Source organism: Rhipicephalus sanguineus, chromosome 1 (assembly GCF_013339695.2).
Source record: "Rhipicephalus sanguineus isolate Rsan-2018 chromosome 1, BIME_Rsan_1.4, whole genome shotgun sequence".
NCBI lineage: Eukaryota > Metazoa > Arthropoda > Arachnida > Ixodida > Ixodidae > Rhipicephalus > Rhipicephalus sanguineus.
In genome coordinates, this window is record NC_051176.1 from 284,735,470 (window position 1) to 285,023,827 (window position 288,358).

Consider the following 288,358-nt stretch of genomic DNA (forward strand, 5'->3'; position numbering starts at 1 on the left):
CCTATTTGATAGAAATATGGAGCATATTATAGAGCACTTCTTTCAACTGCTTTGATGCGCTGATTCAATTCCTTATAACAGGGGTCCCAAGCTCACCTCAGCCAGTGGGCCGTAGTCACGAAATTTTATCCCGGAAGGGCCAGGAGAGTGAAAGCTGGAGCAGGGGAGGGGAGAGTAAACAAAATGTCACCTAATGTTACCACTTGAAAGAAGGCCTTTCATTTGCATATGTTGCCACTGAAAGAAGGCCTTTCATTCATATGGGTCATTTCATTTCTGAAAGAAATGTGACGTCAGGATTTAAGAAACATATCGATACCAATCTCCGGAACGACGAAAATCTGGATCCCTGTTCTACAATAGAACTTTTGTTCCACAGTTCTGTTACAAGCACGTGGTTACCGCATGGGGTGGCTCAATAAAAAAAAAAGGCTTGCGATTGGTCATCTGTGTAGCTTACCGAAACAAAGTGCTATTAATTGCAATAGACGAGAAAATAATGGTAGTACCATTCAGCAATGATGGAACGCTCATGAACGAAGTTAAGAAAATATTTTTTAAAAAATGGGACGAAGACGGTCATGTGCAGGCCGGACCACAAGCGAAAGCCGGCCCACGGCCCCTTTGAGACCCCTGCCTTATACTATTACGCATATCTTCCAAGCGCTGCATGTGAGGGACATTTTGACTCCATTCCTGTGCTGGCTTATGTTCACAGCTTACTTGCGACACTGCACCATTGTTAGGAAACATTGTGCTGTTGGAAGCTTATTGTGCCCAGCTTGGTGACCGCTGAAGGTATAGTGTTAAAAACCAAAGGAGTTGACTATTATATAGTATGCATACACAATAAAGATGCTTGAACGTCATGTATTTTGCAGATGAACTCGTTTGCAACTTTGCCTACCACCCTGCTATGTGCTGCCAGTGCCAAAATAAGACAATTCGCAACGATACTGTAGCTCATTTGACAGCAAAGAAAAAGAAGTACTTTGTACTGGCACATGCATCTGTTAATAGTAAATTCAAAATGATTAAAGATACCTTTTCTTTATAAATACATTTGCAATGATGATTTGAAGAAACAAAATGGGATTCCATGACAGGTTCACCGAGTTGGGCTCACAGGTTCATTCGCTGGCTGCGTGCTAAACTAGTGCATTGTAATGTGTTTCAAAGAAGCAAATCTCAAGAGCCTATATGTGCACAGAGGAAGCATGACGATGCATGAACATAGTCCCACGTTCACTGCGACCAAAACAATATGCACAACGAGACCCGTCGAACTGCATCAGCCACTAGAAGCACTTATCCGACATTGGCGAGGTCCAAAGGCTAGTTGGTCACTGTGTGTGGTCACAAACATTTTGCGTAACACAGAACGCACGTATACCTTTATGTTAATCCATCTTGCGCTCAACAAAGAATGAACTAAAGGAGCAGGTGGAAACATGTAAACACCTGACACAAAGAACCAGCAGACTTGCATTGGTGCTCGCATTTCAATACTGCTTGCCTTGTTCGTGAGGATTTGTATCCTGCTAGAACAAGACATCTACTCTAAATCTGGGGGAAAAAAAATAATTAAAATGGTGCCTTTAGTCTGTGTATAATGACCAGATTTAAATGTGACACTCGGTTCATGTTAGCCAGCACTTTTTGTGCTATTCGTGGGCAATGAAGAACCCAAGCCGATTCATTGTCCATTTTGCTTATCATTACAGTCTGTCTCAGAATTTAATATAATTAGTGAATTAATTGCATCGCTTTTTCTTGCAAACAATATCTACGTAACGCAAAACAATTCAACTCAAGTGATGCTATTCAAATAGACTGGATGCAGAAAAAAGTGAAGGAAAAAAACAATGTACAGCTGTCGTAATAACTGAACTTATCGTCAGTGCATGCAGTTTTCGAATGACAAAATTCTAGAGCTTATGAACCAGTTAACAGAGTTTCAGTAATGAATACGACAGGTCTAAGCAATTATGGCAACAAGGAGCCCAAATGATTAATTATTTGAGTACTTAGATCAAGGAACATCATACGTTTAAAACAAGTAATATGTTATTTGGGAGAGAGAGTAATGGGAAAAAAAGTTTGCACTGAAAAGCAGCACTGCCTTGATGGTAACAAGTGGAATGGCAGACCCATTACTGGCCATGGTGTCCTTAGGGCATTACACGGCAGCACACACGCCGTTCCTTATGCAAGTACCCGAAGTGAAGCTATCTACAATTCAACACTTCATGAAACTAGACTGCAGCAACATTGCCTTGATGAAATATAACGTTCTTACAGCTAGGTATGCACTTGCCTGCTTCCCAGAAGAGTGTGTATAATCACTAATGCACTCACTTCACAGTTTCCAGCACATGATTTCATCCACACAGCAAATACTAGAAAAATATGGATAAAACATGTGTACCCCAGCACAATCTGCATGACTGCTGCGTGATTGGTAAACTTTCCGTTGAAAAAGAAAGAAAAGAAAAACAGGTGCCATAAAAATTGGTTCAATCACCACTTTAATGAAGCGCCAATCACAGGAACCCTTTGTAGGTGACAAAAGAAGAGCAAGGCCCAGGCAGAATGCAGCAGCACTACCGCACATTTTCAAGGTACGCCGATTCCTCAGTCAATCATATTTCAGAAATTGTGGCAATTGTTAAAGCAAAATAACTTTGTAAACACCAATGAGCAGCAACTTTTGTGCTCAAGAGTGCTTTATATCCGCTATCTTATCATGGGCTTTAAGGCAGGACATGAAGCTATGGGGGGGGGAAAAAAGCATGCCACAGACTAATGCATTTTGTCTACTGACACGGATGCAACAGCCAAAATAGGATTTGGAGCAATTTTCGGAGCAGGAAAATCTCTCTTTTGGAGCAGGTTACGGGAAAAAAAAAAACTCCGTTTTGGAGCTCAAAATTCCAAATTTGGAGCAGCTTCACAAACAAAGCTTGCTTTTGGAACAGTAACAAAAAAATATATGCAAACATTTCGATGTCACCACCACAATCATGTTTTCAGTGCATAACATGCTGAATAATGCCAGTGAATTCTCCGGAAACCAGTAAGGCCTTGTGCATTGGTGAATTTGCACCAAGGTCCTTTACACCTGGCCTACGCCACTGGCTGATCACGTCACTGTTGCAATCCACTTCATTCAGCACCGATGCGCTGATTCCGCCCTGCTAAAAAGATCTCAAGGAGAAAGTCCATTTTAAAGAGAGCCGCCATATGTGTATATAGTTCAAGAGAAAACACTAAGTCCGGTGTTTATATGTCCATCCCCCCCCCACGCGCTCATGCACACAAAGAGAAACGGGAAACGAAATAACAGCGAGCTGCTTTCTTTTCTGCAAAGCGGTGACGAAAATGAGTTGGAGAAAGAAAGAACGCAAGAAAAAACAGGGAAGTTGACCATACGACCCGCGAATTCGTGCACGTGAGTACTGCTATTTGAACAAAGGCAGCGTTGAACCGGAATCCACCAAACAATAACGACATCCCCACTAAGATATGCAGCACGTGTCAAACGGCTCGTTTGTCAGCTAACATTCTTTATGTGGTGCTTCCACATTAAATGGGCGTTCACCTTTGCTCATGCTGAACGACCCTGTAAAGCAGCGTTTGAACCAGCAGTAAAAACTTCATTTAGGCCCACCGGCCCACCAGCAAACACACCGGAACAGATTAACGTCCTGTTTGAGTCAAGCGCCACTGGGTCGAATTGGATTGGATGAAAGTGCCTCTGGTGCTTCTCCCAACATTAGGTCGCCAATACGGGCTTCGTTTTGCGTTAAAACGAGGCTAAAACTAGCGCAACCGAAAAATTTTGCGGTTACCGGGGGCGTTTTGGCGCAGCGTGGCGCAATTTCGAGAAACATCGTGGTTTTGGCGCATCTCGGCGCAGAATAACTAAATTGTATCAAAATGGCGCAAGTGGTGCAGCTGTTGCATCCCTGTACTGAACATACTCTAATTTTGCATTGTCAGGCTGGCTGCAAAATAAAAGGATTGACTAGGTGAAAAAATTCCACAAACTCTCCACACTGCCACAACATTATACAGTTTGATTGACAGATGAAGGTAAATTGCAGCATACTAAAAGGGACATTCTGCACACTGTCACATGACAGCAATGACTGCAAATTGATTACAAGCTGTCTACACAACCAGACAGGCATTGCACAAAGATAGGATGTTTTTATTTGTGTCTTTTAACAGGCAAACACAAAGTACACGCGCATAAAATCTTGAACTAAATTTGTGTCATCCTATAAATCTGCCTGGTAGGCGCTTTCAAATAAAGGTTTATATCAAAAGCAGACTATTTGTATACGCAAATACAAATGGCATTAGTTGTATATGATATATACATATATGTACAGCAAACAAAATGACTTTTCATAAATGCATCCTTAAAAGCATTAAAATAGCAATAAGCCTAGGAAGAAAAACTAAACAAATTCTATCACGTTTCAAGCACAGTTGTGCCACTAGTCAACATGGGCACTAAGACATGCATAAAATGATTATCAGAAATGATTCATTTCAGAGATATGCCACAACACAACATGGCATAAGGAGCCAATTAAGGGCTCTTGCAGAAAGGAGCCTTACGACATGGTTGCTGGGCATCCTCTAACTGCCTTGACTACATATTTGCTTCAATCAGGCTGAATAGACAATTCACAACTAGCAGCGCTGTAAAATCTTAAAAAGTAGCAGCTAAAACCAAAGGCTCTGTCCACTTCCTGGTCCAGGCCATTGCACTGACGCACCTGCAACACTGAAGGCTACAGTGCTGATTGCAGTCCTTGGAAAGGTTGAACAGACTCAATCCAAACCAGGACATCGCAAATCAAAGGTGCTGGTAATTCTGAAAACAACATTCATTCCACTCAGGTTGCATGCCTAGGCATAGCGTGCAGTGAGCACCACTTGACTCCTCACTAACACAGACCAGGGCAACATACTCCTCTGGACTTTCGTGCAGCAAAAATGGCTGCAGCTGGCATGCAGGGTCAATTTTGGTCAATATGAGCTGATTCAACTACTCAGAGCTACATACGGCATTAAGTTAAAAAATGGACTAAATGTTCTTAAGAACAAGGCTCTGTGTCCCCTAGATCTTGCCCTTGTCCGAACCACTGCACAGGAAGGGTGCTCAAACACACTGGGCTTCTTCAAACACGGTAGAGGTGCTGGTGCAACACACGCTGGGCAGTGCACCCACAGGCACCAATGTGCTGGCGTGCTGTGCTCTGTCAGTCTTGTGCAGCAGGGGTTCCCGGACACAGTGGTCGCAAGGGGGAGGGGGGCACTAACTTGGAGTGGCCACAGCTACCTGGACAACAAAGCCCATTTGCAGCTTGGCTTCATCGACACGCGTCCGATCTGAGAGCAGCTTGCCCCCAAAGAACCAACGTTGGTGGCTGGTTGGGATGCCCTCAAGGTCCTCCAAGCGCCGCTTCGCCGCCAGGATGGTCTCACCCGTGCGCACAGCCATCTTGGTGTCCTTTCCTGTGGTAGAGAGGCGCAACTTGAGAAGTATCTCATGACCCGCACATGGCTCGCTCTCTGGTGATGGTGACTCAGCGTCACTTGCATCCTCCACCAGGTTGCCTGGTGCACTCAGACAGTAGACAGGCAGCTGGTACCGGTTGCCTAGCTCATCGTAGCAGTCAAGCAAGGTCCCTGCATGAATAAAGCGAAGCCAATATTCATGGTCACTGCTAATCATGTCTGCACACAAAAGCTGATCAGTAAATCTAGACACCTACATAAAACAAGGGGACAGGGCACCAGCTAGCATTCCGCGGTATCATTCTGCTACGTACATACGATTTAGGATTATGTGAACCAGCGCACACGCTTGGCAAAAACACGTTTTCCAAAAGCTGCTTAGCGCACAAATACACCAGTTGTTTCTACTTACATGGAACACTTTAAATGGTTTCTGAAAGAGTTTCTAACAGTCCAGGACAATCTTGAATAGAATGCCAAGGCCACTCAGTTCTCTTACTGACACTAGAGCCTCCACTTACTATACTTGAGCACCGTTAATAAAGTGCAAAACCTTCGGACGAAGGATGAAGTAGACACGGACAGTGCCTATCTGTGTCCAAAAGCTTTGCGCTCAACAGCGCTCGAGTATAGAGTACCAACTAGCTCGAATACATACATTGTTCCAGTTACCATGCAAGCTCATTATGAAGCAATGGAGACACTGTGGCAACTCTGGAAAATGAACTTATTGACTTGGCCAATTATTTTATTTCTGGGGAATAAATTACAAAGACAGCATATGGTACCAACTGCTGAATATGCTTCTGAATATAATTACATGAGCATTTTCACATTTCCCCCCACAGAAATGTAGCCATAGCAGCGTAATAAATCCGTGACCTAGTACTTGGCAGTGCAATGCCATAACCATCAGCCACCACAGTGGGTCCACAGACCCAGTGGCAGTGCAAGTGAACCCTTTGAAGGTTTATGCCGTACATGTACGACATTGCCTGTATGTTTAAAACGCGCACATTTTTCGATGATTTCTCTTGCTTGGCATGTGCTGTCCCACTTCGGGAATACGTGAAATTTTTTGCATGCGCCGATGTCTCTTCGTCCTTTTTTTTTTCCCTCCCAAGCGCCGCACCGGCTTTCGCTTGCACATCTGAGCGCCTGTGCGCGGTTCCGATGTCGACGGTTCGGCTGGTTTCAGTTTCGTCCTTCGGGTAATTATCGCTTCTCGCGCCCGCAATGCTGATGGCTGCCTGGTTTCTAATCTCTCAAAGCGTGACTGCTTATTACTCTTTCGTTTATTGCTCCCTGGGGTGCGATTGCATCTGTTTCCGTGCAGTGCTAAATTACACAAACAATGCTGCCGTGATTGTGTTTCCTGTTTTGGGGACTCTGAAAAAATAATTCCGTCTCGTTGGCGATAAGACGAAGGATTATTATAGCTTTTTCACTCATTTTCTTCCGTGTGCTCACTTACGCAGTTCGCTTACGCTGTGAAAATGCGCACCGATTGCTCTGTTGCTAGTAAGTCGAGCGGAGATTCTTCCGATGTCGACTATTCCCGAAGTGTATTTTTGTATGTCTGTGAGCTATGTTTAATACAACGCATAATTTTTATTTATAAAATATTGTATAAGTGTTTTTTTTAGGACTTTGCTTGATGTTACTTACGAATAAGCCATGTGTATGTAACAACAAAAATGATTTTTTTTGTCACTTTATGGTTACGCAAAAAATTTTAGACAATTCTTTTCCGATATAGAATCGTCTGAAGAATTTATTTCAGCAATAAAAAAATACACATTTTTGGAGTGCATTTTGTGAAAAAATTTGACCCTCAAAGGTTAAAATTATCTTACAGTACAACCGCCCAAAAATGCTCTATATTTACATAACACATAAGATGTCCAAATATCTTACTACTTGGAGTAGAATAAAAGACAAGTATAAAAAATACTGGCAAAACAGTGAATGAGGACATGGCTTTTTGTATTCTAATGATGGAGCCCTTCCACAGATCTATGGCATTCAATACCTTATACTTGTTACAACACGGTTATGACTTATAATAGATGTTAAAATTCTACACTCAAGCAGCATCAATGTCTCAACTGCATAGCAGAATCTTTCTCACAGAGCAAGAAATTGTGCTTAATGACACTTTATATGGCCACTGTTTATATGCCCCTCTGGCACCTAGAACATGAACGATCCGGTGCACCCGGCCACGTGACCATTGATTGCTGTACGCGGTCGAAGATTTTTTTGTTAGTATTGAAATATTGTTCGTTTCTTTATATTAAAAGGTATTACTCCATAAAAATGTACATATAGGCCTGCGTTAGTAGTATGCATTAAAGTGGCGCTGCCTTCGCGTGATGTAATGGTTCGTCAGCACGTCTTGAGCAACTTTTCAGCGTGCTCATGCAACCGTGCACGCAGTTTCCAGGTTGCTAAAATTTTGGAGCGACATAGTTTTGCTACCTACACTTCGTCTCAGAAATGACGTGCGCTGTTACTGGGCGCAGCCACGCATATGCGTAGCGACGTTTTTGATGACTTGGCTTGGCTCGTGCATCGAGAGAGTAACGACGCCGGGACAAGCCACCCATGACACAGGTGCAGGCAACCTTGGACGCATGCGCACACAACGCGGTACAAATACAGGGAAGGTGTATAATGCCACATCATCTCACTGTAACAGCTTGTTATTCTCAAAAATAGTTGAAAAGCTCTAAATAAAGGTGGTTAAGCATAGCTACAGGAACTCCTGCGAAAGCAGAACGATAGCTTTCACAAATCACGAGAAGGGCTGGCGGCATCGCTATCAATCCTCAGCGTTGCTGGAGGAAAGCTAAGTCCGTGTTTAGAGCCTTTCAGATCGAAAAATACTGCTTGTAAAATTACTACGTGCTTTTGGGATTAACTACTGCAGCTACAAACACTGCGAGGGGTGAGCTTTCTGTCGCGCCGTAAAAAAATGGCTCGAGAAAAAGCGGTTGTCGGTCCCTTTAAACTGTTTCCTTTATTTTGCCTCAGGATGATCTGAAACTATATTTTATTTTTAAAAAAAATGTAACGATGTAATGACACGTTCTAATGTTTGAAGTATAAATGGAATGCATTCCTTCTGCATTAAAGGAACTTGTAACGGGAACTCGTTTCAATACTGGAAAGGAATGAGGAACATGCTTTCGTTCCTGTTTTAAGGGGAGATGCGGGTCGAAAAACTCAAGTTTTCTAAAAAATTATCGATTTTTTGTTTTCGCCTGTTTTGTTAAGATTAGTACCTCTACTGTTCTGAAAAAAAAAAATCAATGTCGAGACTCAACTGGAAATGCTTTAAAATTGCGTCTAAAGAGCACAAGGTGGCTGTCAAAAGGCCGAAAGTGTGTCATCTTCGAGCACGTTGCCGCTGATAATGCGTCGCCGCTCACCATTGTCGACCGCATGAGGCGAAGAGCCGAGCCTCACTCTTCAAATAACAACGGTTTCCCGCGCTGCTGCAGCGCAAGAAATAATAAAGAGAAGCACGCTTTTGCCGCCTTCTTCGAGCGCCGCGACTGGCTTTAAATCACGTGGTACGGATCGGGAGCCGCCATTGGCCGCTGCGCGCCCGCGTGTGCTGTGAAGCCTACTTGCAGGATCCGTGTCTCGTCGAGCAGCGCAGCTGAACAACGCTTTTCTCGAGTGCTTATCCGTTATGGATGAAGAAAGCCGTAGGAAGCGCGGACACCGGCCTGTGAAGTTTCACGCGACGCACAAATTTCGAGGACGCCGGCGCAAATCAAAGCCGAACACTCAAACCACGAAAAGATCGTCTGCTGCCGCAAGGCGTAGTGGCAGTGACGCCGATGCGTCCGACGAGTTTGCCGCAGCATTTGAATATGTGAGTGCCTCCCAGAAAAAGATCGGACTCTTCGAAGACGAAGAAAAATCGCAGGACGACGAGTCTTCGTTGATTGCTGATATGACAGCACTGAACATGTTGGTTTAATCGAGGGCACTCCAGTTTTGAACGTGTTCTGGAAGAGCTTGGCGTGCTCCCGTCTCATGATCTGGTTGCTCTTGGCACATCACGGGACAGCACACGCCAGAAAAAAATGTCTCAAAAACTAACAGGAGAAGCAAGGGCCCGTCGGCGTGCGCTGAAGAAAAAATCTCTTGTCGAGGAGTCAGCTCGAAAGAGCCGTGAGGGCCAAACCTATGGCGCTGGCGCATTTTAATGGCAGTGGCCACTACAGGGAGGATTGTTCTTTCTTGTGTACAAATTTCGTTGCATTCAATGACATCTTTGATAAATAAACATGCAATTTTGACTTTAAAACTCGTTTTTCTCAAAACACGAATTTTGCCATCTTTGTCAATGTGCCCCTCCTTTTTCGGGTACTTCTGGTGCTCAGATCTGCATGAAATTTTTCCCAAAGTTTTTCCAAAGTACGAGAAATGCAATTATCTTGTTTAAGTTTCGATATTCTTATTATAAAATAAAAAAAAGTTATGTAAACTTTTACTAGGGTAGGAGAAATATGAACTTCCAACGTTAAAATTTTTCACGTCTAATACATATTTTGTATGGACTTCCTAATTAGTTATTTGCATTCCGCACTTTATTTGAAACATTATGAACTATCATTTGTAAAAAATTATTGAAGTTTAGGTCTGAAAAGAGGGGGGGCAAAATGCTTCAGTTTTTCACTTTGTCATGTTGCAGAACTAAAAGTATGCAACTTGCAAGAAAACTAATTATATATTTGAAATCAGCATAAAAAGTGTCTTCGAGTAGCATCTCCCCTTAAAGGAATATATGTAACACTGACATGACCACATATTGTGTCGTGGTCTCCTAAAATGCGCATCCCGCTGGGAAGACAAACCAGAACTGGCTGTATACTAATTTATCTAGAGTGTTTTGAGACTTGCCAGTTTTTTTTGCGAAAGTGGAGATGTTAAAACCTTCAATTAACAAAAAGAGTAAGAACATGTCGTCAATGCTGACAATTATGAAAATGTCGGTCCTTCTGCAAGGATAATTTTCACACAGCTTTTGGACTATACACCCGAGTGATTATTATATGTCTATATGTATTATAGACACCCAAAGTGATTATTATATGTCGGAAAGTGAGGACATTTATTGCCATTTGAGTGCAAACATACCTTATACACACTGAACGAAAGAAGGGGAGCTTTTTCGAGGGGCTCCTTTCTTTGTTAGACACAACTAAATGAATCCAACAGATAATTAAATTAGGTGAGGGAATTGTCTCTATCTGTAGTGTATTAATGACGTAAATTGCAGTGAATTACAGTGGACGAAAAATCACCCTATCCGTCGGTAGGATCTGAACCCACAACCTTCATTATTAATACACTACAGCTAAGGTCAACAATTAATGGCCCCTATGCTTTTCCTGCCCTAATTGACAGTTGGGTTCATTTGATTGTGTCTTATATACACAGTGCACTTCCTTATTTAGATGCATGATAATCTAAACAGCAATGGCAGCACAAATCTCAAACTAATTCACTTCCTGCCAAGAAGGCGATGACATTATTTCAGAGGTCAATAAGAACTCTTTTGAAAATTCAGGGCCCTCATAAAAGCATCCGATGTCATGCCACAGATGAACTCATCTGTGGCATGACATTCATAGTAGAAGATGCACAATTCATAGTAGAAGAGTTCGAACGGACACAGAAAACGATGACAATCGCAACAAGTGCTTATATGTTGTAAGAATGGCAGACTGGGCTTGTTGGTGTAACATATTTGAAGTTTAAGGAGCGAATAAGACACGGACGAAGATAAGGAACACACACACAGAGCGCCACTTCGCGCCTTAAACTTCAAACAAGTGCTTGTGTCTAGGACTTCTGTGTCTGTGTTATTAAACTGAATGTGTCGGCTAGTTGGTTGGACTTCTTGAACTAGAGGACAGAGTGAAGGATGAGGACACAAAAGAGGCATACAAGTACTGCCAAAATCGAGGCCCACAGAAATGCATAGTTGAATGATGAATGTGTGAGCCCACCATGCATTTCATCAGGGGAAAAAAAACACTAAAAAAAACGTATCTATTGACTAAAGACGAGAAGTAGTGTGCATAGGACAGGACAAAGGAAAGAACACATGACTTGCTATGTGTTTGTCATCATGTTCTTTGCTTTGTCCCATCCTATGCCCAACACTACTCGTCTTGATGCAGCACCAACAAGCCCAAGTGGAAACCCAATTGACTAAAGGCAGTTTCACATGACGCAAAACAGTGATTTCGAGGCTGCAAATTTGCTCACAGCAGAAAAACAGCCGATCGCTCTCGCCGGAACGGTCAGCGGCGAGCGACCAACACACTGCAAGTTTTTCACTCTGTTCACAGCGGCAGGGTGACTTTTTGGTTGGGACTCGTCGAAACTGCTTCAAGCAATTTAAAATTAGTTTGGTTAGGTCTGAAAGTGTTTTTAAATGACAAAACATGCGTGCACTTTGCCAACGTTCATGAAAACTTAATATCATCACACGTTTACAATACGTTTGAAAGATTATGCACTGTTTGCCACAAAGAACGGCAGCAAGCAACCTTGTGCGCTGCATCAGTTGAGCGAAAATCGCGCCATGTGAAATGAAACTGCCATTAGCGGTGGTTGCAAACAGAGCTATATTTTTCGTTGCAATCGTAGCATGTAAAGTACCCTTAACCTGTCAAGAGAACCGCTTTTGTCATGCACACATAGCGTCATGCATCCCATATCTTCCCTTCTTTCCCTATATTCCCATATCTTTACATTTTTTATGCTTTTTGTATGTTATCAACAAGGCCCTGTTGTGTCTTTATATAAAAATCTTTTGTCCCAATAAAAGTCGGCTGTTAGCACTGCGTATGGTTGTTGTATACCACTTTTGCAGTTCCAAGTACATATGAAGCCCTCCAATACCTTGCTTTGAACCATTGCAGTAACATCTAATGCGCAGAACACGCAGATCTGAGATTGAAAGCGTCGCAGTAGCAGAGTGGAGTACCGTTTGGGAGAGAGATGTTGGCTCCGTCAATGATGGCTTGCGCGAGAGTGAAGTCGTTGGTTTCTGCGGCATAAGCGGCCGCCTTGAGGGCATCCCAGATTTCCTTACGGCCCTCGAAGGCTGGTGCGGTGTCCCAGAACTCGTCCCGCTTACTGCGCAGCTGGCCTTCCATGAGCGGCACATCACTTTTCCACCGTGGTTTCTCATGTCGGAGCGGTTGGTTCTTTCCTATAGAAACTATAAGAATTAATGCACTTCTAAGTAAAGCTGAACGTGTACTGCGCACCTTAAGAGCGCTCGCCACCAATACACTACTACGCACCTGCAGTGTTCGTAATCGATTTACGAGTGGTGCGTTGCTCTACTACAAACGGCCGAACAACGTGCGCGCCTTGAAGACCTTAGCAAATAATACAAGCCGCGAAAAAAAAAAAATCGAAACTCTATTCAAGGAGCCGCGAATCTAGTCTAGCAGCGCTCCAAGTATCAGATATAAGTAAAAGGAATGGGACACGGAACTAGGACGCGCTACACAGGCGCTTTGTGCTTAGAAATAAAAGTGCGCCCAGCCACCCCAAAACAAATGGGAAGTCAAGACCCAACATTACCGCAGCACAACTGTTAGTTATGAAAGTAAAAGTAGTGACATCACAGAAATCGTTTAAGCGACCTCACCGAAATCGACCTGGTGTCAACTTTAGTTCAATATTTAGGGTTAAACTAAACCACTGGCAATACAACTTCCGATTACACTTCGGCAATGAAACCGCGTACTGCATTAACAGTGTTTCCTTGGTATTTGAGCGAACCAGTCTTGCCCGGCACACGACACAGCTCATAGAGCAGGCGGAAAACAACGTTTAACGTGAATTACCTCTTTCTGCAACTACCATAACAGACCAAACAATGAAGTCCATACCAGTTTGTTGCAAGTTAGTTTCATCGGTGGATTCGATACCGGATGATGGTCTACTGTTTCTGGTGCCAATGCAACCGCCCATCGTAATACTTTACGCCAACAAACATTGTTACTTCTAACATTCATGGAAGCATAGTTTTTCTAGCAACTGCCATCCCCTCAATCCTGCGCAGCTGACCCAAGGGACACCACCGTGCATCGCAGTGCCGCAGTGAAATGTTCCTTCTTTTTTTTTAATACTGTGTTTTAAAAATTATCTGTACAAGTATACTCTCCTACAAATAAATTTAAAAATAGGTGGCTACTTATCATGTCGCGGTTTGTTCTAGAGCTTGTATGCCTCTACATTTGGTGCGGTGCAGCAACTCGGGAAGCACATGTTTGAAGCGTTCGGAGCGGGAGCACAAGCGTCTGCTCTGCTGACATGGACGAGTCTCTCCTGGATGACAGTGACAAGTTTAAAGAGAAAGTCGTCCATTTTGCGAACGGTATAGTGATCAGAAATTTGACAGAGAACTAGGCTAACTCGTTCTTGATCATGTGTAGGCAGTTATGGTCACTGAAGTTGATTAGCTGATCGCTTTATTATTATTCCTGCGTGCAATACTGTTTTGCGTCTGTGAGAATATAAGAGAAATGTTGCCAAATATATCGCAGTGCGAATAAAGTAGTTTGTTTCGTAACTGTTTATTGCAGTGATCAAAGAAAATAAAGACGAGTTGCTGCACATGCTTGAAAGTATGGGGTAAGAGTCAACTTCTGATGAAAGGTAAGTTCCCGAACTGCAAGTGCCGTTTTCCCGCAGGCATGTTTTGACGCACCGAGACTACGAGCGAAGGGCTGCTGCTGTGAGACTTATTTCTGAAGTCGTCCAAATTCTTCCCCAGAGATTCCTCCAAAGACAAGAGAGTAAGTTTTAATGCGCTGGTTTCCGAAATGTTGAGTTCTCATTTGGGTTTCGTTGTGAAACGCAGCTGCCACTCTACTTCAGTTCTTTGTGAGGAAGCTTGATGACCATCCAGTTATGGTGCCACCCGTCGTACATGGCATTTATGAGCTAATAGTGAGTATACTACGATGACAGCTCCTTGCGAGAGTTGCGCATTGTTGTTTCGTGCACGTCAGTTAAGACGCATTGATGGAACTTCGCTGAGGCGGCTGCCGAGCACGTGTCATCTCATGGCACCATAATAGGCAGCGACGCCTTATATAACACGCATGAATGAAAATGAAGCATGTTTGCTACGTAACTACCACCTTTGTCCCGTTACCACCACCGTGTCGGGAGAGACGAGCAAAAGAAAGGACAGCAGACAAGCGTTCAAGCCCCATACCAAAGAACCCCCTGTTTATTGTCGGTGAAGCCTCAGGCCGATGACTGCACCGCCAGTCACCGGCGAGTTCGGACGCCACAGCAGTCCTGGAACGCGGGCGTCGCTCGGTCGGATGGCGGAGCACGTCGATGCGTCCCGATACGCGTTGCATCGAACGCGCTCCAATGCGTATCGGGACGCATCGACATGCTCCGCCATCCGACCGAGCGACGCTTGCGTTCCAGGATGGCTGTGGCATCCGAACTCGCCGGTGACGGCGCTGGTCGCATTCGATGCAACGCCACATCTATCTATTATTGCGATAGCAATTATATGGATACTCTCGGCGGATTTTTGCCGTCGCCGTCATGTCCTCTATATGTATATATATGTATACATACATAAAAACCACAAATAAAAGTAATTCAGAAGAAAAAATTTCCGAAGCGCGCGACCGGAGATTCGAACCTGTGACCCCTCGCTCCACAGCGTGCTGCCTTAGACAATTATGCCATGCGTCATTCGTTCTTCAGGATACTAACAGCAGAATACAAACGCACGCCGCATTGGGTGAAACGCACGGGAAAATGAAAATTATGCGAGACGCGGGCCATGCTGCATCGTTGCCCGCGCTGCGTTTGTGTCGTATTGGTGGTGACCAACACTAGTTATTCATTTTTGAGGTTGTAACGCTGCACCACTTATGGCCAGTCAGCTAGGGAAAAAGAGAGAAGAAGTAGTAGAGAAGGGAAGGCAGGGAGGTTAACCAGTTTAGGAAAACAGGTGAACTCATTTGTTCATACGGTGGCTTTGTCATTGAAGTTGCCCATTGCCGTCAATGGGAAACTTGAAAAATTATTTTATTCCTTGATGGGATACTGAACAAAATTTTTGCTGCCGAGATAAATGGCCAATTGAAAGATTGGGTGCTGAAATTTGTCGAAACAACCTTCATTTCAGCCAAAGACTAGCAGAAAATAATGAATTTAATGCATTTTTCGCAAATTGACGCGTCTAGCGGCCGCGCCGCGAACTAGAGAGGAAGTGACGCGAAACTCGGCGGATACTGACTCACCAGCCGTGCTCGTTGCAAAATCGCTTACCAATCGACATCGCAAGCCGCCACCCGCTGCCGCGCTGACCGCGCGTCTCTCTCAAAACGTGTTCTCAAGGTCAGGAAGGTGTTCTTGAGAGGAGAGTTGGAGAAAGGGAAGTGGTAGGGCAGGAGAGAGCGTGCCGGTTGCCCCCCTCTTGCTGGAGCATTTGACGTCACGGCCGTCGACAAGCACACTGGCATGCAGCCGCCGCGCTCTCACAATCCACTAAAAATACGGCCAACTACTCGAAATTTCGTGAAATAAACGCTGTTTATAGGAACAGTCGTGTCGTCCGAGTCGAATGCAAGTGTTTTCGTAGCTTTTTCAAATTTTTGTTCAGTATCCCTTTAAAAGAAAGACTGTAGGGTGATTCCACGTAAGATCGAACAAACGATGGCTGGTCGACCTCTCAAATTTATTTGAAAATTTTATATATTATTGCCTGATGAGTGGAAAGAAGAGATCCGCAATTTGTTTTGCCGCCAAAAATTTTTTCGAACCACAGGAAATCAATAATGACGAAGAGGTGGAGTGGAGCGCTCATCCGCTCTGCTGTTTTGGCCAACTTTCGTTATGAACTGCACAAAATATATTAAAGTTAGGTAGCTGAAATTTATTTACCTAAATATATGCATGTTTTTGCTTCTGCTCAGGTATTTTTAGTTTTTATGCGTAGTGTAGATGTTTTTATAAAAAACCTCAAAAATGGCCCAATCGGCAAAATTTCCTTTACTTTGAAGGTCTTTATCTCAAAAAAGCCTTGTAGCAGAGCGACAAAAATTCTGCATTACGTTCTTCGCATGCTTATCTACCAAACTGCCAAATCTTGTATTTATATAACTTTTCAGTAAAGAGATATGATCGGGCTAACTTCAAGAAAACACCGAACAATGAAAACTTCTGACGACAATTAAAAAAAAACCCCATTTTTTAAATTTCTTAAACTTTGTCCACTTATTCTCCTCCACATCAGCTTTCACAATCATTAAAAACATGTTGCATAATGTCGTTGCACTAATAGTTACGGCCCCTCCAATGAGACCCTTTGGCAAGGATGGGCAATTCCGACTTCTTGCCCAGCAAGTGTATAAAATGCAGGCAGGATTGAATTTCTTTTTATTAAAAGGTCAGCAGGTACCTAAAAAGGTGTCGCCGGCACTGAAGACGTAAATTTTGAAATTATTTGGTCACTGCAAGCGGCCACGAGCTCGGAGCTACCGAGTAGGCGCGCGCGCACCCGAGATGCTCGTTGTAAGAGACGGCGCAGTGAGAGCTCGTTCTCGCGCCCTCAGACCGATTCAGTTCAAAACAGCAACACCTCTCGGGTGACTTGAACGCACGTGCACTGGAGCTTCGCTATTCTATCCGCCCTCTGTTCGCATCTCAGCTAGGCGCTGATAACGCGGCGGAGATGGAAGCAAGATGAAAACTCTATAAGGGAGCTATATGAGCGCTCGCTTCACGCACGCTGCTGCCACAGAAACTGCGCTGCGCCAGTTGCGATCAGTGGAAAGCATGAACATGGCGCTCCAGTGGCAAAGCAAAATATGAATTGTCAAAGGAAAGAAAAGCAAAACTATTGGTAACCGGATGCGCTTGTCTATATTAGATGTCGGCAGCAGACGGCGTGAACTGGCCGCGCGTTCGGTGCGCTGTTCACACTTCATTCGGCGCGGATAGTTCTTGTGCTTTGCTCGTACTCTACTCCTCCTGTGCGTCTCATGACGAGAAAGTATAGCTCTGAAGAGTCTATTGTGGAGACTACCTTTCGAAGCACAAGAAGCTTAAAGGAGTACTGACACGAATTTAAAAAAAATTTGGATTGTTGCTCTAAATAAAAATACTGGTGTCGAGAAACCTAAAACGACTATTGTCGTGCCTGGGGATGCATCCTATATATTTTAATTAGCGCCACCTTAAAAAGACACTTTCGGTTTCGATATCAAGGGGGTGGCTTCTCAGTGTCGTTTCATAGCAGTGTGACGTCACGGAGATACAGAAATTCGCGACGTACTAGCGGGAAATCCATCATCTGCTCGTGGTGCAATAAACAACGATGAGTGAATTGTCGTCCAGTGACCCTGACAGTGATTTCTACGATTTAGGCTGCATGCAGGACGCAGAACTCGCGAACTCGGAGGAACTGTCTTGACTTGTCGGGATAATGTCCTTGCAGTGTGGCTGGCTTGCATATGCTCAGCGACGAAAACTTCAAAGTCAAATTAAAATATTTTATACGTGTTCTCCGACTCCAGTGTGTGGACAGCGTGGACACTGCATACCAACGAAGCAAAAAATGTCCCTTTTGCGATGTCTCAAAACCGTGTCAGTACTCCTTTAATTATTGCAAAGAAGCCAAAATTTCGCGGAGTTACCGACCTAGACATAAATGCTTTGAAGGAACGTTTAACGCCCGAAAGATCAGTGACTGTCAGTGAGACGGACTACTTGTGCTACGCGTGCTTTTGCTACCACTGCAATGAAAGATCTTCACGGAACGCACAGTTTAACGATGACATTCTTATGCCCCCTGAAAATGAAATCGACGCAATTAATCAGATCACTGCGACTACCGGTGCACGTGCGTCCAAGTCACCCGAGAGGTGTTGCTGTTTCGAACTCAATCGGTCTGAGGACGCGAAAACGAGCTCTCACTGCGCCGTCTCTTACAACGAGCATCTCGGGTGCGCGCGCGCCTGGTCGATAGCCCCGCGCTCGTGGCCGCTGCAGTGACCAAATATTTTCAAAATTAACGTCTTCAGTGCCGGCGACACCTTTTTAGGTACCTGCTGGCCTTTTAATAAAAAGAAATTCAATCCTTTTTCAAAATTGGCTAGCGCGAAAATCGACAAGGACTGAGAAGGAACACTGATGTACAGGACAGGCGCTAGTGTTCATCAGTGTTCCTTCTTAGTCCTTGTCGATTTTCGCGCTAGCCAATTTTGAAGATTATGAACCAAGTAGCCCAACAACGTATGCTATTAAAAATTCAATCCTGCCTGCATTTTATACACTTTCTGGGCAAGAAGTCGGAATTGCCCATCCTTGCCAAAGGGTCTCATTGGAGGGGCCGTAACTATTAGTGCAACGACATTATGCAACATGTTTTTAATGATTGTGAAAGCTGATGTGGAGGAGAATAAGTGGACAAAGTTTAAGAAATTTAAAAAATGGGGTTTTTTTTTAATTGTCGTCAGAAGTTTTCATTGTTCGGTGTTTTCTTGAAGTTAGCCCGATCATATCTCTTTACTGAAAAGTTATATAAATACAAGATTTGGCAGTTTGGTAGATAAGCATGTGAAGAACGTAATGCAGAATTTTTGTCGCTCTGCTACAAGGCTTTTTTGAGATAAAGACCTTCAAAGTAAAGAAAATTTTGCCGATTGGGCCATTTTTGAGGTTTTTTATAAAAACATCTACACTACACATAAAAACTAAAAATACCTGAGCAGAAGCAAAAACATGCATATATTTAGGTAAATAAATTTCAGCTACCTAACTTTAATATATATTGTGCAGTTCATAACGAAAGTTGGCCAAAACAGCAGAGCGGATGAGCGCTCCACTCCACCTCTTCGTCATTATTGATTTCCTGTGGTTCGAAAAAATTTTTGGCGGCAAAACAAATTGCGGATCTCTTCTTTCCACTCATCAGGCAATAATATATAAAATTTTCAAATAAATTTGAGAGGTCGACCAGCCATCGTTTGTTCGATCTTACGTGGAATCACCCTGTAATGATAAAAGTTTTCATAAAAGCAGAACTGCTTATTTGCTTTCGGTTGAGGTATAAAGATCATTTTTAATTGGGGCACCACGTGGTGTAAATTGCGTCTCAGTGTGGCCCGAAATGAAGATTTTCAGAAATCCGTGATTTTTTCTTGTAATATTTACAAATTTCAGTGGCCTGAAAGTATTTTTTCACAAAATATACCTTCTACAGAGTAAGTATTGATTACTGGGATATTCATGCATAGTGTAGTATTACAAGGGAAAAAATGCAAACATAGAACATTTTGACAAAATCTGTGGAGCCGTATATGGCAGAAAATTGCAGTAATATAACTGAGATTCAGACATCTTACACAGGCGCCTTTTCTTAATAAGTAAACCAAATTTGGCATTCAAACAAGAAATGATACTCTCAGAACTAATTTTCTAACAAACGTCACCCAGACGACATCCTTCAAAATTTGGAAAGCTCCCACGTGACCAAAAAGTTAATCCTCTCCGAAATATTCTAGCAATTTACTGTTTTCAATGCAAGAAATCAGCACAGTTTTTTTTCAATCACATTTGAAATGGTCGCCAAAATGAATGGGACGTTTGGCTTGGAAAGACCGTATTTCAGGAATACCATGCCATGCAAAGATGCTTGTAAGCTGATTTACTACGTGATCACCAGTAGTTGATTCAAGACTGGCAACTTCTGGATATCGAGACAGGTAATCGACAGCGGCCAGATAGTCCGCATCCTTATTTGGCAAAGGTCAGTGCCGACTTTCACCCAAGGCAGCATCAGGGTGTCGGATGGGATCATTGGTTGTGCAGCTTGTTCACGCGACATACAGCAATCTCGGCGGTTAGTCATTCATTTTTTTAGTTCTGAGCTCAGTCCCAGCCACCACACAGACTTGTGCGCACGCGACTGACATTTAGTGATGCCCTGGTGACCAAGACTTAGACACGTAGACAAGACAAGAATCAAGACATGTAGGTGATTCAAGACTTCGGCTCTTTGACGCTGCAGTATGATGAGGTGCATGCCTTTCATCAAAACCCTATTACAAACCGAGGTTGCTGCCCTGGATTGCTAGTATGATTGCATACAGACCTGAAGAGAACGATATTGTGGCCACCCGTTTCGACCGAAACAAACCAAAGTTTAGCACACAGTACCTTCTGCCTGACCCTGCTCAACTTTCTCAAAGCCACTAATTCAGCCACAGTATCAACACAACCTTTGGCAAAGTGCTCAATTTTGTATGCAGACAGTGCTTGAGGATCTCTCTGAGTCGATTGGAGCGGAGGCCTTGACAGAGTATCTGCCAAGACCAGATTTTTTTCGGGCACATTCTCCACTTTGAACATGAAGCCCATTAGCCTCATTCGGAAGCACTTAATGTGCAGAGGAAGCAAATCAAGCGGTGCCATGCGCAGCAGCATTAGTAGTGATTTGTGGTCAGTCTCAAACTTTACTTAGAGTCCTCTGAGATAACCCTCAAACCTCTCTGCTGCCCATGTTAGGGCTAAAGCTTCCTTCTCGATCTGTGCATACCGTGGATCTCTTGGCAATAATGACCTGGACGCATACGCCCTCGGACAGCGCTCACCATGACCTTGCTCTTGGAATAGTAATGCACCGAGCCCAAATGAAGAGGCATCAGCGGAAACTATCGACAGGTGCTTTGGGGCATATTTTGCCATGCAACATTCGGAACATATCTGTTCTTTGATGCTTCTCAGAGCATCTTCTTGAGGTTTACCCCATGCATTGAAAACAATAAATTGCTAGAATATTTTGGAGAGGAAAACTTAGGCTGTTTGAGGGCTTCCAACTAATAACTGCAGTGAATTTTCCCAAAAACTTTAGTCAGTTCCCACTTGGTCCCGTTACAGCTATGCCTGTTCTCTAAACTTGATGGGATCTCAGGGAATCATGAGGGGGATCTAGGTGTTTGAGGGCGTCCACTTTCTTCGGATCCAGTTTTATGCCTTCTTTACTGATAAGGCATCCAAGAAATCCTGTGACCTTGTGAATTCTGTGACCCTGTGGCAACACACTTCGCTTTCCAGTGTTTTCTTGAGATAGTCATGTTTTACTTTTGTGCTCGCAAAAACTAAAATATCATCGATCAAATTGACAATGCCTGGCATGCTAGTCAAGATTTCAGACATTTGTTTCTGAAGGTACTCTGGCACTAATGTGATACCAAAAGGCAGCCTTTGAAAGCAGTACTTTCCTTATGGCATTGTGAAAGTGGTCAACAGCTCTCTCTCAGTGGACAACTTAATCTGGTATAAACCAGAACTTGCGTCGAACTTTGAAAATACTGTTGCACCACCCAGTAACCCTAGCGCCTCATCCACAGTGGGCAGAACATAAATGTTCCCTAAGTATATTTCTGTTTATAAGTGCGTTAAATCCACACAAATTTGTATCGCTCCTGATGGTTTCCACACAGAAACCATTGCTGTGCACCATTCTGAAGGCCCCTCTACTTTTCTTATTACACCCTGTCTTTCCATTTCATCCAACTTGTGTTTTACAGCATCCCTCATAGGAAGAGGAACGTGGCGTGCCTCATGAACTGCATAGGGCACAGAGTTCGGCTTCAAGCCAATGGTATACTCTCCCAATAGTGTACCTAATCCCTGAAACAGCTGAGGGTACCGATGCTCCCAAAGTCCTGAAGACGTTACGCCGTCACAAATTTAACAACACCAAGCTGTTCTGAGGCTCCTATACCAAGAAGAATGGATTGCAACGAAGCAACAAGAAATGTAGTTTGTTTGATAAGTGCCTGCTTCCAACTAATAACTGCAGTGAATTTTCCCAAAACCTTTAGTCAGTTCCCGCTTGGTTCCATTACAACTATGCCTGTTCTCTCTAAATTTGATGGGATCTCAGGGAATGTTGAAGGAACCATCTATACCTCAGTGCCGTGTCTGTCTTCGCAGAAACTGGCTTTCCATGACACACTTCAAGAAACACTTCAGTAAACTTTGTACTTCTGGTGCAGTTATCAACAGTACCGAGAAGGTATAATCCATTGTCTTTCTGAAATGAAGACACTCCTACCTTGCTGGTTGTGAAGCTCTTCTTGCGACAGATCACGCTGAAGTGTCCTTGCACGTTGCAGTGGTAATACATTGCTGCCTTCGCCGGGCACACCGGCCTTGGATGCGATGCTTGCCTGCAGGAAGGACACCGCTGAGCTTCGGGTGCCGTGCCTTCTCCGGAATGCGTTTGATGCTCCTTTCGAAGGAATTGCGAATACACACTCTTCTTTTCGGCAGCGTCCATGTCTGTTTCCATTGTAGTAACGGACGAACTGTTGTTGTTTCGCAACTGTTGCTGTTGCTCATGTACTGTTTTTTTAGACAGGCCTTGGTGATGGCTCTTGCTAGCGTGAGGTCGGCATCCATTTGCAGTGTTTCAGAGAGCTTCACTTCCCAGAGGCCAACGACGTAGCGGTTATGAATCATTTTAACTTTGAGAATGCTGAAGTTGGACCTGTCTGCAAGTGTGTGCAATACTAATGAAATTGTCGGTGTTCTTACCTGGATTCTGGCTTCAACGGTGAAAGCAAGTGTTTTCATAAACAACGTTGCTAGCAGCCACGAAGTGCTTGTCAAACTTGTCTTGGACGACCTCATATTTCCTGGCATCGTTTTCAGACAAGTTGAAGGTTTGAAATATCATCCTCGCATGTCTTCCCATGGTGTAAAGCAGAGTCCTGACTTGAGCTTCCTCACTCAAGCTCATTCAATCCTGAAGCAAACTGGTAGTTGCCAGATTCTTGCGGCCATGCTGGCCATTCGGGCGTTCTTTCGAAGTCGAAGTTTGATGGTAGCTGGATGACGAGCATTCTGGAGGAAGCCCCTCTTGACTCGTCACCAGGCATGTTGGTGTCATCATCCTCTTTGTAGAGCAATCTTCAGCAAAGAAGTACTACGTGAGGATACTTTCCTGACATTAGCCAGAAACTTCTGACAGTATGTCACGTTACTGCCATCATGTTGGGGCAGGTGTGCAGAACAAAGAACACAGCAGACAAGTCTTCAAGCATCAAACCAAAAAGTCCCCTCTTTATTGTCAGTGAGGCTTTTATATCCTCAGTGGGCGGAGCAGTCACTGGTGAGTTCGGGCACCACAGCCGTCCTGGAACGCGGGTGTCGCTCATTCGAATGGCGGAGCATGTTGATGCATTCCGATACGCATTCTTTAAAGCACTGGATGCGTTCGATGCAATGCCACAACCTTTCGAGATAAATCGTGTCCTTCAGAGTTGAAAATCTGGCTACTAGTTCTTCAAGTGGAAACTTGCATCATGCCTGCACGAAGGTTGTGGGTTCGATCACCAATGGTGCCGATTTGCTTTTTCGTCCACTTTAATTAATTTTCCCTTCATATTTTGCAGTTGCAACACTTCAATTAAAAAACTATGAATAACACCCCCTATGCTTTTCCTGGCTTCATATGTTGGCTTCATATGGTTTTGTCTAACAAAAAGACAACCCGCCATGGTGGTCTAGTGGTTATGGTGCTTGACTGCTGACCCGAAGGTCGTGGGATCGAATCCCGGCCGCCGCAAAATGCTTGGGCGAAATGCTTTAGGCCCGTGTGCTTAGGTTTAGATGCATGTTAAAGAACCCCAGGTGGTCGAAATATCCGGTGCCCTCCACGGCGTCCCTCATAATCACATTGTGGTTTTGGGATGTTAAACCCCAACAATTATATATCTAACAAAAAACAAACTTCTCGGTTCATGTCATTTAATGCTACAGTTGGTGTTTTGGGTACGATGTGAATGGCTGCAAGTCTTGTCCTTGTTACTGCACTTGGGGTGACTGACGCTTCTTCATTCAATGAGTAGCTGAAGCAAGTAAGCAGTAGATGGGCAATATATAAGCAAACAGATGTGCACCAGAAGCCCTATTCTGTGCCACAGTGCAACCAGTACACACTTATAAGCACAAACCAAGACCCAGCCAACACCTACTAGGTAAGCCTTATTAGAGAGTTTTATTGCTGGGTTCCCGCGGGCTTGGGGGCGTGTGGCGTTGCGTACCCAAGAGTTCTCCAAGCGGAATGCTTTATAGTGGCGCGTACCCAACTGCAAGCCGCAAGAACGTCACACGCACTCGCAGCGCCATAGCGTCTAGTCGCGTATGGATTGATTTATGTTCTTTTACAATTAAAATTTTTAAACTAAGCATAGATAACGGCGTGAAATGAATTGCTTCCAATAAAATATTCTTAAAGGGGTACTGACACAAAATTTCGCGGCCGAGATAGCCTGCTAGATCGATTCCCGTGTATGTGCGTGTACCATCTGCAAAATAATCGACAGCGAATAAAGCTTGGAAGGTATTTTATATGAATTTTGAAGTTCGCGAGCGCGATCCAGCATTATAAGCCGCACCTGGTGCATTGACACCCTCGGAGGTGACCCGAGGTGACCCCCCTACTTCCCATACGTAACCGTTGCAGCCGGTACAAGTTATGATGACGTCGTAGCCGCCATTTCTGTTTTGACGCGCTTCCCGACGAATCGCTCCTCGCCAGCGGGTCAAACCTGAATTGATTCGCCACGTTGAAAATTCCTTCCATCTGCGCCGCAAGAAAATCGTCGCCATCAGACGACGATGAGCCCGGCGACGACAGACTGCACGGAAATGCGTCACTGTTCTGTGTGCTCAAGTGACTGAGCGTTTCACTCTCTAGGTGGTGATAGTTGCACCCGGCGGCTTGTCGTTTTTGGAGCTCTGTCAAACCGAAACTGACGCTGTGTCGGTAATGAGGAGCTTGTAGTTAATTATCTGTCGCGCGCTGCAGCAAACGATGTGCCGTGTTATGACTAACAGGCCCCCAGCAACACATTGCAGCAAAAAAACGCGGGGCGAAAATTTTTGTGTCAGGACTCCTTTAATTAATATGGCAAACTTATAAACCCGAGAAAAAAAAACGCTTTTTTTGCACGTGTCGGAGTTGCGACTGCAGCCGGTGCCGTAGCCCGACAACGACATACACGTGGAGAACTTGTGGCGGGTGATCGGCGTAGTCTTTTCCCGTGTACCGTTCATTTTCATGAACTGTGCGAGTTCATTAGCGTCTTATAGTCTGTCCGGTATTTCGCTATCGCAAAGGCATAGCATGTGCCACAGCTGCCGCCACGTCAAGTAGCGCCAGCTATGGACGAAAAAAAGGAAACTAGCAAACATGTAATCTATGTCCTCCAAAATTCCTGGAGCGCCCATCCTCTCGCTAAGCCTACAGCATCGATTATTTGAGTATGGCTTTCGAAAATGGTGCCGAATCGACACCAATACTTTGCTGTGGCAGCTTAAGGACATTAATCTAAAGCAAGTAAGAGCATTGCTTCAGAGCTGGCGAACTACAGAGCGCCCGGCGGCCACTTAATAGATTCGAGGCAGACGTGTCCTGCTAGGGACAGCTGATCTCCGTTAGGAGGCCAGTGGTGGCAGCGTTGTTTATGGCCGCGCGCATGCACGGCCTCAGTGACCCGGGGACGCATGTTCTTGGGGCTTCGCGCATGTGAAGTACCGCCGCCCCAACGTCTTGGGTACGCAAGCCGCTTGGGTACCCAGCACTAAAACTCTCTATTGTGTTGAACTTGGCACACTCACCACCTCCCAAATGTAAGCAGCACTGCAACACATACACTGGCATTGCTATCCCACCACTCCTGTCAAAAGCCCTTCCCTCTGCTCCCTTTGATGTTGGGTTGCTGACTTGTCTCCAAGACACAAAATGAAGCATTTTTTGTTGCATTCATCAAATTGACATTGGTGAATGAATGCAGTAAGCAAGGCCCTGGACTGAAGGTCCTTGATGTTCTTCTAAAATTGCAGTGAAGTTTTGTTTTTCTCAGGATTGTGATGCCCGAAGTCATAAAAGTTGCTGCCAAGTGAAAATGTAGTTGCTTGACCGGAAGAAGAAAGCGCAGTCATTGCTAGAGAGAGAGAGGAACAGAAAACTGGTGGTGTGTTTACAGTGCGTGGGAAATGTGCACTTATTGAAAACATCTTATCTACTGCATTAAAGAAATATTAGGTCCGCTGTTGCATTCATATAAAAAATGCAGCTCGTGCTATGATCAAGCAGAATGGAGAAAGCGGAGTTCTGAGTACGCGGTATTAAACTCATGTTTGCAAATTTATGCTTCAAGCCTGCTCATAGAAGAGGCAGTAATGATGACCTGGTGTTTGTATGTACGAATGATGTAGAACAAAAAAGAAATCCATCATTGCCTAATGCTTTACGAGTCACTGAAATACAATGAATTGGTTTTTGGACAAGTTACCCGAGAGAAACCATTTGAAGCACACATAAAAGGATCTAATGTGAGAAAAATGAGTCTTGAGACTCGTGGAAGTGGCATGAGGATTGTTTTCAATATACTTTTTCTCTAGTAGAGCTGTTAGTTTGATTTGTGTGACCTTTGCAACAAAGGCCCTATTCCGTGCCACTGAAGTCGCAGCACACCATTGTAGAGAGCTGTAAGTGAGCCATGAGCCGTGGATCAATGTTGAGACCCTGATGCAGTGACAAATTCATTGAAGGCTCATCTTTGGATATGCCTACCTGCAGTTCACCATTGCTGACAGGGAGGGAGGAACAAAGGAGTTGCTGCTGCACAGAACACACATTTCACATTCATGTTAGCGCTATTTTCTTCGAAAGAGGTATTAACCTAACTTTTTTTTTGCAGATCAACGATCATGAGATGGGTGATACTGAAATTGAGAAGACACTTCAGGCCATCCTCTATGATGTGCCAGTGCCTGGACTTCTCCAGGCTGAACGCTACATTGTCTACAGGATGCTGGCTTACATGCTGCTTAATTACAACTCAGGTGGGTATCTAGTAAAAGACGTCGCATGTTGCAGACACCTCTGGTTGCCTAATAATAAAAGCTGTTAAATTATGTATGGCTTGAAAACAAGCATTACTTTGGAAAGCTTTGACAAAATTATATGGCTATGGTAGTATTTGTACAAGTTATGTACCAGAGTTGCATAGGGCAGCTGCGTCTGCAGTCAAGCACAGTGTGGGTTCAATCTTGTGATCGTAATTGGCTCCCATCCTTAATTTGCACTAGAGAGCCAGTAGTGGTCCAGATATTTGATCCTCATTGGGATTGGTTATGATTTACAGTATGCGTTGTGACACTAGTGTTATTTGTGAAGAATAGTAAGGCCACAAGTTTCCATTACTGCTCTGGGAATATCACATGTGCAATAGAAAAGGAAGAGGTAGATGTTTGGCAGGCACAGTACCATGCATGGGCTACTTCAGCTGTGCCAAGCTTGTTTCATAACAAAAGCACTTCACACCAAAGCTGGAATGGAGCAAAACAGGGCCTGTGTACTCGGGAGAAGAGTACCACCCTAATTGTGCAGTCTCCGTGCAACTTTTGTCATGTTTTAAAGCTGAACATTTTGACAAAATTGCCTGCCTGGTTGGGTTAATTAATTAAGACTTTCAAAAGGCTCCAACCAAAAAATTGGTTTACACTCAATCCTCGTTATAACGAACACAGATACCGTATAAACGCGTGTAAGGGCCGCACTTTTTTTTCAAGAAATGAGGGCCAATTTTCAGGGTGCGGCCCATACACGCGACATTTTTTTTTTTTAAGTAAAAACGCACCAGTTAGCGAACGAAAAGCGTTTATTGCAGTATACGACATTTCTTGCGACATACGTGCTCAATCGTCGTCACTCGGCGAGTCCTCAGACTTGGAGTCCGAGATGAGATGGTGTGCTGCGAAGCGCCGTCACCCCACATGCAGTCATCTTCCGTGCCATCCAAGCTGTTAGATATCCCGGCGACTTTAAAACTTCGGGACACAATGTCCGTCGACACCGCGCTCCACGCAGATAGGATCCACCCAAGTACAGTCGCCAAGGCTAGTCCCTTCACACGCAGCATGTCCGTTGTGAGTGCAAGACCATCATTCCGCACTTCAGTCACATAGCGGAGCAAGTCTTCTTCCAAATCGGGAAACTTGCACTGCTCTCCTCGGAAAGCGCGCTTAGTGCTATTGGTGTTTCGCAAGGCTTCTTTTTGAGCACACCAACGTCGAACACACTTCTCGTCAACGTCGAATTTTCTGCCGGCGGCACGTTTCCCATGCTCGAGAGCATACTCGATCACCTTCAACTTATAGCCAGCAGTGTAGCTATTCAGGTACTTGCCCATCTTGCCAAAACGTGAACGCCGAGTAGAAAACAAGCTAGCACGAAGGTCATCGAACAGTGCACAAAACTACAGCAGACGGCTGGCTGAACTGCAAAAACCGAACAACGCGAATGACGCGAACGCCATGCCAAAGTTGGTGATGCTAATGCCGATATGGATAGCGCCAATAGCGCGTTTGTATAGAGATGTGAGAAGCTAAAGATAAAATCCTGCTTTAACCTTTAGTTGGCCGGTCTATGAATACTAATAAAAAGTTAAAATTTTTAGCCCACTTCACGAACATCTTAACACGAATAAAATCCAAAAATATATATCTATATACTCTGGTGAAGATGATGATCGTTGCGTTTCCTTGCGCCATCTATCGACTACGCCTAGAAGCTTACGCGCGCGCGCGAATACGTATTGGTTGAGGAAAGTGTGGGTGCGGCTCTTACGCGGATATTTTTTTTTTAGAATATGCACTTCAAAAAAACGGGGTGCGGCCCTTACACGGGTGCGGCCCTTACACGCGTTTATACGGTATAACGAATTATCGGTTATAACAAAGTAAATGAAGAATAGTCTTGTCATAGCTACAGTGTTACAAATAAACGTTTATAACGAATTTTCGGATATAACGAAGTTATTTTCGTGGCAGATGCGACTTTGTTATAATGAGGTTTGAGTGTATTTCCTGATGTTTTGGAATCAACTCGATTCCTTATTCAGGGGGGAGTGGTTAATTACTCTTCAGGGTGAGTGAATTAAGACTCGGAAGGCTTCAAATAAAAAATGGGTTTATTTCTCATATTTTCGGAATCAACTCGATTCCTTCTTTGGGGAGAATCAGTCCCCCTGAAGAAGGAATAGAGGTGATTCCGAAACATTGGGAAATAAACCAATTTTTTGGTTGAAGCTTTTTGAAAGTCCTAACTTTTGCAATCCAAATAATGCGCATGTTCTGTGGTATCTTTTGTTTTTTCAGCTCTGTGTAAAATAGGTAGCCAATTTGTGCAAGGTTGCATTCAAGCGATTGAAGGCGAACGAGATCCACGATGTCTCTTGCAAGTGTTTGCCATAATCCCTATGATTTGCAAGAACTTTATTTTAGGTGAGTCTCCTTTGCAATGCTTTACTGCTCTGATGCAGAATGGCAAATTTGATTATCATATAACTAGTGTGGTTATAACACATTACTGATAACTGCTGTTATACACATTTAATGAAATTTACTAGTGTTAGATAGAAAGTCAGTGCACATAGTTAAAGAAACTGTGCTACGGTGAAAGGTGTCATACCTGCACGCAACTGTTTGTGCATTGATTACCTTCGGAGATCCACCTGCACAGACACACTGCTTGCGATTACCAAGAACAACTGACTTTTATTATTGTGGTTATTATTATTATCATTAGTAGCAATAGCAGCAGCAGCAGTATGGGGTGTGCATGTTTGTCGCTCATCGCAACTCTGCCAACCTGCACCCTCCTAGGCTTATTAAATAAGTACGTGTGAACTGTGCAACTTGATAATATAAATAATGCTTTTTTATTTCTTTTCAGGTGAACTAGAAGAATCTGTGTTTGAAGTGTGTGCGTGCTATTTTCCTGTTGACTTCAATCCTGTAAGCTTCACTTGTTGCATCTATCACTTTTAAGCTACAGTGGAAATTCAATTTAACAAAGTGATGACCATGCTTGAATTATTTCATTAAATCAGGAAGTTTGTAATACAGTAGACTCTCAATAAACGAAACTCTCTTAAATGAAATTGCTGCTTAAATGGAACAACTGCCTCTAACATTATTGGTTTTGTGCTTGAATTCTGCACCCCTTTTCATCTCTCAGTAAACGAAACTCCTGTTAAATGAAACATATTTTCCTGGTCCCTTCAGCTTTCGTTTAACAGGAGTCTACTGTATTAAGAAATGGATTTTTTGGTGCTTCGATATCTAATATAGCAATATAGCGACACCCAAAAGCTACCGCGGCATTGTTTTTGCCACCAGCCCATGCCTGCGCATGTGAAAAACCCGTGAGGGCAGCCCAAGGGCGGCCTGGCCATGGAACCTCCCACATCACCCGGACATGGAGGGCTCTATGGCCAGAGCAATGTAGCCCCCCCAAAAAACTTCGTTAAGTCTGGTTTGACGGCAGAGTTAATTAGTTAATTTGGGTTGATGACAACGTTGAACCCTATGGGTACCTGCCAGGAAATGAACATTTTTTTTCGTTAGAAAATTGGGTTTCGTTAGATCAAGTTTTAACTATATATTTATCTTTTGTCTTGGCAAGAAATGATGTCATAAAATGGTTAGCTTTGGATTATTTAGTATTCGCTTAGGTTATTATGAAGAGTAGTACCAGAGTCCTTCAATGCTTTTCTGGTTATGAAACTGTGCCCACAGTTTCATCAGGGACAGAGGCTGCCGCTAGGGTCGCTGCGGTCAACACGGGGGCATTCATGCGCGTGCACTGCGCTCGGCTGAATGCTGTGCCGGTTTGAGGCAATCCTTTATCTTGCACCAAACCGCAATAAATCGACGACCACTCATACTTCATTGACATACAATGTGGTTGTTGCATACATGTGTAAAAACTTACTTTCGCATATTTTTTTAAGACATCAAAGCTGCGATGGATCCAGTCATGCCGACGTAGCAATATTAGCTGTATATGTTGTTCCAGCGTGATTCCTTACCTCAAGCAGTATAGCACAAGAGTATTTATTTAGGCACGAGATACTTACTTAGACTTGTGACACTGCACAAGCCTTACAAACCCACCACTTCGCAAACTGAATCCTCACAGTGGGAGTTGAGCCAGCGCTGATCACACTATTTAGAATCAGGGCATCTATGCCACGGGAGTTTGACACGGCCGCATTACAAGAAAGAAAAGGTCTACATCCTTGTGTCTACAGTTGATAAAAGTTAACTTCACTCCATTGCAGCTTACCTCACAGAGCTTTGGCTACACTTGAAATCAGGAGTGACAGAGCTTTCACGAGGTAACGTCCATGTACCGCGTGAATACCCGCTGATCTCTGGGACCTAACCTCGCCTTAACTCCGAGTTTGTAACCACGTTTTGTGCATTTTCGACGAGTAACTTTGACAACTTCATGTTACCTGGACATTGCACGAGCGAAAGTGTGTTGCACTTCACATTGCTCAGCGTCGCAAGGGCACTTGGGTATCTCCAATCTTCGCGTTGGTGGCACCTTCACAAATCACAACGTGCGTTACTTTGACTGCTTAGACGGACTACGTCTGCACTGCATGATGCAGCGGTTTTCTTAATAAAGACTGCACAGGGGAGACTTGATTAACTGAAACGAAACCATGTTTCACTAATCTAGAGAAAATACACACATCTCTTTACAAGCAGAGCTCTGTGGCACTTTTGATTTATTCAGAACATGAAAAACATAACACTGGGCATAATTCCCAAAAACCTGTCAAGCTGAGGAAACAGTAACGCCCATTGTGTCCATACTTCACTATAATTGCTTATTTCAATGCATATGTTTGAGAACATCACGCTGTCGAGCCACTAAACTTACAGTAAACAAAGCAAGAATGCTACAGTAGAAAGAGAAGGATAGAAAGACTTTTATTGGAAAAATACCCCAGAAAACAGGAAGCTATAAGCGACATTTTCCTAGTGTAGGAAAACTTTCTGTAAGGCCACTACACAAAGGGAGCAAGCTATTGCAAAAAGAAAGCAAACTCTGAAGTATAATATAAAAATAAAAAAAATTAGCTTAGTTGACATTCAGTCAGTAAAAATGAAAAAAAGAAAAATGTTTTTTTGGCAACGGAAGCTAGGAAACAATGCAAAGCATTTAATAAGCTGGAAAGAACCTAAAAAACTAGCAAGCTGCGGAAGAAACAGCGCCGGCCCGCAACTTTGCCTGCTCGTGTTGAAGACACATTTTCTCTGTTCACTATGAAGTCGTCCGTTTGAATAACGGTGGCGTCAAAATGTTTTGCGCACGCTCTAATGTGTTCAGAATCATAGGTAAATCCGCCAGCTTCCTGTCACAGTATTTCACGTTTCCATTCATCCCTCTCATCGCCGTCCCTTGGCAAATTAAACAACGACACCTTTTTGCTCGTGCCTCTGTAGCCAGAGCGACAACCCGGTACACAGCAAGTCTTCGGTATCGTCACTCATCTACACCATCCGTGTCCTCGCACGCATTTCTCACAGCCGTCAGTCACACAAATTTAGAAAAACGAGGAAAATTGAACGCTGATGCTGCCGGATTCCTCGGGCCCCCAGCTCTCCCTACGCATCGAAGCTCTTCTCAGTGCCCCCCGTGCGCTCCTTGTGCGGCAGCTGCGGCAACATAGAAAGCTCTCCCCATAGCGTTACAGAGGTGTTTTGTGACCAGAAAAGCATTGAAGGACTCTGGTAGTACTTAATGGTGCATTCAGACGACTAAACGAATCTAGATTTGAAGGGGCGGACGCCGCATCATGTGACCTCACATCAGCGTTCCCCGCAACGGTGAACACGTCCTCTTAGCCATCGACATTAAAGGGGCTTTCGACAACATCAGCCACCAAGGAATACTGGAGGGGCTCGCAAACACCAACTGTGGTGAAAGAACATACAAGTACATTCAGAGCTTCTTAAGCCAACGCACAGCGGAGTTGAAGATCGGAGAGCTCCAGACTCCTGCATACCAACCTCCCAACAAGGGCACGCCGCAAGGAGCAGTAATATCACCCACGCTCTTCAACGTAGCCATGGTCGGCCTTGCCAGAAAACTGCAGGAGGTAGAAGGGCTCCGACACGCCTTCTATGCAGACGACATGACACTCTGGACCACAAAAGGATCACTCGCTGAAAAGGAAGAGCGCCTGCAAACTGCAGCTCACATCATCCAAGAATATGTCAGCCAGCGTGGTCTACAGTGCTCCCCAGAGAAATCTGAAATCTTACGTGTATGGAGAAGCAGACGTAACCACGCAGCTTCCACAGACCCATCACAAAAACTTGAGGTATACCTCAATGGAAACCTCATACCAGAGAAACCATTGATCAGGATCCTGGGCATGTGGCTGCAGAGTAACCAACGAGCCACCCACACCCTTATGCTCCTCCAAACCAGCGTCAAGGCTATATCACGCATGATATCTCGGGTGACATATAAGAAAAGAGGGATGAAGGAAGGAGACACCCTTCGACTTGTTCGAAGCCTGGTGGTAAGCCGCATAACATATAGCCTACCTTATTATAATCTCACACAATCTGAGACCAGACGGGCCGACACCCTCTTGAGAATGGCATTCAAGACTGCTCTCCGTCTGCCGACCAGTACATCTACTGAGAAATTGATGGCACTGGGGCTTCATAACACCCTCAGCGAACTTGTTGAAGCACTTCACGTCTCACAACAACAGAGACTTGAGCGTACTCGCACGGGCCAACAGGTCCTAAAAACCCTAGGATTCCAAGCCTCGACAACGAGAGCCCAGGAAACCTGCGAGATACCTCGTCATGTCCGGGAGGGCTATCACGTTGCCCCAATTCCACGCAACATGGACCCCAACCTGCACAGCGGCAGAAGGAGAGCAAGGGCCCAATACTTCCAGAAAACCTATAGATTCCAAACTACAGCCCGTTTCACGGACGCTGCCATGTATGGGACGACGACTAAAGGAGCAGTGGCAGTGGTATGCGACCGCCGAGGCCACATAACCTCTGGAGCATCTGTCCGCCCTTGCAAGATCACAGAAGCCGAAGAGCTGGCCATCGCACTTGCCATCCGCGAAGGCCTGCATGCAAACAAGCCGCTGACAATACTCACAGACTCCCAGCAGGCCTGCAGGAACTTCCTGCAGGGCAGAATTGGTGTGCCTGCGGCACATGTCCTTGCACAAATACCAAGGGAAGGCAAGGACGACTCCTACATACAGACCGTCATATGGATACCAGGCCACTCTGGCATCACGGGTAACCTGCACGCCGACCGGGCAGCTCGAGGCTTCGTACACAACCGAGCGCTCCCTACGTCGACTGCAGCGGACCCGGAGCCAGTTGACCTCCAGTATGCCACAATACTGAATTACCACAGAGGGCGACGCCTAAGGTATCCACCACCTCATCAAAAGCTTGCGACGAAGGAGGCCACTGCATGGCGTAGACTCCAAACCGGAACCTACAAAAACCTACACACACTACACCGCATGCACCCCACATCTTACAGGGATGAATGCCCATGGTGCGGGGCCACACCAACCCTGTACCACATTACATGGGAGTGCACACTACACGACCTCGAACACCACAACATGAACACCTCATGTGAGCAGTGGGAGGCACTGCTGTCCAGTCCGGCCCTCGACGACCAGATCAGGCTCGTTCAGAGAGCAGAGCGGATGGCAAGAGCCAGCGGAGCCCTGGACTAAGGGCCCTGACCATCAGCAAGGCCCCTACGAGGCAATCCACAGGAGCTTTGCCTGTACATAAATAAAGTTTGTCATCATCATCATCATCAGCGATTCCCCTCGTCCGCGCGGCTCGTCTGGCACAAAAATGTTTTGCTCTGCATTATTTGTGTGACCTGCAAACACCAAATGTAGTGTTTGTAGTGTTTGCAGGTCACACAATGATCACATTGCCAAAGGCTGTCATATTGGCTAATTTTGTGCGCTTTTCTTTGAAATTGATTCTCCCCTCTTGTCCTCTCTAGTGCCAATTGAATTCAGCTTTGCACACCATAACTAAAGTCTAGGTGTATGCGCCGGTGGTATCTAGAACGTTACAACAGGCTTTGATGACATGAGTCTCCTCTTTTTCAGGCTCGATATGGTTGGATTAGAGAGCATTGCAAATCATTATTTGTGGTGCTGTAAAGGAAATAAGGCTCTGTAGTATAATTAGTGGGTCAAGGGCTTTTCAATAAAACAGTACGTATGTGAACAATTTTATGTGAGAACTCATTTTAGGTGTGTTGCCATCCTTGAAAGTGATGTTTTTTTCAAAAAAAGCTTAATTAAAAAAAGCAAACTGATATACTTCTACTCGATTTTTCAAAAGCGTTTGATAAGGTTCCGCATAGTAAATTACTTCTGAAATTACGTAACATAGGATTACCGCTTTATCTTATTAAGTGGGTTGAATCTTATTTAACTAATAGAAAACAATTCGTCGAAATTAAATCTAGTGTATCTAGGATGCTCAATGTCACTTCTGGTGTGCCACAGGGAAGTGTGTTGGGGCCACTATTGTTCCTTATATATGTAAATGATTTAGTGCAAGCAATCGCGGACACAGTGTCCATGAAGCTTTTCGCGGATGATTGTGTTGTGTTTAAAGAAATAACCTGCCCTGACGACCATAACCTATTACAGCAAACTCTTCGTAACATTGAATGCTGGTGCGCAGCATGGGACATGGAATTAAACGTTGATAAAACCGTGCTCATGAATATAACGCGAAAAACAAATCCTAGTGTGTTTACCTACAATATTCATGGCTCCCCCATTCAATCAGTAATGCAGTGTAAGTATTTAGGGATCACCCTTTCAAGTGATATGACGTGGCGAGCACACATTTCGTCAGTGTGCACTTCTGCTTTTTGGAAACTGTGCTTTTTGAAAAGGAAGCTTGCAAAGGCAACTGTGAATGTTAAACTTCAAGCGTATAATGCTATTATCAGACCTAAGTCGGAGTATGCGTCCGTTGTATGGGATCCGTACACGAAAAAAGATATACAAAGCTTAGAAACGCTACAAAAGAAAGCCATCAGATTTATATTCAATAAGTACAAAAGACTAGATTCACCAACTCAACTCATGAAAGCTCATAACATCCCCACCTTGGCTGTCCGCAGAAAGATCAGTCGACTAAAATTCTTGCGCAATATTTTTAACGGAAAACTTGGTATGTCTGCACCTTCATATTTAAAGACCACTACAGCGAGAACAACGCGCAACACTCACAAACACACCCTACAACACATTTTTGCCAAAACAGAGGCATTCAAACAAAGTTTTTTTCCCCGCACTGTTTCGGATTGGAACAGTCTACCTAAGTTCGTTTGCGAGGCAGATAATTTTGACGAAGTCCTTGAGCAACATTTTTCGTAATGAATATTGAATCATAGAAAATTATATTGCTGTTATGCTGCGTTATAAACTGATACAATGCTGTTATATTGCTCTTATATTGCTGTTAAACCATTATGCTGCGAGTGTTGTTATAAATTGTTCGTGATTTTTTTTTTTTCATTCCTTTCTTATAAATCGTCCAAGCGACAGCGACATATTGCTTGTGCTGCCAGTGTTGTTATCAATTATTTTGTATTGTTCTTCTTTCTCTGTAATTCCACTCCTGCCTGGGCCATGTGGCCTGCAGTATTGTGAAATAAATAAATAAATAAAATTTCATTTTTTGGTATTTTAAGAATCTAAGACAATTCGTAATTTTGCTGCAGCAAAAAATGACGTCTCTGTCTGGTTGTCTTCAAAAGTTATGTTGCTTTTTAAAAGTGCCGGCGACTTCCTTGAAACCGAAACTGACATAATGTGAAAACGATACCGACATTAGAATGACTAAAACAAACTTACATGTTTGTGCTCAAAAATGCAGGATACATTTAGATTAGTTTGTGATGAAATATTTTAAAGGTTAATAAGATAGAGCAATGGCGATCGCGACCATTATTTATTCGAGTTGCACAAATTGCCATGTGGGGCACACGACGTGACATCGTCTTTACACTGCACCGATGTGTTGTACTACTATGGTGAAAGGTATTTATTTCTCACTTCAGTGTACTAGATTGGTGTCTTACAGAATATAACAAGGTATGGATAAATTCCGAGTGAAACAAAGGTCGAAGCGCAATGTCTGAAAAGTTAGTGTGCCTTCATTTGAGTGAAAGCTCTGGGCACAGGACGCTACAAGCACAGGGGAGGTTTTTCCAAAGACATCCTGAGCAAAGTGAAGCCTGTGTATGTACACCTCTGTTGAGACGAACTTCTGATGAGATGTCTTGAAGAAAAAATGCAAAACGTGAATGAATGCTTCAGTGGGATGCTCTGGCAGCGTGTCTCTAAAGATGTCTATGTAGGCCTGTGCACTCTATGTTTTGGAATATGCGATTGTATATGTCAGTTCAACAATGGAAATAGTGGCACGCTGGATATCTTAAGGCAGGCTGGTATCGATCCTGGCTACGGCACCTCAAAAGGTTGCCTCCGCAAGGACCGAACACGCTTGAAGAATGCCAAGCGCCAGTCAACAGCTGACGAAAAACAAGGCTGAGAAAAACGAGCTGCTAAAACAATCTCATGGTGGACTTGTGGCAGCTGAGGAAGGACCCAGCTATGAGTCTGGCAGCTTTTATTCCCCCACGACCTTCCAATTATGTATATAACACGCTTGTTTTTCTTAAAACTTCATTATTAGTTGTTTTTTGTTACGCAAAAAGTCATAACTTTTGAATAAAATAATATTCTTCGATGAAACTTCCCATGCTTCTTTCTGGAACATTAATCTGTGCAATAAACTAGGATAATTCAAATGCATAAATAACTTTGGTGTTATAAGATTTCGACTGAAATGCACCTGCCTGAAATTACACAATTTTCGGTTTTCGGCTATACCACACTTAAATACTGATCACAGCGTAAAGATTCTAGTTAATTGCACAGCCTGCATGTACAGCTACATTGCCGCCAAGCCGTTTTTGTTTCGCGTCTTAGGATCTGTACTTATGACTGTTGGCGTGATGGGCATATTTTGGTAATTTCAGTAACTAAACTGTGATTAGTTTTCACTTTTCTTGCCTAACATAGTTGAAGGGTCTTTTTAACCCTTTCAATGCCGGGTTTTTTTGGCACTGTTCCACACTCCCTGCCGGGTCTTTTTTCTTTTTTTCATGTTACATGGAAATTTTCTGTTAGCAATGCAGTAGGATGCTCTTCAGGACATGTAAAATTTATACTGGGGATTATCTCATCAAATAAAAAGTAGCACTCACATTAACAATTACAAGAAAATTACAAGCAAGGAACTAATAACAAAATAATATAATTAGCCATTAATTCAGAGTTGCTGAGCCACTAGTTATCCATTTTATTCGGAGTCCAAATTGATTAAGAGCTCATGAATTTCTTCGTCTGTCAAATAGCGCGCGCACGTGGCACGCTGACTTGCCATGGCTCCACTGCTGAGATGCTAGCAATGAGACGCGAACCAACGCTGATGTTGAAGCATGCCCCATCTGTTGTCATAAATTTCACCACAAGTTATATTCCTTTATATGTTCTCTCCATAGACGACGGGATACGCCCGCATTATTTTTTTTTTACAAGAGTCCTTTCACGAGTGGCAGGGAATGATTTAAAGAGGAAAAACGAATATACTCGGGATTGGCAAGGCTTATGCGTGTGTCGTTGCCCAAAGTATTTCAGGATTGGCAGTGAAAGGGTTAAACAGCCGCTCTTAAGGCAAACACAAAGCAAATCAGTTTAGGATCATAATCTAAAACGATTTTCAAAAAGGTGGCAAATATACCTTAAGAGCTGGCACAGTGCTTTGTGGCTGTCATATTTCATGAGATATGAACTCTGAGAGGCCTTGTTGCAGTCATTTTTTTAGTAAACTTTTTACTTTTTGTTCCAAGTACAGACATCTATTTCCATTATAAGCCTGCACAGGGGCCACTGCAGACTGTGCAGTCACCTGTAGTTTTTGCCAAATGCAAACAGTGGTTTAAGTTCGACTTTGTGCAAAGTTTTGTTTTGTTTGGAGATGGCATTTTCTTGCTCTTGCAGAAGTCATTAAAACCAGACATGTTGCTGCCTGTGGCAACAACATATTGAAAATGGGGAGCACTAAGCAGACTTTCATGGTACAGTTTGGAATCGAATTAAATGCAAAGAACCATCAGGTAACAGAAGGGTGCTGAGTCTTGTCTATACTTCCACAGATGGCAAAGCTAGAGACCACTCAACGTCTAGGTAGACCTTACTCAAGTTGATGTACTTTTGTTTGTTTTGGATGCACCAGGAGAGTGCTCAAATTTAGGGGTGTGTGGATATTTGAAAATTTTGAATAAAGAAACGAATAGCATTCTATTTGATTCGCTACTTGAATTGAATAGTGAATATTTGAAATACCAAATATTTTTCTAATACTTTTCGAATACTCGGCACCAATGGGAATACCCAAAGGAACAAAACTTTCGAACAGTGAGGGGTAATTTTTTCTCTCTTGAATTATTGACTTGCCAAGATGCGTGCATCCGAAACATTTACGGGACTGTGCTGTGTGCGTTTACTGCTAGACATAAGAGAAACCTGAGCCGACGGCAGAGAGCCAGCAGCGGCATGCGGGCCCGGCCCGTTCGGCGAAAGAATCACGGGGACACGAGTCGGGGAGGGAAACTGGAAAATAAAGACACTCTCACACTGAATGCCATATGTGTTGGTTGTACGTTTCTGGGCCTCTGTGAACGCTACATGGTGGCAGCATACGTTCGAACCTGCAATGAACGGTCCAGTGGAGGGGTTGCAAGCTCAGCATGGAAAAGTGGCAATGTCCAGCTTTCAGTGCAAGCCTCCGGAGGAATTTAACTTCGCAAATCCAAGTGAGTGGTTGCAATAGAAGCGGCGTTTCGAATGTTTTCGTATCGCAAGTGGCCTCGCCTCGAAATTCTCCGTGGAACAAGTCTACGCATTAGTCTACTTTATGGGCGACAAGGCCGAAGACATCCTTGTCTCATTAAGGGTGTCAGAGGAAGAGAAGAACAGCTACAATGATGTTCTGCAAGCTTTCGAAAACCACTTCATAGTTTGACAGAATGTCATGTACAAAAGAGCGACATTCTTCAGAAGAGAACACCGGGAAGGAGAAGGTGTCGAGTTCGTCACAGAGCTACGCTGACTGGCCAAGTTGTGCAATTGTGCATGACGAGATAATCCGGGATCGGATAGTAGTGCGTATCAAAGACCAGAAGCTGTCAGAAAGAATGCAGCTGGACTTGGAGCTGACTCTCGAGAAGGCCACCACCATGGCTCGACAGTCTGAAGTGGTTAAAGAACAAGCTGCTGCTCTACACAGCTACAGTGAGGGGAAGGTGGACAGAGTCGACCAGGCTCGTAGTCCAACTGTGCCTTCAGGAAAGCGAAAGATTCCTGCAACGCAAGCTAAGAAGTCGCCTGAAGCCGAAGCAAAGCATTGTACGTTTTGTGGCTACTTGCAGCACACTACAAGGAAGTGCCCTGCATAAAAAGCGACATGCAACAAGTGCCATAAAAAGGGACATTTTGCTCGTGTCTGTGAAGGAAAGAGCATCAGTCCGCGAGATCACCGGTAACAACGCATTTCTTGGAGTCATCTCATCCAGCTGCAGCGACATGTGGATGGCTAATGTGGACATCGATGGTTCGCCTGTCACCTTCAAAGTAGATACAGGAGCAGATGTGACTGTGATTCCTCTCCTAATGTATAAGAACGATTTCAAGAATCTGCATCTCCAGAAGCCAGCTAAGGTCTTGAGTTCACCCTCTGCCTGTCAGTGAACATGTCTTTGCACAACTTGCAGGAGCTCAGTATTTTTCCAAAGTCGACGCCAATTCAAGTTGGCGGAGGAGTCTCGAAACATGACCACATTCATAATGCCATTTGGGAGGTACCGGTTCAAAAGACTATCTATTGGAATCAGTTCTGCACCCAAGTTCTTCCAAAGGAAGATGTCATAGTTTTTGGATAATCTGGAAGGCATTGCTTGTAACTTGGGTGATATCCGGGTCTATGGCAGGATGCAAGCAGAGCACAGTGCCCGTCTTGGAAAGATTCTGCAAAGATTACAGAAACATTGTGTCACCGTGAACTGCGAAAAGTGCGAATTCAATGTACAAAGGGTAAAGTTCTTGGGACACATCGTTTATGACCAAGGAATTCATGTTGACCCTTCGAAAGTGCAGGCTATTATTGGTATGAGACACCCGTCAAACACTCAGGAGCTGAGGAGGTTTATGGAAATGGCAAACTACCTGACAAAGTTTGTCCCGAACATGTCACTAATAGCCCACCCCATGAACGCTCTTCTAAACGCGAAAAGCGAGTGGGTATGGACCTCAGCCCAGCAGAAAAGCTTCGAACTGTTAAAAAAAAAGCTGTCTGAAAGCCCAGTTCTGTCAGTGTTCGATCCAGAGAATCTGATGATAGTTTCGGCCGATGCCTCATCCTTTGGGTTGGGTGCCGTTCTGCGACAGAAGCAGAAAGATGGGGTCTACAGACCTGTAGCGTACACCTCCAGTAGTCTGTCAGAAACAGAAAGGAAGTACGCACAAATTGAGAAAGAAGGCCTTGCTGTGACCTGGGCATGTGAGGAGCTTCAGGAGTATTTCAAAGGCTTGCATTTTACCATTGAAACTGACCACAAGCCGCTAGTTACGATTTTCATGTCGAAAAATTTGTTGGCCATCACGCCCAGGCTGCAAAGACTGAAGATGCGCATGATGCATTTTTTGTATAAAATGACACATGTGCCAGGCAAAGATCTTGTTGCTGCTGACGCTCTGTCTCAACAGCTGCTACCTCACCGAAATAGCACTGAGCTTGAAGAAGTTGCATGCTACCTTAGAAGCGTAATTGTCAATCTTCCGTCAACTGACAAGAGACTTGCAGAAATTCAAGAAAAGCAAGCGGAAGATCCAATTTGCACCAAGCTGAGCAACTACTGCAATGATGGATGGCCAAACTGCAAAGAGCTTCCGTTCGAATGCAGAGATTATTGGCAGCACAGGTCAGACATTACTGTTGAAGATGGCCTTCTGATGAAAGGGTCAAGGATAGTAATTCCTGGGACCAATGCATAAAGAAATACAAAGATACGCCAGGGTCATCAAGGAATTGTAAAGTGTCAAGCAAGAGCCTGGGAGTCAGTATGGTGGCCAGGTGTATCAACAGAAATTGAAGAGCTCATACGTCGCTGTACGCAGTGTGTTCAAGAACAGAGTTGCAGACATGAGCTGTTGATGCCGTTTGATTTTCCTGATCGACCGTCGCAGAAAGTTGCCATGGATCTGTTCCACTGTGGAGGAAAGAACTACTTGCTTGTGACTGATTGTTATTCAAGGTATCCCGAGATCGCCCTGCTTACAAGTATGACAGCACAAGAAGTAATAAAACATGAAGTCTGTTTTCGCAAGACACGGCATGCCTGAAACCGTTTTAATGGCCCTCAATTCAAGAAACTTGATGGCTCTGCCTTCCACCAGTACGCGAAAGAATGGGGCTTCGAGCACGTGACATCGAGCCCCAGGTTTTCGCAAAGCATTGGTTTCGTTGAGGCGGCTGTGTGGATCGTAATGAAGAGCCTACAGAAAACAGGGGACAGTTATGGTGCTCTTCAGGCGTACAGAACCACGCCGCTTGCAGATGGCTTTAGTCCCGTGGAGTTGTTGATGGGACAACGTCTTAGGATGTCTCTCCCGGCGGCATGTAGTTCGCTGGAACCCACTGTGGTAGACAAGCAAGCGCTTCAGGTGTGGGAACGCCAGCGTACAGCCGAGCAAAAGAAAAACCATGACAGAAGGCACGGAGCTTGGATCCTTCGAGATATAGAGCCAGGGGAAACAGTGTGGATAAGAGACCAAAACAAGACTGGAAAGGTACTTTCATCGGCGGGGTCTCCAAGGTCTTATATTGTGGAGACAGACACAAACTAACTGAGGAACAGATTCCACTTAGCCCCACTGCCTGAAATTGAGAAACGCTCGTCGCATGAGTCAATGCTCGGGAGAAACCCACAAGCCTCACCAGACGTGAGGAGTCAAGAAGCGGGAGTTGTATTGGGTCAAGAGGACAAAATGCAACCTGAACAAACGAACCTCAAGAAGACTCCTCTGCCCCACAGGGCTACAAGACGCGGAGTGGACGCGTAGTCAAGTTTGTACAGCAGTTCTAAGCAGAAAACTGTGAGGGTGAGATGTGCTGTGTGCGTTTACTGCTAGACAGAAGAGAAACCTGAGCCGACGGCGGCATGCGGGCCCAGCTTGCTCGGCGAATAAATTGCGGGTGCGCGAGTCGGGGAGGGAAACTTGAAAATAAAGACACTCTCAGACTGAACGCTATACATGTCGGTTGTACGTTTCTCGGCCTCCGCGAACACTACAGTGACTGTTGATGTTATATTGATCACCGGATGTAGCCGTCCTTGCGTAAAACTTCGTCGTCATCGAAACGAAGGTGTCCTTAATCCACTATCATCATCATGAGATTCAAGATGATGTTGACGTTAAAACAATGTTTAGTTTTTTTATGGCTCAATTTTATTGTATAAAGGTGATGACAAAGTACCATCTTCAATACTGAAGTAACCGCTGTAATTCAACCAGCAATTATGAAATATCTCGAAGGCTCTAGTCACTGCGGTATGAGAGTTCACCTCAGTTTACATAATTGTGGCATTTTTTGTCAGTTAAAAGGAATCGTAATGTTCCTTTAAAGTTTGTGTATATTTGTTTGAAATAAAATACGGAATTCTTGCTGTTTTGAAAATAGTTCACTTACTATTCAAAAACTATTCGAAAAGTATTCAGTTCCGTTCTTAAAATGACTATTTGCACACTCCAACTCATGACTATACGGGTAGCTTTGATCCAGTGTCTCTGTAAGTACTTTTTTATCACTGAGCCGGGCATCTTTTCTTTTGTTCTGGGATCGCGGTGTGCCTCTAACCACAGCCAATAGATTTTGACACTGTGCCAACTGGCCCCACGAGTCTCCCCTTAAAGCTAATTTTTTCCCTCGCTTAGCCTGGGCCACAGCCGCTTCAGAAGACCTCTACGAACGTCTGCGGCTCATTTCTTCTTCCGGTTTTTCACTAGTGTGTGTACGCATGTGTGCGTGTGTTGCTTGAGCACTTGCATGGCTTTGCCAAATGCCTGATATTTTTTCTCCCAGCGAGCCGTTGTTACTTAATGTTCAATTACATACAGCTACTTCCTTCTTCATGAATACGGGTACGTCCCCGTTTCGGCTAAATGTCAGGACTTCCTCCCTTCTACTTCCCTGTGTGATGTACAATGCCAAACGTCCGTGCATGTGCTCTCTGCTGCTATTGCAAAATCACGACTCGGTGTAGGGGTGTGCGAATATTCGAAAATTTCGAATAACGAGCGGAATAGTGTTCTATTCGAACTATGGAATATTTTTCGAATAATTTTAGAGTAATCAGCACTAGTGGTAAAACCCCAAATAAACAACACGTTGGAAGAGCGAAGGATCATTTTTGTTGTTTTAATTAGTGAATTACCAAGATGCACACAGGTCAAGCTTTTACGGGACAGTCGAAGCTTTACTCATCACAGTATAAAGCAATTTTTCCTTTAAATTCCAGTGTCGCCGAAGCGAATGTGTCCTCAATTCAATATCATTATCATGAGATGCATGATGTTCATTCATGAAATATTATTTAACTTTTAGCTCGTAGTGTTACTTAAAATCTGGTTACAAAGTACCACCTCGAATATAGAAGTAACTGCTATATTCCCCCTAAAGTTAAAAAAATACGTGGAAGGCTCTAGTCTCTACTGTATACGAGCTTACCTCACTTTACATAATTGTGGTATCTTTTGTCGGTTAAATGTAACGGCAATGTTACCTTGTTTAAGTTTGTGAATATTTGTTTGAAATAAAAGTTGTAGAATTCTAGGCCTGTCTTGAAAATGGTTGCCTTACTATATGAAAACTATTCAAATAGTATTTATTACATATATTTGTATTTGACTCGGTTCTAAATATCACTATTTGGACACCCCTACTCAAATTATAAACAGCATTGGGTTAGGCCCACCAGCAGGTGTGAGCATTTGGTTTTTGTTGCCTTGTTTTGATGAGAATAGCTTGATCTGTGAATCATCCTGGAGACACACTCATGATGTGCCAGTGAATGCTTGCAGTGTTGTGCCTCATCTTGCTATAGCCAATTGCATCTTATTCTGAAACACGTGCATACAAGTGCACACATGCACAAATATTGGACATTAACATGAACAAGGCAAGTGTGGCAGTTAAATGTAGTGAAAGGAAAGTTGGAAATCTATCTGAAGTGTCTACAAAGCTACTAAAATATCTGATATGAGCTCTTCAGGAAAAGAACTTTGCATTTAGAAAAGAATTCAAACTTTTTGAGAGTGCCAAACGACGGGTCAAGAAAGATAACGCTGCACCTATGTGTTGTCCTTCTTGTCCCATCATTTAGTGCTCCTCCGAAAGAGTCGGTGTAACAACAAGCTCAGATTTCAACCCTTCTGCAGAATAAATTCACTAGTTCAGGGATCAAAGCCGGAAGCCCTACCTGACTGGGACATTCACTTTGCCAACTGAGCTAACCAGGAGACCAGCACTTAGAAGTACTACAAAAATTTCTTAAAGTTCATCCTAAAGTTTTAGTCTATAACGCATGTGGATTTTCTTTGAGAGTTTTTACGACATTCACATGGGTGACAACTTCTTCTTTTGAATCTGCTTTCACCTTACTGATTATCACAGGCCTCATTTCGATAAGCACACTTTTTTTTAAATAAAAGTGGAACTGAAACTGCACAAAATAGGATGTTGTGTTTTGTTTAATGTGCCCCTCACCAGTATAGGGCAATGTGAGAAAACAAGTGTGGCACATAGATAACTCGGTGGCGATTCTGTACGCAAAATATGTAATCGCGGCGTGATCAGAGAACAACCGAATTTTCGAACAGAGCTGCACTTTCAGCAAGAGTGTTGCACCTATGAATGGCCCGTGCAACATGTGCTGCTTGCAACGTTACTGACTATGGCACATGACATTGGTTAACCATCCAGTGTGAAACACACAAAGCTGCCACTGGAAGTGTACTGCGAATTAAAAGTATAACAGAACAAAAAAAAATGAAAGGAGGCAAGGCTTGCCGTGTGGATGTTACGCAGTCCCTCTGCTATGGTACAAGAGCGAGGGTAGGGAAGGAACTCCGCTTGTGGACCCTTGCCCAGGCAAAAAAGGGACAGTGTCTGCATTGGCAGTGAAGCTTGTTTCCTGGGGGCATGGTAACAGGACAGTTCGATATCTTGAAAGCCCTTCAGTAATGGACTAACTAGAGAATTCTTTAGGTAAAAATTAAAATGGCCCCCAGGTTGTGCTTTACAACTTCCAATGTGTAACCAAAATTTGCAATTGGGCCTCATAAAAGCGTAAGGGACGTACACATCTCATTTAGCATATGAACCCTTCAGAGCACGCAAAGTGTTGCGTATTGTAACTGCATCGTGAGTAGTGTTCAGTCAATTATTGAAATATCATATTGCAAAAAGAAATGCTACTTGGGCATCAACTGCACTCTGTGATGGGCAGTAGAACTTAACAGTTCAGTTTGTGTTCATGTTTGTATTGACCTGCTTATGATTTCATTTATCTCACTTTTGCAGCCTGGCAATGATGCAGGCAGAATTAGCCGGGAAGATCTGGCTGAAGCCTTGCTGATGTGTATGACTGCTTCAGCTGGTTTTGGAAAGTACTGCATACCACTGGCTGTAGAAAAGCTAGATTCTGATCTAGCTGTTGCAAAGTTGGACTCGCTGAAACTCTTGGTATGTTCTGTGGCTTAGCCTGTATGAATATGCATATACATAATCAGGTTGTTTAATGTGTTACATTTGTTTTGCAGCATGCTTCAAGCCTTTGAAAGTATGGTACATTTAGTGTATGCATCAGCCATTTTTCTCGTTTTCTGTCTTTTTTCTTCAGCGTACATCAGATATAAACAGTTAAACCTTGGTATAATGATGTCACTAGTACCATTACTTTACTTTACATTACTTTACATTACTTTACTTTATTATATTTAAATTAGATCTTTTATGTAAAGTGTAGTCACTTACCCCCCCCCTTTTTTTTTTCGACAGAAAAAGCCACTAAAAAATCTCCTTATAATAGGGCAGTCTGAAAAAAATACTTTTTGCTTTAATGAAAGACTAACTTTGTTGGACTTCATATCCATAGACCAGATTTAAAGCTTGATGCTGTGCATATGCAGTCCTTTTCACTGTGTAAAGATGAAAGAAATATGGGTCCAACACATTGTGGTAATTATTTGCATGCAAAATGTTTGACGATAATCATTTGCACACAAAACAATTTCTCATCTTTACCAGTTTTTTACCGTCCTTAATCTTTCCAGATGTTATGTATACAATTGTGTGTATTATAAACCTATAACCTTTTCATCTGAGCATGTCACGGATGCCGCTGATTTTGTAGTTTCAGATGAATTCTCGACTTTTCATTTTGCAACTGCATAGTTTGCTGCATGGTGTAACGAACACAGATAACAGTAATCTATAAAATATTCAGAGTGCAATTTAGTGTCACCACATAAGTTGCCTCTCGAACATTTTTTTCATTTCTAGCATCGTCTGTAGCTCTGAAAAAATTGCCTGCTTGTACAGTGAGCATTGAAGTGTCTATCAGAATTCGAACACCTGCATGCACCAGGTGTCCTCTCAGCACCTAAATTTGTTTATGGTATCTTTGTAGTGTTTGTTGTACTGCCTTCTTAGTTTACGAGAACATTGATGATGTCTACAAGCAATGAGTGGACAAGATACAGGAGAAAATAGATTGAGTAACATCTTGAACTTTCAAATCTAGTAATGTGGAGGAAGATAATGTTGCTGGGGTTAATTTCATCAGTTCCATTTGCATTGAACGAATGGATGAATATTGTGTGCAAGACGTAAAAATTACATGTTTGTTTACTGCTGTGCAAAATTATTAAAGGAACCGTTGATGAAAAAAAATGGCCTTCTCCCTTCTGCCACCCCTATCCTGAACTTGGTGCCCAGTTTTCAAACTGAAACCCTCTCGAATACGGCTATGCTGGAGTGCTACACAGTTCTTGGGAAACATACTTAAGTTTGTCTTTAAAGTCTTCAAAGTTATATTTGAAGTGACAGTTTTGAAATGTTCAATGAATACTAAAAAACTGTACATAATTCTTGAAGAAGGGTAGTAGAGGAAGACCACAACTAGAAGCACGTAATTTTGCCCATCTGCTTCCTCTCCTAGTATTATTGTTTTTATATTAATTTTGATTTTTTTTTCCTCCTCTTAGAGTAACAATTTCTCATAAGCTACAGCAGCGCCTCCTCTATTTTTCTGTGCCTGGGCGAAGGAGCGGAGCGCAATGGGAACCGACCGTCGGCGTTAGTGCGGCGTTTAGCCGCCGGGCGCCGCCACCGTAGTAGACATGCGGTCGCGTCGTCGCTCGCGGAAACGAATGCCGTGGCTGCATTCGAAGCTGCTATGTGGTTCAGTTTTCGGCTGTATTCGCGTTGTTTAAAGTATAATGAAAACTTGTAAACTGGAATCATGAAGCACTTGTCGTTCTGGGCAACCAGCCCATTCGAAGGCATGTGTCTTTCACGGCTATTTGATCGAGACGCTCGCGCGTCGTCTGCTAGCCCGATACCAGAGAGCGCATGCCAGGGATGCGTGGAAAATTGTTTTGTCACCGTTACGTTCGCTTGACTGAGAGTCGGTTTTTGACTGTCTGAAAGTCGATTTTCGAAAGCAGCATTTGCCAAGAGCTAATACTGAAAGCTTGGGCGCTTAAAGTTCGCCAAAGCGTGCTACCGTCTACTGGTGTAGCACTATACGCAAGCCTGGAGTTCATGCGCTAAATAGCACGAAATGTCACTAGACTGCTTCCAGGAATACACGTGATCGCCCGTTCCCTTCGTAAAGCTTTTGAGAATTACATTTGTTGCCACCGGGAGAAAGCAACAGCTGGTGCCAGAAACAGAGGAACTATGCCAAGTGATTCCACCATTTCAGAGCTTAAACCAGTTAAATCGTGGTGGTACGAAAAACAAAGAAAAACAGCTACATATGCCGCGCGCTTCCTGCAACACTGACCGATGTGTGTGAACAGACGCTGTCGTTCAAGTATAAAGTCGTAGTGCCGACTCTCAACATGAGCCAGTGTGAAAGGCGCGAAAAATGGCGCAGCCTGTTGTCAGTTGCTTGAGCTCGTCTTTGTATTTGTCGACGGATTGTTGTAGCCTCAGTATCCGGCTCCTCAAGTATCTTTATTTTCTCTTCCATTTGCTCTTTTCGGTAGTGAGCAAAGTATAGAAACCGAATGGCTGTCGACCTGGACGCTTTTGTTGCATGGGGCCGCCTGTTCAGCCTTGTTCACTCATTTATTGTGACGCTGTACATAATATAATTGTCGGTTGTTTCGCCCGTAGCGCATGTGGTGTCCGTGGGCTCTGATTCTTCAGCTTCGGGACCTAATGTCAGCGCGGCATGCGCATGGCGGCGCTCGCGAGGCAGCGTTGCTACTGGTACTACATGCATTCGTTGACTGTTCGGACGCAACACGGTCACGCTTAGGGATACTTGCCATGCTTGGTTCAGTTGTTACCTTGGGCTGCGAACGTGAAGGGTAGTCTGCAAAGAGTGACGCTACTGTATCCTTCTTAAGCCACCTATTCCTATATTCTATGAAATCTTCGCGTCATAAACGACGGCTGCATATTCTAGTGTAGTTTGAAGATGTATTAGGAGACCAATTATCCCGCCTAATTACTGCAAGCCACCTCTACCAAAAACCAGCGGCAGCTGGAATTTCATGGAACGACAGTAAAGGCGAAAGCTTTAGATGCCTCATCAAACGCGAAAATTGACCGTCGGCCGCGTCAGCACGAGTGATGCAAAAAATAATTACGTGACGACGTCATCATATGACGTCACAGATAATAAAATTTTGTGAAATTATCGTGACGTCACATAACGTGATGTCGTCATATTACATCTTCGCTTGGTAAAAATGGGCCGATGGGCCAAATGGGCCGCTGATGAGCAGAAAGCTTGCACTGCCTCCGATCCTTGAGGCTGTAAGAAAACCACGTTAGGCGCAGAAACATCTCGGAGGGAGGCAGGGAATGTTCAATACGTTGACTGGAAGAAAAAGAAGATGGCTTTCGCCTTTCAGTCGTCTTAGATGAATGGATAAGGGACCCTGTGAGATTTTTTTTCTTTATCAATAAAGGGAAATAAAAAAAAGACAATCGTGATTTCTTTCCGTTCCATTTGCAGAGTGGAAGAGAACAGTATGACATACTAAGGCATTGGGGCGGTTGCAATAGCCTGAAATAGAAAATAAAACGCGAATACTATCAAACTCGAATGCAAGTATCGAACCGGCAGCACGGCCTGACAGACCGCCTGCGGAATACGTACAGCGGGGATGGAAAGACACGCGAACATGCGGCATCTGCATTCTTTGCTGTTTCGCACTTATTTTCAAGTGGTTATAGCCTGAATGATTGATGAAAAGACGACGTCATTCATGACACCATAAAAGACCATCTAGCATATTTTTATTGCCACCAGGGTTAGAGCGTGATAAAAAACAGCGCGCAGCTATGTTCGCGTTTCTTTCCATCCCCCTGTACCTGTGAAAGCCTGCAAGAAGCACAAAAGCAATTAAACTTGGATGCAAACACGAATTCGTGAGCTTCGTGATAGCGCGGCCGTTCAGCGCCAGCTTCCCGTAGTCTACTTGCACAGCACCACCACGCGGCAGCGGCGAGCGGACGCGGAGCGCGCGCTCGACGGCCCGAGGAGAGCGTTCGCCCAGGCACTGAAAAAATAGAGGAGGCGCTGGCTACAGTCAAACCTGGATATATCGAACTCTCTAAGAAATGAAAATAAGTTTGATATATTGAATAATTTGATATAAAACTTTTGGAGAATTTATTGCATTTTTGATGCGAATGTCTTCACGGCAATACACAGGGATCTTTTTTATTTTGTATTTTTCTGCAGTTTGCAGTTGGTGATGTGGGGTTATATGCAAGGGTGGGTTATACGCGAGAAAATACGGTATTGATGTAAATAGCGCCAGAGCATCTTCATACGCAGCTGTGCATACTCGTTATGCGCCGGAAGCCTCTAGTCCGCCTTGGCCCTAGTGTCGGCCCTGTTTTAAATGCGGAGCATTTCTTAGTCGCACCTGCGGCGTCAGTGGCGCCATCCACACCCCCACTGCGCATACTCGGCTCGTCTCGTGCCGGAATCAAGCCTCTCCTCTCCCTCCTTGTGCACTCCCGAATGTGTGCACAATGAGAAAAAGTGAAATTCTTCCAGCAGAAAGCCCACTTGTTGGGGCATTTTGCACTGCCTGATGTTTGATATATCAAGTGTTCTGGCTGTTTTTGTTCGATGTAAGTGTGGATCTTCCTGTGCATCGCTGTAGCCAGCGGGGCCCTGGAAGAGGGGCACCACCCACCCTAAACACTCCAAGCCATGATATAAATAAATGTTTCTTCTCTCTCTCTCTCCTGTGCATCGATGTTAAAGCATTGCCATGTTCAAGAATAGTTCGATATCAAGGATAATTTTATTTACTTGAGTTGCTCAACCGTGGTGGCCACATTTCGATGGAGGCGAAATGTGGCCACCACGCATTTATTTTATTATTTATTATTTATTTATTAACAATCATAATTTGCCCAAGTTTGATATAGTCTGGTTTGACTGTACCTCTGCAGCCCTTTTCTCGGTTAATTCCCTTCGGTGGGTATGTGCCATGGATGTGGTTCATCATAACAACCATCAGCCAGAAGTGGAGCCAGCTCTGAGGCTTCTAACTAGAAGTTGGAGAACTACAGAGGCCCATGGTAGACCTGCCTCTGTGTCTCTAAGAGACTACCATTGCTTCGCAGGTTCCAGGCCCTAGGCACACTGCACGATTTTGCAACCACTGTAATGCTTTGTACACAATTGTGTAGGTACCTTTTAAAAATAAACAATGGAGGTTTTGGTGCTTTCCACTGCATTATAATAGTTTTGCTAAGGCCTACTATTATATTATATAGAAAAATTTTTTTCTACATGAATGGTGAGCATCGCCTAAAAAGGTTAAGAAGTTGAGTAATATTTAAAAATAACCACCTTGAACTAAAATGACATTTCCATTGGCAACATAATATATCAGTGGTGGGAGGTGTGTGGTGACAGGTGATAATGGATAATTAGTCCCTAATTAGTAACGAACTTATATTTTAAGCAGGCTCATCATAACTGGGAAATTGAAGTGAGCTCTCTGTCAAAGCAATATCAGTTTTTGGATCTGGAAAAAGTACAGTTACCTGTGGAACTGTGGCACGACAACTTCCTGCTTTATATTTTGTGGTCATTTTCTCAGGACCCAGTTCTTTTTTGACAGTTCCATCAAATGCTGGAAAGCAATACTCTTTTTGTGCTTTTTGTAAGGTACGCAACTATCATGTAGCGTGGCGCCCCCGAGCGGTGGCCGTCGGAAGCTCTGTTGAGATTATTGAAATGTTGGACCCGCTGGAGTCAGCGAATGTTACTACTTGTTTTGTCTCATTTGGGGTCGTTCTGCGACTGTGTGCACGGTCTCGATACGTGACACTTTCGGTTCCTCAATGTGAACGGAAAATAAAAAGGCAACTGATTTTACTGCGGGCCTCGATGCTCACAGCGTACAGCGGGAGATAAAGCAAAAGTCTCCCCTTCAGATTATCGCCTTGAAAAGCCGTGAGTGGTTAAGCGGGTTAAACTTCACAAGCAAATAACCAAGGCCCATGAATGTATACAGAATTCCATTTTGTGGCCGAGTATATACCTACTACCTCATATCACCTTTCTCGCGCTTCGTTCCTCCGCTCGACACAGTCGCTGTGCAGACAGTACCAGAACTGATTAGGAATGCGTTCCGCCTCTAGAATATAACAAAAAGTCCGGTTTTAAAGCGTTCATCGCACCATTCCACGTCCGAGGTGGCTTTGAAGTGCCTCCGTGACCTTCACATCTTCAGCACTTTTTGCTTGGTATTACTTGCTGATGGCGCCGTTTTTTCGTCCCTGTCCCTTACGATGTTACTTATTGCACTTCTCAAACACCAAAAAAGTAGGATGATAACATGAACGTCACATCTTAAACGTGAAAATTGCGTCTTGCCGCTGGTTTCATTCGCTGCTTGCCGACCTATTATGGCATTCTGCTGTCTTTTTTTTTTCTCTTTTTATCAAGAAAGCGCAATAAAATCATATTTACAATAATCGCACATGCCTCAAGTGGTTCTTGTGCTTCGGTCTCGAAGGACAACACATTTTTTTTTTTGTTTACTTACATCGTGCTTTGAAGTGAGCTGAGCAAGCTACGCGGCAGAACGCAATGCAAGCAAAAATGAGATAAAGCACGTCTCCGAGAATGTCTCTGATATTACTGAGAGATGGTTACTGAGACTCCTGCTACCATATTGTGTTAACAACACAGCGGGGTTTGCAACGCGCGATTAAGTGCCGCAAGCAATGCGACGAGTGTGTTTGCTTTATTTACAATTGTGTGCATATTTATTTTCCTAATGAGTTTGCAATTACGTACCCGACATTCCTTTACTTATTACAAATTGTCAATATATTACCGCCAACCCTGCTTTCACAAAAACATAAATCGGAGTGCAACCGAAGCGCAAAGAACTGAACTCTTCGCCAAATGTGTACATTCCTAAACCGTCTGTAGCGGGCCGATAATCTCAACGACCGCCATTTTGGATGTACAGTCGCGCCACCTATACGCCGTGAAAGTTGCGAATACAGTTGCAAGTGGTAGTTGGGCCCCCATTATGCTGCGTGCAAATGTTCAGATGTGGATGGTTGGCATGTTGTCATCTGGCCAGCTCTCTCTTGTGGGCAGTTGTCGCTATTACCTATGGATGAGGGTAGACATTGACATTCAGGTCTTGTGGTTGTGCTAACCATACTTGCAAATAAAAATTCGTTTAATTGAGGTGTGTGAAAAGATGAGTTGACAGTGAGGCCCAAGCTCTGTAATAGGGAGGTTTTGTAAACTGGCACTCATTTGCATTTGTGTAATTTCAAGTTTATGTGTATTCGAGTATGTGCGTTTATGATAAATTTTGAGCATATTAAGCAAATATTTGCCTTTAAAAGCTGCTCCAGCGTACTATGGTTCAGATGTAACATGTTCATTTCACTGTGTGATGTTTGATATACTTGATTGTTGGCATGAAGTTCGCACACAACTAAAAAGCAGGATTAAGAGGTTATGTTATGATTAAGATTTCATTTGTTGTACCAGTGTTACACGGTCACTTTTCATAATGATCGGGCCTGGTCTGGATTGAATTTTTTTTATCGTGATGGCCTCTTTTACGCAAACTGCAAGAGGGAGTCAATCACTGGTGAGAAATTTGATGCCCGTCAGGCTTTATCGCAATCACCAGTGCACTGTGTGACGTCGGTATTAAAAATGATTTTATGCTTTAACCCCTTCAGACACTAATTATGATGCACTGTCTGCAAATGCGTAAAATTCGCATGGCATAATTCGAAGACACTCAGTATTACATTCCAAGAAAGAAAATGAAGGAGTGTGTTGTTTTGTGCGATTCAGTAATTATTGTTAATTAGCGTGTTATTATTTATCTAATTATTCTGCCATCAGTCAGCAATAATACTTGCATAAAAAGAATCAACTATTAGGTCTGAAATGCATGCACAGTTTGTTTTTTGTTGTATTCGCTTCGAGCGGAAAAAAAAAACTCTTGACGTTGGTCTTAGAACGCGGCACGTCGAACGATCGTCTAACATGGTAGTGTCTCGAGCAAAGTGATCCTCTGAAGCAATACACAGCACAATGAAGTTAAATGACCGCTAGTTGTCCATTCAGGAAGCCGGCAAGAATGTGCGCACTGAGTTTCAGGCCATTTGAAGAAACATCAGGCGTGTGACGCGCCTCCGAAGTTCGCGTACACAATTGTGCACACCGTGACTGAAGGGGTTAATGTTATCTCTTCTTTTTCCTTCAGATTCGTGGAGCTGATGTTTTTCCCGCTGCCTGTTTCAAGGAAAAGGCAGTGCTCATATGGAGACAAATACACAACTTGGTAAAATACAGCTATCAATTAAGCTACCCATGTCATTGTTTTGCTACACAGAGAATAACTGAATTAAAAAAAATTTTTTCATAGGTATTTGTGAACAGACATGAAGCCATCATTCCCACTGCTCTCGATTGTCTTTCAAGTGTTTCAAGAGTCCTCTCAAAGCACAAAAATGTGAGTTGTCATAAATTTCGTCTGCACATTACTAGCTAAACATTACAATACTTCTAACTTAGGTAAATAAGAAAATTCCCAATCTAGCTGTACATAATCAGATAATATTGTGTGGCTTGTAATGCAGTAATGATGTGACATCATGAATGACTACTATGAGAATTTTACTTCATTTCAATTTTTGTTTATGCATATTAGTTTTAGATATACTTGTAGAAGTGTCTATAAAAGGGAAAGAAAAAACTTGCTGAAAAAATTGTGTTGACTTCAGCAGGATGAAATTAATGTTACGACATGATTATGTAGTTCCCGTTGTTGGTTATACTGTGTAGTGTCACACAACTTCTTTCAAGTGTAGCAAAAAAGCTGGACTATTGTTGATGATGTCATGTACACATGCATTGAGATTTTTTTATTAAGGCTCATAGGCAAGCCAGTTGGTTGGCCAGAGTAATGCAGTACGGTTTCCAGCAATGAACAAGTTTTAAAAATAAATTAAAGGAAGCAAGTAAACACTGCATGAAGTCGTGTAACTTTCCTGTCTCACAATGAACTTTTACCTCTGTGGAATTTGGAAATCATGGTGTGTGTGATGCATAGGTCGGCAAACTCACTCATGAGTTGACTCACTCAGACCCAGATCGAGACGTGAGTCTGAGTCTGAGTGAGTCCGGGTGAGTAAAGTTTTTGTGTGTATGAGTCCGAGTGAGTTCTGTTGGGAAAAATTTTGGTGAGCCTGAGTCCGAGTGAGTCCGGTTGAGGAAAATTTTGGTGAGTCTGAGTCCGAGTGAGCCCTAAGGGCAAAATATATTTCTTGAGTGAGTCTGAGTGAGCTCCATATTTTTTGCCGACCTATGGTCCTATCTACTCAACTTCAGCATTACTATCAGCCTTATGTCGGCTCACGTTTATACTCGCGTATAGTCCCACATTCTTCAACGCACTACCGTTCATACGTCAGCTCAATATTTATTGATCAGAGGGCTGAGTTAGAAGGGGGAGGGGGAGGAGGTGCCTTGACCTCCTCCCGTAAACTTTTTCATGGGAAGTTACTGATAAAAATATCTCGTGTGAGTCATCTCTTTCAATAAAAAGGTCCTTATTGAACTGCAAACTCAGACAACTCGTATTTGAAGGTACGAAATCAAAAGGTGCTAAGTAGCGCACCGATTATGCGAGATATTGGCGTTAAAGAGCATTGACATTATGGTAGAAAAAGGCTAATTATAGGCTAACAGACTCATGAGTCGACTCACTCAGACTCAGACCGAGCCGTGAGTCTGAGTGAGTTCGAGTGAATTATATTTTGGTGAGTCTGAGTCCGAGTGAGTCCGGTTGAGAAAAATTATAGTGAGTCTGAGTCCGAGTGAGTCCGGATGAGGAAAAGTTTGGTGAGTCTGAGTCCGAGTGAGCTCTAAGGGTAAGATATGTTTCGTGAGTGTGTCTGAGTGAGCTCCACATTTTTTGCCGACCTATGGTGTGATGTAGACACCACCATTTCGTGTGCCTCAGGACAATTAAACCTCAAACCTCTTTATGATGCAGTGTCATGTGTCATAACAAATACTTTTTTTTAATCTGATACTTGATATAAGTATAAAGCTGATATATTGTGAAAAGAAAAAAAAGTGAATTTGATAATGACTTTGTTGACTATTTTGTTATGGTGGCTAGAGGGGGAAGTGTGACGGGCGAGAGCGGAGGGCTGTATGAATTCCCAATGAAAGATGGCGGTCACACCAGGTGGCGCTACCTGCAACGTAGATGCTTGTGGCGGCGTTTGCCTGCTTTGCGTATGGCTGCTAGACGTTAGTTTCACTTGTTTCTAATAATCGCTTATACCCGCGCCCGTGCTGTTAAAGGCACTACGTGTTTGTTTCGCTAAGAATCACTTGTTCAAGTTCATAGCGGTGTTAAGCAAGAGGGAAGAAAAGAAAACCAAGAATGCTTTTAAATCAGACGGAACTGGCGTGCCTCCAGGTTTTCATATTTAAATGTTTCTTAATATCGGTTTGCTTTGACATGTTTAATCTGCAACAGTGTGCAAAAACTGGGCTAGTTGGTTGATTTTCATGGTAAAAGCAGCGCAAAAAGACGGCAACACGAGAAGAAGAACGACACAGGACAGGCGCTGAACTATTCAGCGCTGGTCCTGTGTCGTTCCTATTATCGTGTTCCTTTTGCACTGCTTTTACCATATTTATAGGCTGCTTCAGTTGAACTAAACCACTTGCTCGGCTGCATAGCTCAGCTGACTTTAAAGTGTTTTTTCCTCTTGGTGAAATTTAAACTGTTTACAATCGCTCATAGCGAGTATATTGGCTGCAGTGCAGTGCGTTTTTTTTTCTCTCTTAGTCCACACCCCCGCCCCTTCATTCCCTCTGCAAGGGGGTTCTCTTGAGCGCGAAATGTTCAAAGCATTTACATTTTCCGGCTCCTTTTCCTTGAGAAAATTGAAGTGGAGATCGGAATGGTGCAGCTGGAGGCTCTTTGATACTGAACATTTTATTTTATTATTTTAGCGATAGTTCTATCTATACAAGGACCAATTATTTCTGCTAACTTACGGCTTCAGATGCATACTAAGTACTCGCAAGGGAAATGGTAAAACGTTTTTTTGTCATCCCATACTTTTATGTCAGACGTTTGTTATCACATACTTCCCTATCACGTTAAGAGGTCAAATTACTTGGCCCTCCTCAACTTCAAATGTTTTTTGGCGCTCCCTTTGGACACTCCTGTCTGATTTTCTTTTTTTCTTTTGGTAAAGTACTACGATGCGTCCGGGAACACCGTAGGCACAGCGTTTTCTGACAAACGTGGGGTATCTCAACAACCTCACCGTTTATAATGTGTTGGTATGTCCTTTCGATGAAACTCACATCGAAGTGCCGCTCACAAACAACGCTGTCTCTCGTCAACTCTTTGTCAGTCCGCTTAATATTTCAAGCTCATTGCTCTCACGTCGAGAGATCCTTCGGGGCATTAAAGACCAAAAGCTTCTCCGAGCACGATCTATACCCGCCTTTATAGCCAGGGACGAAGCATGTACTTGCGCGACTTGACGGCATGGTTCGCAGAACACGTGGGTACAGCGGCGGGTAAAGAAACGACGACAGCGAAGGCGAGACATCCGAACAAGGTGACGGCACAGCACAGAGAGAACGAACGAGCCAAAGCAAGCGCGGCGAGCACCTACTACTACACCAGCGCCCCTTGCGGCGGCCAGAACTGTCATTGTGTTCCGCGCATCCCTTTCCCACGGCGGGGATACAGCGCCTGTCACACTTCCCCCTCTAGCCACCATAATTTTGTGGATATGTTTAGGTGCCACCATGTTGGGCTACTAGCGTTGCCATTGGGCTTCTGTAACAGCTCTACAAAGTCATATGCATGAAAATTAATGTACAAATGCGTTCACTCATTTGTGCAAAGGGCCAAAATAATGGTGCCCATAAACAAAAAACTAAACTGCTTATATAGGTTTATAAGGTTTATATAGGTGAAACTGCCTAGTATAGGTTTATAATTCATTATATGTGATTTTCCTTTTTTTTTTCAAAAAGAGCCAAATGCAGAAATTGAAACTGCTAAATTTCGCGTAAAGCGTGCCTAAGTATCTTTTAACTTCTAATACAGTTGGAATCAAAATGGGGCAATTCCTGACTGTAATGGAACTCAAAAAGGCAAAAATGAGCCATATGCTGCATCTGTTTCAATCAAACTGAGCCACATTCATTAAATCAGCGCTGCATCAACAATCGTGACCAAAACATCCAACATGGTCTCATCCAATCTGTTTCATTTGTGTCCTCCTTTGCTATCGTGTTTACGTTCCACAATTAGTTTTTTTAGGTCGAGTTGGCACTTACCAAAGAATGTGATGTTGTAGGGCAAAACTCAAATATAAAGAGTAAGAGGCCGAATTTACTACTGCTTTTTGCCTCTGAGTGTTTCTTTTCGAGTTTAATGCTACAGTATCATGTCCTTCTTTCGCTCCAAGACGGTATATTTGAAATAAAAGATATATGAAATGAAGATATTGGGCACCGATCTATTCCTTGAAGAAGAAGAAGTGATCTGAAACGGCAGGTCATAAAATGAGCTCAGAAGAAGAAGAAGAGCTAGAGCACTTTTCAAGGCCTTCAACAGATGCCAAGAACAAGAAAATGATGCCGGCAGTCCAGAATAGTGCGCCTTTTGCCACGAAGGACCACTCGCTGTTCAAGTCTAGTCATCATCATTACACGCATGCGACGAAGGACGGCACTGATGGAAGCACAAGGATGATCCTAATTTTATTGCAAAATATGGCTATACCATGCATTCGAATTGTTTTAGACTTCTGTTATGAGCTAATTCAAGCCCAAATGAAATGTTCCAATGTATAAGAGCCAAATACAAAGTTTACTCTTGAATACCGACGATAGTGGGCTATATAGATTTTAGCCACAATATAGATTTGAGGTATTTTAGGGGACAGAAACACACTGGCAAAAAATTGTTGGAGCAGGCCCGACCATATTGGCAGTAGCAGAAAAGTGCGTTTTTCTCAGTTTCAGTTAAAGTGCATTTGGCTCTTTTAGAAAAAAAAAAAACGCCACATATAGACATGTTTGTTACATTGAGCTTTCATTATTTAATCTAACCATTGACTGGTGAGGTGGGGCATTTTAATTTCTTGCAGGCATTGAGAGCACTCTTCAAGACTGTTTGGAAAGGTGAGTTCCATTTCGGTTGACTTAGTGAATAATGGATGCTAATTTTTAAGAATTTTCTTCTACAGACTTGCAACAAGGTGAAATCCCAGGAATGGGCAGAGTGTTGGAAGCATTTGCAAGGGCTTCTGCCGAAGCCTGCTCAGTTGCCCTTGTAGAAGCGCTGCCCAGTATACTTCAGCTGCTGTCAAAGAATGAAGTGAGTGAGTGCTACAATTGAAAGGTCCCACAAAAAATGTGCTGGATTAAAAAGAGGGAGTCATGTAAGCAGGTGGTTTGATAACTTGCCATATTTACTGATTATAGGTTGACTCATTTTATCTAAATTTGAAATCCGAGGTTGGAGGGTTGACTTACAATCGAAAGCAATACTAGTACACCACCAGTTACGGCAGGACAAATGAGAAATCAGGCATGCTGTGGCATGGTTACAATATTACGTTTGCTTTCCAGCTCTACCTGTAGTATATAATTATTCTGCACACTTGTCTTGAAAAAAATTTTCTTTTTCAATAGACAGTAGGATTGGGAGTGTTGGTACAACATTATTAAGAGTGCGTATCAGTGCAAATGACAAGAGGGGTCAGAAGAGAGAACTTAGAGCGCTTAACTACCAACAATTACACGCTGGTACAACAGCCATGCGCGGAACACAATATCGCAAAAATTCATCACGTGACCAAACCTAAGTACATCTTTTCTTTATTGGTGAGTACAACAGAGGGGTTGCTGCCACAGTCATTCTTTAAAGAAATAATATTTTCTGCCTCGATGATTTCGTGTGTGGTGCAATCTCTGCATTTTGCAAAAATGCTACAATCAGAAAATTTTGGTCTACATCCACACATGCTACAATGAGCAGAGAGCCACCCTTGTTTTGACCGATCAACATTATACAGATGTTCTTCCAACCCATCGTTTAAAGGGCCAGTAAACAACCCCGAGGTTCAAAAATTGTAATGAAGAGAATTATGTGCACTTTTGCTATGTGAACATGCTGCCGCAAGAATTTTGCGAATACGTGCTATAATAAGGAAGTTACAGGGGTTAGAACATCCGTTTCAGCTGGTTTCAAATTTTCGCGCGGCCTCACCACCCTTCTCCCCCACAGGGAGGGGAAGGCGTAGCCCGTCGTCGTGACTCCGCTCACTTCGGCAATGTGACACGACGTCAGCAATTGACGTCATCGGCGAGCTCGATCACTCACAATGCACTTTCGCTTGCTGCGGCTCCTGGTTGTTTATTGTTTACATTGTCGCACGTGCTCCGTAACTTGATGGGCAGTTTTCGGCTCTTCGGTATTTTAAACCTTTGTGACAGTTCACAATGCAGCAGGAATGTGTGCTTGCTTTCTAAGACGACGAAGGGGCACCGCGCGTGCAATAGAAAAACCAAGCAAGTGCGACCCGTGCAAGCTACCGGAGATTCCCCCTCTCTCCGCTTGATTTGCAGTCGACAATGCTTCCTCCCTGTTTCTCCACGTCTTGCTCATGTCGAAGGCGAAGTGCGTGCAGCTGCTATGCGACAACCCGACAACTGCGTGGCCGAAAGCGCATCACCGCAGGCCCAAGAAACAAGGCGCAGGATCGTAGCAGTTGGTGGGAACAGGAACTGACGTTAACTTGTTGAGACTTGGTTTACACCAATCGACGAGCTCAGTGGTACGTGAAGTTGCCCATGGGCAAGTTTGCGTCACTGCGCGTACGAGGGGGATTGGTCTGGCGAAGGAAAGAAGCGCGGGAATTGTTTATCGAAATGGAAGGTCTGCGCAGCGCACGGCGCTGTAATATTCAGAAAATGTGATCGCCGCGGTCTACTGTACGGTCTACTCTACTTGGCGAGCTTGTTTGGGGTTGTTAAAAAAAAGTCGGAGCCTGTTTACTGTCCCTTTAAGCAATCATCAATTTGGCCAACGTAATATTTTCTACAGGATGAGGGTAGCCGGTAAACTACATTGCAAACACAATCTCTAAATTTATTTGCGTGGTTGATAGTACATCTATGATTGGTTCTTGACGCTGGGACCAAAACTGAATTCGAAAACTGCACCACCATCATTTTGCAAAGCAAAGGTGCTCGTGGAACATTAGCTTTGTATAGATAGCTTATGGCATATGCAAACACTTGTGCCTACAAAAGGTGTGAGATAGCACACAGGTCATGTGATAACTCCACCTATACTTGACAGATTCTAAAAAAATTTTTGCACCAGGACATTCGTGAGGCAACAGTTCCCAATAGTAAGGTCATTCTGTGGTATCCTAGAAAGGTCTGTCGGGACCATGAAGGTTGGCTAAGAGCCGATGGCAGATCATGCTATTTCTGTCTTGTATTTAATGAGCACTGCTGTTTTGAGCCGGCACAGGTAGGGGTCTTACTCAAGAAATCATCGAAGCTGAAAATATTGCTCAGCTAGGGGATTCTTATGTAAGCACCACAATAATAGTCCTGTTGACAGAATTAATTACACATATTTGGTGAGATTCAAAGCTGGAAACATTCTATTCTGTGCCTGGGTGCTTCACCAGCATGTATGGGTTAAGCCAGCGCCTCCTCTATTTTTTCAGTGCCTGGGCAAACGCTCTCCTTGGGCCGTCGAGCGTGCGCTCCACCTCCACTCGCCGCTGCCACGTGGCGGCGCTGTGCTTGTAGACTACTGGAAGCTGGCACTGAGCGGCCGCGCGTATTACGAAGCTCACGAATGCGTGTTTGCATCCGAGTTTCATTGCATTAGTGCTTCCCACAGGCTTTCATAGGTACAGGGGGGATGGAAAAAAACGTAAATGTAGCAACGCGCTGTTTTCATCATACTCTGACCGTGGTGGCAATTAAAAGACGCTAGATGGTCTTTGATTGTATCATGGAGGACTCAGTCTTTTCATCAATCATGCAAACTACAACCAATTGAAAATAAATGCGAAATAGCAAAGAATGTAGGTGCCGCATGTTTTGTGTTTCTTTCCATCCCCACTGTATGTATTCTGCAGACAGTCTGTCAGGCCGTGCTGCCGGTTCAGTGCTTGCATTCGAGTTGGACAGCATTCGCGTTTTATTTTCTATTTCAGGCTATTGCAGCCATGTCATTTGCATGCCGTACTGTTGTGTTCCACTCTGCAAATGGAATGGAAAGAAATCATGATTATCTTTTTTTATATTCCTTTATTGATAAAGAAAAAGAAAACTCACAGGGTCCTTATGCATTCACCTAAGGCGACTGAAAGGCGAAAGCCATCAGCTTTTTTTTCTTCCCAGTCAATGTATTGAACATCCCCTGCCTCCCTCCGAGATTTTTCTGCACCTAACATGGTTTTCTTACAGCCTCGAGTATTGGAGGCACTGCAAGCTTTCTGCACCTCAGATGGTTATACACTGCCTCCGTGATCGGCCAGTTTTGACCAAGCGAAGATGTAATATCATGACGTCACGATGATGTCACAAAATTTTGTTATCTGTGACGTCATATGACAACATCATCACATGACGATTTCTTGCATCACTCGTGTTGGTGCTGCCAACTATCCATTTTTGCATTGAGGCATCTAAGGCTTTTGCCTTAATACACCGTTCGGCTGTCCCTCCATGAAATCCTAGCTGCCGCTGGTGTTCGGAAGATGTGACTTGCAGTAATTAGGTGGGATAATTGGTCTCCTAATACATCTTCAAACTACACTAGAATATGTAGCCGTCATTTACGACCCGAATATTTCATAGAATATAAGAAGCGGCTGCTTAAGAAGGATGCAGTAGCGTCAGTCTTTGCAGACTACCCATCACGTTTACAGCCCAAGGTAACAACTGAACCAAGCATGGCAAGTATCACTAAACGTGACCATGCTGCGTCCGAACAGTCAGCGAATGCATGTACCAATAGCAGCGCTGCCTCGCGATTGTTTCCATGTGCAGCGCTGGCATTAGGTCCCAAAGCTGAAGAATCGGAGCCTATGGACACCACATGCGCTACCAGTAAAACAACCGACAATCACCATGTACAGTGTGACAATGAATGCGTGCACAAGGCTGGGCAGGCTGCCCCATGTGACAAAAGTGTCCATGTTGACAGCCATTCGGCCTCTACTTTGCTCACTACCGAAAAGACCAAATGGAAGAGAAAAGAAAGAGAGCTGAGGAGCCAGATACTGGGGCAACAACAATTCGTCGACAAATACAAAGACGAACTCAAGCAACTGACAACAGGCCGCATTTTTTACGCCTGTCATATTGACTCAAGTTGAGAGTCGGCATTATGACTTCAGACTTGAACAACAGCATCTGTTCACACACATCGGCCAGTGTTGCAGGAAGCGCACGGCATATGCAGCTGTTTTTGTTTGTTTCAAAGCTTAAACCACCACGATTTAACTGGTTTAAGCTCTGAAATGGTGAAATCACTTGGCATAGTTTCTAAATTTTCTGGCACCAGCTGTTGTTTTCTCTCGGTGGCAACAAATGTAATTCTCAAAAGCTTTACAAGGGGAATGGGTGATCATGTATATCCCTGGAAGCAGTCTAGTGGCATTTCGTGCTATTTAGCGCATGAACCCCAGGCTTGCGTATAGTGTGCTACACCAGCAGATGGTAGCATGCATCGGGGAACATTAAGTGCCCAAGCTTTCAGTATTAGCTCCTGGCAAATGCTGCTTTCAAAAATTCACTTTCGGACAGTCAAAGACCGACTCTCAGTGAAGCGAACGTGACGGTGACAAAACAATCTTCCGCGCATCACTGGCATGCGCTCTCTGGTATGGGCCTAGCAGACACGCGAGCGTCTCAATCAGATAGCCGCGAATGACATATGCCTTTGAGATGGGCTGGTTGCCCAGAACGGCAAGCGCTTAATGATTCCTGTTTGCAAGTTTTCATTATACTTTAAACAGCGTGAATACAGCCGAAAACTGAACCATATAGCAGCTTCGAATGCAGCGACGGCATTCGTTTCCGTGAGCGACGACGTGACGCCGAGTCTACTCTGGTGGCAGTGCCTAGCGGCTAAAAGCGGCATTAACGTTGACGGCCGGTTCCCATTGCGCTCCTCTCCTTTGCCCAGGCACCTAAAAATAGAGGAGGCGCTGGTTAAGCACATGCTCTGCTTGCTGAAACTTTGCATAGTGTAACACAGTGTGGCTTTCATATTCTGATGCTCACAATGTTATGTGTACGCTGCTTGCCTTTTCTTTTAAATTCACTACAACTCAGCACTGTGTGTGCCTGCTGCCATCAGTATTGCAATCCTCTGCTGCACTTATAATTAATAATGAAGGGTAGTTACATAGATTTGTTTAAACTGTGGCCTTTTTCCAGCTTCAAATTATCGTCTGGTTTATTTTTCTACCTTAATTTCTCATTGCAAATTTGTTCAGCACTGATTGCCTTATCCTCTTTTATGACATAACTTCTATATTATTATGCAATGTAAAGATCATTACAAAAGACTTTAAAAAATAATCACCCATAGTGAGTGTTACTGCTGCAGCATCCACTAGATCTAGTATGTCAAAGGTTGCAAGGCTTATTTATTCACTGGGAATTAGGTGATAAATTCAAGTACTGTGAACTTGAAACGATCAGCTCCTCTAACATGAAATAATTTCACTGCTGTGCTACATTGTTGACCCACGAAGAGCTCTAAAAGAAGCTCTAGTGCCAGCATTATCATGTATTGAATCCAGCATTGCCAATGTGGTTGAACAATTGAAGTGCCAGATTTTTCTCTTAATTTTAGTATGAAAATTTGTGAACAAGGGTGAAGAGATGCAATGATAAGTTAGTTCGATAAGTTCGGCTTTACCTCCAGCATTTTTAACTGAAGTGGTGCAGTGCCCACAACAGCCATTGCAACCATATTCAAAGTGGGTGTAATGCAAAAACATGGTACTATCATATTTTGGGCGCACATTGAAGGCTGTCTTGCAGTATACCATGCACATCTTACAGGGCTTGAGGCCACTTCTGGTTCTTGAAAGTACCAACACTGTCCTGTCATTTTATGCAGCTCTATGCAATCACCAAACAGGTGAGTGACTGTGATAGCATAGAATGTTTGTTGCACTTTTCATTTCTACTTGGAGTGTTTTGTTGTTACGGTCCTGTGATTCCTGTGAGGCTTCTGTTGTAGCACTTTCTGTTGCAGATTTTGCAGGTACTTTTAGGAGTACTGTGTGAATGGGAAAGGACAACATCAATTTTCTTTAGGCAGTTTTATTAGTGGTCAATTTTACATGATTATTAATATCCAGTAATACTCATCATTTTAGAATAGCAGAAATTTAGGGTTGGGCGAATAGTAAGTTTGAGGTTCGAAGCAAATTTGAAGCGAATAGTGATTTGGTCGAATAATTTCGAATCAAATGGTTCGAATAGTATATATCACTTATTAGTAAAAAAAAGTCAGCATTTTTGTCATGACAAAACTGACTTGCACAATATTTTTAAGAATTGGAACTAGGCATGTGTGAATGCCACTTTTTTGGTTCGAAGTGAAGTGGAAGTGTAAATATGATTGTTGACATCTAAAAACTTTAATGGCAGTCATTCAGAGTTGTTCATGATGTCGCTGTGGCCACGAGAAACACTAAATCAAAGTGAATGCCAACTTTCTTTTGTCGCATATTGATATTCCATGTTTTCTGGTGATACGAATTTCGGATGATATGAATATTTTTGGTAACACCGTGGGATTCGTATCACCGAGGTTTTACTGTAGGTGTCTTTCGAACAACACTTTAGCAGTCAACTCTCTTTTGCATGCTCATTTGTTTGCTGTTTCATGAAGTACCCTTTCATATCAACATTCCATGCTGTTTGTGCCTGCGGTGGGTTTAATTAAAGGCTGTTCAATGTTTTTCGTTAGGGCAGTGTTATCTTAAATGTGCTTCATTCATCAGAAATGAAAGTTGTGGGTCTGCTGCGTGTAGCTTTAATGTAAACTGGCCACCTTATGTCCTTGTCAACTATGCAGTGACACAGGAGCTGAACCGGTTGCTTGGCCTGCTGGCTGACCTGCTGTGCACTCTGCTGACTGGCAGTGATGATGAGCTAGCTTTACGGGCAGTTGCAGCACTTCACACTGCACTTCAAATTGAGGGCTTCTTGACAGAATCACAACTGCACATAATAAAGGACCTGATAGTTCATGTGGCAACACATGAGGACGCTCCTGTACCACGGTAAGATGTCATAGAGCATTTTTAAAGGATCAGTAAAAAACCATGAAGTCCAAAATTTGTAATGGTGAGATAATTGTGCACTTGTACGACGTGAACATGCTGCAGCAAATATTTCACAAATAGGCGCTGTAATGAGGCAGTTAAAGGAGATAGAACCAGGCTTTTGTGGCCACTTCAGCTGGTTTCGGTTTCCCTTCCGGCCTGCCTACCCTTCTCTGCCTTGAAGAGGGGTAGGCGTAGCCCTTCATCGGCTTGCAGCCAAATACTGAGCAAGGTTTCCTCCACGCTCCAGTCAGTTACTAACAAGCATTGCAGTAATGAAGCATGGTGCAAGTCACGAGGAACTGATGAGGAAAAGAAATATGCGATATGCATGACAACTGCATGGCCAAAACCGCATCACCACAAGCCCAAGGCGCAGTTTCCTAGTGCAGAGGACCAGTTGACGAGCTCAGTGCTACGTAATGCTCCCATGGACAATATTATGTTACTTTGTGGAAGAAAGGACTGGTCAGGGTCCGGAGATGGCCGTGTGGACTTTTTTTTTGAAATAGAGCATCTGCACGGCATGCAGCACTGTGGTATTCACAAAATGCGATTGCCGCGGCCTTGTTTACTAATGAGCGAGCTTGTTTCGGAGGTGTAAAAATAAATTAGGGCCTGCTTACTCTTCAAGACATCAGTACTGCTTAGGTTCAGAATATGTGTAGGAAAACACATTGATGTTCCAATTACAGTTGAAACTCTATTTAGCGAATTGATGACCATGCTAGAATTACTTTGTTAAATCGGAAATTTGATAAAATCAAGAACGCGAGTTCTTGATCCTTTGAAATCTAGAATTCTACCTTAGCGACACCCAAAAGCCACCATGACATTGTTTTTGCTGGCAACCCACACCTGCATGTCTGAAAGGTCCACGAGGGTGGCACGAGGGTGGCCCAGACATAGGAGACACCATGTCCGGGCGATGCAGGCCAGGTAGACAGGTTATGTGAAGCTATGACAGGCTACCGATAGCAATAACACGGAGAATGAATGCAGTGATTGTGCGAGCAGGCCGAGCGAGAAAGATGTGAGGAGATGATCAGCGCTATCTGTCACATAAACTATGAAATAACCAAAGCAAGTTCCTTATATAGTCAAGTTACAGTTATAGTCATAGTCAAGCATATTCAAGTTATAGTCGAGCAAGTTACTTATAGTCCTCCGTCCGGGTTGTGCTGCTCACATAGCAAAAGCATGTTCAACTACCAACTTGCCCAGCTTGCTGTTATAACCAAAGCTGCCTCAAGCACCATCCGGTATGTAAGGGCACTGCCAACTGCAGAGTCCATTGTTCCATGCATGCGTGTTGCGTGCAGCCTGATGAAAGTAAAGTTAGGGCCGTAACTGGGGTGCCTGAATGTTTTAACGCGATAGCGTTGGGCACATGCTTGAAGAAAAACGAGTCTTGGTCAAACTTAAATGGAAATCACCACTTTTAACACGAAAGTGTTTTATGCCGGGGTCCACCAAGTACTTCAGTCACGGTTATGACGTTCATAAAATGGACGCCAACGGGTGAGAAAGAAAAGAAACTAAGATAAAGATCCGGCGCTGGGAATCGAACCCACGACTTTGTGGCCGCGACGGTACACGCCCAACGCTCACCCGACTAAGCCAACTTGGCAGATAACGGACACTCCACGAACGCGCCTTATATCTTTCACATATCCTCTTTCACACGGTGCTCTCTGTTGGCGGTGTAGGTAGGCGGGGCGGAGTGGGGCGGTGCCGCCGTCTGTGAGAGGAAAAAGAAGTAATGCGTCACAATTGACATTTACTAGCGCTTACTCCGAGATTGCGCGCGATATCGGAGGTCATGGTTAAAGCGTCTCGATATCAGCGAGGGACACTGGCCGCGCTGGTGTCGCCGAGGGAACCTAGACGCAGTTACGTTCTTTGCCTCTCGCTTCGTGTTAACGTGCGCCGTCACATCGGAGTAGTGCAAGTTCCACATGCACCAACGCGATTTCTCCGCCGCCGACTGCTTCGATTGAGAGAGCACCGACTAACAAAACTGCTGCAATATGTGTTGCAAAAAAGACACGATTTCGACGGGCGAATGTCGTGCCTTGGTGCAGCGAGACAGAGGGCAGAGGGAACCACGCGTTTGCGGCTCAAGCTACGAGCCTCTGCCTCCCGTGTTGCTGAAGCGCAGTGTGGTAGTGCATGCATGAACACAGGCGTCGGTAACCCATTACTAGTAAGCGCACACCATGCCGCTTCTCTCCTTAATTGACGACATTTTGAAGAAGTGGCAGAAGTGCATATCGGGTACCAGTGTTGATTATGAGCTTGTTGATGTCATCTTTACACGTGATTCTGGATTCGCTGATTCCAAATATATGTTCACAACTTTAGCTACCACAACGGTTTAATCATGATCATGGGCGTTAGTCGTCGCGATGGAGATATGCCACTAGGCATCAACATGGGTGCATCGACGTCAAACGGTGCTATAGCTGCCAAACACCAATAGACATTGTAGAAGCTCTCATATATCACTACACGATAAGCACAACTTCTGTGAAGACACGTTTCACTTTCGTGTTATAACAATTCCTATGACGGAGGGATCAGCCATGTTTTTTCACTTAGGTATTTCTGGAAAAACCTCGTTGAATCAGGTTTAGTGGCCAAATTAGTTCGTTAATTTGGCTTAGTAGCGACACTGAACCCTATGGATACTTGCCAGGAAAGGGAAATTCCTTTGTTAGATTGGGAATTTCATCAAATCGGGTTTTGTTAGATTGAGTTTTAGCAGTATCATTTTTCTGCATTGCAAAAAAAAAAATTCAATTCAGGATAAATGTGAATTGGAACAGCAATGCCCATTTTGTCATACATTTTCTGTGCATATTTCTTAAAGGGGCCGCGACACTGCTACAAAACCCTGTTAATTCGGATTTCTCAAGACCAGAGAATATGTTCAAACTACTGTGAAGATGACGATAACAATTTAAAAAAATGCCTTCTACATTATTAAGACCTTTATTTATTTCCTCAAGAAGTCTATTTTCGCTGTTTGCTTCCAAGAAGTAATGTGCGACAAAAGCACTCTTTTGTGAAGTTCCCGCAAGTGGCTAAGCCCACGCACACTATCAGGGGAAAGCATGCAATCTCCAGAACACTTGATGCACCTGCAGGCTCCTTCAATGTGTGGTGTGGAGGTCCGCTGAAAGTAAACCTAAGTGTTCATCGGAATCAGAACCTTTATTACTCAAAACCTCAGTGATAGGTAAGCGAACAAAAAAATAAAAACAATAAAAAATGTGCACACTTTGCAAAGGAAACAGAAACCAAGGCTGTGCATGCCATGCACCATGCAAAAAAAAAAAAAAAGGCGACAGCACACTCTGGGACAGAAAGACCAATTTCAATGCAGTGTGAAAATGGTGCAAATGAATAGGATGAAGAAAAAGAAAGGCATCCATACATTGTTTAGACTGATGGCCATAGACCCACCACCAGGGGAGCTGGATGCTCCCCTGGTGGGCCGCTGAAAACGTCGAAGGTCGTCGGCTCGCCCGCAGTAGCGACTGCGCGCTGCCACGCGCGCATTTTCGGCGGAGCGCGTGCTGCCGGTGATTGCGTTTCCAAGTTGCGAAGAAAGCCATGTCATTCCACAAGTCTGTACGCACCATTCCTATGCCGTGCAGTGCCGCATAAGCCTTGAGAAGATTATAAGCACTGAATTGAACTGTGCTATTGCATATTCAAGGGAAGTGTACCGGCAAAACAAGCTCCAAGCTGTATGCAGATTCAAAGCGTCATTTATTTTGTGCGCCTTATTTTGATTATTGTAGTACAGCAGACAGAGTGGTCCTTACGCATGCAGCAATAATGTTTAGTTGGCTCCTCTCATATCGTCGCGCCCATTCAGTACCTTTAGGAAAGAGCATACTGGAACACCAGCTCATGTGAACACCCGCTATGTTATGCGCATACCGCAAAATATTTAACACGGTGATCGCAATTGTGTATCTGCACTGGTGCTCTCCGATAATCCTACTTGTGGTCTGTGAGCCCGTGGGGCAGCCGCGTGACAGAACGGGTTGTGTATTGTAGATTCATCACATAAATGCACAAATGGCGATTGCATTTGTTATTACTAACTTGATTAGTTTTTATTGCGATAGCAATTATATAGACAATCTCGGCGGATTTTTGCCGTCACCGTCATGTCCCGGATATGTATATGTATGTATATTTAAAAGCCACAAATAAAAGTAATTTAGAAGAAAAAAAATTCTTAAGCGCTCGACCGGGGTTTCGATCCTGCGACCCTCGCTTTGCAGCTCGCTGCCTTGGACAGTTACACGATGCCTCATTCGTTCTCCAGGATACTAACGGCAGAATACAAACACATGCGGCGTTGGACGAAATGCGCGGGACGCCACACGTGGCGAAATTAAAATTATGCGAGACGCAGGTCGTGCTGCATCATTGCCCGCGCTGCGTTTGCGTCGTATCGCTGGCGACCCATGCTAGTATTCCATTTTGGGGGTTATAGCGCCACACCACTCGTGGCCAGTCGGCCAGGGAAAAGAAGAGCGTCCCGTGGCTCGTGGTGGTGTGAGCTAGTGGGAATTTGGCTCTTGTAGACTTATGCCACAGGAGGGAAGAAATAAGACAGCTGAACCAGAATCACAGTATAAACGTTGCACCACAATCAGAATCCTGAGGCTAAAATTACAGCACAAACGCACAAGACACCGGCGAAGAAAAGAAACGTACGACACAAGCGCTTACTAACAACTGCTTTATTCTTTCATGCGCCAATGCATATATATGCCCAAGGCAAACTTACCGCACATACGCACACAACAATAGCTCTTAATCAAAACGTGTAACAAGGATGATAATGTATTAGACATACGAAGACATGAAATCATATTCAGATGGGTGCTGGGACAAAGAAGTAAAGAAGAAGTTAGAAGGACAAAGAAGTACATTTGCGCTCTAATTTTAGCCTCAGGAGTATGTACTAACAGAGCCAAATGAGGTTTTATCTTAGTGACCAGAATCAATGCCCGCAGGGAACGCGAGCCGTGGCGTCCCGTGCCCTGCGGTTTTGTTTGCTGGCCAAAGGAAGGCGCTGCATCGTCTTGGGACAACGCGAGTGCAAAAGTCCGAGAGTGCCTTGCGTTCTACGCATGCGTCCTGTCGACTCGCAAATTTCTTGGATCCCCAATACTAATACTGTTTGGTGTTTTGCCAAAGTTCAGATGTGCGCCTTCGACTTGTACTTTGACATACAGGGCTTGGTCAACCGTGCTCGTGCAATTATCTCTTGAGGGGGAATTTTCTACGTCTCGTGCTTTCACTGCAAAGGTGCGTTGAAGCTATAGACTACACAAAGGTCACTTTGCTCGCTGCAGCGGCCGCGTTTGCGAAAGGAGTGATCTGCTAGCTAGAAGAGCCAAAGTGGGGGTTAGTTGAAGTAACAACTGTGACAGTTTGCGCTCTTCCTATGTATACCTGTGGTATACCTGTGCATTCTTTTTGTGCCTCCTCCTTTGTGTTTGAGCAGTGCGTCGCAAGTGTCGAGCTGTGACAGTTGTTAGTTCGTACTTGTGTGTTTTCTTTTCCTGTGTCCTTTGTGCTTGAGCCACGCGCAGCAAGTTTCTAGCTGCTTGCCGTTCTTCTTGTGACATTCCAGTTCCTTGCTATTGCATTCATTGCTTCGCCCTTGAGGCGAAACTGTGACTTTTTCTGATAAGCCTTTAAAAGTCCTTGTATCTTTTATTGTACGCAGTACTCACCGAAACGAAGACCATTTCTGATCGTTTTATATATGTCGTTCATCCGCTATATGATGAAAAACATTTTTGTAACCTCGCAAAAGTGGCCGCTCAAGCTACTTAACTTTTCCTTTTTATTGCAAACACGTAAAGAGGCCATATTGGTGCAACGGATATTGCAGCATTTCATTCTTTCTAGAAATTGACTACTAGGTACAAAGCCATTGTAGTTGCTAACAACAAAATCTCGCCCGTGTTTCTGAGGCAAAGCAGCACACAAGTGCTGTTAGCCGAAGCAGTGTGTTTATATATATATATATATATATATATATATATATATATATATATATATATATATATATATATATATATATATATATTGCAACAAGCGTGTTCTCCCACAAACACTTGTTATTATTATGTAGAAGGCGTGAGTCAACCAAGCTGGTTCAGGCAGAAACCCGGCGAGCACGAACCACACGAACGTCAACGTCTTCTTTCACGCTGGCACAGAGCTGACACCGATGTGCTCCGGTACAATTACTCTCCGCGCAAAAAGTAGCCATCCTGGCGACCTAAGGAGATGACACGACAGGAGGGTCATAGCACGGCTTTAGCCGTGATACGTGAACTGTTTCACGCCCTCGACAGCGGTGGTCAGATGGTGGGTCGATCGGCTCAATGTCATAGTTGACGGGAGATGTTTGTTGCACCACACGGTATGGGCCGTGGTATTTCGACGAAAGCTTTGTGGAAAGTCCGGGAGTAGTGGACGGGACCCAGAGCCAAACTCGCATTCCCGGCGAATAGTGCGTACTAGATGCAGAGGCGTCGTGACGAGTTTCTTAGCGCCATTGTTCTTGCGCGGTAAACGAGCGAGCGAGCTGACGACACTCTTCGGCATAAGCAGCTGCTTCGGAAACAGGCGTGGCTTCGGAAACATCGGGTCGGTAGGGGAGAATGGTATCCATGGAGCACGAAGGTTCCCGTCTGTATAGAAGGAAGAACGGAGAGAAGCCGGTGGTAGTTTGTGGCGCAGAGTTGTAGGCGTAAGTGACGAAAGGGAGCACGCGGTCCCAATTAGTGTGATCGTCAGACGCGTACATTGCGAGCATATCTCCAAGGGTATGATTAAAGCGTTCCGTCATGCCATTTGTTTGAGGATGGTATGCCGAGGTTGTGCGATGGACAATGCGACATTCCTTTAGCAGTGCGTCGATGGCATTCGAGAGAAACACGCGGCCACGGTCGCTTAGCAATTCACGAGGTGCACCGTGTCTCAAAATCAGGTGGTGAAGAAGAAAGCAGGCAACGTCTTTCACGGTGGTAGCTGGCAGCGCAGATGTTTCTGCGTAGCGTGTGAGATGATCTACGGCGACAATGATCCACCGGTTGCCTTGAGGAGTGTTTGGAAGAGGACCATAAAGATCAATTCCGACGCGGTCGAACGGTCTTGCTGGGCAGGGTAAGGGTTGCAGAGGGCCAGCTGTGCTGTGAGGAGGCGTCTTGCGGCGTTGACACGCAGCACATGACCGAACATACTGGCGAACGTGCCGATACATGCCGCGCCAGTAGTACCTTAGACGAAGGCGGGAGTAAGTCTTGAATACTCCAGCGTGGCCACACTGGGGGTCATCATGGAAGGCAGCGCATATGTCCGAGCGCAAATGACGGGGAATGACAAGCAGCCACCTACGGCCATCCGTCAGGTAATTTCGGCGGTACAGCAATCCTTCACGCACAGCAAAGTGTTTTGCTTGACGACGGAGGGAGCGTGAGGTGGATTCTGGCGAAGGGCGAGAGAGGACGTTGAGCAGGGAGGCGATCCAGGAATCCTTGCTCTGCTCGGCCGGCATGTCAGTGACGCTCAAAGATGATGAATCGCAGGTGGCAGTGGGGAAGCAGACAGGGTCAGGAGGGAGCGGAGAACGTGATAGGGCATCGGCGTCAGAATGTCGGCGTCCCGAGCGATAAACAACACGTATGTCGTATTCTTGAAGGCGTAAAGCCCAACGAGCAAGGCGGCCAGTAGGGTCTTTCAAGGACGATAGCCAGCATAAGGCATGGTGGTCGGTGACAATATCAAACTGGCGTCCGTAAAGATAAGTGCGAAATTTCCCTATAGCCCAAATAATGGCCAAGCATTCCTTTTCGGTTACAGAGTAGTTTGACTCTGCCTTCGTTAGGGTACGGCTGGCATATGCGACAACGTACTCGTCGCAGCCATCCTTGCGTTGAGCGAGAATGGCACCGAGACCGACACCGCTAGCATCCGTGTGGATTTCAGTAGGCGCATTGGGATCGAAGTGGCGGAGTACTGGTGGAGATGTGAGGAGCCGGCGCAACGTCGTAAATGAGTCGTCGCAACGGGAATTCCAGGCCGAGAGCTCAGCGCTGCCGGAAAGAAGCTGCTTCAAGGGAGCGATAATAGAGGCGAAATTACGGATGAAACGGCGGAAATAGGAACACAAGCCGACGAAGCTACGAAGCTCCTTTAGGGTAGTAGGCTTGGGGTACTCGGCAACGGCACGAAGTTTGGCAGGGTCTGGTAGAATTCCTTCTTTTGAGACGACATGGCCTAAAATCGTAAGCTGGCGAGCGCCAAAATGGCATTTCTTCAAGTTTAATTGCAACCCGGCTGCTGTAAGGCACTGAAGAACTTGCTCAAGGCGGTTGAGATGAGTCTCGAAATTAGGAGAAAAGACAACTATGTCGTCCAAATAGCAAAGGCAGATGCGCCACTTAAGTCCCCGGAGAATACTGTCCATCATCCTTTCAAAAGTCGCAGGCGCATTGCAAAGGCCGAAGGGCATTACATTAAATTCATATAAGCCGTCAGGGGTAACAAACGCCGTTTTTGGACGATCTGGTTCAGCCATCGGCACTTGCCAATATCCAGAGCGCAAATCTAGGGAAGAGAAAAATTCTGCACCTTGAAGGCAATCCAGGGCGTCATCAATGCGTGGCAGGGGATAGACATCCTTGCGTGTGATCTTGTTTAGTCGCCGATAATCTATGCAAAATCTGATTAAGCCGTCCTTTTTCCTCACCAAGACGACTGGAGAAGCCCAAGGACTGTGCGATTGCTGAATGACGCCACGTTGCTGCATGTCATCGACGTGTTGAGTGATGACGTCGCGCTCAGCCTGGGAGACTCTGTAGGGACGCTGGCGCAGCGGAGCATGATGACCAGTGTCAATATGGTGAGCAACAACTGACGTGCGTCCCAAGGCAGGTTGGCCGTGGTCGAAGGAGGCGCGGAAACGGTCAAGGAGTTGAGCGACCTGATTGCGCTGATCTTGCGTAAGCGCGGTGTCCACGCTGCGCAACAGTACGACTTCGTCAGGTAGTGAGGGTGCAGCAGCAGACGTGACGGCATTCACGGGCATTAGCGTCGTGTCGGAAGGGGCATCGAAAGGGAAGATGGCATCATAAGCGTCATGACGCCCGATACCTTCGCCTTGCAATAAAGTAGAAGGGCAAGGGAACGGATTGCACACGTAAACGGCACTGGAACCACCGGCAAACGTGAGGACGGCAAACGGGACGACAAGGTTCCGGCGATGAGTGCATTCCTTAGACGGCTAAAGAGGCCGGTCGAATCAGAAACAGAGGTACAAGAAATGGACACCATGGCGACAGAGAAAGCAGAGATGGCGACGTCAGCAGCGACAACCACCTTTTCGGGCGAGCAAGTGATATCTACGGTTGTGGTACTGAACGGAGACAAGGCGAGTTGTGCACGAGCGCAGTCGACAACCGCATCATTAGCAGAAAGGAAGTCCCATCCGAGGATAACTTCATGAGACGCATGTAAAAGGACGACAAAGTCGACTATGTAAAGCACGCCTTGAATCACAACACGAGCAGTGCATGTGGCCGAAGGTTTGACGTGCTGCGAACTCGCTGTGCGTAGGGAAATGTCAAACAGCGGAGTCGTCACTTTTTTCAGTTTGCGGCACAGCACTTCACTGATTACACAAACAGCGGCGCCTGTGTCGACAAGAGCGTTTGTGGCGAAACTGTCGACAAACACCACAATCTCGTTAGGGGGCGAAAGATGAGGCCTTGAAAATTTCGTCGGTGGCGCAGTTCTTGCCTCAGGAACTGCGACTGCTAGTTTTCCTCCTGGGCGTGGTTAGAACGGCGAAGCATGGGGGAAATAGACCGGCGGCGGGGCGAAGGAGATCGACGTGAGGTGAAGTCAGTTCGACGTGAGGCGAAGTCGGGTCGACGTGAGCGGGAGTCAGGCGCATCAGGTGTAGCATGGGGTTCTGGTTGCTGAGGGATGTAGCCGGAGGGCTGAGCATCACGAAAATAGAGTCCACGGCGGCGACAATAGCGAGCAACGTGCCCCGGAATACCGCAGGCGAAGCAGACGGGCCGGTTATCCGGAGTACGCCAAGGATTCACAGGTGCTCGGGGAGGCGAGAAGGGTATATTTAGCGGGTGTACCGGAAGTGGCGACCTGTAGTAGTTGGTGGTTGGGCCGAATGAAGAGGGCGTTGGTTGGGCACGAGCTCGGGTGACGGCTTCGGCATAAGTAAGCGGCGCAGCAACTTGTGCTGGCGGCACCGGCGAAGGGAGAGCCTCGGCAACTTGTGTCTGGATAGCACGACGAAGTGAGTGGTCCAGTGCAGTGGGGGGCTCGTTGATGGTGGCCACAAGGGAGATCTGACGAGCAACTTCCTCACGGATGTATTGCTGAATTTGTGGCAGCAATGCGGTGTAGTCAGCACCAATACTCCTGGACCCCAGAGCTGAAAGGTCCGCTGTTTGTGTGTTAGCGCGACGTGTAGAAATTCGCTGCTTGCGCAGCTCATCAAAACTTTGGCAGAGCTGAATTACATCAGTCACGGTCTGTGGGTTTTTGGCCACAAGCATATGAAAGGCGTCATCGTCAATGCCTTTCATTATATGTCGGATTCTGTCAGGCTCCGACATACTCGCATCCACACGCCTGCAGAGGCCGATGACATCCTCAATGTAGTTCGTAAAGAGAAACTGGCCACCCTGTATACAAAGTGTCTCTCGATAGGGAGGATACCAGAATCTTGGAAGAATGCCAACATCATCTTGATCCATAAGAAAGGGGACGTCAAGGACCTGAAAAATTACAGGCCCATCAGCTTACTGTCCGTTGTCTACAAGCTATTTACAAAAGTAATTGCTAACAGAATTAATACGACATTAGAGTTTAATCAACCAAGGGGCCAGGCAGGATTTCGTACAGGCTTCTCAACAATAGACCATATTCATACTATCAATCAGGTGATAGAGAAATGCGCGGAATACAACCAACCTCTATACATAGCCTTCATAGATTACGAGAAGGCATTTGATTCGGTGAAGACATCAGCAGTCATGCAAGCACTGCGGAATCAGGACATCGACGAAGCCTATATAAACATAATGGAAGAAATCTACAGCGCATCCACAGCCACTATAGTCCTTCATAAAGAAAGCGACAGAATCCCAATAAAGAAGGGCGTACGACAGGGAGACACGATCTCTCCAATGCTATTCACCGCGTGTTTACAGGAGGTTTTCAGGGTCCTAGATTGGGAAGAATTAGGGATAAGAGTTAATGGAGAGTATCTCAGTAACCTGCGATTCGCTGATGACATTGCATTGATGAGTAACGCGGGAGACGAATTACAGCTCATGATTACTGAACTGGATACGGAAAGTAGAAGAGTAGGTCTGAAAATTAATATGCATAAAACTAAAGTAATGTGGAACAATCTTGGCAGAGAACAGCGCTTTGCGATAGGTGGCGAGACGCTGGAAGTTGTAAAGGAGTACGTCTACTTAGGACAGGTAGTAACCGCGGAGCCGAACCATGAGAGTGAAATAACTAGAAGAATAAGGATGGGATGGGGCTCATTCGGCAAGCATTATCAAATCATGAATGGTAGTCTACCACTATCTCTCAAGAGGAAGGTATATAACAGCTGCATCTTACCGGTACTTACCTACGGAGCAGAAACCTGGAGACTTACAAAGAGGGTTCAACTTAAATTGAGGACGACGCAGCGAGCGATGGAAAGGAAAATGATAGGTGTAACCTTAAGAGACTGGAAGAGAGCAGAGTGGGCCAGGGAACAAACGGGGGTAAAGGATATCATAGTTGAAATTAAGAAGAAGAAATGGATATGGGCCGGGCACGTAGCACGTCGGCAGGATAACCGGTGGTCATTAAGGGTAACTGACTGGATTCCAAGACATGGCAAACACGTGAGGGGGAGACAGAAAATTAGGTGAGTAGATGAGATTAAGAAGTTTGCAGGTATAACGTGGCAGCAGAAAGCACAGGACCGGGTTGACTGGCGGAACATGGGAGAGGCCTTTGCCCTGCAGTGGGCGTAGACAGGCTGATGATGATGATGATGATGAGGTTGGCCAAATCATTCAAGTAGAAGATGACGTGAGTCAGCTTCGCAGGGTCATCCCACTTGTTAATCGCGCTGGCACGTTCGTAGTCTGCCAGCCAGTCCTCGACATCACGATCTTCAGTGCCGCTGTAGACTGGAGGGTCGCGCAGACGAAATACACCAGAGCACATGACAGACGGGGGGGTGGAAGAGGCTTGTGAGGGATCGACGCGCTCGGTCATTCTGGAATCGGATGGTAGCATATGGCTGCGGAGCTCCAGGGCGTGGTAGGGGACTACCCAGCGACTCCACCAAATGCAACAAGCGTGTTCTCCCACAAACACTTGTTATTATTATGTAGAAGGCGTGAGTCAACCAAGCTGGTTCAGGCAGAAACCCGGCGAGCATGAACCACACGAACGTCAATGTCTTCTTTCACGCTGGCACAGAGCTGACACCAATATGCTCCGGTACAATATATATGTGTGTGTGTGTGTGTGTGTGTGTGTGTGTGTGTGTGTGTGTGTGTGTGTGTGTGTGTGTGTGTGTGTGTGTGTGTGTGTGTGTGTGTGTGTGTGCGCGCGCGCGCGTGCGCGCGTGCGTGCGTGCGTACTGGTACGCATCTTCATTTCCACAAATTTTAACAATGTGGCTTTTATGTTGCTCTGGAATGACATTGGAAAGAAATAAACAGCAGTCGTGTTTTTTGTTTCACACTGTTCTATTTTCGGAAACCGCAGGACCAGGAAAACAGCGCACCTCAAACTTGGGGAGATCTTATGTGCAAAAATGGAACAGTGAAGCTAACAAATGTGAACGCACCTTTCTTGTTTTGCCTTTGTGCATTGGTAATAGCTTGACGAGGGCTAGTCGGTTCATAATTAGAGCAGAGAATAAAACAGCGCGATGAGAACAAGGACAACAAAGGAACGAAGCTCTTGTCCTATCATTTTGGTTACCTTGTTGTCCTTGTTCTTGTCGCGGTGTTCCGTTGTCTGCCCTTGTGCAGTTCACCCCAAGAATCGTTTATCTAGAAGCCCAGCTTAAAATCCGTTTTCGGGGGGACACGCCCATTTTCGGGTGGTTTTCATGCCAAACTTGGGTTGACATGAATTAGTCCATGCTGGTTGTGTTGTTTATAAACACCTCTCTCATATGCACACACGTATTGAAGCAGGGTGACTAATTCGACTTTTTTTTTGCGTTTATTTTCATGCCGAGGTCGCAGAAGTCCTCATCATAAATGTTCTGCGGGATTATGGTGCCATTGCTTTTTACCAGTCAGGCATGGCTAACTAATTTATCTTCAACCTTTTATTTTCTTGACCATCTGGGCATTACCATTGCCTATAAGGTGGCTTTCTTGGCCAGTCTCTTGACAAACGTGCTCTACACCATCTCCACCGACCCAGTGAGACCACGACCCGCAGTTCAATATAACGCTAGAGCAAGCGCAGTCCGAGGTTAGTGTGCAAGCACGCTCAGATAAGCACCGTGAGCATGAGCACGCGCACTGCTGCTCAGCACAGCGCGAGAGGAGAATGCGCGCACTAGCGCCTTGAAGAGCGCATGCGTAGCGCGAGCAGAAAATGAGAGGGGGGAGAGAGAGAAAGCACGCGCTTGCGTGCAGCGAGACAGAATGCGCACAGCCGCAATGTAAACAAACTGCCAGCGGAGTGCCGCATGCGACCGCATAACGAGATTTCCGGAAAGGGGCGCTTCTCAGAAGGGCGCAGCAATGCCCCCTGGTACAGGTTTTCTTGTCTATAGTGATCCATGAGCTGCCTTTCATTTTGGTTGTGAACCACTGCCACATGTGTCTTTGGTGCCTCTGACATCAGTGGTGCAATTATGTACGCGTTCTTAAGACAGACGGAGGCAGTCCGTGCTTAACGTGACAAACTGTGCTGTGATGTTTTATCATGTGAGCCGTTTGAATTTTAATAGTGGTGGAGACATGAATAGAAGCATTGCTTGAAACAGGGTAGTGGCTAGCACCACCACTAAACGTTTCGCAAAAACTGCGACGTCACCTAGCACCATTTCAAGACATTAACCGCAATGATTTGTTTCAGACGTTCTGCATTCCAAATTGAACCTTTTGAAAAGTAACACCGACACATTTGGGTACTCAGTGATAATAGTCAAACATTTCTCGACATGTTAGAAATGCTTCTCAACCTTTTATACGGTCCCCTTCCACTATTATATGGTCCCCTTCCGCTTCTCTCATTGGCTGTTTGCTTCCTCTTGTTCTCGCGAACCAGTTTGTCACGTTAAGCACGAATCACCTCCATCCGTTTAAAGAACGCGTACATAATCGCGCCATAGATGAGCTGTTAGCTTGTCAAAATCTCAGAGGCCATGATCCATACTCAAAGCTCAGGTGTGCCTTTGATTTAGGCTGCAAGTCCAAATTAACTGAAGCATGGCCATGGCTGAACCTACTGCTGTTTTCCACTTCTACGGGTGGAGAGCTTGATTTAACTGAAGTGCAACCGAATCTGTGCGAATTAAAGAGCGTTTCCTATCCTAGAAAGATGCATGCTTTGTTTGGATGGGACCACAAGTTGTGTCCAAACGAACTGGAATGCCAAATTAACGGGGCTAAAACGAACGAGGTTTTATTGTAAATTGAATTACGCATTGCATGTTAAACTGTACGCAACCAACAGCAGGCTGGCATAGTTAGTGCGCTCTGGCGTGTGATGAAATGAAATCACACCCACAGCAATGGCTCCCTTGAAGTAGCGGAAGCCAATCTCTAAGGTCGTGCTTTTGTGTGCTGAAAGCACGGGAGGCAATTGCAATAGTCGGAAACATGTCAGGGTCACCATTTTATTTAACGAGTGTGTCTTGACAGTGAGTTTGAGATGGTAGTTTCTGCAGGTGTTATCTTGTTTGTGCTTATCATGCAAGTGGAAGAAATGCGATTACCACAATTCAGTGGTGACTTTGCTGCGTTGTTGTGTGCCTGAGCAGGCGTAAAAAATTATCTGATGTAGTTTTAGAATATTTTGGTGCAGACGACATAGCAGTGGCACTATGCTTCCTGACATCGCAGTGCATGTCAAAATGGTGGTCACTGCCTGTGAGAGGGTCTTGGAGGTGGCAATTTCAAATTGCAACTTCAAGTTAAAACGGCCCAGTTTTTTGTGTGCAGGACCATATTGGTGTCTCTGCTATTAATTACAAACTGAGAATACTTGAATGACCTTGTGTTGGAACTTCAATGAGCTGCGCAAGGAGATGCAGTATATGCAATGCTAGGAAATGGGTATGCTTTGCAACTGGCTGACTTCGATATTGCAGTTGGGACATGCATTCTATATAGTAGATTTTTTAACAACACAAATCAAGTAACTTAAAGAACTGTGAACGGAGTGCTAATTGACAACCAAATGCTATTTTATGAAGTAGCATGTATACACCAGGGGTGAGACAGCTGCGCATATTGCGCATTTTTTATACAATTCCGTTTTCCTGTACCAAGCTGCTCCAAAAGCATGAAAATCGCAAAAATTGCGCCGAACTGCTCCAAAACAGCCTCGAAAACCAGTATTTCGACGCCCACGTTAGCTTCGTGGGGAAAAAGGCTGAGTTGTCAACATCAGCTGGCAGTGGACTGATGCGAAGCGCCTTTGTGTCGTTCCCCAATAAAAACGAGCACTATGGTTATAACGGCGCTATGCCCGCAGTACCATACGCAGTAGTCAGTGCGAGATAGCCAATGTGGCGAGGTATCTTGGCGCCCGCGCCGCGCTCTTGAAGGCGGTCCCGCACGAGGGGGCAGCGAACGGCAGTAGTGTGCCTTTGTTCCTTGGTTCTCGCTTGTTCAAAGCGTGCAGTAGGTTTGACGCTACGCCAACCGCACGGCCGGGCTGAAGGCGCTTATTGTGATGACCTGCTTACAAACACTGACCTACAGGAAGCTCTGGAGAAGCTTGAAAAGCTAAATGAGCAGATCTACAAAAAAAATTAGTTTCACCGCAAGTGTAGCAATGAGTGCGATAGCATCAAATTGTAATGTTATATGAAGTAAGGCTGTCAGCTAACTAACACTTATGGATCCGATCTCGCGTAACTACAAAACGCTGGTGTAAGAGAATATGGCTGCTCAAAGGAGAGAAGCGTCGAGATCACAGCACTTAGAAGGGTATACGAACCGTCTGTGATGCCAGCGGAGATAATGCGCGTGCCAGCGATCACGACTGCGCCCCTAATGTCAAAGTCTACAGTTGCTGCTCGAGCCACCCCCCCCCCCTCACACACACACACACACACACAATCAACGGCAGGCCTGGCATGCGGTGTTATGTTATTGCATGCGCCCTCTGCACAACGGGGATCGGTCGGCTCTCTTCATCTCTGCCTCGGCCGCGTTCGCGTTCGTTGCCCTCGCTCACGCGCTTTTACCCAAGGATAAAACACATGATGCGCGAGGGATGTTATCGATTTGAACTTTATATGGAACATGACAGCGATGCCGATGGAAAAACCTGTTCAGAATGTCCATATGATTGCTATCGCAATAAAAGCCAAAGCAGTAATCTGCTAAATTATATTGCTGATCTTAAAAAGGCCTACTGCTATGTAACTGCAATTCTTGTGCAAACACATTTTTTTAATGTTTTTTTTTACATTTTTGTGAAGTGAACCTAGTTTGCAGAACCTTTTTTTTTTTTTTTCAGTTATTTCATGTGTTTCTTACTCGGGCTAGATAGGTCACATAGTATTTAAAGAGGTAGTACTGTTCATAACTGGTGATACATTCTCATAAAGCTGCTTCGGTGTTACGTCTATCCTAGGCCAATTTAAATATGTACTTGTCCCCCCAAGTTGCTACAAATCTGTTTTTCAAGCTCCTGAGATGGCATAAAAAATTCTGCTAACTGCTCCAAATCAGGGTTCTTCTGCTGCAAAATAGAAATTTTGCTGCTCCAAAAACTGCTCCCAAATCAATTTCAGCCATCTCACCCCTGATACACACATAGAAGGTGTGCACAAAAAAAGAAAAAGATCAACATGAATTGGTATAGTACAGTAATTGATTTCTTTTCGAAGCAGTGACAGTTCTGGGGAACTGATTCATCTGTCACCATGCGCCAATATGCAGCGAAATTTAAATATCATGGGGGCTTGCTGTTTGTGGCACTTCTTTATTTTAATTTTCAAAGTTAAAGAGTGACCTTTAACATTGCGTGAGAAGCTGAGTATAAGGGAATTGCTTTTTAAAGGGGCATGTTGCCATAGACAGCTATTGATACATCTTTCAGTTTGCCCATTGTCACAGCAACTGCATATGAGCAGAATGTCATGTACAAATGTGCACAAAATTCAACAAAATGTTGAGCGTGTTTATTTGAATAAGGCTATATTTTTTAAAATTTTCTTTTCTTGCTATTGTCCCAATTCATTTGTAATTTTCCGTGTAAATTTTTGGAAGCCTTCACATTGAAAAGCTGCCATGGTTGTTTTGTTTTTTCTTCTTACAGCCTTTTATTCTTGCCCTCATTATGTAGAAGATTGGTCGTGTAGCCAGCATCTCACAACCTGTTAATTTGTGATGAAAAGTTTATGCTGAGTACTCGCACAAGCGCATTCAAGCACTTGGTCAGACCACTTACAAATAGAGACTAATGTCTACCACTGCAAATGATTGGCTACCAAATACAAAAATACGTTTATAACTGGTGTCTCACACATTTACGTTGTGCTGTGCCCTACTTATCAATTTCTAAAGTCCTTGACACACTGAGAGTATGTGCGCTCTTGTTGCCTATCAGAATAAAGTATGAACATGTGGCAAATGCTTTATGTGCTGTGATAGCGCGTTCTTAATCTGCAGTGTTCTTTGTGCTGTGACTGAATATGGCTCTTGAGCTATGATGCATACTATATATATTGTGAAGTGACATATGCCATGCAAAATATGCTCATGTACCTCAAAAGATATGAAAAAGTCACAGTTTCGCCGCAAGGGCGAAGCAGTGAATGCGATAGCAAGAAATTGGAATGTCACACGAAGAACGACAAGCAGCTCGATACTTGCAGCGCACCACTGAAGCACAAAGAAGGACGCCCGAAAAGAACGCACAGGTATACACAGGACAAGCGTGAACTAAGAACTGTCACAGTTGTTATGTCTTTGTGTTTGAGCAACATGCTGCAAATGTCGACAATGGAGAATCGGATGCTCTTAGATATTTCTTTTGCTTTTAAACTGCGGCACATGGAGTGACCCCTCTGCGTCTCCTGCCACACTAGGGCGTCTGACGCAAGGCGTGCCCGGTGTCATTTTTTTTTTTTCGCTCCTCATCGCGAGTGGATACAGAAAAGCCACTTTATCGTGCGCGTCTCAAGGGCATTTTTCAAATTGAAAGAAAATGTAGGAGCGTTGCGTTATAGAAAACACGCTCAAGCTGCTCCAAGATCTTCGTACCACCAGCGGTAAATGGTGTATATAAATAGCTCGCTGTCATTTCGCCAGCGCATGAATAGCGCGGGGTTCAGTTGTCTAATGTAGTGCGCTGGGGAGCGAGGGGTTGCTGGTTCAAACCCCTGGTCGGGTGCTTCGGAATTTTTTCTTCTGCTTTATTTTTCTTTGTGCCTTTTTTTATATATATATACATACATATACATATCTGGGACATGATGTCAACGGCGACGGCAAAAATCCGCCGAGAGTGTCCATGTAATTGCTATCGCAATAAAAAGTTTTTTAATATGCACAAATGTTGTGGGTGAAATTATTCCACATATTCATTTGTGAAACTGTTTTAATATATAAAAACCTAGACCACTTTTTCTTTGTACTTTGAGTGGCTGCTTACTGGCTTGCTGTCTTTTCAGGGATGAACATGTTTTCCTACTGGCTACAGCTGCAAGTGAAGCTCTCTTACCGGACACTGTGTGGTGCAGAATAAGAGAGGAAATTGACAGAGGTACAAAATAATTTTATGGCACTGACTACGTTGACGGGGCCCGTCAGCGCAGTACTGTCGTAAAAGTGACGGGGCCCGTCATAATTGCGACGTACTTATAGTGACGGGCCCCATCATCGTAAAGCAGTGACTACGGTGACGGGGCCCGTCAGCGCAGTACCATCGTAAAAGTGACGGGGCCCCTTTGGTCGTTTTAGACGCCCTCGTCGTGTGGCGTTCGTGGTGTAGTTGGTTGGCGCGCTATGGAGTGTGCGGGCTGCAGGTCGTCAGTTCAATTCCTCCAGTTTTCTTTCCTTCTTTTTTTTTTTTGTCAGGTTATGCGTCAACGTCAACATTACTGCTCTGATGGAGTCGTAACTTTTTTGTTCATGTCTGCGGCGGTTAGACAGCCCTAGTGTTCGGATGATGCGTTGTTCCTATGCGACCTCGGTTCTAATCGCGCTGAATAAGAAAATTTTTCCAGTTTTTCTTTTTTTTTTAGTATTGTTTCACAATACCGTCCCGAGCTTCCAGCTAGTCAACAATAGTTACTCATTCGTGGTAGCACGGCTCAGTGTGGGAGAGCGGAGCCCATTAATCAGCATGTCGCTGTGCCGCTGACGGTCATGCGCTGCGCAGCCAGTTACAGGGACGCCATGGGCCAGCGAGGACAGCCAGTCAAATCAGCAATGTTCCCTCCGAGATGTCTTTCGACCATGGAAAGCAATTCTAGAAAAAATCCAGGAAGACTTTAGGCGCAGGTGGCTGTTTTGGTCGGCGGTGCACGACAGTATGAAAACATTTCGGTGGGGGGGGGAGCAGCGACGCAGCGACGTTGGCGACATGCTGATTAACGGGCTCCGCTCTCCCACGCGTAGTCGAGCTACCACGAATGAGTAACTATTGTTGACTAGCCGGAAGCTCGGGACGGTATTGTGAAACAATACTGAAAAAAGAAAAAAAACTGGAAAAATTTTCTTATTCAGCACGATTAGAACCGAGGTCGCATAGGAACAACGCATCATCCGAACGCTAGGGCTGTCTAACCGCCGCAGACATGAACGAAAAAGTTTTTGACTCCGTCAGAGCAGTAACGTTGACGTTGACGCATAATCTGACAAAAAAAAATCGAACTCATGACCTGCAGCTCTAACACTCCATGGAGAGCGCTCCAACCAACTATGCCACAAACACCACACGACGAGGGCGTCTAAAACGACCAAAAATCTACGGTAAAGAGGCCCCGTCACTTTTACGATGGTACTGCGCTGACGGGCCCCGTCACCGCTGCTTTACGATGACGGGGCCCCTCACTATAAGTACGTCACTATCATGATGGGCCCCGTCACTATTACAATTTACACTACAGTGACGGGCCCCGTCACTTTTACGACGGTACTGCGCTGACGGGCCTTGTCACCGTAGTGAGTGCCAAATTTTATATCCATTGATGTTTGCCAACATCTGAAGCTCAGTTTTTCACTTCCACATTTTGTTTACTTAGGTTTATGCACTGGCAAGCTGGAACGAATTTTGAGAGTGACCATTGCATGTGCTGGCAGCACATTGTCTCTGTCTAAATTGCTGCCGTATCTTGAAGACTGTTTTCTGTCTTATATACAAGGTGAGCACCTATCACTAAAGAAGCTGTGTTCTCTATATTCTAAGAGATCATTTATTATGCACTGGACTACGTAGAGACACGTTGTACAATAGGGTCGAAGAAAACATAGCATGAACATTATTACAGATCATATTTCCTGTTTTTGTCCATTTTGTCATTGCACAACAATGATCTGAACTTCTAAAACTCTGTCTTGAAGAATAAGAGTAAAAAAAACCTATAAAGACAGAAAGGATGCCCCAAAAATGTATTCGTTTTTGTTGATGTTCTGTTTGTACCGTAAGCATGTTTGCACTCATATTCTTAGCATCCAACTTTCTCAGTATTACATACGTCAGCCCATTCATACTTTTGTTGATACTTGGTGCACGCTGTGTATGTACGACTGGGCAACATATACAGATGCTCTTATGGGAGTGTTCGGAAGTGCTGCGCTGGATTTTGATTTGTATGCACCCGAATAATTTGTAAATATTTCTGCTTTTGATATACAGCTTACACTGTGAAACGGTAAGGTTGGACCTTTGGTGCTAGAGTGACAGTGGTTGACGTGTCTGTTTCAGTACATTTCAAGAGGAGGACCATGACTGTTGCAGCCACTGAATGCTACTGTTCCAAAATTTTTCATACGTTGCAGTTTACTCGAGATGTTTTTAAACGAGTCTGCTTAATCCTTGAAGTGCCAGGTTCTTGAGCAGCAAAACTCTGAGGCCGTGATCCAAACTCCATGGATGTGGTTTCTTGACCATCTGGTCACTACTGTCGCCAATAGGGTGGCTTTCTTGGCCAGTCTTTTGACAAACGTGCTCTACACCGTCTCCACCGACCCCGTGAGAAACCACTAATCTCAAAACCACATGCTCATTGTTGTTTTTTTTTTTTGTGTTGAATGTGAATGTCATGTCCCTAACAAAGTATGTACCAGTTCTTCAAAACATCTACTACTTTGATGATTACACATTTCATCCTCGAGGTTTTTTTCTTAATAGCAGGTCTTCCTCTAGTGTTTGCCTCAGGTCACATACAGTGAAAAAGAAGGACTCTTGTTCGGATTTTACTGGGCTACAAGACGGCAGTTGGGCTTGTTTGTTGATGATCATTGTGGAGACGTGCATGACGGCACACTTCAAGCTCTGTCCGTACTTTCCAAGTTTTATTACTTCAGTTGAACGCCTTTATAAGAGACACTGATGCAACAGACAAATGGGTATAGGCGACACTGGTGTGCCTACATTGAAATAGGGGTTGATCAGAAAATGCGATCTACCCTGCTTATTCCTTGCTGTTGTACCCTGCTTATAAGAGACACCCCATATAAAAGACAAGAATTCCTCCTCGGTGCATGTCTCTTATAAAAGGGTTGTTCAACTTATATAAGGTTATGATAATCCAGTTTTATTGTGGCCTACATATGTTGGATTGTTAAAGGTACATTCTTGCTAACATCTGGGACATGTAACAAAATAAAGCCAAATACTCACAAACTGTAGTAAATAAATAAATAAATAAACACACACGCGCCCGCACACACACGCACACATGCGCACACGTGTGCACCTGGCAAACTGAAAAAGTTGATCACATGAATTGCTGATTACTTTTTAACGTTTCCACCTTGCCAGATGTTGAGATCTACTACCGGAACCATCTAGCAAAATGCCTAACAGGAATCGCTAATCTAGCAGAAGCATATGGAGTGAGTTTTGATCACACATCACTATTGAAGAACACTGTGATTGCCTGGATGGACACGGTGAAAAGTGGGCATAAAAATGAGAGTTCCGAAAGCTTTGCTGATGTTGCGGACCTGTTGGAGAAACTTTCCGAAATATGCAGTATCAGGCGAGTTCAAATGTTTTTTATGTGTTTTTAATTTGTACTGAAGCTAACAATTTTTTTTGTTCATTGCAGCGATATGCAAAATATCATTGCCTACGTTGAAGAAGCATGCATAGACACATCACTTGTAAGTGTTATGATAGTGCAATTATACAAAAATGCCAAAAATTTGGTTCAGCTTTGTTGGGCTGGCTGTATCTTTCGACAGTGTAATATGACCTAATAAACAAAAAAGAAGAATATTTGGAGGTAGACAAACTTGAAGGTTACTCAACATACTTTGTAGACTGCTGGAGTTATGGCTTGGACAAGTTGGTTCATTGTGCAAAGAAGGGAAAACAGCGCTGAATTTTGGAGAAACTTTCTGAAATATGCAGCATATGTTTTGACAAATAAGTTTTGACTGTCATATAAATGTGCCCGCATAACAAAAATAAAGATCAGTTGTAAATCAGCATCTGTCGTCATCTGTCTTCTATTGTGTTCGTCTAAAATTCAGCACTGTTTTCTTTTCTTTGCTTTGTGAATGACTGAGATAATTCATTTGGCTGCACTCTCACTATTTCATAAAAGGCACAGTAATTCAATTGAAAGAAATATAATGAAGGTTTCGAGTGCAAATCTCACAAAAAAAATCCAATCTGTTTTAAACTGTTTGAGCTCCATATGTCTCGTCCTCCAACTTCTTGAAGAAAAGCCAGCTTTATTGGCAGTGTTCAAGAAACAAACTGAAAATTGAACCTCACTGTACTGAATGAAAATGTAATGAATTATCAGAAATAATAAATTATCTAATAGAATGAACATGTGTTTTTGTGCTACTTTTTTTTATGATGAGGTTGGACTAAGCCATCAGTCGTTTAATCCATACAGTGATTACACAGTATGCGTTTTACTGCACTGAAATCTGGTGCACTCTGTTCCTTAGCCTTTGCCTGTTCATTTGTGTGCCCATTCTGTTCAACTTGCAGGCCAACACCTCACTCCTCTTGCTGAGGTGTATCATCTGCCATGCACATCCAGAAGCCCTGTGTACCACCAGCTGGCGCTTTGTGCAGCTGCTGATCGACACCCATTGCCAGCGTGAAAGTGAACACATACCACAGTGCTTAGCTGGCTACGTGAATAAGCTGCCAGATGCCATCCTAGAGGAGACCTTGGGCTGTTTTTGGCCTTGCCTTGAGCCCGAGTGGACAGTAGCAAAGACTGAACTGCTGTTGTGGGTGACCAAAGCACTTTTGTTGAGGGGATACCCAGACTTGATTCCATGTACAATGTTGGTAAGTCTCCAGTCTATTAAGTTTTATATATTTTATGTACTTTTTGTCACATCAATTAAGGCATCACAGCTGAAGAGGAAGCTATGTTAAGTGCAACCAGTTGCCACAATGACCCTAGATAACTGTACACATTCCACACAAGTGGCAAACTAAACACTCAGGGTATTGAACCAGAACTGACTGAAATTGAAAAGCAACTCTGTTATTTTTTATGGAACCATAACTGGTCTTGGAACATTGGAACGAAACTGAAACAAAGAGTAACAATTAGGGGTGTGCGAATATTCGAAATTTCGAATATTTTTCGAATAGTGTTTGCTGTTCGATTCGATTCGCACTGAAATTTTACTATTCGAACTATTCGAACTTCCCAAAGACAAATGCAGTCAACGTCCGGTTGAAAGTGACCCCTTCAGATTTTCAATATGCTTCACCTCATCACACCTCCGTATTGCGGCAAAGCTGCCTTTCAAGTTCCGTTACGGTCGAACTTGGGCAAGAGACAATCAACGTCTGATTGGAAGTGGTCCCTAGATTTTCAACATGCTTCACCTCCTCACACCTCCGTATTGCGGCAAAGCTGCCTTTCAAGCTCAGTTACGGTCGAACTTAGCCAAGAGACAGTCAACGTCCGTTTGGAAGTGGTCCCTAGATTTTCAATATGCTTCACCTCATCACATCCCCGTATTGCGGCAAAGCTGCCTTTCAAGCTCCGCTTGAAAGGCAGCTGGTTCCAATATGGAGATGAAAGATGTGGCAGAGTTGGGGGCTCAATTAATGCTGTTTTGGACCTGAAATTTGGGCGGGTAGTCCGAAAAATCGGACGCCGAAGCTTTTTAGCAACCAAAATTTCAGATGTTCTTATATATCGACGTCTACGAGGCAGATTTGAAACTCCGGACTTGAAGGGAGCACACCCTTGTCCGCCACATCAGTTGGGTTTCCACAGCAGTTGAAAGAGGAGGAGAGGCTGAGGAAATTGCATCTCTGCCTATCACGTGTAAAGTGTTGTCGGCAACACTTTGGTTGCACCAGATCATGTATATAAATACAATTCGGCCTCTACATTGCCTCACTCTTGATAAGAAAGACAACTATGAAATATGACCCCACCAGCGCTTCATCAACCGAGCGAAAAGAAACACTTTCATGTTGCGATCTCACAAGAACATACTTAGGGATTCTCTGCAACTTTTTCTGTAATTTCACTTCGAATTATTCCAAAAATGTTCGAGAAATATTCGAAAATTATTCGAAATTATTCGATTCGATTCGCACTCAATCTTTATTATTCGAATTCGCTTCGCACCCAAAATTTTGCTATTCGCACAGTTCTAGTAACAATCTTTGGTTTTGATTGGCGGCCTTCACTCAATCTTTTCGTCAGTGAATTCACTGTAAAAAATAAAATGAAAGTATGTGAATTTTAGCAACCTACGTTTTCTGTTTCTCGCCTTCTTGTATTTTCTTATTTTCTTTGGACATTTTCTGTAATTTAACTGGAAAAAAATTGCTTACATTGTTCATGCCCTGTGGGAACAGTATTTACTTTCCTTCTGATTGCAGTTTCCAGCGAACACGAAACAAATGTTGCATTGCAGCTGTTACAGAACATACTGTAGTTAGATACAACTTTAGAAGTCTGCAGCATTTCCTCCTCAAAGGCAGGTCCACACAAGCCTGCACCAATGGGCGCGCACTCTAGACTGATGTCATGAGCAAGACAGCTGGCAACCTTGCCTCCGGAGAACATTGCCAAGTGCATGAGTGGGACTATTTCTTTAGTCGCGGAGGTGATCGGCTGCCGAGCTTCGGTCATCTGGGCGGAACTTCTCCGGACTTCTTAAAGGGACACTAAAGGCAAATAACAATTTATGTCAGAGTGAAAGCTCAGTGTATGACAACATCTCAAACGGCAATATTACCAACAGCAGTGCCCTACTTACCGAGAAATTAAGCTGAATGCATCACACGACGAGCGCCACGAGCGGGACATTTTGGAAATGATCCGATTGACGTGAGAGAGTCCGACTAAAATTAATCACTCGTATAATCAAACTAGCTGCAATAAAAAAAGAACCTTCCATGCATCAAGACAAGTAATAAAATGCTTCTTGTTCGTTTCTGTTTGATTCATGGAAAAAAGAACCTCTTTGGCGTTGCCATTTGGGAACGGCGCGCGTGGTTCAAAAGTTCCGTTTTTTGCCGAACTGCGCTTCACCCGGCGCCCTGCTTCGCTCACGCGGTTGCGTCTCAGTTGTAGTTTCGGTATCGTGTACTGCTGCGTGTGTTCTGCGTGCTCGTGAAAGTCGCTCTGACAAAGTTCAACAAAATACCGCATGCATGTGATGTTGCCAGATGCCCAAATGGTGCACGCCGCCAGTGCACGCCGCCGTGCAGTAAAGGCGGGCAACGTTGGGCACGGCAACAGTGACGTGCGAAATACCGCTTTCAAACGGATGATTTGAAGTGCGCTAAAGCGATGTGGACCACTAAAACGTGATTTTATTTCAAAATAAGCACTTCCCTGGCACAAAAGTAGCACTACGAGGTTTCTGGACTGCTATTTCAACAATCAACGTCGACTTAATATTTGCCTTTAGTGTCCCTTTAAGTTGTATCCGACTATATTTCGCATTTCATTGAGGGCAAAATGCTAAGACACTTGTGTACTTACATTTAGGTGCACATTAAGGAAACAGATGTGATCAATATTAATCCGGAGTTCCTCGCTGTGGTGTGCCTCATAATCATATCATGGTTTTGACATAATAAACTCAAGAAGCAAAAGAAAAAAAAACATACTAGCATACATAGATGTAGATTTTTATGACTCTCTTGGCACCATGAAAACACCGCAAAAATTGGTCCTTGTGTGCACGTAGATGTACATAAAACCACGACTTTTGTGAGAAGTGACAAGACACCCAGCACTATGCAACACTATAAAACTGGCCCTGTGGACACTTGCTGCGGTTCACTCGAACATGTTAGATCTGACTGCGTACAGTTTTGTCGGTGGTGAAGCTGCACGCATGTGCTAATTGGGGATAGTAATGAAACCAAAAAAAGTAATTTCACTTGCAGTATTTGGGACAAAATTTTAGCTTTGACTTGCAGGAACCTATTCTGTTAAGAATTCTGCTTTTGCATAAACAGGAAAACAAGTTATTTCTTAAAGGAAAGAATCTAGTTTCAATTAAAAATGGCAAAAACAGAAATTTATTGTTTTAATTCTTTTTTTTTCTTTACAGTGTTCTTTTTTTTTTTTACAGCGTTGCCTGTACTTGTGAATCAACTGTGCTGCCTCATTTGGGAATGCACACAAGCTTGCTGTGATTGTGCAAGTTAAAGCAAATTTGGTGCATTTTCCAGTGTACCATTTTTGGGAGGCAGGCATGTTAGCTGTATATTCACCAGTGTTCCACATTGATGAACATAGTACTTCTGAAGTATGCCTCCACAGTGTAATTTTCCAGCTTGCAGCATAAGGGCACTGTTGAGCTTTTGTAAAAGAAAAAAAAAGTGTTGCTTTTTCTGCAATTATTTGGTCATGCAGATGAGCATAAACTGGTTGTGTGCCTGTTCAAAGACATCACTTTTACAGTGTTTAGGATGAAAAACGAAAAAGACAGCTGATGTTTGAAATGTGTCAATCTGTTTCCCATGACTATGGTGCTATGGTGAGTAGTCATGAGAATAGGCAGGCGAGCTATGCATTATGTCATGCCACCAGCCGCAATGTTGAGAAGCATGTGTTTATGCATGCACCTTTGTTGCTGAACTAGAGAGTGGTGGTGGGCAACCGTGCCTTTCAACTGTGGTGCAAATCAGTACTTAGGACTATGGAAAGTTGCACCTATGAAGTGGCAGTATCTGTGAGTTACTGGCTCATTGCTATCATAACTATGAAACAGTGCCATAAAGTAAGTCAAAGTCACTGAGGAACACACAAACACAAGTGCCGATGTCTCAGCTGAAATGACTGTCACTATCAGCCTAATCCAACAATGTTCTCTGTTCTGTTTGTGTTGATTAGCCTGCAGATATTTATTTTTTAACCAAATGTAAGCAAGGGTTACTTTCCTGAAACCTATGATCAAATCCTGCATTGGAATTTTTTACAGTCACTTGTGGCTGCTGTGTCACAGAAGCTCTGAATTAGTACATATTAAGAAAGCGCCTGCATGCAGAAAGTAAGGTGATTTTATTAAAAATATTTGATTATTTATGTATATGCCAAATTTGCAAATTCCTTAGCAGATTTTTTGAAACTGATTCAAGCGGTACAGTGCTATGTACAAAGTAAGAGCATTTGTGATCAATTGCCAACAGTCTTACTGTGTTGTTCCTTTTTCTTTAGCTGAAAGAGCTTTTGAACGATGAAAAGTTGGGGAGGCCTGTTGCCGAAGGCTTTCAACAAATTCTGCAACCGTCGGTGAGTGAACAAGATTTATGTTAGGTTTTTATTTTTTTGTGCTTTGTATTGTGAATTATTATTGTCGTTGGTATAGTAACACATTATCACATTATTGAATTATAAAGCATTATCATTATTATTATTTAAATATACTATCATTGTGACTTCTTAAGTTAAATTTAGAAGACACCAATGTTGCATTCATTCTGTGTCAACTGATGCATAGGGATGTGAAATTTCAAATTTAATGCAGAAAATGTGCAGAATATTTGAGCACACAAGAAATTCAAGGGGTCAACAAAGGTACAGTGGAGATCTAAAGCTGTGCCTGTCTACTGATTCATTAGCCAGCATTTTATGTGATTTATGCATGAATATAAATCGCATTTCAGCGGAAACAATTGTCTTTTTATTTAAACAGCCAACAAGGTTCCTCTTTTCTCAGTGTCTTGGGCCAACTTTGCATTTTATGGTTATGGCGCTCGACTGCTGACCCGCAGGTCGCGGGATCGAATCTTGGCCGCGGCGGCTGCATTTTTGATGGAGGCAAAAATGTTTGAGGCCTGTGCGCACGTTAAGGAGCCCCAGGTGGTCGAAATTTCCGGAGCCCTCCACTACGGCGTCTCTCATAATCATATCGTGGTTTTGGGAAGTTACACCCCAGATACTATTATTACTTGCATTTTATGTGCTCTTGAAGATGCTTTTAAAGGGGCACTAAAGTGAAACACTAGATAAGTTAGGCTGATAACTTGTTCATTGAAAAATGTTGCAATTAATTTTGCTATTCTAGGCTCATTAATAAAGGTCGACCAGATAAGTCTGTTGATGAAATATGGTGACACCATATATCATCAAAATGTAGGTCAAAGTATCATTTTTAACATTTTGTGTTGAAACCTGAATGCTGGCACGTAAGGGTGATGTCTCAGATATCAAAATATCTTTGTATTTGGCCTTGTTAACTGAATAAATGTTCCTAAAACTTGCCTCTTTCAGAGCACAATGTAATCCATTTTTTATGGATAAAGAATTATATTTAGGATAACTGCCAATTGGGCACGTTGGTATACGTTCATGATGAAAAAAGCGCAACTTGCACGGAGACTCAGAAAGAACACAGGACGGAGCACTTACTACCAACTGAAAATTTTTATTTAGGAAAGAACGTTTTTATATATGCATCACATGAATGCACGTCACTAGAAACCATTGTTATTATCTAAAAGCTGTATGAGTCAACGAAATGCAGCAAGAATGAACAGTTTCCTACAACAGGAATGCACGTGTGTAACTGCTGAATTTGCTTTTTTGGATGCAACATGACTGAGAGTTTTTGTTGATATTCAGCGGTTAAGCATCAGTTATGCAGCAGTTAAGCGGTTAAGTGAATAAGCATGGTTGCTCTTCAACCTATTTTCTACATAATATAATGTGCGGCTGTCCGTACCAAAATATCATCGCCCAAAATATCATCAGTCCAGAATATCATTGTGCGGCCGTCCATAGCAATTTTTTTTTTGCTACGTACAGGTGCTACATAAACTTCCATTGCTGTGTCCATTATACTGTGCCGTACGGTAATAAATACATAGAAAATATGAAGAAATAGGTTTTATTTATAAACTTATGCATTACTTCTCAGTTATGAACGTGGAAGTCGGAGAATAAGTTTTTGTTGAAAAAACTTAAAACATTCGATGAGTACATTAATGTAGGTTTCGTCTTCTGGGCATTCTCCAAGAAAGTCGGTGTCACCACCTGGTCCTGGCTCTTCTTGCTAGCAAAGAAAACATTAAAAATTTGTTGTCCAACGACGTACAGCTGCCATGACATCTTTTCAGAAGTGGGAAGTGTGTGCAAACATTCTACAAATATAAACTAAAAGTAAATAAGCATAACCTCCACTGTATTGATTGGACAAGTAGTTCTATCTATCGATAACATTTTTAAACAAGTACAGCAAATATTGTAGGTTGCATCGTTTATGAATAAGGTTTTAAACATACCATGGCTCCTACCCGCAAATTGCTGGCTTTCGAAGTTAATGGTTTAAGTAGTGTTGAGTGAAGCCCACTCAACACTACTACATAATGAAACTAGCTTTTCTTTTCAAGGTCCTGACAACAAAAGGACACTGCACTATCAAGCTCATGCATCCACAGCGGTTTTTTGTGGAAACAGTAGACTTCCTAATAGAAGGTTTCAACAGTGCCACAGCCGAAGGTATGAATTTGGTGTTTTGACATGACTTTGTGGGATTTGGTGTGACTGGAAAACAAGTATCAAGTGTGAGATCTTGTTTTTTTTTTTATTGGCAGCTGTGAAGGAGAATTTCCTTATGGGCCTTTGCTGCCAGCTTGCCTATGTTCCTAAGCCAGTGGTAAACACATACATCGATCAGGTAAGAAAACAACAATTGCTAAAAGAGATTATTTTACCCAAGTGTTCTAGGGAGCCCAGTGTTTTGAATACTTATATTCTACCTTTCCCATGTCACCTGGGTGATCTATTCATTGGGTTTAACGTCCCAGAGGATCACTGGAGCTATGAAAGACAGCTCGATGGATGGTTCTGCGTTAATTTTGGCAACCTGGGTACTTTTACAGGCACCTAAACCTAAGCACCTTAGCGTTCTTGCATCAATGAAGCTGGGCATCAAGCCCACAACCTGATGTCTGCAGCAAAACACCACGGCTACTAAGCAAAGGCTGTGTCCTTTTTGTTCTTCAGCCTGTGCTCGTGTAAAGTGCTCTACACTGTTAATCTTGGAAGGGTTCAGACATCTGGTTTATCTATCGTAGGATGGTTTAAAATAAAATTTGTAGTGAAATCTTCTGTAGTCTTCCTAGAGTAACCAATCATTGCTACCGCACACTAACATTGTGGTGTGGCACAAAAAGCAAAAATGCCGTTTTAGTGAATTTTGGTGCAGTGCACTCCCCCTTTTTTTTTGACACAATTAGAATGAAAAAAGCTCGAGCAGGTATGTTATTGAGTTGCGCTAGAATTATGTTTGACCTGCCTTGAAACGTGAACCAAAAATTATGTGGACTACGCATGTGCATGTGCAGCAAAAAGCCCACCACCTTGCACGAAAGATTACTCACTCCTTCCTCTGGCTTTTGAGACTACCTTTATGATCAGCACAGACACATGCGACAGCCCACAGATGCCAACCGTGATCATGAGTTACAAGCGTGCGTGCACACCTCTCCAAACATTTAGCAAACAGAGAAGTGGCAATTCTGCCATGATGCTCCTGTTTTGTCTCTCATGTGTGTCTTTGTCTGATCGTAATTTTGAAAGGTTGCCGTAAGTACACTGTGGGAAGACTTAAGAATAAGAAAAGAGCAGCAGGCAATGCTGTTGGCACTGTCCCAGCTTGGAGGAAACATATTGGGGAAGAAAGTGTTACTTTTTGTATCTTAATTATCATCGCATATTTTTCGGTAATTTCTGTAGAAATATAATTATTAAAAGACATTGCACTAACTGATTTGCTCTTAGAGTTGAGCAAAGGGGTTGTAAGGCACCTGCTCTTAATGCAAATTAAAATCTGAAAAAAAAAAAGAAGTACCATGTACAATTTTCTTTTATTGCTTGCCTAAATAGAAAATATATTGTAGGTTCAAAATCTATATATGCCACAGCAGTCTTTATTTCAGAAACACAAACATGTCCTATTGTTACCATGGTACAATATACCAAATACTGTGGCTGTAAAGGGACTCTAATGTTAAACAATGAATCGGTTTAGATTGATAAATTGTACTCTGACAACTCTAATGTCATTCATTTCATCATAGGTTTGTTAATATAGGAGAAAATCAAGGTCAAAGTTACATTTTTAAATTTCATGCCGAAATTGCCGCACGTGACATCACGGATTTCGAAGTGTATTTTTCATATTTTGGCAATATTGGCTCAATGACATTTGTTGAAACTTGGTATGTTTAATCTATGGCCCTCTCAGAGAACAATGCACTTCATTTTTACTATTTAGGAACTACGCAGGACCTAGTAGATGTTGTCAAAATCCATGACGTCACAATGTTTGATGCAGGAATGTTAAGGTGGCGTCGCCACCCACATTTTCTTTTTGTGCACTTTCTCGCTTACCAAGCGTCTTCTCGTGGCAAGCATGGTGATTTTGGAATTGTGAAAGGCTAATTTACTAATATGTGAAAAATAATTTTTCTCTTTAGTAAAAGACTAATTTACTAATACTATGTGAAAAATCGTTTTTCTCCTTAGTGTCCCTTTAATAGCCTTCTTTCGGCACCAGATTTTCCTCAAAGCTTGATGTCAAGGCAGATTGAGTGGATGAGTGGGATGCTGTAGTGGCATTTAGTATTAGGTGGCCAGAATATAAATAAGTCAAGCAGATTTTACAAAAAAATTATCACAAGTAAGGCTAATCATAGGCTTTTCTTCTGCTGGAGCCTATGCAGTGGTCCATGAAAGTGAAACTTGGTAGAAGTTAATATGGGAATGTTGTCATCCATAACATGCATGCAGGTGCCTTTTCACTACTTTGCAAGTCCTGAGTGCTAGTCAGTGTTAGGCAGTGGATAATATCGGCACAACTTGTTACCATGCTTTAGGCTCTGCTGTTGTTTCTTGCACATACAAGTATTGTAAGTAGGGCCATGCACTTCTACTGTAGGGGCTTTTCCTTTTTCTGTATCCAGAGCGTTTAACTGCTATAAAATGACTGCATATTGTAATGGCATATATGTATGAACATCAGTGTCTTTCAGCCAGGGTGCAGTTAGTATATACATTGCATTGCACAAGGAGTTGCTTTTACATGCGTACTTTTCATTGTATTTTGTTTGCGCAGATCCTACCAATCTTGGTGACTGCCCTGAGTAGTGCAGAGGAATCAGTAATAGAAGAGTGTGTGCTCCCATGCCTTACTGAAAATGTAGGGCTGATGGCTTCCTGCCTTGACTCAGTCTTGGTACAGCTTTTACGACTTGCAAAGCCACCTTTTTCAATGGTGAGAACACTTGTAGCCTACTGCAGTTGCATGTTTTTTGTGCTGAATTGTCAGGTTCTTAGCAAGTTCATTTTAGAGTGTTCAGAAATTAATCGAGAGCGTAGTTGGCTAAGGTGCTTCTTAAAAAACTAAGCGAGACCAAGCACCACATTGATACATGAAGATGCTTTCAAACAGTATCAGAATAGCAAGCAAATAATGGTGTGCCTTTATACTCATTGACACTGAATAACATAGTGTTAGTATGTTCTGACAATCTATCAGGACAGCCATAATTTAAACAGGTGAGTAATATTCTGACAGGAAGAGACAGTTTCATCATCAGCTGGACATAAAACTTAGGAATTTGCAGCTAGTGTTTTGCAAAGGACTTAAATTGTCACAGTAAAGAATACATGGTGCCTGTGTGTCACATTGTTTACAGGAAGCCCGCCGGTCTGCTCTGGAATGCTTACTCCGACTATCCAGCATCGAGGAGGATAAGTTGCTGCCCTACCGACAGCAGGTGGTACAAGGCCTGACACAGTGCTTGGCAGATCGCAAGCGCATTGTCCGCCAAGTGGCAGCTCAAGCATCGTCAATGTGGTAAGTAAATTTTTAATATACTGGTTGATTTATAAATCATGCAGTAAATTGGATATGTGAATACTTTAATTTCCATGAAAATTGAACAGTGAAACCATTATGTGGATTTTAAAAAATAGTGCCTTGTCTTAAAGGGATACTGAACAAAAATTTGAAAAAGCTACGAAAACATTTACATTCGACTGGGACGACACGACTGTTCCTGTACGCAGCGTTTATTTCACGTAATTTCGAGCAGTTGGCCGTATTTTTAGTGGATTGTGAGAGCGCGGCGGCTGCATGCCACTGCGCTTGTCGGCGGACGTGACGTCGAGTGCTCCAGCAAGAGGGGGGCAACCGGCACGCTCTCTCCTGCCCTGCCACTTCCCTTTCTCCACCTCTCCTCTCAAGAACCGAGGGTGGCTGGTGTGGCGCTGAGCTACAGTGGCTAGAATAGGCACTGTAGCTGAGCCTTGTCCTCTTTTCCCCACATAGGAAACAAAATAGCGCTTATTCCTCAAAAACCGCTACAACTACCGAGCGTGTCGCGAGAGCGCAAAGATGCAAGGTGCGAGTGACAGTGGTTCCACGAGCGGTCATTGCGACTCCGAGTTCGACAGGCCTCCAAAACGGATGCGCCAAATACAACCATATGCGTGTGACCGTTCTGCTGTGTCAAGCGACAGCAAGGACGACGAGCCAGACGAGCCGCCGTAGCCCAACGTGGGTCGGCAGCCGGGACCAGCAATTTACACAGTAACTCATAGTCACTATCCTCGAAGTGTTCGGAGCACAAAAAGTCACGCTTTGAAGGCACCCATGTTGGCTGCGATGGGCGCGCAGCGCGAATCCATATCCTTCGAAGCTTCGGCTCTGTTGGAAAGGTATGACAGGGCACACCCTAGCGCAGAACAGTGTTGAGGCATTCTGCGTTGCGTCAGGTGCTTCACCGTTCACATTACGTAGCAGCACACAACACAGACGGCAAATTCGTAGATGCGGGCGCAAGCTCCGCTTGAGAAAACAAATATACGGCCGAGAGCGCGGCAATGGCGTCGTTGGCTGCCGGTTGAGAACACGCACGGAAAACACCTTCCCGACCGTGAAAACACGTTTTGAGAGAGACGCGCGGCAGCGGGTGGCGGGCACTGGCGGCTTGCGATGTCGATTGGTAAGCGATTTTGCTGCGAGCACGGTTAGCGAGTCACTATCCGCGGAGTTTCGCGTCACTTCCTCTCTAGTTCGCGGCGCGGCCGCTAGACGCGCCAATTCGTGAAAAATACATTCAATTCATTATTTTCTGCTAGTCTCTGGCTGAAATGAAGGTTGTTTCAACAAATTTCAGCACCCAATCTTTCAATTGAGTCATTTATCTCGGCGGCGAAAATTTTGTTCAGTATCCCTTTAAGCAGCACAAATGTTACAAATAATGAATTACAGGTTTAGCCTTTTAAGGGGAGAGACTCATTTTAGACATTTTGTTTTTATTTCTTTGTGCAATTAACGTAATTGCACAGGTTTATGCAGTTTATTTTGCTGATTTCTAAATTTTTAGTTACTTCACCTGTAAGTTATTTTGTTCCTGAGATAACTAAACTAAAGCACCAAGAATGTGGGCCATCAAAATGATATAACAAATAATTACCGCTCACTGGAGCATGAAAATTTGCAGACGGATAGAAAAATGTTTGCGTAATCCAAAAAATGCCATTTAAAGGGACACTGAAACGGTTTTTTGAATTTTTGTCGGCGTTTAGGCTAGAGCATCGTCATATCATTCGCACCACAAATTAAGCGACGCACCGTGTACCAAGGCGGCTATGCACAATTATATCTATACCCTCCTTCTCACCTCCTCAACTCATGAGACACACTGGCATTGCTGGCAATCGCAGTGCTCTCATGAGCGCACTTGACGGTTTAAGCTTCGCCCAGTCGTGGCCTGCGATATTGTGCACCGACAGGTTGCGCGCAATCTCGAAGGCCATGGCCCAGTGCGCCCGGTAGCATGTTGTCTGTCAACAAAGACGAAGCTCGCGGAGTGGTTGATATCTGCTCCGACAGGTGCCGACACACTACCAGCCGATCTTATTTTATTCTCCTGTGCGGCAACAACCTGCAAAAGCATGCGGACAGACAAATTGCATAGGGGAGCATGGATTTGGTTAGAAAGAAAGACAACACGACAGAAGGGAGCGTCCTTTCTGTCGTGTTGTCTTTCTTTCTAACCAAATCCGCGCTCCCCTATGCAAGATATCGAACCAACTAGCCCAACAACTGACCATTTTGGACAGACAAAAATAATTCGAGAACGATAAGCATAAACTTGGGCTATGTGGTTGTGTCTTCAGGGGTGAAGTTACAGCCACAGACACATGGATCGTTGCGTTGACCGAATTGCGAGAGCGCGACGTTCATTGCAGGGACGAGCTGAAGCGATTCCGCTCGCCAGATGCCTCACAAACATTACACAACGTCACAGCTTTACAAGTCACCATTTGCTAGATATGTGGTACACAACACAGCTAGGGCAATTCATTGTGTCCAAGAAAAGGAACCTCGAGATAAACACTGTCACTCAGCTCATGTTAACATGCAGCACATTTTAACACAGGCAGACGACGCTCGCTGCCCACAAGAGGTTCAGTGATGTGGGCTGGACATATCTAATCAGATCGGTTGCTGGGTGCTACGTGTATTAAAACAATTCTATGTGTAAAAGGTGTGAGAAGTTGGAAACTTGTTCGGTCGAGCTGCTGCGATCTGTAGCGATTCGCATGTTTAAAGTCTTGTAATAAATTACACAGTTGACGCAGAGAGCTTAAATCGGTCTTCAATAATTCTTAAGACTTGCTTTACTGGCTCAATGCGTTTATACAAAATCGTCAAAAAAAATTTTTTTTTGCTAGTATTTTTGGTCTCAAAGACACCATCTAGAAAGTCTAGTTTGCCATGTAAACCTGTTTTCAAGCTATCTTTTGGACAAGCTTTGCCAAGTTATGCCCCACAAAATACTTATGAACATCTCCAAACTCAATAGATTTCTGTTCGAATGTTTTTGATGGGATGGTTTTTATCTTTTCTTAGGGAATGAGCAGCCTACACGAGTTCGGTGAAAAAGATTAAATGTAGAGAAATGGTTCTAAGGCATTAGTAATGGAATAATGGCGGTTTTTGCTAGAACAAGTAGGAGTTCACATAGAGGGTTTGTTTGCAGTATATGCCAGTATAATGTGTTGTCTATGCTTATGTGTGTTTTGCTTTCACATTGCTTTTGAAACTGTATATTTTAGTCATTCTACGGAATGTCCCTAGGTTGAGATGTAGGTTTGACAATTTGTTGACACAGGAAAAGCATTTTCAAAAATTTCATACAAGTTCTCTCTGGTCCCTTGGGCTGCCTCCTTTGTAGTGACGCCTTCTGCTTGATTTCATGCTAGTACTGTAATTGACTACAGAGGGCAAGCTAGTCCCATTTATAACATAGACAGGCTGTTGCTTTAAACACTAAGCTTGAAAAGTGTGAAAAGGCACTGCTACAAAATAGCTGCCCTGATGTCTGTTGAAGCTGCAAGGAAAGTGTAAAGCTTGTTTTTCAACATACAGGCTCACCTTTCAACATAGACTCATTTTGGGTGCATCACAGTTTATTTGGTGTAAATAAATTGCCGGACAAAAAGGGTGGATGTGTTAAGATAACAAATGCTTTTTTTTTATCATGGCGCGTGCACAATGGCGTTTCAATTTTTAGATGCGAAGTATCTCTTGCTCGGGGGTATGTAAGGCGGCGTGGTAATCCGCACGCAGCGTTGATGTCCGCACTCACACTACGCATGCGCGACTTTCCTCCTTCCCTCTCTCCAACAGCTGCGCGTTACTCTCTCCACTTCTCTACCAGCACCTGCTTGCGCTTCTCCTGCGTTCTCGCTTCTGCTCTCACGGTGCATACGCTACTCTCCTCCTCTAGTCTCCTCTCCTTCAAATAGTAGAGCCACGGCCGCTCAATGAAAAACACACGGTGCAGCCTGCCGCGTCGCGGCGCAGGCAATGGGCGAGAGCGGGAAAGCGGAGTTGACAGTTGTCGCCGCATTTCGCTAGGAGGGCGCCAGTAGTAGGGGAGGGCTTCACGCGACGCGCGAGCGGGAAGGAGCGCGCGTTCAGAGGGTAGGTCGAGGTAGTGGTTGTTTTTCTCCAAATGAATTGCTCGCACTGAGTGTCACTCAAGACAGTTTGTGCATGTGTGATATTTTATACGTTAGGCAAAATGCCGCGTAACTGTTGTGTGCCGTTGTGTTTCACGAATGCATCGAAGGACCCGCAAATACGCTACCACGAGTTTCCCAGTAACACAGAACGCAGGGCAGCATGGCTGCGAAACATTTCCCGTGAAGGACCCGGCGGGAAGGGAACAGTATGGCAGCCTAATGACAGGTCCCTGGTGTGCGCCTTGCATTTTACGGAGCAGGACTACATTGAAGACCGAGAAGTTGAGGATACTTTTGCCAACAGCTGTGCCGTCAGTGTTCCCCGGTTATCCAAACTACATGAGCACGAGGAGCACGCCTGCTCCGAGGAAGAAGTGGCCACGCTCCGAAATAGAAGCCGATAATGCGCAGTCGCGTGCCGAGTGCTCGGGCAATGCTGCTTCAAAATAGCCGTTTTGTCATTAGCCAAAACGGCTGGTCAAGTGACAGCACTGAAACCACGACGCCCAACAACTTTGAACCAGGGAATGAAACGTGTGTGGAAATGGCATCATTTTCAGATGCATCATGTCAAACTACATTCGACCTTGTTAAACTGACAGAAGAAGCTAAAAAAAAAAACGCGCTGCTTACAAGCGAAGATCGCTCGTATGAAAGGAGCACTGTAGGCCCTTCAAGAAAAAGTGGATGAGGCTGAGGAGCGCGCGCAGTTTTATGAAAATAACACGGACATTGCCTGTTTTATGAAGGTGCTCAATGGTGCTGCGCAAGGTGACAAGACTGCCGAGTTCGTTAGAAACCAAGTTCGCAGTTTCTCGACGAAGAAGCCCCACTACAGTGACGTCATTCTAAGGGAATGTGTAATTTGGAAGGCATGCTTCAACAAAAGTTATGAGCATGCAAGGTTCAGAAATATCTTTTAGCTCCCTTGTCGCTCAACGCTCCAGAAATATGTAGGCCATTTAACAGGTGGAATCGGCGTCACTTCGTTGATAAAGGAGTGGCTGTGCATCGAATTCAAGGGTCTAACTGTAGAGCAAGAAGCGTTCTGCTCCCTCATCATTGACGAGATGGCCATACAGCAGAGGGACATATATACGACCGACAAGTCCACAAACTTTTTGGTTTCGTTGGCCGTGGTGAAGAAGAGCACTCAACAGCGGTACCCCAAGTGGCAAACCGATTACTATGTTTTGTAATAAGAGGCTTGTCAACATCATATATTATTCCTGTCGGATATTTTTTCACGAGGTGTCTGAAAGGTGACCAGCTGACCATGAAAGTGTTGAAAGTGGACTTGTGGGGCGGACGACCACGCCATGGAAGTCTTCAAAGTTTTCATCAGAAAGCTCTTACGAACGCTTATTGTCAACTGGGCAGGAAATGTTAATATGTCTGTTGAGCGTCTTGTACGCTTGGCGCAAGAACCTCTGGCCAGGAAGGTGCTGCGCCTGCGATTCCAATAACACAATGACCCTTTTCTCACGCACGTGCAATAAAGCAATTATGACTCCCCTGATGTTCACAATGCTTTTGTTTCTAAGGTGTGAGCAACAGTCATTCCGGAAATACAACCGCACCTGTCAATGAGGGCCTCTCCTGTTGATAAAATAACTGTAGAACAAACATACATTATCGAATGTGAACAGCGCAACGGCAACAAAAGAGAGAAAACATGACGCGAAAAATCGTAACTCGCACGAGCAACCAATTCAGATAAAACAAACACTTGCTATATTTAGGTTGAAGCATCACCGGCGCACATTCGGTAGGACAATTACCAATATAGTTAACGCTATAGCAAGTTTATTGTAACCCTTTAAAAACTAACAAGCGTATAGCAGCTGTGCTGTCAAGCTGCGATCCGCCGCAACAATTCCGGCGCTCTCGCTTTCGGTCTCCCCAGAGGCTCCCCCACTGGTGGCGCCGCGGCGGCAGCCAGGAGCACTAGGCGCGCGACGCAGTATCCGCTCCACGCGGCAGGCCGCACCGTGTGTTTTTCATCGAGCGGCCGTGGTAGAGCGCTGTGCGAGTTCAGTCCAGCGCTTGCCTCGGTTGGCTCCTCTGAAATGCGGGCTCGACATGCCGAAATTCTCTCCTGCGCAGCGCCGCGATGAGGGCCAGCGCATGCGCGTCCCCTCCCACTCTCCTCTCCTGCGCTGCCTCTCTCTCGCGTGCCTGTTGACGTTCCCCGCACACCCTGTGAGACTTAAGGGCCAGGCTAGAGGGAAGACACGACGCGCGTAGTGTTCCTCTTCGCGTTCTATGACGCGAGGTCGGTAGCGTGCCCAGCGAACGCCAACGGAACGCGATCGTGCAAGTGCTCCGGCTTTGCATCGCCTCATGGTCCCCTTTAGCGGGAGATGGTGTAATTTTTTTTGTCCTCCTCATTTTTCCAGGTTTGTCTTGAATGCTTGATAATTACCGGACAATCCACTACATTCCTGGTTTCTCCGACAATATAAGCGTGCTTTCTTTAATGCATTCTCCCGGCGACATGTATATTGTGTACCATGCATATCAGAGCCATGACTTATACAGTTTTTGTGTAAAACGTTCATGCAGCCTGATTCATTGACAAATGCATGTCACCTGAGAAATGCATGTGCATTTTTCTGATTTGGTACTGCTGAAGCATGGTCGTTTTAGAAAGGCATGCGTAATCACATTTCGATGTAATTTACAGACTTTGGATCATTTTTCCTCATTATCACTTAAAAAAAAAGCTTTTTTGCAGCCTATATGACATGTATTGAAAATTGTGACATTTGCCGGTATGCCATGGTGCATTATTTTCATGCATCAGACACTGATCTTTTCTTAAAACTTTGCTAAAGGCAAGTGCAATGTTAAACTTTCACCACAGTGAACTAAATGAAGCAGTATGTTGTATGCAGACTCACTTCTTTTTATCTGTTGCTATCAAGTTGTGGACTTTATTTTCAGAAAGTATAAGGTTCCCTGGGCGCTGCCATAATCCCCCTTTGGGCTGTGCTAAATGGGTATGACCCCCAAAAGTGCACTGCTGAGGCTTGGACGTCGGCCTTTGTACTTAGGTGCCACAGCCTAGAAGGGAGGTGTTTCTTCTCTCCTGTGAAACGGTCTATAGTTTAATATCCCAAAACTGCATTGTTGGCTATGTATGTGGGATGCCCTAGTGGAGGGCTCCAGTTTTGACCACATGTGGTTCTTTACCACCCATGGGAATTTTCGCACTGTGCCCCTAATCAAGTCCATTCACCATGGATTCAATCCTGCAATATTGTGCTCAGCAGCAGAGTAACTACAGTGGATACACCACATTATAATATTTGCACTGGTGTCCTATTCAGAAATACAAAAATTCTCATTTGAATAGATGGCCCTAGCAGATTGCACAGTTTTCTTGGGAATGTTGCCTGCCCTTCCATAAACCCAGCTGCAATGTACAACACTCATTTAGTTTATCTACTGAATAGTAGTGTAAGCTTTATATTTACTTGGGGTGTGTGAATATTTGAAACTTTTGCATACCGAATGGAATAGCATCCTATTTGATTCGGTCATTGTACCAAGTACGAGGGCGGTCTGATAAGTACTTAGCCTTCAAAAGAAAAACGAAAATTTTAGAATGGTGTTGATTTATTTCTCAACATAGCCCCCTTTCAACTCTATACACTTGACCCAGCGATCCTCCAACTTCTTGGTCCCGTCATAAAAATACGTTTTCTCTTGAGCTGCAAAGTAGGCTTCTGTGGCGGCGATAAGTTCTTCATTTGACTCAAATTTTTGTCCAGCGAGTGACTTTTTCAAGTTGGGAAACAAGAAGAAATCACTCGGGGCCAAATCTGGAGAATATGCTGGATGGAGCACCACTTCGTAGCCCAGTTCGACCAACTTGGCCGTGGCGACGGTGCAGGTGTGAGCTGGCACGTTGTCATGGTGGAAGAGCACCTTTTTCTGTACCAAATGTGGCTGTTTTTTTTCGCAATTTGGCGTCGAATCAGCCCAGTAATTCGGCGCAGTAGGGCCCTGTCACCATTTTGCTCTTCTCAAGGTAGTCGACGAAGATCACACCTTGAGAATCCCAGAAAATGGTGGCCATCACCTTTCCGGCCGATGCGACAGTCTTCGCCATCTTCGGAGCAGGTTCTCCGGGTGCAGTCCACTGTTTCAACTGTTCTTTGGTCTCTGGTGTGTACCAGTGGATCCATGTTTTGTCGACAGTCACAAAACGACACAGGAACTCCTTCGGATTACGCTTAAACAGCTTCAAACGCTGCTCTGAAGTGGTCTCACGGACGCGCTTGCTGTCCGGAGTGAGCGAACGCGGCACCCATCGTGCCGACAGCTTTCTCATGCCCAAAATTTCATGCAGGATATGACCCACGCGGTCTTTTGAGATGCCTACTGTCTCAGCTATCTCGCACACCTTCAGTCGGCAGTCTGCCAATACGAGGTCATGGATTTTTGCCAAATTATCGGCTGTGGTAGCCGTTTGCGGGGCCCCTGGGCGAGGCTCATCAAAAACCGACGTGCGGCCATGTTTAAACTCGTTGAACCAATTTTTCACAGTTGCCATCGAAGGAGAAGACTCACCGTAGACGGCATCCAATCGCTCTTTGATTTCGCTGCGCGATTTCCCTTCCAAAAAATTACAGCATATCCACGGGTGAATGATGAAGAGCTTGGGCGAAGCTCCTGAAGCAATCATGGTCTCGGGATCAGCTTCTCGTTGAGCCCGTTTCGCAGCGGTGTCCTTGGCGCGCACCGTCTCGGGATCCGGCTGGCTGCCGCCAAGCGAGCACCCGCCGCTGCACATCGTTCATGCTCCACCAACGATCCGACAGGTACGGCGACGATCCAGGAGAATGAGAGAGACGCTCGCTCCCCGCGCATCCCCGCGAAGCCCACGCAGCAGCCAATCGGAGAGCAGCGGCACTTCTAGCGTCATCTAGTGTCGATTCACACAAGCGCCATATTGCATACAATTCTATTGGACCAACGCCATCTAGGAAATGAGACGAGAAATGGTGATGACGACACGGATTGTGTACAGCGGCATCTAGAATATCGTCCCTGAACCGCAGTTTGTATGTACTTCTATGAGACAGCGCCATCTGCCGTTTACGCCGGACAGAGATACTGCCGTTGACGCCGGACAACGGAGACATGACAAGGTTAGACTAAGAGGAGCTACGCCCCTAAAACAAGAATCGAATCACCGATTGATATTGCTCTTTTTCCATTTTTAACGGACACACGAAAATCACCTGCTTCCTCAAGCAGCCAAAACAAAACCGCGACCCCGATTCGACTGGACCTTTGCATGTGTCCCTCTAAGAGAGCGTACTCAACGTCAGTATATGTCTCATGCGATAGCGTCGCGCTCTCGTGGTGAGGCTAAATACTTATCGGACCGCCCTCGTAGCTACTATTCCTTAATAAAAATATTTTTCGAATAGTTAAAGGATATTTCAAAATGTGAGCTTGCATAGTGCAGCAAGCTACTTTGCTTGGAAAGCCGGACTTGACGAACTATACAGTGATAGTGTGCACTCTCTTTAAGGAGTGGCGTCACCAAATTTTGAGGCTATAAAAAGCCTGCTGTAGGCTTCCTCTGCATGCAAGGACACTCAGTACGAAGTGTTGGACACTGCAAATGTTTAGAATATATTTTAATTCGCTTCCAAAGTGTGCCTAAATGCTCATTCTCGCGATCGAGACCCATCGTTAGCGCGACTGACACCGACGTCACTGTGTAGGAAGTGTAACGAAAGTTTTAGTGACGTCAGACCACATTAGAGTGACGTGCAACGAGCGGTGACCCACATCTCCACTGTACCGGACAAGCCAAGAGAGCATCGGCTGCGAACCACACTAAGTAGCCAAACTTGCTCGCATTTTGCAAAGTGCTTTGCATCGTCATGCGAGCCTGCAAAGGTGACATTAGAGAAGTGTAGTTCGTTCGCACACTTCTTTGCTTTAGCATACCCGATTGCCGTAGCCGTAAGAGTGAGAGGCTAGATCGGTGGTGCCACTTGGTGGTGCAAAGGTGAACAAGGCAAGCACAAAATTGCTGTTGCAGAAACCTAATGTATTCTGCTTCTCTGCTGTAAATTCTTGGCAGTGGTGCAGTTCTGAATGTGTTGTCTTTTAAAACATTTTTTTTGCCAACGGTCACTCAGCGAAAACAAGAAACGCACCTACAATTGTGGTTGCACGAAGTGTCACAAGGTGTCGATACCATCGTCCAGTAACCCAATACTCTGGAAACATGCATGTCATGTAGGACATGATTTACATGCCACGCTCATGGTATGCTCGCGGCCGTTTCGCTAGCTTGACATGTACCAAACTGGGTAGTACGTGACTTGACTGTATGACGAACACAAATAAGGGTGGTAGCATGGCATGTAAGTCATGCCTTGCATGACATATGTCACATGTGTGTCGGGATCTATCTTAGATACTAATATGCATGGGTTAGGATAGGACAGTGTCTGCAGGCGACGCCATGCTACCTGCGATTCCTTACTGAGGTTTGGCCCTGGAGGCAGAAGTTTCCGTCTTTCGAGTCTTTGGTGTTAGAATTTCTGTATATGTGAAAAGCGGGTCCATACGCATAGCCGAGGATGGGTGCGATATGACGGGGTCGGAGGTCCGAAAGAGTAATTCTCGGGCCGAGGCGTGGGTGAGGTCATTGCTTCTAACTCCACAGTGGCCGGGTATCCATATCAGCTGTTTCCATTCTCCCTCTGAGCGTGGGGACGATAGCTGTGTGAGGATTCGGTGCACAATGGGTCCAATGTGCCCTTTGCAGAAATTTCGGTAGGCTGCTTGCGAGTCTGTCAGAACATAGGTGGACCTGGGTTTCGTACGGCGAGGGCAATTCCTGCTTCTTCCATGCTAGTTGCGTCTGTGTCCTGGGCTGATATACAATCAATCTGTTTTCCTTGATGAATGACACTTGCCGTGTATTTGCCGTTCACTGGACCAGCTGCAGCCTTCTTTTTAAACGTGAGACCAGGTAGGTGGGGCCACCTGGCGGCACTAAGATGAACCAGGCAAGCAACGAATTGTTGTTGCAGAAATCTAATGTATTCTACTTCTCTGCTGGTGTAAATTCCCGGCAGCGATGTAGGTCCGAATGCGCTGCCTTTTAAAAAATTTTTTTTTCGCCACGGTCACTCAGCTAAAACCAAGAAACGCACCTATAATTGTGGTTGCACGAAGTGTCACAAGATGTCCATAGCTGATACCAAAGCTGATCTAGTCATAGAGGATCTAGTAACGTAGGGACCGTAGTAACGTTGGTCGATGCCATCGTCCAGTAACCTAATACCCTGGAAACACATCTGCCTATACTGCAATACCGTACACGCTAATATTCTCTACTAGAGAATTTTAGCGAGTGTTGAAGGCATCCGGATGGTTGCTCGCGTGTGTGTGCGAGAACAGACGATGCAGCACTGCGTGCGTCGCAGCTTTGTGGGCCTACGTGTTCAAGCTTCTTACACAGTGATGTCAGTGTCCAACTCGGCGCCCAGAAACCGAAACTCGTTTATATAAATAAGGTGATATTAAATTATTTAGCGAGAATACATGAATCTTGGAGTGTGTATCATGCCTCCTGGAGCAATAAGAAATGTTTGCAACAAAGAACGTGCAAGCCACAAATTTGATGACACCACCCCTTTAAGAGTACTGTAGCTTAGTAAAACTTGTTGTTGGGCTAGTTGGTACACGCTTACTGAAATACAAAAAAGACGCGTACCATCGAGGAAGAATTTAAGACAGAACAGAAAAGGATGCCCTTTTCTGTTCTGTCTTAAATTCTTCCTCGATGGTACGAGTCTTTGTATTTCAGTAAGAGTACTGTACATGCAATGCATCTGCTTATTTATTCTTGATGCTCCATTGGTGCTTCTAATGCTGAAATTATGGATACTAGGATGTTGACTTCATTTGATCACAATCGTAAAAATGCCTGTTCAATGTTTTAAAACTATTTAAAAACTATTAGGAGTTTGATTCAATTTCATTGTCTCTGGAACTATTTGGGCGGTCGTTTTAATTCTGAAATGCTTCGAAGTTTTCTGCATATTCCACACAAGCTTGCTCCAATTAAATCAGTGCATGGGCCACATAGATGCTTTCCTTCCATGAGCTTCACTGCTAACCACTGATTCCCATTACTTCCAGAATACTAGGATAACGTGCAGCTATCGAGCCAAGAATGAGCAAACTGTTCAATGCACCATTCTGTTAAATGACGCATTTAATCTTTCCTAATTGCCATCACACGCTAAGCTAGTGAAACAGTGACATCATACAACTTTGCTTGACAGTGGAGCGAAGGCTATGGAGGCGGGGCTTCTGCACATTCGTGTTGCTGTGCAAGTAGTACGGCAGCTTGTGGCTGAGTTCGGTTTTGCGCGCTGGCATCATTAACGCGTTTACAAAATTATATACATGAAAAATGGGAATGGGAGAAACATTTCAAGTGTTCAGTGTTAATTTTATTTGTCATATTACGAGTATATTTTTCTTGGAGAACTAAACAGCACGTTTGCAGCCGCACACTGACCCACTACGTCACGGACGCCATGTTTACTTTGGAAAACGGGCATGCTGAAAAGGTTGTACTGTCTAAGAAATGGAAAGAAAAGGAAGGCATTCTTGCAAAGTGAACAATAACTGTATTTTATGTACGACTTCCCGCAACCGTTTGAGTCTCATAATAAGTAAAGCAGCATTTATTTCAGCAAGGCAAATGAGAAAATTATCAGTAAGCTTAAGTGCTATTTTTTGGCGTGGTAGCAGGCATGCGTTTTGGTTCTGTAGCTTCCACCGTGCTGGCAAGAAAAGTTGTCGCTGTCTATATTACCACTTTTTTTATTACTGCTCACTTTTTCTGTCTATTTTTCATGAGGTTGTCCGTCATTCATCATTGTGTGCCCAACTTATCGTGCCATAGATGTAGTATCCCTCATCTCAGACTGATCATGAACGTAAAGTTCGAGGCATTTTCTTCAGCACAAACACCTTTTCTTGCGATAGCAATTATATGGACAGTCTCGGCTGGTTTTTGCCGCCGCCGTCATGCACCGTATATGTATACATATATATATATATATATATATATATATATATATATATATATATATCTATATATAAAAACGTCCCAAAGGAAAATCATTCAGAAAAATGCTTCCGAAGTGCAGAGTTGAAGCAGCGACCTCTCACCACTCCAAAGCGCGTGGCGCTAACCACTGTGCCACAAAGCGAAGATCCTTCGGAGATCTAACGGCGACCGTTATATACACACCCTTTACCGCTGGCAGGACTCTGAGACGGCAGGCGCTTATAAGCGTTTCTTCATTACCAGCGAGATGGCGCAAGGAGTGCAACGGGTGCATTTAAAAGTCGTCGGCCAGCTCACTCGCTTCTTCTAGTATTTGCGCAGGGAAAACCTTGCCCTTCCACTGTGTGCTCGCGCAATAGTTGCTGCCGGGGGTAGTTTCTGCAGCGTAGCAGCACTTCCACCACGGGCCGCTTTTCTTGCTATCGCATTCATTGCTTCACCCTTGCAAAGGCCTTCGCCTGTGACTTTTTCTAATTGCTTCATACCACACACATTGAGAAATAGGAACCATTTACCTGATGATGTTTCTATTTATGGTCACTCCTTTTATTGTTCTTTATGGATGCACCTTTGCTGTGATAGTGGTTTGTGGTTAGGAAAGGTGCTTATAAGGGAGCACAGCACAGCATCGAAAAAGGGAAGGGAGTGAAAGATTTATGAGAGCAGACAGGAGAGGCACACCACACCAAAATGAGTGCCCACAGCACTGAGCACCGTGATGGGTACGTCTCTCCCCTTTAGAAAGAACTGGTTGGTGCTCGGCGGCACTGGGATCGAACCCAGTACTGCTCGCATCACAGGTGGACTCTGCCACATCACTGCTGTGATGGAGCCACGTTACTGTCCTGCATGATCATCTGACCATGCATCCCTTTCTTATTGCATGTGCTGTTATGTCAACAGCACGTTTAATTTTGTACGTTTTCAAATTTATATTTTATGTCACACATTCTCCTCTACAATGTTATGTCAACAGCACGTTTAATTCTGTACGTTTTCAAATTTATATTTTATGTCACACATTCTCCTCTACAATGCCCCATTGCTTGAAGGTATGTCAGATATAAAAAAAAAAGGTGTGTGCATTTTATGTGTTACTTATGTACAGCCTCCCGCTTTTTATTGCGATAGCAATTGACACTCTCGGTGGGTTTTTGCCGTCGCCGTCATGTCCCGGATATGTTTATGTATGTATATATAAATAAAAGCCAGAAAGAAAAATAAATCAGAAGAAAAAAATTGCCTAAGTGTGACACTGGGATTCGAACCTGCGACCCCTAGCTCCACAGTGCAGCATGTTAGACAACTAGGCCATGCGCCATCCCTTCTTTGTAACATAACGGCGAGCTGTTTATATACACCATTTACCACTGGCGGTACGCAGAGCTCAGAGGTGCTTCTGTGTGTGCAGCATCGCCAGTGACATTGCCCAAAGGGCGCGCTTCCAGATTTTGCTTCGTTGTGAAAACTGCCCTTGAGACGCACACTAAAAAGTGGCCCATTTCTGCACCCACTCGCGATGTGGCACGCCAGGTAAATAACGCATCGAACGCCATTGCGCGGCAGGAGACGCGGAGGGGTCACTCCATGCGCCGCACTTTTTAAGAAAGAAAAAACATATCTAAGAGCGTAGGGTTGTAGCACGCTGCTCAAACACGAAGAAGTAACAACTGTGACAGCTGTTTGTTCGCGCTCATCCTTTATATACCTGTACGTTCTTTTTGAGCGTCCTTCCTTGTGTTTTAGCATGTATCGAGCTGTGACTGTTAGTTCGCGCTCGTCCTGTGTGCGTCCTTTGCTCTTGAGCGGCTCGCTGCAGGTATCGAGCTGCTTGCCGTTCTTCATGTGACATTCCAATGTGTTGCTATCGCATTCATTGCTTCCCCCTGGCGGCGAAACTGACTTTTTTAACTATTACGTGGCAACGATAATCTACAACATGGGCAGTAGTCTACAATGCAAGCATCACCTGCTATGCTGTTTTCATCGAAAGGAGGCGCTCCCAGACATTATCTTCCGAGACCACATTCACAATCGCAGTAGGAGCATCGCGAAAACTTGGCCTTTAATATTAATTTTCAGTTTTCTTCAGAGAGATCAAGCCAGACATTATGATGGGGCATGTGTGATCCTGAAAGGAACAGCAGAGCAAACTAAGTTTACAATGGAGGTGCTTAATGTGCCTGGGAATGCTGCTGCCAGTTTCACAGTTTATGCCTGTCAAAAGGCACTACTAACACTGTGTGCAGTTGACATACATACGTGTGTGATGGGTGGCAAGTGGTGTTGCGTTATGGGCTGCACAAGATTCCCTGTATAATTACCGCAACAGTCGCTAAACACACGCTGCTAACTCTTATCCTTCATCTCGTTATAAGAGCGTTTTATCTAGCAGTGCCAGTTTAACACACGGAAAGTACAGTAATACCATACTGACTGAAGAGTGCACATGCACTTGTTTCCGTAATGTATAATGTATACCGTAATGTATACTTGTTTCCATAATGTATACGCGTTCCAAAGTAAGCACGGAGGCGTGGCCCTGACGTCTGTCGCGGTTCACATTGGCCATTCGCGTGCGGCTGGATGTAACGCCACGCTTCTGTGCTTATTTGTAATGCGTACAAGATCGCACCACAGGTCTATCCATATATGCTATGCTGTACTTTGTGTGAAAGGTGGCTCGTACTTGGCTTGTATTAAATTTCATTGATCCTACCGATACAACGTTAAATGCCTTTTGGTTTGTCCGCAAGCTTCTTAGCATTATCATTTTGCTCAATCGCGGAAGCTGCAAACTTGAGCGGCCCAGACAGGTGGTTTCATCTGCCGTTGGAATGCACAACCAGGCAGCCACATAACGTCAACAAATGTGTTCTACTTCATTGAAGAGGAATGACAATTCTAGTTGGCCTCCAAATGTGTCTGCATTGCAACTGTTATCATCTGACAGTTCTGAGGAGCTTGTGCATGTGGCACAGCGAGTCAGACATGGTACGACTGGTGCAGCGTGGTTGCCTTTCCGCCGGGAGTCTTCTCTTCACGGCTTTCACACTCTGCACTGGTGGGACCGGCAAATGACAGTACCGCTTGGTTGGATTTCGGTTTGAATGTTGCGCTTTTTAAAATTATTTTCAAGTTTGCAGAGTATTCGTACTGTCAGGCCTGTGACAGGAGCACCTTAGGGACATAGAAGCACCATTACTTCATCCATGTCAAAAATCGCCGAGCTTAGACTTCAAGCAGAGAGTCACTATTAAAATGTGTTGATATACCCAAGGGTTGTGCGAAATACAGCTGGAAGCTTGACTTGTAGATGGAGACGTTAGCATTGTGCCATGCTACCTGAAGCATAACTTGTTCTTCAAGAAAGGCTATAACAATCATTACAATTTCTCTAGGTGATTTGATGAATGTCCACAAATGTGAGGAACTTTTTGCAGCTTTTCCCTTTCAGTTTATTACAAATGTAATTTCACCAAAATCAAAGTCAGCTTCGTTAAATGCTACTTCCATGATAGTGGCAGTTATATTCAGGAAGCAACACCACCTTCGATTTTATTCACAAAGCTTCTGTTTTGCCGGAACTCTTATTTTGCCAATTGTAGGAAACACTGTGGAGCATTACTGAAATAGTCATTATGCTTTGAGTAGTCTTTGATCAGTGCTGCTGCAGAAATACATTCTATATATTGTCTTTTTCAGGCACATGGTTGGAGAGCCAAAAGGTGTACGAAATCAGTTGTTGCTGTGAGTGCACCTTCATGCCATGGGTTTAAGTTCATCAGAAGACAGAGGCCACTGGGTTGCATAACAGATTTTATGTAACTAGATTTCGTTTACAAAATGTATTCAGTTCAAATTGAGACTTGTGATTCAAGCTTGAATTACAGTTCTGAGTTAAAAATAAAAAGCTTTTTTGTGAGATACAATAAACTTGTTTTTTTAGTTAAAAAAAAAAGGAATGCAATGTAAAGCTTTGGCACAAATTTTGCTTCAATAGTCATTTTTGGCTGGGAAAAAAAAAAAGATATGGGTGGTAATCACATACACACACAGGCACACACACAAACACACTGCTGTTCACGTGCACAGGATGTCAGTTTTATCGGCACTAGCGTTAGTACACAGTTATAAGACTAGAAAATGTCCACGACTGCAATATGAACAAATGTTTGACACATCAACTCAATCATGGCCAATGGCAGATGTAGCAGTACTTGGCAGGTTCTCAATCACAGGCATCTAAGGGCCCCTTTGCTGCAAAAGCTTGCCACCAACTCTTGTCTTCTCCACAGAAAAAAACGTTGGTCAACAGCCATGAGCCATTTCTTCCACCACAGATGTCACACGGCAGATGAAGCATGAATTGCAGACACGCACCGGCTTGTAGTGACCATAGCGAGGCAGTGTTATTGAATGTGCACTGCACCGGGAACAGAAGATCTGTACAGGAAATGCACAGAATGCATTCAGTTGCTCCACCAGGCAGCAAAGATGTATGAAAGTGCACTCATCTCCCCATACACACGTTGACCCACCTACCTTTCCACATCTTCGGCAGTGATGCCTGCGGCGCAGCAGTGTAAAGTGGGCATTACAGTCCATGCAGTTGGATGTGAATTCATCTGGCATCCAGACTGGGCTACCTGTAATGTGAAACCCTCAGTTTCAGCACATTACCGTGCAAAGAACAAAATTAGTGCAGTCGTAGCTTTTCATGAAAGGGACCATGTAACACTTTGTGAACAGCTAAGAAACGGTGCCAATCTGTAGCCAAGGCCCCGTGGACATTCGAGCCAAATAGCACATGCAGCAGGAAATTTACATTTCGTGTAAAAAAAGATTCCTTGCTTTTTCTTTCATAACGTCCCTAATTACGCAGCAAGTGGTCCAGACATATTGGCTGATTTTATAATAGTGCACTGACAGATGATCTCGAAGGCCACATGCTACATTCACAGAATTCATAATGCCTGCAACTCTATTGCACCTGAATGGCTAAAAAAAATTGTGAAGAGACTTGCAATGCAACCAGTCTAAGAAGTCATTGTCCAATTATATGAATAAGTACTTCATAACCCCTTTAATACTTAATTTGAAAGCCTGTTCAGGTGCCTGCATGTCTCTCTTAACACTGAAAACACTTACAGAATTACTATTCTGTACTGCTCCACCAACTTTTCATCATACATAAAGAGTACAGTTGAAACTTGTTATAATGAAACACTGATATAGCAGATAATCAGTTATAGCGAACTAAATACGTGAGAGCTGCCGTGATATTGGCCTTAACGAAGAAGTGTGTAGTTTGCGCGAGGCTCAAAACTCAAAAGGTAGCATAAAAAGAAAAAGAAATTTTGAAAGACAATGCCACACGGTGGTTGTACATTTTTCAAAATGTGGTTGCGACATTAAAAATTTGGTTAAAATGTTTAGTTGCGGAAATTGTGGTTCTGTTGTAATTCTACCTTCTCATATTCGGGTCTGTTTAGTTTGAAATGCCACGAGGACAAAGGAGAGAATTGCCTTGTTTATAGTGGGTTTGAAGCCTAGAGTAATGCATTTACACGTGAGCCAGGGTGCAATTTGTTAGAGCCGAATTTTATCTCTACTGTTTCAACAAATATAGGATATAACGAACTAATTTATGGTCCCCATGCTACCTCGTTATAACGAGGTTGGACTACAAAGAAGGCCCACAGTTCCTGCAGACAGCCACAAACTTGCCTCTGTGCCCAGATTCTGAGGATAGTTCCAGTGAAAGCTCATCGGGCAACACCTCCTCGGCACTGTCCACTGAATGGCGGCCAGAGCTACCACGCTGCTCTCCTTCCTCCTCAAATTCCACAGCATCCACAAACGAGAGTGAAAAGAGGGGACGCTCAGGGACACTGCTCCGCTCCATAGGGCTCTGCCAAGCAAGCAATGCTCCATCATTATCCACCAGGGCATTTGAGAAAGGCACACAAGCTAAAAGAAATGCTGGGAGGTGAATGTCAAATCATGATATGGATCTTGCATTTGTCCTTAAAGGGACACAACTAAGAAAAGTAAGTTGAGTTGTACTATAGTCAGCTAAGAAGTCTTGAGAGGCCCCCGCCCAGATGACCGAAGCGCAGCAGCTTCCGATTGCCTCCATGACTAAAGAAATAGTCCCGCTCGTGCACCCGGCTATGCTCTCTGAAAGCAGGGTCACTGGCCATCTGGAGTGCGAGCACATTGGTGCAGGGAAATGCTGCAGACTGCTAAAGTTGTATCCGACTATAGTAATTTATTACATTACCCTTCAACGATAGAAATAACACCACTCTTACCATGAGAGGAGATTTTACAGGTGAGAAAAGACATACAGTAAGATGAGTGGCAACGTTGCTGCACTAATGATATGTATTCATTATATGTGATCATTTATTTTTTGTGATGCCCCCCTTACCCAATGCCTCTAACGAGGCCTGTAAGGAATCTTTAAATAAATAAATAAATAAATAATGCACTATGACACTACAGAATTTGAGTGTCCAGCATTGTCATCTTAGTATATACTATTAGCAAACATAGAATACCATAATCCCTACCTAAAGGAGCCAAAGACATTACCTATTGTCGGACACAACTTTAGAAGGCGGATGAACACAAGCCTGCACCAATGGGCACGCACTCGGGTCTGACGTCATGAGTGGGACGGCCGGTGGCTCCGCCTTCGGAGAACATCGGCGCGTGCACGAGCAGGACTATTTCTTTAGTCGCGGAGGCGATCGGCTGCCGCGCTTTGGTCGCCTGGGCGGGGCCTCTCCTGTCTTCTTAGGTTGTATCCGACTATAGTAAGCTTCAAGAACTTTTACAGTGCCATAATGGCCCAAATAATAAAAGACAAAAGAAAGCTTTTAAACTGGTGAAGTTGCCTTTACATGCTGTGGTTGTGGAACAAAATTTTGAAAATGTAAGTCTGGCCTTAATTTTTTTTTTCTTTTAGTAATCAACTTCTAATAAATAAGAAGAAGTCGTAACTGATGCGAGCATACTATGTAAAATGTTTCATTTTCTTTGAGGCCAATTGTACACACATGCATGCAACATGTCCAGAACAGGATACAGGGTACGAGTTTCAGCGAGTAGGAAAGTAGAGAAACAAGAGATACACTGCAGACACATACGCCAATAGTCACAATACAGCAATTATGGGAAAAATAGGAACAAGAAGCTTAAATGGAGGCAGAATTTGATAATCAAGTAATGCAGCCTACTGTTGATTTACTATGATGCTGTCTATGTTGCCAAACTGAAACACCTCAAAGCAATGCTTCAGATAAAACCAGCTCTGCCTTCTGAAGTGGTTCCTAATGTGACACAGAAGGGTTAAAGGTTTAAACCAGTGAGCATTAACAACGTGGCACATTTACAAACAAAACCATAGTCGCAAACAAAAATTTAGATACCAATCTTAAGATGAACTGTTACTACCTGTTTCTATTTCTCATTTGGCTGTCGTGCAAGTGAGGAACAATATTTATACTTTTGACCTCCATTAAACAAACGGATGCTTTTCCAAAGCCAAAGAGCACACTACACACACACGATAACAACACACAGAATATGGTTGGTTAGCATGTTTATGGCATCCAAATGCTTCTAACAAGCTTCCAAAGATGCAGATAATCCAAAATATAATTTTCATTTTTTATTTTCACTCATCAATGGGTAATTTGAATATAAATCGCTGAATGTGAATTTTTGTGCCCGAGCCATTGTTCTGATGATAATCTTCAGTGCTATACAAGTAGCACAGAAAGAAAATAGGTCAAAGCAGTCATTATACTGCATACCAGGGACCTGCTTCAAGCTCAAGGTGGCACTGCAAAGTGTCAGTCACTTTTAAGTGAGTTATAGTGATAACCCTGTCACAATGCACATGTAATGTCATTCGTAGCGAATCCGATTACGTGTTGATGCCATTTTTGTTGCTGCTACACAGACATAGTGTATGAATTCACAGCTAATTGCATTCACTCATTGAATGAATTTTCCAAACTCATGCATACACAACATGTGTAGTCTTGACAGGGGCTTGGCAGAAAATGACACCGATAAATTAAAAAATGTAATAAAAGTTATGTTCTTATTAATTGTTCTGTTAAATTTTTGAGAACTTTATGACGTGCAGAGCAACAGCTGGAGCAATTTGTGCAATTGTATTCTTCCCAGACTCCAACTTAATGCCAACACCTCCTGTGGGGCACGTTTACAAGCACTTGTCTGTTCTCTTAATTCCTTTACATCTTGGTGAAGCGGCAGCCAGGTCAGATTCGCATGCAAGACTGCAATGACATCTGGTGTCAATTTCATTTGCTGCGACTGACATTACATATCCTGTGTGAAAGGGGTATGAGGCCATGGTTATCACCTGCAATCACCTACCCAAGTGTAGCTCAATGGTATTACAAGAGTGTGATGTACTACTCTGGCTTAAATAAGCCTGCTTGATTCCTTACACAATAAAGAAGTTGCTGCAACACACTTGGGACACAGCAATGGTAAACCAGGTCTGTCACTACCTTTGTGGCTTGCAAAGCCATAATGGGCACCTGACTTCTATAACACGTACAATATAAAACTAAATAAAAATCAGGTATATCTCATAGAATGTAACAAGCTCCATGTAAGTATCATTTCAAGCAAAGAACATCAGTTTTAGTGCCTCTGTTCCAAACATATTAACAGTTACATCCATTAATGCATACTGCCAACGTAAGCCCACCTCTGTGTCCAGGGAAATGGCAGAGGAGTCTTGCTTGGATGAGCTGTTCATTTCAAAGACACACTTCAGTATGTTTCTCATCTCGCCGGCGAAGTTTGTCTGTAGCTGGTCGGCCACACCTTTTACAAGAAAGAAGAATAGCCAATTACGTTTGTAAAAAAAATGTTACCACATGCTTGCTTTATTTGTATTTTGTACATCTAAGGAATTCCACTACTCAATTTGGAAGTTTTTTTTTTCTGTTTTCTTTTCTATTCTTTTTTGTAGGTATAACACACTGTATGGCTCTATGGCAATACATTACATGATGAATTCGTACAAAAGATATGCCTTCAATCCATCAGACATGTGATCTTGCATCAAATTCATTAACATATATGGAGCAAGAAGAAACTGCTCCAAACAGATCAATGAACTTAGGGACAAGAATTTCTATAGGACATGCACTGAATTCTGCAGTAATACCAGTGGAATCCAATAAGTTCACTTCCCACCTAATCATTAAAGGGACACTAGAGGCAAAAAAAAAACAATTTAAGTCAAGAGATAAAGGTCAATGTGTGAGAACGTCTAAAACGTCAACGTCAACAGTATCAACAACAGTGCTCTAGTAATCGAGAAATTAAGATAAATGTAGGGCACGATGTGCGCCACGAGTGGGACATTTTGGAAATGATCCCGATGGCGGCAAGATTCTTGAGTACAGTTAACCACTAGTAATCAAACTAGTTGCGATAAAAAATAACCTTCAGTGCATCAAAAGAAGTAATAAAATGTTGCGTGTTCGTTTCTGCTTGATTCATGGAAAAAAACTTCTTGGTGTTACCATGGGGAACAGCGCGAGTGGTTCAAAAGTTCCGTTTTCGCTGAGCTGCACGTCTCAGTGGTAGTTTCGGCATCGCGTACTGCTGCGTGTGCTTGGCTCTCGCTATTGTCGCACTGTTGATACTCTGCTGCTGCTGCGGCTGGCCAAGCTAAGCTCCGTTACAGTGAACTATATACAGTTTCGGAGTGGCCCATGGCTGCGCCTTCGCAAGATTGATAGCCGCTGTTGTGCAAGAAGCCATAGCGTCAGCGCACGGGCAGTAAAGGCGGGCAACATTGAGCACGGCAACTGCTACGTCAGAAGGCCCGTTCAGGCAGGCAAATTTAAGTGCGCCAACGCCGTGTGGACCACTAAAACACGATTTTCTTTCAAAATAAGCATTTCCTTGGCACGAAACAAGCCCTACGAGGTTTCTGGTACGTTATTTCAACAATCAACGTCAACTTAATATTTGCCTTTAGTGTCCCTTTAAGCTTGTCTTCTACATAAGATCAAAACATTCATGTTTTCAATCAGCATGCAGCCTTATAACTTGCATGCCACAAATGTAATTATATGTATTTCGGTGTGTGAAGGCACCAAAAGATACAACTGTCCTGAATGTAATTTCATACTAGAACACTCAGTTTTCCTGAAGGTCTTTTTAGCATTAATACAACCATAAACGTAAGCTGAGGAGCGCCTTCAAAGCTTGCATAAATCAGGCACGAACGACCAGCACAGTGTCAAGTGACTCACCGGAAATGCCCACAAAGAGTCTATGAATAAGGTCATCGGTGCTCTTGAACCGGCAACGAAGCTCATTGTGAAATGCAATTTCAGCAGCCTGTAGAGCCAGAGCTATTTCTTCATCATCAGGGTAATCAGAGTTGTAGGAACTGGTGTCTGTACTTTGGTAACTATGGGGCATACAAAATGAAGTGGGAAGAAAAAAAAAACAGGCAGAAAATGTCATCAGGTTCCTTTCAATGGAATCCTAGAGATAAGCATACCTCATGCACTCCCATTCAGCACTTGAAAGACTTGACAAACTTTTGCAACTTGAGCACGGTGATGGCAGAGAGCGCTCTTCATTCTGGAGCCGCCGAATCTGTGGCACTACAGGCACACGGTCAGACGCACTTGATGTTTTGGAGGATCTGCGCAAGCACGGGCTCTGCCTTGGCTGCTGTTGCTCTGTGGAAGCACCTGCGGACGCCCCTGCCTGCAGGGGTTCACTGAAGAGAGGCCACCAATTTTCAGAGACCACACTGTCGTCCGAGTCATAACTTGCATTGCTTTCACTGTCAACAGCATTCGGTTGCTGCTTGTGCGGTGAAGTGGCATTCTGAGATGGACACTGGGATGCTGCCACAACTTTCCGAGCTAGTGGACTGGAGTGTTTAACAGCCCAGAACTCTTTGGTCTCTAGACCAAGCTCGCGAATATGCTTCTGCATCTGCTGGACAGGCTCACTCTCTGGGGTTACACCAAAATTGTGGTTGTAAAAGTCTTTGATGAACTGCTTACAGCCATTATAACTGCTGTAGAAATGTTTGACGCACACACTAGAGTCCAGTCCTATATATTCGTCTGTACCAAATGAGCACTGTTTTGAGGTGACACACGCTTTAGGCTCTTCAAGTTGGCATAAGGTTTTTTCTAGAAGCCAAAGCTCTTCTCGTGACAAAGTCCACAGCAATTCCCTGAAAGAAAAAGAAAAAAGCAGTGTAAGGCATAAAACCATGCTGAGTTGCCACATTAAAGGGACACCAAAGTGAAACAGTGAATCGGGTTTAGATTGATAAATTGTACTCGGAGAATGCTAACGTTGTTAATTTCACCATTGTAGGTTTATTAATAGGGCAGAAAATCAAGGTCAAAGTTTCATTTTTAAGTTTCATGCTGAAATCACTGTGTGTGACGTCACTGACTTCAAAGTGTATTTTGGCGACATCGCCTCAACGAAATTTCCTGAAACTTGGTATATTAAGTCCATGGCCACATGAAAGGACAATGTACCTCATTTTTACTGATTAGGAACTACGTAGGACCTAGTAGATGCCATCAAAATCTATGACATTGCGGCGTTTGGCGTCGTTCAAGGTGGCGCTGTTACCCACACTTTCTTTTTGCTTATTTTTTTGCTTACCAAGTGTATTCTCGTGGCAAGCATGGCGATTATGGAATTGTGAAAGAGTAATTTACTAATATAAGAAAAATCGTTTTTCTCTTTAGTGTCCCTTTAAGAAACCCTGCACATTCTGCACGAGCCACTCAATGATACTTGACAAACCAGGTCACCTTTTAGGGTAAAGAATGACCAAAACCAAAAATGATGCATTGGGGCATCTATGGCAAATCTAATCCTGCAGGATAGACAGACAGACATAGAACTTTATTGGGTCCTGAGAAACGCTACTCTTAGAGCAACGCCGCGGGCCGCTCCCACGTGGGGACGGGGAGGCCTAGCCTCACCGCCGCATCATGGGCCCTCTGGACAGCCCGTAGTTGTGGTAAAAACTCTGAACTTCGTAAGGCAGAATCCCAATCCTGTTCTGTGAACCGACTTAGGCCCCGTAACGAGGGGCACCGCCAGAGCATATGTTCAACGTTACTGATCTCCCCGCAGTCAGGGCAGCTAGACTCGAAAGCCCCTGAAGAGACGATGCTGAGGAAAGATAGACTAGGATAAGACCTATTCTGTAGCATTCTAAACGTGTTGGCCTGAGGTCTAGACAAGTTGCGGTGCAGAGGAGGAAAAGACCACCTACTCAACTGGTAGTGTTTAGTGACTTCGACAGTCCATTGTTTGTTGATTTGTTTTTTTAGCTACAATTCAAGTTTACTTTTAGGATAGATATCGGAAAGGAACATGGACTTTTATAAAGCTGAATCAACAGCTTTACTAGGCCCATAACCTATTGCAAGACTACAAATGTCTACAAGCAAACAGCACACTAAAGACATGGGACACATAAACAGCATGCATATCATAACTTTTACAAATGTGTGGAAATATTAGTCACTATATATCCATGAATAAGAACAAGAATATTCACATTCACAAAGGGCTGTAAGCAGAACTTCGAAATTACGAAAACAGTACAAGCAAGGTAGTAATTGAGACAAACTACAAAATACTGACAAGGTTATCACTGCCATACTTGTACACAGAATGACATTACTATTCTTCACCACAACATAAAGGCATGTAGTGTCCAACTTATTTGGGGAATTTTTTTTAGAGAATAGAAAATTTTAAAAAGTTGTCTGTAACGGATCGCATAACTGGAGTCCTTGCGCTCAATAACTTGAAGTAGCAGATATTACTTGTGTGAAATCAAGATAATTGACTAAAGGACTATGGTTCCTTACTGAAATTTTTAATTCCTTTACGGTACATACTGAAATTGCAAATTGCAGCTTGTGAGATTTTGAAGCTTGGAATGAAATCTGAAGGTGGAGAGGAACTTAAAATTTGCGCACTAAACTTGCGAAAAAAAAGCAACATTAATTTTAAACAAAATGTGTGCACTGAAGCACAGAAGTAACTGACACATCCATGTATTTCATCACACACTTTGGAAATTAATACCCTCAAACTGGCATCATCCTGAAAATTTGTTCAAAGTGGACCGTGCAAACTTACTGGCTACAATTTGCGAATTTCAATATGTGCCATAATGCAGGTCATCAAAAAAGTTCAGACAGCTTCGTACTAGTGGTGACAAGCCTGAAGGAACAGCGGAACTGGTGGCCTTTCATTGTTTATTTTTTCTCTTCCTTTCATCCTCTCTATCTTTCTCTGTTTTTTTCGATCTCTTTTTGGTCTCTTTTTCTTTCTGTTTCTTTATCTTTCTTGCTCTTCCTCTTTCTCTCTCCCTTTATTTGTTTCTCTCTTTCTTCCCCTTCTCTCTATTTCTATATGCTTTACTCTCTCCACTCCTTTCCTTCCCTTCACCCTCATCTCTCACCCTCACTTCCCTTTCCAACCTGCTTGCTATACTATACTATACAAGGTTATGTTATTTCCTGCTAGTGCGCACGGATAGCTGAATGGTTATGGTGCTCGCCTTTGGATCGTGGGTACGCGGGTTCGAATCCCGCCTCATCAAGAAATTTTTTTCGCCAAGAATTTCTATCTCTTTCTGCCTCTCTCTCTGTTCTCTCACCCATCAGAGTTATCAGAATCATGCGCAGAGAAATAGGCACACGTGTTCTGTGCACGAAGCAGAAGATGAAGACGAACATAGTATGTGTCGGTTCATGATTATAATTTTTTGGGGTCAGATTACAACCAACGGCTGGCATAAACAGCTCTTCTATTAAAACTAATCATCAGCTGCTTCAAGTAGTTGAGCTTAAGGATGACAATTATGATGTCACATACAATTCATATCAGAGCATAAGAATCACACAGAAAAAAAATGTACATATAATGTTCAAAATGTAATGGGGTACACTATAAGTGATAAAATGAAAACTGACAATATTACAATATCTGACCCTTTTTTTTCTTTTTCTTGTTAGAACAATACAACTGCAACGTGCTTGTGCTGTTGTATTGTTCGCCCTTTGTCCACGTTTCTTAGCCCAGTTTCCCTGAAAATGGAATACCAACTCGCCCAACAGTCTATTCTTCTAAGTAATATCTGACTGTCAAGGTATAAACTATAGGGAAGCTGACAGATTGGGAGGAATGCCAATTTTTTTTTGCTACCACATCAACTGCATCCTTAAAATGCTTACTTTTTGAGGCAACACAAATATAATGAAAATAGAAAAATAAATAGTCAACTTACCGGATTTTGCATAGAAGACTGTAGAATGGCCGAAACAATTCTGAAAGGCTTGAAGAGTCGTTGTCAACATTCAAAGGGCCATCAGAAAAAAGCACCAGCCCACTGGCAAACAAAAATTTTAGTTATTAGTACTTTTAGTAAACTGAATTTTTTCTCAATAACTTACGCAACAATAGCCAGCCTTGGAATGGTGAACATGAGTGCTGGATCATACGTCTCCACCATCTCCTGGGGAACTAGCTTTACTTCAATCGCTCTGAAAGTGAGGACATTTCCTGTAAAGTGGGGTAGTTCAACACTACTAACAGTATGACTGAGGCCAACTCAGACACGCACATCCTCCTGTTACAGTTTTTATACTTAAAAGACCAGTAAACAGGCTCAGAATTTTTTTTTACATCTCCCAAACAAGCTCACCAACTTGTGCAGAAAGCCGCGGCGATCACATTTTATGAATGTCACAGCGCCGCGTGCCGTGGAGACGCTCTATTTCGAAAAAAATTCCCGCGTCCCTCTCCAGCACCTGTCCAATCCTCCTCATATGCGAAGAGACATGGGCAACATTAAGTACCACCGACTTCGTCCAATGGTCCTCTGCGCTACGAAACGGTGCCTTGGCCCTGCGGTGATGCAGTTTTGTCTGTGTGTTTATTGCACTTCTCCACTGCGCCACTAGGGTGACCCTACCCCGCTCTGACACGAGTGACACATGGAGGAAGCCTTGCTTGGTCATTGGCTGCGTGCCGATGACGTAATCGCTGACGTCATGTTACGCTGCCGAAGTGGGCATAGTCACGACAATGGCCTACGCCTACCCCTTTTCGCTGCTGAGAAGGGTGGGAAGGCCAAGCGAGAAACCGAAACCAGCCGAAGCGGTTTGCTCTACACCCTCTAACTTCCTTATTACAGCACTTATTCGCAAAATTCTTGTGGCAGCATGTTCAAATCGTACAAGTGCGCAGTTATCGCTTGATCACACATTTTGTACTGCGGGGTTCTTTACTTTAAAACTGCACTAAAGCTAAAACTTACTTGAGCTGTGCTATTGGTAGATCACTTTATTTAGTTAAGAATCATGCAACGTGTGAAGAAATGAAAAATGACAGTTACTTCAATGCCAAAGAAGCCCGTCTTACTGTGATTAAATGCTTTAGTAAAGCAGAAATGGTGCAAAAATGAAAGATGAGTAACATCCTGGATTTTTATGGTGTCTGCTTGCACATCTTGGCAATATCATAGCTACCCGTGATTTGCAGACGACATAGTGCTCTTCAACAATGATGAATTACAAAAAATGATTGAAGACTTAAACTGAGAAAGTACTAAAGTAGGCTAAATATGATTATGCAAAAGAAAAGCAATGATGAATAGCCTGGCAAAAGAGAAAGTTCATGATTGGCAAACTGACCTCTGGAGTCTGTACAAGAGTACGTACAACTAGGCCAATTACCAACAGGCGAGCCAAGCCTACTAATGAAAACGAAGTCTACCGAAGAATAAGGATGGGCTGGAGTGCTTACAAGACATTTCCAAATAATGACAGGCAATCTACCACTGTCCTTAAAGCGGACGGTGTACAAACATTGCATATTGCCAGTACTAATGTATGGGTGGAAGCTTAAAGGATAACAAAGAAATTCGACAAGTTAAGAACCTCGTAAAGTGTGAAGGAATGAAAAATGACAGTCATAACATTAAGGGACAGGAAGAGAGCAGAGTGGATTAGAGAACAAACAGGGGTAGCTGACATTCTAGTGGTCCTGGGCAGCTTGAGTAATGCGAAAACAGAACCAATGGTCAGTCGGAGCAATAGAATGGATATCAAGAGATGAATAATGTAGCTGAGGACAGCAGAGGGTTAGGTGGAGATTAAGTCTGCAGGCATAAACCAGAACCAGCTCGCACAAGATATCGTGAATTGGAGATCATTTGGGAGAGGCCTTCATCCTGCAGTGTACATAAAATAGGCTGAAAATGCTGATTGTAAGGTTGACTACATTGTATTGTAATATAGGCAGACTGAACTTAGCAAGGTTTGAAAATTTTTATCAGTTTAAACAGCCTAAACTGCAGACATACTTTGAAATCTATGATCGCATGCCGGCATACTGATGCTTTGGAGTCTGTGTGAAAAGCGAAGCATTGACCTTCCCTTCCCCTTCAAGTAAGCAACCTATGCTACAAAATTCATATAGAAATCTGAAAGAATAAGTTATTAGCCTTAAACTGATTTATATGTTTCTCTCGAGTGTCCCTTGAAATGCTCTTGAACAGTAGAAACACTCTTGGTCTTATCTCAATACACTATGCACCAGGGCTTTCTACCACCAGACATGGCGTATTTCTATGAAAATCTGCAGCACAATAAAAAAAAATCACAGGTTTCTCCAATCTTACATGCAAGTGGCAATTTAGATGCAAGGAAGCAAACCTTTGCAATGTCTCTGAAAACAACACCACAACTTCTTGTTGCAAGTGGTATTCCTTGGCAGATTTCACAGGTACCATAGCACTCACATAACTGCAATGAAAAAAAAAAAAGAGTGTAAATATCGCACATTATCGCTTATCTAAAATGCACCAAATAATTTTACCTCAATTCAAATTCAGCAAAGAGCCTGTCAAATGTCTTCAATGATTCTTTCAGCTGCAAAAAAAAAAAAAAAGAATTTATGTACAAGTAATCAGCTTTGTCACCCTGGAAATGTTAATCAGTAAATAATGTCAGGTAACATTCCCAGGGCTGAACCTGTACATGCAAATAACCAAGAAAGTGGGTACGGCAAAATGCCACAAGCACACTGCAGAAGATGAGGTTCAGTGTCCACCTGAGCCAAGTTAACTCTGTGCACACTTTTATGATCCTTCATTCTGTTGTTTCTACATTCTAGCTTTTTAAGTTACCTTATACTTTTGCAGGCTCAATTGTAATTACTTTGCATGGTTACAAATAAAAAAATTGCACCTCTTATTCTTCTCTTTATAGATATACTAAAGGGGTTGAGACTAGGGGTGTGCGAATATCAAATTCTTCGAATACGAATCGAATACGAATATCCACCCTCGAATATCGAATCGAATATCGAATATCAAAGGAAAAATGCCTCCACAGTAACAATATTTTATTTAACATGTAGCTATTTGAAAAAAAAAAACATTAACAACCTGACTGGCAACACAACATACACTGCTATCTCCAGAACACAATGTCCAGGCTAGCACAATGCACATCACAGCACAAGCAAATATCACGGCACAATGAAAGTAATGAATACATGTTATCATGAATAAATATGAGTTGCTCCACATGATCAGGCAGCAGGCGCTCCCTTGTAACAGAGACGACCGCCCCCCCCCCCCCCTGCCACTGAAAAGGCACGCTCGCTTAGAACAGAAGTGGCTGGTATAGGGAGTTACATGGGGCAAAGCTTTGCCAGACTGGGATATCTGAACAGTCCGCCACCAGTCACGTGGGCCATTGTCTTTCTTCAGAAGTGGTCCCGCATAGTGAACGAGTGGTAGTGCGGCATGTTACGGCCGCATAATATTGAAAATGTACGGTTACATGATCGCCAACAGCGCTCCACGTCGGAGATGCACCAGCAATAAATCATACGCATTGGGGCACTCGTCGCATGCAGATATCGTGCCTACGTGTACTTAGGATATTTATCGCTCCTCTCGGCAACGTTTTTAGCGATACGAACGCAGCAGAAATGTGGAAGACGAGTTATATTATGCATGGTAATCGAATCGCATATTCGAATTTTTCGAATATTCGAAGTTGTCGAATATTCGAAACTTTCCGAATACACGATTTTCGAATCGAATACGAACATTTCGAATGTGATATTCGACGAATATTCGAAACTTTCGAATATTCGCACACCCCTAGTTGAGACGTCAAATTTGTGGCTAGTGTATTCTTTGTTTCAAACATTTTTCATTGCTCCAGGAAGCGTGATACATGCTCGAAGATTCATATATTCTCGGTAAATAATTTAATACTGCATTATTTATGTGAATGACTTTCAGTTTCGCTTTATGGCGGCCGAGTTGGACAGTGATGTGTCTAGGAGACGTCGTCACATGGGCCCACAAAGTACTCAGTGCTGCATCATTTGCTCTCACACACACGTGCAAGCAACTGTCAGGATGCCTTCAACACTTCAGCATGGTGAATGTCGCCTTCGCATGTTTGTGTGAGGACGTGAAGCACTTTGCTAAATGCCAGCAAGCTTGGCTAATTCAGCATAATGCTAAGAAAAATGAACGAGTGTGGGTTCACAGCTATGCTCTCTAGGCTTGCCCAGTGCGGTGGTGCTGTACATCACTCTAATGTGGTACGACACCACTAAAACTTTCGTTACGTTTCCAACAAAATGACATCAGTGTCAGCCATGCTAGCAATGGGTCTCGATCGTGAGAAAGAGCATTTTAATGCTATTAAAATGCTTGTAATGAGCATTAAAATATATTTTAAATGTTTGGTGTGTGACACTATGTTGAGGAAGCCTACAGAAGGCTTTTTATTGCCTCGAAATTTGGTGAATCAACCTCTTTAAGCAGGGGTGTGCAAATATTTGATTGAAAGTTTGAATAAGGATTGAATAGTCTGAGCTATATGATTAAAGAATTTACTATTTGAAATTGTTGAACATTTGTTGATTTCAGATATGTAAGCGAAAACACTTTTTGGTGCCCTAAGGGAGGCAAGACAATATGTATGTGTGAACTGTTCTAAATATTATTCTGCAGGATAGCTGCAGTTTTTGTTGTGTGGGGGATGCAGTTCTTTGAAACAAAGGAAGGGGGCACAACTTGCATTCACTAATTTCCAGTCATTAAATAAGAATGGCTTACATTTAGATACATAATCCACATACAAATTTGTTTCAATTTATTAGGTTTGTTTTATTACTTGGCCAGACCATGTTTGCTATCCTTAAAAACAATGTGCCGTGCAGCAGTATCACACTCTTTAGTGAACGCAATACTGGATGTGTGTCTGGTGACATTTTCAGCAATGTGATTGCTACATTGTCCCAGACAATACAAAAGCAGTTGCTTATTATTTATAAGCTCCCCAGTTATGCCGATGTTTAAATGTCAATGGCATTATGTATTACTAGAGTCCTCCGATACCATTTTGGTTCCGGGTTCAGTCCCCACTGACAGCAGTCTTTTACCACTCTAATTTCCATTTATGTCATAATTATCACACTACAGTTAAAAGCTACAAATAATGACCCCTGTGCCTTCCTTGCCTTACAACTAAATTACAACTAAATTAGGTGTTGATGTAAAGAATCTGAACAAAAGAAAGGTATAAGGCCAACTAAAGTTAAGCTCTTCCATCCAAGCTTAGTGTAGTGTGCAAGAGCTCTTTGGCTGCTGTGGGCGCCACCAGGCACTATGTGGCAGAAAGAATGTATACCCGTGTGCCACTGACTGCTCTGCTAACCTGCAGGCAGGTACTGAGTTCAGATATGTAGCTGTGAACATAGAAACGGCACTGCATCTAGAACCTGGCAAAAAGTACAACAGTCATTCTACTCAAGCTAAGCCTTGAGACTACAACTTTCACTGTGGTACATGGTACCTACCTTTTCCGGGTATTCATGCGGGTTTCGAAGGCACTGTTCACGTAAAAGGCAGCGAACGTTGTCCAAAGACCTTGTAAGAGCCCTTGCCAATGGCCGCATCTGAGAGCTCTCCTGCTCTCTGTTCATAATGTTCGAGCCAGCAGCAAGACACTGCAATTCAGAAAGCAACAGTGCTTGCACCCAAAGCACGTTACTATCCTTACAGGTTCCCCTACCTCAGCACCAAACCAAAGCAGGCCAGACATGTTTTCCTGGAGCACATCATCAGGAAACTTTGCACGAAAGTCACGATTCGCTCGAGCATCAGGGATGGCTTCATCCATGATGTCATGGCAAATCCCTAGTACCTGCACATGGCGGCAAAAATCTATGTAGCTTCACATGAATAGACCAGGGACATAAGTGTGCCTTACCCTATCCTGACAGACACGAAGCTGATTGATCAAAGCAGAACATCGATCTGGGTCCTTTCGGCCATCAAAGCTGTCCAACTCGGTAGCCACGAGATTGAGCTCTTGATCAGCCCAGTAGAACTGTGCAAGGGCCGAATTGTCCTCCTTCTGCAGGTAAAGATAGATTATGTAACACATTTCATTCAAACATTTTTTCACCACAAAAAAGGAGTACAGCAAAAAAGTCAGCTTTGCCCAAAAAGCAAAGCAATAGTGAAGTATGACTATAAAGGACTCTGGAAAGGGAATTTTAAGGGCTCATTTTTATTCGCTAGACACAACATTAATTAGAACTAACAGAAAAGAAAGCCAAGGAAAGTATAGGGGATGTAGTAAATATGATGTAAATGTGTGTTCCACGCTCGGTGTCATGGCTACTAGTGGTGCAGACTAACACTCCTAGGTTTAAATGCACATATATACCCCATAAACTGGACGGGATGATGACCGCTGCTTAGTTCAGTTGTAGAGCATCGGACGCGTTATTCAAAGGTCGCAGGTTCGGCCCCTGCCGGCGCCAAGTTTTTTCGTCCACTTTACTTTCTTCACATTTACATCATAATTACCACAAATAACATCCCCCATACTTTCCTTGGCTTTCTTGTGTGTTAGTTCTAATTAATAAAGACCTCTGGTATTAGACAGCTACACAAAAATGTTTGTAGATGCAGTACACATTCACTTGTGAATTACATTAACAAGGATAATGACAAGCATACACAGGCAAGCATGGCCAGACGTTCCTCAATGGTCGCAAACACTCACTGTCACAACAATGGCATGGAGCACAGGCACAGGTGAGCTCTTTGCGCTGCCTCTCGCTTGAGCGTGTCTCAGAAACATGTCCCAACCACCACCCGAAATTTTAAGTTTGTATCATACAAACATACGAATATATACATATATGTATGAGGATTCGGACCATCATACTAAACATGACGTGGAATTCTTGCTAATTTACTTTCACACCGGTGCACTAAAGTTTACAGGTCAACACCTTACTTGCTAAGCTACAACAGCAGGTACTTGTAAGAAAGAAAGAAAAAAAAAAAAGAATAGGCTACGATGGCTGGGCCCTCAGACCAGGGCTCCTCTTAAGTCTTAATCATTGTAAAAGGCAGGTTGCTTTCCATCATTATTTGCTAGTACGCCAGCATGTAAAGCGCTTAGCTGGGCTAGTTGGAATACTAACGAATTTCCAGTGTCTAAGAGAAAAGGAAAAACAGATATGCCAATGTCTTTCCTTACGAGTCCATAACAAAAAAATTCGGCAGATCCCATCCACCGTGGGAGTCGATGTTATGCGAAGCATGCGGCGGGTAGGCCAGTGTGGCGTAACTTTTCCGCTGAGGGACACGTTACAAAATGACGCTAAAGATTTGTATAATTTTATACACCCACACATATATGTTGAAGAGCCGCATATGTGTTATATAACCAGTTGTTTACGGTTGGGTAACGCTGCCAATGGCAACGTGGATATTACCAATACCAGAAGCGCTAAGCTGACATGTAGTGCTTATACGTGTCCCGAGAACGCACGCACGTTTCACAAACCCGTGTGCGTGTGTCCAAGAAGTTCTTGACAGTTCTTGAACAAGGGCATCATCACCGTGATCAGTGAGCACCAGCAGCTGGTCATGACTTGTTACAGGATCCGGTCGTGATCGCGGTGACGAGGGGTCCATGTGTAGTGAAGTATGTGGTATAGTAGAGCTGTTTGAATTCGTGGATGCCTCGGTCATTTCGTCCACAAATTGTCTGTCGACAGAGCCGGCGACATGTCGGAACCTGAAACCACCCTTCGCGTTGGTGAGGTATAGGCCGTCGAGGCTGGTAGGCCTGGATAGTGCTACGTAGACCAAAATAAGTGGATGGTGTTTGTCGTATTCGTAAATTACCTGGGCGTATGTGCCCTACGTAGCCTAGTCTCCAAAGCGGCTGTCAATCAATCTGGCATCATTCTCAGTCAGCATGAGGCCATCGCCCAGCCTCGTAAGAAATGAAGAGGACACTGCGCCGTTCTGGTGGACGAAGTGCACTTTACGGTGCGGTGATGTGGATATCATATGTAACCTTCGTTATTGTATTCCTCCGGGGTCGAGCAATGCTTCAATATAGCTTGCTGAATCATAGGAATACTAACGTAATGTTTATTAGGCTGCTATAAAAGCGGAGCCAACACTGGAACTACAGACGTTGATCTGATATGACGCCTGTATCGTAGGACTACACGTCGTAGGAGCATCTTGTAGTGCTTATTGCTTTCTTGTAAAATTAGATAGCCAGCACCACAACTACAATTGACGTTGCACCGATATTACGCCTGCGTAGGCTGTTTTTCCAAACCAGTTTATAGACCTGGCGTGGCTCAGTGGTAGAATACCGTATTGCCACGCAGAATGCTTGGGTTCGATTCCTGCTGGGATCCTAATTTTCATTCTTTCCATTCGTTGAGTCAACGCTGCCGATGTTGGTTTTCCTTAACGCTCTGGCGTTTTGGTTACCAATGTCTGTTCTCGCCGTTCCTGGCTAGATATAAACTGTCAATCACCTGTGGCGCATACCCATACACCGCTGCCCGTGGTAAACGGGTATGTGCCACATGTGTCTATTGGAAAGGGTTTGACGACGTACGCGACAGGATTCTAACGTTATTCATGTCATGACCCGGCAATCATATTCGTCAAATCCTCTTAGACTCCCATGCAAATTTTGGTCTACACCAAGTTAAGGAGGCGATCATGAGAGCACCCAGACGTAGGCGGCTAGATAAATAGATAGATAGATAGATAGATACGTAGATAGAAACGCTCAAAGTGCCAGAGGTTCGCGAAGAAATGCTTCGCATTTAATAAATGAATAAACTAAATAGATAGCAAGATTGGGCAAAGACACTGACGATTAGGTTATTTATGTACCGCCTGTTTCACTCTGCGCAGAAAACAGCTTCAGGGCCCCCCTAAACGGATCCATAGGGGTAGTAGAATTGGAAATAAGCGTATTTAAAACACAAGGGCTGAGCTATTCGGCTCGACTACATCCATGGTCTGTTATCTCCAGTAAAGCAACACCCATACAATACAAGAAGCTGCAGGGAAGGGGAACCAATGAGATTCAAGCACTGTCCGTCTGCTACATTACAGGATATCGCCACTGTTCTGCAGCGTTTAAAAAAAAAGAAAAAAAAGGGGAATGAGTTGTTGGATTTAGCGTGGCAAAACCATGGTAGGATTAATGTTATTTAACTTATGCTGCAAAGCATACTGGCGCCAATAAAAGAAAATTGTGTTGACCATCTGGGGTTCATTAATATGCCCTAACATAAACTTATGTACGTGATAATTATTGCAATTCGCCTCCACAAAAAAGCGGCCATGGGCGCTGGGAATCGGATCCGTGAATTCGCGCCAAGTGCCACCATTGGCGCAGCCAGGGTGTGTTTGGGTGGTTCAACCCCTCCCTATCCCCCATCCTAAATTTTTTACGTAGTGTAAGTATTACATACATACACACGCGAACATATACAAACATACACAGAACATAAAGGGGAGTCGGACTCCCTCCCCTCCCCTCTCGAAATAAATTTCTGGCTACGCCCCTGAGTGCCACAACCTCCGCGGTCGGTGCTCTGTAAGTGTCTCGTCGAACGGACTGCTGAAGCAATGCCGCTTTACCGTGAAGCAAACACGCTGAAGGCATTTGATATCGGGCGTATACACACTTACAAGGCTCAAGATCATCGAACGGCCGGTTCTTTAAAATGCGCTCTCGTAGTATGCTTCGGTCGGAATTCGGAGGCCGTGCTCGAGAGAGCAAGGTTCGCATGCTTGTGTCCATAACAGCCGCGTAGAACAACAGGCAAACGTGTGTCGCGGAGATAGGAGGCGGTAGACGTGACCCGGAAGGCCGGTTGCTGCCGATTACGAAGCCTCTTCTTATTTTCGGGGAACAGTGCAACGCCGCGAAACGGGCGCGTGACAAGTAGACCCGTGCGACCTTGCGGAAGTGGCGCCAGGTCAGTGGAACTCTGAAAGCGGGCCAACCGGTCTAGCATCGGCAAACACCCGCCTCAGTTACGACAGGCCAACCCCGAGGCGCCGCTCGACTACGCACGCGCCGCAGATCACGGGTTCTCGCCGAACACAGAACTGCGCATGGCGTTTTTCTCACACGAAAGTGTCCAAAGTGTCCAACGGGCCCTCTCAGCGGTGCACGTGTCGTCCTTCACTGCACTTCCAAGGAGGGAAGCTTGGTGTGGCAGCAGCGCGAGTTGTTTAACAAATCGAAAAAAAAAAAAAAATGTAAGGGCATATCTACATCATATCCAGAGGCGCGTGAGGGCACGGAGCTCACCCCGACCGCGTATCTTGACAGCCCTAACTAGCTATACTGAATTTTGTATAGTGCTGGAATGAACCCAACACAAACAAACTTCCTACAATGCCAGATTTATTTTGTGCACCGCACTCACCTACAGCTAGTTCGGCTTGACACCCCGCTCTTGGGCGAATGGAAGACCTACGTTTCTGGGCATTCCTACTGCATTTAGTCAGCGAAAAGAATTGTTGTAACGATTCCCTAATATTAATAGTCTTCCTGATTCCTGTGTGCGCCTCGAATCCCCCTCAAAAGCACCATTAAGCGCGTTCCTTTTCACTATACGAGTTCCCTCTCTACTTCGGTGAATCACGCGACTGGCACTGGTTTCAGTGCCAGCAAATCAACACAAAAAAATCGAGACCATTCCACTCGGTGAAGGTGGGTGACCAGCGGAGCTGACGGGCGCAAAATGCCCTTTGGGAGTTGTTTGAGGGCCGGATGCGTAAGCGCAGCGTTATATGGCAAAATGCGGCATTCCATAGAACGCTGTTTTCAGGCGGCATCGGCATTACGTCTTCTTTCTAGCGTACGTCAGCATCTCAAAACGCATGCCTGGCAGCAAATTTTCGCAAAGCCAGAATTTTCCTGATGTGTGCAATTCTCCATGTCGGCATCATGTAGAGACGACACCCGCTGTTGTTGGTCTACGCGCTTTCTCTACGCACGCAGCGATCCGCTGGAACTAGAGTGTAACAGCTACGCTATAAAAACTCAATGCAACTGTACATAGCGTGCAGCGCTGTGGAAGCTACACAAGAAGTTCGGCCATCGAAATGTTTCACTCGGCGCGTACCGTGAAATGCTCGTGCGAGCCGAGCACGATCCTGCGCGTGAGGCGCCGCGACCGACTGCAAATGAAAAACCAGAAAACGAAACCAGCGAAGCGGTAGGGGGATATTTAATAACGTATTAAGAGCCGCATATCAACATCATTTTCATTTATTACACAACAGAAATCACGTTCTGGCTGCTAAGAACATTCTGCAAGAACCCTATGGCTAGCCCGCCTAAATGTGACGTCGGTGACTTCAAGACTGCCACACTATTAGCATGTTGACCAGCACGTGTGACTCATGGCATTGGGCACCTGTCGGGACTTGATTCGCAAAAGCGATACACATGAGGGCAGCAACGGTACACAGTCACAAACCACACCTGTTCGCTCTCCAAACACTGGCAGCACTTCAACGTCCGACCAGGCGCGTGCCGTGAACGAGAAGTTGAGCGGGACTAATATAAAGCAGCGACGCGTCTCGATTCCGGCTCGCGCAACCTTGGCTGCCTACATCCGATCAGCGTCGTTGGCGGCGCGCCGAAACCCGCTTCGATTCGAGCCGGATAAAAGGATGTCGACCACAGCGGCTACGCAATACCGAGTTGTGACGCAACGGGGCCCCTTCCGAGAGCCGGTCACGGTTTCTTCCACGTGTCCCAACGCCACCACGATAGCGCGCCAAGGCTAGTAAGACTTGCTCATCACTCAGCGGGCCACGACCTTGCGGGTCGCGCTCACCTGGCCGAGATTAGGCACGTCCATCTGCTTTACAGAAAGCCGGTTTCGCTTTCGCGCGTGTCGGTCTCCCACCACTAGCTATTGATGCGGCTGAGAACATGTAGGGCGCAACTTTCAACCTTTCTTGTTTTTCGTGGCAGTTGTGGAAAAGAGCGCATCAGTGACAGCCGAGATGAACGAATATCACATCATTCTCTCATACGCGTGCGTCAGGTTCCAGCCAGCGGCACTTCCCGTATCGCCGTGGCAAGGACTATCACGAAGGACACTGGAGTTTCACGTGCCAACATCGCGATCTGATTATGAAGCACGCCGTAATAGGGTACTTCGGATTAACAATTTCACCATCTGGAGTTTCAAGAGGCACCAAATACATGAACGGTCTTGAGGTATCGAACCCGCGACCCCGCACTCAGTAGGGCAAACCAGTCACTGAGGTAACCACGGATTAATCACGAGAACCGGAAACGTGCCAAAAGCAACCTGCGATTTGACCTATTTTATTTTTCGACGCCACGCCACTATTGCTGCAAATGGTATCGCCAGTTCTTAACGGATTATACCAGCGTAAGCTGTTTTTCCATAGCCATTTATGCGACGTTTGTAAGAGGTCTGTTACTCGAACGAAGCATTTCCCTCCAAATTAGCGCAGAAGAGAAAAAAGCCAGAAATTTTTCTTTCTGGTTTTGGCGGGGGGGGGGGGGTGGAGAAAGGTCAACCACCCTTTATGTATGTTCGCGCGTGCGTTTTCATGTGCACACGTGCACATGCAAAAACTGTAGCTAAACTTTATAAATCGGATCTGTCGCAGCAACGACAGCGGGAACCGCGACGAATCCCGTTAAAGGGACACTAAAGTGAAACAATGAATCGGTTCAGATTGATAACTGTACTCTGAGGACACTATAATAGCGTTTATTTCCCCACCACAGGTTTATTACTATAGGAGACAATCAATGACAAAGCTTCGGTTTTAAATTTTGCCACGAAATCAACGCGGCTTGAAAATTGTGTTTTTTTTTTTTTGGCACATTGGCTCAACGAAATTTATTGAAACTTTGCATGTTAAGTCTACGGCCCCCTCATAGGACAATCTACTCCATTTTTACCGATTAGGACCTAGTAAACTCCGTGAAAATCTATGACGTCACGGCGTTTGATGCAGGAACTTCAAAGTGGCGCCGCCACCCTCATTTTCTTTTTGCGCGTTTTCTCGCTTACCAAGCGTCTTATCGTGGCAAGCGAGGTGATCTTGGAATTTGAAAAGAGAAATTTACTCATGTAAGAAAAGTAGCTTTTCTGTTTACTGTCCCCGAACCTTTCTCCGCTGTCGACTAAGAAATAGACACACTCAACTACGCATGTAACACACTCACGCTCCACCTTTTAGCCATCCTTACAGTTTGTAAGAAACGTAATGTTAAGCTTCATGCCATTAACAATTATACTTGAAGCTGGACAAGTACAGTCGCGCTCAATATGACTTGCAACGCGGGAACGCGTGGCCTCACGAGTTCGAAGACTGCGCATGGCTTCCACTAGCCCTTATCTCCATAACTAAACGCTGTTCTTTCACTCGGGGATGATTCCAAATAAGAAAATGTCACTTAGTTGTTGAAATGAAAACGAGTTGAAGCCATGCGCAATCTTTGAACTCGTGAGGCCACGCGTTCCCGTGTTGCAAGTCATAACGAGCGCGACTGTATACTCGCTTCGACTCTTTAGAGCGACGCGCCGAACGTATGTTTCCCTTTACCAAAACTGAACCACACCAGGGACAATATTGGTGCACTCCGTTGTTTTTTTTTTCTGTCACGTAGGCTTATTCAAGTATACCAGGAAAATGTAATTACTATGAATTTCCTTCACTTTTATCCTACTGAGCTGCATTTCTGTAGGAGAAACGACAGAAAGGAAAATGCTGTTCGCAACCGCGGCAGCTTTGCAAAGGGCATGCAGGTGACATTTCATGGTCGATAACGTGGCTCAAATGCTGATGTACCGTAGTATAGTGCATGAATTATAGCCTTAGAAAATCAAGGAGAATGCTCAAGCTTCTAATATTTCATGAGTGAAATTTCAGCAGTATAAAAAATAGCGAACAGATCATATTTAGAAATCATATTGTGACGTAGAAGCACATGTGTATTGTTGAATAAATATGTTCAATTCAGGTCTCATATAGATTCTTGAATGAACGAATTTTCGCAGAAGCCGTTTTTTCTTGTTCCCTACCACATGAGGGCGCCGAGTGAGCTACATATATATATATATATATATATATATATATATATATATATATATATATATATATATATATATATATATACGTGGGGATAAAGACCTCACAGAGCAGAAATGGAGCTCGACCCTCAAGAGCTCGGAATATCAGCACCAACTTTGGGCTGTCCAGAGAGCCTGCGATGCGGCGGTTAGGCTAGGTCTAACTGTCCCGATGTGGTAGCGGCCCGCGGTGTCACCCTGGCACTTCTCCGGATGTTTAAATAAAGTTCTTCGTACCGTATATATATTATTATATGCCTGAATGCTCAAGCAGAAGTGAGAAAACTGAGCCTGCAGGCGATTATGAGTTTTCAGCGTTGATCTGCATGCTCTCTTTACAGTTATTCCCCAGAGTTCGAGCGTGAACAGCTGAGAAATATAGTGAGCAAAGCAGTAACGAACGGGCATACCGGGGTACCGCAAAAATGTGAACCAAGTTTAGACGCGCAAACACGGACGCTATTTCTCCTCCGCCAGTAGTGTCACAGAGCAGTGTTCTGTTTCGTTTTAGACTGTACTTGTGACGGTAAGTTTTAAAATGTAATACTTTATTGACGACGAACACACTCCCCTCACGGACGGCGAACGTGTTTGGGCGCACAATGTTTTACGAAGCGTTTGCCTGTGTCGTCCCACTCGAATCTCGGTAAAATCCCAAATGCCCGCATCGAAGTGGTACACGATTTTTGCTCTCTGTGCGCCTGGTGATAAAACGTGACGGTCTAATGGCGTCGCCGATTACGCATGCAAGTATAGCCAAGAATTAAAAATAGGCAGCTCACCCAGACGATTGCGGAAATATTCGGCTGTGCTTCGTTTCACCGTTGTGGTCATATCTAACGTTAAAAATCACAGCATATCCACGGAGTGAATGATGATGAGTGGGCGAAGCTGCGGAGGTTCATCGGTAAACCATGAATCTTCCGTGAATTCTGCCCAGTACATCATCACCGACGTGAGATCGGGCGCGTTTATACTAAAGGTTCAATGAGAGTTATGACGACTTGCAGCTCACTTTAATTTTACATGTACGCTGTGAATTTTCATTGTTTAGAAAACCATTGCTTTAGAAAACATCTGGCGTCTTTCGTTAAGCAGCTGGCGTCTTTTCGTTTTGCTTTAGAAACATCTTGCGTTCTTTCGTTTTGCTTTTACAAAACATCTGGCGTCTTTCGTTGGTTTATTTCATCAATCAACGGCGTTTTGAACAAAATTTTTATTGTTTAATCACGCACAGGAGAAATCTCACCAGGCACTACCTTGGAGGTAAACAATGGCTGCTAATGGGAATGAGAGAAAGAAGATGTCGGCTTTTAGCTAACACACTTCTACTAACGTTTCCTACTGGAACATGCCAATGGCTGCTAATGGGGAATGAGAGACAGAAGAATTCGGCTTTTAGTTAACGCGCACGCTGCGAATTTTTTATTGTTCAACAACGCACAGGAGAAATCTCCCACCGGCACCACCTTGGAGGTCAAGATCTGGTACTAGCGTTAAGACTGGTTACGCACTACGACGGGGACGAACGGGTGCCGCTTTAAGGAGCTTCGCCCCTAAAAGTGTCATCTGTGCTAGTAAAAAACGGCATGTGCGGTGGTCACTTCGCGAGCGTCCCGGAGGTTTAGTCAGTGCTCCGACATGAATAGCATTGCGGCACGCTTCAACAAGAGTTATGCGTGAGGGCGAGGTGAGGACGTGACTCGCGCCTTGAGGGGTGAGCGAGGAACAGATAAAATGAGGGCATCTGCCCACCTCTGGTTACGAAAGAGTGAGAATTTGGTTTGCCGCAGGCATAGTAGTTGCCTGTACTATAGTATAGCAGCGGCCACCGACCAGCCCACACTTCTTGGCACTATTCGATGTAGTGCATGGGACGATATTCGGAGCGCCGCCAACAACCGTCACCGTGCATTGTCCGGACTCGGCATTCGATATCAGAAATGCTTTCGTGCCCGCGTACTTGTCGGACACCGTATCCATGTCTTCGCGCGCCTGAGGATCGAATGACTTTACGCGCGCCATACCGCAAGCGCCAGTGCGCAGTAACGTTGCGCAATACTCTCGGAGCCCACCTTTAAAAAAATATTCCATCGTGTGTTCCATGGCCGAATAATCAAATGAGAGAAAACTTTCGTAGCCTTTTCTTTCTTTTTTTTTTTAGAAAAAGTTCAGGAAGCGTGCATGCAGACACTGAGGTTATTTGGCGATGCGCAGAACTGGCGAAGGGGTGAACTTGCACTCGCCATTTTGCAAGTTCCAAGCGTGATTTAATGTACAAAGGGTATTGCATATAAAGTTACACAAAGGGAATTCCACATGCGTATACGCGGCCCACATCAACGCCACCTAGTAGTCTAGGTGGCGTTGCCCACATGCGTATTGCGCGGCCCTTCGACCCCCCCCCCCCGCTCCCCGCCCAATAAAGGCGCCAGCTAGTGCGCCTGAACTGTGACGTCATCACCGCACTTGCTCATTTCCCCTAACTTTTCTGAGGCCAGCTTTTCCGCAGCGTGAACGCGTCTGCCGAGCGAACGTGGAGGCCGAGCCACAACGTGCTATGACGCGCGAGCGGTCGGTTCCGTCGGCCCTCATGCACGAGATGTGCTCACTGTCAATGCCGGACCTTCAAGCGGACATAAAAACGCGCTGCACTGACGCAAACCGTATCGATGACGTTTTTGTAGCGCGACGAAAACGTTCGAATCGCTCTTATTATTCTTTTTTCCTTGCTCACATTCACGTTATATCTTCACAATGAAAATGGCCCATCAACTTAGTTCAAATATCCAATACGCAGCAACCAGACGCTCAACCAAGGGTACCCCTGATGACGCTGTCGAGGATCTCTAGTGGTGTTACGGAGGAGAAAGGGACCGGTCAGGCCTCCTAATTTCATCAAAACGATTGACGTGCGCTACCCCGTGGCTGATTGTGCGATTGATATGCACAAGAAAAGGACAGTGGGAATGACTCAAGAACAACAACTTCACCTCGAAATGCAGTGCCGTCAGTTGGCAGAACGACTGTCATAGGAGATGAAAGGATAAAGGTGTGAAAAGTATATCATTGGGATGAATTTTAATGATAAAAGTGACAAAACAAACATCCCAGAAAAAAAAAAAAAACGTGTGTGCCACTTGTTTCCTTACAATGACACAACGCCAGTATACGAGACACTATCACTGCAGCTCCAGTCTTCAAAGACCATTTCAGTGATCTATTTATAGTGGTCGAAACGTTTAGTTACGGGAGTTACTTAAGCCTAAGGCGCATTTAAAGCAGTCATCTTGGAACGTTTTACGTTAAACAGCGTAAACAGTGGGCTCGTTATCCGCGAAGAAAGTTATCGTCTTATGCTATGCCTGAGAAACGAAAACCTAGTAGCCACACGCTATTGAAATGTCAGCAAATCCTTAAGAACGTACTCTTAATTTACTCGTAATAATTTAGATAAAAGGAAATATAGCGAGGCCTATTAATTCGCATGTTAGATGAGCTTCTCGGCTGACAGAGCAGAGGCTTTAAAAAATTGTGTTTATTCTACAGCAAGTACGGAAACCCAAGCGGAACCAAAGCTCACGTTCTCTTACATAGTAGTATAAATTACCTATACACACACACATCATCCGCGGTTCAACTTTTGAAACACACAATAGCCAGAGACAATGCTCAGCTGACAGTATTGCCGGAATGGTCAACAAAGCAATCAGGGATATGCTCCATTTGGAAGACAAAGCGAAATATTTACCCAGACCCACATTTCTTTGTGTCGTCGTTTTTTGTGACAACCAGGCGCAGAGAAAATTCGTTTCTCGCCGCCTGCCGTAGCAACAGGAGTCATCGAAACAATTTCCTGCACGTGAGCGCCTTCACAATGGCCAGATGCTACAGATAACTGCAGGTCGAGGGGCGCGCATTCACTGTTGCCATGTGTGTGCGCGTGAGCTGAAGCCATCTGCCGAAGTGCAGGTAAAAGCGCGCAGATGTGGCAGCAGTACGCAATCACATTTTAGAAAAGCAAAATAGAAACAGCAGCCACGCTTAATAAGCCACAGGGCTGAAGAGCGATAAATTTTGCGATAATATATACATATCTATAGAAAGTGTAAGAAGGAAGCCGACCAGACCAGGCGGAGCTATATAGGCACTGCTCAAGCATGAAGAAATGAAGACGCTCAGGGATGACAATAGGCAGTTTTCGAATAGCGTACGCTAAGTTAGCGTTAGCGTTTGCGGCCCGCTATTTCCGTCACTTAATGGGAGCCCGCAAGGGGTTAGCGTACGACGCATGCGCAGTTGCGCGAAAAGCCAACGCAAAGCTTTGCGTACGCTATTCGAAAACTGCCTAATGAAATGAATCAGATGTTAGTTCTGGAAATTGTCACACCCGCACTTAGTAGCGGGGCAGCCTCCGTGGCCAATACAGACCCTATTCTACGCCATGCTCCCGTTCCCTTGAGCATTGGTAACGTGACTTTTCAGAGCACAACAGAACGCGGACGCAGTAATTAACGCACCTCGTCAGAGAGGTTAGCCAGAAGGATACATATGGCGATACCAGAACGCACAACCAGCCCCGCAGAGATGGCGCCCTGACATTCTAGTCCGCAAATAAGGAGGCAGAGAAAGAAGCGGTGCGCAATCTACTCAGCTATTATGCACATCGTCGAATTCCACCACATTGTCACATGGTGACATTTTTAGCAAATCCGAGCTGACAAGACAGCAAATCCGACAGCATGACGGCATTCGACAATGTACAGAATAGCACCCTCGATCCATTGGTAGGCCGAGTGAATACTAAGAGTGAAGAGTAACACCGACTACTTCCTCTGGCCACGATAGGGTTTGCGAGTGCGGGGTCAGCCAGCTGCCACGCACGCTGATGTGGCGACAGCGGTAGCGCGCTGATTGGTTGCATCCGTTCGTTGCGCGCGATCCAAGAGTCTGGATGTTGCGCCAAGCGGTGGTTCCTGATGAAGAAACTTATTTCCTCCGGTGAGCTCGTCCGCGCGTGTCATTGCCGACGACAAAACCAAATCAGACGAAAAGAGACGCATGCGGCAGTGCTGCACGGAATCTGGCGACGCGTGACTTCTGTAGCCTGCATTTGAAGCTCAGCGGGGTGCTCGAGTTACATACAGCAAGTGTCAGTCCGAGCTGTATTCAAAAAAGCTACTTTTTTGAATACATGCAGTATAGGGGCATGGGTGTGATTCCGCCCCCTCCCCCTTTCCACCCCCAATATTATCGGAAAACCTACGCCTCTGAGCACTATAGAGATGCACATACACAGCCCCTGCCAACTCAGTTGACAGCCATCTTGCTTTCAGAGATCGCCACCTTTGCGTATTTTGGACGGTCGTAACCCTTACTGCAATTTTCCCACTGACGCAAGAGTTGCAAACGCTGTGACGTACGACGGATGCAAATCAGTCAGCACGCACGATTGCGCACGTATAACTACGGGTCATGACTTAGCAAACACAAGTACTGTATGGTGTATACATAAGCTACTCAGCACTGCACAGCCGCCCTCGGCGTTCCACTTGATAAAGTACACACAAGGCGGTTGGCACGTGCCGAGCCAACTCTTTGGAACTGGAAAGGTCGTTTCTTTTCCATATTTTTCTAAAGTATAGTCAGGTGATCAATTGACGACACCGGATACACATGCTGCTCCACAATACAAAGATTCTTAAGTACTCGCTGGAGAAGTGACGTGTCAAGAATAACCGTAGCAGTGAATCAACCGTTAACCAATCGCACCTTACACCATTGGGGTGAAGAACACAGGACTCGCTCCACTTAAACTTCCTATTTGGCTCTGGGCACAGGGGCCAGCTTCGTGTCGCTGCCAGTGAAGGCGCCGCTTTCGTAAACTGCGTTTCGCGCCTACCACAATGGGCGCTATACTTTAATAAAACAAACAAACAAATAAATAATAAAACACTGCTGTCTGCGCCGAGCCTCATACATTTCTGTAGCATCTACTTCCCTAAAATATGAATCTAAGAGTCACGCAAAGCGGTGTTCGCGCCAATTTTGGCTGTGCGCTCGCCGAGTGTTGAGTCATTACTCGTTGTATATGCCACTTCATGCCCCCCACCCCCCCCCCCCTTTTTTGTGGTCACTTCAATAGAAAGTATGATACAGACGTCATTTACTCCTGCTTTCAATGCTGTACGAGGTAACATGCGAAACGACTGCCATGAACGTCTTGATGGTGCGATTCAAGATCGGACACCGACTTCGTGAAAGATGTATACTATTCCTACTCTCCGAGTACATAGCTACGCCGCTTTTATAACTGTATACCGGAATGCTCGGAATGTAGTATGAAACGCAAGGACAGTTGTGTTCTATATTCAGTGTCCTCTCAATAAACTGCAATAGATAAGCACATATCAAACGCCTAAACAGCTGGGCATTGTTCCTGCAGTTGCGCGAAACGCGGAAACAATTTGTATAACACAACTTCGGCGATATACTTTTGTCATTTACATATGACACTATCTATAAGATGATTTGTTTTCCACGCATGAACCATTTTGAGTCGACTGCCGTACACCACATTTTTTATGTTACCTGTGCGCCACAAAAATGACAATTCCTAACGGCGTCGACAGTCACAACCACCAGAATCCAAGCTAAGACGTAACTGCTCGTGAAGAAAAATGTGCCGTGCCGAAAAGTGCCATTACAGTGAGGTGCTTGGCTCAAAGAGAGGTTAAAGTGTAATAGGAGTGTAAGCGCTTCATCACAGAACGCTTGTCAGCGGCTCGGAAAGCGGAACAGGAAGTGAATCCGGAAGGAGGCTACCCGCCACCACGACTTTCGTGAATGAGACATCACGACTGTTGCACATGTGGACACAGAACACCACAAAAGCACTCCGACCCTACAGGAATGTCCATTCTTCAGCTAAGTGACCTGTAATTCAAATCCCAACGTGTCATTAAAAACAAACGCATGAATGACGCGAGAGTTCCGGCGCACTGAGGAACGCTATATATGAAAGGCTGCCAATTTCGCGACACTTATTTGTCAAATAAGGCGGGCCGGCGTTCGTCGATAACTACGGTGTCAGTCGACGAGGCGTATCTTGTCGACGTTTGTGCCTTCTTTTCTATGAATGTGTCAGTTTTACGTTCACGCTGTCAGCATAAACAAGTCCGCAAATCGGGACTCTCCTTAGCCATGAACAAATGCCGCTTCTCGCCGTTTCCGTTCATCTCAACGTACCCTTGAAATGTTAATCAGACGTTCCTTTTGAGAGCACTACGGTCCCTGGCATATTAAAACGACGTTAAAGGGCAACGCAGTTCACTTCGGCAAAGCGATCAGCGATCTGCGTACACTGATTAAAAACAGACGGCCGCTTAGTGTGGGAGAAAACGGAAGAGGAAACTGAACTTCGCACCCAAACAACACCTGCACGTCAGTGTGATGTCACGGGCTTTAATGTATTCACAAGTGAGGGAGAACGAATTTTCGAGGTAAAGCCGTGCACTGAAAAAGGTCGCCGAGTCAAGCACGAAGTCAAACATCGGTTTCCCATAGCATTATACTGGACGAGAAAACGGAAGTCAACTTTACAGGACTTGGCGCCCAAGCAGCAGCATGTCAGCGCGACGTCATGGTTTTCGGCGTATTTACGGAGAGAATTCGCGATGTATACGGCCGTGCACTGACCCAGGTCGCTGAGTCAAGCGTGGAGAACGCCAAACACCGACTCGTGGCTGACATATTGTTGCGGACAGCGCGGGTCAACAGCTGTCGCCGCCGCACGGCAGTTCGCTCTGCCGCAGTGTATACAGCTGAAAAGCTGTCAACACAAGAGAGACATTCAAGCGCTCATGCCTATTTCTACTTTACTACGAGACGCGCGATTACAACATTACTCTGGAACAGAAACGCCAGGCGCTTTTGCTGCCTTTTATTCACTTGCTTTCGCAACGTAGAGAGAGCAGAGCTCGGGAGCAAGGGCGCGAAAAGTCGTCGCGGGGCGCCCGACGAAGAGATAACGACGCGTGCAGACGTGTCGCAAATAGAACAGTGAGCTCACAATGACTAAGAGCTTCCCAAGTTCACCAGAAGCCACGGCGGTGCATCAAATATGCATCGAGACTATCAGGGGAAATGACACGAATGCTTAGTTTCTGGGAATACTGCAATAAGGCCAGTAGGCTGAGAAAATTCACAGTAGCGTATGCGGAGCAACGAAGCGACCGGCAGTTGGCGGGACACAAGGCGGAAAAACATCCGCGATCCTTTCCCATCGGTCTCGAGGGGAGTATTCCGGTGGAATCACCGCCGCGCACAGAACTGCCGCTTCGCATTACGGCTACCGAGAAGATAAAAAAAGGACGTGAAAGGTTTTACGCACACGACTGCACACCGTCCGGTTAGGTCAAGATGACTCGCCCAAGCACACGCCCGTAACTCGGCGCCAAGGGTTGCGCAACGCCTTCAGCGAACTCTACAACGCAGGTGACACATCGTTGGCGGTCTGTATTTTTTGCCACGCAACTATAGTTTACTGGCCCACCTACGCAGCGTCTAGCTTCGGAAAAAACAAAAAGCTTTGACGATTACGGATAGATCAAGCGAAGTCATTCGACAATAGTGTGCCATGTGTGAGCGCCACTGTGAAATGTATATTGTTGAATACACGCGTTACGTAACGCCAGTAACACAATTTTCTGCTGCGCCGCCGAAAAGGGTCGGCGACTATTTGTCGCAATGAGTGAGAAAGCACAAGCTTATGCAAAGCTGACCATACATTTTTGTAATGAAAACAACAAGTTCTAGAAATTTCCACTCACAACGTCAGTGCGAATGCAAGGCTGTTTTTAGCACTTCAAAGCACCTTAAAAACGTGCGTTACAGCACGTGTACTTGCGACATCCAGCTTTCTGAAAACCCTTCCCGAGTTCGCTGCCACTGTGGGTTCTTGGCCTGGCCTCTGTAAAATGAGGCTGTTGAACGCAGGTGACTCCTTGGGCCGTTAAAAAGCACCAGTAGGTTCTCATTTGCGCCAAGAAAATGCAGTCAATTCCAGAACACATTCGTTACTGTGGTAAACACACGTGCCGCTGGAGTTAATGACCAATGCAGAAAGACTGCAAGGGGGTAGTCTGCGCCAGCAAGGGGGTCTCAAACACGCGGCTCGCGGACCTTTCGCTAGCGGCACCGGCCAGCACATGACTGTCGTCGTCATATATATATATATATATATATATATATATATATATATATATATATATATATATATATATATATATATATATATATATATATATATATATAATTTTTTTTTTCAAGTGAACAACTCAGCTCTCCGGTCGACGATGACTGATAAATACCTGCGATCGACTATGTTGTTATGTGATGTTTTGTGGCGCAAGGGCCAATTAATGGCCAAAGAGCGCCAGGTCGGGGGACAAAAGATGTGAGTAATTATTATGGTAGCTGGCTGTATAAGGGCCTTAAAATTCCACGCCATAAAGGCAGGTAAAAACATATATCTATTAAAATCATGACAGTGACGTGAAATATGTGAGCAGATCTATATATATATATACAATGGAATTATGGCGATGACGTACGGAGTGAATAGCACTTGCGCCTCCTCAGGTCCTTTGTGTCCAAAGGCCTGGAGGTAAGTGCTTTCTTTGGAGAGAACTACCGCAGCAGCGGCCTCTGTTGGGAGGCCGTGCTTCGGTTGCCTGGGAATATAACATTAAAACTATGTATATCTTTAAGGAAACCGAGGAGTGAATTGTATTGAAAAACAGGTTCGCTGCCTATGAACATTGAGGGATGGAGTGGGAGATGTCGGCGGTACGATGGAAAATGCTTTTCTCGGATGGCATCAAGATGGGTGCATTGAAGGAGGATGTGGAGTACAGTGAGTGGCGTGTCGCATTTCTCACACATGGGTGGGTCACCGCCGGATAAAAGGTGTGCGTGTGTACTGTGCGTGTGTCCTATTCTCATTCTACAAAGTGTGACTTCTGTATAGCGTGACTTTGACACCGGTGACCAGGCGCCAAGACGCGGCCTGCGATCGACTATGAAGATCGTCTCTGCACAAGAAGTTAAAGGAGCCCTGCAACACTTTTCCAAGTAATCGTCGAATGGATTCATTAAGGGAGCTTATTGCCTAACAAATCGACTGCTGCGAAAATTTCTAGAATCCGTCAAGTATACGAGCGGAGTTACAGGGATTTGACACACGCTTGAAGCGCTTTCCCCTTTCGTACTATAGCGAGCGCGCTGAATGCTACGTGGGGTGGGGGAATGACAAGGGGGCAAGAAGATGCATCCCTTCGCCGGCGCACGTCATGAACTTCAGCAATGTCTTTTTTTTTTTTTCTTCTACGAACGCCTTACTTGTGATCGCGAGAGACCGCGCGGGCACGTGGTGACCACGGTAACTATGCAGCTCACGACGCTCAAATCAGCCAATAGCAGTGGACTTTGGGTTTATGGCGCGGTCATTTGGGTATATGGCATCATTTGTCGAGAGAAGAGGGAACGATTTCTAGCCGACTGAGAATCGTAAATTCCAGGCCGCGTGCTGCGCTATAGTGTTTGGCTCGCGTGTTCTCAGGAGCCTCGACTACCAATCGGCAGAGTTTTCTGACCACGCAGAAAAAGTGTTCCAGCGCCCCTTTAATGCGGACATTTCTTCCCTCGTCGCAGCTAAGCGTTGTCAGGCATCAAGCCAGCTTAAGCAATAATTTTGTGCTTCACAATGAATAAAGTTTTGTGTGTTTGCTAAATGGTACTCGCATTATTTTCTCCTCCATTGCGATTAATAACGCTTTGTTCGAGCAATGTATACACAGACGTGATTGGTCTCAAGCATTTTTTCTCTTTCGTGAGGTACCCCATCATGTGTTGAAGCATAGCAGTGGAACAAAAACTATATTTAAAGGACCCCTGACAGCAAATTTTTTGTTGGTCACTTTTTTACTGTAATTTGTAGCTTTGTGTCTGGTGATCCCCAAGTTAAATCGTAAATGTTCTAGCGTATCGTATAACTAATTCTAGCGTAGTTAATTGTGACCATTTTAGCGTCACTTCAAAACGCCCGCCTAAAAACCACAAGAAACTAGCGCCCCATGCCAGGGAGCGTCAAAGACCACATGCACTCAAGCTGTGGTGACGTAGCGCGGTTTTCAAATCGGGGCCCCGCGCGCGGTAGAGATTGAAAGCATGTGGGTGCCTCGGTATGGGTTAAACCTGTTAAGTGCGTGTCCCCTCACGAAAACTACCTCGGACAACAGAGCGAGAGGGGTGCGGAACAATAGGATTTGCCGGGTGCCAGTCGTCGTATTGTGCACGTGCGCCCCGCAAACCTTCTGTGACGTCCACAATACTTGCTTTACTCGTGGAACGTCACGTGGGGCCTCTATCTACGTCATACCAGGATGTCGCGAGGTGCAGCCAACTCAAGTGAGCACTCACGCCTACTTTAAAACCAAATTAAGATATCTTAAAGGCAACGTTCGTCACTATACTCTGTTCCAGAAGTTCCGTGCAGCACTGTGGAAGCTACAGGCCTTCTCGAGCAATCAGGAGGGCGAGCACGTCTAAGTGTATCCTTCCGCGCCCTGTCGTCTGCTAGCGGCGAGCGCTGCAGCGAAAGCGGCAAGAGCGTCTCGGGACACTGTGCAACTGCGCAGTGAGATGAGCTGTAATTGTGAAAGCGGTTAAATATTCTCCTCGGCACCGTAAAAGCGCGCGTCTTCGAGATACTTGCACGATATCGCACAAGTGAACCAGGCGCCGCCATTTTGACTAAGGAGTGACCAAATCTGCCACCGCGGACTAATCACAACCCAAGACTGGGTCCTCCGCGGCGCTGTGGACGCTCGGGCTGTGCGGACTACTCATAAAAGTTTAGACAGTGTCGTACCATTCCTTCTTACTTTATAAGTAAAAACATAACACATACGAGCCACAACAGCGTTATTTCTTTCGTCATTTGCATGTTATAACACGTACATGCAAGAACTCTTTCTTCAGTATCATGGAGCCACAAAAATTGTTTTATACAGAAAATGCGACAAAATCGTCATACAAATCACAGCTACCACACGCAGAGAAGCCTTCAAGAAAAATCCTCCGATGAGACCGCTTGCAAAAGTCACAAGGACAAACAACGGGCTACGTATATGGGGCACTACATCTCGCTTCGCAACAACCTGCGCTCGAGGGTCGTGCAGCCTTGGCTCTGCTGCACGGAACTTCTGGAACAGATTATAATAATCGGTCAGATGTGCCCTCATATACAGGAAAGTCAAACAACACATACATCTCGAGGTTTCAATTTTGGTGTCAGGGGCCCTTTAAGAATAGGCGTCCAGATTATAGTCAGTCCGCAGATCGGTATCGATGTTTCTCGAAAGCTGGCGTCAACTGCCCTTCAGAAATGACCCATGTATGAGATATGGGAAAGTTTCTTTCAAATGGCAACGTTAGCTGACAATTGGTTCAATCTGCCCGCACCATCCCCCCTTGCCTTCCGTTCCAACATTTTTTCACTGTCCCGGCCCTTGTGGGACGGCCCGCTGGCTGAGGCGAGTTTGAGACCCCTGTATTGACAAAGGCGAATTCGCATGAAATCAACAGCGCAGGAGAGCCGCTGCGTCTGCTCTGAGCAAAGAAGTCGACAGGAGAGAGAAAAAAAAAAAGCGAAACACGCGGAGCTGAGCGGACCGGTGTAACGGCTTGTTTACGCCAACCTTGCACGAACCGGCTATCGGACATGCCCGCTTCGAGCGAGCAGCAGCACGCTGCCGGGTCGACAGACTAGCCGCAGTCGGCGGTGCCCGAGGGCAAAAGGGCGGCCGTAGGAGGAAACGGAAACACCGACCCGCCACCGCACATAGCACAGCTTATAAATAAGATCACCCAATTCAATGCCGACGATTTCCTCTCGCGCCACTGACTCGCCAGCCGCTCCAACTTCACGCGCGTGCCCTAGTATTTTCTCCCAACAGTTCCCTCGCTTACGCGGCAGGAATGTACGTGGCGTATAATAACAAAATACATGCCAGGCAGCCACAGTTGTGCCCAAACTGCACGCATGCTGTTCAGCAGCTCAGCAGCTGCACATTCCCTCGGCCACAATAACATTTAAACACACACACACACACACACACACACACACACACACACACATATATATATATATATATATATATATATATATATATATATATATATATATATATATATATATATATATATAAAGAGAGAGAGAGAGAGATGAAATATTGACGTTGAAAAGCAGCCTGCAGCCAAATTATATGGACGGTTCACCCGGGACCGTCGAAATATATTTGGTGTTTTTCAATGCGGCGTGTCGTTCTCTGCATCACATGCACATTCATGATGGGCGACTACTGCTGCAGCTGCCTCAAATTTTCTACAGCTACGATGTGCGCGTGGAGTCGAGGCCTTCACGAAGTAGGTGTGGCATTGACGTCAAAGGAAGCAAGATGCAATATGGTGCGCCCTTAGCGGTGACCTTTACGGCTATTTCAACATCGCGCCGAAAGAGCGGAAGATCGCTCGATTGTGCAAATGCGCTCACCTTGAAGAGAACCCAAGTCGTGCACCATATAACGTGCGTCCACCAAGACGCAATCTATAGCAGACTCTCAACGCGTGCACAAGAAAAGTTTACCAATTTGTTAATGGACGCGGGAGAAAAGATACCGCAGAATTGAAGCGACAGTCGAACGGCAAGTTACAGGCATGCGTGCGTACCGGTATCGCAGGGCTGCATCTGGAGCACACTGAAAGGCAGCGAAAGCATTTGAACTGTTGTGCTTGTAGTGGAGGCTACACACTTTAGGGCTTCGCATTTAATTTACCTCTGACGTTCGGGCAAGCTGGCTACCTATCAATGATATCAACGCACTACTGTGAAACACAGTCGGTATCGACGGCGCACGCGTCGCGGATTTGGCATTTATAGATTTCGACAGCAAATACATGGTTGCAGAGGGAACTGACGTAAAGGCAAACAAGTGACTGGGGCCCGTATGTTGTATGAATCCATTTGCGCAACCCCGATCATTATCGGTGGGGCTCACTAAAAGAATGAGATTATACCAACCCCTGTACGGGGACAGTTTTTTTTTTTTTCTGGCACTTGTTCTGCTGAGCGAACAGCAGACGAGACTGACTGCTACAGGCAACGAGAATGCCGGATACGAACCTATAATATGTAAACATCCCGTGTGACAGAGAACCTAAATAAGATCGAGCTAGTCGCCAGGCTCCTTCGGAGAACTTAACATCGCGTAAGCCTGACGTCACTCTCACCATTGCTTCATAATCCCTATACATTGAAGAGCAAAAGTTCAGCTACAAGTCGGGCTGGTTGGTTTCTGTTCATCTTGCTGTCCCGAGTGAAAACTGTACGAAAGATCACGACACAAATTAATACAGTTAGGACGAAAGGGGATGAAAACAAAAGAACGTTTTCGTAACTTTGTATTGAATTGTGTCCTAATCTTTGCTGTAAAAGTTTTCACTTAGCTCAGCACGAAATGAAACAAATGTTTACTTAATATGTGTGTTTAGGTTGCTGGTAGCCACAGAACTTTCTTATAATGGTTACTTCTTGCGCTGAGTACAACAAAATGAGGAAACTTGACAACGGATGGTGCGCAACATCCGTTGTCGAAGTGTCCCCGTTTTTCGTCCTAGTTTTGTAGCAAGGCGTAAATTCATCGCTCTCTTGAACTTTCGCATTGTCGCTCTCGCGTCCGCTATTATAATCACTGACAAAAGTGATGGGAAAGCGCGAAAGCCGTATGCCGCCAACGGTTTTATTTTATTCCCCATTTTCTCCCCGCGTCATTTTGCCCGATGACGTCACCGCAGTTCTGTCAACGCGTTCCACCGTGCGCGTCGAGCTATAGGCCTCGCTAGAGACGCTGCAGCGCTTCGTTGGCCATGTTCAAGGGTCCTGGCAAAGCGACAAGGTCGCCAGCACGCGCGCCACGCGTTTGCAGAAAAAAAAAAAGGTCGAGTGTTTCGACAGGAAGCTCGCAGCAGAGCGGGTATTTTGTAGCGAAGCATTAGGCTCGATTCTATGTTAGTCTTATCCACCACTCACGGCCGGCTGACATTGTTGATAACGTGGATGCACCACCGCTCTTACGAACTGGCCAAGCGCGAAAAACCACGCATTAGCATCGGAAAATGCATCGCCATAAAGAAATTCGGTAGATCACACGTACCGTGGGAGTCTATGTTATGCGAAGCATGCGGCGGGAAGGTGACAGTGGCGTATTTTTTTACTGGGTGAAACGTTACAAGATGACGATAAAGATTTGTATAAATTTTGTACGCACACATATAGGTTGAAGAGCCGCATATGTGTTATATAACCAGTTGTTTTACAATTGGGTATTACCAACACCAAAGCGGTAAGCTGATATGTATAGTGCTTATACTTATGCCTTATGATGGAGAACGCACGCACGTTTCACGAACCCGTGTGCATGTGTGGAAGAAGTTCTTTACAGTTCTTGAACCAGGTCATCATCACCGTGGTCAGTGAGCACTAGCAGCTGGTCATGACTTGTTAATGGATTCGGTCGTGATCGCAATGACGAGGGGTCCATGTGTAGTAAAGTATGAGGTATAGTACAGCTGTTGGAAATCGTGGATGCCTCGGTCATTTCGTCGACAAATTGTCTGTCGATAGAGCAGGCGACATGTCGCAACCTGAAGTCACCGTTCGCGTAGGTGAGGTATAGGCCGTCGAGGCTGGTAGGCCTGGTTAGTGCTAGGTAGACACAAATCAATGGATGGTGCTTGTCGTATTGGTGGACTATCTGGGCGTATGTGGCCTACGCAGCCTAGTCTACAAAGCGGCTGTCAGTCAATCTGGCATCATCCTAGGTCAGCATGAGGCCATCGCCCAGCCTCGTAAGAAATGAACATGACACTGCGTCGTTCTGGCGGACTAAGTGCAATTTACGGTACGATGATGTAAATAGCATACGTAACTTTTGTTGATGTATTCCTCGGGGTCGAGCAGTGCTTCAATATAGTTTGTTAAATCATAGGAATGCAACTGTAATGTTTATTAGACTGCTATAAAAGCGGAGCCAACATTGGAACCACAGACGTTAATCTGATTTGACGGCTGCATCGTAGGAGTACATATGTAGTGTTTATTGCTTTCTTGTAAAATTAGATAGCCAGCACCACAACCACAGTTGACGCTGCACCGACATTACGCCTGCGTAGGCTGTTTTTTCAAACCAGTTTATAGACCTGGCGTGGCTCTGTGGTAGAATACCTGATTGCCACGCAGAATGCTTGGGTTCGATTCCTGCTGGCATCCTAATTTTGATTCTTTGCATTCGTCGGTTCAACGCTGCCGATGTCGGTTTTTCCTAACGTTCTCGCATTTAAGTTACCAATGTCTGTTCCCGCCGTTCCTGGGTAGATATAAACTGTCAATCACCTGTGGCGCATACCCGTACACCACGGCCCGCGGTAAACGGGTATGTGCCACACGTGTCTGGAGGAAAGGGTTTCACGACGTACGCGACAGGATTTTCACGTTATTTATGTCATGACCCAACAGTCATATTCGTCAAATCCTCTTACTTTCCCATGCCAATTTTGGTTTACACCAAGTTAAGGAGGCGGTCATGAGAGCACCCAGACGTAGGCGGCTAGACAGATAGATAGCTATAGATAGAAGCGCTCAAAGTGCCAAAGGTTCGCTAAGAAATGCTTCGCATTTAATACTGGCCCAGGCATGCAGTCGATTTCTATCACAGCAACAGCCCAGTGACACAAAACTGTGAGCGTTTCCTTCCCCTTCATTACGGATTATAAGGGTGTGTCGAGTGTCCGCAAATGTATAACAATTCGAATACATGTATATTGATATTAAATCGGCGCTCGAACCGAATAGTTGTCCACCAAATGCTTATCCCGAATACTGAGCACTTATCCGAATGTTCCATGAGTGCTTATCAAATTAGCACTCGAATGATAAGCAGTAACGCATATCTCAATATGTTAACTGAAATTCATGACGACACGCTGACGTCATTAGGCGCCTCATACGCGCCAATAAGGCTGCTAGGGGGCCAGTTGGTATGACAATCTTATAACGCACCGCCAAGTTTTGACAAGGACCCCAGGAACGAAAAACATGCAGGCTGATGCGCCTCATAGACGAAAATTCGGAGCTTGAATGCCTAAGCAAATGGAGCCTCCCGCGTGTACGGGCCACACGACCAGCGAGATTGAGTGCCGAACTTTCGGACATTCGGGTCGATAGCAAACTAAGCCAGACGCAGCTTGCGCATTTCCTCATGTTAAGAGCAGCTCTTTCGTTTAGATATATCTCTCACTTTCGTTCGCGGCAAACACGGTGTTGCGCGAGCAAGCGGTTAAGCACTCAAACTGCACGACGCGTGAGTGCCGCTGCCGCGCTTCGCGTTCAGACAACACCTCCTGGTTGAGGGCAGTAGGTGCCAGTGGAAATACACCGGCGCCGCAGCAGTCAAACCGCGCTCGCGAGGAGGGCGGTCCACACGCGCCATCGACTCAACCGCGGATGGCAACCGCGTGAGGGCTTTCTTTGAGCAATAAAGGCGTACCACATATGTAACCTCATTGCAATATTTATGAGCGAGAATATCGGATCTTGATGGCGAAGTTGCTGCTGCGCGATACGACATAATTGCAACAGCATTCGATAAGAGGGCTTCTTTTTTTGTTTTCCGATTTCTTGGCTTTTCCTGTATACGCGCGCGTCCTTGAGAACAAGTGAGATATACGGACAAAATAGGTAGCATATCGGCGGCTTTTGGCACTTGTGCACATGTGTTCGAGGACACCGTCTTGAACACGCGACTGCTAATATGCAACTTTAGTGTCATGGGCGTAAATACAGTCACAATTAACTATATATACGAGTCTTTTTTTTTTTCTTTCTCTTTCTTGAGGTTTCACTTTAGTATTGAGAAAAACGCAATCGTTTGCTACTGACAAAATGGTCGAGCCTGCTCGAACAATTTTTCGTCAGCGTGTTCACGCCGTCAAAGCAACTCAAACATGCACTGAAGTCAAAATGTGGGCATTCGGGAGTATTTGGGCAATTCTCATGCGAACATGTTCCTTCGGGCCTGTCTTAAACGCGCAGAGAGAGAGACACTAAATGGCAGCGCATGAACTACTTTGCAATGCTTTTCATCAAAAATGACCATGTAAATCTTTCTTAGGTACCGTCCTTTGCAGGATGAGAAGGGCCACTGACCTTCTGTAAAACTTTGTCGTTTGATAAGGCCTGGCGTACAAAACGCTACACTGCGCTTCGGACGTCTTCTGTCCCCGACACTTTTATTTGATTTTTGAAAAGACGCGGGGCGTGTTTGTACGCGCCGTGTTTTGCCAAGCCCTGTACTTTTACAATTTCGACGGCATGGTTGAAATGCATAACCATAGGCGTTCGCAGGGTTCCCCATTAGGGGGGGGGGGCAAAGGTTCTTCGCAGCGCCCCCCACCCTACTAAATCAATGTATGGGGCAGATTTTGCGCCCCCTCTTAGGTGATTGCCCCCCCCCCCCCCCCCGTGCGCACGCCTATGTATATAACGCGAACTACACTATTACACGCGTACGTAGATTAACGCAGGGTCCTCTATTTTTCTATTACAATCGTCATACTTTTCGCTGTCTTCTCTGCACGTGAGCCAACTAGTCCAGTAAGGTCTGCCAAAATATATGCATGGTATTTCCTTAAAGAAATTTTTAGCAACACATATTCGCCAACAAGGCGAGTTGACTACAGTATTATAAGCCCCCAAAATATACCGCGAATGTACCAGCGTTGACATATATTCACACAAAGCCTGCCTTACGCGCGAGAGATGATTTTGCGACAAACAACTCTAAAAAATACATGCCTCAGCAATTGTGCCATGAACACTCCTTGAGCACCCATTTCTACGATTACCCGCCACGGTGGTCTAGTGGTTATGGTGCTCGACTGCTGACCAGGGCTTAAAGTCTCCCTTCGCCCCGCCACGGTGGTCTAGTGGTTATGGCGCTCGACTGCTGACCCGAAGGTCGCGGGATCAAATCCCGGCCGCGGCGGCTGCATTTTCGATGGAGGCGAAAATGTTTGAGGCCCGTGTACTTAGCTTTAGGTGCACGTTAAAGAACCCCAGGTGGTCGAAATTTCCGGAGCCCTCCACTACGGCGTCTCTCATAATCATATCGTGGTTTTGGGACGTTAAACCCCAGATATTATTATTATTAAAGTCTCCCTTCGTTGGAGGGGGGAACCTCAGAGGGCGACGACCTATATACATACATACACACATACGTACAGCCCCTCCCTAGAAATGGAAGGGGGGGGGGGCAGGCCCCCGCGAGCCCCCCCCCCCCCCCCCCTGACTTTAAGCCCTGCTGCTGACCCGAAGGTCGCGGGATCGAATCCCGGCCGCGGCGGCCGCATTTTCGGTGGAGGCGAAACTGCTTGAGGCCCGTGTACTTATAGATTTAGGTGCACGTTAAAGAACCCCAGGTAGTCGAAATTTCCAGAGCCCTCCACTACGGCTTCCCTCATATATCGTGGTTTTGGGACAGTAATGACACCATTTTGAAACATCGCAAAAGGGACATTTTACGTTTCCTTGGTATGCAGTGTTAACGCTCTCCACACGCCGGAGTCAGACAACACGTATAAAGTATTTTATTTTGATTTTTAAAGTTTTCGTCGCTTAGCATCTGCAAGCCATCCCCACCGCAATGGACATTATCCCGACGAGTCAACACAGTTTCACTGAGTTTGCGAATTCGGCGTCCTGCATGCAGCCTAAATCGCAGAAATCACTGTCGGGGTCGCTGGACGACAATTCACAAATCGTTGTTCACGTGCACCACGAGCAGATGACAGATCTGCCGCTAGTACGTCGCGAGTTGCTGTCTCTACGTGGCGTCACTGAGAAGCCGCCCCCTCGATATCGATACCGAAAGTTTTTTTTTTTTTTAAGATAGCGGTATTAAAAATATATTCGATGCATTCCCAGGCACCACAATACTCTTTTTATGATTTTCCACACCAGTGTTTTTATTTAGCGCAACAATCCGAAAATATTTAAAATTCGTGTCAGTACTCCTTTAAACCCCAGCAATTATTATTATTATTACTTCTACGATTACACACGTGCAGACAAGTCACATATTAAAATCTTATCAGAGAGCGTTAATTAAGGGGCGTGACTACCGAACCTTCTGCCATGAATAACGTGCTGCAAAATAAAAAGCCTTCTTGTAAGTCACTGAAGCGCTTGTAGCATACACAATGACCGACGCGTCATAGACTCAATGACGACATATGCGCATCGGTAATGCTGCAGTAATTAATCTAATCGTACAATTGTAGTATTTGACGCGTAGGAAAGCTTAAAAAAGTAACGAGCGAGTGATTGACCGCGTTTGTTACGTCCTAGAGCAACTATGATATACACTATATAATTCGTCGTGTACACCTCGCACTGCGAACTTGACTCGTCGAGACGATGAGCAGGCGGGTAAACACATGTGACCGAGCGAGGCTAGGCTTTCGGTTTCATTCACAAGGCAAACCATCATGAGATAACGAGGAACGACAATGGAACGTGCGATGTTGCTGCTTGGCAGGGCAGCTGCTACAGAAATGCGGCAGACGAGCGCCTGGGAATAATGACGCGGACCGCATGACTGCCGACGAAAATGGCACGCGCAGGAAACAGACGAGACGCGGATCGCAAGGCGCTAGCACCGTGGACCCGTCTCATGCATACGAAAGCCGTGCATACGAAAGGCGCCGGCCGAGCTTCGAATGTACTGCACGGTCGCACTTGGCTGAGGCATGGCGTAACCAGAGTCCACCGAAAGGCTGTGTTCTAACTAGCATCCTTTCACATTGGTCGCGAAGGCCAGACAGAAAAATGGTCTGGAGCCATAATTGCGAGCGACATCCACTTCATAAGTGCGCTGGCGCGAGCACATCTCGCGGTGCAAAACACTATGCAGTTTGTAGGAATTATAGATCCGTCTGTGCCGCTCACGGAAATATTTGTAAATGTGTACAGACACTGTCATTACAATAAGCAGTTCTTCAAGCTCACGAACAATATTGGGTGCGTGCTATGCTATAGTCAATGTAGGTGCGCTGCTTTTATGGATTATTTTTGTATAGTGTGTTTTTTTTTTTCTTTCCATCGCATAGAATTAAACGACGTGCGTTGGTATTGTATTACACTTGACTAGTCCCGACGTGATGTGGCGAATATTCGGATTTATTATTATTATTTTTATTTTTTTGCAGTGCTCGCAACAACTGTACGAATAGTTATTTTCTCATTCAATGGCTCTCTTTATGTAGTGCCTCCAATTCATAGCGCCGTTTCTAATGCGATACAAAGTTGTTTGGATCATGATGGATTTACGTCTCGTTCGCATGCGTTTTGACTATCCGTCAAATGCACGCCGTACTTTTTTTTTTTTTTCCAGCCTGAGGCGTGATTTTGACACACTGCTGTTTTCAATGGATCACGGCGTTAGGTGCAACAGGGGGGCGACCTGACGTAATGAGCATCGCACGGAAAAAGCGATAATTTGAACGTCCTCGTCAGAAATGCAAGCAAAAAGAAAAAAAAAACACTTTTCCGGAAATTCCGTTAAACAGTTGGCCCCGCGCGGGATACGCGGCCACAACATGACGTGTAGAGGACTATGATAAAGTTTCGCTGCCGCCTGTCATACACATTGAGCACCTTGAACCTTGGCGTAACCGCGGCATTTCGTCGTCAACCAAACGTCGCTCGCGCTGTGCCTTGGCGTCGGTGCGTGAGCTGGACAGCCGCGCCAGGGACTGGCACACCGAAGAATCTTCGGTAAAGCGTCTGACATCAAAAAATTTTCTGGCACGCCAGAAAAATCTTCGGTACACATGAATCAAATAATCGAGCGCTTATGCTTTACCACTCCATGCTACAGGTGCTCGCCACTGCCTAACGATTTGGATTATACATAAAAAAATCATTATGTATACGTTTTCCAATGCACATGTTCCAATGATTCCAATGCACACATTGGAATCCTTAAAACGTATCGCCTGTTAGGCGATACTCGCTAACGTTACGTACTTTATTCATCACTTATGTGATCGAGAACGCAGGTTTGTATACGACACAACATGGAATGTTCCTAAACGCAAACAAATACGCAGAGATTGCGCTCTGATCACTCTCGAATTACCCCTGTTAGCTGTAGCCCAGAGACAAATTCACTGTACACTAGCCTTGTACATCGTTGTTTTTCCCCCCACAAGTTCTGCAGGTTGATCGCATCGGACACAAAATGTGCAATCTACTAACATTAAAATGTCAAAATGCCTGGCCTTTATGTTTTATGTTCGTGCGTGTGTGTGTGTACGTGTGCATGTATATATACTTCAACACAATGCGTTGGAGGGCTGGTTTGTGTGAATCCATAGTGCTTTTTTTTAAACGACAACACAGGACAGAAGACCCTGTCTTCTGTCTCGTGTTGTCGTTTAAAAAAAAGCAGTGTATATATTATATATACGTACACATGGAAAACAAATATCAGGGCGGCTTCCCCCCCTCCCCCTCCCCTCCCTGTGTGCACCAAGGCTGCGCACTGCAGGAGGACCAGGAGAGTGAGACATCGCCTGCGGCGGCCACTCGGCGAAGCCAGACGAGCCCGGCGCATCGTCGGGGCAAAAGGCGGCGAACGTTCTCAGAACGCTGGCCAGAGACGCGCCTTCGCGGTAATCGCGCGGGGACTTCCCCAACAAGCGTCCACCCAGTCCGCCAGTCAACAGAAGCGACGCAGAAAGTGCGTCGGCAGTATCGTCCCTTGTTTTCCACTCTACTGAGCAACACCACCATCGCGCCGACTTCCGTGAATGACACGACGCGGAGTCAGCCAGTTCCACTGCAAACACCATGTTTTTTTTTTTTTCTTTCAAAATCGTATAAACGAACGGTAGATAACAACGGGAGAAACGAACGCCGGCCACGCTGATCAAAAATACACGAGAGCAAAACAGCTGCCGACCTTGGGTGCTCTCTCCCACAGGCGACGACGCATGGTACAACGACTTTTGACGTTCAAAAATTCCAAAGCCGTTTCGGGGCCGATATCTATGTAAAATGCGCACTCGCGGCAATAAGTACGGACGTATACGCGGTTCCATGACGCGCGCACACGCACAGAGTGCGACAATAGTAACAGGTGTTTGACTGTGGCTTGAAAAATAATCGCTATACGCTGTGCACAGCGCATGAGAATGAACGTCTGGCTCGTGCGGGCGTTATCCTTTCACATTCTACAACAAGTAATACATCTGTACAGAGCACGTCTTATGGAGAGGGCTGCAGATATCGATCTGATGGCTCTGCTGTTGCAACAACGAGCGACGACAAAGGGCGGCGTTGCTACGAGCACCCATTATTATTATTAGTCATTAACAAAGCGCTGTAAAAGATGCACCTGTATAGATTACAATAAATTATATTGCGGGTTTTGAAAAAACTATGAGCGCACAGAAAACACAAAGACACACATATGCACACACGTAAGCGCGTACGTGTGTGCATATGTGTGTCTTTTAGTCGTCCGTGTTTTCTGTGCGCTCATAGTTTTTTCAAGATGGAATACCAACGTGCCCAAACCGCCGCACTGCTGAACTATATTGCGGGTTTTAACGTCCCGCAACTGCAGTCCATTACAACTTGCGATTAATTTCGCCACCTGAGGTTTATGGAAGTGCATCCGAGGCACGGTACACAACCTTTCTTTTTCTTTTTTGTCTTCAGACCATTCGCATTAATGGAGCCGCCGCGGCCCGAATCGAACCCGCGTGCTCGCATTCAGGAGCAGAACGTCAGAGTCGCTGAAAGCGGCTGTTTCGGCTTCCGACAAGTTCCGGCAACGTCAATGAGGCGCCATTCTCAACAGCAACAGGCGCGGCCTGTTTAATGGCATTATAGAAGCTGATAAGCGAAAGTGCTTATCAAGGAAACGCTCATACTAATGCTGAATGTACAGTTCTACATGGAAAGTTTTTTTTTTCTTTTTGTTTTGTGTTAAATCTCATGTGACAGCACAATTACATAATGCCTGAGCTCCATTACTCGAAGCGGCGGACATGCACGAGGAATCGAAACATGGTTGGCTAATTAAAATAATCAGTATTTTTATGAATCATTTTACACCGCACATACTGCAACTTACGAATTGTAGCCGGCGCGAATGTCATCCACTTTTCGCAAATGCTAACGATGGCACGGCTTATAAGAGATATACGCCATCAAACTTGCGGCAAAAATACACACTTGTTTTCTGTGCACTGAATCCGAAAAGTAACCGGAACTCCGCAAATGTATTTCATCGCACACTTCGTGAACAAGTATATCAAAATTTGGGGTCATCTCGAACATTCCTACCAAGTGGACACGCCTTACGAACGAAAGGGCTGCAATTCGTAAACTTCAAATATGTACCGCGAAGTAACTAATGAAAAGTTAGCTGTTCTTTTTTTATAAAGCCGATTATACATTCATTTTGATTTTTTCTGCAAGTGATATCCACCCCTTGGAATAATCTAACTCAACGTCTACGATTATGGCACCATATGCAATTAAAAAAAAAATAAAACGATATATAAAGCAAACGTCCCGTATATATACACATATACATTCATGCATATAAATATGCAGAACGTGAAAACGCTTTCTGCAGTATCAACGTCTGCTGGTAGAGGGTATCGTAAAGGAGCAATGTTTCCTGCAAGATACGATTCGCTCGGCTTTCCGAGTGGAAAGCTCGTGCGTCCCGTAAACGGGGGGGGGGGGGGGGGGGAGGTGATTCTTAAAAGGAAGAAGGAAATGAAAATGGAAATTGGGTGTGGAGTGCACGATAACTGTCTCTCAAGTGAGGACACCTCAACCGATACACTCACGGGGGATTAGGGATTAAAGGGACAGTGAGAGTGAAAAGAGTATGGTAAAAGAAGAAAAGGAAAGGTATGAGTGGGAAAAAAAAACAGTGAGGGGGTGGGGGGCAGGAGAACGGGCGTCCGAGTCACCGGACGCTGCGCTAGGACAGGCGAGAAAAAGAGGCGCACACGGAAGGCTCGCAGCACAGTCTGTCCGTTTATCTTTGGAGAGCAGCTTCATCTTCCTATGCACGAGACATCGTCTGCGCTGAGGCTGATAGGGAAGTCGACTGCTCTCCAGTATCGCCGGAACTATCTGCGAGCGTAATCTGGATCTTAAAGCACCGGCAGAGGACGCCGCGACGCATCCCGAAATCCAAGCAACGAGAAAAGCAACAACGTGGCCAGCGTCATGAGCAGCAAACGCCCTCGCACTGGCTGCTAACAATGGCCTTGAGTATGTAGATACGGACAGCAAATTTCCCATCATCCTTCGAGGGGACGGTGGCTTACATCACAGCGAACGAGCGCGTGCACTACGAAGGGATACTTGGACAAATGTCTGGCTCCGACCTCTTTTGGAGCAGTGCGTCTTTGAATGCTTCCGCTCACCGAGGTCGCGTGTGAGGCCCCACGCGCTAGGCGGCGGTAGGCAAACAAGACGCAATGGTCGAGCCACAAGACACAAACCTTTGCTTGTAGTAGCCTGTCATCCGGGCTATAATGCCGAGAGCCATGTTTTACGAAAGGACTTGTCGCCGGGGAAGGTTTGGCGCGGTTATCTACACCTATTTGTTTTCAACGGCGCGAAAAGCGGACATCCCACAGAGCGCGACCACGCTGACCTGTGTGCTTGGTGTTCTCTGTGTGGCGTAAGATTTAACGCACCGTTAAAATAAGAATGAGACATAGTCACTATCCCAATTTAACGTGTTGGCTGGGATTACGGGAGATGTGGTTGTAACAGCCTTCCTGTCAGCGCCATTCACGTAACGGAACCACCCACCCTTAAAGCCACGCAAGACACCAGATGGGCCACAAGACACAAGCGAGCTGTTGTAATCATAGCAACGGTCGCACTGTTGAGATTCAGAAAAACACACACACACACACACACACACACACACACCACCTATATATATATATATATATATATATATATATATAATATATATATATATATATATATATAATATATATATGCTACACCTTAGCTGGGGTTAATCGGATCAATTCGGCCGGGGCTTGCGGCCCAGAGTTCATCTGATGTCTCGTGTGGCTTTCTTTGTTCAAGGTAGTTTCGTTACGTTCAGTGCTACCAGGAATCTCACGCGTGAAATGGGATAGTGACGATCTGCCATTTTATTCAAGGGCATATTTAATTTCGCCACACAGTGAGCCCGACACATACAAGCACTGTCGTGTTCTCTGCGTGGCGCAGGTCAAAACGTACAATTATCTGAAGAACACATCTCCGCAAATTAAGGTTGTTTTTTTTTTAACTGTATTACTTATTTACACATAATGGCCGGTGAGTTTGCGGGGCGCGTACATTCGGAACGAAATGCGAGGACTGCACAGGATGAGTACAGTGCAATCAACCAACAAAAATTGCGATCAATGAAATACGCTTGAATTACAATCGACCGCGAAATAACACCCCCGTGCGCGACACGCTTGCGCCTTTCTGAGAAAGGGGACAGGGCGCAATCATCGACCCCCAAAGTTTCCTCGCGACCACTTCCTCGAAAACACGGAAGGCAATGAACGACCCGGCTAGCTTCGTCGCGGCCTAACCACATGTCCGACTGGCGACACACCACACGAATGCTATTAACATGTAGTCCATATTTAACACCCTTCAAGTAAACAGCACTCGAATATATTCCTCGGTGTCTAACACAGTTCTAAAAAAATACGGTATTCAACAAAAGCTAGCAAATTCATCAATGGTTTAAAAAACACGGTATCGCTAGCGCTACGCGAAACTTAATTTCGTAAATAACTTACCTAATTAGATAATTCTTAGAAATAAAAACACCAAAAATAAATTGTGAGGAACCAACAAACAATTCACATAGCGGGGACATTTTTAAAGGCCACTAAAATATTTCTAGTCGAAAGTTATTACGACTAAGTAGCTAAACCAGTGAACATCTTTGCTAAACGTTACGAACTAAGTGTCAAGTTTCTGTAAAGTCAGTTGATGGCAAAAGCAAATTGACACTCCGTGCTCAGATTCCCGCACAAAACGTTAGCTGCATCATCTATGATACCGCTCGTGGGAACCACAAGCGGTACAAAAATAAGGGCACAACACACACTGCATTAGCACCTCACGTAGGCCGACGCGAAGTGGCTCATTTTCCGGATATCACGGCTCAGCAATTTGAATAGATCCCCGTTAAAGAGATTGCGAAAGCGAGTCTCTGGTGACGCATTTGGCACAGCCGACAGACAATACTCGCTCTAATTGCACCGAATGTGTAATGAGCTTATGGATGGACAAATTAATCACACACAGCATACTAACGATCGGGACATACCAGTCCTGGGGCTGAAACCGCGCGCTTCGGTAGATGCGTTTGACTGCAGTTTAGGACTCCACTGAAAGTTCCTCAAATTGAACAGGACGCCAAGTTAATTACACTTGCGACGCGACGTACTATGGAATAAAGTTCGGGAATCGAACATTCTGAAGAACGGCGGCGCACCACGTATTGAAAGGCCATCGGAGACGGGCGCGGATGGAACGCAACCGCTGCAGACGATAAAGTCCATCAAGCCTTAAGCCTAAACAGCTCACCTTCGGTCTGTAGAACCATTTTCGCAGGGAGTTCATCGTGCAGCTCGGTGAGTCTTGCTGATCTGCTTTTACTCAATCCTCCAGCGTTCCGCAAGTCATAATAGCTATTAGCCCAGCCAACAGCAACAGAAACCGGCTCGCTCGAAACCGTCGCGACTTTTCAGTCACGCCCGCACTCGACCGAAGACCCAACAGTTCACGCAGCTCGCCGAGAGCACATCTACTGCATCTACGCTGGCTCACTCGCGGAACGGGACGTACAGAACGGCGAGAACGGGACGCGAAATGCGCGAAGAAAACGACGCATGCGCTACGTGCCTAACATTCAACTTCCGGCTTCGTTTTTAAAGACGGATGTGCGCAATCATGACGCGTTATATGACGTAAAGCAAGAACGAAGGATTACAAGCGTACTCGTCGTTTACTGAGGTAAAACCATTTTATTAAAGCAAAATTTTGTACAAATGTTTGTCCATGCAATGGTTGACTTATCAATAAAGACAGATTTCGATGGTTATGTTTCCTTTTTTTGACTGCTTGCGTCGAAATCATGAGAAAAGCCGAACATACGTTATATAAACAGCACTTACTTCAGCCTCGTACGCCTCGCATATAAACTGTAATGCCAGCCACGCTTCTGCACAGCAAATTGCAATCTCGGAGGCCATTTCCGATCGCCCCCAGAAGCGCAAATTTTGTTGGAGTCTGGTGAAGGATAGGTGAAGGCTTCGGCGATGGTCAACATTATCCAATCCAATCTGCAAAGCATTTGCCGGGAAGGCGGGTTGTTTCAGTCGTTTTCGTCCTTTTCGTCGTCAGAGTGTAATTGTAAGCATGAATTTAGATACGTTTAATAAAAATAATAGCAGAAATGCTATAATTAAGTCAGTCGTACCCGATGTCGCGAAGTCGGAGCCTTGTATACTCGGCGTGGACGAAGCTGGAAGAGGACCTGTTTTAGGTACTGTGTATAGATGTTTACTTCTGATGCTCCTTTAGATCCTACGCATAGTCTTGAAACAGTGACTGCCTTGAATGCTGCTTTAGAATAATATACCCTGAAATATCTAATAAACGATTCGCCGAGCTGCCTTAAATCACGACAAGCGTTCGCAATATTGCGCTGTTGAGTACGTGCTTTAAGCGAGAACCAAGATTACATACTCTGCGCTTTTGGGCACAATATAAACGGCGGGAAGCAAACGGAAAAATTGAGGAGCCATTCCTCTCTCTGAAGGTTGATGACCGGTGAAGCTGTTTAGCACACGGCATCGAGGTGACGCAGAATTGCGGACCATAGCCGACCACACACCCTGCAAAGTAAATCCTAATGTCTGTCCAAAATAGCTATTTTGAATTTAGCATATTTGCGTCTCTCATAATCATATTGTGGTTTTGGGACGTTAAACCCCAGATAATATTATTATTGAATTTAGCACATTTTTGGTTGGTAAAAAGTATTATCGAGTCCTGCAGTTTGAAGACCCCGGCTCAGGTCTCCCACGTCGGGACGTCCAGGCCTTGCCTAGTCGCTGCATCACGGGCCTGCTGGACGGACCAGATTTGGTCGGCGAATTTCTTTAAAGTTTTCCATTTGAGCATTATTCATCTTTTTTGCCTCGACATGCGTCGTCTTGCCTGGCTTGCGGCATGCACTTGGTGTTTCGTGCTCGATCTTGAGGAATAATAATAATAATAATAATAATAATAATAATAATAATAATAATAATAATAATAATAATAATAATAATAATAATAATAATTTTTATTTGCACAACAAAGTGAGCGCTCGGGTGACGTGCAAGGCTAGACAGAAAGGAAATTCTCTTACGCGCGCGCGTCTGCTAGCCCATTACCGGAGGGCAAAAGAGATGAGCACGAAGGTTGAAGGGGAAGAACAAATACACACACAGATGGGAAAAGAAAAAAGAGAAAAAATTTTGCGAGGCCTTCACGAGTCGCTGGATAAATGGCGACTGTATAGAGAGCAGATGTTTCGAGTCTTCATTGGTGCTAGGGGGAGGTATCAGTAGACTTATGGCATTACTAAGGCATCAATAAACGCTATGGTCGTTATTGTACAGTGGTAAGCAAAACTTAGTATACCTGCTTAAAGTTGATGGATGAAACAAAAAAAAACGCCAGGCCTGCACGGAAAGTGCAGCACAGTCACAGTAAAAGCTGGAAGAGAGGCATTTCTAGAGTCCATTATAAACTCTCTTGGGGCACGTGCACTAGCAGCGTAGCCACTGCGCCACAAATAATAATTTTTGTGAACTTGGGAAGCACCCACTACGCCATTATTTGTCATTCTGCGGAGGAGCGAGGTACCATCTGTAAGGCATTATTTGCACTTTGTTGATGCGATGGCTGTTGACGATAAAGAACTATGGCTGAGCCTTTTGTAATAGGTTAAAAGCTTTGAAGGGACACTAAAGAGAAACAGTGAATTGGTTTAGATTGATAAAGTGTGCTCGGAGAACTCTTGTGTAGTTTATTTCACCACCATAGGTTTATTATTAGAGGAGAAAACCAAGTTCAAAGTTTCATTTTTAAATTTCGCGCCAAACTTTGTAATTCGTGACGTCAAAGACTTCAAACAGCATTTAACGTATTTTGGCGCCACTGGCTCGACGAAATTTCCACAAACTCGTTATGTCAAGTCTCTGGCCCCCTCAGAGGACAATGTACTTCGATTTAACCGATTAGGAACTATGTAGGCCCAAGAAGGCGCCGTCAAAAATATGTGACATCATGGCAAATGGTGCGGGAATTCCAAGGTGGCGTCGCCACCTGTATTTTCTTTTAGCGCGTTTTCTCGCTTATTAAGCATCTTCTCGCAGCAAGTGTGGCGTTTTTGGTATCGTGGAAGACTACTTTACTAATGCGAGACAAATCGTTTTGCTCTTTAGTGTCCCTTTAAACAACCCACTAGTTACGTAATTCGGATTGTGTGACGCCCGGTCGTTATTTCACTCTCCCACAACGCTATCTAAGGTACGTTAACATGAGAAAGAGTTAGAGAGCGAGAGAAAGAACTTTATTTAGGCCCTGAGAAAATGGATCATGGGCCCTTATGGGCTTCCTTGGCAACCAGTAGAAGTGCACTTGCGAGGAGCCCACTACGCTATTAATCATCATAATTTTTGTGAAGTAGGGAAGCAGCCATCACGCCATTTTTCATTATTCTGCAGAGAACCGTGGTACCAGCTAAACACCTGTAAGGCATTATGTGCACTTTGTTGATACTGTGGCTGATGACGATGAAGAATTATGGCAGAGCCCTTTGTAATGGGTTGGAAACATTCAACAACCCACTCGTTGCGCAATTCGCATCGTGTGACGCCTGGTTACAGAATTCGCATTGTGTAACGCGTATATGGGGTATGCGTCATCCGCGAGGAGCGCTAACGGCAGGGTCGCCATTTTGACGGTCCGCACACTCACCGCATGCGCAATAAACTCGCTGCACGCATTGTGTCCGAGATCTATACGGCACAAATGACATAGATACCTCTGGAGGACCTCCTGCACGCCGACGCACGGACAACACGGACGGCATGTACGAACGGACCTCCAAGATGGTGCGGCGATGGTGTTGCCGTCTTGCGGATCAAGGCTCAGTGCATACCCCCTATTTGTTAATTTACTCTCCTATCACGCTACATTACATATGTTAATGTGGTTTCTTCCCAACATGAAGCCTATAGGGTCTTTTTGCAAAGTAGTTTCAAGCACCGGCATGGCTCTGAGGTAGAATACTGGGCTCCAACGCAGAGGGCCTAGGTTTGAACCCTGTTCCATCCTGGAAATCTTTTCTTATTTCGTTTTTTTTTATTATTTCGTGCGATAGCGGTGATGGACACTGGCGGCGGTGGACAACTACAGTGCCAAAAACGGCCCTTGTTATCATCTCATAACAGTTTTCGCTGTAAAAGCAGTATAACTGTTGGAACAATTGGTAGAACAATCGGTAGTACAGTTGGTAGTGCAACAGACGAATACAACTAGTAGACGTTAAAGTAACAGAGCAGTGGGGATAGATTAAGGGCTTAAAAAACGTGGCAGTAGTTGCCTAAATTTATCTGAATCACTTTCATTTACTATATCCTTGGGTAGCATGTTCCATAGTTCAATAACAGTAGGTAAGAATGATTTGTTGAAGGCATTAGAGGTACCGTACAAGTGTTGTAGACTCAGGTTGTTGAACAGAGTGGTGAGAAGTGTAGTTGCGTGCAAGTAGAATTGTGTTCCTGAGGTGTGGGAAGTTACAATACATTTCGTGAAGAAGGGAAAGTTCAAAAGTCTTCTGGCAAAATGTTAGACTAGGGATGCTGAGGGATGATTTAATGTAACTTATGCTTCTGTGCCGGTCATAGCTGGAGGTGATAAAATGTGCTGTGGGATCCTGCACTGCTTAAAGTGAGTTAATAAGGTAAGGCTAGTAAGGATTCCGAATTGCTGAGGCACACTCAAGAAATGAACGCACAGGTATACAAAGGACGAGCATGAACTAACAACTGTCACAGTTGTTACGTCTTTGTACTTGAGCAATGCGCAATGTTTGTTTGTTTCCTCAAAATTATGGCACATACCCACTCTGGGGGATTGGCCATGACTGTGTGTTGACAATATAGAATCAGACACTCAGATATTTCTTTTTCTTTTAAACTGCAGTGCGTGGAGTGACCCCTCTGAGTTTCTTGCCCCACGGGGGCCTCTCACGCGAGGTGTGCCCGGTGTTCTTTTTTTTTATTCCACATCACGAGTGGGTACAGAAATGGGCCACTTTGTCGTGCGCGTCTCAAGGGCAGTTTTCAAATTGAAAGAAAATGTAGGAGTGTTGGCGTGAGACAGGTGCGGATGGAACGTACCACCAGTGCTCAATGATGAACATAAATAGGTTGCCGTTATTTTGCGCATACATGGCGTGTGGTTGAGTTGTCTAATGCAGTGCACTGGGGAGCGAGGGGTCGCTGGTTCGAATCCCCGGTCGCGTACGTCAGAATTTTTTTCTTCTGCTTTATTTTTCTTTGTGCTTTTTTATATATACACATTCATATACATATCCGGGACATGACGGCGGCGGCAAAAATTCGCTGAGAGTGTCCATATAATTGCTATCGCAATAAAAGCAAAGGTCTATTAACTGCTCTTTTTACATATTTGTTTTGTAGGCCCCATGGTCTATGGCATTGCTTACTGTCCAGTATCAGCAGAAAGTCTGCTGAAAGAACTTGGATTTGCAGGTGAGGCATCCCCAAACAAGTATTTCAAGACTCTTGCATACTTACAGCATTTCCTCTTGTTATTGCCTCACCAGATTCTAAAACTCTTACTGAGGAGAAGAGGGAAGAGCTTCTCAAGGCCATGGAGAAGTCTTCATTTCTTGGCTTTATGGTAGAAGTCATACCTCCCTCGGTCATCAGTGGCCACATGCTTGATGTGTGAGTGCACGTTTGGCAAATTAAAATCCACCAGACAGGCATCTGTGCCCATGTACTCAAGCTGTACTGGGCCAGAATAATGCGAACATATTCCATCCTGTTTCATTAGGGTAACTAATTTTGCCATCGGATTTAGTAGCTATGTTAGCACCATGTTCAGTTAGTGCAGCAGATAATGAAATAAAATTGAACAATGTTTATTGCCAATTTGTGCAGAAACTGCTTGTGATTTTCGTGACTATAAATCTATTGCGTGGTGAGCCATGGCGGAATCAACCAAATAATGTAGTGTAGAACATTTTATGGATGGCATTAGCATTTAGTTATGCAAAAATAGTAACTTTGCTGCCTTCTGCCTCTTGCAATTAAATTTCAGTGCAGTGTGTGGGGTCTCGAAATACGGTGCATGCATGGAACACACGGACGCAGTAGACGTCGTCGTGCAACAAATGAACACGTAGACATTTATTATCAACTCTTACTACGGCAAGCTTGCCAGCCCAATCTAATACATAACTTGTAACGTGCTGAATAACCAGATACATAATGCCAATATCAGGGGCGTAGCCAGGGGAGGGGGTTGAAACCCCCTCCCCAAAAATTTTCAATTTTGCTTGTGTATATATACACGCACAAATATATACGCACGCACGAACATACATAAAGTATGGTTGAACCGTAAGAGGGTAGTGAATTGGGCGACTTGGAAAACGCTCATGATGTTTAGCGCAAACGGAGTACGGACGGAGAGAAGAAAATGATGACACAAGCACTTGTGTTGTCGTTTTCTTCTCTCCGTCCGTGTTCTGTTTGCGCTAACCATCATGGTTGAACCTCCTCCCCCCCCCCCCCCCCCCCCCCCCCCCCCGCCAAAAAAAATTTCTGACTACGCCCAGACACCATAACTAAGCTTGTGCAAATATTCGAGCAGTTCGAATATTCGAATGAATCTTGCAGTATTCGAATTTACTTCGAAACAAATTTAAATTATCCTAAATTTCAAAGTATTCGTAATGAACGAATAGACATATATAAACCGCATGTAACCCCCTGTAAAGGTGGTTTCACTGCAGTGGAGGGGTGCTATACTGCGAGTACACCTCTCCAGGGGAAATCCGCATTGCTGCTAAACCCCACTTCAAGGTTAAATGATCAAATTACCCTCATATCGGTTCACCTTTTTTTAAGTTTAAAAGCTTGTTATACCAGCTTACGGGCTCTAAGTATAGTAAATTTTAAAACGTAACATATATTACAGGTTATCACATGTATTCTACCTGCTACTATTCAAAGTTGCTTCCACTTCCCTTTGAACCAAAAACAATGACATTTGCACATGCCTTGCTTCAATTTTAAAAAATACTGTGCAGGTCAGTTGGGTCATGACAAATAGGCTCATTTTTTAAAATAATGTTTCATATATATACTATTCGAATTTGATTCGAAATTATTAGACCAAGTCACTATTCGCTTCGAACCTAAAATGTACTGCTTGCACAAGCCTAAACATTGCAAACCCAAGCAACATAACGCATATAAGGTACCGTGAATGCGGTGTCGCCGACGTCTTATTCACCAAGAGGACCAGGAGGAAACAGTCCGTGGTATTGTACCCACCAACCCTCCCGAGAGCAATCGTCGCCGACCACGCCAAGCTGTCAAGAAGTCTTCCTCAAGCGCCCAGATAACCTCGCTCCTGTCAAGCGGGGCTACTGGCGCCACTGCACGACCACAGCGCCACTTCTCAGTCAGAGGCAAAATTGATAATGGCTAATGCACTGGACGCGCGTGCGCCACAAGGCGAAAACGACTTTACAGGGGGTGATAGCAGCCCACAAGTGTTAAAGAAAGAAAGGGCAGACAAGAGAGATAACAATTTTTATTTGGAAGCACAGTAGGTCACAAAGGGTGCAAGTTTTTTAAAGTGTAATGTGTGGATTTTGCTTGAGAAGGGAGTTAAAAGGGACACTAAAGTGACCCACTAAATCAATTTAGACGGAAAAATTATTTTGAGAACTCTGTTGTTGGTAATTTCATGCTCATAGGTACAGTGCTCACTGATTTAAATGCAAAAATTTAGGGCTATGTAATGCATGGATTTTAATTTCAACTGTCTTCAGTTTGTGTCATATCATTGTAATTTTGACTTTAACAGCAGAACCAACATTACCTTAGCGGCTAGATTTGTAGCACCATTACATGGTTTTCTCGAGCAATTGCGCATATTAGTCGTTATATAAAATCTTTTGATGTCACATTTCACTTAGTGAGCACTGTACATTAATAAATGAGAAAATGAAGGCCAGCGTTTTGCTTTTTAGCTTTGCATTAAAACCTCAGCTCCCAAATCAATAAAATTTCCTTAAACTTACCCTGTTAAATCTCTGGCTCCTTTAGGACACAATGTAATCCATGTTTACTGATAAAAGATTATGTGGGCCCTTGTAGTCGCTGTCAACATCTATCCTGTCACAGTGAGTTGTTGCAAGAACTCAAAGGACGGCATCGCTACCTGTATTACAGTGAAAGCTGTTATCACGGTCACAACGGCAGTGGGGTAGTTGTGCGCCGCCGGTGTCCGTAACCACTATTGGGCTAAATAAAACAAAGGAAATAGATCGGATGGAACTTGAGCCAGGGCCCTCTGCGTGGCATTCGAGTATTCTACCACAAAGCCACGCTGGTGCTTGAAACTCATTTGCTAAAAGACCCTATGCAGGTGTCATGTCGGGCAAGGAATTGCATTAACATGTGTAATATAGCATGGCAGAAGAGTAAAATAACAACCAGGTGTCGTACAATGCTAATTGCACAACGAATGTGTGGTTTAAAGCTTCCCACCTACTACAAAGGGCTCAACCATAATTCTTTATCAGCCACAGGCAGCATCAACAAAGTGCACATAATGCCTTGCAGATGTGTAGCGGGTACCTCACTTATCCGCGGAAAGACTAATAATGGCATAGTGGGTGCTTCCCTACATCACAAAAATTATGATTTATGGTTTAGAATAACAGAGAGCTGAGCTAGTTGGTAAGTATTCATTCTAAAAAGACAGGGCGTGCAAACAAGGACACAAGAAAGAAGTCAGGACACCACAAACGCCGACTAACAACTGAAGAGACGCACAACGGCTGAAAAGGAAAGAACGCACGAAAACTTATCTGCGCATGCCCATGCAACAGGCGAACCTATCCATCCGGCACGCGTGGCGGTCTACGTTGAAGATAACTGTTAAGGCATTTGATTTCATCTTTATGCAAGTTAATCGACGGTTGGCTCACGCATGCGCTACCACTATTCTCGATATTCCATGCTTCAATCATCAGGCGCGTTTCTTCATTTCTATGACGGTACAACACTGCGCATTCATCGAATTTTGGCATGCACTTGCAATCTCTACAATGTAAAGATAGATTAGAAGGTGAGCCTCCAGTTAGCGATCTCTTATGTTCCAACAATCTCTGGTTAATGCATCGGCCCGTTTGTCCTACGTAGAAGCGACCGCAGCTGAAAGGGACCTTATACACCACAGTCGTACGGCAATCAGTGAATTTGTTGGTGTGTTTTACGAAACAAATATCGGTCCGCTTCTTGTCTTTTACTCGCTCATTCTTCCTCTGCACAGCAGCACAAATCTTACCTAGCTTATTGGCAGCCGTGAAAACAACATTAACGCCGTATCTACTTCCTACTTTCTTTAGCCTGTGAGACACGCAATGAATGTACGGTATACCTACGACACGTTTCTTCCTATCGTTTTCTGCAACCATGCTCGGACTTAACACAATAGACTTCTTTAAACGTTCAGCGACCCTGGCCACTGCATCACGAGGATACCCTATATCTAAAAGACGTGTAACCTGTGCATTAAAGCTATCACTCATTTTGTGCTCACACGACTTGGTGAGGGCTGATTTAAGGCAAGACATGGCGATACTGTTTTTTACAACCTTCGAGTGCTTCGACGAAAAATTTAACAGCGGTTTCGAAGATCTAGGAGAATACTGCCAGCACACGTGGTTCTTCTGGAACGTTAAGGAAATGTCTAGAAATTGTATTCCATTATTCTGAGGCACCTCTTTAGTAAAGCTCAGCCCACCTCCATTAATTTCGAATTTTTCGCTCACGGAAGTTACCACCTTTTCAAAGTCCTCACCACTACAAAAGATCAAGTAATCGTCCACATAACGAAAAACCTTAATAACCGAATTACCTAAGGCGCCTTCCAAAAGATTGTCAATCTTGCTAAGGTATAAATCGCTAAGAACAGGAGCAACCTTAGAACCAATACATATCCCTGATTTCTGCACATAAACGCCTTCCTTCCAACCTACAAGCGTCGACTTTAAATACATGGAAAGGATTTCTAGAAATGCCCCGGTAGAAACACCACATTTATCGGTGAAAACCGTCTGGTGCGCTTGTTCGTTAATACATTCATTAAAACAATTTAACAACTCCTCATGCGGCAAAGAATAATACAGGTCTTCAGTATCCATACTAAAGCCGGGGTTCTCCTCTGAGAGGAACTGAACTAGTGCCTGAGAATTACGCATACGAAAAGGGTCTGAAAAACTCAAAGAGGTTAAGCAGTTCTGCAAATAACTAGATACAGCGACTTGCCAGGTGCCTTGCTCTGAAACGATTGCTCGAAATGGGATCTCGTTCTTATGTGTTTTGGCTGAAAAAAACAATTCTAAAGTAAGTGATTTAGCCTTCTTGACATTACAAGCTATTCTCTCAAGGTTATGTCTTAACAAAAGGTCGACAGCACGTTGCCTGACTACCAATGGCTTAAGTTTTACCGTCCTAAAATTCTTTTCTATGGCTGTTAATGCTTTTTCTGAGAACAAACTGTCCGGCATAATTACAAAATACCCTTCCTTATCTGAAATTACTGGCCTGAGTTTCTTTTCGACACAGTAATTAACCAAAGGCCGGACAGGATCAGAACACATGAGATGCATATTACAACCCTTGATGCTAGCAACGCAGTCTGAAATGCAGTGGGAACGCTCTTCTTCAGGAACAAGTCTAGTGATTGTACGCGGCAAACTTAAAACGTCTATTGGTTTGAGGTTCGGCTTAAAACAGTATTTAGGACCCAAGGCTAGGGTTTTGCAGTGACTATCATCTAAGGCAGCTCCTCCAAGGACTAGCAAGTTATTTTGCGGTGAAACAGTAGAAATAATCTTCCTCTTACATGGTTGAAGTTCTCGAAGTTTTACCCTCCATATGAATTCCGCATGCTGGTTAGCTACCCTCATCCAGTCGGCGTACATCTGCTTCTGGCGGCGATCGTCACGCGAAGTCGAGCAACGGAGCTTGAGGCATTCCTGGTAAAATCTCACTTGACGCCATGATTCCGCGGTCAATATGGCACATATCCTCCTGGCATGTCCGGTAGATGGTTGCAGAAAGCCGCACAAAAGTTGAACTTCAACTGGGCAAACTCTATTCTTAGAAAACCATGAAAAAGTTCTAGCATGGACCAAGCAAATAGCAATTAAAGAAGCCAAAGAGGCAGGATTGTTCAGATAAGTAGGAGAACACAGAAAAGGGCTCAGAGTACTAGAAATGAAGCTTAGAATAACAGAGAGCTGAGCTAGTTGGTCCTGACTTCTTTCTTGTGTCCTTGTTTGCACGCCCTATCTTTTTAGAATGAGTTATGGTGTAGTGGATACCTTGCATGTGTACTTGTATTAGTTTTCCCAAGAGAGTTTAGAATTTGCTCTAGAAAGGCCGCTCTTCCAGCTTTCGCTGTGACAGTGCTGCGCGCTCCATGCTGGCCTGGCGTTTTTTTCCTTGGGTGTTCTCTGGCTTATTGAGTGTCTTCGTGTCAAGGGTAGCTTTTTGATTTTGTGGAAGAGTAATTTACTAATACAAGTGAAATGATTTTTCTCTTTATTGTCTCCTTAACTTGTGATCCTTTGTTCTGATGCACTCAATAGTTGAAACGGCGTGACTATTTGCACAGAAAATGATGAAACTTCTTGATTTTCTCTGATAGGACAAAGTACAGTCTCAATGCAATCAGCCATGACTCTGCAATTGGTCTCATTCGCCAAGCTCTGGATGATGGTGTGCAAGTAGCACAAGTAAGCACTTGTTGTTGCCTGTGTTTTGTATGTAAAGAGGCCTTCATACTTGTTGATTGTACTGCTTGAGTCAAATATAGCGTGCGCCAGTCGAATAACAGCAGAATAACGGCTAAATTTTTGTTTGTGACTTTTATGCTTTAATAACTAGATCTATGTCTGGTAATTACGGTATTAAACTCAGTGCTCCAATGTGATGTATAATTGAGGCTGGCATCATTATATATGATCAGTGTAGGCATAATTTCAAAATATGCACCCAAAATGAGAAAGCTAGCACTGTACTGCAGCAGTTAGAACTGACCAGTCATATGATCATGTGTTTTCAAACATAAGTGGGATTCAGGAGCAAGCTTGTTGAACGAGGGCTCTGCGTGTGGCTGCTGTGGGGCTGTGTCTTTGTTTCGGTGGGCACTGTTGCACTGTGCACCAGTACCTTGTCATGGTTGTGTGTTCAGATGCAAGCAGTCAGTCTCATGGTTATGCATGAGCCAGTAGCATAACAAGGTGTTTGCACACCTGGGGGCGCATACCCTTCCAAAATTTTTGTGGGATACCAAGCACAAAAAGATACTCAAGAATACCTGCCTGCCCAGCCCCCACTGCAACACCAAGGCCACGCCCCTTCAGAAAAAAAAAAGAAAGACATTGCCATTGAGAAGCCTCATGAGAGACTAAAGGGTGGTAAAGGAACCAGTAAGACATTATAGGAAGCCGGAGAAGCCACTAAATGTATTATATTAGTGAGGATGTTGCGAGGTGCTTCCAAATTAGATAAGCACCCCTGAACCATACTAAATTTTTTCGAGGCCGGAATGCCAATAATACTTGGTGACAGGTACCAACCGTATGCAGGAGAATCGAACAATACCAATATCTTGAGTTTAAAATTTTGGTGTCAGGGGTCCGTTAACAGGAACATTAAGGCATAGTGGCAGAGATTTTTGTGTGTGCTACTTCTCAAAACTGGACCTGCACGTTTGATTCCTGTGAAAGGGATATGATTTCATTAAATAAAAAGATGAAGACGCCGACCACAAGAGAATAAAAAATGTAATAAGACGTTTCGGCACCCAGAACGGGAGCCTTCTTCACAATGAAAGTGAAAGGCGGAAGCTAAGCGTTTAAATAGTCTACAGCATGTGACCTAAACATCTTGCGTATGTGGGGGGCAGATGATTTCATGTGTTGTTGGTTTGAATACTACAGCTGCAGTATGTTCTTTGGGGAATTACAGGGCTAATTTTTGAAAATTTTGAATGGATTAACTATTGTTACACTGCAGTTTATACTGCAATCAATCTTTACTTGTCCAATTTATCCAGCTGATAAGACAGCATTGTGCTGTGTGGCTTAAGAAATCGTACCGCTGGAGTGGTTTTTCCCCGTGGTCTCCTACACACCCCAGTTTCAGAAAACTATCGTGTGTTGTCACCTGATATGGTTCAGCACAGTTCAGCATGCATTTAACGATTTGGCATATATGCACCCTAGCAGTCTTGCTACTGTTACAAGTGCGCCACTTTAGGACCGTGATCTACATTCCTTTGTCGTTCTTGTTCTATTCGCGCTATTACATCCTCTGCTCTACTGTTACAAGTGCGCTTTGTTCTGTACAGAATTACGCAATGGAATTGCAAATGCGACAGAAAAAAACATCAACATTGATTGTTCACATAAGTTAATAGCTGCTGTTCATGTTTTCAAATGAAGGGTGCGCTTGGAGTAACATTTGTTGCAGTGAGAACATTTTGGTAGTTTTTGTCGTTTCATTGCATGCTTCCTTAGTGAGCAGAGGCATTGCATCTGTAATGTCTCTTCCAGTGGTTTGCCAGTACGTCTGTAGTACTCCCAGAGTCCTCTCTTGCAGCCACCGCAAGGGGAGAGGGCAGTACTGCTGTCACTGACAACTTTTTTCAGACTCCTGTACATGGCAAAGATTGTGCTGCCACAGTTTTTGGATGTAGCTGCTGGGTATGGAAATGTAAAAAATTAAAAGTTGAGTCGCTGAGCCCATAACAATTAATTGGAACTGGCACTTCAAAGCATAAGAGCCAAGAAGATGTAGCTGCCAGAAATTTACAAAGAAGGTTTTACTGCTGCCCTAAATTTTTATTAGGCCTGTTTCCACGCATTCACAAACAGCAAATCACCGTATGTGTTAGGGCACATTGGTTTTCAGATAGTGCACTTGTAGATGTTTCCCAGTAGAAAGAATGTATACCTAAGCTCCGTGGACTCTCTTTGGTGCAGGCTGGTACGTGCTTTCCAGATTAATCACAACTCTTTATTTCCACACTCTCAGCAGGAGTGTACTGTGTACAGAGTGTATGGGTACGGGTGGTAGCACTCTGTGCATTTTGCATGTATGGTAGTATTACAGTCCAAGAAGCACGAAATTAGTAGCAAATTTCATGCACAAGAGCATTCACGTTTCTATATTTTGGTAGTGAGCCTGTGGATTGTTCTGTTCATAAGGTGCAGTCATATCTCACAGTAGCCCAGCTGAAATGCCTATCTGAAAGGCTAATCTTCGTCCATATCCTCCCGTTCTTTGTTGGGCTTGTGCTTTTGAGTATAGCATAATCAAAACTGCAATTTCTCCATGTTGTAAACAGAGTACAACTTTAGACCATGTCAGCAACATAGTAGCTTTTGCATTTTTTTTTCTATTGCTGTTCATTTTCCAGGTATACGTGGACACTGTAGGCCCACCCGAAAAGTATCAAGAAAAGCTACAAGCACTTTTTCCTGATATAAAAGTCACGGTGGCCAAAAAGGCAGATGCTACATATCCCATTGTTAGTGCAGCTAGTATCTGTGCCAAGGTAATATACTAGTTACTACACCTTTATTCTTTTGGTGTCTGCAGTATTTGCTCTTTTATATGGTGTGCATGAGTATACGAAAGGAAACATTTGATGTGTGTGGGTTCAAAGCAGCAATTCCTGTTAATCTGTGCATGCTTTATTCATTGCTGTTTGCGGTATAGTTCCACACACCCTCACATGAAAAAGTCCCTGCATGAAAAAAATCTCCCACATGAAAATTTTTCTGTGGAGAATCATAAGCAAAGAAAATTTTAACATAAATTTGTCATTCTTTGTCATTGAAAAGTAGCATTCATTTACTGTTCGTCATTGCAGTCATACTTAAAGGAGTACTGACACGATTTTGAAGTGCAGCAAAACGGACGTTTTTTGTTTCCTTGGCATGTAGTGTTAACGCTCTCCCCACACCGCATCCGGGAAACACGTATAAATATTTAAGTTTGATTTTAAAGTTTTCATCTCCCAGCATCTGCAAGGCAGCTTCACCGCATGGAGAGCCCTATGACGTTTCGAGTCAGCTCACTTGGTTTGTGAAGTCTGGGTTCTGCATGCAGCCTAAATCACAGAAATCGCTGTCGGAGGCACTGGACGACAGTTCACTCATCATGAACCACGTTCGACTGACAGCAAAGGACAACAGGTGCATATTTCGTGGGTTGCAGTCTGCCCGTGACGTCACGGGCAGACTTGACACGTCACTATGAAGCCGCCCTCTCGAAACCGAAACCGAAACTGCTGGTTGAAAGAAGCGGTATTAAAAATATATGCAATGCATCCCCAGGCACCACGACACTCTTTTTAGGGTTCTTGACACCCGTGCTTTCATTCAGAGCAACAACCTGAAAAATTTTTAAATTCATGTCAGTACTCCTTTAAGTCGCAGAGTGGAAAACTCGTTGTTTCAGTCTGGTCTGATGGTGTGGATGTGTTCTGTACTTCATTAAGACTAGAGGCAGGATTTTAATGTTCTTTGTTGGAGGTATCACGCTAAACAGTGCTAAAAAAATATTCAATGAGATACTCAATTTCAGTACTGTAATAAAAGTATATGTTCTTGAATGAACACCTGTCTCTGAATTTGTCTACAAGATATACTTCTGTTGCTTCATGTACTGTAAAGTCACTATGTTGCATTTGATATTGATTGAGAGAATGCAAAGTTAGTTGTAGGACAGCTGGCTTTTTAATCTAGCCTTGTGGTCCCCCAGGTGGTTGCCCAGTCGATGGCCAGTTTGCCTAACTTAGTGCAGTATATCTACCCAGTCTAATTTGTCGTAGCGTTATACTTTGCAAATGGCATCTTATAAACTCCAAGTTAATAGCAAGTGCGTGTTCTGTCGCTATAATTAATATGCATTGTTTTGTAATGATATTCATTTGTCATGCTTGGCATTTATGTTCCCCTGCACTGTTATGTGCGTTGATTTGTGCACAGTTGTGGACAACAATACAAAGGTAGGTTGCTATTTTGTGGTGATGCCTTTTCTGATGCTCATGCCTTTTCACATTCCTTCCGTGGTCAGAGTGATGATCTGCCCATGTTATCGATGGGATCAGCTGGCTGTGGGTGGTGGATGATAACACTAGCATAGAATTGAGAGGAAGGCATAGCTACAAAATAGCAGCCTAGTGTGGGTTCTCACCCTGCAGTGTGTGGATTGAACATGCACTCCATTTGAGGAGTTTGACACAATTTTTACATTGTTTACATTTTACAGACACTTGTACATATAAAATAATACGAACTTTGATATGGAATGCTGTGTCAACTTAGTGACAAGTCACATCACGTGCAAGCCTGTTCTTTTGTGCTTGTAACTTCCCTTCAGCGAATGAAAACCTCTCTCTCCACTTATTTGTCGGTATTGGTAGCTCTTCTATGTCGGGATTAGCTCTGTTGCAGTTAGAGCGGCTTGTGGCAAGGCTGCTCAACGTAGAATGCCATGCTGGCAGTTGACATCGGGACTTACTGTTTTTTTCGATACCCACCTGTACCTTTTGGCACCTCACTAGCTGGAAGCCAAGCCATAAAAAGTAGGCTTGTACGAATAGTGCATTTTAGGTTCGAAGAGAATTCAAAGCGGATAATGATTTTGTCAAATAACTTTGAATCGAATTCGAATAGTATATATCACATATTATAAAGAAAAATGAGCATATTTGTCATCACCCAACTAACCTGCACAATATTTTTTTTAATTGAAACAAGGCATGTGCAAATGTCACTCTTTTTGGTTTGAAGGGAAGTGAAAGCAACTTTGAATAGTAGTAGGATTGAACTTTCAGTAGAATGCTAGAGATAACCTGTAAAATATGTTACGTTTTAAAATCTACTATACTTAGAGCATATAAGCCAGTATAACGAGCTTTTAAACTTAAAAAATGATGAATCGATGCGAGGGTAATTTGTTCATTTAACCTTGAAGTGGGGCTTCACGGCAGTGCGGATTTTTTCTGGAAAGGTGTATTCACGGTACAGCACCCCTCCACTGCAGTGAAACCAGCTCTACAGGGGGTTTACATGCGGTCTAATGTACACCTAGTCGTTCATTTCGAATACTTCGAAATTTCCAATTATTCGAATTCAAGCGAATTCGAATACTGTAATATTCATTCGAGTATTCAAAGTGCTCGAATATTCGCGCAAGCCTAATAAAAAGGCTTGCCTGTAAAGAGAGGCTCACATATTATAAAAGATGGATTAACAGTCTTCGTGATAGTAAGAGCAAGGTAAATTTCGCCTCGTTGGGTCAAAAGGTGTTAAGCTGTATGTGAATAAAATCAGCACCAATAGATGTGCAATGTATCTGTCAGAACAAGGCAAGATGTTTTTACAATGACATGTCTTGGAGGACTACTGCAAACACATGGCTGCTGTTCTTGCGCGTCCTTTGAGGAAGCATCTAAAACTTGACAACTACGGGCATTAATGGTTGTGCATGTTCAAATAGCTAGGGAATACACATTGTTCACCCTATATAGAAGTATGTTTAGCCATCGTAAGCGGGTTGTATTTCGTGCTTTCGAAAAAAATAGCATTTCTTCTTCAAATGCAGCGCTATGCATGATGCTATTACTCTTGTTTGCTTATATTTGGGTGTGCATGATAGAACTTCAGGCGGTCAAAGTTAATCCAAAGCCCTCCCCCGCTGCGATGTCTTCCATAACTCGTGTACTGTCGTGGAATGTTAAATGCCATTATTTAATTTATTTGCCACATAGTCTACATGCATGACATAGTCTACGTACGTGAGGAAACAGCTCTACATGTTTAACCATGGCATTTAAGTAAGCTGCTACTTTTTCATGTTTGTTTCAGACCTGTGAGCCGACGTGAACAGATAGCATTGCAATACGTACTAAATTTTTGTTAGATATGAGGAAGGCGAACATGGCGTGTTCCAATGTTAATGTTTGCATGAATGTAGAGATTATTATTTTGCATTTTTCCAGGTAACTCGAGATCATGCTATTCATTCTTGGGAGTTCCCAGAAGGCATAAATGTAAAGGCTGAAGAATATGGCTCAGGATACCCAAATGGTGAGATAAAGCTCCACATTCCTTGGTATGTTGCCCCCTCTAACCATCAATGGTTTACTTACTTTGCATCGTGAAAACCTGTGTAAAAGAGTTTTGATAGGTTTGCGAATGCCTATCCATTTACATTGCAGAAAACATGCAGATGCACATGTATGCAATGTAAACAAGTAATGATGTAACTGGTAAGCAGGTACTATTACATAGCTTATTAATTTTATGCCACATGAAACATGAACTGTGGCAGTTCAGTACGGTGTGAAAAATTTATTGGTGAATTCTATGCTCGTACCCTGTTCTCTCTGGCAGACAAATGTTGGATGTAAAAACAGCTGTAGAACTTTTTTTTTCTTTCATATGACCCTGTAGTTCAGCTTTTTATGGCACCAAATTTGGCCAGTTTTAGTGCGAATGTGTAATCTGTCGTTCTGATGCAAGGAGAAGAATAATGGAAGTTACCAAGTTTAGTCTGTTTGCAGTGTAATTCCAAAATATAGCCGCATAAGCCAAAATAAAAAGACTTTGTGCAGGCATGCTGACAAAATTAATTTCTAACACTGAAGCTGTTTTTACTGATTAAACATGGGAAAAATAGGTGTCACATAATTATGATAGTGAGTAGTAACTATCTTTTACAAAACTTGGTTTACGTATGTATATTTAAGGCTTATAAGCGGATACCTTTAGTGTGTTCCTTACTGTTGCCACAGTTTTATGCAAAAAACTGAACCACCTCATTTTCATTTGTTAATTAAGGACGTCTTTCCTGGCCTTATCCGAGACTGCAATTAGTCTCCATCAAGTAACCGTTTTCTTGCATTAATTTTTTTGAAGATCCAGCTGTAACAAAAGTCTAGATAAAAATCAAATTTTAGGAAGCAACACCACAAAGAGGAAGGCATGAATTCCTGCACAAGAATTCCCTCTACCGCAGTGGTGGTGTGTCCACATCCAAAGTGGGAAGTACTAGGTTTGATTCCCAAGGCCGCTGATCAGCAACTGGTTTTTCTGAAGGCGGAAAGATACACTGACCTGGCACTCGGTAGTGTGGGTGCTTTCATCTTGAAAAGGCGGCCTCTCCTTTTCGCTCTCTTCTATCCTTCACTCCCCTTCCTCATCCCCCCTCGCAATGGTGTGCTCTGCTCCTTTTTGGGGTGCAGAATTAAGAGTGTTTCCTAACCTCAAACTGCCATCAGAGCGAAAGTGCCTAGATAAAGAACAACAATGAAACGACTGACCAGAAATACAAGTGACGTCAGCAGTTATGTGGTTCCAATCATTAGATGCATGCAGAGCATAGCTCTCAGAAAAGGTGTTTATGTGTTGAAAAAGTACACCATCAGCCTTTGTCAACCTGCGCAGAGTGTCCTGACTGTCTGTTACCTGCAGTTTACTGTGCTATATACATGCAGCACGGTGGTTGTGAATCATGTTCCTGTATGTTGCACTGGTTTCGCTTACATTGGCATATGGCTGCAGCCTGTTAGGATTACAGTGTTCTGTGTTATTAGTGATGACTCATCACCAACACTGCTTCCTAGCTGTGCTGTTCCGCTGATTCCTTAGATCTACAACTGCTTTGGGGTTCCAATCAGGCTGAGCTGAATATCTGGCTGCTCTTTCATCCACATTTGATGGCATGCACAATTGATTCATGCACCGCGGGCACCAGCCTTCATTTCTACTGCCTGAAATGTGTTGCGGAACTACCTTTAATAGATCCACTCTGATATAAAGGATGGGCTTAAGGGAAATGGGTTTTTCACCGCATAATAAGCAAGCAGTAATTTCTAGTTCGGGCACGTGAAGAGTATGGGTGAAAGTGGACTGGAGAATAGTTGGCAGGGGCTGTTTGTAATGTTACTGAGAACTATCACAAATTAAAACAATACCTTGAAAGATTCTGCATATATGTAGGGCCTATTTTTCAACAGTCCAAAAAGGCCCCTGTCACTAAAGTTCTTTCATTGATGTACCATCACCCGTTTCAGTAAGTAGTGCCAACCTTTTGATGTGCACCACTGTTCCTTGATTGGCTAGTCACACAGGTTCTGCTTTCATTATTTCTGTTTATGGTGTTTCCACTTATGCGATTTTTCGCTTCCTGAATTTAAGTCTTCTTCTGTTGCATGCTGACACGTCTATGCAGCAGTAGAGGATGGCAAATGACATTGTTCTTTTCGTAGTCAAATGCTGAGATAACACAGTAAGTTCTGCTTAGAGATGAGAGGAGAATGGAGGAGGAGGAGGGTAAGTTAGCAGCACCTAACCTGGTTAGTGGAAATGCTTATGAAGTGGCTCTATTTGAAACCAAGGAGAGAAGTTTCAGAGGAACTGCTTGACATGGCGCTCGCTCCTTTTATTTTTCCTTTTTTCAAGCCAGTAGTGAACATCCATTCAAGGCAATGTTTGTTTTGACTAGTTATGCTGTGTTAATTCCTATATATATACAAGTTTACTCCACTTTGTTAGTTAGTGCATGCCAGAAATGTTGGGAAACTTCTAGCTACTGTAAAATACATTGTAGGTTCAGTCAAAAGTGTTTGAGGGGGTGGCAATGTGTGATGCACAACATTGCTTTTTTTTTCTTCCTGTGAGCAAGCCAGTGTTAAGGTCAATATGTTTACATAAATTTATGTGTGATGTTAGAGTACATCAGTTGCACTCGGATGATTTGTATTAAGGTATTACTTATTTTACAGCAGTGTTCTAGCTAAGCTCAGATGTGTGTTACAGAATTTTTATGCTTTATTTCATACAGATCCTGTCACAAAAAAATTCCTTTTGGAGAATATGGATACGGTATTTGGATTTCCCAGCCTGGTACGCTTCAGTTGGTCTACAGCAGAAAAGTTACTTGAAGACAATGCTGCAGCTGTCATGTGGTGAGTCACCAATTATCCTTACTTTGTGGGGTTAGGAAGCATGTAATGCTTTTAGCTTCCGTTGTAGGTTGCCTTCAAGTTACCTTGAGCCAAAAGTAAGTGCCGTTGTATGGGCACTCAAAGGTGACATTTGGGTGCACAAGCGAGGTCATCCGGGCATTCAAACGAGATATTCGGGCATCATTGCGAGATTGAAACGAGATCATCCAGGCAACCAGCCAAAAGTTTTTAAAAAGTGCATTCTTTGGTCACTAATACCCCGGTCACACTGGCAAGTTGAGTGTCATTTTGAGCGAGTGCACTTACGCCCCCAGAATGGCACTTTGGCAGCGCGCTGCTACACGAGAAAGGGAAGTGCACTTTGGAAATGATTGTAATGGCGATCGGTACTTAAGTAGCACAACAGGTATTTGTTATTTCAGGCAATTTTTCTTAAGTAATACTGTGTTACAGCTATAACCAGCCCTTAAAATAAAATTTACGTACAAACGCGGCGGCTGCAGCCATTGCACAGCGTGCGCTGGGCATGCCCCTGGCGGTCGGGGCTGTAAACTGCCCGAGAACAAGAATAGCAAAGTAGTTTTTTTGTAATGTAGCATGTTTTAATGCATAAGAATATTGCTAATAAAGAAAACGATTGTTCAAAAATGCTATGAACTCGGCTTTAGATAATAACTTATTTATTTTCGAGCCACTGCTATCGAGGCTAGACACTACGTCTCGGCGAAGTGAGTTTGGCGAACGCACTCGCCGGCAAGTGCGCTTTGCAGCGAGTATCACTAAATGTTCCCGTGTGACAGTGTGCGAATGGCACTAGCGGCGAAGTGCACTCCCTCAAAGTGCACTTAAGTTGCCCCGTGTGACAGGGGTATAACCCTTTAGGTCCGCATTACATACGCTAGTTACGGCCCAGACAAATTACAAAAAAATATTGCTTTCTGGTTCTTAGTGCTTGTTCACACTATCACCGAAGCTGTAACGCCCAGTAGGCTGAAGTTCTGTTTGAAATTTACAATAGAACATTCCAAAGAGTGATAGAGGGCACCTTACACTTGCTCTTTTAAATGCTCACGCCACACCTGTGTTCTTTTAAATGGTAGGCAGCTGGAGCTAATCGTAAAGGAAACGGTTTTGCAGCGAGGATTGCGGCCTCCTTCGATAGATGGCACCACACTGCATGTGGCGCACCATGCACCGGGGTGCCTAAGTTTGTGGCTAATGTCATCTCCAATCAATCTGGTTTGCCACTTGCCATTTCATGCTGACGATTGCAAGAGAGCCAGCCTTTTTTTTTTTAAGTAGAATAGGCAATCAGTGGTCCCTACACAGTGCTGATTGCCTATTTGCTACTTCACTGAACAAGGCCTGACAGCCACTGCCGACCATCAGCATCATTTTAGGTGAAGCCAAAGGTTTCCTCAATCAAAAAGACATTAAAGTGGAATTATAAGTCAGATATATTTTTAAGTTATACCTTTGTAATAGCAAAAAATGCTCGTCCTATCATGAGTGACAGGCAAAGCTGATAAGCTGGAAAAGGCAGAAAAATTGAAAGTGTGGTGATGCTGGCAGAGGAAAATATTCGAACAACAATGCCATGCTTATCTCCGAACTTTCCTGTTCTATTTTTTGGACACCATGATGCAAGCATTACATTAAGCATGACATTAAGCTGTCTATGGTTCGTTTATGACGATACTTGTGCAATTTACATTTAAGAAGATAGCCAATTACTGCACTAAGAAAGTAATTACAGTGCGCGCAGAACTGTGCTACAGAGAGCAAAACTTGTTGCACTTTGCTGTGAAAGCCTTATTTGGCAATAATTGCTCCATGCCTGCTCCAGAGATTCCTTCCAAAGATCTTGCAGCAAGCATTGTGAAAGTGAAACCAATGTTTGCACTTTTGATGCTTTATAGCCTGTTTGCTGTGGTTATGAGTCATGTCTCTACAGTTTAGAATGAGGGAACAGCAAAGCGGGGTGCATTGCCCCCACTTTTATAAGTGTAGTGTTTTCACTCTTGATACTTGCTCAGAGCAACAAAGGCTGCCTGCATGCAACAACAGCAGTGTCTAGATCAAGAGGCATTTGTTGCGATTTCAAAACGGGAACTAGAGCCATTCCAACTTTACAAGGCAGCTGTAATGACAGTGGCTGTCATTTGTACTGGAATTGTGGTTTCTGGATGTTTCTTCACCCAAAGAGAACAATTAGACCTAAAAACCTTTAGTGAGTTGTTTCCAAAAATTCAACTCAATACTGACAATTGTGAAGATTTAGAGCTTGTTGTGACCTCTTTTATGCAGAGGCAGCTCGTCAAAAGTGATTTGCTGTCACCACCTCTGTGATTTTCTTCCATGCCATGCTAGCTATAATCTTCGTATGAGGGGCAACAAAAGCACACTCGGCTTTTTTCACATGAAATATTGCACTTTTATAGATTCTGTGGTGTTGCTTTTCTGTAAATTAAAAGCATGAAAAAGCAATCGTCTGTAAAAGAGAAGAAAAAAAAAAGCTCAGTGCCATTCCACTCTGTCAAGGTGGGTGACCACCAAAGGTAATGGGTGCAAGGTCTCCTTTACGAGTTGTTTAAGGGATGCATAAGTACTAAGTTTTATTTTAGGATGCGGCGTTCTTAAGTACACTGTTTTCGGGTGGCACCGGCATCTTTTTAACATTTGTGAGCATTTTGAGTGGCCTCCTAAAGGTGCATGGTGAAATGCATTTTTGGCATGAAATTTTTGCAAGGGAGCAATTTTTCTAATGTTTACTGTTATCCATATCAGCTTTATATGTTGTCCTGCAGAGGGCTTTTATTCCACCACCATGAAAAGCAACAAAGCCTTCATAGAAAGTGTTCTCTTTTCAGATTTGTTTTGCGCCATGGGTGCAATGCAATCCTTTTGTTCAAATATATTCACTTGATTCAAGCATGAGTGTGGCCCTGTTGTGAAAGCATCCGCTTTTGTAGCGTGTGGGCCCTGGTTCAAATCTAGCCCTGCCAAAAAAAAAAAATTATTTTGTTTTATTCATTTATGTCTTTATTCTGCAGGCATTTTCTCTAATTCATTAGTTTCTTCCGCCACTTCATAGAGGGCGCAAGAGGTTACACTTTAATGCTTCAAAATACGCCACTTCTCCCTAGGTGGCGCTAGGAGTTTTTGATCTACGCATGCATCGATCTCCTGGAAACTAGCATATAACAGCTCCGCTGTAAAACAAGAAATGAAAGGCTGACATTACAATAATGATAAGCTTTTCACAAGTAAACAGGTCATGAAAATAGGGAAGTAGTGGTGGTTTTCAAATAAGTAAGTATAGAAATGTTTAAAGGAGTTATTCACTTCTACAGACGTAACATTTGGTTTGTACGTTTTGCTTTATTGCGATTCTAAGAAGGTCTGATAGAACAATCACTTGTCGGACATCACAGGGACGAAGAGGACAGTGCTGAACAGAGTGGCATGGCATCAATCCAATCATTCTTCCAGAGGGACCCGAACCGAGGCAAGAAAGTAGCTGCAAAAGAGAGCTCCTTCTTCACAAGCCGAGCAATTAGCCAGCTTCATGCGTTGTAGCTTTTTCTGCATGTAGCTGCATGCACTGGTTTTGGCCAGAACCAGTGTTTTTCTCCTGAGAGTGATTTGGGTATTACGGTATTGATGTTAAAAAGACTGGGCGTGCAAACACAGACAAAAGAGAGAAGTCAAGACACCACAAATCGAGCAAGAGAGAAGTCAAGACTTTGTTACTGCATGTATAGGCTGCTTCAGGTATGGATTTCGTCCTTGTGGCTAATCTGTGGCAAGTCGAACTTTACGTACAGTTAAGCCTCAATATAGCAAAGTCAATGAAATCGACAATTTATAGTATCAAAGCATCATTGTATTGAAATTCAACTTTCTACTAAGTATAGTTGATGACAGACTCTCTTTTTCTTATGTTTGCCAAACCGAACCTGCTTGCTCTTCAATGTACTCAGTCCGTTGAATGTTCATCATCAAAACCTGTTGCATGCCACAAAATAAAAGAGCTTCAGTTTAAAATTGCACTCAACAACTTGAATTATGGTATTTCATATCAGCATCTGAGGAATTCGGCAAGATATGGTAGGGCATTGGATGTTTTGCCCTCCACTATGCATTGGTCCAGAAAAAGCAATCAGGTGTATCACAGAACACCCTCATAATTTTATAGAGTTGGTTATTGGTATGGTGGGTATCTGTGGGAAGCTAAAAAATGTCGGCTGGCAATTTAAAAAAAGTCGTGCGACAGTGCATTTACCAAAAACACTTATTTGTGGCAAGCATGGTAAGCATGTCTCCGATTGCTTTTGCTGGGAATTTATCCTTTTCTCCAGTGAGTCCAGCATAGCTTCATTTAACCTTGGGATCATGGAGACCAAGCTAGGGATATCCTAAAACAAGTGGCATCATCCTTTTTCTTGCTCACTGAGGCCACTTGCGAGAAACTTGCCTCTTTGACAGCAGCTCTTTTCCGAATGATTAAGATTAGTTGCGAGGTAAGTGAGAGGTCATTGCATTTGGTACTTTCACCTTTACGAATACTCATGCTTTTTACTTACCGCACGGTGACAACAAAAACACCAAATCTGCCACTGACGCAAGGCATGTGTGGTGCAGAATACGGAACTGTGCTGCATGACTGCGTGATATAATGTGTCAGGGCACCCACATGCTCTCCCCCCCCCCCCCCCCTCCCAATCTCTGCGGGCAATGAGGAGAGCCAGTGCAGGCGCCCTACAATACACTGATGTGTGCGTGCACCTAGTGCCTCTGGTAAACATCACCCTTGCCAGCTTATGGCTTTCAGCAAGGCGTGTCAGAAGCGATGCGCAGCCACTGCCATTAAAGGCGCTGCTTCGCTTCAGCAGTTGCTCTGTCTTACGGTCTCACAAAAGCCTTATGTAACTCGGCCATTCGACCACTGGCACCCACAGAAGTTTTAGTTTATTAACTCAGTTTACCTGTGTGGCAGCAGTGAAACTTCATTGTCATCTTTATCACCCTATTTTATGTCCACTACAGGACGAAGGCCCTACCCAACGATCTCCAATTTACACTTTCTTGTTCAAGCCGAGTCCATTTTATGCCTGTGAACTTTTGTAGATGCTGCCATCTAGGCAAAGCCAGACGAAGCTTGCGACAGTGTGTGTTTGGTGTGGCATATATATATATATATATATATAACGCCATAAATGTATAGATTTCCTTAAAGTGGAAACTGGGACTCTGTAAGTATTTTTTCGAGCAGATATATACTACTGCCTGTAGTGAGCCCGCAAAGAAAAAAAAAACGATGTGTCGAATCACTGACCTTGGCAGTGTCGCATAAGTATTTCTCTTGTGCCTATACCCAGTGCACGTACCCAGTTCAAACAAAATGCTTCGCCTAAATCAACAAGACGATTGCACTCGCAGAAGCATGTCGATATTTCATAGCAACGTTCGCAGCATAAGAAAAAACCTGGATCAGCTTCTCGCATTTATTGCCCAGCAGCCACAACGCCTTGACGTGATCGCTGTCACTGAAACTTGGCTAAAAATCACAGCATATCCACGGAGTGAATGATGATGAGTGGGCGAAGCTGCGGAGGTTCATCGGTAAACCGTGAATCTTCCGTGAATTCTGCCCAGTACATCATCACCGACGTGAGATCGGTCGCGTTTATACTAAAGGTTCGATGAGTTATGACGACTTGCAGCTCACTTTAATTTTACATGTATGCTGTGAATTTTCATTGTTTAGAAAAAATATTGCTTTAGAAAACATCTGGCGTCTTTCGTTAGGCAGCTGGCGTCTTTCGTTAGGCAGCTGGCGTCTTTTCGTTTTGCTTTAGAAACATCTGGCGTTCTTTCGCTTTGCTTTTAGAAAACATCTGGCGTCTTTCGTTGGTTTATTTCATCAATCACAGAAGTTGTAGTTTATTAACTCAGTTTACCTGTGTGGCAGCAGTGAAACTTCATTGTCATCTTTATCACCCTATTTTATGTCCACTACAGGACGAAGGCCCTACCCTTCTAGCCCAGGAGCTTGGCTCCTGTGCTAGAACACACCTGGAATAAAATGTGTGTCCATGTAACTCAGCCTCTTGCCTTCTTGCTCATCCCTGACAACTTCAACATGAACTTCCTAATTTTGTCGCTCATCTAACTCGCTGCCATCCTAGGTTGCATTTTCCATTCCTTGGTAGGTACTCATACCATTGCTCTGACCACCGGTTGTCTGCCCTGCACACTACATGGTCAGGCCAGGTCCAATTCTTTTGCTTAAAGCCTACTCCAACGATTTTTCGAGGTCAATGGATCTCAATAAAATTTGCTGGGTATGTTCCTTTTCGCGTATTTGTCATTTATGCCAAATTACAGGCTTGAGAGATGCGCATATTGTTTATAAATGAATTTTATTGATTGCCTTGAACCACCCACCTTGCTTCCCACACTTATTGGCATAGTACACCTTTCCTTGTTCTCCGACACATTCTGCGGTCTTCCGTTCTGTTGCACATCATTTTCCGTTACATTGCACACTGTGTGGTCCTTAACTTTTTCTTGAGTATATTTGTTATCCTACAAGTTTCAGCTCCATATGTTCGAACTGGCAATATGCAATGATTGTACACTTTTCATTTTAAGCAGTATTCACACAAGTGAGAAATCCGCGGGTGATAAAGGCGGAGCTTAGTGACGTCAGCTGACAGGGACAATTCCCCTCAAAAGTCCCCCGCTCACACGGACGAGGTGAACGGAGAAGGAGACAAGACTACTCTGGTGGCTTGTAGAAGGCTATCAAGACATGTGTTGCTGCTTTTCAGCGCTTAAAAAAATGACGACTCTGAGTATTTCACGTGCTTTTGATGTCACAAGCCCGAACTGAAAAAAAGTGACTTCTTCGCGAGGTCATTGACGGCGTTTTTTTTCTCCTCTGCTGTAGAAATTGTGCACAGCCTTTTGGATCAGTCAACTTTAGTTCTAATCTATGAGAGTTTGGTCATGTAGTAGAGCAATAGGAATTGAAATGAGGCGTCTTTTGATGTTGGTCGGCTTTGTGTTAACGAAGAAGTGCAGTTATCATAGTTCTTTTTTCACGAGAACGGAAGAGATGTCACCTCATTATGCCTGAGAGAAATCTCTAAAATTCTAACATCAGAAAACAGAAATCTCTAAAATTCTAAAATCTCTAAAATCTGCATGAGAACTATGTAGTTCTCATGCAGTTCTCATGTGGCCCCTACCCCCCGCCTCGAAATTTTGATGGAGGAGGTGTTTTGCCGGAAATAAATAAAGAAAATATGTTTTTCTCAAATAGTAAAAGGTTTCAGCAAATCAAGTGCCCCCCCCCCCCAAAATTCCTGGCTACAGGCCTGAAACCCACAAAGCGATTGCAAAACGGTTGCTGCAGTAAAAGCAACTGCGCCAAACACCTGCCCAAAAATCCGTTATCTCTCCGGGGGATCGTTTGTCCTGTCGGGCAAAAGGTCCCCATCTCCTCCAAGAAGGCATGGAGGAGCTCGCGCCCACTTACTAATTCGTGACGTTGCTGTCACGTGATCCGCAATCCCCCAGTGTCCCCCACGGATTTCTCCGTTGTGTGAATACCCCTTTAGGTTCAGCGGCAGTTTGCTTGTCATGATTTTGGAATGCCTGCCTTGTTAGCTCCAGCCCATCTTTATTTTTTGGTGAATTTCCTTTTATTGAGTAGGTTCCCCTCTTAGTAATTGACCTAGGTATACACGCTCTTGTGCGGACTTCAAAGGTTGGTTGCCAGTTGTGACTCGTTCTGTTTCGCCAGGCTACCGAGCATTATCTTTGCCTTCAGCATATTCATATTTAGCCCTGCTTTAATACTTTCCCAGTTTTGGTCTTCAATCATTTTTTGCAATTCATCGCCATCCTTGTTGAACAGCACTATGTTGTCTACAAACTGTAGGTTGGCAAGATATTTCCCATTAATCTTTGTTCCTATTTCTACCCAGTTCAATTGTTTAAATGATTCTTCTAAGCTTGCATTGTACAACATTGGAGAGATAGAATCTCCTTGTCTCTCCCCTTTCTCGATCACAATTCTGTTGCATTTCTTGTGGAGAAGCAAGGTTGCTGTGGAGGTTTTGTATATGTTGGTTAAGGTATTCATATATGCTTCAAGTACTCTTTGAGGACATAATGCTTCCAAGACTGCTGATGTCTCTACCGAGTCGCTTGCCTTTTCGTAGTCTATGAAAGCTATGCAAAGTGGTTTGCTGTAGTCAGCAGATTTCTCAATTACTGCATTGATCACATGGCTTTAATCCATTGTAGAACGTACCATTGCTGAAGCCAACTTGCTCTCTAGGTTGGTTAAAATCCATGCATTTCTCTTATTCTGTTTGAAATTACATTCGTAAATATTTTGTATAATGCTCCAAGTAAGCTGATGGGTCTATAACTCTTAAAAGTCTTTTATGTCTTTCTTCTTGTGTATTCACGTAAGGTTGGCATTTTTCCAGCTCACTGGCACATTTGAAGTTTTGAGACATTTAGTGTAGAGTTTTGCAAGTTTTTTAAACATAAAATTCCCCCATCTTTGATCAAATTGACTGTTATGCAATCTTCTCCGGCTGCTTTTCCACAAGAAAAAGCAGCGAGAGAAGACTTGTATGGCCTCGTATGGCCTTTCTATTATCGAAAGTAATTGTGTATGGAACTTCAGTCTCCTGTTCGACTTTGATTTCACTCAAAGATGGATGACTTATCTGTCAGCTGTACAGTTTAGAAGTCTTTTTTGCCATATTTGCTATGTAATTGACATTGCTAATAGCATTGCCCTACTTTATGTGGTCTTTCCTAAGCGGAGTATCCTTTTAACTATTTTGATGTTGCGACATTTTTTTTGCTGCTGCCTTTATCTCTTTGACATTATAATTTCTTATTTCAATGACTTGTGGTTTATCAGCTCAGCAAATTCTATTTTAGATCTTGAGTTAGTCACTTTCATATGTTGTCATTTTTCAAAGTGTTTTGTGGTTTGAGAGAGTTTGCTTATTTCTTGCCTTGGTGCCTTACCTCCAACTTCATTTGGTGCTTCAGAAATCACTCTAGTTAACGCTTTCGTTCATTCCCTCTGTCATTACATTGTTCTTGTCCTAAAGCAGCGTATTTGTTCTGAAGGGCAGTCCTAAATTCATCAGTCTTCTTTTTTTTTTTCTTTTTTTTTGCTGACTATTTCTAGGTTGGTCGACTTTTTAGTGGTTAATTTTGCTCTTGTTCTCCTAAAGTTCAGGGCAATCCTCGCCCTCACTAACTTCTATGTCCTGTGCTATGCCCGAGTCTCAGCACAATATAAAATCTATTTAGTTTTTTGTTTCTCCGTTAGGGCTTTTCCATATCCATTTCCTATTTCTTTGCTTTCGGTAGAAGGTGTTCATGCTGCAGAGTGTATTTCATTCTGTGAATTCCACTAATATCTGTCCTCTGTTATTCCTGCATCTGATAATTCAATATATTTTAATAGCTGATAAGCATGCTCTGTTATTTTGAGGTTAAAAATGTGTGGTCTTCTTTCGAAAAGAAGTTATAAAAAGTTAAGCTTTGTTATATAAAAAATTTTGTTATATTCTGGTTCGTTATAACTTAGTTGAACTGTATATATTAAGAGAGAGAGAGAATTCAGATAGCTGCTCACTTTTAGGGGCCCCTTTAATACTCTTGCTTAATTTTTCCACACTTCCACACTAAAACTAAGGGTCATCACCATTCGGATAGGTGAGAAAGGAGCTCAATGTCAACAAGCCAAAGAGTACGACCCACTAGAAGGCGCTCGAGAGCGCAACCCATAGAAGTTCCAAGGCTTCGCTACATATCAATTAACCAGAACGCAGCAGTGGTTGGGGTAGGGAGGGAGGGAGTGACACCGTTTTGGAAGTTTAAATATTAGCTTAATTATTAGGGCTGCTAAGTTTAAAAAAAAAGAATGAATGAGATTAGACTGATGAATTATAGTTTGAAAACTACTGTCGTTAATTTCATCATAGTTTCATTAATATTGCCACGTGCGTTTCTTATTATCACTTTTGCTGTGTTCGGTTTTCGCCCACAAAGACTGTCAGCAACGCTCAGCGCAAACCGCGCCTCATTGTTCCAGAAGCTTCGCGATTATTGTCGATCGTTTTGTTAAGATTGCGCGCAAGACGCGAACACTCGAGCTTATTCTAGAGCTTGCGCGACAACTAGCGATAACGCTGGAATATTCGACGGCACATGTATAAATTCCGACGCGCTTCACTGCTTGTCAATTGATCGACGGCCGACGCCCTGCTCGCCGCTGTCAGTGTACAGCGTGTATTGCTGTAGTTTGAGTTTTCATTCCCCGGCCACAAGTTCGGCCAAATTAGGTTTCATCTTGAACACGCCGGCTGCCGTCTTCGTCGACGTCATGACCACGTGACAATAGGATAGCACATAAAGGTCAACGGTTAATTTTTCAGTTTCACGCCGAAATCCCTGCACATGAATGTCAGTGTGACGTCACGGATTTCATAGTGTTTTTTTTTATATTTTTCCAAATTGCCTGAACAAAATTTGCTGAAACTCGGTACGTGAAGTATCTGCATTCGAAGGTACGCCTTCAAAATCTATGACGTCAGAGTGAGTTGTTGCGGGAACCCCAAGGTGGCATCGCCACCTGCGTGTTCTGTTTTGCACGTTTTCTCGTTTGCCAAGCGTCTTCTAGCGGAATGATTTGCGCTTATAGTATTGTGAAAGAGTGTAGTTCCCTAAAACGAGAAAAGTAGTTTTTTTTTTTTCTTATTTGCCTTTTAAGTTCAAGGAACGTCTAAAAATGTGTTTTTATTTGTATGTTCATCTACTGGCATGGGATGACGATGTCGGCAAGTGATTTGCTTAACGGTTAATGCGCAGGCGATTAAGTTCTGTGGCCGAATTTGGCAAAGCCGGCGCTCAAAGAACTGGTCGTGCTGCCGGCACGTGCGCCAGCTCTAGTGGTGAAGCGGATCCCATTGAAGCGGCTTTAGACCCTTGTGCATTAGGGCCTGGCTGTCAATTATGCACACCGGCGTATAATTCCGCTTTAAGTGAGCCCTATTCCGCGCTTTGCGACGACCTGCGTCGGGACACCTGAGCCATTTTTACGATAGAACAACGGCTACACGGACGCCTAGCGAGAATTGCGCCGCCCGTGGAAACAGCGCTTTGATCTCGCCGCAGAACTGAACGAAGCTGTTTTCTCTCTCGATTCTTTCTGGGTGGCCATTGCCGCTCCTGAGCTTGCACAAGCGAAGCAGCCTACACCTCTCCGCAGCCAGCGTATATGCAGCTGCACATTATGCTTGTATGCACTGAAACGCGGTAATGGTACTTTCCCATACAGGCGGTATGGCCGCGTGTAGCACGAGAATGGTTCTTGGCCGGCAACACCGGCCGTATTCTGTACGTGGTTACGCCCCCTTTGGCGCTCACCCATTGGCGGCGGAGGAAGCTATTACCCATAATGCAACGTGGGTCTAACTGTATAGTTAACGTACCTGCCACTTTTAGAAGTTAGTATCCAAAGCACACTTGCTGCGGGTTAATCTGCTAAACTTTCCCAGGAGGAGGAGGTGGAGTAGCAATAGATGGAAAGGCGGAGTGGTTAGCCATTTCTCAGGCCGGCTGGCTACACTATGATGAGTAAAATAGTTGCTGGAGTTTAACGTCCCAAAACCACGATATGATTATGAGGGACGCCGTAGTGGAGGGCTCCGGAAATTTCGACCAGCTGGGGTTCTTCAACGTGCGCCGAAATCTATTTACACGGGCCTCAAGCATTTTCGCCTTCGTCGAAAATGCGGCCGGGATTCAATTCCGTGACCTTCGGGTCAGCAGTCGAGCACCATAACCACTACATCGTGGCGGCTCACCATGAAAGCTATCAGAACGAGACACTACCAAACACAGTCGCGGTTTCGTCGTAAGGGCGAAGCAATGAATACAACACAGTTGAAGCTCGATCTAACGAAACCTGATTTTACGAAGTTCCCGATCTAACGAAGAAATTTCCATTCCCCTGCAAATACCCATAGGGTTCAGCGTTGTCACCAACTCGAATTAACGAACTAACTTGGCCACCAAAACCAATTTAACGAAACTTTTCCTGAAAAGGTTGAGTGCAAAATCAGTGATTTTTTTCTGATTTTGGCACACACGGGTTTTTCTTCGAACGTGTGCTCTAACGCTATCGCTTTCGAAGCATGTAACGCGCCTTGTCACGGCCCTAGCTTTATTTTGACCAAGATGCACGCCGCACCCATGCACTGAACAACGGACTCGGCAATCGGTAGCTATCTTAGGTACTGTGCGACAGATAGCTAGCACAGATCTCCTCTAAACGTTCTCGCTCGGCTTGCTCGCACAATTACTGTATTCGTTCTGTGTGTCTAATTCACATATCAGCAGCCTGTCATGGACCTTCACGTGACCGTCTATACTTGGCCTGCATCGCCTGGGCCGCCCTTGCGAACTTTTCTCTCGCGCATGCGTGGGTTGGCGGCAAAAACAATGCCGCGGGATCTTTTGGGTGTAGCTATGTTACAATTTTAGCTCATTTTGGTAGAGCTGCGGACGCGTTATTCAAAGGTTGCAGGTTCGGACCCTGCCGGCGGCAGTTGTCTTTTTGTTCACTTTAATTTCTTCACACTTGTATCATAATTACTACAAATAACGTCCCGTATTCTTTCCTTGGGTTGATTATCTGTTAGTTCTCATTAAGGCTGTGTCTAACAAAGAAAAGCGAGCCCTCAAATTACCCCTCTTTCATTCATCTATAAGCAAGAAGTGAGGCGATGTGGTGCGAGACAGGGACACACAGCGCTAGCTTTGCATGGAGGGATGAAGAGAGAGCCATGCAGCCCTGGCAAATGAAATCTCCGCGAAATCATTCCTTTCACTTTTACCTTCGCAGTATCCGCCCAAAGCGTGACCTCTGAGACAGGGAGTACTGACGGAGAATATTTTTTCAGCCACGCTTTGCCTGCAAAGGACAGCCGCGCCCTGTGAAGTTGCGATTGCGTGTCGAGCCGACACTTGTTGCATTCAGTCTTTTTGCACAATGCTCTCTCCTAATTTGTACTTCATCCTTGTATGTTCGTCCTCCCTTCTCTTCTCTTTGCAATAACTGTTCGTGCCTTACTTATACACAAAACCGTGCAATGTTATGAACTCGCTCAAAAACTCTACGCTTGTCTGTTAAAGGGGGGACACACATTTTGCCATGGCGGCCATTCTGTTTTTCGTAAACATGGGTTTTATTTTTAATTCTATAAAAATTGAAGTCATGCTTTCAAATAAAATACAAAGAAAACGAGCACGTACCTCGGCACCGGGCCATGGAGCTTAACCTAAAAGCACAGAGCAGCCAATTTCTAGCATATTATAGCTAATATGCCATTCAGGGTAAACCATCAAATGAAAACCCTCGGACTTTTTTGTTGCAACCCGTAAATGTACAGCTTTTCTTTAACTTCAGCTCGATTCCTCATCCTGTATACCTGTTAGACACATATCCTCCCACGATCTACCCCTGGAATCTTTCTTGTAAAGCATGTTTATGTTCACTGGTGTCTTCACAATCATGGTGGAGCAATTGGATTCATACTTCATTGTCAATGGCTTCCAACAAATTATCGACACAAATAAGGGCGGTAGATCGTCATTTTTTATTTACTCTGACTTTTAAAGCGCAGCGTGATGAACATTTGCGGCACGTCAGAAGTAACCCGTAGCATTTCAGAAATCTCGTGCTCTCGGTACCTTTCGAACTTCGTTTCTGCTCTTTGGAAAGGCTTCAAATTTCAGAGTTGGTTTCTCGGCGAGCGCGCGATACTTAACAATATCAAGCAATTCAAATTGATGTTTGAAAGATAAACCTCAGGGGGCGGGGAGACTCTTTCAAGGGGTGTCCCCCCAGCCTGAACAGGGGTCAAGACCCCCCTTACCCCCCATGATTTACGCCACTGGGTGTCAGTAGTCTAGTTGCAGCCTCAAGTCACGGGCTCTCATGGAAGATTTGTGGGCACCACGTGGTGGCACAGAACACACGGGTAATCGGGGCTATCACCGAGTCACTGCAGGGTCAGATTATGACGACAAATTCGGTGATATATTGTTTATAATCAGGGCTGTAGGCGTTACTGAAAAAAAGTAACTAAATACGTTACTCGTTACACTATAAAAAAAGGAACGCGTTACCGCCCTACGTTACCTACAAAAAAATGTAACGCGTTACCGTTACCGTTACCGAAAAAAAGTAACGGACGTTACCTCTGCCGTTACTCCGCAATCATAAATTTTAATCAATGTGTCTTTGCTGCAGGAACCCGCAATAGGAATATTTTTAAATCTCAAATTTACGTTTCACATAAAACTTAGAACCCAAACAACGATTATACCCAAAATGCTGATTTAACGAGAATTATTTGCACAAATGTACCGGAGTTTATCTACGTTATAGTGACTTAAAGTTGCCTGTAGAATTGCATGTGATGGCTTCTGACTGTGGCACATGGTGAAGCCATTTTTCTCAATGTGACACACACACTACGAGATTCAATTATCAACGCTATCCGCAAAGAAAGCACCACTGAACTTTCAATAAGTTTACAGTAATTCTGACGGCTTGCTTCTACTAGCAAAATAAATGCGCAAATTTTGTAGTAATAAAGGAATGATTTAATGGCCTAGTCACGGAAAAAAATATCTGTTCAAGATCAGCCTCGTTCGCTCAGGAGTTCAATAACCAGAAACTTAACTGTAGTTTTAGATAGAAAGAAGCAATATTCATTTTCAAAAAAAGTTGATAAGCCTTATCAACGTTGTAGCAACTATTATGTAGCAACTATAAAAAATGTCGCATATTTAGAAACTTCTCAAAAAATAGTTTCCTTTGCTCTACAAGTTCCAAACAATGTTACTTTACTCTTTGTTGCGCATGCATGTCATACACAAAATGTCTTTGTAACGGTAATATTTGCGTTTTTCATTACTGTGAACGTTCGAGAACGACGGGTAATAAAATCGGTCCCTCTGTATTAAATATGTTCGCTATTTTTTGCTCGTAAATTACGCAGCTAATAATAAAACTAGGCTCCTCTTCAGGATACTGGGTGGCATGTGCATAAAATACAAAATACTCAATTAAATCTAAAACATCCATTTTCGGATCCGTGACGATCTCTCCTGGAATCACCCGTTTGCGATAACCACCTGCCGTGTAGCTACCTGTAAGTGTGGTTAGCCGTAACCGTAGTTAGCTTAACCGCGATCAGGGTGTCGGATCGAAATGTTTTTCGTTTCGGTTTTAGTTTCGTTCCACCGCAAAAAGTTCCGTTCCGTTTCTGTTCCGGAACGAAAAAAAAATGTTCCGTAACGGTTTTTTTTTGCATGCAAAATTTTGAAGTTAAGATAATCATAAAAAGACATTGCATTTCTGATGTACGCGTAGTAACTTGTGATGTAGCGGAAGTAACTGTACCACGAATTCTTACCAACTAGCACCACGACCTCCTCTATAGAGGAGGTCGTAACAAGTCCTAGTATTTATTTTCTCAAAAGACAAACACGATTTTTTTAACGGAGAACTGCAAAGTACGCGAAACACGTTACCAAGACCGAGGGATAGTAGCCTGGTGACATATGTCGTGCAGTACAACCACCCTACTAATTCCCATAGGGGCAGTTCTCGCGCTACCTGTAGTATTTGCATGGTCAGCAAGTTTGAACGAATGGCGGTGTTTTAATATTATGTTTGCTTAAGTGTGTTAATGCTAAACCGACGACATAGCATATTTTTATGCTGACAAAAGTAGTATTCAAGAAGGCTAAGCAGTTTTGCCACACGTCTAGAGCGGTCGTGAATATGGAGAAAACTAAGATTTTGCTAATGGGGAACAAAACCCTGTAGGTCTGCTGGTATTAGCTGGAATAGTGCACCGCTTGGGCACCTTGTACCTTTGCATCGAATACGGAACACTGGGCCGCACTGCTCGTCAGCACTCACGCTCGTCAAGCGCGCCTCGCAAGCATGGATGGGGTGAGGATAACTTTCTGTGTTCGCCTGTGCGCAGGTATGCAATGCCTTCCCTGTCGCAAAGGTTACTTACGTGTGTCAGGTACTAAACAGCTCGTGAGATAAAGATCAGGCTGTGCATTGACTATTCGCCACTTTCGTGTGGGGGTATCAATGGGAACCAACACGCAGGGGTAATTTGTTTCTCCCATCGGTATCTGCTGGGATAATGCATTCGTTTGTACATTAACTTACGCCTCGGTTTCTAGAAGGCACATTGCTTATAAATGTACCGTGCTTGTAATCAGCCAAGCCATTTTAAAAGTACTGCTTTATTTTAATTTCGAGGACCTGACGTACTAATGTTCGAAGTTTGAAAAGCAGCAGGTAGAAGAAAACGTGCTCTATTTTCGGAAAAAGACGTAATTTCATTCCCATTCCGTTCTGTGCCAAAGGCGCTTAATTCCACTCTCATTCCATTCCTCCAAGCATTGTCCCTATTTCATTCCGGGGTGGCGAAAATGTGGAATAATTCCTGAGTCATTCCAATTCTGGTGGGGCAACTCCGCAACACTGGTGGGAAGCATTAAACAACACACTCTTTGCGCTATTAGCATTGTGTGATGACTGGTTGTTATTTTACTCTTCCGCCACGCTATATTAAATATATTAACACGATTTCTTGCCCGACATGACGCCTGTATAGAGTATTTTGCGAAGGAGTTACAAGCACCAGCCTGGCACGCAGAGAGCGCGGGTGGAAATCCCATCCGATCCTAGAAATTTGTTTCTCATTTAATTTTTTCTTATATCACGCGATAGCAGTCACGGACACCGGTGGCGGCGGACAACAATGGCGCCAAAACCAGCTGTTGTGATCTCATAACAGCGTTCGCTGTAACAAACGTCAGCGCCGACAATGCCCTCTCTACGCTGGCCTGCGTGACAGGCGCGCAAAAGTCCACTTGCGTTAGCATAAACATCTCTGGTTGCCACCGTTTTCGTTTTTCGCACAGTTCCAACATATATTTGCGTTGGAATTCTGCCTGCGGTACGCGCTAATACTGTACCCTGAGATATGCTCACATTGCATGAGCTGAGTTGCTCCGGGTTGCGAAGTTTTCTCGTGAACCGAAAAACGATTGAAAAAATTTCGGTTTACCTCCGGAACGAAATAATATATAAAGTTTCGGTTACGTTTTCGTTCCGGTCGAAAATATTGTTGGTTTCGTTTTTCGTTTTCGGTTTTCGTTCCGTTCCGACACCCTGACCGCGATTAAAGCTGTTCGTCTGACAGCGGTATTCATGGGTTTTGGTTGAAACAGAGCGACGCCAACCAAGATAGTGAGTAAGATTTTTTTTTTTTCGTTACAAGAAAAAGTAAGACGTTTCGCGTCCCACTCGTTTTCTTCTCTGAGGGTCTTCTTCCTGCCGTGGGGTCACGCCTATTCTCCATGATGTGCAGAATTCCGTTGAGGCAGACTCTCGATCGGCAGCGCACCTGTAGACCGGTTGACGTTACCGGCTGTCGCCTGGATGGGTAAGGATTCCACAAAAAGCCGCTTTTAGTAATTGGCTTCTAAGTCAACGACGCGGGACTTGTTAAATTTGATGCGGTGGTCTTTCACCACGCTGTGCCCAGCGAGAGTACTACTTTGTCACCCGGACTTGCGGACGTCCTATTTATGTTGCCTCTTGGGGAAGTTCTTTGTTTCCGCCGCGTACGAAGCATCACGATCAGTACATGGTATGGAGTATAAACTAGCCCTTGCGCTTTTTTCTTCGGGCGGCCTGTCTCTTGGGCACGAAAAGGCGCAGGTGCCAGCAATCCACCTGCTACAATCAACTTCGACGAAAAACATGTCTGTACAGTTTCTCATGGCGGATTCCGCGGCTTTTTTTAAGGTTTGTGTGGCGATGGCCCAACTTTTTCCAAAGGCAGTCGGCGCGTCTTAGGAATCGGTCCCCGCATTTTCCACAACCAAAAGTGGTTCCGCCCGCACTTTCTTTGTTAATGCCTGGCAGGCCGACAGCATTCCGAGGCTGCGACAAAAGAATTCGTCGGGGCGAGCTATGGGAAAAAGGCACCTACAGGATGAAAAAGTAACGAGTAACGTGACACCTCACGTTACTGAAAAATGTTAACGTAAGTACGTTACCCGTTACAGTTCCGAAATAGTAACGAGGACGTTACTAAGTTACCAAAAAAAGTAACGCGTTACCGGTAACGCCGTTACTTGTAACGCGTTACCGACAACACTGTTTATAATATATAGATTAATCAGAAAATTTGCTCCCGGAAGTAAATTTAGTTTTGGACTGCTTCCGTGCACTCTGTTCCAAACTCTAGACTCAGTGATAACGTCTGTTGTTTTCTGACTGCAAGCAATGCCTCTTGAAGCTCTCATGAAATCTAGAGCCACGAGTAAAGATTCGATCAGCAGTGTATGATATCGGCGGACGGGCGCAGTGCACACGTTGCCGGTGTGTGTGCGTATATATATATATATATATATATATATATATATATATATATATATATATATATATATATATATATATATATATATATATATATATATATATATAGTGTATAAAGAGTTGTCCTGTGAAGAAGCGAAAACAAACCCCAATAAGTTGTTTTGGGTGGAAACTAATGTACTTTGAGATGAAGGGCAATACTTTCGAGATACTAACAGACATTTCATTCAAGTGAGACAAGATAGGTCACAGTTAAGAAATTTTCAAGCAGACATTTTCGTACATTGGCGTTTGCTGCTACATTATATGGAGATGTAATAACAAATTTGATAACGTATCGAAGTATCTTAAGATACAATCGCCAAGTATCGTATCGGATACAATTATTGCGGCAGTATCTTGTATCTGTATCTCCAATACTTCTTGTCTGAGTATCTTGTATCGTATCGCGATACAGTTTCAAAGTATCTTTGCCCAGCCCTGTATAATATATATATATATATATATATATATATATATATATATATATATATATATATATATATATATATATGAAATCTAGAGCCACGAGTAAAGATTCGATCAGCAGTGTATGATATCGGCGGACGGGCGCAGTGCACACGTTGCCGGTGTGTGTGCGTGTGTATATATATACACATATATATATACACATATATATATATATATATATATATATATATATATATATATATATATATATATATATATATATATATATATATATATACAGTGCTGGGCAGTATCGAAGATACATGTATCTTAGATACTATCTTAGATACTCTATGGGTATCTTGTATCTGTATCGCGATACGTCTTGAAAGACGAGTATCTGTATCTGTATTTCCGATACATTCGATAATATATCGTGTATCTTAAGATACAAGATACTTCTATCGCAACACAACCGTGCGAAACAATTATCGCTGGCCAATATTCGCTTCTCAAGCTGGTACTGGCGCCACTAAGCCATCTGAATAAGTCTTAGGGCAGTGACGCAATTTTATTTTTCCGCCAGAGTCCTCCAGTGAGGGCAGAAGATAAGGACGACAAGCGCGCGGACGTCTACGCCTAGCCCACGTACCTTTTGTTTTCTCGATCTCTTTTTCTTTTGAGTTGCGCAGTGCCGCGACACTTGCTCTTAGCAACTGTCCTGCGCCGCGTACTCCACTTCGCGCGGCGTCTATCGCGCAAATTTTGCTATTGCTACAGTGTCGTTATTGAAGATTCTCTTGCGTCTTGCGTCTTGCTCCGTAACGAAATGTGATGCGTGCAAGAATAGGGTTCCTTTGCGTCGCGTGGATTTTACATATCAGCGATTGGAAGGATCTCGTGGATGTAAGCTTGACTTGCATGCAGTGAATTAAGTTATATGCAAATAATATTCTAACAACTTTAGCCCCACTGGTACTGAAACTAGATCTAAAAGAGCAAGCGTTTATCTAAGTGAAAATATCTTGGCGTACCGTATTTTTCACTTCCTGCTACATTTGTTCAAAGAATTTATGAAATCATAATGTCATTATTTGCACTAGTGCTTTCTTAGCTGTCATTTTGCATCCCGTACATTACCTAGGTCTCTGCACTGTTTGTCCGGTCTGGTCACTGCAGTAGGTCTTTTGTAACGCGCTCTCGAAATAAGATCTCTGCTTTATTCTTCTGTCTGCTTTATTTCTACTACTGTTTTACACGTTGCCAAGGCAATTTTGAAAACAAATATATAATTATGTGGGCGTGCTTGAGTATACAGTACAAAACATTCTGCTTACCGCTTAGGAAAATTGCGAAATTGAGTTTGCATTATAATAATGGAAATCATTAGGAGCCACCTTAAAGATGTTAGGAAGGGGATTCGAGAAACGTTGTTTTACTGAATGCTCCCTTTTACTCATGAGCGCCCCAACGAGCCGTTTCAGGCAATTTTCCATAGGCACCGAATTTTCTATTGTCTCAACAGGTAAGTTCACGGTACTCCATGCTCATAGATATTAAGGGCGCCCTCTGTATTGTGTTTCTGTACTCATTCAATGTTAATGTTTGACACACAACCACCTCTCTATTTTGCTTATATTTGTTTTCCTCTTTTAGGCCTTCTTAAATATTTTTCGTATTACTAATCGCTACGTAATGTGAGCTAAAAGCGGCAATAGCGCCAATAGCGGCGGCGTCCTGCGACGCTGAATGCAACTATACAATACGTCTGAGATGCTTCTGTGTTGCACATGTTCTCTCGTTGAAGAAAAATTGCTAATAAGATTGCACGTTAGTGAGTCTATCAACAAAGAATCCTTTACGCCAGCAGATAATTAGAATATGAATATTCATTGCAGTTTTACGTCATCTGCGTATACACCAGGGGTCTCAAACTCAGCTTATAGCCAGCGGGCCGCAGTCGCTAAATTTAGTTGCAAGGGCCGGTACACTGAGGATGGTGGGAGAGAGTTTGAACAAAATTACGATTTAAAGGAAGCCTTTCTTATATCTCATATATAGGCCATTTCTGAAGGGGATTTGGAGTCAGGATTCGAGAAACATCGATACCGATGTACACAACGAGTGATTTTTTCAGTAAAACTTTTGTTGGGCCTAGTTGGTACATAGCATTTAGGAACAGAACTTCAGCGCAAATGAAGACGGACCACGAAGACAAGAAAGACAAGGACTGAGTGAGTTTTTGTTCCACGGTTATGTTTCAGCACATGGTGACCACATGTTCCTCACGAAAGGAATGCTTGAGACCAATCATGTCTGTGCAGCTCACGAACGTACTCATTTCGAAAATAAAAACAAATGGGATGAAGACGGTCATGTGTGTGGGCCGGGCCGCTAGCGAAAGGTCTCAAACCTCTAGTATACGCCATGCGTTCCACCCCGCACCCCCCCCCCCCCAAAAAAAAAAGAAAAAAAAGAAAATGTCGCTACCAGCGCCGCTGCTGCTGTACACCTGTCACTATATACGGTTTTGTGCAAGGTGTCTTTTACGGACAAAGTAAAAGTCCACACCAGTATTTGCGCAGTCGTGGGAAGGCTTCTTATTGAAATTATTGTGATTATACGGCAACCCGCTAGCTGGACGGCAAGTTGAGCAGTGACTCCCATCAATTGCAAAAATAACAAGCAAGAACCACTGTCAGCGAAGTGTATAAAGAGTTGTCCTGTGAAGAAGCGAAAACAAACCCCAATAAGTTGTTTTGGGTGGAAACTAATGTACTTTGAGATGAAGGGCAATACTTTCGAGATACTAACAGACATTTCATTCAAGTGAGACAAGATAGGTCACAGTTAAGAAATTTTCAAGCAGACATTTTCGTACATTGGCGTTTGCTGCTACATTATATGGAGATGTAATAACAAATTTGATAACGTATCGAAGTATCTTAAGATACAATCGCCAAGTATCGTATCGGATACAATTATTGCGGCAGTATCTTGTATCTGTATCTCCAATACTTCTTGTCTGAGTATCTTGTATCGTATCGCGATACAATTTCAAAGTATCTTTGCCCAGCCCTGTATATATATATATATATATATATATATATATATACGCACTTGCATTTCAACACTGTCTGTTTTAAATCAAGGAAGAATCTGCTCTAACAGATTGTGCAGGCTGGGCCGCCCTATACCGCGACGACACAGCAGTGTTTAATAACATTTTGGAACGATTACCGTGAAGTTTAAAAAGTACACCCACATTTAACCTGATCATCTGAACATTGCATCACCAAACTTGCCAGTCTTTGTTTGGCGTTGTAGATACGATGAGTATGAAGAACCTGCTATGACTGTAGTACCTTAAATTCTCACTTATTAAACAAAACATGCGGCTGACAAAGCAAGGTACTTCGCAGAAGTCTTCGGGATAAGCCGAGTGCCAATTTCTCTACTGTTGGAGCCCTCTAATATAAGGTCTTTCTTAATAAGAAGACGACCAAATTCAGTCGAATAATGCTTAAGCAAACCACATTGAGCTGGTTGTGTAGAGGTATAACATTATAAATGACTGCGAATTTATATACTAGGTGTTGTTCCTTGCACTCCTACTTTTCCCAGCTTGGGCGGGGGGTGGACGGAAAAGCGGTGAAATGGCCCTTTACTCCTCCCCTCCGGTTCCTCCCAAGTAAATAGCTACGTAAACTGTGTAAGCTCAAATTTTCATTTAAAAAATGTCGGCGATTATAACGCTAAACTACCCCGCATTGTTTCCTTCCCTATAGGTCGTTAGCTTCCCTATAGGTCGTTTCCTTCCCTATTTTGGGTCATGCTCACAGCACCTGCTCTAAAACGACGCAACAAATGACGCGTAAGTGATCCACCGCGTAATTACTACGCACGCATGACTGCGTTAAAAAATAATAACAATGAACTATTTTCAGTACTGCGTATTGTTTGTCATTGGTTCTTCGCTATTCGTCAAAAATTTCAATATGCCATAAAATCGCCTCCTTGTTACGCGACGTCACAAGTCTGTGAAAACTCGCGGCGTTAAAATGAAGTGTGCACAATAAGCAGCACATTACTGTGCTGAACAATAACTCATTTTTTTCGGAATAGCCAGACAGTGTCTCTTTCTGAACGTAATTTAAAAAGGCTGCCCGCCAATCACATTGGCAGCGGCTGCTTATAGCAGTGGGCGAGATGGATTCATATGTGTATATTAGATACTTTCAGTTGTAGTATAACGATGTTGAGCTGTTTTTGCGCGTTTACAACTCTCTGCGAACTCATCGTTGCTGACAAAGAGGTAGAGAGAGAAATAAACATTATTAATAAGGAACAGACACAATCCTTTGCAGGTAGGCAACCTTCTTAGTCCAGAAAACCGTGGACGCTGATCATCTTCCTGGTGAGGTATAGATTAAGTAACGGGGCAAACTTGAAAGCTGGGCTTCTCAATGTGCTCAAGTCCACTGCCTCGTTACAAGCCGCCACGATCGCTGCAGGCTATCATATGATAAGCCAATATAAGCAGGCTAATCGGAGACTAAAGTGGGGCTCTATTTTAGCTGTACTGGCTAGGCACAACTAAAATATTGGACACTTCTGCACGCTCATCAACTCACAGCAGCTTGAATATGGAGCAGTGGCGATGCTATTCGTTTTCAAAGAAACTGAATTTCCTGAAAAAGCAAAGCGTTTGATCGGGCTATAAAACGTTTACTGGTTCCCGCCCATATTTGCGTCGCCGATTACCTAAATTTCAGGCCAGGCAGAACAAAATAAAATCTTTACAGATTGCTGAATGTTACAGAGCCCCTGCTGAGCGATAGCCTCCTATGCAATGCTGGAGCGCAAGGCGCACAAGCGTGGAATAGGCAGCCCGCACCGCAGGTAGCCTATAGAGTCACTGTATATGCTACCTTTAGGTAGCAGAGTTGCGCATAGGTCCGGCTACAGCTATGCGGTGAAGTCGCACTTCGTTTTTGCAGGCGACATGCCTACCGTGTCGCCGATTAACCTGTCTGGCGTGTCGAAGACGGGCGATAAACATTGGCTGCCGATGGCTAGTGCTAATTCAGTTCGCTGCAGCGGCGGCGTCGAGAAATAAAAAAATTGGCCTAAGCGGCAGCTTCTCCGCAATGCATGGTTGCTAGTGGCGTTGGAAGACAGATGCGCAACTCTGCTACCTAAAGGTAGCATATACAGTGACTCTAGTAGCCTACAGTGCGTGGTCATGACACACGGAGGACAGTCGTCGCAGCATAATCATAGGACAAATTTTATTACAGAATTACGTTATTGTTGCGTTCAAGTAAAACTTTGCCTGAATTGTTACGTTCCCAGTCTGCAGCCGACAATAACCACTGTCGAAAGGGGGGGCTCGCGCCCCCCTTGCCCCCCTGGTAGATACGCATATATATATATATATATATATATATATATATATAGTGGCTAGAACGGTGCTCTTGCCACTAAACCTTACTGGTGAAGTCAGTGGACTATAGGAGGCAGGCCCGTGGCGACGGGGGAGGGAGCCCCCTGTTTCGGGGGGGAGGGAGCCTCCTGTGCAGGGCTCCCTCCCCCCCGAAATTCTGATGACACATGGTGTTTTATGGAAAATAAATCATGAAAATGGGCGTTATTTTTCTCTACTAGTAAAGGTTTTCGGCAAGTGCCCCCCCCCCCCCCCCCCGAAAAAAATTCCTGGCTACGGGCCTGATAGGAGGGTATCAACTTGGGCTTGTCATTGCTCGTAAACTTTTGCGCGTAAAAGACGTAGACAAGAACACAGTGACACACACGGAGCACACATGGAAAGTTCTTGTCTACGTCTTTTACGCGCAGCAGTTTACGAGGATGGCGCGCCACCTCTTGCTCATACAGCGCTGTTTCCTCAGTCGCTATTCTCCTCCAAGATATTGAAAACCTGGGCTTGTTGATTCAACATTGTCAAAAAACCTGCGAACAATCACAATACAGACTGGACACCACCACTGCGCTGAACTTACACATTTATTAGAAAGCATTTCACATATCCCCCCCCCCCCCCCCTTCTCAAATGGAATGGCGGAAGTGCGAAAGAACGACTCGACCTACTTTTCCCGATGTGTGTGCGCGTTTGATCGGCTATACCGGTGCAGTACCCAAAACGTGGTGCCTGCTGCTGCCGCGTAGAGCCGATCTTCCCTAGTTAGTTGTGTGCAGCGCGGTTGAGCTCACTCCGTCAGTGCCAGGACGCTCGCTACACCGTACGCGCGTTTGTCCCTGTACGGTGAGGTTTCTTCGCGCCCGCACTTCTTGTGGCTGTGCACGACTGCGGCGAAGTGGCCTATGTTGTCTGATAGCCTTCGGCGGAACTGTAGCGAAACAGAACCTCTGTACATGCCATAATTCCGTGAATATCTAAGGAAGACGTCGGCAAGACTACGTGTGCAACTACGTGACGGAAGCGCAGAGTAGTTCTGTCTGCAGCAGAAGTATTCACGTAGTGCAGAAGTCCATGAAGTTGCAAAACTTAAGTGCAGTCTTACAGTTGCTCATTGTTATCACTTGGTCGTGTATTATCAATACTTCGGTCACCTGTGTTTGATTATCCGAACTTCAAAACTTATTGGTGCGCGAGGCGAGAAAGCGATGTTTGTATAACGTTCATAAATATTTTCTGCACATGCTGAATTAATGTGCACTTGCGTGTGTCATTGCACCCCACTGAGGCGTATTCAAGTAGCGAAAAACGCCCGGATGTGAGCAGTTTGAGGAAGCGAAGTCGAGAGCACGGAAATCTCTGTTAAGTCTGCGGACGAAACCGAGCGTGCACAGGCCTCGTATCGTGGCACACCGAGACCGCTCAGCACGATTAACAGCGGCGCACGCGCAGAGACATTTCCTCCACACCTTGTCACCGACGCCATGCTACGGCAAATAATTTGACAACTGTTGCACTGTTTTGTTTAATTCAGCATCAGGCGCGAACGGTGAAAGTTTTGCAGGTTATAGACGGTCTCCGATAGCTAGGCTGCAGTGTATAGCACGTCCCACCGCGGTTGTTCCCACAAACACCACCTCTCTTCTTGATAGACCTTGTTGACGCTAACGACCAAACGCATTCCTTGTTCGAAGTGATTTTCTCAAGGGTCACTCCTTTCTCAAATGCTTGTTTATGACATTTTTTTTGCCGCTATTTTGATTTCTTCTTTGACTTTTTATGTCGGTGACATTAAGATTACAAAAAAAAAAATTCACACTGTTGATTGTCGCAACTTGCAGTGCGATCTGTTTTCTTTGTCAAAATAGTGCAAAAAATAACGGCCTCATCTTGAGTGCTGTTGGCAGAACAGCAAATATGTTTTTTTTTGTCATGTAGATTCTATTTTATTTATTTATTTATTTATTTATTTATTTATTTATTTATTTATTTATTTATTTATTTATTTATTTGACATGATGTAAGGAGATGTTGGCGCACAAGTAAGGCGCCGGCTACTCCTTAGCTCTTAGAGGTGTCGAACATATAGACCAACATATAGTTTAAAGGGACTTCTACCGTCTTTTATCGCTTTTCTGTTTTGTGCCGCAATAGAAAGCGTACCGCCTGAAGTGTCCAACCTTGCAGCGGTTTCTCTAGAAAGTGAGTAGAAATTTTTAAAACAGAATTTTTCGATCTGCGTTCGGTCTTCTTCCATTGGCGCGAAACATGCCCACAACACTGGTTGGTGGACGCGATGACGATTGTAGTGCCGTTAAAAATTAAAACCGAAAGCACACGTGATTTATGTGGCATTACTTTATTTTCGCTGAACACTAATGTAATACATGTAACAGTCGTTTTCAGCGCGCTAGCAGTTAAATGAAGCCTTATACGATTACAGAACACTTGTTTTGCTGTAATCGCAATCTATGTGTTTATTTTAGCACTGCTGCCGCAATCAAAGCCAAGTTGATTCCTCAAAAAGAGACGATAAATGCACGCCTTCACAGCGCAGCACATGTAAGACATTCAAACAACAATAAAGCGGCATAGTACGACCAGCGCGAAGGGCCGCATGGCATAGCGCATGAGTTGAAGCAGACGAAATCGAAGACAGCGCCGCAAGCAGCGCCACCGGGCGCCTTTTTGGAGGCGTGAGAAAAAAAAAAAGCAAAAAATTACTCTCTGACGCAACCGAAAACTGCCTCAAGTGCGTAAAATACAATTTCAAGTTACATATGTTTGTTTTTAAGCAAAATGAGACTACGTGCGAGGATTTCTTGTCCTACCAGTAGATTGACCACATCGCTGTTGGATAACGCTAGCGGTCATTCTTTCACAATTTTCAACATCAAATTAAAAATATAATTCCTTTTATATGGGGCAAAAGCATGCTCGTTGCCGCCGGTGTGACGAAAGATCTTGTCATTTTCACCACAATCAGAAATTTTTTTCCGAGTGGTAGACAGTCCCTTTAAGGAAAATTTCGGGCCCGTGGTCAATAGGAGATTTGCAGAAGTTCGCTTTAAAAGCATTCAAAAAATTTCTGGAAGATAGTGGCATTGTTGGCCGTTACTAACACATTTAAGCTTTGTTTTGTTTTAACATCACAATGTATATTTATGTAACTTAGAAGTACTTGTTGCTGGGCTAGTTGGTCTGTCAAAAGAATTGAATTCTTTTGATAGACCTTTATAGACACTTTTTTCCGTAAGTTGTAAGCAGCGATCTCCCGTCCTCAAAATATATACGCGTCATTGGTCGGAAACGCCACTTCTACATCCAACAGTGACACCATGGAACGTGTACAGAAAATGTTCTAAGCATATATAATCACCACTTGCCTAATACCCTCACCGGATATTGATCTAGTGCTGTTGTATTGTCGTCACTGAAAGTACTTGTTTACCCGCCGTGGTGACTTAGCGACTGTAGCTTTGCACTACTAAGCACGTGGCCGCGGGTTCAATACGTGACCACTTTGGTTGCGTTTCAACGGAGCCGAAATGCAAAAGCGCCCGTGTTCTTAGATTTAGGCGCATGCTAAAGAGCACAGTGTAGTCGACGATTAATACGGAAGCCGCCTCTACCGCCTCATAATATTGTGCTTTCGGCACGTAAAACTACTTTTAATCACTTATTTCCCGAAATTATCGCACTGACCTTTAATTTTGTTTCTTTTCAGACAACTTCACGGTATTCTTGCCTGCCCCTTATCTCTTCCTTACTCCTCTGTTTTATCGTGTTTTAAAATATCCGAAGTATCACCACGGATTTTTCCATATTCCCGCCTTTCATACAGCCAACACTCAACAGTAGATAGAATGCAAAGTTTTCATTGATCATCTTGATCAGGATTTTCTTTTTCATTTCTTTATTTATTTATTTATTTATTTATTTCTCTTTTTTGCTTCGCATTGGTGTAATATAGTCTCACATATTCTTCAGTTCCTTTTCTTGCATTGCGTTTTGTGCTATGCATACTCTCTTCTTTTTTATTGTATTTTCCCGCTCAAGTTCTTTATCATTTTCCTATTTTTAAAACGTATACGATTTTAGTTTCTTTGTTTGCGTGGCGCCATAATTCAGACATCATGGTTGTTCATGGGCCTGTTATTATTATTATTATTATTATTATTATTATTATTATTATTATTATTATTATTATTATTATTATTATTATTATTATTATTCCTCTGCATATATAACCACCGTTTTGCTAAAAATGACTCTGGATCTCGTTCAAATACTGCTGAATTATTATCACTGCCATCACTTCACTGCCGACGAAATCGTTCTGACCTCTTATTTCTTTACAAGCTAGTCCGTGGTATCATATCCTGCCCTGTTCTTCTCACTTGTGTTAATTTTCGAATTCCGCGTAAGTTAACCAGAGAGAACAGACCGTTTCATGTACCCGCCTGCTTCTTCCAACACTCTACCGTTCACAGAATACAAAGTCTCTATAATGTTAATTTTCTTGATCTTGACGTTTTTCATAGTCCACAATCATTGTTTTTATCCGAGCTTTGCTCTGTTTTGACATAGTATGGCACAATGTACAAAGTCTTCCCTTCTCCGTCTTTCCGCATAGTTGTATGTATGCAATCTAATTTTTCATTCCCCTTCAATACTTCTCGTGTTGTCTTATAAGTTATTTTACTCCTCCCCTTTTGTGTTCATTTCTCTTTGTCTACGTGTTTTTTGCGCTTTTTATTTCTGAAGACTGGCGGTATTGTATTGTTTATTTTTATTGTTTTTTTTTGCGTGCGCCTGCACAAGGACCTTACGGTTGTTCCTGGGCACGTTAAATAAATGATTGGTTGATTATTATTATTATTATTATTATTATTATTATTATTATTATTATTATTATTATTATTATTATTATTATTATTATCATTATTATTATTATTGTTGTTGTTGTTGTTGTTATTGAGGTTGTTGTTGTATTTGCGAGCGTTGTTCCGTGTTTTCCACTGTTTTTCCCCGACTCGTTGCCTGTAGCATAGTAGAAAAACGACCTTAATAACCCTGCAAAAATATTGTCAAGCAATTATTTAAAACGAAGTTTTGTTTTTCAAGATAATGCCAGAGGCATCGTGAAATGTTTTACGTATGATTCTGGTAAAGATCGAAAGCTGCCATTAGCTCTTGCTGAAAAAAAAAGCAATTTTTGTTAACATGCGAAGGAGAACACGCAAATTCTTGCTCCGCGATGTTTGCTACCGTATTCAGTAACATCTTGTCGGAAACTTAAAAAAAAAAACATGGTTGATCCCTCCGTCATATGAATCGGTATAACACGAAAGTGAACCGTGTCTTCACAGGAGTATAGTTGATTGTTGTAGATTGATGTATGAGAGCTTGCACAATGTCTGTTGGTGTTTGGCAGCTATAGCACCATTTGGCGTGGATGCACCCCGTTGATGCCTAGTGGCACATCTCCATCCCGACTCTCTCTCTCTCTCTCTCTCTCTCTCTATATATATATATATATATATATATATATATATATATAGTGCGTATTTGTGAAGGCTCATGCATGAGCGTCGGTAGCGCAGTGGGTAGAGTGCCCGGAACTTATCATCGCGGACCGAGAGGGCACCGGTAACCAAGGCAACCAAATCAACGAAACTTTTTCTTTGTCATCTGTATTTCACTGATGTATTTGCGTGACGAAAATACATCAGTACAATCTTGGTGTACCCCGGCATAAAACACTTCCGTGTTAAAAAAAAGCCACAGTTTCGCCGGAAGGGCGAAGCTGTGAATGCGATAGCAAGAAATTGAAATGTCACACGAAGAAGCAGAAGCATCTCGATACTTGCAGCGCGCCGCTGAAGCACAGAGAAGGACGCCCTAAAAGAATGCACAGCTAGGCATGCACAGGACAAGCGTGAACTAACAACTGTCACGGTTGTTAGGTCTATGTGCATGAGCAACGCGCTGCAAGTGTGGACTGTGGAGAATCAGACGCCCTTAGATATTTCTTCTTATTTTAAACTGCGGCGCGTGGAGTGACCCCCTGCGTTTCCTGCCACACAGGGGCGTCTGATGCAAGGTCTGCCCGGTGTTATTTGTTTTTTTTTTTCCTTCTACATCACAAGTGGGTACAGAAAATGGCCACTTTGTCGTGCGCGTCTGAAGGACAGTTTTCGAATTCAAAGAAAATTAGGAACGCTGCGTCTGCAAGTGTCGACAATGGAGAATCAGACGCGCTTAGATATTTCTTTTTCTTTTTAAACTGCGGCGCGTGGAGTGACTCCTTGCGTCTGCAGCCACACGGGGGCGTCTGATGCAAGGTTTTTTTTCCCTTCCACATCACGAGTGGGTACAGAAAGGGGCCACTTTGTCGTGCGCGTCTCAAGGGCAGTTTTCAAATTGGAAGAAAATTAAGAGCGTTGCGTGACAGAAAACACGCTCACGCTCTTCCGAGATTTGCTTACCACCAGCGGTACATGCATGTATATAAATAAGCTCGCCTTATTTCACCGGCGCCTACATGGCACGTGGTTGAGTTGTCTAACGCAGCGCGCCGGGGAGCGAGAGGTTGCTGGTTCGAATCCGTGGTCGGTACTTAAGAATTTTTTTCTGCTTTATGTTTCTTTGTGACTTTTATATATGTATATATATATATATATATATATATATATATATATATATATATATATATATATATATACGTACATATACATATCCGGGGCATGACGGCGACGGCAAAAATCAGCCGATAGTGTCCATATAATTGCTATCGCAATAAAAAGGTTTTTCTAGGAGTGATTGCGGCGCGCGTACTGAAATGACGGCGTAGCTTTGTTTGCTCCTCTTCCGATGCGCGCTCATTTTCTGCGTAGCGCGTCTATTTTTTAGAGCGCAGCTCCCAGGTGCCCGTTCCTGCGTCGAGCGGCGTCGCCGTTGGCGTCGGCGTGACCTATAGAGCGAACGAGGACGAAAGAGAGCGAACGCGGACTCTGTCGATATAACGAGCCACGGGCGTGTAACCTTGCTTTCTTCCCCCGTCACGCACGCTGGCCCCTCGGTCGGGGCTCGTGCGCATGCAGGGCTGGCACGTGCACTGCGGCTGGCTTTGCTTGTCGTAAGGGGACTGTCGGTGTTTCGCTTGGTTCGCGACGCCTACAATGCACAGAGTGGTGTGCGTAGCGCTCGAGCGCTGGCAGTTCTGTTGCAATATATAACGAATATTACATTGCTACCAACTGCGGATAGCCAAAACTTCAAACACAGTTGGCGTTGCCCCAACACGAAGCTGCGCTCAGAATTCGCATTAGGCAGTATCGTAATCGTCGGTGAATTTTTTTTTTCGTCAGTTGCTCGTGCAGTAGCAACATTACATGAAAAGAATAGCTGTGTATTTTGACCCATGTCGTCACAGGCCAAGTAGAATCAGTTGAAGAGTTTATATGCAGCCTGTTACGTAAAATATCGCGCACAGCGTTGCCCGACATTTCCTTTCGAAATGCAGACACCAGGAATGAAAACGCACAGTTCTATACTATCGAGAAATTGCTGTTTACACAATTCCAGGAATCTAGGACATCAACTATACTGCCGCTATGTCGACCTATACGGCGAAGCGCTCGGCGTGACTCCATTAGAAGCATTAAAAAAAAATCGATTACTAAGCAATGGTTCGTTTTCAGCAAAGGGGTACTGGCAGTAATTTTAGAAATTTTCGTATTGTTGCTCTAAATAAAAACACTGGAGTCGATAACCCTAAGCAGAGCGTCGTGGTGCCTCGGAACGCGCCGAATATATTTTCGATATGGCTACATTAAAAATTAAAAAAAAAAGTTTCGGTTTTGATATCGGGAGGGGCAGTTCAAGCAGCTCTACGTCACGTGGGCACATCAACTCGTGTCGTACCAGCAGCAGCTCTATTGTCTGCTGTCAGTTGTGCGTGGTGCACATGAACAACGAGTGAATTGTCGTCCAGCGATTTCGGCAATTTCGGCCGCATGCAGGACGCCGAGTCACAACTTTAATTGCTACTATGACAGTGTGCAGCTATGTTGCACATTCGCACCCTGACGTATAAGACACTAGTAATCATTCAGTAGTAATGAGAATGAATCGAACAATTTATTTAGAGCATAGGTGAAATTTGTGAGTATAGAAAATATAGATGGTATTTCATTGCATACAATTGGTACCATGATAGATAGTAGCGGCATGTAAAACTATTTCTTGTTATCGCTAATTGTAATTGTTATCGCTATTAGTTATTGTTATCGCTATTAGCGATTGTTATCGCTAATTAGTAATTACGGATAATTGTTAAAAATTAATTTGCAGTTTAGTAGCGACAGGTGTTACATGAATGGTATGCAAGAGGTGTCTTTAACAAGTATACTAACTGTGATTTAAATGTAAAGAAATCAGAGTGGACGAAGAAAAGACGAAAAGGGACCGAAGCTACAACGTCCGGATAACGCGTCCGATGCTCTACCAATTGGCTTTCAGCGGCGGTCGTCCCCTCGTCCACTTTATTGGTTATTCCTGTGTATGCAAACCTGGGAGTGTTAGCCAGCGCCGCTCGTAGCCATGGCGGCGAGTGTGGAACGTTCTTTTTTGCCAGCTGGCGTCACGTAGTATGTGATCTTGTATTCACTGTCTGTTGCTTTCATTAGGTTTTACACAACAAAGAAAACGAGTCCTTGATCAATTCCCCTTCTTTCGTTCATTCATAGCGAGAGTCCCGTTCCGACAGACTTGACGGCTTCAGGTAGTATCCGAGGGTTTATTGGTCAGCTGCCAGCTCGTAAAAATTACACCATCTCCCACTAAAGGTAACCATATGTGGATGCGAAGCAGCGGGGAGATGGTTCGCTTGAGCGGGAGATGGTGTAATTTTTTTTTAGGAGCTGGCTCGCCAGGTTCTTAAGCTGGGGCGAAGTCCCGCGCCGTAAGCTGCATCCATCCATTCAAAGCGTCGTGGAACGCGAAGAGGAACGCTGCGCGCGTCGTGTCTTCCCTTTAGCCTGGCCGTTAATTTTCACAGGGCGAGCGGGGAACGCGATCGACAGGCGCGCGAGAGGGGGGGAGCGTAGGAGAGGAGAGAGAGGGGGGAGGGGACGCGCATGCGCTGGCGCTCATCGCGGCGTTGCGCAGGAGAGAATGGGGAAAGGAGAGGAGGGGGAGGAGGATGCGCAGTAAGGGTGGACACGCCGCACACCACAACCGGATTGAACTCCGCCATAAGCTGCTTCGCATCTAAAAGATCACGTATACGTTACCCTCTTCTGTGTAGACCCTCTCCTCTCCTGTACACTGATCTGCCGCAAGTCCGTCGGTTCTCTTCGAACGATGTTGTTCGATGTTTTCATTTGATAATGTGCTTAAAGCACATTTTAGGACGAATTGCTTTCTTTGGCTGTATTCGTGGTCTGGAATTGGAGTTTCACTGCCCATAAGGAAGTAAGGACGCAAAACGCGCGTCTTTTCGTGCATCCCAGTTGCGGGGCTTATTTCGTTGCCGAACGCCTGAGTTCTTCCAGGGGTATAGGCTAATTAGCTGATCCTTTCACTACGCAATCTCGTAATGAAGCAACATATGCTACCCACAATACATACGCGCCATCAAACACACCAGTCTCTGAGTTAAGCGAACAACTTTCTTAATTGAAGCGCGCGGCTATTAGCTTACATTTACTATCATGTTTTATTCAGTATTGTTTGTATCTCGTTTTCAGTTTGTCTCGTTTAGCATATCCACCAGTCCATATATTTTTTTCAGAAAGTTGAATGTATACGCACGGTGAGTGCGTCTTGATGCATCGTCTAGATTTAGAAACGAACACGCTGCATTAAGTGTCGTTATATACTTATGCGCTGAAAATTTGTGCAATCAAATGAGTAAGTGGAATGAGCGTTGCTTCATACATATTTATGTATGAAGCAAGTAGCTCGGCAAAACAATACGATTACATATGAGAATAACCTACGCTCTCGAACGAGCTTTGTTAACGAATTCATATCGGGTAGTAGATAAATCCTGTATACAGTACCCATGCTGAGCGACTGCAGCACCATAATTCCCACTGGATTTCCTTTTTGTGTTTGTGTGGGCGTTGCGTATACCTATATGTTTATCCGTGTGTATGTGCGTGTTCGTGTATGTCCGTTTTGTGTGTCTGTATGTGCTTGCATGTGTATAGACGATTTTTCATGCGCCTTGGTAGCGGCTTCCAAGAAACTTCAGGTCCACCATCTCACTAGTGGCTAGCATCTAAATGCAAGAGTCTGCTGTACCAAGAGAGAGAGAGAGAGAGAGAGAGCACGTTTTCAAGTTTCCTTCATGTAGGGGATGCCCTCACACGCTTTCTAATAGGAGAAACGCTTATTATGTTTAAAGTACAGATAAGTTCAATTGTATTGTATATGAAACGCAAAATTAATTTTCAGACTTGTAATACATACGGCTAAAATTGTTGAAAATCTACGGGGTTTCCGTTTGCCGCCCAAGTGCTGTTCACCAATCTGGCTTACATCCCCTCGCGATTTCTGTGGTGACAACAGGAAGCCTGCCATGTATACTCGTTTTAAACAGCGAAATGGACAGTATGTATGCGAGTCTGCGTGTGTGTGTGTGTGTGTGTGTGTGTGTGTGTGTGTGTGTGTGTGTGTGTGTGTGTGTGTGTGTGTGTGTGTGTGTGTGTGTGTGTGTGTGTGTGTGTGTGTGTGTGTGTGTGTGTGTGTGTGTGTGTGTGTGTGGTAATTTGCGTGCGTAATGTGGGTGTGCGTGTTTGCGTGGTAATTTGCGTGCGTAAGGGGGGTGTGCATGTTTGTGTGGGCGCGTCATGCGGAATAGTTTCAACGGTAACTTGTGAACTGTATTTATTCGTATCTAGGGATACAAGGTTTTCAGCGAATTACGAAACTGCTTTGTCGGTTTAGATTCGAGGATTCTGTTAGGATGCGCCAGAACTGGAAAGTAGCGTGCCGCTAACGCGAACGCCAAAGAAAGCACACCCCGCTACCGCAACCACACAATCACTGTAACGGTACACCACTTTCACTGCATTAAATGCGTCCAGTGAGGACATAGTCGCTTACTTTATTAAATATAGTTTTCATGGTTTCGCTTTCGGCAAGATGCCCACTTTTAAAAGGCGTTGTCATTACAATAGTACCAGAAGTGAGCCTGGGTAAATGCGTACCGCCGGAGTAAGTGCCGGCTAAGTGCGCTGGACATTGGTTGTAAATGTCATTTACTGTTTTGGAGCTGCTTTTGTTTACTGCTATTTTTTTATCTGTTTGCATTCTGGAAAATATTTTGCCTGCCCTTCCGAATCTGTCGATTCGGCTTAGAATCAAGGCCGGCCTACGTCCCGCAATTGCGGTAATTTAATTCTCAAATAATTACTCTTGCTTGACGTATTTAAAGGGACACTAAAGAGCAAAACGATTTTTTGTCGCATTAGTAAAGTAGTCCTCCACGATACCAAAAACACCACGCTTGCTGCGAGAAGACGCTTAATAAGCGAGAAAACGCGCAAAAAGAAAATACAGGGGGCGACGCCACCTTGGAATTCCCGCACCATTTGCCGTGACGTCACATATTTTTGACGGCGCCTGCTTGGGCCTACGTAGTTCCTAATCGGTTAAATCGAAGTACATTGTCCTCTGAGGCGGCCAGAGACTTGACATAACGAGTTTGTGGAAATTTCGTCGAGCCAGTGACGCCAAAATACGTTAAATGCTCTTTGAAATCTTTTACGTCACGAATTACAAAGTTCGGCGGGAAATTTAAAAATGAAACTTTGAACTTGGTTTTCTCCTCTAATAATAAACCTAAGGTGGTGAAATAAGCTACACAAGAGTTCTCCGAGCAGACTTTATCAGTCTAAACCAATTCATTGTTTCTCTTTAGTGTCCCTTTAAAGGGACCGACAACTGCCTAGAACATGAAATGAGATGACTCCGCTGATGGAAAGATTGCCTGTCACATTAACTCAAGCCAACCCTGGTTTTTTCGTGAGAGGTGAACTTATATTTTTATTTCTTAATTGAAAGTCGCGAAAATGAATCTGTGGCGCCTCTGGCGGCAAAAACATGAACGATCCGATGTAACCGGCCACGTGAGCGTTGATTGCTGTACGCAGTCAACGATTTTTTTTTTGTTAGTATTGAAATATTCGTTTCTTTATATTAAAAGGTATTACTCCATAAAAATGTACATATAGGCCTGCGTTAGTAGTATGCATTAAAGTGGCGCTGCCTTCGCGTGACGTAATGGTCCAATGCTCATCAGCGCGTCTTCAGCAACTTTTCAGCGTGCTCATGCAACCGTGCACGCAGTTTCCAGGTCGCTAAAATTTTGGAGCGACATAGTTTTGCTACCTACACTTCGTCTCAGAAATGATGCTCGCTGCTACTCGGCGCGACCACGCATATGCGTAGTGTCGTTTTCTATGACATGGCTTGGCTTGTGCATCGAGAGAGTAACGACGCCGGCACAAGCCACCCATGACACAGGTGCAGTCAACCTTGGACGCATGCGCGCACAACGCTGTACAAATATAGGGAAGGTGTATAATACCACATCATCTCATTGTAACAGCTTGTTATTTTCAAAAATAGTGGAAAAGCTCTAAATAAAGGTGGTTAAGCATATTTACAGGAACTCGTGCAAAAGCAGAACAACGATAGCTTTCACAAATCGCGAGAAGGGCTGGCAGCATTGCTATCAATTCTCAGTGTTGCTGGAGGAAAGGTACGTTCGGTTCAGAGCCTTTCAGATCGAAAAATACTGCTTGTAAGATAACTACGTGATGTTGGGATTAACTACTGCAGCTACAAACACTGCGAAGGGTGAGCTTTCTGTCGCGCCGTAAAAAAATGGGTCGAGAAAAATCAGTTGTCGTTCCCTTTAAGGTTTACGGATTGCCGCTGGTGAGTTTGCAAGGGCTGTCTACTTAGGACGTGTTCCACCCCCCCCCCCCCAAATTGTGTGATGAAATATATTGGCGTTTCACTTAAATTATTATCAGACAGCGAGTGATTTTTCAATCTTGGTCTGTGAGGAGACATCACTTGCCATGTGGCTACGCGTATTGGTGCTAGGCGAACCCATTGCAGTTCGCCTTGTGGAATATTTGCAGATTCTGCGAATGCTGAGAGATGTCTGAAAACGTATTCTCCAAGGCACAGTTGGCAGCTCACTCGATAGTCATTTATGGAAAAAAAAAAAAGAAACAGTTGTCGCAGAGATACGTTGGACGTTATATAGAGTTGACTTTTATGCCTCTGTAAACTCTTCGTTGCTGAGCCTACTTCTATTGGCAATATCGAGCCTCGTGAACCTGGTAACGGATGGATAGGAGAAACCCATTTTTCTGCTCCTCGTTTTATTTTGACGTAGGGCAGTGGTTTGTTCGAGAAAGAAGTTTCCTGAATGTTCTCTGCGGGCGATGACGTGAGCTGAAAGGTGCGGCGACGATGGGTGAGCTTGCTCGCAAACAAAGGATAGCTGTGAGTTATAAATGTATCTTTATTTTATATTTGAATCACCACTGTCGCGATATTTTACTTCATGTTAGACTGAGCTGGCTTTCTTTTTTTTTCTTCTTCTTTTTTTCGTACAATCCTGGTTGTGCCTGTAGCCGTTCACTCTGCAAAGCGGCAGGTTGACGGTTGATTCGCACTGCTTCGATCCGCGCCATGTGCGTATCAACGGCCTCTAGACGCACAATAGGTGCTCGCTGGGAATTCGGGCGCGCGTTTAGGCAATGCTGGGTGCAAACATAAGGACGAGTGTCCCGGATCAGCTTACGCAAGAGTAAACCAGCTCTGCTGCACATTTAGATCGCCAATTACAACATTCGAATAATGAGCGTATAAATAGAGATCCGCATTAGAATATCAGTAGATCGTCCACTGCACTTTTATCGAATGTTGCAGTACGCACCGCGTAACTTGTTAAAATTAGGGCTACACAGCGAGGGGGAAGAAATGATGAAAGTTCTGTCTTGTTTCAAGAATATTTTTTAGCGTTTCTAATGGGTAGTTAGGAGTTTTGATTTCTTTTGTCGCGTGACAAGAACACAAGTGGTTGATGAACAGAAGCACGTTTTCTTTTAACGGTCTTCTGAAACCGAAGCGCTTTGATAGTTCGTCCGTTACCGTGACTGCACCAAATCCTTCCTTGTCTGCTGGCGCATCGCAGACTCTCGAAGCACACGGATGTGGCACACTCTGTAGACTTTTCTTTTTATTGGGTGGCAAGCACCAATGAGCCACGCGTGGGCCGGCAGTCTTTACATTGCGGGCGGATAGAGAACGCCCCTGGCGCTCTCGTGCCGGATGTCTCGCTTGAGGGCGTCCATAACGCTCTTGCTGCGGGGAAGCAACGTGGCAGGAAACATAGGACTGCTGATGGCCGTCTGTACAATTGTGAGCAGCTGGCGGGCCAGGTCGCGGTGGATGATTTCGTGGTTGAATCTCAGTACGTCTTCTACTCCGGCGATTACGTTGCGAAGAGCGCGCGGCGGCAGCGGTAGCATCACTTTAGGCAAGTTTCGCATGCTGCCCTCGTCCATGCGCACGATTTCGTCTCGATTTGCCGTCCTGAGGTACTGCAAGAACTGCGTGATGGAGCGCTCCTCGGTTGTTGTGTGCACCTTGCGGATCACCGTCCACATCTCCTTGCGAAGTTGCTTGTCGATCTTGACAACAATCTCGAGCGGGATGTACTGCTGGAGATCAAGCCGCCGCAACAGCTCGGCAATCCGCACGCGCAACTCGCGAGTCACTTTGCGCAGCGCGAACTTGTTGTCCACGAAGGCAGCCACAGCCTTGATAAAGTGGCTCTCTACGCTCGCCGTGCCTGTAGGCAAGGCTCCGCCGCGCAGCACCGTGTCCAGCAGCCGCAGTAATGTCTGCACGTTCACATGGCTCTCGGACTTTTGCGTCACCTTTGTCGCGAGCACAAAGAGAATGTCGTTGACGAGGACGAGCTTGAGTGGCTGCGGGATAATATCGTCGCGCACGGGCACCCTATCGATGACGCCGACGAGACGTTTTTCGGTGCTGTCGGTATAGTTGTAGAGTCGGAGCAGGCGCATGGCCACTGCGGCGACGCTGCCCACCACTTCAGGCTCACGGCTTCTGGCTGCCGCCGTGAGGGCATCCCGCACCAGGCCAACTACCGTCTGAAGGTCGTTCGGCGTCCAGCTGGGGAAGTCTTCAAATATGCTGCGTACAAGTTCCACTGGTGCAGCTCCTGGCAGTGTCCTGAGATACTTCTTGAGGTTTCGTAGTGCGCTTAGAGGCTCGCTCTGAAGCCTGCGTAGTACCTCGTTTATGTATTTGATCACTGGCTTCAGCTCGGAAGTGCCCTTGGCCAATGGCGATAGGCGATTTCTAAAGCGCGTCAGCAGGTCGGCGACTTCTTTAATGGGCAAAGCACTCGTCCCAGCTCTCTCATCCAACACTTTGACAAGCTTGTTGCTGAGTTCGGCTTGCTCGGGGATGTCACCATGCCTCAACAGCGCTGAGATAATATCCGTAACTATTTCCACCGCATAGTCTTGGCTTGGCGCGAACTTAATTAGTGCATCGAGGATTGGTTTCGGAATATGTTGAGCCCTATTTATCATGTGGTGCAATAGTGAAGGAAGAATAGCAGTTTGTATTGGCGGGAGAGATCGGATGATTGGCCTTGTTATTGCTGTCGGAATGTCTTGAAGGAGCAGTAAGCTATTTGTTGGCCACAACGATGGAACCAGTGTAACTGCGGCGTGAATGGCGCGAAGTAGTTGCTGAGCGAGAGTCACAGTCATCTGGTCAGTCGTGAGCAGACGCATTGCTACTACCAGTAGATTACCTCGAACGGTAGGATCGAGAGCGGGCGACACAAGGTCGAACGACAGCTCCTTCGTAAGGTGGGTGATCTTATAATCGCGATCCTCGACTTCTTTTGCAATGTTCTCAACCAAATCAGGTGGCAATTGATACGTCGGCCAGTGGACATACGACAGAGGCGTCATGCCACTTTTTGGAATATCTGACAGCTGCACGGGAGTCTTCTTAAGTAGGCTGGCAATTATGTATTGTATAGAGCGTGGATACTTCAACTCCTCTGGAGTATGGGAGTTGAGCTTTACAGCGATATCGTGCAAGTTCACCGGTGAAGAAGGGTTGCTCGCAGCAATGGACCCTAGAACTAGCAGAATCTGCTTTACTGCCGTTAAGCCTTCAACAGGGCCCGTGGGTTTCACGCTGTCCACATCTCTGCGCAAGGTTTCGAACGTCCGTTGCGGATGATAGTTGGGCGGCTTGAAACTGAGCAGACGTGTAACAAGATAATCATCGACACGTCCGCTCAACAAAGAAATCAGAGTTGTGAGCACTGTCGAGCGCGCAGTAGGCGACAAATATTGGAAGCCGTCATTACCATACAGAACGAGACAGTCTGTAAGAGCGACCATTCTCAGGTGGGGCGCGATGAGGTCTCTTCGATGAACGATTTTGTTGAGGCTAGTAAGCAGCGGCCCTATTTGTAGTCTTGGAACGTTGTTCGTGCTTATCAACCTGAGGAGCAAGGAAACTACGTTTCCCACTACCACCGGGTTTCCGGCGGATTCTTTTACGACAGATGCTAACAGTTGTATTGTCTCTGGAGAGCCTGGCGCAGTTCCACGTGTATTCGGTTGTATCGAGAGTAGAAGGGTGTACGGCAAGGGAGTGTTTGGATTTTGCAGGTACCTTTGAATCGCACTGAAATCTGTGCGCGGTGCGGGTAATTCTTTCACCAGCACTTCAAGTATAGCAATCAGGCGTTGCTTTTGCTTTTCCGGCAGTCTGGGGTTTCTTGTAAGCTCTTCTAATATCTCGATCAAGAAATGCCTCAGGTCGCCATTAATGTTACTCCTGTTGGTTGTCTGCACGTACTGCACCAACAAATGAATGAACTCCTTCGTTGTGAGCGTAGAAATATGATGCACTGCTAGGTACGGCAGCAGAATCTCTAACACTTTGTGGACTTCTTCCGTGGACCCGTGGTACGTTTTGTTGACCAGGCTTGAAATTATATTTTCTCGAAGTGTAGCCGTCATCTCCAGAGTGAGGATACTTCTTAGGATGGTCAGGTTAATTCTTACTCCAGTTTTAATAATCCTATAGAGTTCTAAAACCAAAAGCTCGGTTCTGTCGGTATATATTCCTCGAAGTTGTTCAGCAGTCAAAGCTTTTACAATTATTTGTATGAGCCTCTCATCCACTGCTCGTTCAATGTCAGGGTGACCAATGGTAATGTTATGTGCTCCTTCAATGATAGTTGTGAGGTTAGTTGGACGCGACATATTGAAGATGCTCTCTATGATTGATAGAAGGTTACCGGTAGACTCGTTCGTGTGGGTTATGTGATGCGATATTTTTTCTATGTTGAACTTGACCGTTGCACTTTCTGGAAACGATGGAACCGTGAACACGTTAACACTTGGTGTCGGAGGAGGCAAGGTCACGACTGTAGTACCCATCGAGAGAATGTTGTCCGTCGTTACGATAGTGCTGCGGAAGCCAGTTGGTGTGACTGTGTCGTTCTCCCTGTTGTCCGGCTGCGGTGGCGCTGTAGTGCGCTGCGACTGCGTCACACTGGTCGAAGTCTCTGTTGCTGGCGTGAATGTTTCTTGACCCGGTGTGCTGGTAGTCTCGAATGAATGGCTTGCCGTTGTTGTCTGCGTCGATGATATGGTCTCTTCCCACGGAGTTTCTGAAGGTGTTTCAGTAGACGTCTTGATAACTGTTGTAGTCGTCTCAGTGGAACCAGCAGGTGTTTCCGTTGTGGTGCCATATGTGGGCGCCGTAAAGCTCGTTGTCTCTATCGGCGTTGTGGCAGACCCAGTTGAAGTAGTCGTGTCTGTCGAATAAGTTTCGGGGTGAGTCTCGGTCGATATTGAAGTCGTAGTTCCCGTCGAATAACTCTGAGAGGCAGTTTCCGTCGAAGTCGTTGTCATTGTCGAATAACCTCCTGAGGGTATCTCTGTAGTTGTGGAGGTTGTTGTTTCTGTCGAAAAGCTTCCGGGCGGAGTCTCCGTCGATGTCGAGGTCGTCGTGATTGTCGAATAACTTTCTGAAGTTACCTTTGTTGTCGATGTCGTGGGTACTGTTGAATAACTTCCGGAAGGAGTCTCCGTCGACGTAGATGTCGTCGATACAGTTGAGTACGTTTGCGAAGGAGTCTCTGTTGACGTAGGAGATGTCGTTACAGTCGAGAACGTCGCCGATGGAGTCTCGTTTGAAGTCGTAGGGCCTGTCGAGTAACTTTCGGAAGAAGTCTCGTGTGAAGTCGTTACAGTCGAAAACGTTCCCGATGGAGTCTCGTTTGAAGTCGTAGTGCTTGTCGAGTAATTTTCGGAAGGACTCTCTCTTGAAGTTGTTACAGTCGAGAACGTTCCCGGTGGAGTCTCATTTGAAGTCGAAGTGCTTGTCGAGTAATCTTCGGAGGGAGTCTCGTGTGAAGTCGTTACAGTCGAAAACGTTCCCGATGGAGTCTCGTTTGAAGTCGTAGTGCTTGTCGAGTAACCTTCGGGGGGAGTTTCCTTTGATGTCCATGCAGTCGTATATTCTGTAGTAGTCGTGGTTGAATAGTGGATTCCAGGTGTCTCAGTGATCGTTGAAGTTGTACCGGATTCCCGAGGTGTTGTCTCCACTGAAGGAGTTCCTGTTACACCTTCAGTTGTAAATGCAGTTGATGTTGCCCAAGTTGAAGGAGTCCCCGCAGGAGTCTCAGTAGCAACTAAGGTAGTTTCGGTCGACGTGGTTGTCTCAAGAGAAGGCGTAGCCGTCGGACTCTCAAATGAAGCTGTCGTAGATTCCGTTGAAGTCGTGGTTTCATATGAAATCGTCCCTGTGAATTGCGAGAACGTTGTGTGCGTTGAATGTGTAGCTGAGGGTGTTTCCGTTGTAGAAGTTGTAGTAAAAGTCGTAGGAGTCGTTGTCTCCATCCATTCACTCGCTGAAGGTGTTGTTGTAGAAGTTGTCGAGCCAGAGGTCGTAGTCTCGACTGAAGGTGTCATAGTCGGATTCTCGCTAAACAGCTCGGTTGTCGTGGCCGTACGTTCTGTCGATGCCGTTGTAAGTGTTGAGAATTCTGTAGCAGCGGTTGTTTCGATTGAAGTAGAGGCTTCTGGAGTTTCAGTCGTCGTTGTTATTCCTATCGATGGTGTTTGCGACATTGTTTTCTCTGTAGTGGTAACAGCCGTTGTTTCTGAACCCGTAATGGTGGATGTAGTCTCCGAAAATGGCGTTGCAGTAAGGGTCTCTGTTGTGCTCGGAGTAGTCGCGTACATTTCTGTGGTGGAAATTGTTTTTGAAGGTGTAGTTAACGGTTCAGTAGATGATGGTGTTGCCGTGCTGGAAGTAGTTTCTATAAATGTGGTTGGCGTACTTGTGACTATAGATGTAGTATGTTCTGTCTCCGTTCCTCTTGTTTCATAGCTTGATATGTCGTTCGAAGGCGTCACTGTAGTTCCTCTTGACGTTGTTGGTGCAAAAGAAGGTGTTGTCGACTCTTCTGGAGAGGTCTCCGTAGTCGTTTCTATTTCTGTGGTTGTAGATTCTGTCGTCGTGGTTGTGCTGTACGCTGTTGTCTCCCTGGTGGTCAGCTCTTGTCCTGGCGTGGATATTTCTTCTATGCCAGTCGATGGTGTTTCCGTAAAGGTTACTTTTGGCGTAGTTTCTACCGACAGTTCCGTCGTACCGGTTGTATTAGGCCATGTTTGCGGATGACAAGGGCCCTCTGTCACTGGTGGTATGATTATAACGCTCCAGTCTATCTTGAACCATCGCGGAACCTTTAGCAAGTACAGTATGAGGCATTCAATGTAAGATAATGCTTTACTGCTGACAGTTGGAGTTTCAAGCATGCGGAACAAAACGCTGACAAGGTTTAGCTTTTCGCAGGGACTGGCAACCACGGTTTCAATGGCCACAAGGATACTGTCATCCATCTTATCGAGCTGCTCAATCAGTCGCAATAGCGTCAGGTATAGGTAGGACTTTCGCTTCGGTGAAAGCCATTCATAGTACGGTCTGGTGTGAATGCGAAGCAATGCTGGTATCATTTTGCGGGCCATCTGTCTACTTATGCTACCGAACTGGAGGAGCGACGCACTATCGATGAGCAGGTCAAGAACTTTACCAGGTGGCCAACTAATTGTAAGCAGAGCCGTGGCTACACCGAGCAAAGCAACCCGACGTTCTGTAGGGATTTGATGTGCCATCTTTGCGTAAATGCTTAGCTCCGTCACGAGGTAGGCGCGAACACTTGGAGATTCAAAAAGGACGCTCTTTTGAAAATCTTCCAGTAGCTGAGGAACGAGGTAGTCGTGTGCGTTGATTAGGTCTCGAATGCTGACCTTAGCGCAGTTCTTCTGGCGCTGAAACGAGGTGAGTAGATGGCTAAACACTCGATTGTTTTCTGGGCTGACTCCTCCGCGGTGCTGGAGCTCGATGATGATGCTGCGAAGAAGCGACACGGTGCTGCCCGGCGGTTGGCAGTTGCTGGCCACGTCTATGCCTATCTTGAGCAGCAACTCGAGGGACAGCGAGGAGAGGCTGGCGTTCTTCATCGATTCGCGTACAAAGCGTAACATGTCGTTGTATGCGCGCTCTTTCTCGAGCGTGCGCGCTCGCGAGTAGTCGGCCGCTTCGGACTCCTGTAGGCCCAGCGACTTGGGGTAGCCGTGGTCGAAGAGAGATGCCGCCTGCCACACTAGCTGACCGGAAGACGCCTCGTCAGGCAGCGGCACCAACGTTGAGCCGGCGCACGAGCGTGATCGCGCAAAGTGGCTCAGGATGGCGAGTGCATGGCGGGCCGACGTGACCGGCAGCCGGTCGAGTTCCGAGTCTCCAGGTGGAGCGTGGCGGCAGTCGAACGCATGCTCTGCCAACAAGCGCGCCACGTCACGGGCTTCGGCCGAGGTGCGGCCATCTTCGAACAGGGCCTCGTAGCGGCGCACCACAGTGTCAGGCATGCTGGTGCTGCCCAGAAGCGCACGTCCCGCGGCTCTGGCGCGCCGGACCACGTCCTCGGGAAGTCCTTGCGCTGGTGCCGACCACAGTAGCCGCAACATCTGAGCCTGAGCTGGCCCGTCCGCGGGGGTAGCCCTCTCTGCGAGCAGCGCGATGCGTCCAATGTCTGCGCCCAACTGCTCAGCCGGCCACCGGGGCAGCTCGGCCAACAGGCACTCGAACAGGTCCCTGCGCATGGCCACCCCGGGCACGGCCATGTGTCTCTGCAGGTACGGCCGCAAGGACCGTGCATCGGGACCCAGGGCACGCACCAAGCTCTCGCACACTCCAGGACCGCCTGCGTAGCATAGCATAGACTTTTGAGCAGCACAGACACTATCTCATCATGTGCTCATCGGCTTGTGTGCCATTGCAATGTCTGGAAGAGGTGGGGAAACTGCAGCTGCTGTGATCACGTAAGCGGAAAACCATATAAAAACAGAACATTGCTGTAAAAGCTAGCTCGCTGCATGCTGGCTACTGCCGAATTTCATTGTTGATCGTTGGTGTAAAAGTGTCAAGTGGCGTCTGAACAATCTTCGTCTTTCATTTTCCTTTACGTTGATTGTAAACTCATCTCATTACAAGTAGAGTATTCAGGTTGCTTTTAATACCACTGCAAGTGCTACAACAGCTGAGCTGAAAGATGAAGCCTGAATATAGATGACAGCAGCATGTAACAAATGCGGAGCAATTATCTTGCATCAGTATTCGTCTTTAGCAGATGTGTATGGTTCCACGCTGGCATGTTCACTGTGATGGCGCAAAAACATAGTGTCGAGAACGAAAACGTCTACAATAAGATTGTGGCAGAACAGCGCAGAAAACGGGACGAAGAGCACACAGGACGCAGCGCTATCAACCTAAGAACCCTTGTGCACTACAATGTGTTCATCACTTAATGCGTGCCTCGACAGTACGGTTAGAACAAAGAAATGGCTGAGCACACATGGTAGTGAAACTAATTAAGCAGATGTGATTACGATGTATAGTCTGCCACTATTTAGATTGCGAGTATGGAGAGTTAAATCAAAAGATAAAACGAATTCTGCGTATGGCAATTAGCGATGCTGTTCGGATTCTGGTATTAGGTGACCATGAATAACCGACCAGTCAGAATATCCGTAAGAAGGACGTTCAATTGTAGCTTTGTGGAGCTTTTGCAGCTATGCTTTTTCAGACCCTTTTCAAATTGTACCGCTCACTACTGTTGCCGTGTGCCGGTTAGGCATGCTCGTGTATCGCATAAAAGAAGCCAGTTCCGCGCCTGTGCAATGTGAGTAAACAGCGGAGCTGTCAAGCAAGCGCCACCACTTGGCGAACGCAGATTCTTTCATCCTTCTTGATCTTCTTTCTTCTATTTTGCATGTTTCTTTCTTTACCTTTTTCTATATTGCCCTCTCTCCTTCTTTTCCTCCTCTTAACCCTTACGTTACTCCCCATCACCATCACTTTTCCCACCCCTCGCTATGCTATACTGTACATGGTTATGCTATGGTTTACCCTCTCACCTCCTTTCCCTCCGCCTCACCCTAGCATCAGTCCTCCTCACCCTCATTTCCCTTTCCCAGCTTTTTGCTAAACTATACTATACAAGGCTATGCCATACTCTACCCTCTCCCCTTCTTTCCTTCCACCTCACCCTCACTTTCCTTTCCCACCTCATTGCTAAACTATACTATACAAGGCTATGCCGTACTCTACCCTCTCCCCTCCTTTCCTTTCACCTCGCCCTCACTTCCCTTTCCCACCTCATTGCTAAACTATATTATACGAGGCTATGCCATACTCTACACTCTCCCTCCTTTCCTTCCATCTCACCCTCACTTCCTTTTCCCACCTCATTGCTAAACTACTATACAAGGCTATACCATACTCTACCCTCTCCCCTCCTTTCTTTCCACATCACCCTCACTTCCCTTTCCCACCTCATTGCTAAACTATACTATACAAGGTTATGTCATACTCTACCCTCCTTTCCTTCCACCTCACCCTCACTTCCCTTTCCCACCTCATTGCTAAGCTATACTACACAAGGCTATGCCGTACTCTAGCCTCTCCCCGCCTTTCCTTCCACCTCACCCTCACTTCCCTTTCCCACCTCATTGCTAAACTATACTATACAAGGCTATGCCGTACTCTAGCCTCTCCCCGCCTTTCCTTCCACCTCACCCTCACTTCCCTTAACCACCTCATTGCTAAACTCTACTATACAAGGCTATGCCATACTCTAGCCTCTCCCCGCCTTTCCTTCCACGTCACCCCCTTCTCTTTCCCACCTCATTGCTAAACTATACTATACAGGGCTATGCCATATTCTACCCTCTCCTTTCCTTCCACCTCACCCTCACTTCCCTTTCGCACCTCATTGCTAAACTATACTATACAAGGCTATGCCGTACTCTAGCCGCTCCCCGCCTTTCCTTCCACCTCACCCTCTCTTCCCTTTCCCACCTCATTGCTAAACTATACTATACAAGGCTATGCCGTACTCTAGCCTCTCCCCGCCTTTCCTTCCACCTCACCCTCACTTCCCTCTCCCACCTCATTGCTAAACTATACTATACAAGGCTATGCCGTACTCTAGCCTCTCCCCGCCTTTCCTTCCACCTCACCCTCACTTCCCTCTCCCACCTCATTGCTAAACTATACAATACAAGGCTATGCCGTACTCTAGCCTCTCCCCGCCTTTCCTTCCACCTCACCCTCACTTCCCTTTCCCACCTCATTGCTAAACTATACGATACAAGTCTATGCCGTACTCTAGCCTCTCCCCGCCTTTCCTTCCACCTCACCCTCACTTCCCTTTCCCACCTCATTGCTAAACTCTACTATACAAGGCTATGCCGTACTCTAGCCTCTCCCCCGCCTTTCCTTCCACCTCACCCTCTCTTCCCTTTCCCACCTCATTGCTAAACTATACTATACAAGGCTATGCCGTACTCTAGCCGCTCCCCGCCTTTCCTTCCACCTCACCCTCTCTTCCCCTTTCCCACCTCATTGCTAAACTATACTATACAAGGCTATGCCGTACTCTAGCCTCTCCCCGCCTTTCCTTCCACCTCACCCTCACTTCCCTCTCCCACCTCATTGCTAAACTATACTATACAAGGCTATGCCGTACTCTAGCCTCTCCCCGCCTTTCCTTCCACCTCACCCTCACTTCCCTCTCCCACCTCATTGCTAAACTATACAATACAAGGCTATGCCGTACTCTAGCCTCTCCCCGCCTTTCCTTCCACCTCACCCTCACTTCCCTTTCCCATCTCATTGCTAAACTATACGATACAAGTCTATGCCGTACTCTAGCCTCTCCCCGCCTTTCCTTCCACCTCACCCTCACTTCCCTCTCCCACCTCATTGCTAAACTATACAATACAAGGCTATGCCGTACTCTAGCCTCTCCCCGCCTTTCCTTCCACCTCACCCTCACTTCCCTTTCCCACCTCATTGCTAAACTATACGATACAAGTCTATGCCGTACTCTAGCCTCTCCCCGCCTTTCCTTCCACCTCACCCTCACTTCCCTTTCCCACCTCATTGCTAAACTCTACTATACAAGGCTATGCCGTACTCTAGCCTCTCCCCGCCTTTCCTTCCACCTCACCCTCACTTCCCTTTCCCACCTCATTGCTAAACTATACTATACAAGGCTATGCCGTACTCTAGCCGCTCCCCGCCTTTCCTTCCACCTCACCCTCTCTTCCCTTTCCCACCTCATTGCTAAACTATACTATACAAGGCTATGCCGTACTCTAGCCTCTCCCCGCCTTTCCTTCCACCTCACCCTCACTTCCCTCTCCCACCTCATTGCTAAACTATACTATACAAGGCTATGCCGTACTCTAGCCTCTCCCCGCCTTTCCTTCCACCTCACCCTCACTTCCCTCTCCCACCTCATTGCTAAACTATACAATACAAGGCTATGCCGTACTCTAGCCTCTCCCCGCCTTTCCTTCCACCTCACCCTCACTTCCCTTTCCCACCTCATTGCTAAACTATACGATACAAGTCTATGCCGTACTCTAGCCTCTCCCCGCCTTTCCTTCCACCTCACCCTCACTTCCCTTTCCCACCTCATTGCTAAACTCTACTATACAAGGCTATGTCATACTCTACCCTATCCCCTCATTTCCTTCCTCCACACCCTCACTTCCCTTTTCTTTATTGCCTTCTCTCCTCCTTTTCCTCCTCCTAACCCTCAGATCACTCACCCTCACTTCTCTTTTTCACCCCTTGCTATGCTATACTGTACATGATTATGCTCTGGTCATAAAGTTTCATACTACAAAACCTAGAGGGGACACTATTCGCCGCGAGATCGGGCTACAGGTGGCAGCACCATCGCCGCGCAAGTGTGGATAGGCGGTTGTCGGCGCGTACAGAAACGCACACAACAGCGCTTCGTTGTGAACGATCTGACCCTATTTCCGGCAAACAAAATGCGTTGTCTGCAGCTTTCTGTTAATATGTGCGCTCTTCATTACCAAATTAATGCACGAAGCGCGCCGAACGTTACTATTACTTGTGAGAGAAGCGCATTCTGTCAACGAACGGGCTGCTCGCCCTCGGCAACAGTCTGCGTTTTCGCAATGAATGGCGTTTTCTTGTTTTATTTGTACATGTTTAGTTTGTGTTCCACCTACTACGCACTGATGTAGCACGACTGAATTAAGTATTTACTTGTTCATCTGGATATCCCCAACAAAAAGAAAGCCCGTATTCCTTCACGATGAGTTTAAATAGTAGTTGTGCCCTGCGTGCTCAAATATTCATCCGCATTTCTTATTCAGTTCTCCATGAAATGTAGGACAGTTGACAGGTTTACTGACGAAAGCTACGTGTCTGACAGCGCTTTAGCGCTACGGAGACGCCACGTACACGCCCACGCACACGCTTGTTTTTATTCCAGTAACAGTACACAAAGGTAACTTTGCAGCACGGAACTTTATTCGATTGATTACTTGCACGACAGTAATGGAACAAAGACCCGGTTATTTCACGGAACCAAAGTACGTTTTTTCATGCGAATAATGTCCGCTGCCTTCCGTCAATCTATGACAACGCAACACAAACGCTCAAAATAAGGTAAAGAAAAAATGATGTGGCTTCGCGTGAAATTACTACGACATGAATCTGAAGTACGCCGTTTGGATTAATTTCGACCATCAGGGCTCTTTAACGCGTACCTTAATTTAAGTACACGGGTATCTTTGTGTAACTTTCGCCACAAGTTAAAATTGCGCAAGGCAACTCAGTTTTGTGGTTTCCGTGTCATTACATTTCCTGTTCTTTTTAGGGGACAATTTAAGTACCCAAGTGTCAGACATGACTTGACAGAAATATTTCTCTATAGTGGGACCAGGACCGTACACAACTAAAGCTCGTCGCGTAACCTGTAAACGACAGTGCCGAACTTACACACCTAACCACAACGCGCTGAGAGCCTTTTTTTTTGCCACCGAGCCGCTAAAAGGCTATATTCACATGGAATTTAATACTTCTCATCTTTAGGACAACGCCAAGTGCACTTGGCAATGCGCTTGGACCACAGAGCGGCACCTATACACTGATATGACTCTCGTGAACGGAGGGCACGACGACCACACACAGCATTCTCGACAAGTGCACTCACTGATCTTATTACAGTACATATACAGCCGGTCAAGGCCAAATGCTTCTTTACATCGTGTTAGGCATCCGTACGAGCGGTTAAAGTTGCACTAACGCAACGGAACAAACCGCCCTTTGAGGACCTGCATGACGTACGCGCGCATGCAAACACAACGTGGCTAGCAGACGACGCATGGAGCAATCCACACTAGGCACGGTTCAGCCAGAAGCCGCCAGGCGGCGACTCCGCTCGATCTCGCGGTCAATTGGCCGCGAGATCGACCTATAGGTGACAGCACCGTCGCCGCGTTAGTGTGGAGAGGCCGTCGGCGGCGCGTATACAGATACACACATCGGCGCTTCGTTGTGAGCGGTTTGAGCCGATTCTCGGCAAATAAAATGCGTTGATTGCAGCTTACTGGTAATATATACGCTCTTCATTGTTGAATCGATGTACGAAGATCATCCAACGTTACTATTACTAGTGAGAGAAGCGCAACGTGCCGATGAAAGGGATGCTTGCCCTGGAGATAGTCTGTGCTTATGCACTTTATGACGCTTTTGGTTGTTTCTCTGTACGTGTTGGGCTTGTGGTCTATGTACTGCGCACTGCTGTGGCACGACTGAACTACTTAAGTGTTTACTTCTTGTTCATTTGTATACCAGCCAGGGGCGTAGCCAAAAAAAATATTCGGGGGGGGGGGGGTTCAACCATAATTTATGTGTGTTCGTGCGTGCGTTTGTATGTGTGCGTGTATATATAAACATGCAATATTGAAAAATTTCGGAGGGGGGTTGAACCCCCCAACACCCCACCCCCGGGCTACGCCCCTGATACCAGCCCATATTCCTCTGCAATGAGAACAAACACTGCTCGCGCGAATGCGCATTTTTTTTTTTAATTGTTCAGTTCTCCATGATATTTAGGACAGTTGATAAGTTCAGTCAGGAAATCTACGTGATCGACAGTGCTTTTGCGCCACGGAGACATTCAACGCGTAAGCACTTGTTCTTGATCTCGTAACAGGATAAAAAGGTGACAGTTTAGCATAAAGCTTTCATCGATTGATTACATGCACGATAGTGATGCAACAAAAGTCCGGTTATTTTATGGAATAAGTGTCTTTTTTTAAAAACAAATAATGTCCGCTGCCTTCCATCAATTTATAATAACTCCACACAAACGCTCAAGATAATGTAAAAAAAAAAGGATGAGGTTTCGCGTGAAATTATACGACAGAAATGTAAGGCACGCCGTCAGGAATAATTTTGAACATCTGGGTTCTTCAAAGCGTACCTAAATCTAAGCACACGGGTGGTTCTGCATAAATTTCGCCCCAAGTTAAAGATCTCGCGGCCAATAGTGTCTATGCGGGGCTCCTTGAACCATAGAGTTTCCTAAAATTAACTAGAGGGGGCTCTGGCGCTGCGATCGTTCAGCTACTATGGGAATGATGGGTAGTACACAAATTTGCCTAGTCTTCGCGCTTGCGGCTTCAAACGTACTTGTGGCTTCGTTTATTGCTGTGTTTTGGCGTTCGTTTCGGATAAAAGAATAGACCGTTGTGAACTTCGTGACCAGGTTTGATTTGGTGAGCCTAAAAAAGTTAACGTGGTGGAGTGGAACTGCTGACTTTTGCTGAACTTTGTTTTGCGACAAAGCGGATGCAGGCGACGCGCAGCCAAACGGAGCCGAAAGAACGAAGTTTAGACAAATTTGTGTACTCCCCATGATTCCCATGCTGGCTGAAGCGTCATGCGTTGCAGCTCCCATAGACACTAGCGCCAGAGTTCCCTGTAGTAAGTATTGTAGGAAACTCTATGCCTTGAGCGGCGCTTCAACCACCATGAGAATGATGGGAACTACAGGCTTCGGATATGCTTCGAACAGATTACGTTCTTGAGATTCGCGGCGCTTGTTTACCGAGCGTAAAACAAGGTGATATGAACTTATTTCCAATTAAAACTTGCTTCATTCTTCCGTATCCCTCTATTGCATGAATTACGATAAAGTCACTTGAAAGATTATTTTCTCGCCTCTTATGATAAGATAGACGAAGAAGATCATATGCAAAAATTTTCAGGTTTATTGTGACTGTAATAATGAAGATACTGGTTTGTGCCAAATATGGCACACCATGCAGATGGGCGAGCGATATTGCAGCCGTGGCTGAAAAACAAAATATCACTGAGATTTTTTTAAGGTGATGAGTGGAATGAAGCAAAGCTTTGCTTCCTGTGTTGGAGGCATAATTGAACATTTCACTTAGTGCATCTGATCGCCGATATCTATGTACAAGATGGCCGCTTACACGTTTGTCTGTTGTACTTTCCTGCTCGAATTACAAACCACTGATTTGCAGTTGGGAGCGTCAGTTGCCGAGGAAATCGAAAAAGCTAAATATCGACTTGAACTGGTCGGAACTCACGTAATTTTTCATGTATCCACGCCGATATTGTAACAAAAAAATTGCCAGGTACTGTTGCTGGCACCTCAGACTTTCGTGAAGGAGCTAAATACCCACCACCACAACCTAAATCCTGCACAACAGAGCTGTGCTACACGATCTCAGAGGCTGTGCTTTATTTATATTTGTATTGTGGAGCGCAACAGAGATGGCAGCATATTGCGCATTTCGTCACTGATATTCATACTGTGCCAAATATGGCACATACCGGTTTCCGGCTGTATACCGTAGTGGCAAAAGAAATTGAGAAAAGTAATGCATGGCAGAATAACTATTTGGATGGAAAATAAGTCAATAATAAAACCTCAGCAAATTGGCTTTAGATCCGATTGTTCAATCTGGTGTGCACATGCAGACTTAGAGAGCCGTATACAACTTGCTCGAAAACGAAGACAATATGCAGCACTAGTGACACTCGACATTGCTAAAGCATACGACTGCGTTGAGCATTCCATTTTACTAAACAGACTACAGGTCTTAAATTTTCCACAATATATGACGGCGTGGGTAGGAGAATTTTTAAAATCACGGGAATTTTATTGTGTCAAGGATGGGTGCTCTTCATCTAAATACAAACAGAGTCGCGGAGTTCCCCAAGGAGCGGTTCTGTCTCCACTTTTATTTAATATACTAATGAGTTCAATTCCAACCTGTCAGAATATCTTTGTCTATGTGTATGCAGACGATATAGCATTTTTTGCAGCCGACAGTGATATTTATGTACTACAGCAAAAATTGCAAATCTACATGAACATGTTGGAAATATGGCTTCGGTCGATATCAATGGCATTAAATGTAAACAAGAGTGCTCTCCTGGTGTTTCCTATAGCAGGTTCGATTTCACTCTCTATTGCATATAAACAGGAACCTATACCGCAAGTAGAATCTCTAAAATATTTGGGTGTATTATACAATGAAAAACTTAACTGGAGTCCACATATCGAGTACATTGCAGCTAAGGCGCAACGGGCTTTGGGCTTATTGCGCAGAATGAGCAATCGCAAATTTGGTGTACGTAGGGACACAATGATAATGGTATATAAGATGTATATGCGTCCAATATTAGAATTTGGATGTGTGTTGTTCTCGGGTGGACCAGCTTACAAAATTAAGCCGTTGATTATCTTGGAGCGGGAAGCTCTGCGCTTGTGTATGGGGCTCCCTAGGTTTGCAGCAGTTACTGTCATGTATCAGGAAGCGCGTCTGCCTTCATTGCTCTGTCGATTCCGTGTTTTAACAGTACAGACATTTCTAAAATTTTATAGCTTGCCGGTAAGAAGAGCGGAATATGTTTTTATCAGTGACCCAGATTCCTTCTTTCTCGCTCATTGGCCACGATATCACACACCACAGATAATCTACGTACAAAAGAAACTGGAAAGTATAAATGTCAACATCAGAGAGATAATTGTAACCAATAACTCAAATCAGGTTCTAATGATAGATTACGAAGAGATTTTTCCTCCAAAATCTAAATTTCAATCCCAAAAATTCTTAGAGAACAGGTTAGAGGATTTTCTGATACATGCACAAACACGAAACGTAATAGCCACTGATGCTTCCGTGAACGAAGAACGGGCAGGCGTAGGAATTGTCTCCCAGTCGCTGGGCTGGTCATTCGCTGTGAGGTTACCCGACTTTACTCCGGTTTTCGAAGCTGAACTCATGGCCGTCATCATGGCACTGCGAAAACTCCCGTCAGACGAGATCAGGGCGATAATAATAACTGATTCGCTCTCCGTATGCACAGCACTTACAGCTTCACATAACTCTCGTGCCCTCAAGACATTTCGATCTTTAGTTCCGTCTCAGCTGAAGCACCTAAAACTAGTGTGGGTCCCAGGTCACTGTGGCTTAAAATTAAATGAAATGGCTGATGCTTTAGCGCGCGCATCGCTAGATCTCCCAATAATCCAGGTTCTTCCAGTGGTAGAATATTTCACCGCAATCAGATACAGAAAATTGGCAATTCACACTGATAGGATGGAAACAATAACAACGTGGACGGAATACAAACATCTCAACTTCCCATGGAAGTCTCATTGGAGCCAATCTAGACAATCTGAAGTTACGATCACCAGATTTCGATGCCGTGTCCCCCCATTAAATCTATACTTACACAGAGCTGGTCTGACGATATCGCCCCTATGTCAATTCTGAAAATATTGCACATTTCTTTTTGTCATGCCGCAGATATTCAATTATTAGATCTCGACTGCTCATTACTCCGCTGTTAAAAATAGGCTTAAACTTAACTGAAGAAATTATACTAAGCTTTGGAGCCTCAGGGTTGGGATACTGCCATAGGGATGCCTTCAATGCCGTGTGTAATTTCATGCAAACCACTAAACGTGTACCATTTTAATCTTCCTTCAAAAACGCTCTTTATTAAAATGCGGTTCAATATATCTAATCTCACCAAATTGTTCTGATCAGGGTAATACGGCTGTCTGAAATACGAGCGCAATAGCATAATTTTTGAAGTATTAATTTGATGTCTTATTTATTATTACCATTTCTACTCTTAATTTTTTTTTTAACCATTTTACATTCCTCGAATAACATTTTAAGCTTCAACTACATATTCTTGGCCCATCCCCCAGAGTGGGTACGTGCCATAGAAAAGAAGGCAAAACAAACAAAAACAAATAATAAAGAGCATGAATTTTTAAGGTCACGTGATATCCGAGAATAACTGTTTCATGCTTCTGCAGCGAAAAAAAAGGATGCTATAGAAAAATCGCAATCGCTGTTGTTCGAATGCCGAACTTGTACGTGCACTGCGAAATCTATTTCACGTCTGTTTTTCTTATTGCTCCATGGAGGGCAGCGCTTTTCTTATGTTAAGTGCGCATAACTATGGGAATTACTCTGGCAGTGTCACATTCTCAACTGGGTCTCTTGCGCCCTCAATAAAAAATGTTAATCGGTATGTGCCAAATATGGGACGCTATGCAATAGAGGGGTATGTAAAACGTATTGCAGAAAGTTTGCGTGACTGGGAGACTGAAGTGAAACCGATACAAATTCAACCATCAAGGTATTAATAATTGCTCTGCAATTATATTCCAGACTTGGCATTACCAAATAACGAATTATTATTTTCTACAACAGTAAAAACAAACATGCGTGTTTGTCTCTCGAAAGTACGCACAATCTACTTATGGAAATAAAAATGCTGTGTCTAGCGAAAAACACTAAACGCATTTTCTGCTGCGACGCCAGACGCGTCTGCTGGTGCGCAGAACGATCGCGAGAGCAGCGGTAAGTACAACGCATCTCTCGTTCCGCTGTAAAGCTGATTTAGCGGAGCATGGCGGTGCGTCCACTTTGCTTCGTGGTCGTTTCGCAACCAAGTTGCTGGCGCCTTGGCAAGACGCGCTTTAAAAAAACGCGAAATTTATGCAGCCCGCCGCACTTGCTCGGGACGCTACATCAGTGTGGAGCGGTGCGTGAACGACGCTTTGTTAAAACTGTCAAATACAACCTGTAAAGCCGCAAACCAAGAAACATAGCTCGCTCCAGCCACTTTCTACAACAGAGGCACCGCTTCAGTGCTTTGCGCCGCACCCGAACATGTACCCACGCCAGAGAACACCGTAGGCATTGCGGCAGGATACAGCTAGTGCGCAAAGCGCGATACTGAAACTGTAGAAAAAAGGTCCGTAGACAGTTCGCTAGCTAACGCAATCCAATCCGAAGCTTGTACTTCCCATTATTCCCATGATGGTTTAACGATCGCAGTGCCAGATTCCCCTCTAGGTTATAGTATGAAACTCTATGACTATGGTTTACCCTCTCACCTTCTCCTTTACCGCCTCCTCACCCTAACATCAGTCCTCACCCTAACTTCTCTTTCCCACCCCCTTGCTAAACTACAGTATACAAGCCTGTGCCATGTTCTACCCTCCCCCTTTCCTTCCTCCTCACCCTCACATGACTCCTTCTCATCCTCACTTCCCTTTTCACCCCCTTGCTATGTCGCCGCGAGATCGGGCTACAGGTGGCAGCACCGTCGCCGCGTTAGTGTGGATAGGCGGTCGGCGGCACGCATACAAATGTACACAGTGGCGCTTCGCTGTTAGCGGTTTGAGCGATTGTAGACGAATAAAGCGCGTTGACTGTAGCCTAATGGTCATATATACGCCCTCCATTGCCATATTAATGCACAAAGCCGGCCTAACGTTCCTATTACGTGTGAGAGAAGCACAATCTGCCAATGAAGGGGGTGCTGGCCTTCGGTGACAGTCGTGTTTTGCACTGGGCTCGATGTTTTTTTCTTGTTTTATTCGTACGTGTTTAGCTTGTGTTCTGCCTGTACCACAATATAAATGACGTTGCACGACTGAGCCAATTAAGTACTTACTTGCTCCAGCGGCTACAAAAAAAAAGCCTATATTTTTGCGTAATTAGTTGAAGTAGAACTTTGTGTATTCTACTTTTCTGTTTGCATGAATACGTGTACGGCTATAAAAATGCATGGCTTGAGGTCTTTTTTACCGCTAACCGGCCTTTGCAGACGCTATAGTTCATGCTTTACGGTATCACAAGGATTTCGAAATCGCCGACAGTTCACGAGATGGTGTCGCTAAAATTCTGCATTCACACCTCGACATTTAGTACTTATTTCGTGCATGACGACACCAAAAATGCACTATGTGATGTACTTCAATGGCAAAGTGGCACCCATACTGAAATGATTTTCGCGAATGGAGGGTGCGATGATTACACCTATCGCCATATTATTAGAGTTCATACAAGCCTCGGAAGGCGAAATGCTTGTGTATATCGTGTAAGCATACGTACAAACATTTGATACTGTGCTAACGCAACGGAATAAACTGCCCTCTGAGGACGTGTATGACGTTCGCTCACATGCGAGCATGAGCATGGTGTGGCTAGCAGACGACGCAGGGAACCATCCACACTACGGAGTTTCGTCCGCTCGCCGGTAGGTGCCGACTCTGTGCGATCTCGAGGCCAATATTATACTATTTATGACTATTCTATGCTAGGAGCTGCTTTACACATACCCGCTTTCTGTGGTGAACAGCCGCTTTACCCTCTCCGCTCCTTATTTCTATCCTCCTCACCTTCGCTTCCCTTTCCCACCCCTTAGTTTCCACAGCGCAACTGGACGCGGACGGAGAAGGAACTGTGTGTTTGCGTGTTCCTTCTCCGTCCGCGTCCAGTCGCGCTGTGGAAACTAAGCATGAACAACCAACTAGCCCGCCAACGCACTTTAGACACTTTCCCACCCCCTCGCTATGCTATACTGTGCATTGTTATGCTATGCTAAGAGCTGCTTGGCAGATACCCGCTTTTTGCTGGTCATGCGAACCGGCGGAACGAAAAGCTTAAACACCTCCGCTGTTTTAACCAAGCGAATCAACAGTGAGTACAACGCAAACCACCTTGCCGCCTAATAAACATGAGCAGCAGAAGATCAGCTGGGCAGAAATAGTAGCCGGCACTCAGTCGGCAGCTCACTAGTTTCCTTCCTTGCTGAGCCAAGAGTGGAATTTAAGGTACGATGATAACTCATATTTCCTCGGATGACAGAATGCCAACCCGATGAAGCAGATCAAAAGGCTATTGAGATGTCTCGAAGAACAAGAAAAACGCCAGGAATAGCGGAACAGACGAGCTCAGATCAGAAAACAAGCCCTGGAGAAGAATCACCAACTTATAGAACAAATGCAACTTATGGAACAAATAGAAAAACAAGAGCCACTGACAACTCTGACGCTGCCGACGGAATCAACTCCTCCCACAGGTGAGCACAATCAAGGATTAGAGCCCAAGATAAATAAGGCCCTAATAGAAGACCAGGCCGAGCTGCGAAACGAGTTCCTGAGGCTGTCGAAGCCATACCAAATCTCTGGCAACTGGAGAGGCAAACACCTTCGGTAGAGAACTTAAAGGCCGGTAGAAAACTCATCCTTGGCCTGCGGTTATACATGCAGGGCCGAACGGGGTCTCGAGCATCTGCCCAGCTCGTGAACGCAGCAACTTCTTTCTCGGAAGTTGCAACAGCTACCACTGTCCAAGCATCCGTACAGACAATGCGGCAGGATATTAATCACACGACAGACGAGCTATACCGGAACCGCATTAATGTGATTCCGTCTTCAAAAAAGACAAGGAACTCACAAGAAGAAAGCCAAAGTGTTCCTTTAGAGAAGCCCATATGAATGACACCCTTGGAAGCCAAGACATCAAAGGATAAACAAGCAACTCAAACCCTTAAACTCTGCCAATGTAGTTGCAGATCAATATATTGGAAACGGCACCGGCACTATATTGCATAGTGCACCCTGCGCCAACCAAACATCGTTGCGTTACGAGAAACAGATAATATTAAGATGCGTGACTACGAGACGCCCATAGCAGATGAATCTTGACCATGAAGCACCGCACTCCGTAGCAACACCAAATCAACCCGGGCGTTGGATATGATTGAGATAGCTCCCCTAGAAATATCCTGCAGATTCTCTGTCATATGTGTACAGTGCAACGAGGAACGCACTCAATCATTTGGACCACTTGAGAAATATAAACTCCTTATAATGATTTACTTTAAAGGGACACTAAAGAGCAAAACGATTTTTCTCGTATTAGTAAAGTAGTCTACCACGATACCAAAAACACCACGCTTGCTGCGAGAAGACGTTTACAGTGAAACCTCGGTGATACGATCACAGCTCATACGAATTTAGGGGTGATACGAATTTTTCGTTGGTCCCGGCCAAGGCCCATTGGCCTGCAGTTTAATAGAGTACGGTTGTTGCGAACCGATTTTCACTCAGCGACGCTTGATACGAACGTACGCTACCGCCCAGGTACGAAGAGGTGCTGTCCGTGCTGTCGCTGAAGACGCACCAAGCACGTGCGAGCGCGAGAACGCATGCGTGGCCATGCGTGCCGCACCGCCGAATCGTCAGAATCACAGTGTAAGAAAAACACTTTTCTTACGGTCAGAATAAACCTTCAGAGACGCGTCACGACTTCCGAGATTGCGTGCCCGAATCTTTGAGGCCCTTATGTGCTTCCGTGTGCCTTCGCGTTTAGATTACAGAGGACATTAACGCCATGCTTTTTTTTTATAACGCGTCAACGCGAGCTGCTGTCATGGTACTGTGTTTACACGTGCCTGCCTCGTGCATCAGACATGCTATGAAAGGTGGACGAGGACCGAAAGAAGGCGAGGACGGTCTTGGCAAAGGAGACAGGCCTCACAACGACAACATGCGCGACCGTTGAGGTCGCACTTGTGCGGGCACGGCCGTAATTCTCCCAAAAATATATCCCCAACACCTCCGCGATAACAAAATCATAAAATAGGACCGTGGTTCTGTAATTTTGTGACCTTGATCCATCGCGTCAAAGCGCTTATTTTGTTACTTTTGCTGCAGTACTCCGTTGTCATGCAAAAAGGCATACTAAAATTTGGAAGGGGCTACTGCTGTCGCGGGTAACAACGCACCCGATTCATTGATTAAATACGCGCGTACGGGCCGAATATTTACGAGTGCTGGTATGATTGCCGACATCTAAAAACTTAACTGACAATCATTCAGGGTTCTTCCTGACGTTGCTGCGGCCCTGAAAAACAATAAATGAAAATGTACGCCAGGTTTCTTTTGTCGCATGCTAATTTTCCGTGCTTTCTGGTCATGCGAATTTCGGATGATACGAATATTTTTGGTGGTCCCGCTAGATTCGTATCACCGAGGTTTCACTGTAATAAGCGAGAAAACGCGCAAAAAGAAAATACAGGTGGCGACGCCACCTTGGAATTCCCGCACCATTTGCCGTGACGTCACGTATTTTTGACGGCGCCTGCTTGGGCCTACGTAGTTCCTAACCGGTTAAATCGAAGTAAATTGTCCTCTGAGGGGGCCAGAGACTTGACATAACGAGTTTGTGGAAATTTCGTCGGGCCAGTGGCGCCAAAATACGTTAAACGCTCTTTGAAATGTTTTACGTCACGAATTACAAAGTTCGGCGCGAAATTTAAAAATGAAACTTTGAACTTGGTTTTCTCCTCTAATAATAAACCTATGGTGGTGAAATAAACTACACAAGAGTTCTCCGAGCACACTTTATCAATCTAAACCAATTCATTGTTTCTCTTTAGTGTCCCTTTAACTTTCCACACGCTGCTTGGGGCTACCGCACAACCGACAAGAAGGGTACGGTCGTGCACAGTTCGGCACGACAACACCATCTAATACTGTGCAACAATCCGGGCATACAAACTAGAATTGGCAACAGCGCCTTTAGAGACACCAGCCCAGATCTTACGTTCTCCTCTGGCTTAAGACATGTTGAGTGGACGAGGCTGGACGAGACTGTGGGAAGTGATCCCTACCGAAATCACGCATCACAAAACACCTGGGCGAGTAGGTGAAACGAAAATTACGGTCTGGCCCGTTTTCCCGAAAGCTGAGCACCCTACAAACATCGATAACATCACGAAATGGACCAAAGACGTAATTGACTCGGTTACCATATATTAAGTTTACTTAGAAGACCGTACAACTGCGAGCAACGTAGAAGTAGCGCTTCCGTACATTGCGTCTCAAGTATGCAGGTAAGCCCGTTATGACGAGGCTGCAAGGCTAGCCTATAGGAGGCACTGATGCTTTTATTATGCTGTAAGTAAGCCTCAGCCTTGAGACATTCTTGTGTTTGGCTGCTATAAGATGTGAGGCTTAGCGAAGAATTGCAGCAGAAACCATTTTAGAATATCTGTCGGCGCTAGTACGATTCGCATTAAAGCAATGTTGTGACGCACCTAATTACCACCGCCTAAATGCTAAGGGTGGATAAATGGGCTTGTAGTTATGGCATCTACTATTTTGTTGTTGTGCGAATGAGAAGCTAGGGAACACGGGAAAAGGGAACATTTGACTACACGAAGTGATGTATGTGTTGTGCTGTCCTTGTTTTTGCCTTCGAGTGAACAAAGTAGAAAACTTCTGAACGTGTCGTGTGTGGGGCTTGTATTGTACGGTAGCCCGGCTCCCCCCTCGCGATTTCTAATGGGCATGCAACACCATCTAGAGGCACCGCCGCGTAGTCCGCGCGTGTCGCGTATCTCGGTATACGTACTATATTCAGACAAGATTGCCTGATCATGCGAGTTTGCGCTCAGCACAAGAGAAAAAAAAAAATGTCAGCGCGGAGAGGACACAAGTTGACGTGAAATAGGTTCAATGAGGATTCGTTAAGAATTCATGAAACATTTATGAAACGGATATGTCACGTCTCAGAGCTCATGCGCGTTGCTTCAGGCAGGCTCATACTGCCTGAAGCAACGCTAATCCAAGGCGGTTTGTAAGTGCGTGCCGCCTGAAAACGTAGCGATCATCTGCATCGTAACGCTAGCACCATATGTCACCGCGCAGCGTGTTTTGCTGTTTTTTTTTTTTATTATTGGGAGGGGAGGGGTATGGTATCGGTGACAAAGAGCGCCACCTTTTCGTTGCAGAAGCATCTCCTGCTGCCTGTGGTGATCGGGCTTAGCTTTCATCGTTTTATATTGAGGGTCAGTCGCAAGAAGACCGCTGAGATACGCCCGTACTGTGTTGCCGACGTGCGAGAGTATACAACATCACTCGCTTCCCGTGAAGGAAAAAAAAAACTGGCTAGGAAAGGCGGCTCAGCCTGAAGCAGAGAGTTTCCTGTGGTAGAATACTCTTACTAGAGGGAACTGTGGCAGCGTTCAGCCATCATTGGAATGATGGGTAGTACATGGATTTGCTTCTTAGTGCTTGTATACTAAGCTTGTTGGCTTCGTTTATTTTTGTGTTTTGGTTTTTTCTTCGGATAAGAGAACGCCTCGTTGTGAACCTCGTGAGCCTTAAAGGGTCAAGGTGGTGAATTGGGACTGCTGGACTTTTGCTGAGCTTCGTCATGCGACAAAGCGGTTGCAGGCCACACCGAGCCACACGGAGCCGAAAGAACGAAGGTTAGGCAAATCAGTTGTACTACCCATCATTCCGATGCTGGCTGACGTGTCATGCGTTGCAGCTACCATAAACACTAGCGCCTGATATCTCTCTAGCAGGCCCGTAGCCAGGAATTTTTTTCGGGGGGGGGGGGGGGGGCACTTGCTGAAGACTATTTGAGAAAAACACCATTTTCATTATTTATTTTTGGTAAAAACACCTACTTCACCAATATTTCGGAGGGGGGGCTAAGCGACCCCCCCCCCTTCCTGGCTACGGGCCTGCCCTCTGGTGTATTATTGTGAAACTCTATGGCCTGAAGCGGGCCAGGCCAAATGCCGTCACTTCAGCATCACGGCAATTTGAGTGCGCGGCATGCATTGTGTGTCATATGCGGCAACGACGGGCCTATCCCACTACACTCGACCTGACAATATTTTGGTACTCTGTACGTGTTTCGCACAAAAGTAAAAACGCGATATTTACATGGATAAACGAAAGGAGGGATATGGATCACGTGCTCGTTCTTCTTCGTTAGAAGCAGTTACCTAATGAAATTAACAGACAATGAAGCCAAGGAAGCTATAGGGGACAATAAACAATGAAATGTCAGTCTCGATATACAGGGTGTCCGAGCTATCGTTAATGATATTTTATTAGTCGATTGTCATGAACTTTGTAACTCGCGAAGTATTCTCCTAATTATCAAGAAACCAATGAGGCATTTGTAGGCATCTGTAAGATTTAAATGTGCTATTTTCAAGAAAGCCTGCGAAATATGAAAACTCAACGGCACTACACTTCAACGCGCACCAGGAAGTAGCGCCCTAGAACAGGCTCAGTGTGAGGCAGGCAGAAATACAGAACGAAGGCAGGAAGGAAGAAAAAGAAAGTGATCGAGCTGGTGTTTTATACGCAAGGGCGCGGCTGAAGCAACGCGTCGCCTTGGTATTACATGCGTGAAACGAGCTGTGACAGCTGTTGCTGCAGCGATGATAAAGTGCGCTCTTAGCTATCTTTTTCTTTTTCCCGCAAAACCTATCGCCACAATAGCAAATTGACGAAGTGAGTTCAGAACAGCCGCGTTATTGATAAGCTGGCTGTAAGACACCGATGATGAGTGGGGTGTACAATCGAGTGCAAGGAATCGCTGAGAAATCGTTCCGTACCATTATCAGTAAGATACAGAATGAGGCAATATACGGTTGCCGAAAATAAGCTTATTTGAGGGTGCTGCTGAGTGACGGGGTATTTTTCACATTTCGCTGGCAGTCTTTATAGGCCAGAAATCAGCACACATATAGTACGTTGCTGAAAATAGGGTAGTTAGATATCCCTTAGAGATCTCTACATTTGCGTAGTTCAGCCCTCGATAACGAGAACAGCGCATCTTGAATTACAAAATTCATATTAGTTAACTAATTAATTGTGATTGACGAAAAAATTGCAGGCGACTACTCCGGAGTACTAGGAACCAGTGGCGTAGCCAGAAATGATTTTCGGGGAGTCTTATACGCCACCAGTAAAAAAAGAAAAAAGTATCCTGTGCTCAGAAAATATCCTTGTCATTTCTCGGCTTCAATAAAGCCGAAGGGTTGGTTGTTTCGCACACTGTACTATCTACATAGTAATACTAGTAAGCGCACAGGACTCCGAGGACATGATTCTTAAAGAACATTTAATTTCTCACAAAAACACTCCTACGAAAAATCTACCGCAAATCTACCAGAACATGCTTGAAAATTACTGCAACACAAAATACAGGCCACTGTTTGAAATTCATCGCGCAAATGCCGGGCGAGGAAAAAGAGCGCCAATGCATAAAATTTCTGTGAGTTCCTCTGTAAGCTGAACATTACGTAAAATCGTCCATTCACCTGCGAAAGTTGGAAAAGAGTCTTTCTGCCCCTATTGAGGCTCCGCATTCAGCCGAAGCCATCGGCGGTCGACAGAAAGATGCGAAAGGGCAACTTCTGGACTGCGAATGTTAAGATATGCACACCCCAGCAACCCCTCTTGCGACGCTGTAGCATTGTGATAAGACGTCAGCCTTCGGAGCGCTGAAAACGAACGCCTTTGCGGTACTGACGGGCAAAGTGGCCAGAATCTGTTGCAAACGGTGGACGTTTGGATGCAAGCCGCCGGTACCGCGCTGAACGTGGCTGTTCTTTAATATTCCTTTCCAGACAAGAACTTTGCCCGACAGCTCATTAGATGGCTCCCCGTAGTGTGTGGCAACTTCTATGTATAGATCTTGTTCCACTCTTACGAATTTGGGGGCTATAGCAGCGCCGAAAGAAACTCAGCTGTACCTTCTTGATTTTGTAATCGCTCAGTAAATAATAATAATATCTGGGGTTAAACGTCCCAAAACCACGATATGATCACGAGGGACGCCGTAGTGGAGGGCTCCGGAAATTTCGACCACCTGTTGTTCTTTAACGTGCACCTAAATCTAAGTACACGGGCCTCAAACGTTTTCGCCCCCATCGAAAATGCAGCCGCCGCGGCCGGGATTCGATCCCGCGGCCTTCGGGTCAGCAGTCGAGTGTCATAACCACTAGGACACCGTGGCTGGGCGCAATCGCTCAGTAAGCTGCGCGCGTAAGGGGTGGAGGAAGGGAAGGAATACAAACAACCTAAAGTGCTCCTCCAGAGTGGGCATGTTCCTGAAGTGTCTCTGAGAGAGAGAGAGAGAACAACTTTATGGAAAATGCCTGCAGAATCGATTAGGCACGAGACTGACGTATTGGCCCCGTCGCGATGAAGTGCCCTTGAGGTGACATTAAACGCGGGGCATTTCAAGCTGCAATGTCGACTCGCCCGCAGAGTCATTCCGCTGTTTCAGTATATCGTCGGATACCCCGTCGCCCGCAACTGGACAGCAGCCGCCCTCAATCTCAGCGATATACGATCGCTTGAACCAAGTCGACTGTCGGGCACTGAAGAGAGAGAGAAGCAAGGAAAGACAGGGAGGTTAACCAGACGCACGTCCGGTTTGCTACCCTGCACTGGGCGAGAAGGATGAGGGGGAGAGACAGAGAGGAAGAGGAGAGGGATGGACACAATCACGGGCACTGAAGCTGCTTTGACAAAGGAAGCATGAGGGACTAAAGCACTGCACAAATAGCGATGGTTATCACATATGAGGGTGTAAAAACGCACATCAAGAGTTGGTGTATACTTTCGTGGCTGTTTCTGAGTTGCCCTGTTCTTGAAGGTTTTCGAGAGCTGCAACAACCGCAGGAAATTGTTGGATATGGTGTCTGGATAGCGTCGTGCCGCTCCACTCGGCGAGTCTCGCAGAACGCGTGCAGCCGCTCTTTCGTGTTCGCAGTTTGTTTTGGGGCGATCGTTATTTTATGTAGTGTCGTCCTTTGAGCAGATTTTCGGGGGGGGGGGGGGGCGAACGCGCGAATTTTCTGTACTGCCGCCATCACGGATTTCGAAAAGAGTGCACGAATCACAGAGGTTCAGGCAGTAACTAGCACAGTGGGCACAGTGGGCATTAGAGGTGTGCACGGGCTCCGGGTAGCCCGAAAGCTCGGGCCCGACCCGGCCCGCGGGGGGCTCGGGCGGGCCGACGTACTTTCACCTCGGGTCCGGGCCGGGCTCGGTCTACTTGGAGCTTTATCGGGCCGGGCTCGGGCCCTGCGCAAAGCCCGACTCAAGCCCGAAATGTAGAGAATGAGCTGGAATTGTTTTCCAGCACGCATACAGCGCCTTTTCCGCGACCGCCCTTTACCACTTTTCCTTTCCATTCGCCACTTTAAACAAAAGGGGAGCAGGTAAAGCACTACCTCTGTTGCACTCCAACAAACAGAGAAGTAGCACCACCTGAGCTAGTGACGGCGCCACGCAGGGGCGTAGCCAGAATTTTTTTTTTTTTTTTTGGCGGGGGGGGGGGGGGGGGGGGCTTCAACCATACTTTATGTATGTTCGTGCGTGCGTTTGTATGTGCGCGTGTATATATACGCCAGCAAAACTGAAAAATTTCGGGGCGGGGGTGTTTGAACCCTCCCAACCTCCCACCCCACCCTGGCTACGCCCCTGGCGCCACGTGACTGTTCCGCGTTAGACTTAAGGTCAAATCCCATATGAGTGAACATGCACGCGACAGCGACGAGCGACCCGACCTAGATCACCTTCGTGCAAGCTGACGCTTGCATTACCCCATACACGTGACGCCTTTGGCGAGCGAACTCCATTGTTGCTGGCATGAGGCCGTCTACAGTCTCTATTGGAGAGAACAGTCTCTATTGGAGGCTGTTCGTCGTGTGTCGTTTGATCATATTCGATATGCTCAATAAAATGCCATATTACTGGAAAACGATGTTTTGTTTTCGCAGCGAACCTTCCAAAAGCCGGGCCGGGCCGGGCCGGGACTGGGATTGTGTTTTCGTGCGTCGGGCCGGGCCGGGCGGGCTCGCAGCCCTTTGCCGTCGGGCTCGGGCGGGCCTTCGACAAAGTCAGCGGGCCCGGGCCGGGCTCGGGCTCGGAAATACGGCCCGTGCACAGCTCTAGTGGGCATACCATTTCGGTCAACAAACCGACACTCTTCTTATTTTCGTTTTTTTTTTGGCATTTAAATATATCGATGCGGTGTGTAAATAGCGTAGGGGAGAGGGGGTATGCAGCGCTCAGAAAATTTCGAGGGGTGGTCTGTCACCGAAACAACCCCCTTCCTCCACGCCCTTGCTAGGAACAATATATACTAGATTTTTTTTTTTTTCGTTTAACGGACAGAGCTCCTCTTCTATAAAATCTTGCTTTTCAATAGCTCATGAAATCCACACTTCTCACCGTGGGATTTTTCGGATTACGTGCGATATTTTGGATTTATAAAAAATGAGCATGTCATATGTTGTGACGCCCTATAACTTTTCCACGAAACAACTGCCATCAATTTGGTAACTGAATTTTTTTCAATTGTGAATGCTTCAGTAAACCAGTTAACAAATAATTGCTGTAGTAATTAAATTATACCTGAAGTAACATTTTATTATTTTATTCTTGTGCAATTGCTCTTTCAATGGCCAGAAATAAAGGTAAACGAATTTTCATTTTCCTTGATGCGCAACTACGTTTGGGCATTACTGGCGCAATGGGTAGGCAAACTGATTGGAGGAAACCTTTAGAGCGATTTCATGTAAACACCTATAGAACGTCGTATCAAGGAAGGGAGAGCGAAAGCCAGACTTCAGCGGCTTGCTCTTTTTTCCTCAAAGGCGTCCTGTCAAAAAACATTCCCCCCTCCCCTAATTTTCAAGAACGGCTATTATTCTAAAAGTTTTCAGCGAATCCCGATGTGGCACATATTATTAGCGGCTTGTCTATAGCAAATAGCAATTACGAAAGAAATGCTTGGGGAATTCTGCCCCAGGTGCCGTTCCGGAAGCCGTATCAAAGGGTTCACGCGCCGAGAAAACACTGGTGCCTCGGAATATGGCACTGACGCTAAAGGAAACGTGGTGTGCTACCGTTGCATTTATCTAAACGCAGGCGGCTACAGCTGCACTCGACGTCCCATACACACCACCGAACAGGTGCTGCAGCGTTTGTCGTACAACTTCTTATTACGAATTCGATTTTAATGAAAACATCAAAAGGCATATCACGCGCATACTTGCTATCTCTTTGCATTTTGTCAAATAAACTTCTGTCGCTGTTAGAGATAGAGCTAACTCCGACAATAGCACACATCACAGCTTGTTTGTCGCTGCTGCTGCTGCTGCAAAAAAAAAAAAAAGGGGAGAAATGCTATCGAAATGCATTTGTATAGGAAATTATTTATTATATCTGCTGGACAGTGATATTATCACGCACTTGACAGTCTTGCCACTTAGCTTCTATTTTACTCTTTTGCTCTTAGTACAGTGAGCGGATTTTATCGGCGTAAATAGACCAGCTTGCGAACGACGCTAAAGCAAAGGGAAAAGTTATGCTTTTTAGCACTTGTCCGTTCCTTCAGCTTGCATCTAACTTGTGTATATCACACTCTAAAATCCTCGCTCTGTGAAGACATGTCGGCACCAACGCAGCCTGCGCGAATAACGAAGGGTCTGAAGAGCTTTTTTACGAGAAGGCCGATGTCGTCCATATAGTACCGCGGCTCCTTGTCGGCAATGGTTGAAAAGCTGCAAACATATATTGTCGGGGCACTACCCGGTAGGTGCGGGCATTTCGAATTTATAACGCGATAAAATGCAGACTTTGTGGGGCCGGCCTCCCTTTTGTCGACACCAAGTTGAGGCATTGAGGCACTCGGTTAACCATATAGCCAAGCTATGCGGGGTTCATCGGCGCTAAATGATCTACAGGAAGCCCGCGCGAAAGGCGGCCACGTTGCCGAGGGCGGCGGACTTGACCGGCTCTGCGCCGCTGGGCCGATGTTCACGCATCCAGGTCTGAATGATCGCTCGTTAGCGCCAGCCGCCGCTCTATGCCGCCGAGGCCGCCAATACATACGCGTCTTTCTCTCTACAAATCCCGATGGCGGCAGCCGCATGGCGAGACGGCGTGTACCTGTCTCAGCGATCGTGTGCCGATCGAATAAACACGACGCCGTCGGAAACGCGTGCGCCAGCTGAGCGGCTCCCACGAATGCAAATGGCGATGCCACACAAGAGCGTTGTCAGATGGGAGAATGGCTGGGACGGAGCGTAGCTCGCCAAAGTGCAGAGGTCTGCCTTGCTAACAGTTTCTGTAAGGATCGCACAAAGAGAGCACCCTGCCTCGTTCGGGCTTTGTGCGCGTTGGCTCGGCCGGTCGTGCGGACCGTGCCACTTCATAAAGTATCCAGATAGCCTCGAATACTGGGATCACCGCGACGAAATCCAGCCCAGTGACGTCTCATATCGCAATAATAAAATCGATTTCATCCTTGTTCGTTTCTTATATTCAGCATGCCCCTCTCGTTTAATTTGAGCATAATTGTGACGAGTGCATGGTGTGCTTAGGCATCAGGACCGGACAGCGCAAAAAAAGTCACACTTTAGCCGCAAGGGCGAAGCAATGAATGCGATAAGAACAAATGGGAATGTTATACAAATTACGGCTAGCAGCTGGTGTGTTGCAGGTGCGTTGCCGATGACCACGACAAGCAGCGCGTAGCATGGTGGTGTCAAGCGGCTCCCGTAAGTACAGGAATTTAGGTCGAGGCATAAGATGGCTTGCACATGATGTAAGACACGCAGCGCCGCACCGTGCCGACGCACCAACACAGTGACTTAGGATATTCAATGCCACGGAACGCTGCTGGCGTGTGTGTGAGAACTTAAAGCACAGCCATTGCGCGCTTCAGTGTCGCCGAGACGCAGTCGGAACGCCTCTGGCGTGGTTACGAGACTTACAGCAAAACCACCGCGCCTGACCACCGCAGATGCAACTTTCCGACATTGCTGAACCTCCAAGAAGCAGAGTGCCAACAGGCCGGCGCTCACTTGAACGCGAACTGAGCGGCGAGAACAGCCTTTGTCGCTTCGCAGATCCACTGATGCTCCGTACTGCGCCGAACAACTCTCATTCCAAAACATGAAATTCCCCATTTCGGGTATTTTTCTGCCCCCACATAATTAAAAAGCTACAAAGAGACAGCATATTTCCCTGCACAAAGGGGGTAATATAAATAGAAAGATTGCGCGCGCGCGCGCGCGTTTGTGTGTGTGTGTGTGTGTGTGTGTGTGTGTGTGTGCGCGTGCGCGTGTGTGTGTGTGTGTGTGCGTGCGCGCGCGCGCGCGCGTGTGTGTGTGTGTGTGTGTGTGTGTGTGTGTGTGTGTGTGCGCGCGTGTGTGTGTGTGTGCGTGCGTGCGTGCGTGCGCGCGCGCGCGCGCGTGTGTGTGTGTGTGTGTGTGTGTGTGTGTGTGTGTGTGTGTGTGTGTGTGTGTGTGTGTGTGTGTGTGTGTGTGTGTGTGTGTGTGTGTGTGTGTTACGTCTACGCTTATAAATCGTGTCTGGCGCCTGCGCTCCTTTACAACACAAAAAGCATGTCCTTCGGAGACCACACGTTCTAAATACATTGTGCATATGTGGTTTTCGTGTCTAATGCCCGTATTGAACGGGAAATCGCTTTTTATAAATATCAGAAACGGATCTCAAGGGCTATGCTTTTTCGTGCTGCATGAGCCAGAACCGATTGGAGAAGCAGAAAGCGCACCGTGACCGGCATGTTTTGGTCATAATAGAGGAATTTCACCATTCCTTATTTTCCCTGCAATAGCGCTAATAATTCCTTGCGTCCTTAATGACGGCTGAAAATTCCCCTAAAACAAATGTGAAACAAAACTCGTAACTAAACTAGAGAGATGCGGCCATTAGCATAAAGTTAAGGTGACTGGAGTTTTAGGACATGCACAGTTGAAACTGCATTGCGGTTAGGCAATTATCTGAGCAAGCGGTCTGTCGCCATGCGGTGCCTACGCTGCTCGGCTGCTGAACGGAAAAATATTGTGTAGCGATTGGTGTAGTTCTACAACCTGCGCTAAATGCAGCTACACCGCTGTGAAACTTGAGGAAAAGCGTAGCACGGGCCCCGATGCAGCGATTCTCGTTAGTGTACAGTTACCACTGCTCCGTTTACCAATTCTGTCGATGACGTCAATGTTTGAGGCAAGCATGTACGGTTTCTGCGGCACGAGTAGAATCTTGTTTGGGAGTCCATTCGCAAACTCGGCGTGCGACATGTGCGCTACTTTTTGCTGCGCTTTATCGACTTCCTGCTGGTTACAGCAGTTGAGATACGTGTCGTCTGCAGCGAGTTCCGTCAGGTTGTTTCCGTGGTGCCAACCTAAGACAACATTTTATCCCTAGATTGACCCCCGAAATTCTCCTAGATAGCAATAAAAATCCCCAGATTGACATTTTTGGCGTGCTTATTCAGGCTAATTCACCTTTAACAAAGTATAAACACAGTTCGCTCTCTGGCCAAATTCTTCTGAACCTTATTAAAAGTAAAACGCATCACCCTGCGTTAAAGCGGAAAGCTGGGCAAGTTGGTACTGGTTCAGGATGTTGAACAGCGCAAAAGGACAAGGGACGGTAGAAAAGAGAACAGGACAGGCGCTGACTAAGTTTAATCAAATACGATAAGAAAACATACACAGTGGCACAATCACACAGAGATTTTGTATAAGCATAAAGTATATGAACACGAGGTTGGTTTTCCAGGCGGTACAGATTGCACGAAAAAGCACTGTATGCATCAGCCAGCCTTTGATTGCGCTGAGTGGGAAATAGCATATGTAGGTGGCACTTTGGGATGATGTGAACGAACTAACCATGTGCATCAGATTGTTCGCTTGTTCTTCTTTCTTTCTTTCTTTCTTTCTTTCTTTCTTTCTTTCTTTCTTTCTTTCTTTCTTTCTTTCTTTCTTTCCTTCTTTCTTTCTTTCTTTCTTTCTTTCTTCTTTCTTTCTTTCACTGTTTTCTGCGTCACTGTATATATTTTCCTATCGTATGTGATTAAACTTAGTTGCGAGTCAGCGCCTGTCTTTTCTACCGTCCCTTGTACTTTGCGCTGTTCAACATCATAAAAAGCATCATATTAATTAACAGCCAGTGAAAGTATTTTTTCTACATTTTCTGTGGAGTTGAGCATGAAGGGCTTGCAGATGGCACCAGTTCCTACATTTCTCAAGTGCTTTGCGCACTCATTGAAGGCATAGATGTGGTCGTTCGGGTCAACTGCAACTCTGTAGTGCCTTTCTTGTATACTTGCGGCTTGCTAGGTGGCGGTCAACTTCTAGTTTTCCACATTTGCAATCAGCGTTGCATCATTTGCGATAGATATACAGGGGCCCTTTTTTACTAGCTGATAGCCACACTCTGTACTTTCCATCAGCTTCCCATTTGGCCAAATATTTTAGTCAGTATTTTGGCTCTTATGGAAACGGCGCGACGGAAAGACTGAAAGCACACAACAGTCTTTTCGTCTCTTTCCGTCACGCCGTTTTCATAATAATGAATCCTTGCCAACTCGCCCAATTGTCTTTCCCTCTCTTTCTCTCCAAGTCTCCCAGATCGGAAGTTATTTGATGTGGTGACTTTGCACGGTGAAGGAGAGCGCCAACTTGTCACGCTCCATGTGCACTACAAGACTTTTCTTTCTTTCTTTCTTTCTTTCTTTCTTTCTTTCTTTCTTTCTTTCTTTCTTTCTTTCTTTCTTTCTTTCTTTCTTTCTCTTTCTTTCTTTCTTTCTTTCTTTCTTTCTTTCTTTCTTTCTTTCTTTCTTTCTTTTTTTGCTGACACAGTTTCATTTCCCCCAGTATTCAGCATATAATAATCTTCTATTGCGGAACTGCTATCGCCTTCACCCGGCCCAGCAGAATGCCAAAGCTCTCTTAAATGAAAGCAGCAAATAGCGAAAATTATCGCTCTTTATAGCCTTTTCAGTTGAAAATTCGGCACATACCACGCCTTGTGGGAATCGGTTTGATGCGAAGCAGTCAACAAGTGATTCTATGCTGCATTTTTGGCTTTGAGGCAAGCGTTACGAGGTGGAGCGACGTGTTTTTGTGAGTGTGGTAGTTGTGTGCACATCGTGGGCTTACCAGGCACGTCGACAACACTGGCATTTAAAGGGTAACTTATGGTCTGACGTAACGACAGCTCTCACGTAGAGCACCTACGTCAGTATTATCGAAGCGAGGTGCACTTTACGGTGCGATTATGTGAATATCATACGTAACTTTTCGTTAGGGTGTTCCTCCGGGGTCGAGCAGCCCTTGAATATAGCTTGCTGAACCATAGGAATACAAATGTAATATTTAGTAGACGGCTATAAAAGCGCAGCGAACACTGGAACCATAATTGACGTTAACCTGACACGACGTTTGTATCAGAGGAGTACATAGGTAGCGTTCATTGCTTCGTTATAAAATTAGATAGCCAGCACTACAACCACAATTGACGTTGCACCGACATTACGCCTGCATAGGGCGTTTATCCAAAGCAGTTTCTAGGGCAGGCGTGCCTCTGTGGTAGAATACCTGACTGCCACGCAGAATGCTTGGGTCCGATTCCTGCTGGGATCCTAATTTTTATTCTTTGCATTCGTCCGATCAACACTGCCGATGTCGGTTTTTCTTAACGCTCTCGCATTTACCAGTGTCTGTTCTCGCCGTTCCTGGCTAGATGTAAACTGTCAATCACCGGTGGCGCATACCCGTATACCGCGGTCCGTGGTAAACGGGTATGTGCCACACGTGTCTGGAGGAATTGGCTTGCCGACGTACGCGAAAGGGTTTTCACGTTATTCATGTCATGACCAGACAGTCATATTCGTCAAACCCTCTTACCCTCCTATGCCAATTTTGGTCTACACCAAGTTAAGGGGACGATTACGAGAGCACCCAGACGTAGGTAGGTAAGAGAGTTATATACGTGACAAGTCAGGACTCTCCGAAAGGAGTCAAATGACTCTTTTTTTTTTCTTACTGTGTATAACGTCATACCGCCACCGTACTATTTGTATGAAAGGCAAATTTCTGCCTGGCGTTGCATCAGTATCAATAATTTGCCAGTGTTGGTGTGATAGGCCGTGTCATCGGGGGCCAGTTGTATGCCTACGTTGTTCCTCTTCGCGGTTCTCACTGTTTTGCCAGCACCACTACTCTCAGCAGCCAGAGCCAGGGTCGACAGCGACCTGCCGCTCTACTAATGGCGTCATGCGTGACGTTTCTGTTCAGGTTACGTGACCCCGAGCAGTTGAGGTACAATAGGGGACTCTCTCTTCGGTATGACTGACCTGCTATCTAGCCCCGAGTGACGTCAGCGCCGCACACTGCGTGCTGCACGGGATACCATGGGCGGTTTCAGCGATCTGTCTAACCGCCAGTCACGTCACAGACACACAAGCGTTCACAAGCGCGAGTTACGTCAGCGCAGCGCATACGCCGGATAAACATATAAATATAACTTTTTTAGAAGTGTTCATGCAAGGTCAATAGTGAGCCATCCTATAGAGAATAGGAAGACATACACAACGTTAAAATATTATTAAACTACCCCTGTATATTCCTTTTTAATGGTTGCCGCGTCTTTTTGTCACGATAGGAATTATATCAACAATCCAGGCGCATTTTTGCTGTCGCCGTCACCGTGGCGTGTGTCCAAGTACAAAAAAGCGCAATACATAACTTGCACGTGACATCACGTCCGTCGTATGCACCGACCGCACGCCGTTACTCGGTGGTCGGTGCCAAGTTTGGGTCGCTTGCTCATCTGCGAAGCATAGCGCCTTTGTGACTGGCGTGTACGACGCTTTAAACGTGGTGACGCCGAAAGGCAAGTGTTTGGAGTTTTTCCCGACGTATTACGATGGTCATGGGTAGGGGAAATGGACATGGGCAGGGCATGTAGCGCGTAAGCAAGATAACAGCTGGTCAGTAAGAGTAACTGACTGGATTCCAAGAGAAGGCAAACGCGGGGGAAACAGAAACTTAGGTGGGCAGTGAGATTAAGAAGTTTGCGGGTGTAGCGTGGCAGCAGAAAGTGCAGGACAGGGTTGATTGGCGGAACATAGAAGAGGCCTTTGCCCTGCAGTGGGCACAGTCAGGCTGATGATGATTACGATGGTATTGTCGGCGCTACGCGGACACGGTACGAGGTGATCAAAATCTGCGACGGCGTGGACACTTGGAGTCGGCACGAACGCGACTGCAGATGAGGAGCTACTTCCAGCCAGTGGCGGATCCAGAGGAGGGACGGTGGGGGCGATCCCCCCCCCCCCCCTCTCCCTCTCCTTTCAGTGCCTGTCCTCCACCTCCTTTGTCAGGTTGTTTCGGCTACCACTGCCCGAAAGGGGGGAGGAGAATCTTGTCCCCGCCCTCTACCTCATCTTCAAAAACGGACTAGAAATATCAGTTTTCCTTGAATAGCGTCGAGCGCCGGTGCCGCCACAAAGCCGTTTGAATGATCTAATTATCGAGCGGCGACTAATTCGAGAAATCTAATAGTAGTAGATATTCGATTCGCAAATCGAACTATTTGCACACCCGCATATATATATATATATATATATATATATATATATATATATATATATATATATATATATACAGGGTGTTTCAAGAAATGTGTCCAACCTTCTCAAAAAATCAGGAAAATCCGATATTTTCTCGGGGCTTTCAGAATTGCTTTTTCTGTGGCGGCAGGCATCTTAAGGTAGTTAGAGACATCATTTAGGACAGTAATTAAGATAGCTACTTTAATTAACTTTTTAATTAGTGGAGTTAGGTGACTGTGTCAAATGGGAGAATTGAAGTTCTTCATGCGAGGAACCCATCCGAGCTCTGAGATTTCGAAAAAGCGTCCTCTAGTAATTGTTGTGGCGTAATGAAATTCAGCGAAATGCAAAGGCTTTCAACAGCGAAAGCCATCGAATTCGGTGGAATTTCATTACTTCGTAATTATTACTAGAGGCCGATTTTTCGAAATCTAAATGTTGGGATGGGTTTCTGGCACGAAGAACTTAAATTCCAAAATTTGACACGGTCACCTAACTCCACTAATTAAAAAGTTAATTAATTTAACTTTCTTAATTACTGTCTCAAGTCACGTCTCTAACCATCTTAAGATGCCTAGCGCTACAGAAAAAGTCATTCACTCATTTTGGACGTCTCAGAAGAATATGGCAGTTGCGTTCTTCCATGTTTCTGCTTAGGTTTCGCCATTGAATTTGGTTGAATTTCATTACTTCGTAATTATTACTAGATGCCACTTTTTAGAAATCTCAAAGTTGAGTTGGGTTTCTGGCATGAAGAACTTCAATTCTCCCATGTGACACAACCACCTAACTCCACTAATTAAAAAGTTAATTAATTTAACTTTTTTAATTACAGTCCCAAATAATTTCTTTAACAATCTTAAAATCCCTGCCACTACAGAAAAACCAATTCTGAAGGCAGCAATCAAATATCGCATTTTCCTGATTTTTTTAGAAGGTTGGACACATTTCTTGAAACACCCTGTGTATATATATATATATACCAAAACAACAAAGGGTTTCTAGGTCCGGTGAAATACTCACAGAAACAGCAAACAGACGCGCGTGCGAAGCAATTTTTTATTTACGTTTCGCTCGGGGTCCTGATGAAGCTGATGAAGCTCGGACCCCGAGCGAAACGTAAATAAAAAATTGCTTCGCACGCGCGTCTGTTTGCTGTTTCTGTATATATATATATATATATATATATATATATATATATAGTTATTTTTAAACAAAATATGTCCAAGGCGCGTGACCTCATCGAACCAGCGACCCTTGCTCCGGGTATTCACACCTGCGACTAGCACCGGCCGCGCCACAGTCGCAAACGGTCGCACATGGCCACTTTGGTCGCAGAGCAGCTGCTTTGGCTCAGTCGCCCGCTGCTTAATTTTCAGTCGCGCGACTGCAGTCGCAAACCTCTGAACCAATAAGATGCGCAGGAACAGGACGTCGGCTTCTTTTACGGGGCAATGGCAATGCGAGCAGAAGTGAATTCTGTGTGGCGACGGGTGTGTCACATGTCGTTGTGAACACTGGTCGCCTTTAGTCGCTTTTTGGTCGCCACTCGCAAACAGTCGCGCCACCATTGCTAGTCGCAGGTGCGAATGAGCCTTTAGACAATTCAGCCACGAGCGCATTCATGCTGCTCTGGGCAAACGGCGAGCTATTTATAGACATCCTTTAGAGTTGGCGATGCGCACGTCTGTGAGTTACTTCAGCTGCTTCAGCGTTGCAGAGGCTTGTTGACTAAATGCCCGCGAACGGCGCAAAAGGCATAGGGCGTGGTTTAGCGCGGCCTTGCGGGCACTATCTTGAAAGCTGTCAATGCAGTGATGTCTCGTTCAGGGAACTTTCCTTTTAAGTGCGTAGCACTTTAGGGGCTCGGCTTTAGGACCATCCACGGATCTCATGTGGCGTGATCACGCTCATAATTAAGTGGTCAATACAGGCCTAAAACAAGGCTAGCAATGCTCAAAAGTGGGTTAAAATAAATGAACGAGGTCTAAAATAAAATAATTAACAGAAATAACCGAGAAGTGATCGTAATAGTTAACTTAAAATCGCTAAAGACGCTTCGGAAAGATGCGGCTGACACCTGCGCCGCGCAAGAGAGGGCGCCACCGCCTCGCCAAACACGCGATTGCTCCTCACACTGGCGCTTCTCCGGCGTGTCGCTACATCGGAAGGGAGGAATTCATTTTACTCTCGTCGGAGAGCCGTGTGACCTACAAGAGAGTCACCGTGACTCTTTAAAGAGAGTAATAAACGTGGCTAGTCAGGACGCTCCCAAAGGAGCCACACATACTCTTTTTTTTTCTTGCGAGTGTGACTTTTTTTTCAGGGGCGAAGCTCCTTAGGGTGTGGGTCGTTCCCTCCTCTGTAGTAGTATGTATGTAGCCAGCTCTAGTTTAATGAATTGCTCACTAGATGGCGTTTCGTGTATTTCTTAGGGCTCTAGTTTAATGAATTGCTCACTAGATGGCATTTCATGTATTTCTTAGAGTTGCTGTTTAAAGATGACAGATGGCGCTTGTAGGATACGAAGAACTATATATATACAACATATGGTAGATGAAGGAGGAAATCAATGGGAAGGGCATGAAGCGCTAGGATACATCCGAAAGATAACAGCCGATTCGTTTAAAAAGGTCACCCAGGGGATTCCCCCGGTGAGTAAAAGTACGCAAAGGGGTGCAACCGACGAAGATGTAGTACTAGAGAATTTCAATTGGAAGAAGGCCGAAGGAAAAATTCCTAAGCGCACTACTCCGGGCTCAGATGGGGTTCCCGTCAGCCTCATTAACGAACTCGGACATAACACCAAAGAAGCACTGCTGAAAGCCGTAGCAAAGTGCTTACAGGAGAGGGAAATACCAGACAGTTGGCGAAAAAGTAGAATGAACTTAATCTATAAAGGCAGGGGAGAAAAGGATAACATTCGCTCGTATAGACCGCTAACCATTACATCGGTGCTATACAGGTTGGCGATGCAGGCAGTAAAATTAAAAATAGATGCGTGGGTAGAACAAAATGATATTTTGGGAGAACTTCAGAATGGATTTCGAATCGACAGGCGGTTAGACGATAATCTGTTTGTTCTTACCCAGTGTATAGAAATATCTAAAATAGAAAACAGGCCCTTATACGTAGCTTATCTAGATATCACCGGGGCGTATGACAACGTTAATCAGGAAATTTTGTGGGATATATTGAAGGAAGTGGGCATAGGTGACGACTGTGTACAGCTTTTGAGGGAAATATACCGAGGAAATACAGTTTGTATAGAATGGGAAGGAATAAGTAGCAAGGACAGCGTTGAAATTAGCAAGGGGCTGAGACAGGGATGCCCTTTGTCCCCGCTGTTATTCATGCTGTACATGGCGAGGATGGAAAAAGCGCTAGAAGGTAGCAACATTGGATTTAATTTGTCACACAAACAGGTCGGAGCGATGGTTGAGCAGAAGCTTCCAGGTCTATTTTATGCTGATGATATTGTCTTATTTGCGGACAGTCAAGATGATATACAGCGACTGGCAGATATATGCGGAAGGGAGTGTGAGGCTCTAGGACTAGGATTTAGTGCAACAAAATGTGGATTGATGGTATTCAATGATCACGGAGACCATACGGTATTAATACAGGGCCAAAAAATACCGAGGGTAAGCGAGTACAAGTACCTCGGAGTATGGGTAAATGAGGGGGATAGATATATGGAGGTTCAAGAGAAAGCATCGGTAGCAAAGGGAAAGAGGAATGCTGCAATTATGAAGCACAGAGCTTTATGGGGATACAATAGGTATGAGGTGCTTCGAGGGCTGTGGAAGGGTGTGATGGTTCCGGGGCTTACATTTGGGAACTCAGTGGTGTGCATGAAGTCAGAGGTGCAATCAGGAATTGATGTAAATCAAAGGACGGTGGGCCGCCTCGCGTTGGGCGCTCACGGGAAGACGACAAATGAGGCGGTTAAAGGGTGATATGGGATGGACAGGCTTTGAAGTGAGGGAAGCGCAGAGCAAAATGAGATTCGAAGAGAGGCTGAGGAAAATGAAGGAGAGTAGATGGGCAGAGAAGGTTTTCAGGTATTTGTATAGAAAAAGCGTTGACACGCAGTGGAGAAAAAGAACTAGGAGGCTCACCAGTAAATATACGGCTGGCAGTGCGGGCGATATGGCAACAAGGAGCATTAAGCGGAAGGTCAGAGAGGCGGAGAGGACTTATTGGATGACAGCGATGGAAAGAAGCCGGCTCTGAGTAACTACCGAAAAGGAAAAAACGAAATAAGGAGGGAAAGGTTTTATGATAATTCAAGGGGAAGCGCTTTACTGTTTGAAGCAAGGTCGGGCTGCCTTAGAACGCGTAGTTATAAAGCGAGATTTAGTAACGAAGAAGAACAATGTACATGCTGCGGGGGAACTAAGGAAACGATGGAACATGTACTGATTGAATGTGGCGATATTCACCCAGGTATACGTGTGGGCACGAGTCTACATGAAGCCTTGGGTTTTAGGGACAACAATGGAAAGCTGAACACGTCCGCGATAGAAATAAGTAAGAGACGGTTAGAGTATTGGTGGCAGAAAAGTAGAGATAAAGTACAAAAATAAATAATGGGGAAAAATAAGGTCATTCTGCCTTCAGAGGCAGAGAGATGGACCGTGAATTTATATTTTTTTATAATAACATAGATTTAATCAATGTAGATAAGGTATTAGGCCAACATGAAACAAGGAAGTTTTTTTTTTTTCCTTCGAGCCTGGTGGCGGACATGTCACCGCCCCGTTATAAAGGGGATGCTCATAGCATCCATCTATCCATCCATGGCGCATGTCATTGGATGCCTGCAGTCGCAAAAGGCGCTCGTTCTTGGTGCGCTTTCTCTTTCGCTCGGGAGCGGACACTTTCCCTGCATTTCACCGATCACAAAGCGGTGATAATGATGGACCACGTAAACCAACAGTACAATAAAAGTTTGATGTTTAATATATTGGCCTCGAGATCTTGGAGTGGCGCCCTCTCGCGTGTGACGTCAGAGCGGGGGCTCCGCTCTCAACCACGCTGCAGCAGCCGCTGCTCCTGTATGCGGATCGTCTGCTTCAGGCGGGAACATTGTCGAACGAACAGCCCCGCGACGGTCAACTAACGCCTGCAACGAATGTTTTCGAGTGTAATCTTGAACTTGTCTTAGTTACGGCCCAATCGACAGGGCCAAGAAATCCCCCGGATGGTCGACGAGTGCGCCGATGCCACCGGCCGCATTGCTGGTTAGAAAGTGAAACTATGTGTAAGTGTTCTCGCTCGTTATCTTGTTTCCACCGTACGATACTGATTAGTTTGGGTGGTGCTTTCGATATTTCAGTAAGCGTGCCCTTCTCCAGCATCTACAAGTATGTAGATAAAGCTTGTGAAAGGTAGCGGTGCCTCATCGAGGGTGAGGCAGTGTACGACGCAGGCCACGTTGTTGAATGCGCGGTCGAGGCCGTCAACGGAGATCGCATCACCGCCGCTGCTTTCGTCCCGCAAACAAGTGCGCAAGTGCCGCCTTGTTGCACACCCCCTTGCCGATGCCCATGATCGCAGTTTGTCCCGTAATGTTGGTTCAGTGAGAACGATATTACGTCGTAGTTCCTATTAATACCGCACATGGCCGTCGCATGGGTATTAGAATATAACAAATAGTTAATCGCTGATTATACCACGCACAGGGCCACAGGGATTAACGTGGCAAAGGCAAGCTGCTGGGTCCAGTTTCACGCCACGCAGCCTAACGAAAAGCTTAAAGAGCTTTGTTTTTAAAAAAGCGTCTGCACTGCCTCAGGTGAAAACTTTTAGAGAATGTGCACTAAACAGTGGCAACAGGTTTCGCTTATGACGTTATGATAAGCAGTCCGCTAGGCGCGCGCTTGCCTTCCTAAGTAAAGTACGTATGTACGCCATCCAAGTGCAGCCGTGGTCTCATATATCCTGCGCCGCTCAGCTGAGCTCACGAGGCACGCTTTCCTGCGAGGCGATTCGGAGGCCGCGTCGTCGGCTCTTTGTCTAGGGGCCTTCGCGGCAGGTTGTGGGACGGCACCACACCTGGTGTAAGTCGCCTATGCTTATAGCCTGCGTGCAATAAACGCCTTAAGTATTGGCGGGGCCCTTAAGCACGGTCACAAGCTTACCTAAGAGTCGCGCGTACGGTGGGTAGCAGAAGTCACTGTATGCGAAGTGCTTGCTGCACACGGTCGATGAAGGCGTGGGGCGCTTTCCCATTCTGAGCTTGCGATGCACTTCTTCAGCTTTGGGCCCTTAGGGTAGTTGTGAAAGCTAACGCCTTTTTCACGAGCGGACGAAGTACACTGAGGCACAGAGCAGTATTTCACCATTGCGCAGCACTCGCTGCGGCGACAAGCGGCCGCAGTTCTAAAAAACAAAGAGTTGTAGTTCTAAATGAACGTTAAAAGCAGTCCCACGGTTGTTCGAACAGCGTCAGTAGCCACCGTATGCAAGATAACCAATTGAACTGCTTTTTAGGGGCGAAGCTCCTTAAGGCGGCACCCGTTCGTCCCTCGTAGTCGTAGTAGTGCGTAACCGCAGTCGTAACGCTAGTACCAGATCTTGACCTCCAAGGTGGTGCCGGTGGGAGATTTTTCCCGTGCGTTGTTGAACAATAAAAAATTCGCAGCGTGCGCGTTAACTAAAAGCCGAATTCTTCTGTCTCTCATTCCCCATTAGCAGCCATTGGCATGTTCCAGTAGGAAACGTTAGTAGAAGTAGAAGTGTAAGTGTTAGCTAAAAGCCGACTTCTTCTGTCTCTCATTCCCATTAGCAGCCATTGTTTACCTCCAAGGTAGTGCCTGGTGAGATTTCTCCTGTGCGTGATTAAACAATAAAAATTTTGTTCAAAACGCCGTTGATTGATGAAATAAGCCAACGAAAGACGCCAGATGTTTTCTAAAAGCAAAACGAAAGAACGCCAGATGTTTCTAAAGCAAAACGAAAAGACGCCAGCTGCTCAACGAAAGACGCCAGATGTTTTCTAAAGCAATGGTTTTCTAAACAATGAAAATTCCCAGCGTACATGTAAAATTAAACTGAGCTGCAAGTCGTCATAACTCATCGAACCTTTAGTATAAACGCGCCCGATCTCACGTCGGTGATGATGTACTGGGCAGAATTCACGGAAGATTCACGGTTTACCGATGAACCTCCGCAGCTTCGCCCACTCATCATCATTCACTCCGTGGATATGCTGTGATTTTTTTGTTGAGATTTACCACAACGGTGGTTTCAACACGGCGCCGGGCCTACGTAGCAGACGAAAGCGCGCAAATCCCCGCTCTGACGTCATACAGGCGCCGTTCGCAGCGCCGCCATCGGTCGCACACCAGGCCAATACACAGTATTTCACACTCTTTATATGATATACTGGGCGAATTTCACGGAAGAATTTCACGGTTTACCGATGATTCCCTCCGGCGCTTCGCCCCACTCATCATCATTCACCCCGTGGATATGCTGTGATTTCTTTTTTTTTTTTTGCTCGGTTGACGTGAGCCCGAGCTGTTTAGGTGCAAGTGGACTCGCCACGTACTGAAATGGCTGAGGATAGGTAAATAAATGCATTTAAAACGAGTCAGCGAGAAACGTTGTGCCCGACCGCCCTAGATTCGTGAAAAGTGAATGAATGAGTGCACGCACTGCGCGTGCGACGAAGACGCAACGAAGAGTACAGCGGGACGATACAAGCGAGTCACGCCTCGCTAAAGCATGCTTATTCATTTCCCGGCCTGTCAAGCTGCGAGAGGCACCGACGCCGCGGTTCCCGCGTTCGATCGCTGCTGAATATCCCCTGAAAAAAGAGCTGTCGCGTGGCGTCGCCTCAAAAAAAGCTGCTCGTCCTCGATTCTGTTGGCTTCGCCGCAACGGCGCCCACCGCGTTTGCGCGTCGTGCATTTAGCGCGCAAAGGTGAGCGCTAATAAGGTGCTGACAGATCGTCGGTGTGATGAGCAGACACGGACGAGTGACGCACGGCTTTCTTATACGCGTTACTCACTGAAGCCTTCGAAAGGTTCTTTTTTCATCTTTTTTTTTTCGTTTCTTTACTGCGCCAGCGCCGACGGATGCGCGTCGCCGTTAGCTTTTGCACAGAAGAGCGCCTTTGTGCAGCGAACTTTATGCGCCGCCTGCAGTCATTAATCTTTAATTGGTTTTGAGAAGCAATCAAACATGTTCATTAAACATTATTCCAGTACGCCAGGGCGTCGTTACACCAGATAGGAGGGTAAAAAAGAGTATATTAGTGACTATGCGACAGACAGACAGACAGACAGACAGACAGACAGTAGATAGATAGATAGATAGATAGATAGATAGATAGATAGATAGATAGATAGATAGATAGATAGATAGATAGATAGATAGATAGATAGATAGATAGATAGATAGATGGATGAGGATAGATAGATAGATAGATAGATAGATAGATAGATAGATAGATAGATAGATAGATAGATAGATAGATAGATAGATAGATAGATAGATAGATAGATAGATAGATAGATAGATAGATAGATAGATAGATAGATAGATAGATAGATATTTTTTAACAAGACTGTTTGTTGGCCTAGTTGGTACTTGCTTAGTGACATCTTTTAGCCGCGAAAGAGCACAACACAAAGGAAAGAAACACACACCGACAGGACGGGCGGCACTTCCAACTGAATTAGACTGAGCGCAAACCCAGAAATAAAAATACAACATACACACATGCGCAGTCTCAACACCACCTTAGGCTATCCAGCTATCAAACAATCTCTTTTCCGATCCATACAACGTCACCGACGTATCACTGACACACCTTTCTGCTTTCTTTCTTATGTAGTAGGCTTCCATCAACTCACGCGCAGTCTGATTCTTGCTTCTGCCTAAAATCTTGATCTCTTTAAAACGTGGTTGACACTTACAGGTTTTGCAATGCATAGGCAAATGCGCCACGCCGTCCTTCATTAAATTCAGTTCATGCTCCCTGGCTCGTTCATTAATACAGCGCCCGGTCTGTCCGATGTAGGAGTTGCCACAAGAAAGGGGTTCCCCCGTGGCAGCTCTGGTAGCTTCACTCTTAGCTTTCCGTAAAAGCGCTTCGGAGACAGCTGTCAATAACGAGTCAGGGAAGTTCGCAGCTTCAAGTCGCTGGATCTGGTTATCGAATGATCCCTGCACCATGTGCGTGCACGATTTTTCGAGAGCAGACCCCAGGCAGAGCATAGCAATACCACGCTTGACTATTTTTGACTGGCAGGAGTCATACGGCATACCCCTTTCTTTGCACGCGGAAAATATTGCCAACACGTTTGCCCGCTATGGAAGGTTAACCTCAAGTCTAAAAATTGCAGGGTGTTACAATGCGGCAGTTCTTGAGTAAAAACCAGGCCCTTTCCGTGAGTCTTAAAAATATTTAAAATATAATCGCAACGCCTCAAGGAGCATTGTCTGTTAAAAAGAATTAAAAAGTCATCCATATACCTAAAAACCTTAGCAACGTTTAGAGTGCTGTCCAGATAAAAAGCTTCCTCGAGCAACCGGTCAACGCTAGATAAAAATATATTGCACAGCAGCGGCGCAATGCACGATCCAATGAAAATGCCGCGTTTTTGCAGAAAAAGCTGCTTGTCAAAACTTATAAAAGTACTGCTCAGGTAGGCTTCCAATAGAGTTAAAAAGTTGTCTAGCGTAACACCAGCTGCATTTTGAAAGGGTATGACGAAACATGGCACGACGTACGGAAAATGTGCCAAAGGCGTGGTGTACGAAATTCCCCTTTCTTGTGGCAACTCCTACATCGGACAGACCGGGCGCTGTATTAATGAACGAGCCAGGGAGCATGAACTGAATTTAATGAAGGACGGCGTGGCGCATTTGCCTATGCATTGCAAAACCTGCAAGTGTCAACCACGTTTTAAAGAGATCAAGATTTTAGGCAGAAGCAAGAATCAGACTGCGCGTGAGTTGATGGAAGCCTACTACATAAGAAAGAAAGCAGAAAGGTGTGTCAGTGATACGTCGGTGACGTTGTATGGATCGGAAAAGAGATTGTTTGATAGCTGGATAGCCTAAGGTGGTGTTGAGACTGCGCATGTGTGTATGTTGTATTTTTATTTCTGGGTTTGCGCTCAGTCTAATTCAGTTGGAAGTGCCGCCCGTCCTGTCGGTGTGTGTTTCTTTCCTTTGTGTTGTGCTCTTTCGCGGCTAAAAGATATCACTAAGATAGATAGATAGATAGATAGATAGATAGATAGATAGATAGATAGATAGATAGATAGATAGATAGATAGATAGATAGATAGATAGATAGATAGATAGATAGATAGATAGATAGATAGATAGATAGATAGATAGATAGATAGATAGATAGATAGATAGATAGATATTGGTGACTAACTACTCTTTCTCAATTTTACCGCATCTTATCGTGCTGCCTTTCTCTTGAAAATTGGCCCAGCGCCACTTGACTCGAATAATTCACCTACAATCCACTTATAAAAAAGGTACAATAAACTAACCAGTAAGTATACTGAAGTGGAGAGCGGCCTGAAAAGAATGGTGGACATTGGTGGTAAAGTTATGGATGCGAACCAGCGTAGTGGTTTGTTGCGATGGATAGGAAGCCAGTTATGGAACTAAATCGAACAGCGAACAATGAAATTAAATGAGGAGAAAGCTTAGCAATCGTTCACAGGGCGCCACTGCTGGAAGCCAGATGAGGATGTCTGAGAACAGAGTTATGGGAGAAATGTTTCCGGTGACGAATGTTCTTGGGCCTTGCGTATGGAAACTGCGCCAAAACTATTAGCACTGTCTATTAACGTGTGGTATCCATATGGAGATATATGTGGTTGAAGAAATTTAATTTTGCCAAGTTGACACTTGCTGCATAACACGATTACCGCTGAAGATAGATACAAGGACAGCAAGAGGAAGTACAAACGACGTGTTTCTGTCGTGTCCTTGGGTTCTCTCGCTGTTCTCGCTTTTTTTCTTTCCTTTTTTTTGCTTTAGTGGTAAACAGGTAATACCCTGGTCGAGCTCGTAGGTTTTAAGAATAATAAGGAAACAGTTAATGCTTCTGGCGATGGATAATGGCGAAAAACGCTTAGGGCAAGTAAAACGATATCACATTCCATCGCTTATAAACAAAAAAAAAAAGTAATCTAGGTGCTGAAAATAAAGTTATCATAAAGGTCAGCATAACGAGCCCGGTGGCACTCTCCAACAAGTTTTAAAATAGAGGCTCATGAATTCGATTCATCCATTTTGGTAGCTTACCGTATGCCTCTAGGTCAGGGTTGCCATGTTTGGCTACTTGGCGCCGATTTGGCTGCTTTTCTGGACTGGTGGCGGCAGAAAAAACGTCTTCGTTACTTGGCTACTTCTTGGCTACTTTCTTGTTCACTCGACTTGTGCCAAATGATCAATATCTGGTGACGCCGCAGCCACTAGGGTTCGAGTATGCGGGGTCAGAACATGGTGGTCCAGTCGTGCTTCCAGCTCCGAAAGTTGAATTGGGCACTTGCATTACACAAAAGAAAACGCTTTTGCATACATGGCTAGCAGACGGGGAAAACCGTTGCATGGCGCCCCATTTCACAAGCTACTTCTTGCCGAGCGCTTCTTTAAACGGCAATTGGAAGTGAGCAAGACAGTCGAACCATGGAAACATGGGATGGAACCACGGAAGTGAGCAGGGCAACTGCGGTCACAGCGATCTGTACTCACTGGCAAAGTAAATCGAATATCTGAACCTCTCGTGTCATTTGTTATGTCTTGTGTCGTCATGCGAGAAATGACTGCGAAACTACATTTTATGCTTCAGTCCCAGAAAATGATTTTTACCATATTCATGCCATACTCAATTTAATTTTTGCCATGGGTATTACTTTTAGTTCTTTTAAGAGGAGTTATGCAACACGTGCGAAAAAGTGTAATTTTTGCAACAGCGCAGCAAACTTCGTCGTCCTGCACGAAATGATCGTTAAGTAAAAAATCGATCCTTGAATCTCAGCAGTTTTGAATTTGGAGGGTTTATATACTGTATTTATCTAAATTTTGCGAAAGGCTAGTGTATTTAGTCAATTAACTTCAAAAAATGTCACAGTTTTAACGCATACGTGGCTACTTTTGGCTACTTTTACTACCATTGGCTCAACTTGGCTACTCTTTGGCTAATTTTTACAATTTTCTGGCTATTTTTTGTGTTTTCGACCTGGCAACCCTGCGGGTCTAGTTAATCTCCCCTTCTTAGCGTCACAATAACTGTAAGCAGATCATTGCTTAAACCCGCGTGGTAAGCTACCTTCGTAAACTTAATTTTCCTCAGATTCCTATCATCCATTCAGATTAAAGGAGTGGACTATCGTATGGGAGGGAGTTTGACAGTGCAAACACAAAATTTTGCGAAAAAGGTTCTAAGTTTTCGTAACGACGGCCTAGTATGTCCACGTTTAACCAAGCTCGTCCTTATCAGATAAGTCGTGTTCACAAAATGTCCTTAAGAGGGAAAAATCGTCCATTTCTTTGCAGCACGAAGCTAGAAAAGAAACCTCACGGGGTTTCTCAGGGAAAAAAAAAACATGTTAGTTGATGAAAAATTTTTCCTGGTCCGGGATTTTTCGTCTGCTGTGGGGAGCTTTCCTTGTAGAAAGTCCGCGTGTATTTTCTTGCTGCGAGCAAGTGCACACATGTAAATTTTGTCCACTTCGTGAACCTTCTACTCTGCGGACATCCGCAGAAACGATTTGCCAAAAAATTAGCTTCCGGAGCCCTCCACTACGGCGTCCCTCATAGTCATATCGTAGTTTTCGGACGTTAAACTTCAGAAATTATTGTTATTATCGCGATTCACTGGAGTTATCTCTTCCGAACGATTCTAGCTCGAGTGATATTTTTTTTTAGAATACGGGCCCTCTTGTTTGGGCCGCAAGTCTCAAGCGCCCCAGCACTCTCCCCCTTAGTTTGATCGAAACGCAGTACGCCAGTGTTTCATTTTAGCCAGCGTGCGATAAAGCAATATCGCGTTTGTCCGCCTGTGTTCACGACACACGTTCATGTCGTTGGTTGCCATTGCAGTTGAAAAAAAAAAAAAACAATCCGACTGACTTTTAATCTTGATAACCGATATATATATATATATATATATATATATATATATATATATATATATATATATATATATATATATATATATATATATATATATATATATATATATATATATATATAGCGCGAGAGATATTCATATTTGATGGGACAGTTTGAGAATTCGACGGGTGTGGTCGCTTGCGACACTATATAACTGCAGCTCATCTCCGTCGTAATTAAAGCGGTAGCGGAGACGTTCTTTCCTCCTGCGCATTTGTGAAGTTCGTACATGCAGTTTGCGTTAGTATTGGCCGAGTGCTATGATGGAGTCAAAGGAATCTGGCACTACGAAACATGGTCAACATCACCAAGTTATAATTGCCATCTACGATAACAGCGTTTAGGTGCACAGAAGTGCATGTAGTTTGCGTAACTGCCTACAGTTCTGGTTTCTGTTTTTTATAAAATTCTGAAAGCTTAATCTTAAACATTTGAATATAAACAGGGTGTACCCACTGTGGCTTCAGGATCAATATAGGATAAGCAGAAACGAAACGTTTTAGTGGCAGATGGCGACAGGCGAGGCAAGAAGACCCGGCTGACAAAAAACGAAGGTTTTTCAAGCTGGACGGTATTCGCTGGAATGTGTGACTTTTCTCAAAGCGCACGCGCTGTAAACCAATGTCAGAGAGCGCGTCACCTAAAAAAAAAACCTCTGTGAGAGTACGCATTCGGATGTGACGTCACAATTATATAAGAAGTTCCGAGAGCACGCTTCTTTTTGAGAGGGGTTGATATCGCTCCTCACAATCTTGCCCTTTTTCCGGCGCTCAGCAAGGTGAACGCGCAAATTGTTTGGTCCATTGTATTGCGGTTCCTCAAAAGTTATGACTCCGATCTCAAATTCAGAATTGGGAATCGGGCGCGCAGGCACTCGGTAATTTTCGTACAAACTTTGTGGGAGTTGCTTTTCGCCAGCCGTAACCTTTTTATTGAGGTGAGTTATATTTACCTACAAAGTATCGCTGCTCACCGCTAAAAAAAAAAAAATTGGAGCATTATGCGTTGTACAACATCAGCTCCAAATTTCTCGTTTGACAATGAGACCGGCAGAACAGCACGAAACGACGGGAAGGGGAAATATTTGCATGGAAAGGAACGACAATCGAAAAGCACACAATGGAAAGCTGAGGAGTACAAGCGAAGCAAAAAAAAGCCTATCAAAACTTTCACAATGAGAAGGTTCTGTGAAAATAAGCTTCAGACGAGCGTAAACATGAGGGGGGGGGGGACTGTTCCGTATCCACCCTGAGACATCATTTTATGCGAATGAGAATTCGTTGTGGAGTACAAGTGGCCTTGCTCACATCGCTGAGCTTTTTTTTCTTCTTGTATAGTAGCCTACTCCCAGTTCTTAAGAAAGCTCGCTCGCACTTCCTGGCATTTCTCAACTTGAGACGATAGTGGCATTAGCAGCCATTCTATCTTTTTTTTCTCTCTCTTCGCGTCTCTCTTCTAGGACTAAGCAGCGCGCCTATAAATGTCTTGCGCCCGCCTCGCTTCGGCGCAACGAGGTGTTTCGCAGAGGCTTACAGGCGCAGCGGAACGAGGCACGACCGAGCGCCTAGATCTGGTCCGTTCAGGATTTTTCGCTCTAACAACAAAGACACGTAGGTAACAAGGGTTACTTTACGACCTCTACGCAGGAAAGCACTTGACGACGTCTTCGAGGTCGACGTCAGCTTACCGGGAACTTCGCCGCTCCTTTAATATTCCGTCTCTCTTTCTCATTAAGCTGATTGCACCTTGCTCTCATTTTCTTCCTTTAGCTATTGTAAAAGCATATCAGTGAGCTAAAACTATATCCGCGGAAGTTATTCAAGCTTTAAAGGAGTGAGGCAATCGTAGTGTTACGAGCGCGTGAGCCTTTGGATAACGATGTGCCAACTTATTGTCATGCATGCATTTGAGCGTGTATAAACTTTGGTTTATTCGCACCCAGGAAGTTTTACGTTTCTCCTACGTTCGTGCCTTCGTTCTTGCGCAGGTAGGCGCCAATGTAGAAAGAGGCAGGCACGTGTGTTCAGCACAACTGCTTGCAAACGTTTGCGCGATTTTGCGTCCAAAAATCTTATGGACGTTAAAGCCTTAACTAGCAACATTTGTCCAACTAAAGCGTTTTGGTGAGCTAACCAAGTATGGTGCTGCATCTTGTTCTGGATAACGCGTGCACCCTTTGCAGTGTGGAGGAATATTATCCACGTGAAAAATTATTTAGTTCCGGTTGAAAGTGTAGCGTAGCAAACGGATTTTTTTTCTCCTGCTTCATGCCCATGACTTTCCCGTCTCTGTATCTCTCTCCTCTCTGGTCTTGTGACGTAATTCTGTGTATTCTGTGTAGTTACCTTTCAATGAGGAAAAAAAATGGTTAACTCAACTCAACAGATTTTTTTTCGCCAAATAAACAACTTCAGGTTTACAGTGTCTCATTAAAGAAACCTACACTTCGTTCTCTCTGTTTCGCGCGCTCGCAAATCGGTGTTTTAAGCGATTGAAATAAATCGAAATGAAACAAGACGCATCCTAAAGTTTTCAGTATGCATGTCCGACTTGTCATGGAATCTGTCACCCGCCGCGGTGCTTAAGGGGCTCGACTGCTGACCCGAAGGTCGTGGTATCGTATTCCGGCAGCCGCGACCGCATTTCGATGGAGGCGAAATGCCAGAGGCCCGTGTACTTAGATTTAGGTGCACGATAAAAAATACGAGATGGTCAAAATTTCCGGAGCCCTCCACTACACAGTCCCTCATAATGATATTGTGGATTTTGGACGTAAAACTCCCGGCAGTTATTGTTATTATGGAATGTGTCATACCTTTTCTATTATACGGTGACATCGGGAGCAGCTTTAATGGAATGTGGGTCCCTAATGCTGTCGCCCTGAGCTCTGAACCGTTAGTGACACAAAACGCTACTTTCCCAACACATTATGCGATTACAAAACTTGTATGGCTATGTAAAAGCGTCTTTAGTGCTTCAGCAGGCTGCTTTTTGCTAATTCTCAGTGAATACGTTTTGCTTCATGTGCTTTCTATCATTAGTGTATACTCTTGGTAAATGTAACGCAACATATTTTATTATGCATTGGGATCTTCTAATTGAGTGCTCGTGAGCTTTGCCTGACGAGCAAAGCAAAAATAGGGAGCTTACGTAGGACCTATACCGGCAGACAGACTTCTCTTCGCCCGTCCGGTGCAGAAAAAATAAGAACTTATAATAAACCTCTTTGTAAGCTTCCATGCAGCTGCAGCGGCGCGTCGAAACATGTCCTCCAAATTGAGTTGTGGTTGGGGCTTATTAAGTGCACTCTGTCGCTGCTTTCTCGGTATTATTGATTTCATCTAGAACTCCTCGTGATTATAACGATCTTGACTTTACAAATGCACGAACGACAACGTTTCTGGGCCAGTTAAATTTAAGAAACGACTGCACCCATCGTGAGAGAGCCAGAACGAATTCTTTTCATAATGCAACGGTGCGAGACACGAAACGAGGATGGTGGAGTAGACATTTATACAACTCAACCCACGTTACTATACAGCCGAACCCAAACACTTGCGCATACGGCATCTGTATATAACAACTTGACTTAGATTTTTTACGTTGGCGGTGAATTCACATTTGTTCAACGTTGCGCACAGATTCAGGCAAGAGACAAGTTCCAAAAGCGAAACGAGAAGAATGACAGCACAGAGAAAGGTTTAGAAGTTGTCGCTTAATCTCGCAGAAGCGGTGTCGCAAATAATTACGACCAGACAGAGTGGGCTTTTTTTTCTTTGTTGTTTTTCGTTTGACAAATAGTATGAGGCAACAGTTTGTGTGTAAATACGTACCTGTGCTCTTATAAATCATTTGGCGATTAATTCAAAAAAGTCACAGCTTCGCCGCAAGGGCGAAGCAATGAATGCGATAGCAAGAAACTAATACTATACGAAGTGATGCTCGCCAATGGATACTCTCAGTTTGAACAGCGCTCCTGTTGCAAAGGCGGCCAAAGCAGCGAAGGAGTGCTTCAAGTGTCGAGCTGTGACACTTGATAGTTCGCGCTCTTCTTCTGTTTGTTCGTTTAGCGGCGTCCCTTGAGCTCGAGTGACTTTCGTACGCTCCGTAACATGAGCGCGGACATCATGGTGAAAGCGTGAAACATCCCTCTTCCCCTCAGCACGAGAAAACCGCGCGACCAGACAGCGGAAGGGCAAGCTTCTCCCTGCGCAAATATAAGAAGAAGCGAGCGAGCTCGCCGACGACTTTTAAATCCGCCCGTCGCGCTACTAGCGCCATCTCGCTGGTAATGAAGAAACGCTTATAAGCGCCTAGCGTCTCTGAGTCCGTCCAGCGGTAAAGGGTGTGTATATAACGCTCGCCGTAAGGTACGTGGATGATCGGCGTTTCGTGGAGTAGTGGTTAGCGCCACTCGCTGTGGAGCAAGAGGTCCCTGGTTCGATTCCGCGCTTCGGAAGCATTTCCCTGAATTATTTTTCATTGGGGCTTTTATTTATACATACATACTTATACATATACGGTGCATGACGGCGGCGACGGCGACGGCAAAATTCAGCCGAGACTGTCCATATAATTGCTATCGTAATAAAACATTTCGCTCTCTCGTCCTTTTGTGAGTGTTCGTTATTCGCCCCGGGTTAGATGGGCATCTGTGAGCAAGACGTAGTGAAAGCAGCGTTTGCCCACGATGACCTATTAGCACCCACATCCTGTCATCTTTCCTTGGTTTTGCCTTCCTCTCTTTTGCATTGCGCTCGACCTGAGAGGCGCTGAAAATACGAAAACACCGTAACCCGTTATGGTATCATGATCCATAGAACAATTATGACCCATTCAAAATGCCACATCGTGGCGCATCGTGGAGTACTCCTTTCTGAAGCCAGCAGGTTGAAGTCGACGTTTCTCTTATCCTGTTTGAAATTACCTTTGTAAATATTTTGTGTAAAACTTTTTGTGCGTAAACATGAAAGCTGATGGGTCTATAATTCTTATAGGCCCATCAGCTTATTCGTAGTTCGTACTAAAGTTATGAGATAAAGTGAAATGAAAATGGACAAAAAAAGTCGCAGTTTCACCGCAAGGGCGAAGCAACGAATGCGATAGCAACAAATTATAGTGTTACACGAAGTGAGGCTGGCAGCTAACTGTTTTGTATCATCCGATTTCGCGTAACTAAAAAACGATGGTGTAAGAAAATACGGCCTCTCCAGGGAGCGATGCAATCCGCATAGTCACTTGGCGTTGAGAGCGCAGCACGTAGAAGGGTATACGAGCCGCCCGCCCCGCTGTGATGGCGTTCGAGATAGCGCGCGCGCCAGCGATCGCGACCGCGCCCTTAGATTCAAAGTTCAAAGTTGCTCCTCGCGCGACACTCCCCCCCCCCCCCCCCTCGCGTCTTCGCGTCTGTTAAGGCTCGTTAAAAACGGGCGGGGTGTTTCCTGTCTGCTTCGACGGCAGGCCTCCCGAGCGGGGTGATGTTATCGCACGCACCCTCCGAGCGACGGCAATGGGCCGGCTCGTTTGAACTCTGCTTCTGCCGTGTTCGTCGCCCCCGCTCGCGCGCTTTTACCCGCGGTAGAACATACAATTCGCGGACGGGGTATCTTATCAATTTGGACTTCATACCGGAAGGACATGACGGCGACGGCAACGGCGACGGCAAAAACCCGTCGAGACTGTAGTTGCTATCGCAATAAAAACAACTTGACGCCGATCGAGACCTTACGCGTGTGATGCACTACCAGTTGCGCTACGGCGACAGCCGTTCCGCCGTCCACTTTCGTCTGTATACGCGTAACCATGAGGCTGTTACCGGCGCCACTCGTCGCCACGGTGGTGAATTTGGAACATTATTATGTTTTTTGCCAGAAAGCGTCACGTAGCACGTGATCTGTACAAGCTGGCAGCTGCCACAAATAACGCCCATATACGCTTTCCTTGGCATCATTATTTGTTGGCTTCATATTGTCGCGTCTGACAAAGAAACGGGCCCCTCGACACATTCCCCTTCTTTTGTTCATTCCATTGCGGGGGTCTCGACCCCTGCAGGTTTGATGCTTTAGGATAGCATGCGATTTTGTTGGTCAGCTGCCCGTTCGTATGCCTCATTTGCTCAGTGACACAATTGCCTCCATGGCTATGAGTGGCGCTGGCTAAAACTCTTTGAATTACGCTCACAGGAATGTCCAAGAAAGCAGATGGGTAAACAACGCCACCGTAACACAACTGGTAGTGCATCGCACGCGTACCTAGAAAGTTGTAGGTTCCGTCCCCCATCCCCCGATGGCAAGTTGGTTTTACACCAGCGGATCTCTGCGAGCGTAGACCGAGCGCGTAGACCAAAACCAACAGTGGTTGCCGTCTCGCCATTGACCGCTGCGGCTGCGCGCCTATCGCGGCTGCTTCCCGTTTGTTATGTGGTGGTTTACCGGTGGTGGAATAAA

At 44.7% G+C, this 288,358-nt stretch overlaps 4 protein-coding genes across 7 annotated transcripts; 2 read left to right on the top strand and 2 right to left on the bottom strand.

Annotated features, from left to right (window-relative positions):
- Positions 1-4,192: 4,192 nt before the first annotated feature.
- On the bottom strand, positions 4,193-13,691 carry LOC119379169 (ubiquitin domain-containing protein 1). Of its 2 annotated transcripts, none has more exons than XM_037648370.2 (3): positions 13,473-13,691; positions 12,554-12,790; positions 4,193-5,706 (listed from the first exon to the last, which is right to left on the bottom strand). In XM_037648370.2, exons 1-3 carry the CDS (start codon positions 13,552-13,554, stop codon positions 5,333-5,335), a joined length of 693 nt encoding a protein of 230 aa, XP_037504298.1. In that variant the 5' UTR covers positions 13,555-13,691; the 3' UTR covers positions 4,193-5,332. The 2 variants fall into 2 exon arrangements, with proteins under 2 accessions (XP_037504298.1, XP_037504300.1); XM_037648372.1 differs by having other exon boundaries at positions 12,554-12,781; positions 13,473-13,690.
- Positions 13,692-13,834: 143 nt separating this feature from the next.
- On the top strand, positions 13,835-118,932 carry LOC119379167 (MMS19 nucleotide excision repair protein homolog). Its single transcript, XM_037648368.2, has 25 exons — positions 13,835-13,960; positions 14,169-14,217; positions 14,278-14,381; positions 14,447-14,535; positions 27,342-27,486; positions 29,803-29,928; positions 30,380-30,441; positions 47,254-47,415; positions 55,692-55,769; positions 55,854-55,940; positions 60,628-60,661; positions 60,727-60,857; positions 66,590-66,668; positions 67,614-67,821; positions 86,837-86,928; positions 88,412-88,531; positions 90,154-90,373; positions 90,443-90,497; positions 91,342-91,650; positions 96,014-96,088; positions 98,188-98,296; positions 98,392-98,474; positions 100,917-101,075; positions 101,500-101,660; positions 118,677-118,932. Exons 1-25 carry the CDS (start codon positions 13,897-13,899, stop codon positions 118,723-118,725), a joined length of 2,850 nt encoding a protein of 949 aa, XP_037504296.1. The 5' UTR covers positions 13,835-13,896; the 3' UTR covers positions 118,726-118,932.
- Positions 118,933-119,053: 121 nt separating this feature from the next.
- LOC119379168 (lateral signaling target protein 2 homolog) lies at positions 119,054-171,690 on the bottom strand. Of its 2 annotated transcripts, none has more exons than XM_037648369.2 (14): positions 171,406-171,690; positions 135,359-135,505; positions 135,161-135,292; positions 134,946-135,095; positions 131,934-131,986; positions 131,771-131,860; positions 129,506-129,595; positions 129,340-129,441; positions 125,548-126,240; positions 125,294-125,454; positions 123,730-123,848; positions 120,702-120,885; positions 119,517-119,620; positions 119,054-119,417 (listed from the first exon to the last, which is right to left on the bottom strand). In XM_037648369.2, the coding sequence occupies exons 1-14, from the start codon at positions 171,439-171,441 to the stop codon at positions 119,283-119,285; spliced, it is 2,196 nt and encodes a 731-aa protein (XP_037504297.1). In that variant the 5' UTR covers positions 171,442-171,690; the 3' UTR covers positions 119,054-119,282. The 2 variants fall into 2 exon arrangements, with proteins under 2 accessions (XP_037504297.1, XP_049267852.1); XM_049411895.1 differs by having other exon boundaries at positions 119,517-119,616; positions 120,698-120,885.
- Positions 171,691-172,142: 452 nt separating this feature from the next.
- Positions 172,143-196,286, top strand: LOC119379170 (ribonuclease H2 subunit A). Of its 2 annotated transcripts, none has more exons than XM_037648374.2 (8): positions 172,143-172,366; positions 176,583-176,654; positions 176,729-176,852; positions 182,866-182,953; positions 185,644-185,781; positions 189,238-189,325; positions 192,084-192,207; positions 195,608-196,286. In XM_037648374.2, the coding sequence occupies exons 1-8, from the start codon at positions 172,240-172,242 to the stop codon at positions 195,660-195,662; spliced, it is 816 nt and encodes a 271-aa protein (XP_037504302.1). In that variant the 5' UTR covers positions 172,143-172,239; the 3' UTR covers positions 195,663-196,286. The 2 variants fall into 2 exon arrangements, with proteins under 2 accessions (XP_037504302.1, XP_037504301.1); XM_037648373.2 differs by having other exon boundaries at positions 195,642-196,283.
- The last annotated feature ends 92,072 nt before the right edge of the window (positions 196,287-288,358 follow it).

Bases quoted from the DNA above. Each gene is read 5' to 3' on its own strand.
- LOC119379169 (XM_037648370.2), bottom strand. From the start codon at position 13,554: ATGGGCGGTTGCATTGGCACCAGAAACAGTAGACCATCATCCGGTATC. The intron at 12,791-13,472 runs GTATGGACTTCA...TAATTCTTATAG, and splicing joins AACTAACTTGCAACAAACTG to TTTCTATAGGAAAGAACCAA. The intron at 5,707-12,553 runs GTACTCCACTCT...TTATTCATGCAG, and splicing joins CAACATCTCTCTCCCAAACG to GGACCTTGCTTGACTGCTAC.
- LOC119379167 (XM_037648368.2), top strand. From the start codon at position 13,897: ATGGACGAGTCTCTCCTGGATGACAGTGACAAGTTTAAAGAGAAAGTC. The intron at 27,487-29,802 runs GTGGGTATCTAG...TTGTTTTTTCAG, and splicing joins GCTGCTTAATTACAACTCAG to CTCTGTGTAAAATAGGTAGC. The intron at 60,662-60,726 runs GTGAGTTCCATT...TTTCTTCTACAG, and splicing joins CTTCAAGACTGTTTGGAAAG to ACTTGCAACAAGGTGAAATC.
- LOC119379168 (XM_037648369.2), bottom strand. From the start codon at position 171,441: ATGAACTCCCTGCGAAAATGGTTCTACAGACCGAAG. The intron at 126,241-129,339 runs GTAAGTTGACTA...TTTTTCTTTCAG, and splicing joins AGTCTTCTATGCAAAATCCG to GGAATTGCTGTGGACTTTGT. The intron at 120,886-123,729 runs GTGGGCTTACGT...CTTGCTTGGCAG, and splicing joins CCATTTCCCTGGACACAGAG to AGCCCTATGGAGCGGAGCAG.
- LOC119379170 (XM_037648373.2), top strand. From the start codon at position 172,240: ATGAATTTAGATACGTTTAATAAAAATAATAGCAGAAATGCTATAATT. The intron at 185,782-189,237 runs GTAATATACTAG...GCATTTTTCCAG, and splicing joins CAGCTAGTATCTGTGCCAAG to GTAACTCGAGATCATGCTAT. The intron at 189,326-192,083 runs GTGAGATAAAGC...TATTTCATACAG, and splicing joins TGGCTCAGGATACCCAAATG to ATCCTGTCACAAAAAAATTC.